Source organism: Ailuropoda melanoleuca, chromosome 5 (genome assembly GCF_002007445.2).
Source record: "Ailuropoda melanoleuca isolate Jingjing chromosome 5, ASM200744v2, whole genome shotgun sequence".
NCBI classification, from domain to species: domain Eukaryota; kingdom Metazoa; phylum Chordata; class Mammalia; order Carnivora; family Ursidae; genus Ailuropoda; species Ailuropoda melanoleuca.
In genome coordinates, this window is record NC_048222.1 from 72,095,426 (window position 1) to 72,383,783 (window position 288,358).

Below are 288,358 nucleotides of genomic sequence, written 5' to 3' on the forward strand. Positions count from 1 at the left end.
TTATTCATTTATTTGAGAGACAGAGAGAGAAGCACGAGAAGGGGTCGGGGCAGAGGGAGGGGGAGAAGGAGAAGCAGACTCCCCTCTGAGTTTGGAGCCAGATGGGGGGCTCGATCCCAGCACCCCAAAATCATGGTCTGAGCCAAAGTCAGACACTTAACTGACTGAGCCACCCAGGCACCCCTTACGGCTTAGTCTTAAGCTCATCATATGCACATTTACCCAAATGATAAATGGTGTCATTCTCTACCTCATTTCCCTGGACTTTATCTTTTGTAGCTCCTATCTACTGGGTCAGCTGCTGCTTTCCATTCTTAGATCTGGGCCTAACTCGAGAACTGTGTTTTTTTTTTTTTTAAGATTTTATTTATTTATTTGATGGGGGTGGGGAGAGGGACAGAGTGAGCATGCACAAGCAAGGGGAGCAGCAGAGGGAGAAAGAGAAGCAGGCTCTCCGCTGAGCAGGGAGCCCGATGCAGGGTTTGAATCCAGGACCGTGGGCAGACACTCAGCTGACTGAGCCACCCAGGCGCCCCTAACTTAAGAATTGTATCCCTGTCTTTACCCCCAGCATCCAACCCGCTCTATGAGGCGCAAGCCCCACTGCACAGGACTCTTTTCTCCCAGCATTGACCTAATCCACACAATTGGGATCCTGTCTTGGGTTATTTTCCATCGTTTTTCCAACTTCACTACCTATTGCTTCAAGCTCCCTGAGGAAGCTGGATTTTGATATGAAGCAAGAGGACTTGGCAATGATCCTGGTTTCCTGTCTAGCTCTTATTAGCTCCTTCCTCTGTGGTAGGAGAGAATCCCAGTCACTAGCCGGTCATCTGGTGCTTCTCAGATAATGTCTCAGAATAACCACTCTGCTCAGCCTGCATCCATTGTTCCCCCAAAACTCTTGCCATGGCCCACCCTCCTACTAGTCATACCTGAACTTGCTATTTTTAAAATTTTTTTATTTTCCTGCCAGCTTCTAGGCATTTTTTTCCTGCTGTTTCTATTAAATTAATTATTTTTAAGCTTGATCCATGTAACTATCCCAGCTCCAGTTTTGCCTTAAATAATGAAGTTTTATTAGAACACAGCTATGTCCATTCATCTGTATATTGTCAGTGCTGCTTTTGTACAGTGAGGCTGGGTATTTTGACAGACAAGTATTTTTTACAGAAATATACTTTTTTCTTTACAGAAAAAATTTTTTCTTTACAGAAAAAGTATATTGACCTCTAATCTTGTCTATCCCTCTGCTTCTAAAATTTTAGTTTTATTTATTTTTTGCTTTATCAAAATAACATATGCTTCGTAGAAGATTTTGAAAGAACATAAAAGCACAAAACCACCCAAGATCACATCATCCAAAGAATGGTATAGTTCCTTCCAGTCTTTTCTTTGTGGTGTTTTCTTTTCAGTTTTTCTTTTCTTTTTTTTTTTAAAGATTATTTATTTATTTATTTATTGGAGAGAGAGACAGAGAGAGAGAGAGAGAGCATAAGCGGGGGGCGGAGGGCTGAGGGACAAGCAAACTCTCAGTTGAGCAGGGAGTCTGATGCAGGGCTGGATCCCAGGATCCCAGGATCATGACCCAAGCCAAAGGCAGATGCTTAACCAACTGAGCCACCCAGGTGCCCCTCTTTAGAGTTTTTCCGATAGACTTTATTTTTTATTTCATCCCAAAATATTTCAGGATGTATCTCTAAAAGATAAGTACTCTTTAAAAAATATAAATACACTAACATTATCACATCTGTAAATAGCAGTAATTCCATAGTATTATCATATATCCAGTTAGTATTCAAATTTCCAATTACTTCACAAGTGACATACTGAATGGTAATCTGGATCCACATTAAGTTTAGACATGATATGAGATTGATATGTCTTTTTTATTTTTATTTTTTTTAAAGATTTATTTATTTGTTTATTTATTTGAGAGAGAGAGGAAGAAGCAGACTCCCCACTGAACATAGAGCCTGATGCAGGGCTCGATCCCAGGACTCTGGGATTATGACCTGAGTTGGAGGCACCCCTGATATGTCTTTTTTTTTTTTTAAGATTTTATTTATTTATTTGAGAGAGAGAGAGAGCGAGCACAAGTAGGCAGAGTGGCAGGCAGATGGAGAGGGAGAAGCAGGCTCCCTGCTGAGCAAGGAGCTGAATGCGGGGCTCGATCTTGGACCCCTGGGATCATGACCTGAGCCAAAGGCAGATGCTTAACTGAATGAGCCAAGGAGCCCTTGATATGTCTTTTTTAAAAAATTGAGATAAAATTTACACATAACCATAAAATTTACAAATATATATGCACATAATATTTACACATGATTAAAGCTGCTATAAAATCTTTTATACAAGTCTTTTTATGGACATATATTTTCATTTTCCATGGATAAATATCTAATAACATAATTGTTCTGTCATAGGGAAAGTGTATGTTTCTGTTTACAAGGGACTCTCATACTGTTTTCAGAGTGGTTTTTCCATTTTGCGCCTCCCCCAAAATTGCTGTGTAGCCACTCCATCAATCTCCTGCCCGAAATAGGTCTGAATGTAAAGACTGAAGATGCCATACACACCAAGAGGGTATGAAAAGATTTATGACTCACGTGATGGGACTTTCTGGGGTGAGCAGGGTAGACCCCAGCAGGTCCTGACTGTCTTGAGTGAAGAAGGAGGGTGAGTGGCATGTGGATTTCAGTTGTTTTTTGTGGTTAGAGGGCAGGCTGGGGGTGGGGGGGCTTATGTGGTTTGGCCTCCAGCAGTGCCAAGGGGGGGACCTGTGGGTTTTCTTACAGACTTGCCTGTATGTGAGATGAAAGGAAGAAGGTGAGGCTTGCAATGTATCAGTAGTCAGACATCAAAAACAGCATCAGCCTCATTAGTAAATGACCTATGTCTGTGTTTATATGTAAATGCATGTATCTTACAGACGGTTACTAGGTTTGATTTTTAAAATCCAGTCCAACAACATCTGTTTTTTTTTTTTTAAGATTTTATTTATTAATTTGACAGAGATAGAGACAGCCAGTGAGAGAGGGAACACAAGCAGGGGGAGTGGGAGAGGAAGAAGCAGGCTCATAGCAGAGGAGCCTGATGTGGGGCTCGATCCCATAACGCCGGGATCAAGCCCTGAGCCGAAGGCAGACGCTTAACCGCTGTGCCACCCAGGCGCCCCTACAACATCTGTTTTTTAATGGAAATATTTAATCCACTTACATTTAATGATATTATTGACATGGTGTGGGTTGAAATCTACCAAATCATTATTTTTTTTTAATTTTATTTTATTATATTATGTTAATCACCATACAGTACATCCCCAGATTCCGATGTAAAGTTTGATGCTTCATTAGTTGCGTATAACACCCAGTGCACCATGCAATACGTGCCCTCCTTACTACCCATCACCAGTCTATCCCATTCCCCCACCCCCTCCCCTCTGAAGTCTTCAGTTTGTTTCTCATAGTCCATAGTCTCTCATGTTTCATTCCCCCTTCTGATTACCCCCCTTTTCTTTATCCCTTTCTTCCCCTACCGATCCTCCTAGTTCTTATGTTCCATAGATGAGAGAAATCATATGATAATTGTCTTTCTCTGCTTGACTTATTTCACTTAGCATTATCTCCTCCAGTGCCGTCCATGTTGCAGCAAATGTTGAGAATTCGTTCTTTCTGATAGCTGAGTAATATTCCATTGTATATATGGACCACAGCTTCTTAATCCAGTCATCTGTTGAAGGGCATCTCGGCTCCTTCCATGATTTGGCTATTGTGGACAATGCAGCTATGAACATTGGGGTGCATATGGCCCTTCTCTTTACTACGTCTGTATCTTTGGGGTAAACACCCAGTAGTGCAATGGCTGGGTCATAGGGTAGTTCAATTTTTAACTTTTTAAGGGACCTCCACACTGTTTTCCAGAGTGGCTGTACCAACTTGCATTCCCACCAACAATGTAGGAGGGATCCCCTTTCTCCACATCCTCTCCAACAATTGTTGTTTCTTGCCTTGTCTATCTTTGCCATTCTAACTGGCGTAAGGTGGTATCTCAGTGTGGTTTTGATTTGAATTTCCCTGATGGCTAATGATTTTGAACATTTTTTCATGTGTCTGTTAGCCATTTGTATGTCTTCATTGGAAAAGTGTCTGTTCATATCTTCTGCCCATTTTATGATTTGTTTATTTGTTTCTCGTGTATTGAGTTTGAGAAGTTCTTTGTAGATCTTGGATACCAGTCCTTTATCTGTGGTGTCCTTTGCAAATATATTCTCCCATTCCGTGGGCTGTCTCTTAGTTTTTTTGACTGTTTCCTTGGCTGTGCAGAAGCTCTTTATCCTGATAAAGTCCCATAAGTTCATTTTATCTTTTATTTCTCTTGCCTTTGGAGATGTGTCGTGAAAAAGGTTGCTCTGGCCGATGTCATAGAAGTTGTTGCCTATGTTCTCCTCTAGAATTTTGATGGATTCCTGTCTCACATTGAGGTCTTTCATCCATTTGGAGTTTATTTTTGTGTATGGTGTGAGAGAGTGGTCAAGTTTCATTCTTTTGCATGTAGCTGTCCAATTTTCCCAGCACCATTTATTGAAGAGACTGTCTTTTTTCCACCGGATGTTTTTTCCTGCTTTATCAAAGATTAGTTGCCCAAAGAGCCGAGGGTCCATTTCTGGGTTCTCTATTCTGTTCCATTGGTCGATGTGTCTGTTTTTGTGCCAGTACCATGCTGTCTTTGTGATCACAGCTTTGTAGTACAGCTCGAAATCCGGCATTGTGATGCCCCCAGCTTTGTTTTTCCTTTTCAACAGTTCCTTGGAGATTCGGGGCCTTTTCTGGTTCCATACAAATTTAAGGACTATTTGTTCCAGTTCTTTGAAAAATGTCCTCGGTATTTTGATCGGGATAGCATTGAAAGTGTAGATTGCTCTGGGTAGTATGGACATTTTAACTATGTTAATTCTTCCAATCCATGAGCATGGAATATTTTTCCATCTTTTTATGTCTTCCTCAATATCTTTCAAAAGTGATCTATAGTTTCTAGCATATAGGTCCTTTACGTCTCTGGTTAAGTTAATTCCAAGGTAACGCATGGTTTTTGGTGTTATTGTAAATGGGATGGATTCCCTAATTTCTCTTTCTTCAGTCTCGTTATTCGTGTATAGAAATGCAACTGATTTCTGGGCATTGATTTTGTATCCTGCCACCTTACTGAATTGTTCTATAACTTCTAATAGTTTGGGAGTGGATTCCTTTGGGTTTTCCATATAGAGTATCATGTCATCTGCAAAGAGAGACAGTTTGACTTCTTCTTTGCCGATTTACCAAATCATTATTTTTTTTAAATTTGTTCAGTCTATTATTTATTTGTTCCTCTGTCTCTTCTTTCCTGCCTGATTTTTGAGTAAATCAAATTTTGTTTAATATTCCATTTGAATTTCTTTGTTAGGCTTTTTATGTATACTTTTTAGTATATCTAAATTTTTTTAGTGGTTACTCTATAGGTTACAATATATGTCATTCATTTCTCATTGCCTACTGAGAGTTAATATTGTATTATTTCACATACACTTACAACAGCATAGTTCCATTTGCTGTGATTGTTCTAGTTATTACATCTGCCTGAGAAGTGACCCCGAAATTTAGTGACATAGACAAACATTCATTATGCTTGTGGATTCTGTGGGTCAGGAATGCGTATGGGGCACAGTGGGGATGAATTGTGTCTCTTCGTTCATATCCAGGAACTCATCTAGAAGACTTGAACCCTGGGGGCTGGAATTATCCGAAGGCTCATTTATTTATATATCTGGTACTTGATTCTGGTTGTCTGGGTCTGTGAGCTTGAACTATACACATCCCTCTATGGGGCTTTGTAGCAATATGAGGGCTGCATTTCAGAATGAGCATCTGAGAGAAAGACAGACTCAGGTGGAAGTCTATCTACCCTTTACGACCTAGCTTTGGAAGTCACTCAGTGTATCTTTTGCTGCATTCTACTCTTTAAGGCAGCTGTTGGAAAGCCCAGGCCATATTCAAAGGGAAGGGAATTAGACTCCACCCTTATCTGAAAGGAGTGTCAAGGAGTAATTATGGGACCAGAAGGATATCTTGGCCTTTTTCAAAAAAATGCACTTGACCAGTCTGCCCTCTGGCCACAGTTCATCCCTCTCACATGGAAAATAGGCTCACTCCTTCCCTACGACTTCCCAAAGTCTCATCCTTGGATGGCATCAGGCTCAGTCTCAATGTCTAGGATGTCATCCTCTAAATCAGACCCAGCTGTGGATGAGGCACCTTGAGTATACGCCTCCTGTCCAGCTACTCATATCTCCATCTGAACGCCTGTAAACTAAAGAGACAAGTTATCTGCTTCCCCCAACCAAACCAATGGTGGGGGGACCGACATAGGATAAGGAGTGAAGTCACTGACATTCAGAAGATGAGAGGACACAGGAGGTGCTCGAGAGGAACTGATCCATGGTCATTCTGAAATCCAGCCAGAGACACATTCCCAGTTTCTTGATCTGGTCCTGATCCTTCTTTCTGAGGATGGTTCTCCAGGGCTCTTGGCTCAACCCTCAGCTCTTTCTTCTACCCTTTATGTCGTCCTTTCTTTTTCATAAGAAATTCCCCCATGTTTACAGCTATAGTGTTTTTAGCTGCTTCCTGTTGGTAGTAGTTTGGAAGTACAAGGGCTTCTTTTCATTTTGTATCATCTATTTCTCTTTTTAAGTTCAAGCTGGAAGTGTTTTCATCACTGCAATTTTCTTTAAAACTTTGCGATCTTTCTATGAATTTATATGAGATCACATTAGACAAAAGCTATACCCAGAAATTTCATTGAGATAAATTCTTCTCTATTTTGGGATTTCTGTAAAGCTACAGAGGGTCAACATCCTTACAGTTTTTAGAAACTTTACTGTCACAGGAAAATATTTGTAGCATGCTCTTGGGATCCTCAGAGAGCTTTTAGTCTCACTGAATAGTTCTTGGAGGCAACTATTTAGATCTTTCTGAGGTCTTAACAGATGATCTTGTAATCAGTCACACTGGATTTGTTCTTTGTTCTGATGACCTTTCTACATTTGAGAAATTTGAAAATGTTGGGAATGAGAAACAGATCTTTTTAAAAAGATTTTATTTGTTTAATTTGAGAGAGAGAGAGAGAGACACAGCGGACAAGCAGGGGAGGAGCAGAGGGAGAGGGAGAGGGAGAGAGAGAATCTCAAGCAGACTCCCCGATGAGCATGGAGCCCTGTGTGGGGCTTAATCTCACAACCCTGAGATCCTGACCTGAGCTGAAATCAAGAGCCAGATGCTTAACCGACTGAGCCTCCCATGTGCCCCCAGATTTTCTTAACCTAGAAAATTCTGGATCCTTCGCATTTTCTATAAATTTCACTTAAAAATGGAATTGTTTAGCTCATGTCTCTCCTCCCTCATTTTACTAGAGAAGAATCCAGGAAACACCTCTAACACTCTCCCTGGAATTCTCCTTAAATAGAGCATCCAGGTTATTAGGTATACTTTATATTTTACACATTACCCTAGGCAACACTGTTGCAAAATTTTCTACCAATATATAACAAAATCCTTTTTCTTCAATTTCCAATAATATTTTCTTCATGTTTCTTTCAGCTTAAGGATGATTTTCTCAAAGAATCATCAGATTTCTGTTAACAGTGTTCCTGAGGCCCTTCACACTTTCATTAACACTCTCCTCAAGGTCCTTCTAGCTTCTACCCGCTGCCTGGTCCCAGAGCCACTCCCACGTGCTTTGGTTTAATTTGTTTGTTTATTTTGTATATTACAAAGTACCGCACTCTGTTCTAGTTAATTTGCTTGCATGAGCAAAAGCAATGCCTATTAGACTCATGAATTCTGTGGGTCAGGAACTTGGACAGGACACAGTGGGGATGGTTGGTCTTTGCTTCTCAGGATTGGGAACTCAGCCAGAGGACTTGAAAGCTGGGGCCTGGAAACATCTAAAAGATCATTCATTCGTATGCCTGGCAGTTGATGTTGGTTCTTGGCTGGGACATTAGCTGGGGCTATTAGCTGAAACATTTACATGTGGGCTCCCCAGGTGGCCTGGGCTTCTTTACAACATGGTTCCAAGGGTTTCAAGAGTGAGCATCCCAAGAGAGAAAAAAACAGGTGAGAGGCATATTGCCCTTTATGACAGCTCTGGAAGTCTTGAAGCATATCTGTATCAATGATTGTATGCACAGGATTTTAATTTGCAGAAATGACTGAGTGATGATGTGGAGAGATCAATGCCATTTAAGACAATTTATTCCTTACAGGTTCCGAGAAAAGGAAGCCTGCCCTGCCATGCAGAGCAACATGGGAAAGCAGCACGTCTGGCCGGGAGGAAGAAGCAGGAGCAAGGGGAAAGCACAGCTGAGGCTTTCATTGTGTTTTCGTAGGAAAAAGCAAGGAAGGCCGAGGGCAACAGTTTAGGACTGGATATTCTGCATAATATCAGGGGCTCCGGGGACATCTCCAGGGGCCCAGTACCTGGCCTTGGAGTGATCCAGGCCTAGGTGAGAGAATTAGGTAAAGGTGTTTGGGGATGTGGTCTCAGGAGCAGTTGGTCTCCATACAAAGACATGCTTCTAAGTGAGTTTTGCACGACCTTGGGAATTAGCTAGCTCTAGGGGACGCAGTCTCTCCCCAGCCAGCAAGGCCTCCCAAGATGTCAAAACACCGTAAAATAAAAAACACGATGAACACAATATTTATTGCTACATTCTAATTTTTGAAGACGTCATGGAGTCCAGCTCATGTTCAAGAAGAAGGTCATTAGACTTCAACTTTTGAAAGAAGCATCGACCATCTGGAAGAACTCGTGACACTAACTGTTGTGGACACCCCCCCCCCAATACAGTTGGCTGCGCCTGTCCTACTGTTACTGTTATCAAGTGTCTCATTTCCACACATATTGTAAGCCCTACAATACTATGCTATGAGTTTTGCTTTAAACAGTCAGTTGCCTTTTAAAGAAATTAAGAGAAGGGGAAGAAGATACCATTTTACAGTCAGTCCCTCATTTATCATTTTCAGTATTCTTGTAAATTCATGTTCTGGGATCAGCTCGCTGGAACATGAAGAACTTTATTTGGCATTTATTGCAGAGTGTGTCTACTTTAAAACATTATTTTAGTTTTCAATTCTCTGAAACTATTGGGCAGTGGAGCCTTTATAGTTGTTTATTTTAGGAAGGCCCCCATTTCTCCCCCGGTCTCAAGGGCAAATCCTCGGCTTATCCGTCCCTCAGGACTATTGTCATCTGGAGGACCCCCCTCCATTCTTTCACCCCCACTGCCCTGTAACTTATGTGGTGAAGGAACCGTATTACTTGTCTGATTTCTTGTTTTGAATTCTGGATTCTGCTCTTTTCACCTCCGTCGTGTCATGTACGGGGGTTCTGAGTCCCTGTAAGTTGGTGGGTGAGTGTAGAGGCTTGATGAGGTTCGGTTTTGGTATTTTTGGCAAGTCTAGTCTACTTCACAGTGGTGTGTGCTAGTCTATCTGGGGTCACACAACAACAGTTCTCTTCTGCTGTGTGTTGAATATCTATATTCGCTGGCTCGTTAGGGGTGCATCCTTACTTTTTCAGTTGAGAAAGTTGAGATCCTAGTATGCATATGAATTTGGTAGCCTGGTTTTTATACCTGAGTATATACTACATAGAATATGATTTTCACTAGGTGTTTTGGGGTCTAAATTAGAAGCTCTTCCTCTCTGAACAAGACCGTTTAAAAAATCATTTTGATTTTAATAAAACAGAAGCTGCTGGACACGAGGAGACTTGACCTTTATTCCTATTATTTTCCATGCCAGACATGACCTGTACTCTGGCTCTTTGTCCATGAGTGGTAAGCTACCCTCATTCAAATTATGTCTGAGCCCCAGAACTGGTATGAAACATTTGTTTTGTGATTGGGGCAGAGTAAAAGACTTTTTTTTTTTTAAAGATTTATTTATTTATTTATCAGAGAAGAGAGAGAGCACAAGCAGGGAGAATGGCAGGCAGAGGCAGAGGGAGAAGCAGGCTCCCCCCTGAGCAAGGAACCCGATGTGGGATGACCTAAGCCGAAGACAGACATTTAACTGACTGAACCACCCGGGCATCCCAGAGTGAAAGGTTTTACCCCAAACCTTCAGCTCAAACCTCTGCAAGTATGACAGTGTATCTATTCTGAGATGAGGAAACATCTGGAAATACCTTATTTCACTTATGGCAAAAGTTAAGAACTTATCAATTAATATAAGTATGATTTTTTCATCTTATTTGAAACACTGATAGCAAAACGTTTTCTAATCTCATATATATGTAACTATATGTATATATCCTGTAATATTTGATTATATATCTGTCTATCTATCTACCAACCATCTGTCTGTCTTTTCACTAAGTCATCTTTCTATCCTGAAAGGGCCCTGGGTCTTGTCTTGTCTGGTGTAAGAACAAGGAATTATAATTTAGATTGTTGATTGGCCCACCTCCTTATCTTCCCCTCCAAGGGTCTGAGTCTCAAAGTCTCAGTCCAAAAACCTTAGAGAGCTTTTCCAACCAGGGCCTGGGAGAATGGCCCCTGCCAAGAAGGGTGGTGAGGGGAAGGAGTGGGGCCATTCTGCCATCGATGAGGTAGTGACAAGAGAACGCACCATAAACATTCACAAGCTCACTCAAAGAGATCCAGAAATTTGCCATGAAGGAGATGGGAACCCCAGACGTGCGCCTTGACACCAGGCTCAACAGAGCTGTCTGGGCCAAAGGAATAAAGGACGTTCCCCACCACATCCCTAGGTGGTTGTCCAGAAAACGTAACGAGGATGAAGATTCACCAAGCCAGCTCTAGACATTGGTTTCCTTTGTGCCTTCCACCATTTTCAAAAATCTACAGACAGTTAATGTGGGTGAGAACTATCTGCTGATTGTTAAATAAAGGTATAAAAATGCAAAAAAAAAAGCCCCACAAAAAAGAACCCCCTCTTCCCCCCACAAATCAAAACAAACCCCACAGGGGTGAATCTGGCTTTCTTACTCTTTCCCACTTCACATCAGTAGCAATAAATACATTTCCCCTATCACTGATTACAAGGTGAGTAGATTTCTTGAAAACCAATATTCCTTTGAGTAAAGAGGGAGAAACAAATAGAGATTCAGAGAACAAAAGACAATATTCACAGTCTTGTTAATGTCAGTTTTGATTCTCAAGAGAAGGACAAATGCTTATGTTTTGGAATTAAGGTTGGGGGAAGGTCAAGGCCACAGAAGTAATTTTACTGGGGAATCTCCCTAATCTCAGTTTATTAAAAACCTTTCTTAGACATCATTTGGAATGACTATGTAATAACCTCTATAAATTCACTGGAGTTTACTTAACGTTCCATTAATTGTGAGCTTTTAGGTCGCTGGCAGAGTTTTTCATATATATATTCACATATATATCTCTGTGATGGACACCTTCCAGCAGGGAGTCGGGGCAATGCAGTTTTCAGCTCTAGTCTCGGGGTGTGAGAAGGCGCTCAGGAGGTGGCAGCTGCGCCTGGACATCCCCTCTGCCTGATAGTTTATTCTAGTCATAATATGCTTTGATCTTTTCATTAGTATCACTCAGCCTTTACCATATTTGTTGTAAATTTATTTCCTAGTTTGCTACTTGCCTTTTAGGGTTTTTAAAAAGTCAAGTGTTAAATTTTATAAAAGATTTTTTACTTATTTATTTTGAGAGAGAGAGAGAAAAAACCTGCAAGTGGGGGGAGGGGCAGAGGGAGAGAGAATCTCAAGCAGACTCCACACTGATCGCAGAACCCGATGTGGGGCTCAATCTCATGACCCTGAGATCATGACCTGAGCCGAAACCAAGAGTCGGACACTTAACCGACTGAGCCACCCAGGCATCCCTTAACTTGTTATTATGCTTAGAAAGTCCCTACCCCACCCAGAAATCGGATATTCATTTATATACTCCCTTGTTCCTCCCTCCCTCCCTTCTTTCCTCCTTCCTTACCTTCCCCTCCTCTTCCTTTCTCCTCCTCTTTCTTTCACTTTGAAACATTTAACTCTTTAACCTCCTAGAATTGGTTTTGGGTTTTGATATAAGAGAAGGGTGCATACGCATTTTTTTCTTTTGTTAGCCAAACATCTCAGTGACTTTTTTTGAATAATTGAAATTCTTAAAAGGTGAAGAGCTTTTCCAGAGACAGCAGTTTCTGATTTTCTAGTCCGCGGCTCTTGGCAACTTGGTCCTCAGGTTAAACAGTGTTCAGAGATTAATTTCAATGTTTCAAAGGTCTATCAGAAATTAGTTTATCTTTTAGGGAAAAAAGGTTTATCCATGATAAAACTCAAAGTATTAAGGTTTTTTTTTTTTTTTTACTTTTTATTAGAATTTTTTCAACTCAATTCAATATAGTTGAGCAAACATTTACTGAGCACCTGCTATGTACCAGGTTTCTACGCACAGCTCTGGATTCTTCATAGCAGTAATTAATTATCTCTGGGAAAGACAAATAGAGAATAATCAATAATTGAAGTTTTATAAATGAACTCTTTCAAAAGTGAAGTCTACAGGGGAGAAGTTACAAACTGAGAAAATGTTATGACATTTCTTGAAGTCACGGACGATGTCTATTTATTTTCGTATACTCAGCACTTACCCCGGTGCTGGGGACCTGGCAAGCACACTAGTGATTTATCGAAGAAAGTTGAATTGGAAAGAATTCTGGCTGCTGAAAAGGCTATGAGCCACAACACTGCATATTCCCTCTCTCTAGTGATGGAGTTTTTAAGCCCCTTGGGAGGCAGGGAATCCAAATGTAGTATATTTGAGCATATTTTTCTAGAGAGGATTCATATTTTTTATCAGACTCTGAGAAGATTCTATAACTGCCTCTCCCTCCCAAATAAGAAACATCGTCCTTACTAAAATATACTCCTGTGAATAAGATTTTGCAAAGAACACCTCATTTGATTCACTCAATCGTTCTGTAAGACCTAGATTTCAGGAAGTCAGTGGGTGTATTTTTAAACAGAAATATCACTTGGTTCCATCAAGGAGCTTGAAAAAAAGAGTGGTATCCCCTTCCCCAAGTGCTTCAGAGATTATTGGTCCAGAAAGAACTGCAGATGGATGGTAAGTGCTAATCAAATTCACCGATTGATCAACCAGTTGGAAACATCACCTGTTCCGGTGTATTCTGAGTGACTTAACAGTATGCTGAATTAACTGCCCTTGTAGGCTAGGAACATCAGGAAACTTCCCTCTGACGGCACGCCCTTCCATGAGAACAGTCCCAGCAGTGACCCAGCCACTGCACGGGATGCCTGAGCCTCTGGGAAAGATCAGCCTAGCTACATGGTAGGCCTGGTTTGAGAAAGCTGAGCACATCACCACCTTAACGGCCCTGCAGCCCACACGCTCTGTGTGTGAGAGCTGCCATCCTGGGTGGGCTGTCTCAGGGTGGTCCTGTTCGCCCAAGCTGCTCTGCTCCCAGGAAGGCTGTGGTCACTATTCTCTGTGCCTGTGCACGTACACGTGTGCGTGCACACACACACACAAACACACACACACCCCTGTCTGGAGACTGTGGTACCAGGAACAATGGAAACTTAAACAAATAAACAAAAAAAAACGTGATGAGCACTGGGTGATGCACGGAGTGTCAAATCACTGTACTGTACACCTGAAACTAATGTAACGCTGTCGGCTAACTATAACAACAAACAAAACCCAGGAATTAGAACTCCTAAAGTTTTGAGGAAAGCAACGCCAAATGGTCTATGATATGCAGACACTTCTGCCAAAGAAAAGAAATACCAAGAGACATTTTCCTATTAAAATCAATTTATTTTTTATTTTTTTTTTAACCGAAGGCCCTGCCTAGAGCGAATTTGAGAGATCGGCAGGCCATCTTGCGTTCAGTGTGGGGCTAGGCGCTGCTCGGCAGCTCCGGACGTGATGCAACAATGTCCACTAGATGGCGCCCCAGTCCAGGCAAATAGTCCCAGTCTTGGCAGGGAGACCGATTTTGGTATTAATGCCAAAGTCCTGGAGGCAAATTAACACAAGGCCTATTGATTCTTCACCTAGATATTTCAGTTTCTACCAGAAGAATTCCCTTCCCTCTGCCACTCCATACTCACTTTTTTAAACAGCAGCAAAGAAGAAATACTGATGTTCCCTCATTTATATAACCACGTTCTGAAAAAGATGTGTGTGAACTCATTAATTACCTTACACACTTCAGGAAGTGGTTGGCAATGACTCCTACCACTTTAGCTGTGTGGTAGAAAGTGTCCTGGATTGGAGTTGGGAAAGGCAGCTTGGGGACCAGGCTCTTCCCGAGATGTGACATGAGCCCGGTCTCAGGGCCTCAGTTTCTTCACCGAGGGTAACAATAATACTCACCAAACTAGTTACAAAAAAAAAAAAAAAAGACAACTAAGAACTCTCTTTTATTCGCTGTTGATGCAGACCAAAATATTTGCTGGTGAAACCAGATGTGGAATTTATTCCAGGGAAATAAAAGAGCACTCAAGGAGAGGAAGGCTAGTGATGCTTTGAAAATAGTGAGGGTCTGTGTGCTAGCGTGCCTACCTTTGTATCTGCTTAAAATGTCCCGAGGTAAAAGGTTAGAATACATTCTTCCACGACAAGGCTGGTGTAAAGATGGAGCCAGATGTTCTAAGTGCTAAATGACTGTAAATTACTGTTTATCTTTCCTGGGCCTCAATCATCCATGAGATGAGGGATTTGGACCAGTTTAATGGTAAGCTCCTTCAACGTCTAATTTTTGTGAATGTCTAACTCCATCCTCTCTTGTAAGTGGTGCACATCTGGGAACAGGTGTCTACTTGGTCAGGCCTTACGTCCAAGGATAGGCCTTCCTTGGCCACCCCATCTAAACTCCGGGCCCTCAGACCTCACACGCAATCTTAGCGTTCTTTTGTTTATTGTATTTATCACTACTGACATTCTAGACTGAATGTGCCTCCCCCCGATTTATGTGTTGAAGCCCTAATCCCCAACATGACTGTATTTAGAGATAGAGGCTCTGAGGAGGTAATTAAGTTTCAATGGGACTATATGGGTGGGGCCCTAAGCCGACAGGACTGAAAGGAAGAGACACCAGGGAGGTGTGCACGGAGGGAAAGCCACGTGAGGACACAGCAGGAGGGTGGCCGGCTGCAAACCACAGAGAGAGGTCTCAGCAGAAACCAACCCTGCCGACACCTTGATCTTGAACATGTAGCCTCCAGAACCGTCTGTTGCTTGACCCACTCAGCCTGTGGTGTTTTGTTATGGCAGCTCTAGCAGACTAACATAGTCAGAAATCATCTTTCTGGGGCGCCTGGGTGGCACAGCGGTTAAGCGTCTGCCTTCAGCTCAGGGCGTGATCCCCGCATTGTGGGATTGAGCCCCATGTCAGGCTCCTCCGCTATGAGCCTGCTTCTTCCTCTCCCACTCCCCCTGCTTGTGTTCCCTCTCTCGCTGGCTGTCTCTATCTCTGTCAAATAAATAAATAAAATCTTAAAAAAAAAAAAAAAAAAAGAAATCATCTTTCTGGTTTGTTTCTGTTTCTAATCTGACTCCCCACCAAGCACATACACACGGTGGGACGGTGCCTGGTACACAGCGGCACCAAGAAGCACAATCAACGCACACGCAAATGAGCTTTGGATGCATCAGGGCACTTGCTCGACACTCGTCTAGTTTGTAGCTCAAAGTCCTGAGGTCAGTTAGACGTGTCCCCCCTGAACTGTGAATTTCACGAATGTAGAATAGAATTGAACTCAGAAGGCACAGGTGTCGGAGAAGGGGCGGTGTCACTGACAAAACCATGCTGGCCGTCCTTCGCGGTGAGCCACTCCTCGCCACGAGCACCTCGGGCCCCTTAGAATGTTCAGCTGTGCTCCAGGAACCGGAATGTTCTTCACCTGGCGGGGTGGGGGTCTGGTTGCAGAACACACTGTAGCCGAGAGGAGAACCCCTCGTCCTGTTTGTTCTGACCTACTGTACAGTTTCACCAAGGATTTGTGTCGTTGGAACTAGTACAACACAGACCCGGGAACAGGACAGTCCCGTTCACACTCAGCTGCTGGGATGTTAGAGGGCCAAGTTCTCCTGGATTCCCGAGGGTTCCCGACCATTAATCGCAAACAATTGCCATTGTCACCACTGAAAACAACACTGTTGCCTGTTATTTATGTCTTCTTCTACATCTTGTTTTTATTTTGTATTTATTTTTAACGATTAACTGATTGATTTTAGTGGGGAGCAAGGGGCAGAGGGAGAGAAAGAATCCTCCAGCTGGCTCCGGCCAGTCCGACCTGGGGCTCGGTCCCTCGACCCATGAGATCACGACCTGAGCTGAAACCAAGAGTCGGGCACTTAAACAACTGAGCTACCCGGGAGCCCTAGATCTTGTTTTTAACATAAACTTATTTTGGATTATTTTTAGAATTAGAAAAGTTGCTAAGATAGTAAAGAGACACCCTTCTCCCAGCTTCCCCTGAGGTGACTATCTTCCATTGCCAGGGTATGTTTTTCAAACCAAATTCCAGACTTGTTTGGATTTCACAGTTTTTCCATTTGTATCCCCTTTCTGCTCCAGGATCCCATCCAGGACACCACACTGCATTTACTTGTCACGCCTGCCTTGTGTGTAGGCTGTGAAAGCCTCTCCATCTTTCCAGGGTTTTCATGGCCAAGACTTAAAAAAAAAAAAAAAAAAGATTTTATTTATTTATTTAACAGAGATAGAGACAGAGAACACAAGCAGGGGAATGGCAGAGGCAGAGGGAGAAGCAGGCTCCCTGCTGAGCAGGGAGCCCGATGTGGACTCGATCCCAGGACCCTGGGATCAGGACCTGAGCCCCGAAGGCAGAGCTTAACTGACTGGGCCACCCAGACGCCCCTGACCAAGACATTCTTCAGAAGAGCTGGTCAGGTATTTTTTAGAATGTGCCCCAATCTGGGTTTGTCTGACACTTTTCTCATGATCACATTGGGGTCATGGGCATATCACTGAGGTGAAGTGCATTCCCATCACGGCCTGTCTGGGGTGTAATGACGGCCACATGACGTTCACCTGAGCGCTCGGTGAAGGTCACGTTTGCCAGGTTTCTTCACTGTAAAGTTACTGTGTTTCCCTTTCCCTGTCTATTCCTTCGAAGCAAGTCACTAATTCCAGCCCGCCCCAGCTCTGTCTGCTAGAGTGCGATGGTTGCTGCCTGTCACTAGGACTCCTCTGTAAGCAACGTGTGGCCTTCTCCCCATTTATTTATTCATTCACTCATTTGTTCCTGTCAGTAGAGACTCATGCAAAAACTGATGATTTTATACATTGGCACAGTTCTGTTCCCATGTAAACAGATGCTGGTATGCTAGGTTGTTAAAAACTAAATGTTAATCGGGTGCTTCTCCAGGTGGGAACAGTTGAGCCCACCTGCTCCAAGTGGGCTCGGGCCCCAGGGTGCCATCCCTTGTTCTGCTCGAAGCTCTGCTCGAGCCTCGTGAGGGCCGGGTTCTCATCTTCCCCTCCCTGCTGGTGCTGGCCCAGACCAGCCGTGTGGTGATTTCAGGGCTGCCCTGTCCTCATTTGGGGTACCTGATTTGTTCTCCCTCCTGCTTCTTCTAAATAAACTTTTTGGGGGATTAATTTTAGATTTACAGCAAAGTTGCAAAGATAGTGGAGTTCCTATATACTCCTCACCCCGTTCCAGCCTCCCCTGTTATCTCACAGTCATGGCACTTTTGTCAAAATGAACATGGGGGGGGGGCGTCTGGGTGGCTCAGTCGTTAAGTGTCTGCCTTCGGCCCAGGGTGTGATCCCGGAGTCCTGGGATCGAGTCCCACATTGGGCTCCCTGCTCTGCTGGGAGCCTGTTTCTTCCTCTCCCACTCCCCCTGCTTGTGTTCCCTCTCTCGCTGGCTGTCTCTCTCTCTGTCAAATAAATAAATAAATAACATCTTAAAAAAAAATGAACATGAGGGATATGGACAGTATCTCCCCATTGACCTGAGTCATCTGCGGGGTAGGCCTGCCCATTTTCTGTCCCTCCATCTCAGAAGCCCCCAGGCCAGCCTAGAGCCTGGTTCTGTTTTCCCCAAGGAAGGCCAGACATGAATATCCTTGAAATCTCGTGTTCAGATAGAAGCTGCTCCCAAGACATCCATCGCAAAGGGTTAACTAATGTGCCCCGGTTACCCTTAAGGTTTAGGGAGTACCTCCTAGTACATTTCATTGTGCCCCGGTTACCCTTTAGGTTTTAGGGAGTACCTCCTAGTACATTTCATTGTGCCCCGGTTACCCTTTAGGTTTTAGGGAGTACCTCCTAGTACATTTCATTGTGCCCCGGTTACCCTTTAGGTTTTAGGGAGTACCTCCTAGTACATTTCATTGTGCCCCGGTTACCCTTTAGGTTTTAGGGAGTACCTCCTAGTACATTTCATTGTGCCCCGGTTACCCTTTAGGTTTTAGGGAGTACCTCCTAGTACATTTCATTGTGCCCCGGTTACCCTTTAGGTTTTAGGGAGTACCTCCTAGTACATTTCATTGTGCCCCGGTTACCCTTTAGGTTTTAGGGAGTACCTCCTAGTACATTTCATTGTGCCCCGGTTACCCTTTAGGTTTTAGGGAGTACCTCCTAGTACATTTCATTGTGCCCCGGTTACCCTTTAGGTTTTAGGGAGTACCTCCTAGTACATTTCATTGTGCCCCGGTTACCCTTTAGGTTTTAGGGAGTACCTCCTAGTACATTTCATTGTGCCCCGGTTACCCTTTAGGTTTTAGGGAGTACCTCCTAGTACATTTCATTGTGCCCCGGTTACCCTTTAGGTTTTAGGGAGTACCTCCTAGTACATTTCATTGTGCCCCGGTTACCCTTTAGGTTTTAGGGAGTACCTCCTAGTACATTTCAATTGTGCCCCGGTTACCCTTTAGGTTTTAGGGAGTACCTCCTAGTACATTTCATTGTGCCCCGGTTACCCTTTAGGTTTTAGGGAGTACCTCCTAGTATATTTCAATGAACAAATACATTCAACTCATTGTTGCCCTTTTTGGTTTTGTGGCCTATAGTCATGCAGTTCTTAGCTTTCGTCTTTCAGAAGGTAGTGACTACAAGTGTTTCCTTTCCCACATTCGGTTCTCTGGGCATTTATTCATTACCACACCTGCTCTGCCCTTCACATTCGGCCAAGCTTTCTGGGGGCGAAAAAGGCATAGACCTGAATGCCAGGAAATTAAAACTGAATAGGGAAGAGGGAAGACCCATAAACACAACCATAATAAAGGCAGAACACTAGAGAGATGTTGCAAAACCGATGAACTGAATGTGAATGTGCTCCTTTTCTGTGAAGTCCTTTAGGTGCCTCCAGTTACCTTCAAGATAAAAACAGTATTCTTAACCTGCTTTCCAAAGTCCTCTAAAATTTCTTACTATTTTCCCTCTCATCTTCTGGAGAGGAGAAGCCAAAGGAGGGAAGCAAAGAGTTGACAGCTCGTGGTTCCAGAGGAGTAGGGAGCGCTGGGAGAGAGGTTGGCTTTGGCAACAAAGACAGCCGCCATCTTTAGTGGAGTCTGCAACGTGGAGGTGAAGGAGGGAGGTCAGGTCTCAGAGACTGGAAGGTCAAGGCAGGAAAACAAGTCTCCGTGATCCCAACGAAATGGGAGATGAAATTATTTTTGAGAGTTGGAAGCAGAGATGGGCCGGGAGTCTCTGGAGGGGCGCATGAGAGCTGGAAGAGTTTAATAAGTGACAGGTAACAAATGAAAGAATTACCAAGTGTCATTGGGAACGAACACAGGCGGCTGAGGCTTGTGGGTTTGTTTCACCGTGCTCCGTGCTCAGGAGCTGGAAAGGAGGAGATGAAATAGATCGGCACAGGCTTCCTTGGATTGGGAGTCCGCGAAAAAGGAAGCTGTAAGTGAGCTCACGACATGGGATGGGATGAGAAGCGACAAGAAGGAAGACAGCAGGTGCATCAAGGTCGGAGAGTGGGAAAGGCGCATGTCTGTGGCGTGTCATCCATAGCACGTGTGTCCGGGGCTTTGGCAGCAGCAGAGGCAGCGTTCTCCATCCCAGTCCTGCATACGACACGGGGACATTGGACACCAGCGGACCTGACACTTGGGTCTATGGTGGTGACAGGGACAACGTGGACGTCCGGGGTAGGTCCTGGAGGATGAGAGAGGAAGACAGCAGATGCCGGGGTGAGCCAAGAGGATGGTCCGCAGGTGAGCCACTCTTTGGGGGGAATCTCAGAACAATTCGGGGTGGGGGGGTCTCTGAGATGGTCTGGAATTCCCAGCAAGGTTGAAGCCAGAGAATATAGTCTTTTAAGATGCCTATTGTGACTATATTTATTTCCACGCTGATGTGGCCTGAGGAATACAGAAAATCATAACTACCTCATAGCACTGTATGAATTGAATGCGATAATATAGGGAGGGCATTCCCATGATGTCTGGTGGGTACTCTATAAATATCTGTCCCCTTCGCCCAAGCCCTCAGCATCACGCTTAGGTCTTGCAGAAAAACGCAAGGATGGGGATGGCACACATGTGGAGAGGTCAATCTTAATGCCTTCTATGGACCATCATCATCATCTCCGCTTTACACACGAGGAAACTGAGGCTGAGAATTTCTAAGTATATAAGTTCACACAGGATACCCACACAGTCTGATGTCGAAGCCAGTGTGCTCACCATTGAGCAGGAGTCCCTTCTCATGCAGAAGACTTCAGCAGTAGGGCAGGAGATGGGCCAGACAGGCTATAAAGATAGTATGGAGGTTCTTAAAAGCCAAAGGAACTTAAACTTGAAACCTTGGGCAATAGGGAGCCATCATAAGTTCTTGAGGGAGAGAGTTTTATGTAGATTGGTCTGGAGGTGAAACTTTCTTTTATTTTTCATGCAATTCAATTAATTGTTATGTTGAGAGCCTTTTTTGTTCCTGAATTGCAATAGAAAGGGACTTTATTCTCTTCTTTATTTAAAGTCAGATAGAGATCTGACTATAAAGGGAAAAGTTTCCCCTTGTGTCATAGTTAGAATTCTCAATTGCAAGCAACAGAATCTGGTTTTAGCTGACTTAAAGCAGGCAAGGAACTTACTAGAAAGCACACATCAGGCAGCTCACAGAATCATAGGGAGGGCTAGAGAACCAGATTTACAGGTTAAGCAGCCAGGAACCATGCCCAAAACCATGCTGTGGAAATTGGAAACCTCTATGGCTAAACTGAGTACCAGAGACAGTGATGTGCTTGATGCTATGTTCTGTGCCAGCAGCACAGACTGGCGGAAGTGGCCTCCCCTGCCAGCCACACCCCCTCCTCTGTGCCAGGAAGAGGGTCTGGCTGCCCCTGCCATGCTGCCCCCCTGCCGGGTGCCTGCCTCACATGCTCCAGATCCCATGTTCAGAGCACGAGCATCCATGGCAGAGTGGGAGTCCCACACCCCACCCAGAAGCAAGGAGGCTGGCCCAGGGGGGAGTAGGGCATCCTCAGCTTCCATTGTGGAAATCTGTCTCCTGTTCAGACTCCCATGAAGGTGTCCTGGGTTGAACTGTGTCCTCTCCAAATTTCTATGTTGAAGCCCTAACCCCCAGCACCTCAGAACATGACTGTATTTGGAGACAGGGCCTCTAACGAGGTCATCAAGTTAAAGGGAGGGTGTTAGGGCAGCTCTGATCCAATCTGACTGGTGTCCTTATAAGAAGAGAAACTGTGGACACACCAAGGAAACCAAGTGTGTGTGCACACAGAAGAAGGACTTCGTGAGGACACGACTAGAAGATGGCCATCTGCAGGCCAAGGAGAGAGGCCTCAGGAGAAACCAACCCTGCCGACACCTTGAGCCCAGACTTCCAGCCGAGCTGGGAGACAATAATGTCTGTTCTGTAGGCCTCCCAGCCTGTGGTATTTTGTTATGGTGGCCTAAGCAGAAGAAGGCGGAAGGGAGTGCCGAGCCGGGGAAGGAGGTAGAATGTTGAAGAGCCAAAAGATAAATGTGCCCTATTCCGCCCCACCCCCCACCGCCCAACTTGCCAGAGGCTGTTCTGTGTCACTCATGAGAATGGGTGAAGATTTGCTAAAAGGGAGAGCTTCAGGAGGAAAGACTGGGAGGATGAGGAAGGGCAGCGATTTAAGTAGGAAGACATCTAAGGCTCCCCACAGACGACCTTCCTACGTGGTCCGTCAATCCGCGCGAAGCCTGGGAGCCCTGGGTCTGTGTGTTCTTGGGAACCTCCAAAACTGGCAGGGCCAAGTTGGATTTGGCAAACACACGTGCCTCTGGCAGCCGAAATTCACAAGCTCAGTGGGGCGCACCAAGGGTCTGGGCTCCTTCCCAGGACGCACCCGTTACCAGCACACACAGTGCGCCTTGCCAGTTGTAAAGCTCCCTGGGAGAGCCAGGCATAAACACATGCCTTGGCTGAGGGGACCTGCTTTCTGAGCTGAGGTTTGTGGCCTTTGGTTTTTGTGTTTTCCCAGTTTGCGCGTCTGTCATCTTCGCCTTGCCTTCTTCTTTCATTTCCTTTTTACAAGTGGGTATGAGTCTCTTGTTTATATCCAGCCACATGTTAAGTGCCGGGGGACTGAGGGAGGAACCTGGAGCAGACGGTGTTCCCATGAGAGGCCGTGAGGGGCCAGTGATTCAACTGGGGAGACGTACGTTTCAGCATCAGAGGAAAAATCCAGACAATATAGTCCAGTTTCTTTCTGCTCTGCCTTTGTACTCTAGCTGATGATCCCAAAAGGTCCTATGCCTACAAAGTTTGTTTGTTTGTTTAAATATTTTATTTATTTGACAGAGAGAGAGGGGGAGCACAAGCAGGGGGAGCAGCAGACAGAGGGAGAAGCAGGCTCCCTGCTCAGCAGGGACCCCGATGTGGGGCTCAATCCCAGGACCCTGGGATCATGACCTGAGCCCAAGGCAGATGCTTAACTGCCTGAGCCACCTAGACACCCCACTACTGAAGTTCTTTATAAGTCACAACCTAGCTGCATTTGGGCAACTGGAGGACTTCACCAACTGGTGGAAAAACAGGAGGGTGGGGGCTGGTGGAGGGAGGTACAGCAGAGCGGTGAGTGCGTGGGGACGTTGTGTAGCAACGAAGCTTTGGATGCTGCCCCCATGCCCATCTCTGGCCTCCTGAGGGCCTTTCAAGTGGCCTCGCTGGAGTCCTGTATTACAAATACTTGTGGCTTGGCCCCACAGACAGTCTGGGTCTAATTGTCCTACCTCTGCCCACCGCATGCTATGTGACCTCGAGTGAAGCATCTGACCTCCCTGGGTCTGTTTCCCTTTCTGTAAAATGGGGTTAATAGCATTGACCTATCCCAGAGAGTTAGCCCAGGAGGCATCGCTAATAAAACTTGTCATAAAAGTCTTTATTCGCCTAAGGCTCCGGCGTCCAGAAAAGAGAGGGTCTGGAGGCTGTGGACACAGCCCAAGCTCTGGGAGCGACGCAGCAGAGAAGTGAGGCCTCCAGCACTGACAAGCTGTGCCCCATGTGAAGGGGCAAGGCTCCCTTGCCTCTGATGCCCAGTCCTTGCCATCAACCCACTCAGGACACCTGCAGCAACTCACAGAAGTGACATCAGCTTCTGGCTCTTTCCGTCTCTGTCTCTCAAGTTCAAGAGTCTTTCCAACAGCACTCAGAAGGAAGTTGCATGCAAATCACGAAAGAAAGCCCAAACTTTGTCAAGAGTTTGTTTTCCTATAGTGAACAGTGGTCAGGGAAAGAGCGCTGCATTCAGCAGTGTTTAGACTGAGCTGACCACGACTCCCCATGGAGGGCAGAGGGTCGGCCTGCCCCACAGCTGTGTGTCTGTGTATGCACATGTACTTGTATATATACGTGCGTGTGGATGTACTGTGTACGTGTGTGTCTGTAGGTACGTGTGGGGATGTGTGCATGCGCGGGTGTGGATGTATTGGGTCTGTGTGCATGTGTAGATGTATGTGCACGTGTGTGCACGCATAAACACGCATGCACACACAAACACACCTGCATGCATACATGGGAGTGTGCATGCAGGCATGTGAGCATGTATTTATGTGTGCGCATGTACACATGTGTATCTGAAGGTATATGTGTGTTCATGTATGTGTGTATATGGGCCTGCATATGTGTATATGTGCACGTGTGTATGTACATAGATGTGTGCATGTATACAAGTGTGCATGTGCACAAACACGTGGGTTTATATGATGCACTCATATGTGCATCTCTGTATATGTAAACATACACAGATATATGCATGTGTACACGAATGTGTGTATTTGCACCCATGTACATGGGGATGGCTGGAGAGCATACACTTGTCCACATGCTTTATCTCAGGCCTTCACAGAGTTGCATCCAAGTCAAACAAGCCACCACACTTGTGCCCAGCAAGTGTCGCTAACACACAGGGCTGGCGGTGGGGATAGTGTGTGAGCGCTGGGATGGATGTGAAGAGGGGCTGCCCTAGGGGGGCAGAGCACTGCTGTCACTTCCCTGGAAGGTTACTGAGCCAGCCTTTCAAATTTCATAAGCCAAAACTAGTCCAAGTCAGTCAGTGTTTTACGCTTATAATCTTAGAGATGCTATGAATGTGTCAGAACAAAGCTTAGTTTGTATTTTGCATTTATGACAATTAGGAAAATCTTTTGAATTTATCTTTCAAAGTGGTTCTTTAAAATGTGTTTTTCAGAGTAGCCCTCCGAATCTTTTTTTACATTGTTTACCTTGCTACGTTTTCTAGGATTAGTAATGGAGATTCAGTGCATGAAGCCCGGGACTGAACATAGGCAAACCGAGGAAGTCAGTCTCGGAGTCAGTGTGTCTAGTCATGTGGGAATTTAGTGACTCTAGAGCTCTTTGGCCCTTGGGATGTTACTTGGCCATTCTAAGTCTCAATTTTCTCATCTCTAAAATGGGGACACTAATAGTAACTGCCTGATAGTATTGCCGGAAGGATTCAATGAGATACTAACAAGCTTCTCAGCCTGCGTGCCAGTGTACAACCTGCCTCGAGATGACGAACCCCTCCCACGGAGCAGAGGGTCTCCCATCAGGTCCGGCTGTCGGCTTTCGGTCATGAGCTGTGTCCAGAGTGCTGGTAACGTAATGGTGGGGGCTAGTGTGAAAATATAATGCAGAGTCTACTGTTAAAAAATTGTGAAGAATCTCAAGATGGTCACATCGAACATGACAGGGTCCTTTTTTTTTTTTTTAAGATTTTTTTTTTTTTTATTCTACAGAGATAGAGACAGCCAGCGAGAGAGGGAACACACAGGGGGAGTGGGAGAGGAAGAAGCAGGCTCATAGCGGAAGAGCCTGATGTGGGGCTCGATCCCATAACGCGGGGATCACACCCTGAGCCGAAGGCAGACGCTTAACTGCTGTGCCACCCAGGCGCCCACAGGGTCCTTCTGATCGCGTGGCCCCGTGTGATTGCCCAGGCTGTAAGTCCACAAAGCTGAATCTGCCGGCAGACAGCAAGCATGATGAGTGACATCAGCACCTGCTCCATTGCAATGGGTTGAGGGTGGTCATGGGGTCTGAACCCTCAAAATCGAAATCAACAGCAGCAGTGAGCCACTGAATATTCCTCTGTCCAACATCTGCAGGGGGCCCATGGGGCTACGGCAATGTTCATGTTCCAAGTGCCTGATGTGCTGGTGGGGAGGGGACTGGGCAGGGGACACGAGTGCTCCTGGTGTGCCAAGCTTTAGGTGAGAGTCAAAATCTTTGTCTTTACTCAGATCAGATGCTTCTGTTTCTCTGTGGAGGATGTGCCCTTTTTCAGTGTCATCTGAGCTAGCTACAGTGACCCCTCTCACAATACATGTACGTTCCACACTTTAGAATGTCATCATGGTTTTGAAATATTTGCCATTAAGAAATTTCGATTGGGTTCAAAATACTGACATTATCACAAGAAATTATGTTATATTTGTCAATAAAAGACCTTATGGTTTCTTTAAATATAATTTCAACTATTGTATGTTTTTGAATGGTTGTAAACATGATTTAAAATTTTTGTGACCTATTTGTGTGAACAAAATTTCTCTTCAGTGGTGAACATCAAGAATTCAGTGGTGAACACCTTTAAAGAGATTTGTGGATTGTGCATAGACATTTCAAGCATAGAACTTGATATTTAAAAGATATGGTTAGAGCAGGAAGCTTAAATTTCTCATGAAACATTTGGAACTTTTATATAAAATTAACATCTAATATCTACCCTTTTATTTTGCCTTTTATTTTCATCTTAATTATAAAATGTAAATTGAGTGTAATGGATTGTTTCAGATGGCACACTGGAGGGGCATGTTTTCTCCCGGTTTATCCCCCCCCCATCCCGCTCCCCCTCCCCCGCCCCGGCCATGTGCTCTATCTGCAGTATCATTTTCTCTGGGTGTCACAGTGTGCAACTAACTGTTGACAAGCACCAAGCAGCACATGTCAAGAGCTTCCTTGCACATCACACGCGGTTCATAATATTAGTTATGTTGTTAATGTGTTATTGTCATCGTTACTAGATAGATATCGAGGATAAAGCTCTGAGCTAGTTGTCAGAAATTGTGAGCTGGAGGCATGCTTCCATTATAAACTACATGATGACTCTAAATGAGTCTGTTTGTCTTTTTTATGTCTGCTTAAAATGCAGATAACATTACCTACTTATCCTGTCCAATGTGCAATGTTACAAAACTCAAATGAGAAACTCAACATCAAAGTTGCTGAGAAATAGGAACTATTTTGCTGGTTCTGTTCTTTCTCTTCCTTTAACTCAGTGCTGTCCCACCACATGTGGCTATTGAAATTCAAATTCATTAGAATGAAATATAATTGAAAATCTGGTTTCTCAGTTCCACACTTCCAGTGCTCAAAGCCACATGTGGCTGATGGCTACCATCTTGGACAGCACAGCTTAACTACTTGTTACTCCTTCATACAAAATGTTCACTCTCTCTCTTCTGCTTCCTGCCCCACTTGTGGATGAGGTGGGGAAGAATAAGTTTTTTACAGTCTTTTTTTTTTCTAAGATTTTATCTATTTATTTGAGAGAGCACATGCATGTGGGGGGTGGAGGAGGGGCAGAAGGAGAGGGAGAAGCAGACTCCTTGTCTTGGAGAAGGGAGCCCTATTGCGGGGCTCCATCCTAGGACCCTGAGATCATGACCTGAGCCAGAGGCAGACACTTTAACTGACTGAGCCGCCCAGGTGCCCCAAATTCTTTACAGAGTCTTAATCCATAATAGGTGTAAATTATTAAAAATCCTGAGTTTTGCTGTCCTTGGTATGGGACGATGCCACTGCTAGTGGGATATGGACTTTGATGGGTTTACTTTGGCCACCCTGTAGCTTCTTGCCCAGACACTGGGCATTTCAGATGGGTTGAGGTGTTACAAGCATTAATGAAGGAAAAGAAAACAGGACTGTGGCTTCATAAGCATGATGTTCTTACCATCCTGACTCCCATTTTTTTCCTAAGATTTTATTTTTAAGCAATTTCTACACCCAACATGGGGCTCAAACTCACAACCCTGAGATCAAGAGTCCCATGCTCTTCTGACTGTACCAGCCGGGCGGCCCCCTGACACCCATCTGGATCTTTAGCGTCACCCAATGTAATCATCAAGCTTTTTATTTAAATCACTCCTGTGGATGGTCTGTGGTTCTCACGCTTGTTAAATAAATTTGGAGTGGAGGCAGTCTGAAACTATTACCATAGCCATCCCCTTACCACTCCCATAATTGGGCATCTGTTACCCAAACCATAGGTGAAAACAATTTTGCTGAAGGTTCTGAATGCAATGGGGCTAGCCGGTGAATTTGAATCTGGCTGGAGTCTATGAGGACACCCCGGTGAAGAAGCTTAGGACTAGTCCTGTGTAGTGTTTGAATCATGGTTAAATTGTACCCAGGCCACTTCCCAACTTCCTTCAGGACATAAAACTGGGGGCCAGGGTTTATTTGCATGGTTGCCGTGAGGGGAATCTTCCCTCTGATCCATTCTGGAACAAATTAGTGTTTCTTTTGGCTGTTGGTTATTATTTAGTCAAATCAGCTGGGGCAGTTTGAGGAAACGTTGACTTTCTCCATTGTCTTTGGCAAAGGCTCAGAATAGATTTGTACGCTCTGTGAACTCCCAAGGACCACCACATTTTCCTTTTAGTGACAGAGAGCACTTGCAAGAACACAACTGATACAGTGGCGTCAACTATGTAACTAAAATCATGATGTCAGCCCTTCTTGTTACAGACAAAATTTTTACACACAAGGCTTTCAAAGGCTTATACATGTTTGGAAATAAAAAGTGATGCGTATATCTTTTAAACACCAAACCCCAAATATATCTTTAGTGAATAATAAATGGGTTTAGGAAAATCACCAATTGTCCTCTTACCTTACTTTCTGACATCCACTAGGAAAACACACACATTCTAACATGAATCCCGGCAGCTGTCACTACCCACCTCTTCAACTTTATGACCCAGGGTTTCATTTGGTAAAAAGGAGCTATTCTCCTTTCTGTAACTGACAGCAATGTTGTAAGGTCAGATATGGGCTAATAGATGAGAAAGTGCTTTGACAACATTAGAATATGCCCCAGAAATACGGCTTAAGTTTCCAATTTTCTATGCATTGTACTATCACTCATTCTTCTTGGTTACTTAACAAACAGAAATCTGGGAAGTGGTTCTTTCTGCTACTTGAACAGGGCTTTCTCATTCGTTAAGACAAAGAGCGCATACTGGCTCTCAACTTCATAGAAGCATTGCCCCCAGACAGCACCCACTCAGTGAGTTCCTGCAGGGAGAGCAGAGGAATATGGCATGTGCGCAAACTCCACCCTATAGGGCTGTCTGATGACCTGCTTCTCCAAGGGACAGATGTCTTGGCAAGAAGGAATTGGACAGGGACGCTTGGGTGGCTCAGTCGGTTGGGTGTCTGCTTTTGGCTCAGGTCATGATCTCAGGGTCCCGGGATCGAGCCCCGCAACGGGCTCCCTGCTCAGCGGGGAGCCTGCTTCTCTCTCTCCCTCTGCTATTCTCCCTGCTTGTGCTCTCTCTCTGTAAAATAAATAAATAAATAAATAAAATTTTATTTTTTAAAAAAGAAGGAATTGGACACATGAATATGAAGGTCTGTCTCTTCTTTCCCTTCCTTTCCTTTCCTTTCCTTTCCTTTCCTTTCCTTTCCTTTCCTTTCCTTTCCTTTCCTTTCCTTTCTTCCTTCTCTGCCTCTCTCTTTTTGGCATAAATCCTTGCATCCCTGGGAGGGGTGTCCCATTTCTCACACAGCACTCAGAAGGAGCCCTTGAGTGTCCAAGAGTGATCCTTCAGGAACTCACCAGGGCTGGCCCACTGTATCAAACACACTCTGGGCACATGAAAGAGAAGTTTGCTCTGCAATTTGGACCAGAGAAACGAAATTGAGGAAGTCATACAGTTCCTCTCTGGTCTCCGATTTGGACAGGCCCTTGCTGGGGGGGACCCCGAATCTGCTAAACTCCTCAGTCTCTAAACTGACGTCGTTTCCTTGCTGCAGACCTGCTGTGTTAGCTTGCTGGGGCTGCTGTAACAAAGCACCATCAGTGAGTGGCTGAGACAACAGAAATGTGTCGTCTCACAGTCCTGGAGGCTGCAAGTCTGAGATCAAGGTGTTGGCAGGGTTGGTTCCTTTTGAGGGCCATGAGAAAGAATCCATTCCACACCTCTCTGCTAGCCTCTAGCCTCTGGGGGTTTGTCGGAGATCCTTGGCTTTCTCTGACTTGTAGAGACATTACTCCAGTCTGTGCCTTCATCTTCACGTGGCATTCTCTTAGTGTGTCTGGGTACATGTTTCCTCCCCTCTCCTTTTTTTAGAGGGGGGAGGGGCAGAGGGAGAGGTAGAGAGAGAGAATCTCAAGCAGGCTCCACACTCAGCACGGAGCCTGACACGACCCTGAGGCCACGACCTGAGCCAAAACCAAGAGTTGAACGCTTAACCTACTGGACCACCCAGGTGCCCCTCGTTCCCCTTTTTATAAGGACATCGGTCATATTGGATTAGGGGCCAACCTAACGACTTCATCTTAACTAATTTTATCTGTAAAGACCCTCTATTTCCAAAGAAGGCCACATTTGGAGATACTGGGGGTTTAGGACCTCAACATATGGGAGGGACACAATTCAAACTTACCTTCAAGCAAGTGTTGTGTACCAGGAAAGAGGGTGTGAGGGGCTAAGAAAAAGGGGAAAGATGAGGAATATAGTCAAGAAGTATTAGAGAGAGAAGTGTGACATCCAAAGGAAAGTTTTGGGAAAGAGGGACAAACAGGCTTAGTGCCCTAGAGCAGGGCTCAGGTATCTTATTTGCTAGAGGTTATGCTACTGATCCCCCTTGGCAATTATCAGTGGAATGGCAAAAAGACAAAATTTGCATTTTTTAAAGATTTTATTTATTTGAGAGAAAAAGCACAAGCAGGGGAAATGGCAGAGAGGGAGAGGGAGAAGCAGACTCCCCCTCTGAGCAGGGGACATGCGGCTTGATCCCAGGACCCTGAAATCATGAACTGAGCTGAAGGCAGCCACTTAACTGACTGAGCCACCCAGGCACATCCAGAATTTGCATTTTTGTCCTTGAGAAAGCTTTCGACTAAGGCTGGAGCGAGCCCTGTAGGGTGCTGTCCTGCAGCACTGAGATGCTCAGCTCCCCAGCTACTTGGAGGGGGTGCTGCTGATAGCTCATAGTTGGCTCTTTCTCTGTGAATTGTTCTTGGCCAAAGGAAGTCACCTCACACAAGGTGGGACCCACTGCCTGCCCTCCCCCCCACCATACCCTGTGACCAGCTGATGCAAAAGTACAAAAGCCTAGTCCCCCCCTGGCTTCAGTGCTCCTCGAAGTAGTCAGCTTCCCCCTCCCTCTGCCCGGTTCTAATCCCCTTGCTCCTTCACAAGTTTGGATTTCTGAGAGTACTTCCCAATACAATTCCTGCTTACAAATCTAAGAGTCTCAGAGTCTGTTTCCTTGGGATCTCAACCCAGAACAGTGGGTTTTGGGAGTGGTCCTAGGAAGCTGCCCCTAAAAATGGGATTGCTTACCTGCTGGCAGGCTGGGGTGTGAGCTGTAACACTGGCAGCAGGTAAGTCTGGAGAGGCCCTGTCATGCTGCCCTCGTGCAGGAAGATGTTACTGGTGACTGAGATCACTGGGGCCTCTGAGATGAGCCTGTGTCTCCGTCTGCTCAGGCCGCTGTGATCAACACCGCAGACTGGGGGCTTCAACAACACATATTTATTTCTCACAGTTCTGGAGGCTGGGAAGTCCAAGGTCAAGGTGCTGGCATATTCAGTTCTTAGTGAAGACCTGCTCAGTGGTTTGCAGATGGCCACCTTCCTTCTTGTCTTCACAGTTCAGAGAGAGCTCTCTGATCTCCTCTGACAAGGACACTAATCCCGTCAGGAGGGTGCTACCTTCATGACCTCATCTAAACCTCATCATCTCCAAAGGCTGCACCTCCAAATACCATCACACTGGGAATTAGGGCTTCAACCTATGAATTGGGGGGGGGCACAGACATTTAGTTTAATAACAACCAGGGTAGTAGTAATTATAAGTTCTGTGGAATTGGATCACTGGTGCTGAGAGCAGTTGAGGCCTTAGAGAAGCCAGTGAAGGTCTGAAGGAGATTCATTACCAGCTAGAGTCTCAGATGTCAAGAGTTCTGATTGGGAAGAATGGGACCCTGAGGGACTGGAGGGTGACATCTACACTTGGACATCTTGAATTCCCAGAGTCCCTTGAATATCGTGGGCCTGAAGAAGTGTCCACTGATCCAGTTGCCTGAAGACAATGCACAGACCTCCACCCTTCAAGATAGCACATACCTCTCTCAGGGCCTAGCCCCACCTCCAGTCCTGGCCATTGGGCCAAGGTCCCACCATAACAGGGCCAGGAGAGTGCTGAGCCTGCTAACAGAGGGCTATGCCCCCAAACACCTGCAGGGCTTACACCAGGCATACTAGCAAGAGCCAGGAAAATCTGTGTGAGCATGAATCCTGAGGGCACTGGGTCGAGGTGGGCAGAACATAAAGTTGGGGAAAGGAGGATTTGTGGATATAGGGGCACACTGTAGTATTTAGGACTGTGTCAAGGACCCAGGGTCCCTGAGACTCTGGGATCTTGAGAGACATTGCTAGCATACTTAGAATGGTTTGAAGAAGCTTGTATAAGACAATAAAAGAAGGGTCAAAAGCTTCACTAAAGAGGGCACACCATGTAAGGCTGGAAAACTCACCAGCCAGCCATGTCCCCTGGGAGAAACTGGAGGGCATTCTCTTCACCAAATCAATAAGAAATGACCTGGTGAGAGGGGGCATCAGCATCGTGGAGAAGTTTGTTGCGTCAGGGGAGAAGAGGAGGCTGTCCTTTGATGGCCAGGACAGGTGGCAAGAGATGTTGTTAGCTGATGGGGCTTCCATAGCAAGGGGGATGATAAGACCTCTAAATAACAGAGGCCAAGTAGGGACACATAGCCTTGAGACAGAAGCTGGAGGCAATGATCATTGTTAGCAAAATCAGGGTGGCAGCCAGAGGGCCTGACCGAGGGAGAGGGACAGAGATGGTTAAGAGAACATGGCATTGTTATATAAATGAGCCAAAGCTGGCCCCTGCATATTGCCTCTAAGTTGTTTACTTCTTCAGAGCAGACCGAGATCACTAGCAAAAAAGCCTGCCGCAGTCAAACTCCAAAAATTTTAAATTTAAAGCATCCAATTGACTTAAATATAGCATGAATAGATTTTTAGCCATGTAGAGCCTGCTTACTTGGCATACCCTGCAGAACATCTGTACCCAACATCTGTTAGCCATAAACAAGACAAACCCAGGGGCTACAAAACACTGCAAGCCACTGCTGCCCTTTGGAGCTCTCCCAAACCAGAGACTGCTCTCTGTGCTGCTGAGTGACATCTCCTAGACACCTACACCCCCTCTCGTTCCCTTCTCTCCTGGGAGCTTTCCCACCTCTTTCCTCTCTGGAGGGTGGCCCCTGGTCTCTGGAAAGTCTCTGATCATCAGGGATTTCCCCTTGCACACAATCCAAAGTATTGTCCAAAGGAGGCTCATTGCATGTTCCTGCCCCCTTGTGGTTATAGCTTTGTCCTTGACCAGTCCTGAAATCCCTCAACTCAACTAGAGGCATCCCTAGGGACAAACCAGGGGAGCAGCCAGCAAGGGCATTGCTCAATCTATAGGATAACCAAAAACCAACTGAGGGCAGCCATCCAGATAAAAGGCATGAAACCATTGTCCGGTTTCCAGAGCTGAGCATTTTTCAGACTTGGGAACTACTGAATGAAGTAGAGGAGGGTCCTTAGAAGAATGCGCCCCACGACACTGTGGCAAGTCTATAATCATTGCCAAAGTCCTTCTCTAAAGGGCTCTATGGCCATTTAATTGAGTAATTGTTCCCTGGGGAAAGGTGCCAATTCAGACATTTGGAGGACTGTTGGATATGGCTTCCAAGTTGACTTTGAAACCTGGGCACCCGAAGTGTCATCCTGGCCCTCCTGCTAGAGAGTGGGTATATGACAGCCTGGGAATATATGCAGTTCTGTTCTGGGCCTGGCTTACAGTGGGCCCATTGTGCCCATCATGCATCTCATGTCATTTCCCTTGTCTCTGAATGTGCTGTCAGAATGGACACTTTCGGTAGCTGGAAGAACTGCCACCTTGGTTCTTTAGCCCATGGGTGAGAAGTGTTGTAGTGGGCAAGATCAAGTAGCACCTCCGAAGTTTTATCCTTTTCCCTAACCAAGAGAGCAAATCAAGAACGATATTTGGGCGCCTGGGTGGTTCAGTGGGTTGTGTCTGCCTTCAGCTCAGGTCATGATCCCAGCATCCCTACTCAGCGGGGACTCTGTGTCTCCCTCTACCCTTCCCCCTCCTCATGATCTCTCCCTCTCTCATGCTGTCTCTTAAATAAATAAAATCTTTAAAAAAAAAGAACACTATTGTGTCCTGATGGCAACAGGAGAGGTTAAAGCCATTCCTAAAGACCTAAAGCATAAAGGGAAGTTGGTCCTCATTATAGCTCCATTTAATCACATCATCCCAACTCCTACAAAAACCAGACAAATCTTTCAGGTTGACAACAGACAGCCACAAACTAAAACAAGTGGTAGCTCCAATTCCAGCTGATGTGCTGGTTACAGTATCTTTGCCAGCTCTTTGCTAGAGCAGTTTAAGATGGTCTCAGCCATGGTATGCTGTCATTAATCTAGTGAATGCTTTTTTTCCCCCATTGCCTGTTAGAAAAGAGGATTAGAAACAATTCACATTCATATGAGCCAGGCAAGTATATATATTATGATATTGCCCTAGGACTAAGTATCTCATCCTTAGTTATAAAATGGACTACAGGAACTAGGACAATCTGGACATCCCTCCGAATATCACATTGGCCCATTATATTGACTCCTGTTAATCAGGCCAGATGAACAACAGGTGGCAAGTATGTTGAAAGCCTTGTAAGACACATGTACCTCAGAGGACAGGAGAAAAACCAATGAGGATTCAGATATCTGCCACAAGAGTAAAATTTTTAAGGGTGTACTGGTCTGGAACATCATGGGACGTCTACTTCAAAGTAAAGGACAAATGACTACATCTTGCACCTCTTACCACTAAGAAGGAAGCATAATACCCAGTGGGCCTCAGGTTCTGGAAATCACATATTCCACACCTAGGAATACTACTTTCCCATTGGCTGCCAACTCTGGTGGTACCCAGAGCAGGAAAGAGCTCAGGTCCAGGCTGAGGTTCGAGCAATGTGATATTCAGGCCTTCTGATCTGACAGACCCTATGGAAATTAGAAGTATCTGCAGTGCCAAAAGGTACCAAATAGAGTTTATGGAGTGTTCCAATAGGAGAATCACAATATAGACACTTGGAGTTCTGGAGGAAGCCAGGCCATCTCGGCAGAGAATGATATGTCTGAAAAACAATTCCTGGAAGGCTTCTGGACCTTGGCAGAGATGGTGCAACAGACCCTGAGACTTCAAGTGATCATCGCAGCCAGAACTTCCCGTTACTAGCTGGCTTCTGTCAGCCCCACCAAGTCCTAAGTCTGGAGGTCCCAGCAGCAATGTGTTGTGAGGTGGAAGTGGTCCATCTGGGGTCAGACCTGGGCAAAGCCAGAGACCATCAGAAAGCTGCATGTGTCAATAGGCCAAACTTCCAAACTCCCACTGAACCCACCACTGTTTTAATAGCAGTGCTTGTCCCTCAGCTCATACCTCTGGCTTCATGGAGTTGGGTGGCTGATGGAAGTAGAAAAAGGCCAAGTATGGCTCACAGATGTGTCCACATGGTATGCCGAGCAAGTAAAAAATGGACAGCAGCTAACTTACTGCCCCCCACCCACAGTGGCCCTGAACAACGGGGGCAGGGGAAATCCTCTCCATGGGAAGTGTTTGGGGCAGTATGCCTGCTCATCCATTCTGAGTGGGAGAAAGTGGGTTTCTAAAATCAGAAGACATATGGATGGGTGGGCAGGTTTGTCAGAGCTTTAGAAGGAGAAAGATTGGGAGGGAGGGAAGAGGACAGGGGAAGAGGCATGTGGTCAGACCCATTGAAGTGGGCATGAAGTGTGAAGATCTCTATGTCCTATGTTAACATGTGTGTTAACACACAGCAGAGAAGAGCTACCAGGAAAGAAGCGCTTAGCAATCCAGCAGACATAATTACTCAGCCAGTCTCTGCACCCAACCACCACAGTGCTGACACAGGAGTGCATCGACGGCATAGCCGAGGTAGCAGAGATGCATGGGCCAACAGCACGAGTGGCCATGCACAAAGACTGACCACTGTGGCTGCCAAATGTCCAACCTGCCAGCAAGAGACCCATGCTGGTCCTCTGGACAGCACCATTCCTGGGGCAGACCAACCCCTGCCACTTGGTGGAAAGTGGCCAGTTATTCATCTTGACTAGAATGAACATGTAATTGGGATGTGGGTTTGCCTTTCTTGCATGAGGTGCTGAAACCAATGCAACTCTCATTGTTTGTACAGTATTGATCCCCCAATATGGGATCCTGCAAAATGTCATATTATATTCCATCACCCAGAAACTGTTGAATTATTGAGGTGCCACCTTGGAGATGCTATCCTGTGAGTATCCTCCCTTAATCTCTGCTATTATATGGCACTGTGCTCCTGATAGATTGAACACTTAAGGCAGAGAAACATAGTATGGAAGTAGGAACAGCCCCATTTCTTCATTCCCAGTGACCCACTTAGGGAACTTAGGCTTCCTTCCCCTGAAACTCTAGGTGGGCCTAGAAGTCTTGGTTTCCAGAAGGAAATCCTTTCAATAAGGGACATGGCAAGAACTTAAAACTTTAAGCTACAGCTACTGCTTGGCTATGTGGGGTTTCTTGTGCTAAGAAACCAGCAACCAAAGAAGGGGTCGCCATCCTGGCTTGGGAATTGACCTTGATCCCCAGGAGAAGGGGGGTGCTGCTGTTACACAAGGGGAACAGGGAGGGATGTGTTTGGTTGCCAAGTGATCCAGTGGGGGAACTCTTGGTACTCCCCTATCCAATTCTGATAGCAAATGGAAAAATGTAGCAGCCATAGCCTGAGAGAGGTATGGTCACCAGAGACTCAAACTTCTCATGGATGATGCTCTAAAACACCCTGACCAGCTAAATGCTATTTGAGAGTGAGGGGAATCTAGAATAGGTTGCAGAGAAAGATGATGAGTATCCATTGTGGCCTTGAGTCCAGCTGCCGCTGTGGGTACTGTACTTTATGCCACTGAAACTTTAAGGAACTTTCCCAGATGATGGTGAACATTGTCTACGAAGGAGGTGACTGAGCAGCACAATGGGCAGATGGAAGTGGACCCTGATCCTCCTTTCAACCCTAGGCATGCCCTAGTGCTGGGTGTGTTGGCTGGTGAAAGCCCATGGAAGGGAACTTGACCTCCAAGGAAGGAAGCTACCACATCTCATGACCATTTGATGCTGGACTGAAAAGGCACAGGCTCCTTGCCTGTGGCCCATGGAAGTAAACTCCTCTCTCTGCCCAATTGTCCTTCTCTCATGCCCCCTCACTGACTGTTGACAAAGGCATTCCTCAATCAACTTCCTGCAGCCCAGACTTCATCTCAGAGTTCTTTCCCAGTGATCCAAGCACATTATCTTCTTTCTCATCTTTTCACCCCACTATTTTTCCTCTTTCTCTCTCCTCTTTTTTCTCCATTCCCCTTGTGCATAGGGTGACCATATATCCTGGTTTGCTGGGGACAGTACTATTTTACTACTGCAAATCTGATAATTCATCTAGCTAGTATCTCCTTTAATTCTTAAAAAGATCCTGACTTAGACTTTAAGCTATGTGATCACAATTCACTGAATTCACCTATTCTTCCTCACACACACATTCTCCACACGTATTCTATTTTACTAGGTGCTGGGGATATAGAACTGAGTAAGAGATTCCAGTCTTCTGAGCCCATGCAATTCCTATTGAAATTGCCAAAAGAATATTATAATAAAAAGACATATTATTACTGGAAACTAGAGAAATTTGCCATTCTCATACTATAAACTTCAAGGAATTTCTCCAAGATATATTGCAGGTGAGACTGGATCGAGGGAAGGGTCTGCCTAGACAGGTGTTTCCTTTGTATTCATTTTATGCATTTTCTTCAGCCGAAAAACTACTAGGGCCCAGTGGAAGTCAACCCACCAACATGCCCTAACTCAAAGCAGCTGGGACTGCAAATCATCTGGGAGAATTTCATTCTATCTATGCCACAGAGCCATGCACTGGGCATAGCGAGGGTGTCAGGGTGGGGAAACGGTTCTAGCACTCCAAATAGACATCTATTTGGGGATGTATCCTAAATACAGAGGCTGGCCACAGTAAGGGCAGAGGAGCCCCCAAAGCAAAAGGTTACTGCTCCAATGAGCACTGCCCCCAGTTTAACACAATAAACATGAAAATAAAACTCTCAGACGTAAGGATGATACTCTTTAGTATAGTTGCCTCTAGCTACGGCTACCTTGTCATTCTCCATAGAATGAAAATCCTAAATCTAGAAAAGGAAAATGTATAGTGATTCTAAGTGTTTCTCTTCTTTCTCATTGAGTCCTGGAGGAGCTCATCAAAATCCATATAAGATTCTATCTCAACTCCCATTACCTGAAAACAGAAGAAAAATAGCTGAAATACATCATTATCCCATTTTATAGATGAAACGGAAGTACAGAAAGTGTACTTGCCCAGGATACTCAAGCAGACTTGCCCCCAGAGGAAGCACAATCACTGGATAGGCATAGTCTTTAGATGTTTAAAGAGAATGTCCATTTATTCATTGATTCATTCATTTATTTTTAAAAGAGAGTCTGTATTTAAAAGAGAGAGAGATCAGTCTGCTGAAGCTCTGTAGAATCACTGGAAAAATAACAGTTTTAGCAATGTAACTCTTAAATGATTGTCATCACAATGAGAGTAAAGAATTTACAGTGGGGCGCCTGGGTGGCACAGCGGTTAAGCATATGCCTTCGGCTCAGGGCATGATCCCGGCGTTGTGGGATCGAGCCCCACATCAGGCTCCTCCGCCATGAGCCTGCTTCTTCCTCTCCCACTCCCCCTGCTTGTGTTCCCTCTCTCGCTGGCTGTCTCTATCTCTGTCAAATAAATAAATAAAAATCTTTAAAAAAAAAAGAATTTACAGGGAGCTGACCATTATTGGGGATTCTAAGCAATTCTTGAAGATTGTTACCAAACAGAACTGTAATGGAGGCAGTGATGTTGCTGTAGAAAAATTATAAAATCCATATATCATTTTCCGAAAATTACTCGAAGAGATACTTTGGTGAACTGAGAAGTGTGTCTGAATGAAGAGCTGAAGACTTAACACACGGTCGTGAGAATGACTTTTCTGGAAAAATGATTCCAAGCCCCCATCAAAGCTTTATTTCAAAGTTGCCATGAAGGAAGTGTGTCCTGAGCTCGTCATTTCAAAGACTATTCTCTTGGAAACTAAATTTTCAGAAAAAAAGATGATACAATAAAAGGGTGCCAGTTAATGTCAGATTCCTCTCAAGACCCACATCTCAGAAGGTGCTTTTAGTCTCAGTAAAGTCTATCAAAAAATTGCTTAAGAATGCTAAGCATTTCCCAGAAAGAATTGTGAGTTATATCACACACATAAAGAAGTTCTGTCTTAAACCAGATTTGGGACAATTTCCTTTCTTACTATGTTACAATTTAGCCATCACATTTTTGTGTCTCATTTAATGGAGAAAACAAAATCTGGACTGTTATCTTAGACCACGATACAAGTTAAACTGAAGAGAGATTAAGATCATGAATATGAAAGATAAACTATAATAAAAGTGTCAGGGTATTTCTTTGTGACCTTGAAGACAGGGAGACTTTTTAAATAAGACCAGAAAGCACAAAAATAAATGAAATTCACAATATAAAAATGAAGCACTTCTAGTAAAAAAAAAAAAAAGACAATACCAGCCGAGCTATGAATAAATGACAAATAGTTGTAACATCTGAAAGTCTCAATGGATTAATATCTCAACATACAGGGTACTCCTGCAAACATCAACATCAATAACAGCAGCAACAGAAAGTACTAGCAACAACAATCTCCAAGGCTGAAAATCCACTGGGAAAATGAAGAATGTTATGAAGAAGCGGTTAACTGGAGGGGGACCCCAATGGCTAAAAAGTGTCTGAAGAGATGCTCAACCTCACCAGCGATCAAAGAAATGCACATTGAAACAACAGTGAGATATAACTTTATATCTATCAGATTGGCCAAAATTACAAAGTCAGACAAAAACAAGTTTTTGACACACTATTGATGGGAATGAAAACTGGAATAGTCTTGAGGAATTAAAACAGAACACAAAATTCAAATATGCAACCACAGAAATAAGAAGAATTATTTCAGATACAGAAAATTAAAATTATAGCAGAGAACAAGGTATATCTCTATGGCTATACACTTTAAAATATCAATGATATAAATACTTTTCTATGAGAATAAAAATTACCCAAATATACTCACCAAGAGATAGAAAACTTGAATAAATCAAGAGCCATCAAATAAATTCAATAACTTATCAAATAAATTAGATGAATTAGACAAGATGCTATATGGGAAAGTACTGTTGATTTATAAAAATACATAGATCATATGCTATTTAAACTAATCCTGAACATAAGAAAGGGTAGAGATTATTATTTTTTTAAGATTTTATTTATTTGAGAGAGAGCACACAAGCAGGGGGAGCAGCAGAGGGAGAGGGAGAAGCAGACTCCTTGCTGAGCAGGGAGCCCGATGTGGGACTTGATTCCAAGACCCTGGGATCATGACCTGAACCAAAGGCAGACACTTAACCGACTGAGCCACCCAGGTGCCCCAAGATTATTTTTTACAGTATTTGTATAACCCTGATATTAAAACCTGATGTGCTAGTTAGAGTTTGGCACAAAAAATATAAACTGTTCTAAACATATAAGCCGAAAGAAATTTAATAAAGGAAACTTGGAGCTTGCAAAATTATTGGAATAATTAGAGAGGCAGACTCTTAGTAGGGACTTAGGAATGACTCACAGATCATTAAAGAAGTTAATGTCCAGGACAGGAAGTCATAGGAGATGGGAATGAATGCTGAGTGTCAAGAGATTAAATACATCACAGACTTGCAAAGATAGATTTAACAAGAGAAAACTGTAGATCAATTTCCATCTTTCCCACTGGAATATAAATTCCACAAGGGCACAACTGGACATTGTTTGGCACAGTGTCTCCAGCAAGGTGAGTGTTTGGTAAATTTGAATGAATAAATGATTGACCCTGTTGGCTGTATTATAGAAAGGCACGGACAGGCTAACATTAGTAAATATGTTAATAATTAATCATAATAATAGAAAGAGGAGAAAAGTTCTATACTCATCCTAATAAGTGCTAAGAGTGTATTTGATACAATTCAACATATATTTGTGAACAGAAACCTAAGAAAGATACTTATTTAACAATATTTGACACAATAATCAAATTAATAATGGCATACAACAAAAATATCTGTAATATTCAGACACAAGACAAAGTTTATCTTCAACACTTCTACTATTTGCCCTTATATTGGAGGTCCTAGCCAATGCAATAAAGCAAGTAAAATAAATCAGATGTATTTATTGGAAAGAAAGAAACCAAATATCATTAAGTAGGTAATATAATTGTTTATTTGGGAAGTCTAACTGAATCAATTAAAACATTACAACAACTGATAAGAGGTAAGTAAGATGACTGATTGCATAATAAATAAACGACTTCCCTATTTTTCAACTATAATCAGTAGTAACTATAATTTAAATAAAAGTATTCACAAACTACCTAGCAACAATTTTTTTCTTCTTTTTTTCTTAAATATTTTAGTTATGTATTAGAGAGAGAGAAAGAGAGAGAGGGAGCACAAGCAGGGGGACCAGCAGGCAGAGGGAGAGGGAGAAGCAGGCTCCCCTTACAGAAGGGAGCCTGACAAGGGCTTCGATCCCAGGACCCTGGGATCATGACCTGAGTTGAAAGCAGACACTCAGTTGACTAAGCCACCCAGGTGCCCCTACCTAGCAATAATTTAAACAAAAATTTGCTAGACCTGTATGAAGAATACTATAATACTGAAGGACATAAAAGAAAATGAATAAACTGGATAGTGTGTGGCTTTTCCAGTTTCTAAATATATCCCAGCTTTCCAATTCTAATTTTAAAATCTCAATATTTATTTTATATATATAGTGACATTTCACATTTTGGGGTAATTGTGAATTATTTAATAAATGCTATTAGTACAAATAACAATTTGGTGACAGAAAGTTTGATTTCTATTTCATAAAATAAACCACAATAAATTCAAGGTGGCATGTAGTTGATACAGAAACATCAAATATGTTTTGAATGAAAGATCAAATGAATTAAATAGATGCATCTATAACAAATCTTCTATTTAAATCAGTCTTTCAAAATGTTGGTGCTTACTGATGAAAGTGGAACCAAGACCACAGAAACAAATTTGTTTATTGAGGGCAACATTTTTAATAGAAAAAGAGATCATAAAAAATATGGGTCAGTATTTAAATTATTTTAGAATGGGGAAAGATTACCTGAGAATAACTCAAAAGGAGGATATTATAAAGGAAAGATGAATGGATTTAATCACATACAATTGAAGATGTATTTTTTTGTCGTGGGCTTGTTTGTCTAATCCAACTGCCATTCTCAACCCCTATTTCTCAGGCCTATCACACAGACTGTGGAAAAGTAGGTACTTGCTTTCTCAGCTACCCATCTGGACTATGGATAGAATGAATATGTGACTTAGTTATTGCCAAGGAGACATAAGAACTGTTTCTGGAAAAGCTTTTACTTTACTACACAAAGGTACGGAATCTTCTGGTATCTCTGTTCCCCTTGCTTCCTGCCTTGAATGTGTGCTATGATGTCTGCTGCTGTATCAACCATCTTAACACCATGAGATAGGGAACACGAGATTAAAAACTCATCATGCAGGGGCGCCTGGGTGGCACAGCGGTTGAGCGTCTGCCTTCGGTTCAGGGCGTGATCCCGGCGTTATGGGAACGAGCCCCGCATCAGGCTCCTCCGCTATGAGCCTGCTTCTTCCTCTCCCACTCCCCCTGCTTGTGTTCCCTCTCTCGCTGGCTGTCTCTATCTCTGTCGAATAAATAAATAAAATCTTTAAAAAAAAAAAACTCATCATGCAGAGGATGATGGGGGAAGAGCAAAAGAAACAGGGCAGTTTATGGCATTAGTGAGCACTACCCCTAACCTGGGACCATCCACCCCCAGACTTCATGTTATGTCAGATAACTAAATGTCTTTATCGCTCAAGTCACTGTTAGTCACTTGATTTGTTATTTGCAGATGAAAACATTCTAAATGAAATACAACTACAGCCACCACCAAAAAATTCCATAAATAAAGTTAATGTCACACGAAGATTGGGAAATATTTGCAATATATATGATACATTAAAATACAATATCTTTAATAACATAAGAACTTGAAATTCTCCAAAGATGTACAGTGGCCAAAAATGGATAAAAAATAATTTCCCCTTACTAGAAATTCATGAAAGACACATAAAATGCAAATAAAAATACCAAAAGACATACCAAATTGGTAAAGTTTTAAAATAAGAAAATAACTTTAAGGATTAAGGAAGGTTGGGGTGCGGGCAGAAGCGAGTGTAAATTTAGTCTTTCAAGAGGACAAATTGTAAATCTGTATATATATAGGCTTCAAAACATGCATAGTCTTGAATTTGCAATTTTATGTTAAGGACTTTATCTCAAGGAAAGAATCATAGTTATGTGAAAAGCTATAGCCACAAAGATGTTCATCACAGTATTGTTTATAATGGTGAAGGATTAGAAACAACTTCAACAACAGCAGACTGATTAAACAATTTATGGTATGCCTTTTCCAGATAATAAAATACTATGCCAATATTAAATGTTACTGTAGGAAAATATTAAATGGTATGGAAATATATGCTATAAGTGAGTCGAAAGATTACAAATCAGAATATAAAAATATACATAGAAGAAAGACTGGGGGGGGGGCGCCTGGGTGGCACAGCGGTTGGGCGTCTGCCTTCAGCTCAGGGCATGATCCCGGTGTTCCAGGATGGAGCCCCACATCAGGCTCCTCTGCTATGAGCCTGCTTCTTCCTCTCCCACTGCCCCTGCTTGTGTTCCCTCTCTCTCTCTGGCTGTCTCTATCTCTGTCAAATAAATAAATAAAATCTTAAAAAAAAAAAAAAAGAAGAAGAAAGACTGGGAGGAAACCCACTGAAATATTAGCAATAGTTTATGTTGATGCAGTTAGGGATTGTTATGAATTTATTCTGTTGTGGTTTTTCATGTTTTTATATTATTTTTTTCCTGTGATAAACATGCACAGCCTTTGCATAAAAGGTGCAATTTAAAAGGGGATTCTAGGAGGCTCTAGTCCTGTGGAAAACAAAATTTTGGAACCCCTCTCTTTCTTCTGTCCTCTTTCCCCTTTTCTGCCAACTCCGGGGTCGCTGCATCTGAGTTCTTACGCCTTCTTGCTTCCCTGACCCCCAGCTTCCTTTAAAGCGGGCTCTGGAAAGCGCTGCTCTGGAGCTCAGCTCCGTGGACACCTTGACCCGTCGCTCCAGGGCAGCCGCTTCTCCCGCCCAGCGAGAGGCTCCTGGCTCTCCCCAACCACCAATCAACTGGTGTCTGTCACACTAGCCGAAAGACCTTCCCAGAACTCTTTGTGATTTTCTTCAATTCCCTGGTGATTTCCGCTCTCCCAGCACGCCGGGCCGGCTGCAGCGGTCCCCACAGCTAACCGCGCTCTGGTCCTGCTTGCGACCTGTCAACTGCGGCGCAGGAAAGGCAGCGTTGAGCCCACAAAAGCAAACTCCTAGGAAGCATTCCCTCCTCGGGAAGGCCTCCCACTTGATTGCCTTCCGTGCCCTTTGACACCTGCGAGCACCAAGCAGGCTCCAAAGCATTTTTCTAGATCTAATTCCATGCTAAACCAAAATGACGCAGCGCCCACCGCGGGAACCAGCCCAGTGCCAGGCCAAAGAGCTGTAAAGACAAGTAAGTCAGAATTCTGGTCTCAAGGGGCTCGCAGGACAGGTAGAGAGAAAAACCACTCCTACAGGAGACTCAGGACCTAGTGAGGTACAACAAGCAAGAATGATCATGCTCATTTTACAGATGCCCACGTTGAAGGCAAACAAGAGTTTATTGAACACTTACTACGTGCCAGATACTCTCACCTAAACCACCTTCTTACCCGTAAGGCAAGTGTAGCTCTGGAGGCATAAATATCCCCTTTTATCAATAAGGAAACTGAGGTTCAGAGGAATAACACCCCCATTTCACTGATTAGGAAACTGAGGCTCAGAGAGTCAGATCAAATGTCCAAGACCTCACCAGTAAACGAGCAGCTCTAACCTGGGTCTGTGGACACCAAAGCTGAAGAGTTTCTCCTTCGTTGCTCAGTCTGCCCTGTAGGGACAATTGGAGCGCCCCAACTTGTCCTGGGTCAGAGCCGCAGAAAAGTACGGAGTTGCTAGGGCTTCGTGGCCTTTAGTCCAGCGCCCCCTACATGGTGCGGCTGGCATTGCTCAAAACACTGCTCAGAGAGCGGCCGGCCCCTGGGACTGCTCCCACGCGGGTGACCGCCAAGCCTGTGACCCCCTTCTGCTCTCCTTCGGGAAACCAGAATAAGTGGAAGTAAGCCGCCCCTGGAGGGTGGGACGGAGCTGCTCAGCCCGGCGAGCTAGCTCTGTTTTCCCAGCTGGTTCTGGGGTTTCACCTCAGGCGCCACGTCCCGCACTCTCTGGACTCACCCGCCCCGAAATGCATGTCTAGCTCCCGGAGGCGCAGGGGTGAGGGGGGGTCCCCATTAGAGAGAGATGGAATTTCTAGGCCTTGGGTAGCATTTGAGGCGATTCCACAGTTCGAAGTCCAGTTTACACCTTCATAGACAACTTGAAAGCATGCATTTTACCCAAGTGCGCTTTTTTTTTTCTTCTCGATTTTCTCTCTTGCCACCTGAGGTGTGTGGTGCGGGCGGAGGTGACAGTGATGTGTGTGTGTTGGAGGAAGAGATCTCCTAGTGCCAAATGGAAATTCTAGCTGGTGCCGTATTTGAGTTGCTACCGCCCCCCTCCACTCCCAACTCAGGAGGGGGAGTTGGGAAGACAAGTGTATTGTGGAGAAGAAAGTTGGATCGGGAAGCCGAGGGTGTGTTTCTGGGGCCCAGGAGGAAGAGGCAACCTGGGGAGGGTGAGTGGGAGTCTTTCGTCACCCCTCCCCTATCCGAGGAGGGCGGTGCCTGATGCGGGCTGCGATCCCCTGCGCACAGAGCGCAGAGCGAGCGCGGGGCCGGAGTGAGCGCGTGTACATGTGTGTACGTGAGTGTACGTGTGAAATGTGGCGGCGCCGGCCGCGGCGGAGTGTATGCTCGGCAAAAATATGAATAATCAACACATCGCTCACACCTCCGCCGCGAGCCGGGAGGGAGCTGGGAGGTCCCGAGGGTTTTCCCCAGCCGGCTGGCGGGAGGCGGGGACCACCAGGAAAAGAGGGGGGCATTTCTGAGTAGCTCTTCAGTTATCTTTCCTCTCAACTGAGCTGAGAAACCGAAAAAAGGGTGAGGGGAAAAAGTCATATGTAACTTTTTCTGTTTAAAGGCCTTATATTGCACGCCAACAGTGGTGTATTGGAAGTGGAAGACTAGTGTGGGTCTTTGTTCCCAATTTTCCAATTTATTGGTCATCTTCCATCTATTTTTGCACATTTGTAAACTGGGAGCAAATAAATCACACTGAAAGTACTGCTGTCGAGTTTAAGTACAGTGTGTGGTAGTGTCTGGAGTCCAGGAAGTGCTGGGTGAATGTCCTGCCTCGGTTCTTTTGTACCTTACTCTCCGCCTTATCTTGAGTGAAGACCTACTCAACTGGGTCTCTTAATGCCGGTCAATTAGCCCCTCGATCGCAGCGCCTTAAGTGCTGTGGTGACGGAGATGCCAAAACATCTTTGTGCACAGGTACCTGGAAGGGGCTGCAACCCGCAGGTTTACCCCATCGCAGCGCCAGTCGGGGGCTTGGTGCTCAGGCCACCCCACCCGCCCAGGAAGCCTGGCCCCCAGGTTCGCGTGGACGCTGCACGAAGTGCTTCTCTCTGTAAAGATCACCTGCCTCCCAAAACACACATCTCCCGGGCAGCCATTCCCGCGCTGCCACGGGCCCAGGTCCGACGCCAGCTCTCTGAATGTCCAAATGCGGCTGCTGCTTCGAAAATTTGTTCTCTTGACCTTTCTGCTTCTTTGCCTGGGCTCGGGCTCGCTGGCTTTCTGCGCCTGGAATAAGGAAATGGGAAGAAAGGGTGTTTCAGAGCGGGGGATACTGAGGGGAGAGGGAGCAAGCCAGAGAGGAGGAAGAAAAAGAGGAGAGAGAGAAGGAAGAGCTTTCTGGAGTTGCCAAGTGCAAGGGCAGAGCCAGCTCTGGCTCCTTCATTCCATTTTGGGTAAACTCATTGCAGTGACCCGACTGGTCTGGGTGCAAGCAATATCATGTGTCTATAAAACGTTCTTCCATGCCTCAGCATTTCTGCAGCTGTTCCTGCTCCAATCCCCTTCACTACCTAAAAACAAATCAAGGAGCAAATCTAACTTCTTACCAAATTGTCCTGAAAGAATTGTTCAGCATGGATGGTGGAGTACTCCTGAAATATTTGCGGTGCATTTGTGAATACAGTAGTATCTTTTCTCCCTCCCTCTCCAGGAAATTCTTATTTATGAAGCATATAAGTCCAGTTTCCGCAAGAACAATACCGACGTTGAAATTTGGAGTGGGAGTTAGTGGAGTTGGATATTTTAAAAAATCATTCCGCCAAGAATTGTGAGCTAAATATTCGGCAGGATTCTGAGATGGAGAGCAAATCCGTTTATTTCTTTTTCGGCAAATAAAAAGCAAAGGTTCCAACTAAAACAAACAAACAAATTGGAAAAATCACTAAGAGAGGCTAACTTGTTCCATTTACAAAACCCAGACCGACTGTCCCAATGGATCGAATTCTCTGGGTACTGGCCAGGCTCTGTTCTTCCGGCTGCGTAGACTCCGGCGCCTCAGTGAGTGTCTGGGGGGTGTGGGTGAAGGTCAGGTTGTAAGGGGGGGGTGTTTTCACACCTCTGATTTCACCCCAGGATCCTGCCGGACGAGAACAAGGCTTGATGAACAATTTTCTAAGAACAATTTCCGAACCTCTGACCCGGAGGAGAGATGCGGCGCCCAGGAGACTGGACCGAACGATATTGGGGAAACGGGCTTTAAAACCGATCAGGAGGAAATTGAACATATCGCACTGAGGTGCGGATGTGAAACGTGAACGGAAAGAAAACCGGGGAGTTCCTTGGGAAAAGTGAACAAAGGAGGGGACAGGGTAAAAGATGCAACACCCCCACCTCAATTTTGTGTAAATAGAATGTCGTGAAGAATTTTAATAATGGTCATTTTAGACTTTTCTTGACCCTGGCAAGGGGCAGAACGAAGCTCGCGGGCTCCGCATCCCCGCAGGGCCGGACTTCCCCGGGTCGCAGCTGCGCCAGCCGGGCCCCCGCGCGGCTCAGGGCGGGATTTCTGCGGCGTTCTCTAAAAGGTTTGTTGAGGGTAGCCGGCGGCTACAGAGACGGAAGTGACCCTCTAGGAGCAGCCGCTCACTTCATCACCAACCAACGCTCCTTCTGCGCGGGTGGCCAACTCTGCGTCCATCCTCCCCCCAAATGAACACAAACCTAATTAAACCCAACTCATTTGGCAGAGACGCGCCCTGCTCTCCAAAGGTCGAAGCGCCGCCTCATTGGGCCCGAGGCTGCTCCCCCTCCACTCCCTGTCGCCTCAGCCCTCCTTCCTGTGCTAGCCCAGGAACTTCGTCCCCGCCCAAAGGGAACTTGGACGCCTGCGGCTCACAGCCGGTGGGCCCCCGGCAGCACGGCGGCTGTTTGCCCGGAGCGCCCTAAAGCAGCGCGGGGAGGGCGTCCCTAGCGCAGCCCTCTAGGAGCGCCCCTCTCCTCCCATGTGAAAGTTCCGGGTCTCGGCTCTCCCAAACTACCTCCCTGAAGCGCACCACCGCCCCAGAACTTGTCTCAGGGAGGAGGGGTGGGGGCGCCCACGCGGCGCGGCCGTCTGGTGTGGGGCGGACAGCAGCGAGCCGGGAGAAAGGACGAATTCATTCGCTTCCTGAGGGGCATAATTTGGGTGGCAGCTGTCGCGGGAGAGAAGAGCCAGCGTCCTCGACCCGGGCTCTGCTCTTTAACCCCAGCCACCCCGGACCTGAGGGGCAGGCTGTCCGGCCAGGCTCGGGCCCACTGACGCCTCGCCGTCCCTCGAACTGCGCTCGGTAGCTCTCTTGGGCAGCGTGGAGGTACAGCAGATCAAAGGCCCCTTGAAAAAAATCGCCTGGCTCATCAACACATCTTGAGGGACTCGAGGGCTGTTCCACACTCTCCGCCGCCACCCGAGGCGAGGCATCGGCTCCGCTGGGCACAGACCGCAGATGAGAACGGGTCTGGGTGGTTTAGGTTCAGAGAGATTTATAGAGAGCAGGCCGGGGTAGAAGGCTCCGAGAGCTTACAGTTTGCAGGGACCGAAATCATCCATAAATCCTGCATATAATAGAGAATTGCCAGATTGAAACAGGGTAGAAGTCTCAATTCTACAAATTTCTCTCCCACCCTCCTTCTTTCTATGGACAACTCCTATCTTGGTTTTTACAACAGTCCCGTGCCATATCTTGGCGCCCAGTCTTTCTTCATTGCTCCGTTTTGTCCAACAAGACCAAGCCAGAGCCCTGGGGTCGCAGTGCCACAATCAGCACAACCCAGAGGCGGGGGTTTCACGTTCTCCGCCCCCTAATTCAACTACCCCAATCCCTGGACCCTGGGTTTGTGCATAAAGGGTTCGCTCACCCTCCCCCACCCCCTCCTCATTGGTTTTCAAGTGAGTATCTGCAGTAGAGACCTGCTCATCGTGAGCGCGATCCGCTGGCGCAGTCTAGGGTCGCGGTTTGCCCCTGGGGTAGAGTAGAGGCGCAGAGTGGTCCCTCTCTCAAGAGAGCTGCGTTTTCTGAAAGTGCGAGCTTCCAGTCCGCTCTACCAAATGAGTTGCAAGGCGCTGTGTCCTCTAGCGGCAAACTCTCGCAGTTCATTTCTGAGTGCTCACCTACACCTAAGGGATCTGGTCGAGAGTCAATTCATGCTCAAATTTGAGTCCTAAGTGGGGGGAAAGTCTCCTGAATGTAATCCAGGCTTTAGGCAAGGCCCTCTCAGTAATGAAGCCGGGAGGCTCGGGCGCAGTCGCTCGAACTGTGGAACAGCTGATTTGTCTCCTCCGTGGCAGATGGTCTTTGAGCACAGATTTGCATTCATTGTCTTCAAATCTGTTTTCGCGCTGGTGTTCTAGATTTCAGCAGCAGATCTATGCGCAGATCAGAATACAAAAGGAGAAGCAAGAAAATAACACCCAGCCAGGAGGATTTTTAATAGGCACCGCGAGCTGCCCGGCGTAGTTAAAAAGCCGTCTAGGGTTTCAGCTGTTTGGCTGAGCTGCCGCCGCCTCCCGGCCACCAGCCCGCGGGCAGCAACGAGGCGACCGCGCGCCGTGGGCAAAGTTTCCGCGACTTCCCCACTGCCTCCCTGCAGCTCCTCTGCTGGCTCCCCCGGGCCTCGGGAACTGGAGGGGGGTGGAATGGGGGGGGGGCTCCCGGGACAATGCCGGTAAGCTCTCGCGCTCAGCGAACCACGATCTGTCAGCAAGCTCTCATCTGCACGGGTGCGACTCCGGCTCGTGTCTGCCCTGGGGTGTTTTCCTTAGCTCCTTGACCGTTTTCCGTGACACTCTATTTATTTGAATAGCACTTGAGCCTTGCTCGTCCCCCACCCTGCTGCTTTCATTCATATATCCTCTTCTCTCAACAACTTGTAAACCGTACACAAAATCTGAGTGTCACCATGAAACTCCAGGAGACTTGGGGAGAGCCATTCAGGGAACTGGAGTGCTCTGGGGGAACGTTTGTACAAAACATAAGTACATGTGGTCACACTCCCCGCTTCTTCACAAACATGCACACAGATTCAAGCCCCGAGAATGAGAATGAATATGCCTCCCCGCAGGCTACGAAAATTTGCATCTAGTGGCAGGATCCAAGAAGGATTCCCGCTCTCGCGGCCAGACTAACCGGGCACATCCCAACCTGCAGGGCCTGACTACTCGGCTTCAGCTCAAGATTTGGGGGCCCCAGCCCACGCACGCACACGGGGCTCGGGCAAGGACGCAGCGTCCACAGCTTTCTGTCCCCTTTCACCTCCCGGACTCCCAGCAACGCCGAGCGTGGCGCTCGCCGCCGGAGGACGTCGGCCCGGCCTGCCCAGCGCCGGCCAATCCCGAGCGTCCATGCAAATGAGGCTCCTTATCGGGCCGCGGCTCCGCCTCCCGCGGCCGCGGCCGTAGTAACCCATTCATGGGGCCCGCGCGAGGCTGCAGCCCGGCTCCGCGGTGCTTGCAGCCACCGCCTCCTCTCGGCTCCGGGTCTTCCCCTTCCTTTTACAACTGATCCTGTTGGGGATTTTTTTTTTTTTTTCTAAATTCGAGCGGTGGGGAGGAGCGGGGGGGGGGCAGGAGGAAGGGGAGAGATTAGGCAGCCATCAATCTCCTCCTGTTTCTCCCAGAACAGGTGATGCTTCTAAATTGTGATCACTTTCTGGAGGCAGCGCTGCCGCTGGAAGGATGCGAGCGACCTAGGACGGAGGCCCTGAGGCGGCAGATCTGAACTTGTGGAGGATAAATAGCAAACTTTAACTACATCGTCCGCACCTCACGCGCGAAGCAAAGGACGGGTTATCTCTTTTTATCCCCTCAAGAGAGACTCAAACTTCAGCTCTTGATCCCTTTTCTTGGATTGCTTTGGAGGAGACGGTTTGGTGACAGCATTGGGAACAGTAGGGACAGTGTTGTAACTCGTATTTTTAAAGCGACAGTAGACCAGACTTTTTAAATGTTTGGGATTCAAGATACTTTAGGAAGAGGACCAGCTCTGAAAGAGAAATCTCTGGGTGCCGAGATGGATTCGGTCAGGTCCTGGGTCCGGAATGTCGGTGTGGTGGACGCCAATGTCGCGGCGCAGAGGTAACGATAAGGTCTCGCAATTATTACGTTCTTAAAGTCTTTTCATCGTTCCCCTTCTCGCTCTCACCGTCTGTCTATCTGTGTGCCACCTCCCTCTCCCCCCATCTATCGCCCTGGCCCCGCGCGCTGGAGCTCGACCTAGGGCAGGCAGGTCGCTGCGTCAGGGGGACACTTACCCCGCAGCCAACACTCGAGTTTCCGAGCTGCCTGGGTCGTTTGTGTTTCTCCCCCACTCCTTCCCCCACAGACCGCTCTTTAGGAAGAAAAATAACAAAGTGGCATCCAACGCCTGCCCTTAGTCCTGCGATGCGGGCCCCACCGGGAACCAAGCGCGAGGACGGGAGCAGCGGCGGCGGTGGGAGAGCCGGCTTCCCGGCGCCTCCCGGGTTTCGCCACGCCGCTTGCAAGCGCCTCTCCTCCCGCATCTTGCCGGGTGATTCCTGAAGGCCGGAAGCCCCGCGGCCAGATGGCGGCGGCGACGCGAGGAGTGGGAGAGGCCAGAGCCGCTGCTGGGAAGGCAAAGCGGCCGGGAGCTCCAGGGCTGGGGGCAGGCTGGAGGGTCCAGGCGCAGAGATAAAACAGTGGACCAGACGCACGGAAGAGGGGGTGAGGGGAGAGAAGAGATTAAAAAGAAAAGACGAAGGAGTAGCAGTAGAAAGAGCCGCAGAAGAAGAAGAAAGGCGAGGAGAGGAGACGGGCCGCAAACGCAGGGATTAGCAGCCTTTAGTTTTGCTAGTTACTGAAGTTGACTTTGTTTCTAAGCGTCCGCGTGCTGAGATAATAAACACCCTGTCTAGGGTGCCACCCCACGAAGACATTCTGGTCCCCTTCCCTCATCACCACTACTGAGCTGGGATTTGAGGTCTCCGCGTCCTTGCCTTCGAAAGACAGCCTTCCTCCCACAAACCCCAAAGAGCCCACGAACTTCTTCCCACGACTCCAGCCTTCCTATCCGCTCTCCTAGCCATCTCCCTCTGACATCACGCAGAGAAATGACTCCTTTCCCAGACAGGCCACGTCTCCAGGTGTCCCGGGTAGAGCGAACCAGCCGCCACCCTTGGAGGAGAGGAGACCGGGGCGGTCCGTGACTCCCTCCCTTCTGCCGTAGCCGGGGGCGCTCCTATATCCCCCGGCAGACAGCGCGAGACAGAGGCGGCTTTCCGCCGCGGTCTGGGGACTCGCAGGGCTCAGGCGGAGGGAAATCAGGCAGCTTCGCAGAGCCGGCTCCGAGGCGCATTTCCTTAGCCAAGCACTTTAAGACACCTCCTCTACTTTTCTCCTTTACCCGGATCAAATAATTGTTAAACGTGGAATAGGAAGCCCGAGTGGCGGACTCTAGCCAAAATTTTACGCCATTCAAAAGAGTGAAAATGCTCGCGCCCTAGGGTACGAGGCCCAGAGATCCCAGCGCCGCGGGGCAGCACTGACCATCTGCGCGCTCGCCTGGGCCCTGAGACTTCTGTTAAATGTGATCTGGCGGCTAGTTTGTCCCCGGCCGCGACAGGTCTGCAGGGAGGTGTGTGCACACACTCAAAACGCTCGAGGGCGCCTCCCGGGTCCTCCAACATGGGTTTCGCGGTCGGCGGGTTTGGCTGGCGCCGCCGGGAGATGCAGCTTAAGCGGGGATCCCCTTGGCCCCAGGCGAGGACGCTCTCTGCCGCTTAACATTTTGCCTTCTCCAAGCGCAGCAGTTCTGGGGGGCGGGGTCCCCAGTATCACTTCGTCCGCAGTGGCCCGCGATCCTTGGTCCCAGGGATTCCACTCTGCCACTGTCCGGGGCGCAACTTTTCGGAAGAGCGAGGGAAGCGGGAGGAGAGGCCTCTCCCTGTAAGACCGAGGCTTGGCCTCTGGGTTTCCCGCCTGCCCCCAGGAGGTTCCCCACCCACCAACTTTTGGAGAAAGCAAAGAGGGCGTGTAGTGGGCAATAGCAATAGGTCAGATAACTCCAGTGAAGATGAAGGAAAAGGGTCACTTCTTCAAAAGTAAGGAGCCATTTATTGCCCTAACCGGGGTGCCTAGTTCCAAATCCTAACCCAGCCAGCGGCTCCACCTGAGGGTGAAGATGGGGGGGGGGTGTCTTACGGGATAAGACTTGGGCCGCCTCCTTCGGGACTGCTTTGGTCCTTGGTCTACAGCCGGCATCCTTTGGTCTCCACTACCGGCGAGACTATGAGCTGCTGGGCGCTGGGACACCCGGAGGCTGGAACAGCCGGCAGTGGCAGTGGACAGGGGTGTTGGCCCCGTCAGCAGACCCCTGTGGCTACTGCAACTACTCGGAAAGAATCCCCTCTTCTTAAACTGAATTGCAAAAAGGTCTGAGGGGCCTGGAACTCTGGACCCAGGACCAGGACCCTTGACCCTCCTCGGCATTTGTGTGGGCATGTTGGTAACATCGTGTCTTTCTCTCCTTCCCTCTGTCCGGTGTCCCCCGTGTCTCTTTCTGCGCAGCGGAGTCGCCCTGTCCCGGGCCCACTTTGAGAAGCAGCCTCCCTCCAACTTGAGGAAATCCAACTTCTTTCACTTCGTTCTGGCGCTCTATGACAGGCAGGGGCAGCCAGTGGAGATTGAGCGCACAGCCTTCGTTGATTTTGTGGAGAACGACAAAGTAAGCAGAGGTCCCCCTCTTCTCCTCATGGCCTAATAACTACCTCCTTGCAAAGCACTAAAGATTCCATCTGTCACTCGTGGCACTTTTCCACTCACATCATCAGGAATGATAAATCGAGGCTTCTCGCCCCAGCCTCTGAATCAGTTGGTTTCCGGGCACCTCCTTCGGTTCCAACTCCTGTACCACACGCTGCGGGGGCACGGGCGGCTCTGCGTATTGGGCTCTGGGCCATTAGCAGAGCCTGGTCATTGACTGACCATGGAGCAAACACCCTTCAGACCAGAGCATGCCCTTCTCCGGGTTATTTTTTGTTATTTTGCACCTGCCAGCACTGGCAGAGAGGAGTCCCAGAGCCGAGTCTTGGCCTGCCTTCCCCGTTGAACCTTCTCTCCCACTTTTGCTCCCCAGTGCAGTGTCCGTCCACTCCTGACCCGGGCTTGGCTTTGGGGGCTGGATTCGATCTCAGATGAAATGGACGTGTGAGGAAAGGAAAGTCTCTCGCCCTCTCTGGGCCTGCGAGCTTTAGGGCAGGAGCTTCCTGAGAACCCCCTCGAATCTAGGCCTGGGTCCCTGAGCTTGTGGCCCCAGAGTCTCTAGTCTTGGTGGGGTAGAGCCAAATGCTGCCCTTGCAAATGATAGGTCCCTGCATCTTTCTGCCAAGGGAAGTCCTGGGGCTTCTTAAGGATGGACAGAGCCCGTTTGGTTGGGTGGGGCCTGTTTAAAGGCATCCTTGGCTCAGTGTCCTATTGTCACAGCTTGGGGGGGTCACACTTCTGAGGACATTTTTAAGGGGGAGGGACAGAGGGATTGGAGAGGGTCAAGTGGCCTGAGCCATAGCCAAGTTTCAGAGGTTGACCTGGCAGACGCTCCTGCCCTTTGACCTGGGGCTGGGCAGGGGGTTCTTCAAAGCTGCCCAGTGAGCTTGAGAAAGGCGGCGGGAGGCAGTGTGGGGCGCGCTCTCTAGTTTTTCCTTCATTGGGTGGGGGGTGCTGGAAGGCAAGGGACTCGAACGCTGCCTGTCTTTTCAGGAGCAAGGCAACGAGAAGACCAACAACGGCACCCACTATAAGTTACAGCTCCTCTACAGCAATGGTGAGCGCCTAGCGCCGACTGCGGCGCCCGCACGTTTCTCTTGCTAGAAGGGCAGCTGACGACGTCGCAGTCGCTATCGGGCAGCCTCCAGGCCAGGGGAGCGCAGGGCTTCGGGAGGCTCGGTCAGGGCCAGGGGCGGGCAGGCGGTCTTTGCCCCCAGGACCGCACAGCCGGAGTGCTTGCCGGCAGTTGGGAGGCTGGAGCGGCTGCCTGGGCCTCGGTCCCCACAGCCAGGATGGGTTTGGGTGCCGTGAGCGGCTCCGCAGCCCTTACCTGGTGCCCGCCCCCTTCCCCGCAGGCGTCCGCACGGAGCAGGACCTGTACGTCAGGCTCATCGACTCGGTCACCAAGCAGGTGAGCCGGCGGGTCCACTCTCCTCTTCTCCGGACCCCCCTCCCCCTCTCCACCGCCTGCCCCTGACCTCTGCCCACCCCCCACGGTTTCCTGGGTCAGACTTCATGTGCCTCTCCCTATCAACTAGCACATTGTCCAACCTGGAGAACAATTTTTTGTTTCTTGTCCTGTTTCTTACTGGTTGGGGTTAGGGTAGAGGAGCAAGGGGGTGAAGAGAGGAAGCAATTGGTGAGAGATCCCGTCCCCCAAACATTCCCTTTTGCAGGAAAATGTCCTCACTAGGGCAAACTTCTCTCTTATACTTTCACTTGAGTTAATCAGGCCACAGCTCAGGTTCTGTGCTAACTCTAATGCGGTAGTGGGCAGAGGGGGAAAAACCAATTCTGTGCTTGTTCTGAAGTCCCCTTTCCTTTGTCTCTCCATTGCCCTCATATCTTCCCTTCCTGCCCTATCCTCCCCACCACCCCCACTCCTTTGCAGCCCATAGCTTACGAGGGACAAAATAAGAATCCGGAAATGTGCCGAGTTCTCTTGACGCACGAAGTGATGTGCAGGTAAGAGTCGCTTTTTCCTTCGGGCTTTGCTGGAAAGCGGGGCGGTGAGCGGCGCTGGCAGCCTTGGTGCGTCCCCGGCATTGACTTTCAGGAGTGGTGGCTCCAGGGGAGGGAGGCCTTACCCTGGGGGCTGATCTGCTAGAACTCCCCCTTTAAAGGACAGATTCTTAGAGCATATCCGTTAGAACTCCAAAAGGAAACCCAGAAGCACCCAGAATTTCACCCCCCTGGCATCTCAGGAGTTTTCTCCGTTTTGAGGAGGAAGTCTCTGCTCTCCATCGGTCAGTGGTAGCGTGGGGAGGGGCCAGGCAGCCCTTGGCCAAGTTTGGGGTCTCCAACTTTCCCTGAACGGGTCTCCACCCGAGGTCCACACTGCGGGTTCCTGCCTGTCCTGCCCGCTCTGGGTAGATTTCCAGGAGGGGCCACTTGTGGAGCACGGAGTCAAAGTACTGGAAAGACTTGCAGTCTGGGAGAGGGAACCCCCACCCCCACCCCAGCCTCTGAGGCACCTGTCTGTGATGCGGAAGGGTTTCCTTCCTCCCGGGATGTTGCTTCTCCCATGATTTCCCTTGTCAGGGGGAGTTTCTGAGGTCAGGAGAAACTACTGGGTAGAAAGAGCAGTCCCGTTGACCGCTAGTGGGAGAGGCGGGAGAGGACACCAGCGGGGGGGTCTGGAGCAACAGTTGGACTCGCAGCATCAAGTTGGGGGAGGTGTCTACTCAGATTCCTTCATTTCCCCCTGTCTTCTTTCTGGAGACCAATCATTCCATTTTGAGTCCTTTCTTCTGCTTGTCTAGAAGAGAATTAAAAATTAGAAGAAATTTATCCACGCACTTAATTATTCATTCTTTCAACAAACGTTTGAGTCTTGGGGACCCCCACAGCAAACGAGAGAGGCTATAAAAAGGAAACTCTGGAAAGAGGTGGTTATTTTACTCTCAACATTTAAATGTCAAGTCCATGCATGTTTTTCTTCCTTCCAAATCTCGTATTGGAGAGAAAGTCTCGGTTCTTCCTTACTCTCTGCTGTTGCCCCAGTGAATGTCCACCAGCTCCAGACTCGCTAGTTCTGGGTAATTGCAGGCGATCTGATTTAGTTTGGACTGTTTTATGGGCAGCTCCCAGCAGCCCCGGCTCCCTCCCAAACCAGTCAGAAAGAAACCATAACAATCAGCCATGTTTGTTTTGGTTTTGACCAAGTATTAGAAAAACAAACTTTGCCAAATGCAAAGTTCAATTCTGCCAGTGGCCTCAGTGGAGGGGAATGGAGCTTCCCTGCCCGAGTAGCTGGGAGAGGCCATGGGTGACGGAGTGAGCAGATAGCCACTCCATTATCCCAGGGCCCTTGATAGATTCGTTCAGAAAGCAAATGCAATTCCAAGAAGAACTTGCATGTAATACCTAGATTAAATAGTTAGAACACTTTGATTTGGTTGGCTAATTGAAGGACTTTTTTTTAAATCCCTCTTTATATTTTTAAATGTCTTTATTTGGAGAGATTATCTTCTTAGAAAAGAAAACAAATGCCCAAACTGGCCCATTGTCTGACGAATTATACCTATCACTTTAAATAACACTTGCACGCCCTATCCAGCTGTAGTTAAGGCTGACATTTTTATTTTTAAGCCCAATCATATTCTCCTCATTTTATGCTGTTTAAGTAACAGCATCAATTTTTAAAGCCTCTAGTTTAGTCTGCATTAGTAACACAATATAAAAATTTAATGTACTGTAACTTCTCTGCATCTGAGACCCGGGAAGACGCTCTGCGATTTTCTTCCCAAAAGTAGAATTTAAAACAAATATTAATTATGGGTAAAGAAATGATCCATTGGATGGGTACTGTGTATGGAGTGTGTGTGTGTGTGTTGGGAGATAGCTGGGACGGTGACAAATACTGGATGTATCCAGAGGGGAAGATCTCAATTTGTCAGCCAGAGTTGGTTGATTCTACAGTAAAGGAAGAAAGTTCCTTCTCCCACATTTTAGGGGCCAGGGAGAGCAGTCAGTGATTGAGGGATGAATCAGATGCGCTGTTCTGAGGGGTTACTGCTCACTCTTAGTTCCCTTTGCGTGGTGCTCTTCAGCATACCTGTGAATTTCCCTGAATGGTTTTATGTTCTGTAATCCTTAGGAAAAAAGCTCATAAATTGGCGTTGAGCTTTCAGAAAGAATAAAATAAAATCTCTTTAGGAATAACTTTTTCTCCCTTCCCCAGTTGTCTCTGTTCCTCTCTTCCCTGCTTTAGTTCATTTTGCCAATTATTAGCAAGGAGAAATCTAGTTGTTATGTTGCTGCCAGCCACCCCTGTGCCCTCAATGCTCAGAGGGTTAAAAGATATTATAATTTGAACAGAAGTCGTCTCAAGGCCTACAGCTGGCTAATAACAGAGTTGTATTGAGCGCGAGCAAACCCCACAGCTGTGACTTTTCGCCACAAGGCGCAGGCTAGACAGGGCCCTAATCAGATGGGCCAGCCGGGCAGTGGGGCCAGTGTCTTTATCGGCCAGATGGTGTGAATTTAGACACTTTTGTTATGCAATCGCAGGGAGGAGTTGGGGAGAAGAAAACAAAACAAAAGCCACCACGCTGTGCGCTTATTTGAGTTTGAAATTAGAGACAGATTTTTGAAAGTTGAGGGTTGAATTTTAAAAACGATTTTGGAGGGGAAAGGGCACATTCACTTGTCTTGAGCAGGAGTTTGACTGACTGGACACCCTGTGTCCAAGGCTGGGGCTTTTTTCTTCTCCAACCATCCCTTATCCCCCTTTTTTCTTCCTTTCGGAAAAATGCAGGTAAGATTCAGGATTGGGATGCAATTTTCCATATTCTCCCTGCCTCGTCCCCAACTTGGTTTATTTTGTCTCTTCCCCTCTCCAAAGACTGTGAGATGGGGAGGATCAGAGAGGCCTGTAGTGTTTGAGGGGAAAGGTTCTCTGAGTAAGAGTTAGAATAAAATAAACCAAACCCAGCCAAACTGTGGAGTGGAGGACCAACCTGCCTTTTCAATCATTAGGGAGAAAGCCCTTCTGAGCCTCTCCGTGATAGTTAGGAACACAATCAACCTACTGCCAAGTTCAGTTTCCTCTTCTCTTTGTTTACCTTCCCCCCTCCTTTCCTATTTTACAGTCTTGTTCCGTTTTAAAAACACTTACCAGGAACTTCAGACCTAGAGACTTGCTTATTAGAAGATAACCCTATTAAGCCTTTCCTCTCAAGTAGCCAAACCTGACGTTGGTCGCACAGGCTTTGTCTCTACAGCAAGGGGAGAGGAGAATGGAGTTTGTTATCTGAGTAATTCAGGGCCCCAGTCCTTCAGGTTCATCGTGCACACATCTGATCCCAGAGTGATTGTTTAGAGACCGTGGGTTCATGAATGTCCTCCACTTTCCACTTCCCTTTGCTTATGTTAATATTACTGGCATGAGGATGGAAAGCCATTTAAGAAACCAGATTAAAAAAAAATAACTAGGACATCTTGATGAGAACATTTCTTTAAAAAGAAGAGAAGAAAAGAAAGGAAAAGAATTAGTTTTGCCTCACCCAGAGAAATCTTGAGAAGGGCTCAGTTGAAGCACATGCAGTCCCCCTCTATCATTTTTATACCTTTACTATTTCAGTCTGGCCACCAAGTGAGTGTCTTCTACATATTTTCTGTGCTATTAACATTAGAGATTATATTTAAATACGTTATTGTGGGAACATGGAAGGTTGGGTCCTAAAGTTTCTCTGCGTTTTTCTTTGAATATCGTTTCCTTCACCGATGAGATTCTCCATATTGTATTGCACTGGCACCAGGCTTACATTTTTATCTGTTTTTCTTCTCCTTCGGAGAAAATCCCCATGGAAAGCAGCTGAATTCAGCTGAGCAATTTTGCACACTTACTCGGCCTCTTCAGAATCATTCCTTCTCAAACTAAACAGATTGGCACATCCTGACAGTCTGTGCTCTCGTAATTAAATTGTACCAGCATCGCACACATATTTGGGTTAGGCTGACACACTGCTGATGTCAAAGGGGAGTCTAGCTGGAAGGTCTTTAGGTAACAAGCATGCCTGGGCTTTTGAAATTGTGTTGCTAAGAAAAAAAGATTTGCCTGAGCCGCAAAGGTATTCTGCTGACATCAGCAACGGTAATAGGAGAGGTGGGAGAGGGAAATGGGTGGTGGTAGGGAGTTGGGAAGAGAGACAAGGGCTTTGGGAGGTGGGAAAGCAGCTGGCCAGCATTTTTATTGGTGTTAATCTTGGGATGGATTGAAATTTTAAAAGTTAAGACCCAATATAATTTCAAAGGCAAAATATTATTTCAGAAAGTCCCCAGTGGCAAACTCTGGTATTTAAGAACATTGAGACAATTTTTCTTTTACTTCCTACTAATTTGATTAAATTTCTTAAAACCTCCTGGCGCTCATTTGGTGAAACTTGTTTAGCACCTCTCCAGTCTGTCTTGCTCCTTGAGAAAGGTAGAATGGGTCGCCAGGTAATCCCACACATCCACACATCCCTGTAGGAGCGAAGATGAACTTTTAAAGTTTTACAAAGACTTCTTTATTCGTTTGTTTGTTTTCAATTCTGTTGTGGACCAGAGAGGGCAAGGGCACTGGGGAGAGCCACAGAGTAAATCTGTGTCTGGGCTGATGGTAGGCCTCGGAGTCCCTGCTGCCTTGTGGCCTCCCTCTTTTCCTTGTTCTGTCAGCACTTCCAAAGAGGGCTTGGGGATCTCTTTGCCTCACGGGCTTCCTAAACTGAGAAGGGACTCTGGAGATAATCTAGTCCAGTATTTTAATTTTATATATATGAGGTTGGTGAAGCCCAGAGGCGTTAAACAGATTTGACTACATTCCGGTAGCTGCTTGGTGACAGCGTTGGGTGGGACACCAGAGCCCGATGCTCACTTCAGCAATCTTCCCATTGTGTTGCTTCACTCTCAAACTTAAACAGATCAGGGGAAGGGCAGTGCTGACATCTAGTTTGCTTATTGCTAATGTTTAAGAAGCATAGTCTCCGACCAGTGTGGATGGTCATTTTTCTTTTTTTCTTTTTTTTTTATTAAAGATTTTTATTTATTTATTCAACAGAGATAGAGACAGCCAGCGAGAGAGGGAACACAAGCATGGGGAGTGGGAGAGGAAGAAGCAGGCTCCCAGCGGAGGAGGCCTGATGTGGGGCTCGATCCCAGAACACCGGGATCACGCCCTGAGCTGAAGGCAGATGCTTAACCGCTGTGCCACCCAGGCGCCCCTCTTTTTTTTTTTTTTCCTATGCCATGTCCAGGCTACATTCTTAGGCAACTGCTGTCGATGGTAGACCATGTGTTTGAATGAGCCAAGAGGTATTCAAGAGACTGTGGTCCTGGTGGCAGTGGGCAGCGACGAGGGGACATGATTTTCCAGTGCTTTCCCACCACCCAACTTCCTTTGCTCTTGTCACATCTGTCTAGGTCTTTCATATAGGCACCTTTGGATTGGAGCATTTTGCTCCCTGCTTAGGTCCGACTGAGTCCTTCCTATCTGCTGTAGGATTTCTTCTCTCTCTCCCTTCCAGATAATTCCACAAACCTTTCTCGAGCATCTACCAGGCACCCAGCACTTTGCTAGGTGGAAGTCTTGGGGGATAGCATCTTCAAGATGGGACTTACACAGGAAGTCCCATTTCTGTTCTGGACTTTGTGAAAACCATGGGAGAGATTATTTTACAGTTTTCTCTGCCTCATTTTCTCCCTGGTTTGAAATGTATACCATGGTTCTGGTCTTCCTCCTTCGTCTTTAGAAAATGATAGAAATGGGTAAATAACTGAATGTTTATAAAGTACACTGAGTTCTCTGGAAAGATGTTATTATGTACGTAAGGTTGATAACACCGGGCATCTATTCTTGGTCTGTTTTATGCATTTTCCTTTCCCTTCTCTCTTCAAATATTTATTAAGATGCAAAGATCTAAAAGATACAATTATAAAATCATTCAACATGGAACTGGAAGTGACCTAATAGATTTAAAATCCAACTCCCGTGGTTCAGAATACAAGTACGGCTCCTGGGAAAGTTGTGATTTGCTGAGAATTACCCAGTTAAAAGCCATAGAATGAGAATTTGAGAGAGTATCTTTGGGCTTGAGGTTCAATATTGTTTTCAGACATGGCCATAAATTCTGTGCTGGAGCAACTGAACGCTAAGAGGCTACCTAGCACATTATCATTTTTGTGAATGTTTCTATGCTGTATGCTCACTGTATTTTCTTGATTTTAACAAATTTCTTTTACTCTCTTGGTTCCTTCCCAATCCACAGTCGATGTTGTGAGAAGAAAAGTTGTGGGAACCGAAATGAGACTCCTTCAGACCCTGTCATCATCGACAGGTAGGGGGAGAATTGATTGAAACAATCATTCCTGGTTTCTTTCCTTTATGAATCTCCACGCTGAGTACTGATCGCTTGGGATTTGCCATAAGGTTGGTTTTGGGCTATCTTCAAGACAAAGCTAGTCCAGCATGTGTTTTCTTGTTTTGGTTGGCCTTTCTAGGAAGAAGTCAGAACCATCCTTTGTGAACATGTGTCTCTAAATTTATGATGGGATTCTTTTCCAGGTGCACTGATGTCAAGCTAATAAGGAGTATGTGGATGGTAAAGGATGCCAGCTCTCCTATCTGGCAGAGCTGGGTCTCAGTAAGTTTCTTGGAAGAGGCAGTGTACCCCAAGTTAAGAGGCAACTGCTTTATCATTCTCAGTGATTGCTGTTGGGTTTGAAGACTATCAATTTAGATTACAGTTTAGGGGATTATGACAAGCTCTCTCCTACACTGAGGAAGATTCTGTTCTACCACAGAGCATTGCATTCTGGGTCTTATGTTATATTCAGAGTGGGAAAGATTCTCTGGGACAAGATGCTAATTCATTGAAATGTGATTTAGGCATCCTCAGCTGTCTGTTTTTGTGATTGGAAACAGAACTTACAAACCAACGAAGAAATACCAAATTAACTTCCAGCAATCATGTAATTTTTAAGAAATCCCCTATTCCCACCCCTAATTTTTTCTCTTTCGTTAAAAAACGGAATAATTCCCTATTGCTTCTTTCTTTGGGTTTTCGTGTTTCTAGCCAGGTCCTGAAATGGATTGGAGAGACCACAGTCTCCAAAGTTGTTATTCCAATATTCCAATGAATTCTCAGTTGGGAGAATGGAACCTCTGGCATTCTTCCCAGAAAGCCAGCTTGGTTTCTTTGTGGAAAGTATAGCATAGCCCTAGAAACGAGGAGGCTGGAATCCTGATCCTGTCCTCACTCCTGACCTTGGACAAAGCACTCAGCATCTCTGTTCTTCAGTGGTACAACTGAAGGGTACTGTCTGCCACTCTAAGTTGTAGGAGGCTCTGGAAGTGTCTATCCGTGGCAGTTTTCCAATCTTCTCTGAGATGCTTGGAAGAGGATGATCAAATGTAAAATGTTTGTTGGATGTGTGGGGTGCCTTTGCCATAGTAGGAAGTTCAGGTGAGACCCATTTTAGGGAGCTGTTTGGAATTTCCTTTTCGGTTTTGGCTTTTCTTTTTTCTGAAAGTGCATAGATACTCACAATGAAAGGGTTGTGAGAACTCTCTGGGGTCAGCCATCTTCTTCATTTGACACACAAAAGACTGGCCTAGGACTGCTGACATGACTTGCCCACGATTGCACAGCTGGGTGGAACAGAGCTGGCTCTAAACACAGCCGTCTGTCCTTCTCGGCTCGTGCTCCCCTAGCTGCCACAGCCTCCCTCTCCCGGCACTGTCTGTCCTGACTTATGTGTTGATTGCACGTGGCCCCATTTCCCAACTTTCCAGGATGCCCTCAGGATCCTCTGGGGGAATCTGAAGCATATGAGAACAGGCTAGATGCAGACCCAGTCCTTTCTGGCGTGCACACTGACCTCACCAATCATCTCTTCTCCACACACTTTTGCTCCCCTTTCAAGATGGTCCTCTAACCTCATGACTCATACCTCTTCTCTCTTGTCATAAACACCCCACAAACCAGCTTTAGAAATGGTTGCAAACCTACAAATGCTAAGCTGCACCTTACATCTCATCAGCACACATCCTAATGACTCCGCACGGAGCAGTTCTTACTCTAAGAAACCGCATGTAGCCTGCACCTGCGGATAAAGCCGAACATATTTACATTTTCATCCTATGTGATACACACATTATGTGTACAAAAGAAAGTAGTCTTTCTGCATCTACACAGAGAGATTTTCAGACTAGGTGCTCCATTGTTTGTGCTAGAATGCCTTTACAGTCTTCTCAGAAGGTGGACATTGTATCTTGGCTGCATATTATAGAACTTTATGTGACTATGGTATTTATTTTTTTTACTATACTTTGCACAATAAAACAGCCCAGTGATATCTCTGCATCAGTTGAAATATGTGTTACTTTCGAAATGTTATACATCTACATATGGAAATGTACATATCCAAGGGTACAGGCAAATTGGGCATCATCAGGATTTTAGAGAACCCATTTTATTATAAACATTTGCATTTGTTCTGCTTACTCACTGTAAGGCTTTTGTTTGAAGACATTGCTCCCTCTGGTCTTACTGCTTCTGTATATCTTTGGGGCTTACCTTCGCCTCCTTCCCTTCCTTGTGGAAGTAACAGGAGATTAAGTCAGGTTTCCATTTGTTGGAAGTGGGATGGGTGGTTTGTGTCATTCAGGGGTTTGGTTGAGTTGTGCCTCCAGTCCCTGTGTTCAACGTCTGCCAACTTGGAGACGTTGAGATCCCCCATGAGCACCAAACGGGTGCAAAGTAGTCTATTTTGGATTTCCTCTGAGTAAATATAGAACTCTCTGCTTTGCCCTTGTTCCTATAATGCCAACTAATTATCTCCTCCCCCTGCTCGCTCAATCTAACCAGATGCAGTTAATTTACACTGTCTCTCTTTGAGTTTTCTCACACAACAGGCACGCTCCACTCTGGCTCCAGGGAAGTCTGTTTATTCCCTTGGATTCGTGCATGTTCGGGGGAAGGGATGGGGGGGGGCTCAAGGGTGGTTCCCAAACTTTTCACCACAAAAGACCCCCTTCTATTATTTCCCTTGGCTAACCCAGCATTTTGTAAGATTTTGCCTGCTAAACTGCAATTAACAAGTAATCATTCAGCTGTAATTCCATTTTTATTAATCAAAGACATACAACAGAATGGGAAGGAGAAACCTCATTCCAGAAATGCCCTCGATCTCATCAATGGCCAATCAGAGGTTTTGACTGTGACGAAACAACCAGTGTTACCGCAGTGACTCCATAGACTTCCAGCTCAAACACAAAACAACTTGACTTTTCACTTAGCCCATGTGACCACATCCTGGGCAGATACTCAGTTTCCAATAGGCTGCTTGAAATACGAAAAATAGCTTTTACTACCTTGTGGCCCCTCATTGAGAATCACTGGATTTTACAACAGAGCATCCCCTATAGGAGATTTGGTTCTTCATTTCCTAAGACTTAGCCCCAGACCAGAATGTTTTTCCCCTACTAAATTATTCCCTGCCTTGACTTCTCCAGAAGCTTAAATTTAATTTTCATCTTCAGCTGTCTTTTCAAGCATGCTTTTGTGAATTCTTAGGCAGCCGCACACCCCTCTCCAAAAAGCCAGGTCAACACACAGCCCAGCAGGACTTGCTGCTGAATCACGGGCTCCCAGCAGAGCCTTCCTTCTGTGTACAAATGTGTGCGTGTGTAGAGTGGCAGTAGGGTTTATCAATTTTTAGTGTAAAAATCCAAAGTTCCTATTTGAAAGAAAAAACTCCAGCAGAACAGAACAGAACAGAACAAAACCAACAATAAAACCATAATCCTTACTTTGGTCTTTGGCCTAAATCTTGTCTATAAAGATCTGTGTGTGGTAAATAAAAATAAAAAGTCCCAAGCCTGATTTACATTTTGTGGTTTCAGAGCTAATCCAACCTTGTTTTCTTGGGCTGTGTTCTTCTCAGACACTCATCCCTGTGTGGAAACGTCTTCTGAATTTCTACCGAATCTCTGGGGCTCTCAGGATAATCTGGTGGTCCATGGGAAGGGTATTTTAGGGACAGTTTCACTGATGTAGGAGAGTGGAAAAGAGTCCTTACTGTTCCAGTTCTTGTAGCGCATAAAGTCGGATGGATGGCAAGGGCAAGAGTTCTTTTTGAGTCTCTATAGACAGTCTGTGTCCATGTGCATGTGCATAGTGGTACAATATTTTCTCTTAAAAGCGCAGATCAACCTATGTTTCACATGCTAAATATCCCAGTCTTTGGTCTTGGGACATTGGTCTCCATATTTCTGAATTCTGTTTCCGTTCAATTTCTGAATTCTGTGTGGATGGATTTTTGTTTATTTTTCAAGAAGCCAGACAAACAACAAAATGAACCTCATTCAAAAGGTTTAATTAAAAAGACCTGGTGTATAGGTACCCAAGAGGGGTTTTCCTGATGTTATCTTCCTTTTTTTTTTTAAATAAATTTTTAGTCGCGGAAAAATACACTCAACATAAAATTGACCATCTTAACCATTTTTTTGAAAGATTTTATTTATTTATTTGGCAGAGATAGAGACAGCCAGCGAGAGAGGGAACACAAGCAGGGGGAGTGGGAGAGGAAGAAGCAGGCTCATGGCAGAGGAGCCTGATGTGGGGCTCGATCCCACAATGCCGGGATCACGCCCTGAGCCAAAGGCAGATGCTTATCCGCTGTGCCACCCAGGTGCCCCGAATCTTAACCATTTTTAAGTGTGCAGTTCAATGGTGTAGGTACATTCATATGGTTGTGCAGTGAGCGCCACCATGCATCTACAGAACTCTTTCATCTTGCAAAAGTGCAACTGTGTCCCCATTGAGCACTAACATTCCACTCTCCCCCCACCCCTAGCCCCTGGCAGCCCCCATTCCACTTTCTGTCTCTATGAGTTTAAGTACTCTAGGGACCTCACATAAGCAAAAGCATACTGTATTTGTCCTTTTGTGACTGGTTTATTTCACTTAGCATAATGTCCTCAAGCTTCCTTCGTGTTGTAGCATGTGTCAAAATTGCCTTCCTTTATAAAGCTGAATAATATTCCATTTTGAGTATATCATATTCGTTTATCTACTCATCTGTCGATGGACACTTGGCTCACTTCAGTCTTTGAGCTATTCATGAACAATGCTGCTATGAACATGGGTGTACAAATGTCTCTTTGAGTCTCTGTTTTCCCTTCTTTTGGATATATACCCGGAAGTGGAATTGCTGGGCCATATGATAATTTGAGGAATGACCAAACCATTTCCATAGCAGCTACCTCATTTTATGTTCCCACCAACCATGCACAAAGAGCCCAATTTCTTCACACCCCCATGTTATGTGAAATTTTCTTCCTTCCTTCCCTTCCTCCCTCCTTCCCTCCCTTTCTTTCTTAGGATTTTATTTATTTATTTATTTATTTATTTGAGAGAGAGCGAGAGCATGTGTGTGGGAAGAAGGGAAAGAGCAGAGGGAGAGGGAGAGGAAGGGAAAGAATCTCAAGCAAGCTCTCCGCTGAGCACAGAGCCTGACACAAGGCTCGATTCCACAACCCTGAGATCATGACCTGAGCTGACACCAAGAGTCAGATGCTGAACCCACTGAGCCACCCAGGCACTCTTCTTTTTTGTTTTGTTTTGCTAGTTGTAATCCCAAGTTTTTCTCCTGCTGTCATCTGGTAGGCACCTTCACTTGCTGCTTTCCCCTCTGGTTCAGGCTTCCTTTTCACTCTTTCTCTGCGTTTTCTTGCCACTTCTACCTCATCGACTACCTTGTTTCATCGGAGTGCGTGTTTGGACCCTCTTTCCTCTGGCCCATACTTGTTATTCTTCTCTCCAGTGTACCACTTAACTTCAGGAAAGTATTATTTGTGGGATGGGAATTTCTGGAGAATAACTGTGGGGAGTAAAGCCCTGACTGAACTTGTGTGCATGCTGGAGGGTATTGCATTCAACCTGAACACTGGAGTTTTGTTAATTTACCAAACGAACTTCCTATTAGTCTCTTCTTGACTTGTGGTGAAGATTCAGCTTTGAACCCCACTATTCCTTTCAGCATAGAAGCAGTATTTGGATGGTGGTTGAAGTTGAGCTCTTGCTGAGATTTATGTCCACAAAGCTCAGTGGATTCCTGCCATCTTAGGCCACTCAGGCTGGTTTTCAATCTGTGACCACTCCCTCTCTTTCCCTGGAAATGGACAGGCCAGACATATCAGTAGAGGCATCTCCTGAACAAGGATTTCTGTCTCCAAGAAGGATGGAGAAGACCAATACTCAACATTTAATTGGCACTTACTGTGTGCTGGGCATTGTGCTTAGCAGTTTGTGCTAATTAAATTATCTTCTTAATTAATTTTCAATGGTTGAGAAAAGTTTCAATTTTGTGGAGAAAAAAATGAGTCTTAAGGAGTTGGAGAACTTAGCCAAGGTCACATACCCAGTTTCAGTGGTGAAACTGGAGTGTAGTTAATGGGTGGAAGCTCCAGAGAAAAAGACTTTGGTCCAAAGGAAGGAAGAACTTTCCAGAACTTAGAGCCGTGTAAGAGTGGAAAAACCTGGGGAGTATAGTCTGGAAGCACTCTTGATGCGATCATTTGAGAGGGGATCTGTTCTCTGGGAAATGGTGGGCACTGTTGGCTCCTGAAGTGCCATTTGCCTCTGAGGTTGTACAAGTCACATTCATGTGTGACAGGTTGATGGAATATCAGTCCTCAGTCCCCATGATGGAGAGGCAGCACTGTGTAGCAGACATGGCTTTGGACTAGAATCAGGATTCCTGCTTTTGGCCTCAGATCATTCACTAAGTAGCTGAATAATGTTATAGCAGTGATAAGCTGCCTCTCTGGGCCTCAGTTTCCCTATCTGTAAAAAGAAGTGCATTGGATTAATGGGTGATCTTTACGTTACCTTCCAGCTCTGTATTCTCTGATTCTAGCTGAGGGCCCAGGTTTGGGTGTCAGGCATGCTAATTCATCAGCCTTGCTCATCAATAATTTACAGGAGCTATTAATATGTGCTTTCCATGCCCAGACTCCCCATCTCTAGTGTAGGGGAGCCCAGTGCTGTGAAGAGTCTACAAAAGCCTGGTCCCAGGCTATTTTTTTTTTTTTTAGTGAAAATTCCATTCTCTCAGAGAGGGTGTAGATTTTCTCACTAAAAAACACAGATTATCTGCCCGAAGTGAAAGCATCATTCTTTCTTATTCTCTTTCCTTTGTTGTCTAGTAAAAACATTGCCAGTTTCTTGGCCATTTTAGGGAGACACAGATAGGAGAAGGGACTCTACTTGCTGGTGTCGAGAAAAACATCCCTTTGGGTTGAAGCACTTCACAGGATGAGAGCCTGGACGAAGTGGTAAATAAGAAATCAAATTTCCTTTGAGAAAAATCACTTTCTTCCTGCTGGTTAAAGAGGTGGTACAGAAGAGTTACGATGTTTACTTCTGTCGTTGGGTTAGTGTTTAAGAGTTATACTTATTCTACTTGATGGACCAGCCTTCCTAGACTTGCAGAACTTTAAGATTTGACACAGACTAGCTCACTCATCTGTACATTGGTTCACTCCATCATTCATTCATTTAGGATATTTTTCAGCTGTTCATCTATTAAGCAAATTATTTGTGAACTCCTGGCACTAAGAGACTATCAGGGAATATAACAGCCATGGTTCCTACTCTCATGGAGCTGACAGCTTAAATAATCACACAGTAAAATATATATTTACCAACTGTAAAAAGTACTTTGAAGACTAGGTGAGTGGCTGGTAGATAGGTACTAACTTTCTAGTCGCATCATTTCTTTCTCCATGAATCTAAATGGAATCAAAATGTCTGTTTCAGCAAGCAGACTGTGAATATGTCCTCCTCTCTCCCTTTGCACATACCTACTCTGCCTGGAGTTCCCACCCCAAACTCTGCCAGTATAAATCCTATCCATTTTTCAAGACCTACTTCAGATTCTGCCTCTTCAAAGATATCAGTTCTTATAGCCAAAGTCTTCACACTTGACCTTTGTCACCTGTGCTTGCTCTTGTTAGGATGTATGGCTATTGTCATCTTTTTACCTATTTGGGTTTGCCTCACATTTCCAAGCATATTGTAATTCTTGGATGCCAGACGTCATATGCCACTTAAGTCTGTAATATTTTTTAGTTTTGTGATGGTGCTAATAATACTGCCTTTCTCAATGAGTTGTGGTATTAAAAACATTAGTGTGTTTAAGGTGACCACCACAGTGCATAACAGAAGAGATGCCTTTAAAAAGTCATAGCAATTATCACTTTGTATCTCCCTCCCATAGTGTCTATCCAGGGGCTTGGATACTATAGTCACTCAGTAAATATTAGTTGGCAGATTAATCTGTGACCGCCGAGCCTTGAAGAGTTTGGGTGACTGAGTCCTTTGCCAATTCATATAGGACCTTTCCTGTAACTAGTTGTATGTGACTACTGCTTAGCAGTCTTATACCCAGTGGCAGACAGGTACAAAACAATGCCAAGAACAGATATCTAGGGTTGTGAGGTAGAATGAATCACTCAGTAAATGTTTACCAAGGGTCTCTTATATTATAGACTTTGCAAAGTGCTCTTAGGAGTAATAAAATTGAATAGACATGAAGCTTCCTCATCAGGAGCTTATAGTTCAGATGGGAAAAAAAGGATGTGCAGAAAAAACTGTGATGCAATGGAAAAAGCAAAAACTGCTATAAGAGAGGCAGAGATTAAAACTCTGAAGACATGTAGCAGGGAGATGATTTTCATCTAGGTAGAGGTGTGAGGGGTGATGACTGTACTTAGACATTCCTGGTTGAGGTCAACAGGCATGCTAGGAGGAAAATATATAGGAGAAGACATATGGAAAGGAAAGTCTTTCTTAAATCTGCTCATAGTTTTACAAGTGCAGGGATATGTGTGGAGGGGGGCAGTAGGAGAAGTTAGAAAGATTACTTGGGTCCAGACTTTGTAAGACTTTATATGCCTGTATGAAAGTATTTTGACATATTTTGTTGGTTGGTGGAAAGACAACAGAAAATTTTGAGTGGTGCAATTTTGTGGTCAGGTCAATATTTTGGAGAGATAATTTTGAGAATGAATTGGAAAATGGGGAGTGGAAGTAAGGGAACCTATTAGGAAGGCGTTACCAATAGTTCACAAATGCTTTTCTTTTTGTGCCTTTTTGGGGGGAATTTATCAGTTCATCTGCCAGATCTTGGGCATTATTTCCTTTACCCTGTACCACCAGGAATTGGGAAGATGGGCAGTCTTCAAATTCTATGAATTCCTATAAAAATATCCCAGTTTCTGATTTAGTTTCTTTCATCTTCTTCTGGATGTGCTCCCTTCTACCACCAGTAGTGGTTGGGAGTTTGGTTTTCCCTGCCAGATACCAGTCATTGGAGGTTAAAGTCCCATTTTCTCACCTCGCCACGTTTCACTTCCCCTCCCCCAATACACCCACCACTCCAAAGCTTTTGCTGATGTTGCCACTTGTCCCCATGAGTACGCGTCCTTTGTTCACTGGAAAGCTCAGATCCTTTGCAAAGAACTGCTGTTGTACCATCTGGCAATCTGTGAATTTTTTAGTAGCCTGGATGTTTGTGAGAAAGCAGAAACTCGGAGGCCAGAATCCAAATCATTTACATGTAATTCTTTAGAGAAGAGGTGAAAAAACCCAAACCGGTTCACCTTTACTACCATTCTCTCATTCAAAGTGCTTGCTTAAGTCCCCTGGATCAATTCCCAGTGCAAATCAGGGGACCAAGTGGTTGTATGAAGTTATGCAGAACAAGTAATCGTATGCTTCAACTTCCAGCTTCTTCCTCATAAAATTGTGTGATGTGATTAAACAGCAGATTTGCCAGGAAGTGGATGAGTCAAGAGTAGACGAACAGTACTCTGAAGTTGTTCTGTGCTGGAAATAAGAAATAGACGTTTGTTTCTAGGAAAGGCATTTCTTGTCAGAGTTGTCTAGCTGGCTCTCAGGGGAACAAAGGACTTGGATCTGGGGAAAGACTGATAAAACGACATGTTCATCCAGAGAGAACCTTCTAGAACTTCCAGTTCATTCTTTCTTTTTCTGATTGAGCAAATGGGGCTAGGTAAGTTCTTCTGGGTCTGTCTTTAAACAGCCAAGAGGATAACAAGTCAAATGATTGGGAAATATGACATAACCCAAGGAGATAAGAAGAAAGTTATCCACAGATGATTTGCAGACTTAGGGTTCTATCCATTAGCACTTGATTAGATGATTTGTTGATTGAAATCTTATAAGAATTGTTCTCTGTTGCTCTGTTCTTCACATTGACCCAGAGTTGCAATTGGAGGGGGCATTTGCTTGAAAGGAAAATGGTTGGGTGACAAGAGGCTCAAAGAATGTCAGGCAACCTAGACCCAAGTCTATAAAGAGTCAGCATTTCATCAGCCTGGAGGGTAATTAATTAAATGATTGTCCTCCAGGAAGGTTTTGTTCTAAACTCAAACTTTCCCAGACCCCTTAAGACCACCAAGGAGACAGAACTGGTGAGAAATGCTGCAGCTGCTCACATATAACAGCAGCTTTTGAAAAGGAAATGGGGAGAAATTCCTAATCCCACTGATATGATGGCAGGAATGGAAGAATTTGCTGGGATGGAACCAGTTGGATTCAGGCCAGCACTTTGAGGTTAACACCTGCATTTTTTGAGGCACATAGGGTGCCGGGACTTTTTAGAAAGAGAACTCACGAAATGGTCATGCATTCTGGGTCATTGTACCTTCTTATGCTGTTATTCACACATAGGCGCTCCAATAAAGCCCTGAGGTGGGTCTCTATGGAGACAAAGGGTGAGCCTTTTGTTTGTTTTGGGTCCAGATTTGCACTGTTGTGCAGGACATTTTCCTGATTGATTTAAAGCTATACATGACTCAGCTATATACTAGGACTGTCACCCCACATTTCAGATGAGAAAATTCAATTGAAGAGCAACTCCTTCAGTGGCCTTGTAGCAAGCAGGTCAAAGATTCAACTGGGATTAGAGGCAATATCTCTAGCTCCTAGAACAAAACTCTGATGGTCTATGCAAGGAGAGGCCGGGGGGGGGGGTGGAAATGGCATTCATGACGGTGTCACTGAATTGCAAAGCTTCTGACTGGACTGGAACTTTGGAGGATTCATCACCTTTCAAGCACCATGCCATGGGTCAGACTAATGACATTTTCCTTCACTATAATCAGTAATTTTGTATGTAGCCAGTTCTACGTAAAAGGCTTTTTCTTACCTACAAGAAACAGGGCTGTACGTACAACACAGATTTATGACATGTGGATTGTATACTTGAAGTGGCTATTATTCCTGCAATGTGATAATAAGTGTAGCAAAATCTGGCTTCAGATCTAGGTCTGACCACTCCTCTTTGCCATTCACGCATTTACCCAATCATTCATTTTCTGCCTCTCACTGAGTCTGGACTTGCCAGATTTAGCCAATAAAAATATGGGATGCCCAGTTAAATTTAAATATCACATAAATGTGAACGATTTTTTTTTTTTGGTGTAAGTACATCCTAGTTAAATTTGTATTTCGGATAAACAGCAAATATATTTTCATTATAAACCTTTCCCATGCGATATTTGGGATATGTTTAGACTGAAAAAAATCATTCGTTGTTATCTGAAATTCAAAATTAACTTGGCATCCTGTATTGTATCTGGCAACCGTACCTGAATCCCAGTTTCTTATCTGAAGAATAGGGGAATAAGGGCTGCCTCACAGCACTGGGATGGGGAGAGATGATGGGTATGAGAGCCCTGCGCCATGACTGGCCCCAGGGCTAATCAGCACATGCTTGGTTCCTTCCTTTGTGTGTGTGTGTGTGTGTGTGTGTGTGTGTGTATGTTTCTACCTTCAGGTAGGTGTCATCATTACCTTGTCTATGTGGAAGTTGACTCACACTTAGGAGATTAATTTAGGAGGCTGATAGGTGAGCAGAAAGCACTATTGGGAACCATCAGCATTCCCTGACTACCTCCCTTCCCCCGCCACCCCCCACTCCCAATCTTTGCCAGGTTCTCCACCCAGACCCCCTCCTTAGAGCTCTGTCTCTTGTCTCTTTTTGTCACCTCTCGGTGCCTTGCTCTCATGCCCTGTCTAGACCCTGTTTTATGGACTTGTCGCCTTCCTTGCATTGCTTTTGCTTAGTGTCCACTGTCCATCTCCTGTTCACTTTCATTCTGACTTCCCTGAAAGCCTTTGTTCAGCATTCCCTAAGTCTACTTCAGCGCTTCGAACATGTGGGATTGTTTAGGCTCGAGTGATAAATTGCACGGAGTTAAAGGTAAAGGGGAAGCTCCTCTTTCCCCACTTGGTCTTGGCTGACGTTTGAACAAGAGCCAGACTTTACTTCGATTTAATGCTAACAGTCCACTTGATGCTTGCCCAAGTAAATGTAGAGTGGCTAATGCATTTTATCATCCAGATGTTGCGTCACAAGATGAAGGATAACCACCATTTAGACATATATCTGGGTAATTTAGTGAACTGAAAAAAAAAATCTAACTTTGAAAATTTGGTGTCATTTTTGAGTCCACCTATGTTGAAAAACGGATGGCAGACTTTAAAATTCCGCTCTTGCTTCCCTCACTTCCCTTGCACCCCACCTTGTCTCCATCTCCCTCTTTTTTCCTTTGTTGATCTTTTTACTTCCTGCCTTTGGTTTTCGGGTCTCCCTTGCTTCTTCCCCCGCCCCACCTTGCCTCATATTTTCAGTGAAGTGTCTAACCTTGATTCCGACACAGGCTGTCAGAAACATTTCCGTGAGCAACTTGTACCCTAATGCCTTTCTCCTCAATCCCCTCTTTCTTCTTTTCATTCCCTGATGAAGAATGAAACGCTGGCTTCACTGTAGGTGTTCTGTTTATAACTCCGGCTTGGCGGTTTTCACTTCGAGTGGAGTCCATTGAGCTTGTAAATTGTATTGGATCAGTGAGCCCATAATGAGACCTCCAAACCCAAACAGTAGAAGTCTGCTGGGATTTTATTGTTCATAAAGCTTCTTCCCTGGGGAGGGATAGAGTCATTAGGTGTGCACTGTGTTTAATATTTGGTCATGACAGGAAGCAATAATTTTCTATTTTTATGGTGGCTTCTGAGTTTTTAAAGCAATTGTCTAATTCCCATCACTGAGACTGGAAGCAAATTAACCAGACAGTGAGGTAAGCCTGGATGTGGTTTTGATCGGGGTCTATCTGGTTTAGCATCTTTCTCCATCCTGTGCCTGACCTCTGCTACTCTGATGGCTGGCACCTGCCTACTCACAGGTGTAACTTATTATCTGGAGTCCCCTGAACTCTTCTTGTCAGGTAGAAATGTTCTTTCTCCGAAGAGGATTTGGAGCTGTGGGCTCTTCTTTGAGAAGCCCTCCCCTGTCCTTTCAGACCATTCCCTCCTTAGATGAGAGAAGTGTGTAAAGTTTTTCAAAATTGGCACCACCCCGGAAAAGGCTGCCTCCTCACTTCTTAACCTGAGGCAGCTGGATTTGAGGGTGACACCTATTCTAAAGATTTGCAACCTAGTCCAGCACCAAGAACACCCCAGTGAAGGTCTCCTCGCCTCATGAAGGTGGGGGGGGATGCTGTGGCTTAGAAACCTCTGAAACAGAGCCCAAACCTAAGTATCAGACCATGGCAGAAAGGTCAGTTTGATGAGTTGGCATGATTTCTATCAGTTGGGCCAGGCTGACCTGTGATGTTGGAACAGGAGGTGGGAATTTTCCAAGGGCATGGGCTCAGCTGTTCCCCACTCACATCTGTAAAGGGCCATAACTAGTAGATTACTCCACAGGTCATGGGGTCAATGGTCCACTGACTGCTGGCTGCTAGTCTACCCTGACAGCAGGGTTTGAATCTCCGTGGAAATAGGAGTCTGTGATGTAATTCTGAGCACAAGGAAGGTTGAACAGAAGGCTAGTTGTTTTGAGACCCATTCTGGTCTCTTCAGCATTGGTCTCTTGGTCTCTTCAGCATTCCCCCCCGCCCACCAGTAGGAAACTAAAAATGAGGCGTCAGTGACATGCTTCTTCAGGAAGTCACAGCCTACCATTTTTTTTTTTTTTTTTTTTTAGTTTTACAGCATTTACCAGGAACCAGCTGGGCAAAATTGTGTCTGAAAAAATTGTCATGTTTGACCTGACCTGCAGAGCTATGGAGCTGACTCTCAGCTGTTAATCAGATGTGATGACCTTGAGAAAAACTTCCTGAAAGCTCCCTGGCATGGGAAGCCTAGACTTGTTGCACATAAGTGGATTCCAGGGAAGGTTACGGGAGCCATGGACTAAAGGCAGAAAACCAGAGCCAGGGAGTGAATGAAAGGATCTTTTTTCCAAACCCAAGTCAAACATACCTCTCCTCTGAAATATTATGCCTGCAGAGAGAGATGTCTAATACCTTCCCAAGGTGTCAGTGTTCACATCCCTCCCTACCCTGTCCCCCTTTCTCCCCCCCTTTTTTTTCTTTTTTGTGATGGATGCTCTGATGGTCCAGGGAAGCCCATGGATCTATAATCCTAATGGGGCTTGTTGTCTACATTTCAAATAGAAGGAGATGCTAAGTTTCAGTTAGAGGTCAGTGAAAATAAAGATCTAATGTTTACCCTTCCAAGTTCACAGACCTCTTCAATCTCCAAACACACTGAAACTTACACCAACAACGCATCATGCCCTTTCTTTTCTCTTATCCCGGCACCACCCCTTTGTTCTCTTTCTCGCTTCTTTACTCCTATTCTGCTCTTGTTCTTGCCTCCTTTTCTCCTTTTCATTTCCTCTAAATCTGTGCCTTTTTTTTCTGTCTCTCCTTCCCCTTGTCGACTGCCTTCCCCTCCCTAAGTTATCGCGGACTTGTGCAGGAACTGACTGCCAGCGTGTTTGTCGGGAACTTGGTCTCAGCCGTTCTGTTGCTCTCAATGGCCCATTTGTTTGCTCCTGTGAAGGAAAAAAAAGAAACTTTTCCAACCTACGAGTTCCGTTGTCTCCCTAGGGATCCTTGTTTGAATCTTTGCTGTAAGATTTTTTTTCCCTATGAAGTACCAAAGAAATAATTGCCTTATCGTTAACAAACAGAACCTGGCTCTTATCACCCCATACCCCAGAGCCTTGGTGCAAAAATTGGGCCGTGCCAAGTGCATGCATTAACCTGATACGCAAAACCCCTTTTCAAAGCTGGTCCTTGGAGGACGCTCATTGAGGGCGTTTTTGTCGAGAGGTGGTACAGTGAAAGCACTTCTTACAGCACTGGGTGCCAAAAGAGATTGGCTGGCGTTTACACCCCTGTTACAACAAAAAAGAGTGTATTTTTCTGGGAGGAACATTTTCAGATTGTTCTAATTGTTACTGGCAACGAGCAATACTTGGAACTTGAGTCTTGCGGTGGCCTCGCTGGAGTTTTAAAGCATCCCTTGGCACGAGAGACTTTTTGGTTCCATGGGTGAGCTGTGGCCTGAAAAAGCAAACGGATCATAAAAAGTGCCAGGCCTGACTGCCCACTGTTGCCCTGCGAAAGGATGTGACATAACTCGGAACCCGGACTGTGCTGTCAGTGTGGATTCCGAGTTTGTTTTTGGAGCCGCTGAGGTCTCCCGTGAGAGCTCATTTGCATCTCGTAACAGTCTCTTGGCCTCCACCTGTTCATGCTCTCTCTTATAAAAAGCAGAGTTCTTCCTTTGGAACCTGCATTGATTGTGGTATCTTCTCCTCACTAAAATTGGTGGTATCATTTTCAGAAAAGCTGAGCATGAGGTTGGCCTCTTTCTATTCCAATCTACGATTGGAGCAATATAGCTTCTACTGTCTTTTGGATCTTTCGACAAGGCAGATGCACAAGGGATCTGGGGAAATGCTTGCTTTGGGGTCAACTTGAATTGCCATCCTTTTAAAAAAGTTTTCTCTATTGTGTCTTCTTTGTTAAAATAAAATAAATAAATAAGAAAACCCCACAGCAAAACACAAAAAAGATATATGATGTTGTAGCGACATCAGATACTGACAGCGCATCTCAAAAGATCCTTGGGGAAGCTTTTGTTTGGGGTGGGAGAAATCTTTCTCTTAAGCATTTCCCAGCATTCCTTCAAGACATCTGGTTCTCTCATTTTCTCTCTGACTTCTGTGCTTTTTTTTTTTTTAAATAACTCCACTACTGTCATTATTTTTATTATTTTTAACCATTTAGCTAAATGTGCTGAATGGTGATCCCACATGGCATCTTGTCTAAAACTCGTTTGACCTTCGGAAGTGATGACCTTAACCAATTTTTACTGGCAAGTGTCTTGACTTTATTACTCAGGAGACAGTTTATTTTTTTTCCTTAAAGAGAGAGTGAATAAGAGAGAGTGAGCTTTTCTTAAGATCAAAGAAAAGGAAAGAGCAAGGAGGTTATACCCACCCATCTCTATGCTGGAGCAAAATTTCTCTTTCCCATCCTGTTTTATTATTATTCTCAGTGTCCTTATAAAAGCATAAATAAACAAGGTGAAGTCTCACCCATGCCTCCTGTAGCCACATTCCCCTCTTAAAGCATTTGGGAGCTCCTCTGTTTGCACTTTGAAATTGGGTTGCTGAGTTGAGGCGTTGTCTAATGTAACCATCGTATTATTTTCTTTTGCCCAGTATAAGCAGAGGCCAAATTGATTAAATACAAAGAAAAAAAAAATAAAAGGAAGCAAACTCGGTTGATCAGCTTTCTGCTCTAACTTTAGTAGACACAGGTCTGTCTGAGTGAGAAGGATTAACTTTGCTGCTTTGTGTATCCTGCTGTCCCTAAGCTATATCTCGAAAACCAAATATAAGCAGGCAGAATGGTGTGCAGTTGGCAGACATTGGGTGAAGAGGCCCCCAAGTGGAATGAGCACAGTAAATGACATGCTGTTCTACCCTGGGGCAGGGCGGAGTGAGAAATATCGTAGAATCGGGCAGGAGTGCGTGGCCTCAGCCTCCCTGCGCTGAAGAGCTGGTTTAGGTTTCTGGCATCATAAATCTCAAGGCCCTGTAAACTATGGGGAGAAAAGAACATTTCAGCTGCAGCATCCTTCCTGGAAATGGAATAATTTCCTTCTAGGTGATTTGTGGTTGTAGGATGGGGAAAATATTAGAACCTTGACATAGAGCATTTCTTTTGGGGTGAGGGCCTCGTGGGGCCAAAGCAAAGGGCTTCTTTAGGAGGTGGAAGCATGGAAGGTGTCATGTTGTTAGGAAGGGGTCGTATCAAGTTGGAGCTTGGGAGCTGTATCTACTGTCACCTAGCACCCACCTACAGCTGCTGCCGTCAGGGTGTCCTCTTTAGATGGGTTCAGCATACTGGTGCTATTTGTCCAGGCTTTGACAAACATCAGGAGATTAACGATGATTGATGGTGAGCTTGACTAAGGCACCAGGAGTGTGTGAGGAAGCCTTCTTCACTGGTAGGAGAAAATTGCCTTTATAGATACAGTTTACAGTTCGGATTGCTAGAACATCTGTAAATGCCGCTTGCAGTAAGAACGACCAGTTTACAGCAGTTGGAACCTCTGATGTATTCTCTGTCACGTCATCCCACTGTAAAGCCATAGCTCTCATGCAGTTTCCCCTTATTGAAGGCAACCAATGCTATTGATTCAGTTAATTAACCAAGCATTCATTCACCGCCCAAATGTGTGGTGAGTACAGAGCAGCCCTTAGCACTGTGTTAGTGCTGTAGGTGAGGGGGGTGGGGACAGGAAGTCTTCTTGTTCAAGGTGGAAGGGGAAAGATGAGTGTGTATGCATGCTCAAGGCTTATTTCTGTGTCTAAGGACTCTTAAAACACATTGCAAGTCTCTGGGGCTCAAAACAAGCAGTCAGTTCTAGAAGTCATGTTGATATTGTTGCTGCTAGGTTGTTTTTTCTTCTGTGTCTCTGGGGCTCAAAACAAGCAGTCAGTTCTAGAAGTCATGTTGATATTGTTGCTGCTAGGTTGTTTTTTCTTCTGTGGTCACTGTTATTTTCTTGGTCCACCCATCACAAAACAGAGGTCACAGCACCATGACCTTTTCCTGGTGGAATGGACCGCAGAAGAAGTCACATGGCCAAGTTTGTATCGGGGGTCCACATTTGTTTCCTCCACTCTTTTAATCAGAATGCTCATTTAATTCTATTCCAGCACCTGTTCAGCAATTAACACCCTACGATTTGCATCTTACCCTGACATTTGCTATCTTTCCAATTAGTTTTTATATCAGTATAATTAGGTAGGGTTATTACAGTGCATCAAGCAGGGTCATGGTTATTCCCAAGCCTTTAAGCGCTTTCCCAGATTTGTTTGGGGAAGCCACTAAGGGCAAATGGTTGATTAGGATCACTGTTTTTCTTCTTCATTCAGATCAGGAGAAAACTGTTTCCCCATGTGGCTCATGAAAGATCAGGGAAATATGTCAACCTATAAGAATTAGTATTATGTAGTTCATGACTTTTGGGTGAATTTACAGAGGATTATAAATAAGGTGCACAAGGTGGATGTACAGTGGGTATTTTCCGTGCGGGGACCAAGGAGAGATCCTCACTTTACTTGCTTTGGGTTATCAGTGGCAGGGACAAAGGGAAATGTTAAGGGAAACTGAAACCTTCTAAGACAACTTGTGTATGTGTGTGTGTGGGGGGGGGGGCGTTGGGGGAGTGGGAGAGAGGGAGAAGTGTTTTTATCCTAATGGCATAAGGGGAAAAAAAAGGTGGTTTGAAAATTCAGCTGCTATCTGTACTTAAGCTTAAGCTTGGTTTTGTGATTTTCACCCACGTTGGGATGATCTGATGAGAAAAAAAGCCCAAATTCTCTACTTACTGAAAAAAAAAAGTAAATTCAGAAGGCAGGTGCTTTGCTGGGTCCATTAATGTGTCTATCTATTACATCCTGGATACTTGGAACGTTGCCCAGATACGATCTATAGGCGATCCATGATATGGGCTGGAGGGAATCCGTGCCTGTTGTTAAATGCAACGTCCAGAGCTAATCTTTGATAAGTTAAGAAACTAATCTTTGATAAGTTAAGATTTAAAGTGTATGCTATCCAATAATGTATTATCATATATTAGTCTATGATAATGTGTATAGTGTTTGTATATGCCTAGGTCTGATTCATAGTTTCCTCATAAATGTATATGTACAGGTCATACATAAATATTTAGGTCAAATTCCATTACACTCAATGGCAAAGTCCTGGGAATTTGGAGATAATTGTTGGAAACAAATGAGGACTTTGAAATCTCCAGGCAGAGTTTAGATTTTGGTGGGCCCGGGATTGTTTGTAATGGTATCTGACTTCCCCACTGAATTGGAAGGATGACATCGCAATATCCGGATGCTGCATCTGATACAGTTGTTGGAGAAACAATACCATGATTGATGGGGGATGTAATAATGCCAGATTCCTCTGGGAGAGAATTTTACACTGTCTGATTTCATATCGACAAGGTTTTCTTTTACCTGTGATACAAAATTGCATGGAGTCATTTTGTTGTGGCTTGCCTTGATTTTTTAATAGTGAGTAGAAATGTGATTTTGGGACGTGTGTATCAGAAAACCAGGGAATCTCAATTGTCATAACTGGAGCACATCTACTTACAAGGTGGCCGGGGGAGGTGCCTGAAATTAAAAATCCCAAGTACTGAACGGGGATCTCTGAATGTTTCTGCCTTAAGAAGTAAGGAGGGCAAGTAGGATGGGGGAGGGGAGAGACAGAGTAGGGGAAAGAGTTATGTGACATCATAGATGTTGCCTCTACACCATTTTGATATTTCCTCCTCAAAACTTTGACAGAGAATAGACACTCAGCAAATATTCCTTAAAGGAATGAGAGAACCTACTGTTAAGACAGCAGGAACCAAATGGCGCAAGTTCAGTGGGAAAGAAGCAGCAAAGGGTACGGGAAAGTGCAATCTGGTCTCTGGAAGAAAACCAGGGAGCAATTCGGCTGTTTTACTATTGGCTGTGATCGGCATAATAAAGTCTTAGTTAATTCATATCTATTTTTTAATTGGGACTGTGGTTTCAATGTCAAGTTTTTGCTCAGATGTCCTTTGGGTCTTAGGTGTCACCTTGATGAAACTCCTCCTCCCGGGTCCTGCAGCTCTAACCCCCTTCCCTACTTGATTTTTCTCACCACACTTTTCACCAATTAATGTGCTATCTATTTTACTCATTTGTTGTTTGTGTATATTGCCCTCCCAGACTCTAACTACAGTGGGGGGGCAGAGAGTTTTTCGTCTTTCTGTTCAGTGGTTTATCCCCAACATCTAGAATCACGTCTAACACATAGTAGGTATCAGTGAATGTTTATTTAATGAGTGAATAAAAGAAGACCTACATCATGGAAGACTTTGTTTAATGTTTAAGTGGTCAGAGTTATCAGGGACGCCTTGAGTATACACACTGCACACTGACAAGGACACAGGGAAACTTCCCTTTGCCTGGGTGCCTCGCTAGGGGCACCTGTTTGAAATCCAGCAAACAGCACAAATGGGGAAAATGTCTCAAAGGCAGAACATGTTATGTAAGTTCAGAATAAAAACTGTAACCATGTCATTAGTGGAAGAGTTAAGAACCCTATCTGCCCATCTTGGCTCATACTTCATTCTTGCGTTAATAGATTTCATCTGGAATGCAAACACAGTTACTTGTAGAGTGAACAGGCCTGTTTCATATACTAAATACGGAGTCCAGGGAGAGAACACAAGAATACATGTGAGAGGGTCAAGTTTAGTATGCATCAGGACTCACTTAGATGATTTTCAGCTTGGGGTTAAGGCCAGTTTCTCTATTTCAAGCTAGTTATTTTTGATGGCATTTTTCTTTGCATGGTATTCTTATAAACTACTATTTTCATATAAATGAAAATACACTTTTCCTAATTTTCCCTATAGTAGTAAGTGTGATGTTAACATATATATATATATATATATATACACACACACATACATATATATGTGTATATATACACATATATGCATATAGGGGTGTGTGTGTGTTATATACATTCATATATATACATATATACATATATACATACATATATACGCAAAGGGAACCTTCCATAGAGAGTCCCTCCAACACATCTCACCTGTGGTTTCCTCTCCTCCTTTGCGCACACCCCCACCTGGCACACACATCCCTTTTGACTAGGGACAGAAATACAGTCTCATTCCTTTAACCAAAATCGATGACACAAGAACTCTAGGAAAATGATATGCTTGCAAAGAAGTGGGAGAAGTAGAAAAATAAACAGGGCATAATTTTTTTCTTTTCTGTCTTGGAATGGGAGCAGATGGATTTGGCTTCCTAAGGTGATGAGGTTTCTTTCCCCACTTCGGTTCTCTGAAGCTCCAGCTCTTTCAAGGCTCCCTTTGTAAAGTTAGCACAGTGAGGTGGGGAAGGGTTTGCCGCTGTGGGGGAGGAGCTCTGGGAGGGGCACTTGCCCAAGCATCAGTTTCTTATTCATACCATGCCCTTTTGTTGGCTGGGCAAGTGCCCCTGAAATTTGATAACATGTTGGTTTAAAAAAAAAAAGTCCAAATAAATATTTATTTTCCCCTAAGAATGCTGGTGGATTGGTGAATCGCACCTGGGAGGTTCCACAGGCCAGTGGCAACAAACATGGACTCAATTCTAGGAAGATGCATTTTGGGGTCTTGGGCAGGGTCCCTTCAGTCGATGGTGCCCATGCGTCTCACTCCTGCGGCACTTGGGGAAAAACCTTCTGGTCTGCAGGTCGTTGCCTGATCCGATGAGTCCTGCCCATGGCGTCGTGCATGGTTACAGCACTGGACGGAGGGAACATCTGGTCATTATTATTTATTGATTGGCAAACTTTAAGAGTTGAGGTGGAGAGAGAGAAGTGAGCTGGAGGGACACATTTATTGGGAATACAATAGGTGAGGACAGCATTCAGAGCCATTGAAAGTGGAATTAAAAACGAGAGAACCGGGGGCTTATTCCAAGCCCAGAAAATACAAAAGAGAAATGTTTCTTCTGTTCCTCCTCCTCCTTTTTTTCTTTCTCTCTCATCCTTTTGCCAGAACAAGTTGGTAGTCTCATAAACCCACCAAGTCTAAGAAACCATAGCCTATGTGAGGGAGAGAGTGATTAGCAAAATAATCAATATAAACAATATTACCGACTGTATGCAATTTCCTTGGGAACAACCCCCAGTGACCAGGATGCAATTTCAATTGCTTCGATAAATGTAGTTTGCCTTTATCCCTAAACAGCTCAGCTGATCAGCTGTTGAGTACTTGTTTAGAATCTGCAGCAGCGGGGAGAGAGTTATTAACTTTTGCTACAAATCTGAAGGTGAAGGTGCCTTAGAGACATATCTGTATATATATTTCATGTATACACATGCACATATATATGCACTCATGGTACACGCAAAAATACACATATACGGCCCGTGCATGTACGGATACGTCTAGAACCAAGCTAATGAGCCTCTTGTATGTGTGTGTGGGGGGAACCTTGCTGCAGACCTGCTTAGTGGGGGCAGGTGAACGTCTCCACATCAGCGCCCACTTTAGTCCCCGCCTTTCAGCCCTACGCTCCAGCAAGACGTGTTGACGAGGGACAGCAAGAGCCACCACCCTCTGGGTCTGATGCGACGGCAGGCCTCAGGGAATAGTCTCGTCAGCTTTGTGCCCTTAAATCGAGGGAAGGCATTCCAAGATGTCATAAATAAATAAATAACATTTGCCGTTGTTTATAAATCAATTAATTTGTAAGTTGAAAGGTCACGCAAAATATTTAGCGATTTCCGAGGCAGCTCGCAAGCTGCAGCGGGCGCCCGAGCAGCAGCTGTCAGGATGGTGCTCCCGCTCGGCGCTCAGCTGCTCGGCACCCGGAATTTTCTGCCGGGGACGGGTGACCGCTTGATTAGTCGCTACTGGGTTTTGTTCAAGGGAGAGCTCTGCATGGTTGCATTTTAACACCTTCTCCACGAAGCAGGAGGCCAGCACAGGGTGCTAAATTCCTGTCTGTGGCTGTCTGTGAAATAAATCTGTGTGCTGTGCCGTTCCAAGCTGTCAGCAGTGGTTCGCCCTGATGGGCCCCTGAAAGGAGTTTCCTTTCGGTCTGTGGAACAGTGAGCAGCCACTAGGGAGCTGTCTTTAGCTCGGATTTCAGAGTTCGCTCATTAGACCAATAACAGCAGACACTCTCTTAAACATATTCACAAAGTTATATTATGAGAAGGAAAAAAATTGCCAGAGCCAGACAATGCTAATATTCGGTTTCCCCTTGCCTCCTGCACCAGGCGAGATGGGAGACGGGAGGGCTCCATTACCTCAGGCCCCCTGTCCGGCCAGGTTGCCCCCCTGCTTCCCTTTTTGATGTGTGGCCTATCTCCGTGACAAGTTTATTTATAAAAGCGAAGTTTCTTCCCTTCCTGGCTAGGCAGTGTCTCTCATCCATTTTCTTGGTTCCTGCTTAACGGGAGCCTCAGCCCACGGTATCTGAGGTGCACAGCGTCCAGCGAGATGATTATTCCGTGTTCTGGCTTCTCTTGCTCGTTCTTGCAACGCATGTTTTTCCTCTTGGCTCTAGGATGTTGGCACTCTCCTCAGATATTTAGGCGAGATTCATGAAATGAGGCCAGCAACGAAATTTCTGAGTGGGGTGTTCCCCTGCAAAAACAGCGCTGGCCTCTACCCTCCACTTAACTTGTTCAGCTCTTTTACTTCAAACGTTCCAGAATCTCTGTACCTCTCTGCCCTGCCTGTTACTGGCACACGCTCTCGGGGCTATACCCGATCCCACATGGATGCTGTTTGCAAAGAATCTCGGAAACCTTTAATTTGGGGGCAGTGTTTCTCAGAGTCGCAGCTGGAGGATGCGAGACCTCGTCAGCTCCCCGTTGCCAGGCTCTGGCCGTGTTTGCCTTTCTGTCAAGGATCTCTACCTTGGAGAGGATTATTTCCGTGTTCAGTGTGTTAAATGCTTTAAAATAATTTCAAATGTTGAATTATTTTTTTTTTGGATGCAGGATGCTAAGTACACGCTTGCTTTCCTATTCTTGCAGTTATTTATCATTATGATGTGCGATCTGATTTGTGTCTGGTAATGCTAGCTTTACGGTTACACATAGATCTGCCTTAAGAATTCCCTGGTGCGCACTTGTGTAGAAAGAACACGCTGAATACGTTCATACTTGGCTTTAGCACAAAGGTGAGTCTCCTCTCTCTGAAAAACATTAAAAAACTTGGGTAAAGTACGATCAGCCATTGTCAAGTAACTCAAAGAAAGGCAAAGAACAAAATAAGTTTTTTCTTCTTTTATGACAAATTCAAACTCCCACTCCATGTGCTGGTTTTTTTCCCCCCCTTTTTCCCCTTTCACTCATGGATAACTTAAAAATGGCTCAACTTGAAATTTTCCATGTGTCCAGGAAAGCTCCTGGGACTTCTGAGGATATGTAGGCAGGAAACACTTCAGAATATATAAGCAATCAAAAATTTGTTTTCAGTTTGTGAGCATGCTGTATAAAATATCACAAACTCTCTGGCTCAGCTTGCTTTGCCTACAGTTGTATACACACATGGTGTGTTGTTGTTTTTATTGTAGTTTTAGTTTTTCATTTTTGAGTGGTGGATAAATAAGGCTAGGAGTAGTTTGTTTATTCTGGGGAAGGATAGTTCACTGCGTGTTTCTACATAGAGTCCATTTTTTTCTCTAGTATTCACTTTCTAAGGGAACAAATGCCTGAGATATGAAAACTGAGGGTGATAAAATGCTGCTAATTTAATGTTGGTATTAGAATTTCAGGTGAAGGGGGAAAAATGTAAAGCCATAATTCTTGTCCTAATTGTACTTAACTGCCCTTTTCAAAAGAGGGCTTTTCCCCGGTTAATTACAGTTATCTTAGTGAGTATTTTGGTTAACTGAGTAGGTTGATGTGCCAACTGGCTTGGGCAGCACCCCTGTCTGTCTCTGTGGCCCCTGGCAGGCTGACGTTTTGCTCTCAAACAGTAGCTTAAACATCAATTTAGTGGCCTGGGATCATGACCTCACCAGGTTCTTGTCAACTGAGGCTTCTCACAGTGATAAAGACAGAACGTGTTTTGTAGTTTTATTGGTCAAATGCAGCCTTGGAAGGGTGTGAAGGGAACTGCAGTAGAAGAAGGAGAAAAAAGCGTCAATACAGCGGACCCGCGTGTTGGGATTTTCTGCATACTTCCCGAGAACTGGGCGTTAGAAGGCTTCCCTGCCTCTTGCCACGGGCTGTAAATACTGCTTTGTAAAAACAGGCCCACGCCCATGTATCACTGAAGTCCATCTTGTACGCAATTTGTGAAAACTCATATTGACCTCGAAGATATCCCAGGCCCTGCTGGTCATGATGATTGCATTGGAATTGGGGACACAGTCTCCCAAGTGGATTCAAATATTAGCCTCTGTGAACAGCCCAAATGTAGGACATTTAAAACTATTTCACTTGGAAACTATGCAGTGATATCTTCTTTTTTCAGGGTGAAATGCTGAGCTATCTGGCAAATTATTTTTTGATTGAAACCTGTGTGCTATAGTTTTCCAGTTATACCAGGCTGGGCTTAGGTGCCACCTTGGGAGTTGCTTTCTCTGTGGTGTGTGCATGTTGCGTGTGTGCGGCGTGCAAATGGTTGTGATCAGCTGAGAAAGCGATGGTCCTTCCGGGGGGAAGGTCAAGGTCTGAGTCTGATCCAGGAATCTGGGACGACCCCAATCTTGCAGCTGAGACTCTACTCCTTAGTTTGGAGGCCCAGGGTGAGCCTGACCTCTATGGAAGGATGTGGAAGTTTTCGTGTCTTTTACACCACTCTATCCTCTCAGTCTGACCTTTCCTAGCAGCCCCTACGGGTGCTTTTGTTTTCTAAATGAGGCTGTTTTAGTATCCATTGCTTTCCATACCTTTTAAAAAAAAGAAAAAACCACCAAAACAAATTGAGCCTAGATTCAACGATTTTCAAAGCACAACTCCAGTAAAGTAGAGGAGAACAAATAGCAAATGACAATATGGGCAGGAAAACATGATGAAGCAAATTGCATCTCTGGTTTCCCAAAGGGAACTGATACCAAAATGATTCATATTTAGTGAGTAGAGAATGTCAGAGGCCACAGGGAGTGCTTGGGGACTTGGTCAAGGCCGTGGAGTGAGTCAATGCGGAAGGCAGGACACAAAGCCTGGTGTCCTGACAGCTCACGCAAAGGCCCGCCGCTCTCCCTGTTGGCCCAGGCATTTAAAACATGGTGATGTGAAATGATCAGGCCACAGGAACAACTTCGCTGAAGAAGTTTGGCCCATAGGAGCAAGGATCGACCGCAGTTCTCATTAGGTTATGCTTCCTTTCTCATTGAGAATATTTCTTAAGGCTTCTATTAACTCAGTGTCTTTGCTGAGTAACTTTGTGACTTCCTGGAAAGGCCCCTTCTTCAGTAACAGATAGACTTCTTCGTCCCTTCTGGGGAGGAAGAGTGCACTGTCATCTTGGGCCACACCCAGGTAACAATGTAAAGACCGCCAGTGGAGCACTCCCTTGACGGTAATTGCACTGGACTGTGGACTGAAAACTACGTGCCGAGTGGGTGCCGCTGTGTTCGCATTGCCGAGTCCCACGACCTCTGAGGGGAAAAGAAATTACTCTGGTTCTGAAGGGACACAGCTCAGCAGTGAAAATACTATTTCCAGTCTCTCAGAAACAGAGGGACGAGGCCTTGGCCGTATGCCATGTCTCACTAAAGCCAACATCAGCCTTGCTAGTGGGCTTCTAAGCTTTGCTTTGAAAGCACCCCTGCTGGGCACTGGCAAGGAGATGGTGTCAAGAAAAGGTAATTAACTGGACAATGGGGTTTTCTCACCAGGAAGTACTTTGGAAGTTACTTATTTAAAAATAGACGTAACAGAAAAAACCCCTCCCTCCATGAAGATGTTCATTACCTTGTTTACTATCCAGAGTAGCAAAGATCTGAACATGTCATGGAGAGGAGAGAGGACCAGTAAGCACATGATAGCATAGCAATTTGATGCACTAGGAGACAGCCATTGAAGAGGATTACGGGGGCTGGCTGGCAACGTGGGAAAATGTTTAGTGAAAAATAGAGTGTATGTTGTAGATACACAGATTGCTGCTCTGTAAAGCGTGCCCGCAGGAAACAGAGAAAGTAAAATCGTCAGTGGTTAAGGTGGTGCAGTTATGGCTCTGGATCTGTTTTTTATTTTCTTTTATTCTCTTTCCCTAATGTAATTACAACCAATGTTCCCAAGAAGGAGCACACAGATCAGCTTTTTGATGACTTGACTCAGAGTGTGTTTTAACTTTCTGTTCCCACTCTGGGTTCGTCCATGTTCCAAGATGTTTAGCCATTTGTAAAAATGAGTCTTTATCCTGCAGGAAGGGAATTTTTTTTCTTGTGCTAAGGAGGAACCAGGATGTCGATGGAGATGTGCTACATGGAGGCCCCAGCCATTTTAAAATGGAAATTAAATTGTGGTTACTTTTGGAAAGACTTGCTTTGACATCATCACTTATGGAATGGTCCAGTTTCTGGTATCATTTTAAACTCTTCCCACTAAAATAATACACAGGGTACTCCATCTCATAACAGAATTGTTGCTGTGCACATCAATATAGAAACATCTCTTAGAAAAAAATAGCCCAGCTGTTCTCCAACATCCAAGTAACTCCTTAACAATGTTCCATAGGTTTTTTATGACCTGGTAGAAAAAGAAAAGGAAGTCCCGCACTTTAATTTCATTTTTGCTGTTTAATTTGTGTTTCTGGACAGGTGGTTCTTCCTCTATGTGCCTCAATTATCTTCTTCATGTCTCTTGTCTACCTCAAAGGAATACCGGCAGCCCCATGGGACTTTTGTGTATGATCCCATTGTTATGGATGAATGAAGAGATTAAAGATAATTCTGTTATCTATATTGTGGGGTGAGGTGGGGTTTATTTTGAGCTAGGACACCCATCTCTCAGCCCTGGTTATGAAGCTACCATTTGGAATGTTGAAGGGTTTAGTTGTCTTTTTATTTTTTTAAGATTTTATTTATTTATTTGTCAGAGAGAGAGGGAGAGAGAGAGAGTGTGTGAACAGGGGGAGCGGCAGGCAGAGGGAGAAGCAGGTTCCCTGCTGAGCAAGGAGCCCAATGCGGAACTCGATCCCAGGACCCTGGGATCATGACCCTGGGATCAGATGCTTTAACCAATTGAGCCACCCAGGCAATTCCGGCGTACGTGTCTTTTAGGGGACTGTTGTACTTAAAAAAATTATGGTCTTAATTTTGGTGGAGTAGTTTTTATAGGTAACATTATATAAGGGACCACTTTGATTTTGGTCCTGTCTCAATTGTTGAAGTAATTTGCAATTGGAGTGCAATTTGGAAGTTGAGTATCAATCAAAATCATGAAAAAATTCTACCTTGTTAATTTTTCTTACAATAATTTTACCAAATATATGCTGGTTTAGAGACACAAGTTAAAATTCTGTTCCAGGAAAAGCCAGTGTGTGAAGGCTTTATAAATATTGAAACCAATAGTAACAACAAATTACATGTTGACTTTATTTTGGGTGGTTTTAATCCCTTTTTTTTCAACATGTCACTGTTGTCCTGAGGACTTTGGGCATGGGGAAAATACTAATTCAACAATTAAATGACACCTAGAAGCAAAAATCCTTTGCAGAGTGGAAGGAACATGCCTTTCCTAATGAGCTGGTAAACAAGGATGAGGGAGTTCCAGAGACAAAGAGCTTTGTACAAACTGCCCCCAGTCCCCTGAGAGTCCGAAGTCTTGCTGGCAAGAGAGAGCACTTTGGTTAATCCCTAACTGTTCTCTTGGTGCTTCACCAGAGAGGTGATTTTTCAGGAGAAAATGTGAGTGCAGATGAAAGAAATTGAGAATTAGGGAGTGGGTAGGGTCAGTAACATTTCCCATCTCAGGGCATGGCTGGAAGCAAATCTGACCAGTCCTTGCTCCTACGGGTCAATTCTGAGCAGAGGAGGGGAATCACTCGCCCACCTGTCCTGATGGCCCAGTGTTCTAGGACCTGTTTTGTTATCTCACCTGCAGTGAGAGTTGCCCCAAACAGTTCCTGGAGTTGCATCTTACAGGGCTTCAGATTTCAACCTGAGCTTGCCCGTGACCAGGGAGATGTGCCCCCTCCCCCCAACCACTTGTGCTCACCATAGAAACAACCCCATCCTCCTGAGGCTGCAGGCTCTGTCCTCCTGAGGCTGGATCTGATTCCAGAAGTTCAAGTGCAGGACATTGATCTACCTGCTGCTTTAACTGCATATAAGTAATTGTCAATGACATACACTTGCCCTCTTTTGAAGAAAAGATTGGGAGTAGTGGGAAAAGACAGAGCTATCAGAGAAATTCTGACAATTCTCACTCACAGAAAATAATTTAGCAGCAGTGATTGTATCAGGGCGTGAAAGAAGAGGTAGTAGGACACTCAGCGCCTTTTTCAAAGGGCCTGGAAGTTTCCAGCCACTTTCTAGCAGGTTTTCCCACCGGCTCAGTGCCCATGGATGAGTTATACCACTTATGTATCCATTACACACGATACTCAAACCCTCCCAGCACCATTTTTGTTCAAAGTTCTAAGGCACTCCCACTCTGGCTTCAGAAGGAGCAACTCAGAATAGTCTCTTGGATTGCAAATTGGGATTATATTCCTTCCCCCAAATAATCAAAGATTTTCTTTGTTCTCTGGGCTCCTTGTCTGCAAAAGGAGGCCAGGAAGAGGGAGGGCACACTCCCCAGATGAAAGCGTCTGGAACTGTCCCGGAGCATGGCTTCTTCTAGCCACCTGCTCTCCTGACCAAGGCTGGCTCTCCATTGGCTTTGAGAGTGAATCTGTAACCACAAGCAGCCGCGCTGACTTTAGGAGACGCTCCACACCCAGGGGGAGAGGCACAGCCGGGAAGAATCGGGCCCATTATTACCCTCATTATTTATTTCTCACCCAGCACTCCAAAGTCTGCGAGGAAAAGGAGTATAATTCCCTCTGCATTTCAATCCTGCAATATTTACTCCAAGCCAGAGCCTCTGCCTGTCAATGTTCTCTCTGAGGAGTGCCACTTGCTTTGAGGCAAGTGCCGTGGGGAAATAGAACACAGAAGGGAGAAGGAGGCAGAAGAGTGCTCAGACCGGGCCCTCGCTGAAGAACCTGGGCTGTCGTAATTTACACACCTTGCCTAACGCACAGCACATGTCTCGGCTACAAAAGGCGTTGGGTAGACTGGCGCTGTCTGCCTCGCAGTGGGCCTGCTGTGAGTGTGTCAGCAATACTCTTAACGATGACAAAGTAGTTCATCAATAATTTTTTCCTCACACCCTTATCCAAGAACCGAACAACATATAAAATTCATCTCCTATCAAGCCCATCCCTTGGCGCTGCCTCCCCCACTTTGCCCCACCACGGCAGGCTTCTGAGTGTAGTGTCAGACAAGGAGGCCATGGGCTCCAAAGTGGGCTCCTGGCACTGGCTGGGGCCTTGAACGCAGCTTTCAGGCAGAGACCCCGGATCCCTGTTTCCCTTTTTCTGAACACTTCACTCACCTCGTCCATGTTCAAGTTGGGGAGTACAGAGATTTTTCTGACTCTCATGCCTCATAAAGGGAAGCTCTCTTATTTTTCATAGTCATCTTGCTGAGTTCAGTTTATTTCAGGTCACTTTTGTCCTTCATCCTTCTTATTTCTGGTACCCCCATGTGAATGGCGTCATTAGGATCTGGAGGCTGCTTGGGGAGTGGGCGGGGGAGGGAAAACAGGTAGAGCTGTTTTAAAAATTTATTTAAATAAGCCTACTTTCTTTCTGCATCCACTGTGCTTAATGGAGAAAGATGATTTCAAATTACAAACACTGTAAGACAAAAAACAGCCCACGAGCTAGGACTAGCCACTAATAACATTTGGTTAATATCCTTCCAGATATCAAGTTAACCTAGTTAGATCTCTTTCTATCAATCTCTTTCCTTCTTCCCTTTCTTCCATCCTTCCTCTTTTCCTATCAATACAGTTGACCCTTGAACAATATGGGGGTTAGGGTTAGGGGTGCTGACAGTCACCTCCCAGCCAAAAATCCATGTATAACATTTGACTTCCCCAAAACTTAACTACTAATGGCCCACTGTTGACCAGAAGCCTTACCAATAACATAAACAGTTAACTAACACATATTTTGTTGGTTATAGGTATTATATACTGTATCCGTACAATAAATGAGCTAAAGAAGAGAAGAAGTTAAGAAAATACATTTCTAGTACTGTATCTTATTGGAAAAAATCTGTGTGTAAGCGGACTTGCAGCTCAAACCCATGTTGTTCAAGGGTCAACTGTATATGTAAGGTTTCTGAAATGTGGGAGCCAGTTTTAAAAAACGCTGACTCATGTTTACCTTTCCTTCCCCTTCAAGTCATAGATGAATGTCTTAGCAGGATTTGGCCTTTTGAGTGCTGAGCAAACCATTGCCAGGCACAGTGCCTGGCACTTCGCATGTGCTCAGTCTTCACTGAGTTTTGCTTTACTGCAATTTTTTTAGGTACCCCACATGCCATATGGTTGCTTTGCAGGCTAGAAATCATATGCTAAAGAAAGCGTTAAATCTGAAATTTATGTGAGCAGTCAGAGCCCCTCCCTGAGGTAGGTCTGACTTTGACTCTCACCTCCCCACTCTTATTGGAATTCACTGCTCACTTTCCACAGCATGACCATTGGTGGCCTATCCATAATACAAGGATTTTTCTTTATTTATTGGATTAGCTCCTCGGCTGGCATTTTTACGGTTGTGTTGCGCCTGTTGATTGTTGTTGGCTAAAGAACAAACGCCTGGCTAACGTCCACAGGGAAGAACAATTTGCACATTTATTTTATCCTTTTGTTGATATTTCAGTTCCAAAAGCTCAAGGTTAGTTTGCTTAGCTAATGCGTTATCCCTTGATCCCAGGTGTTTCCATATGACAGTGTTGTCTGGGCTTGGCTCCCTGGTGTGACATTCAAGACTGTTAGAATGTACACATCCTTATGAAATACTAACAGTTCCATTTATTAGAGGTTACAGAACTAAGGTACAGCCAGTTGATTAAAGGAACAAATGAATAGGGCACTCATTTATGTGTCAACAGAGGCTACTTACTGAATTTGACTGTCTGATTTTCTCATACAGTATGGCCTCAGCACTGGTGATCATTGCTGGTGGCGCCTGTTTCTAGGCTATATGCGCTGAGACAACAGGGACCATGTCTCCTGTCCATTTCCACAAGGCTTGGCACTGGATGCAAACTATGTTTGGGCTTCGTAAATGCTATTTGATGATGTCGATGATGGCGGTATTTGGTAGTATTTGCATTGCTTTGTCAATTGGGCAAGCCAAAAAATGTGATGCCTAGTGGCAAGCCCTATGCACCACTCCTTGTTTCTTTCAACATAAAGCCAAACAGAAGGCTGGGCCTACTTCAAGTCCCCAGTGGTAGCATGATTTGGGAGGCAGGACTCAAAATGCCAAGTTCTCACTGGACTGTAATTTAGGAGGTTCCAGGACTCCAAAAACATACCAGACAATAACAGTGTGATTTCTACTGTTTTCATGGCCTGTTTTTGAGTGTCTGGCCATGGTGGACAGACCTGTTGTTTTCGAGTTACTGGTACTGTCAGTTCTGAGGTCAAAGTGAACTAGGGGGAATGCCCATTTCCAAGACCTTGATTAGATGTCTTGGTCCAAATGGAGCAGAGTTTGAGCCACACAGCTGGGGCTGGAGAAGTTTGGCAGGAGGTGGGAAGTGGAGAAAAAGGGGAGAGAACAGAGACCTGCTGAAGAATGGCATACTGGACAAAACAAAGAACTGGGTGGGAAGTCTGAAGATAACAAGTAGGAGAAGGCAAGGGAGAGGAGGACGATCATGGAAGGAGCGGAAGAGGAAATGTGGAAATGTGAGGGAAGAAGAAGAGGAAATGTGAGCATGTGGGGGAAGGTTTGGGAAATGAGAGGCAAAGTGAAATAAAGGAAAGACGAGATCTAGAGTAAGAACCTGAAAGAAAGCAGAAGATATATGTAGGGAGATGAAAGAGGAAATTAGAAACCCAGATGGAGAGAGACCCAGACTGCAGAGGGAAGAAAAGGCAAAAGATGGAAAATGAATATAGACCAAAAGAAAAAAAAAAGAAAAAAGGAAGTGCTCTTTGAGGGAATAAATAGAGCATTAGTCAGATGAGACTTTCTACGAGACACACTACGTTTGTTAGGTGACTCAAGAAAGAGGGAGCTGAGAAATACAAAGACATTTTTAATCTGATGGGTTTTAGAAAATATTATTTATTTATATTTTCATTGGCACCAAAACCCTTGGAATGTAGACCAAATCACCACGGAAAGGTGTTTGGGGGAGAAGAAAAGAGATAAAAATGATTGTTGGAACAGATTGGTTTTCATTTTCCATTTCAGGGACAATTTAATAACAATTTGGCTTTGATGCTTTTATTTATTTTGCTTCCTCTTCTCAGGGGCCCCTTGGACTCATGTCTATTTTGCTTGCCTGTTAGCATCGTTTGTTTACAACTGAGAGGGAACCCGATCCTTTACGTGAAGATCACCAACACCAGTTTCGCTAGGAGACCGAACTTCTTTCTTTCTTCTCCAGCTCTTCTCCAAGAAATTGGCTGGCTGTCAGTCTTTCATTATCTTGAACACTGTTTTCTTCCCCTCCCGGTTACTCCGTGGTGCTGATAAGTGGGACCCGCTATTTGTTTATTCAAAGAGAGAGGGTGGTGACGAGTGCGTTTCCGGTATTGTGAAATCGGAACTCATCTGCACTCTTGTAACGAGATATCAATCTTTTGTGTAATGCCAGGTACTGCGCTTAATTGCCCTCTTGTAATGTGTTATCCCTGAGATGATAATTTGAGTTATTTCTTTGTTAACCTTTACACAGCCAATAACAAATTAAACATCATTATCTGAGTTTAAAATAGGCTGTAAATCTCTAAGCCCTGGTAATACTCAGACACTTACAACGAGGGAGTCATAAAATGACATTAAATGACACTCTGAAACACAACCCAGAAAGTACTACAAATAAATGGGGAGAAAACAGAACATTACCAAGAGGAGTTTATGTGGGATGATCTCTCTCAGTTACAACGCAGAGATTATTCAAATTATGACAATTTGGCGCTAACATAACCATTTAAAACGCACTTTCTTAACCTTTCTTCGGGGTGCCTGGGCTCCTTCAAGACCGGACATTCCTTCTTTGCATACTGTTTGAAATATTGCGGGGAAGTTCAAATTTGGCTTCTGCCCTGGAGTCAGCCTCACTCACTCCCCTTTGCACCAGGGTCCTTGGCTGTCTGCTTTCACAACTATTGCCTAAACCGCCCATTTGGTTACTTAATTCTCTTCTTTTCTCTCACTGCTTGATGTCGTCAATTGTCTCTCTTTCATGACATGGTGAGCTTCTCACAAGTAGGGTTATGTCTCACCTTATTTTGCAGAGTTGGTGTCCAGTGATCTTCCAAGTGGAAGTTTCTAGGTTCTGTCCAGTCTTTCCAGTGATGTGATGGAGGGCAAGGAGGGGAGGGGGCTGGGAAGAAGGTATAAATATGTGTGTGGAGGGAACTGCTTTTGGAACCAATGTTGCTGTTCTTTCTCTCAGGTTTGTGTGAAAACTAGTTCTGTGAATCGTAGCATATTCAAACTGAACCTTATGTGCCAGGTGTGAGGGCCCGAGAGAGAAACTGCCTTCTCCCTGATAGTATTCAAACTGTAGTTGGTGGTAGAACAGGACTAGAATTCAGGTTTCTGGGCTTCAGTTTGAATGCTCTTTCTGCTATACCTCATGTCCCATGGAGGTGGTTGGAATCGGTCTGTTAGATTAAAAAAAAATTGATATTGCATAGACAATGGTGATGATCTGAGGAAACATAGCTCTGGGACCTACTGATCATGGTGTAATGAAACCATAGCATGAAACAGAATGTATTTTAGCATGGGATGGGCAGGAGGGGGTGGGTTACACAATGCAATCTGTAAGGTACTATGTCAGCAGTGCAATCTCCAGGATTTCATGCTGATCTCTCTCCCACCTCCCATGTGTTCCTGACCATTTGGAATGCAAAGCTTTGGCTCCAAGATGCCTTTTTACATATTTTACTTAGCATAATACCCTTTAGGTCCACCCATGTTGTTGCACATGGCAAGATCCCATTCTTCTTTTTGGCTGAGTAATATTCCATCATATATATGTGACAGCTACAGACAAGCAAAAAAAAAAACCAAAACAGAAACAGATTTATAAATATAGAGAATAAACTGCTGGTCGCTGGGGGAATGGGTTGAGGAGCAGGAAAAATAGGTGAGGGGATTAAGAGCTACAAATTTCCAGTTATAAAATAAATAAGTCATGGGGAATGTAATGTACGGCATAGGGAATGTAGTCACTGATACTGTCATTACGTCGTATGGTGACGGATGGTAACTACACTTATGGTGGATACTGAATAATGTATAGAATTGTCACACACTCTGTTGTACACCTGAAACTAACATAATGTTGTATGTCAACTATCCTTCAGTAATAAAAAATTTTTTAAAAAGGATCCTTTTGAAAATGTTTCCAGATTTATAACAATTTTTGGTCAGTTTATATTTTCTACTTGAAGAAGTTTTATTCTGAAATTCAGTATTATCCTAAAAGCAGCAGACATAAGTCAACATTTTAATACTTATTGGCATGTAGTTATATATAGTGTTCCCCTACAATTTTAAAGATCCCCACTTGAACTGTGGTAAATTCCCTAAGTCCCTCATTCTTGAGGATGGGAGACACATTTGTGTTCTCGTTCTCTCTTACTCTTACCCTCTCTTCCTCTTACTATCCTTGGCAGTTTTTCTAATTTATATTTAAATTACTTATTTAAAATTATTTGTCAGTTCTACCTAATTATGGTCTGCTTTCATCTCTGCTAATTCCATCTTCTTCCTCCTGCAGGTCTGTTTCACTTTCAAGTTTCTTTGACTGAAATTTTAGTTTATTTATTTTTTAGGTTTTTTTCTGTCTTTTCTTTTTTTAATCAGAGAAAACATTTGGGGCCATGCATTTTCCTCTGTGTACAGTTTTGGGCTTGAGTTTCCAAGAGTTTTAATATGTTTTTCTTTCATTTTTAAAAAAAGATTTATTCATTTATTTGAAGTGGGGAGGGGCAGAAGGAGAGAATCTTCAAGCAGACTCCTTGCTGAGCATGGAGCCTGATGTGGGGCTTGATCTCACAACCCTGCAATCACAACCTGAACCGAAATCAAGAGTCAGACGCTTAACCAGCTGAGCCACCCAGGCACCCCTGTGTTTTTCTTTCTAATTATCATTTTTCTCTAAGTACTCAAATTGCAGTTTTGATTTCTAAGTGATTGAATTATTTTTTGTTAAAATTAAGGAGATTACCTTGAAATATTGCATTTTGGTTAGAATATGTGGTTTGGACTATTTCTATTTTGGGGTATTCTAAAAAAACCACAACTTTATCAATATTATTTACATCTTCTCCAACCTTGTTTTTTAGTCTGTTTTATCTGCCAAAGAGCAAGAGGGCTATGTTAATCTCTAGCTATAACTATCTTTCTGCAAATTTATCCTTAGAATTCTAATACTTTTAAGATCCATATATTTTGATATTATGAATTTGCATTCATGATTACTATGTGTTATTATCAATAAAATGTTAGCTCTCTTTATTATTATAAACTTTTATTTTTTATCTAGTTTCTTGTCGTTTGCCTTTAAATTTACTTTGTCTACCATTAGTTTCATAACCTCCGCTTTATTTTTATCTTTGCCTCATAATCACTTGCATGTCCTTTTATTTCTGATCTCTGACTTGAGTGTTCTTTTTATTTAAAACAGTTTTATTGAGGTAGAGTTGACATAAATAAAATCCTCCCATTTTCAGTGTATAAGTTTTGATATTGAATTATGGGACATCTGAGTGTTCTTTTAAATAACATACAGTTGGATGCATTTTTGATTCAATGTGAATATCTCATTCAATCCCCTTCTAATAAGAGAGTTTAACTTATTTACATTTATTGTTATAGCTGGTGTTTTTTGATCAAACATCTGTCATCTTGTTCCACTTCATTTCCTTGTCGTTTCCTTTGTTCTCTTTCTGTATTTTGATCTTGTTTTCTTTGCTTTTACTCTCAAATATTTTTGAATGTATATATCTTCTTTTAATTTTACTATTGGTTAAAATTTTTTCAAAAATATTTCCTAGGCTGTATTGTCAGCTGAAATGCATCTCTCTCTCTCTCTCTATTTGATACAAATAATTGAGCACAATTTGTCTTTATAGCATCACTTTTCCTCTCTCTCTTCTGCCATTTCTTAGTCTTTTAAAATAATTAATTTCGCTTTTATAACCAGACCAATGTGATTATATAAAATTTTTTTCACTATATATCATCCCTTCAAATAACTATTTTTTGGCATTTGTGTTTGAGTTTGTAGTGATATTTATGTTGCTTGTTAGGCTTGCTTCTATTTTAATTGGTTTCAGCATCCCCACTACTTCCTTCATACTGTAATACCCACACTTTTGAGCTTCTAATTTTGTTTTGTTTTTCAGAAGTTGGATTACATCTTTGATAATCTTGTCAGGAAGGTTGCATACGTGCTATATTTTCCGACAATTGTATATCTAAGAGTCTTTTTCTGAGGTCTTCACTTAGAAAATATTGGCTATCAAACTCTTGGGTCATACCCTTTTTCACTTAAAACTACTTAGACATAGCCCATTGCATTCCAGTATTTAATGTTGAAATGTGAAAGTCTGGTAATACTTTGATTTTCATTGATTATTCCTGGAACATAATGAGCTCTTAAAATCTGCATTCATTTCTTCAAGTTAGAAAAATATCTCTCTATTATGTTTCTTGTAATTCTTCTGTTGCATTATTTTGTCCTTTCGCTGTGTTTTCCAGGGAGCATCTCAAGCTTGTGGTCCACATATTGGTTTTAGTTTTCTCCCTGGCTGCTGTGTGGAAAGTGGACTGGAAGGTGGTTTGGGTTGGAGACAGCCAGGAGAGCAGTTAAGGTAGTTCTTACAGACCAGAGTGGTGGCAGTACAGATAGAAAGAAACAAATGAATTTGAGATACATTCTATAAGTAGTTTTCCATGTTACTGTGAGCTCTCCTTCTTCTCCTCCTTCTTTTTCTTCTTCTTCTTCTGTCTTTCTGGATCTTAATATTAAGATGGTAGCAGAGACAGGACAGGATGCTGTTAGCTGGAGGTCATTTTGAACCAGAAGTTAGCTCACAGATTCTTGTGGCAAGTTTACAGGGAAGAGGAGTCCTAGTAGTTGGGCATTTGTAAAGTGCTTTAAAACTTTTACAGTATAGCCTTAATTGAGCTTCTTACCCATAGTGGTTGACAGTACAGATAGAAATAACAAAACTAAGATGCTGGGTGATTCAGTGATTTGCTTGAAGTCACTAGTTAGTTAGTGGTAGAATCACGACCTCATCTTCTGTTTTTTAGTGCAGTGGACTTTTTACTTAGTGTATTTGGAGACTTGGGGATCTGTAGAAACTCTGGAATGGTCACAGAGGGTGGGGCAAGGGGCAGGGAGAGGTGGCAGATCAACTCTGCACACAGGGCCTGGCCCCCATGACCTCTATCTTGACCAGAGCATTGCCCTCTTTGCCTGTTATAATCTTATAATTTATAAATATAAAATGTTTATTTAAAGGTATTCTATGACTACATAATAAATTTTGAAAACCATTTCAGGATACCATGTTGTCTCTAGTCTTTGGGCTTGCTGAGTCAAGTGGCTTTCATACAAAATACACTTGAATCCTCTCCACCCTCTTAATCCAGATTTTGACCAAGTGCTGAGTCAAGTGGCTTTCATACAAAATACACTTGAATCCTCTCCACCCTCTTAATCCAGATTTTGACCAAGTGCACTACCAAAGGCAAGTGATAGGACAGTCACGGGACAGGTCACCAAGTCATAGTCCAGCTGCCCTGAGCGGAGTGGTTTGGAAAAGACCTGAGCTGCATGTCTTTTCAGCCTGTGTACGCTGCCTTTCTCCTTTCTTATCCTGTTGCGTTCACCTCATCTGCCCTTAGTTTGCTCCTTTCTTATTACATATATTGCCCTCTCTTTCCTCTTATTTTTTCTTTCCTTTCTTTATATTTCCTTCCTGATCTCTGTTTGTATTTTCTGGCATCTTCCAACTTGACTTCCTTCTACTTCTCCTTTCCTAGACTTCTCTTCAAAGTCTTCCTTCTCTGTCCTTCTCTTTTTCTGTCCTTTCCTTCCTTTTCTGTCTTTTCTACCAATCCTCCTGCTTTTTTCCAACATTTTAATATGAAGCTGTTCAAATCTACAGTATTGAAAAAAATTTACAGTGATATCAGTGTATTTACCACTCAGATTCCATTATTAAGATTTTATAAAATGTGCTCTATTACATACCTACTTATCTCCCTATCCATCCAGAAATCTGAGTTTTTTTAAATCTCAAACTAAGTTTTAGGTATCAGTCATCGGTACACTCCCTGTAAGTACTTTAGCATGTATATCATTTTTTTTTTAAGATTTTATTTATTTATTTGACAGAGAGAGAGACAGCCAGCGAGAGAGGGAACACAAGCAGGGGGAGTGGGAGAGGAAGAAACAGGCTTCCAGCGGAGGAGCCTGATGCGGGCCTCGATCCCATAATGCCGGGATCACGCCCTGAGCGGAAGGCAGACGCTTAACGACTGCGCCACCCAGGCACCCCATGTGTATCATATTTTTTTTTAAAGATTTTATTTATTTATTTGACAGAGACAGAGCCAGCCAGCGAGAGAGGGAACACAAGCAGGGGGAGTGGGAGAGGAAGAAGCAGGCTCATAGCGGAGGAGCCTGATGCGGGGCTCGATCCCATAACGCCGGGACCACGCCCTGAGCCGAAGGCAGATGCTTAACCGCTGTGCCACCCAGGCGCCCCTAGCATGTGTATCATTAACTAGAATTCAATATTTGTTTACAGTTCCCACTTTTAAGCTACAATTTACAGACAATAAACTGTATAAATCTTAAGTGTACCATTGGATGAGTTGTGACAGATGAATACACCTGGGCAACCCAAACCCCTGCCAAGAGAGAGAAACTTTAAGTCACCTCAGAGAGTTCCTTCATGCCCCTTCTTAGCCAATCCCTGTCCCCACTTATCCTTCAAGGGACCACCACTGTTCCAATCATTTACCACTCTGGATTTGTTTTGCTTGTTCTAGAAGTTGATAAAAATGGAACCAAAGAGAATGTACTTCTTCCTGGAAGGTCTCTTTCAGTCAGCAAATATTTTTACGATTTGTCTGACTACCAATAGCTGTTCCTTTTTTATTGCTAAGGAGTACTCCACTGCTATTCTCCTACTGATGGTCAGTGTTTACCATTAGAAATGAAACTGATTCTCTCCCTGTGCCCCTCCCCCACTCACACTTGCACGCACACACTCTCTCTAAAATAAATAAATAAATCTTAAAAAGAAAAAAGTAATGAAGCTGCTATGAATCCTTCCTTTTGTTTTCACTGTCCTTCATTTTCTGCCCCCGTGCCTCCCCCTGTTTTGGCCCTGGAGCACACTCAAGATACATGAGTAAAACGGTGAAAATAATTCCTATCTCATAGGGTTGTAGTGTGAAGAAAAGTGAGGTAATGTATGAAAGGCTTCCAAGTCAGTCCCTGGTACACAGTAGGCACTCAGTAAATGGTAGTTGTGATTATATAGGGAAGGCACAGAGGCTTCTAGTTGGAAGACTTTTTATGGTTGGATTTCTGTGCTGTTTTCTAGCACTGTAGCTTTTGCTAGGTTATGTCACATCTATCTGCCTTCATTTATTCTTCTAAAATCTTTCTTTTTCCTCATGAGTTACATAAGGATAAAAATATAAACCTTCCCAGAATTATTGGAAGGGAATGATGAAGAAAAGTGATGGCAAAAGAGTTTGCAGAAGAAATAGCATCTCCTTTTTTTTTCACACTGCTCGGCTTTTGCAAGAAATTGCTTCGAGATTCTTGGATGAGAAAATCTTATTCAAAAGCCAAGAACTACAGTTTGAGGGATATCCTTTTCCCAGACCCCTTAGCTGCCATTCAGCTAGGACTTAGCAGTTTCCACTGGAGCATAAAGAAGTTTATTTTACCATTTTAATTTGGTGCTGCTTTATTTACCCTGTTTGTGCTAACCCAAATTTGGCACCCACTCTGTACTCCAAGTGCTAATTTAAGTGACATATTTCCGTTCTGCCTGGGAAGAATACACAGAAGAGCTGAAAGACGTGTGTTTATAATTATAAGGTACCGAGTTGGCTCAAACAACATCTCATAGCATATGGGAACTATGTGGGCTAGTTAGCAAAAGTTTATGCTGAAGCCTGATGCTGTTTGGCTGAGTTTTGTAAACTCAGAGTTGTTAAGCTGTGTCTAATAAAACATGGGTTGAGTCAATTTAATATTTCCAGGCTATTCTGCTGTTGTGGTGAGGAGAGCCTCTTTCCCATTTCTCAGCCTAAAAATGCAGAGGATTTGAATTCAATTCTGGAGATTGTAGATTTTGTTGGGATAAGAAGGACAGGCTATTTTTTTTTTTTTTTTTTACAGCACAGCCTTCAAGAACCTGGATATGAGTGCTTGGCCCCGAGATGATTGGCTCTAGCTTTTTATTTTTCATTACAGATTGACATCAAGGAGGGTTCTCAGATTTTCCAACATTGTGCATTTTAAGTTTTCTGTTTAAAACAATATTATATATGATCGTATAAAGTTTCTACTTATAGACTTTTTATTATTATTTAATATAACAATGTACATATATAGAGAATATTTTAAGCTCAGAGGAAAGATGAGGTATTGTAGAAATTGGTCTATTGATTGTGTGTAGTGTGTGTGTGTGTGTGTACACCCGAAGCAGTGTATTAAATGCATGCATGTGTATAAGGACATAATTATATAGTATGACTGGTTGTGTAAAAGTGGTTTCATGAGATGCTATTGTACACCTACTGTATGTAGACTGCTGTAACTCTTGCTCTTGGTCTTGGGCTTCCTTTCTATCTGCAACTTTCGGGGCTGGGAAGAGGAACCACCAGGAGCTGAATTCCCATGCTAATCCTAATGCAGCTTTAGGCTCTAGAAGCTGACCCTTAGGCCAAGTGAATTGGCAGAGAGGAAAGCCATTAACCCTCAGTGGAAGGCTTCCTGGCAAGTCTACTCCTGCTGCTGTTTATCGCATTTACCTATTGGTAAGTACAGGAACAGGGCAGCCCACTGGCCCTTTTATCCAGAAAGCCAAGTCAACTGAGCTTGTGGAAAGGGAGTCTCTCGTGCCCTTCTTCTTGTTATTATATGGAATACATGGCATCTTTCTGTTGCAGGAGTGCTAAAAAGAGACTGGAATGAAAATTTAAACTACTTGTAAATGTAGGCGAGTTCTCTGCAAACATCTGGATTGTCATCTATCTGCATCATTTTTATTCCCAAGGGCCTCAGGTATCTGAGGCTGAATGGTATCATGCCTGTACTCTCCAAACCCCCTTTGGTTAGCTGGATATTTGTTTAAAGAACCAGAGTTTCATATGGCAACTGATGTGCGTCGTAAATTGTGTATTTTTACATCTTCTAGGGTAGATCAGATGAGGTCTTGCTCACAAGTTTGCTACAATATGGATCTCTATAGCCCAGAATGTGCTGCAAGCCAAAACCTTGCCCTGCACGTCACATGGGAGGCAGTGAACTTGCTCTAATGGGGCATTGGCCCGTATTGTTGCATCTGTCAACATGCCCAGCAGAGGGGAGCCCCCTTCCTACTGTGCTACCACTCACACCTAGTGCATCATGTTCAGGTCTTCCTTTTATGTCTGGAAAGCACCTTCACATACATTATTGCCTTTCCACCTTACAACAGCCCCTCCAGTGGGTAGCTGCCATTATCCCTATTTTATAGAAAACGAGGCTCAAAGAGGGATTTGTGGAAAGTCATAGGTTTTTACCAGTAGGTGACAGAGTACGGATTGTCTGGTGTTGGCTCCTTTACATCCCAACTGTCCCTTATAGTTGTGTTGGACACAATTAATTTAATATAATTGGACAGTAGGATGCTGGTCATTTAGTTTCCCTGTGTTAGTCTTGCTTTGCAGAACCAGCAGAGTTTCTGTGAAAGAACTATGGATTTGGAGTTTGAAGAACTGCGTTGAAATTCTCACTCTTCTACCCATTAGTGATGTGATTTGGGGCAAATCCGTTTTGACTTGTAGTAGGTGTCTTGTAAAGCATGGGGATGGTATTTGAGAAAGCATTTTGTAAAACATAAACTATTATGGAAAATGTAAACAGTTACTATAATTTTCTTTCCAACTGGACTGTACATTTCTTGCTGGACTATGTCCCATTATTTTTCTATTTCTATAACTTTGCATAGTGCCAGCTACATAGAAGTTACTCAATAAATATAAGCTGAATGACTTACTGATTGATTGAAAGCTGAGATCATGCCTTCCTATTCCTTTGTTTCTTTTCCCTGGTGCCTAATATGTATCTATTTAAGTGGTGACACCCAGAGGTAATTTCTGGCAGATTGAAAAATGTTTCTTTCTATCTATCTATCTATCTATCTATCTATCTATCTATCTATCTATATCTATATATATCAGTGTTCCTCTGTGTGTACGTGGGTTTATAAAATTTATTTAAGTGTGTGCATGTGTGACCATGTAGAATATTTCTGCATGCATGTGGGGAGTTGACTATTAGTGGGGGGTCACTAATGGCTGATGCACAGGGACTAATGGTACCTTTGGAAGATCAAGGCTGGTCTGCTGGTCTATGGCTGTTACAGCTCTGTGGGCAGCTCTCTGATGTGTCCAGGGCCCTCAGAGCTGTGGTAAGGGCCCCAGGATAGGAATATATGCCCCGACTCCTTATTTTCTCACCTATTCATACTTCCTAACCTTCTATCCAATGGCTGGCCAAATGGATCTATAGACAAGAAGTGCCAGGCTGGAAGAGGCAGGTAATCCTAAGATAGTAGATCTCTTATAAAACCCTTGGACAGCACTAAGCTGGTCTCAGAATGTACCTGTGTCATGAAAGAAAAGTGAATTTTAAGATTCCCTGTAAAACCAAAAAATAAAACCTACCAGATCAGTAAATGACCTCAAGAGGCTTTTTTTTTAAGTATTATTTTTTCTGTATTACTGTAACATACACCTGAGTGGTTGATGATGTGTTTGTAGACCCCCAGCTACTATCTGGAGCCCACGTTAATGCTGGGAAGCCCCTGGGTGGAGCCACTTCTAGGAAACATGGTAGAAGCTTTCCTAAGGGGCATTATATAGGTGTAAGGTCCTTGTGAAGTTTGGTTTAGAGAAGAGTAGTGTGATAGAGAAGCACTGAACTGAGAGGTCAGGAGACCTAGGTTTTGGTTTGGCTTTTTTACTCTGAATGGAATTTAACCTTTGAGTGCCTCAGTTTGCTCAGCTGAAGAACTGAGGCCATGATCCTCAGACATGATGTAGTTGAATGGCTCAGATGGGATACCATGCACAAAAATTCTTAGAAAACTCTGAAGCATAGAGCAAGTGAAATGTGGAATGATGGTTTTTGAAGGCTTGAATGACCTATAGAGCCAGCTGTCATAGAGTGATTAAGAGAAGGACTCTTGGAACTACCTGGGATCAACTCCCAACGCTGCTATTGCCAGCCGTGTGACCGTGGGCAGGCTTCTGAACCACTCTGTGCCTCAGTTTCCTTATCTGCAAAATGGAGGGAAATCATGGTGTTTGAACACACGGTTAAGGCTCCAATCAATGTTTTATTTAATATAAAACACTTATATATGATGTATGTATACATATATTATGCATATTATATAACTCAGATTATTATCTAGTGAACAGGAACTTTGAGTAAATCCCACTTCCTCCTCTCTTTAACTTTATCCTCCTCTTCTTCTTTAATGGAAAAGACAAAAATTATTGTGGATTTTTAAAAATTCCAGGCTAAAGTCTAGAGTGGTAGTTTTGGGGCCCCACTTAGTGGGTGCAAGGGAAGTGCCACGGAACTGATGGGGGTGAGGGCAGGACAGCCAGGCAAGGGCAGGGGCTCCCCATTTTGGCTTTGGCAGAGCCTTTATCCACATTGGGCTTCTCTGTATGATTTTTTTTTAACAAGAGTCCAGCTGCTTTAATAAGTTTGAGACCCACTGGCTCTGAGTCAACACAGATTCAGCCCCCGTCTCAGGACCTTCTCCTTTCACATCTAGTATAGTTCACAGAAACATGTTGGTGATACTGATGAAACACAAAGGAAAGTGCCAACCCAAAAAAGGTAGTTTTTAAAAAATTATTTTGTTGGACACGCCATATTAAGAAAGTAAAATACTAATCCTGTTTAAAAGAATTTAAAAATAAAGATTGAAATGAAAACTTACTCTCAGAGAAGCAGAAAGCAGCCTCTCCTTAATTAAGATTTTCAAATAGTCAAGCATCAGTGAAGGTGTATATGCTGAGAGACTGCTAAGTGTGGTGCTGTGGGAGACGTGACAAAAAGAAGGCACATCCCTGTCCACGGGGAGGTCATAATCTAGTAGGGTAATAACTTGGGGGCACTTACCAGCAGTTGACAAGTGATATGGTTTCATATTCAAAAGTGCTTCTAGAAGTACTGTAGCCCAGAGGAAAAAGAAGTCAAAGTAGACTGCAGTAATACTGAAGGAAGTTTTCACGAAGGAGCTGGGAGTTGAAATAGAGGCAGAATTGAAATAGGTGGAAGGCATTTGCAGGTGGGAGCTGCAGCAGGAGCAAAGAAAAGCGAGATGGACCCACCTGGTACATAAGCATCCAAAAGGGTGCTTGATAGGCTCAGAGACAACTGCCATGCTGAACTGTAAGCTTCAGGAGGGCAAGAACCATGGATTTTTGTACTCCAGCATATGTGCCCAGCACCTAATAGTTCCTCAACAAATATGTGTTATATAAATGAATGCATATCTTAGGGCTATGTGATATCACCAGTAAGCCCATAAAACTTTACCAACACCTCACCTCGCTTTTCAATAGCAAGATTCCCATAGCTTCCTGTCCTCCTTAACTTCTCTCTCAGCTGGACCAAGAAGAGTGTTTTCATGAACATCCGGGAATTGAGAATCACCTTTAGTGTATATCTTTACAGAAGAGCAAACTGAAAGCCAGAGAGTTTAAGTGACTTACCCAAGGTCACACAGCTAGTTAGTGGCAGCACTATAACATTTACTTGGTTCAGAAGTCTGGTTTCTAGAGTAAGTGCCTGGCTTTCTCATTAGGGCCAAGTTGACTCAGGACACCTCTCCAGTCCCCTGGATCATTTATCCATCCTTGCTCTCTGGAGGCCTACCACCTGGGTTTACTGATGGAGTATGCTGAAATTTTATGTGTATATCATGTGTTAAGAAATCTGCGGTGGCACCGTATATTTTATATGTAGCCACTGGGTATTTCAGAGAAGACAGGAGCTAAATTCCCAGCCAGTTTTAAAGGGCTTGTCTTATATGGCATTGGCAGAGAAAGGGGGCTGGCCACATGGAACCCTGGAGAATGTCGAGACCTCACTGGAGCTTGAATTATACTGGGTAATTCCCACCTTGGTGACACTCCTCCCCATCACAGCCCATGCTCTGCTCAGTTCTGTTTTTATCACTTGTCAAATATAAAACAATTCTCCCCCTTAAGAAGAGTTTATTATCCCTGAGATCTGGAGGCAGAAGAAAGATACCTTTCCTTTTGCTTATTGTAGAAGCATTAGTTTTCCTTCCTTCCTTCCTTCCTTCCTTCCTTCCTTCCTTCCTTCCTTCCTCCCTGCCTCCCTCCCTGCCTCCCCCCCTCCCTTCCTCCTTCCCTCTCTTTCTTTCTCTCTCCCCTCCCCCCCTTTTTTTGGGCAGAAGATGCGTTTTTTGAAAAGTTTCTCAGTTTCAGGGAGTAGGCGGATAAAAATCTTTGAGAACACCCAGGACGGGTAGCTGCAGATCTGAGCTTTGCACATCTCATTCTGTAAAAATCTAACAGCCTTTACTCGAAGAAAGAACCCTGGGCTGTTCCCAAAATGTAGATATCAAGGAACGTTGGGCAAGTTTCATCACCTGGCAACAGGGGGTTTCAGAGGTACAAGCAGGCTTGATGGACCTCACTGAGTTTTCCCAGGCTCTGTGCCTTGTTTGCTTGTAAATGTTGGTAAACCTAGGTTTGGAGGTCTGTTTACATACGCTTTTAATGATATGGTTAATGCAACCGTGTGTGAATCTGACACTCAAATTGAGTCAGCCAAGATTGTTCCTGTGAAACAGCCATTTTTTTGTACTGCTCCGTGAAATGCTTGAGTTCTTATAGTCTCCATAAATTTGGAGAGCCAGGTCCTCCTCGATTTCACATTCCAGAAATAACCTTTTTGGATCCAGTTTGCACCCAAGTATGTACATAAACCTACAAAGGTGTACACCTTTTGGTTTACTTTTCACTCTCCTTAATCCCTGGTACCATATCAGAGGAGAGAGTCCAGCATATGGCAGCGTGACGAATGTTGAGGGAATCATCCACCATTAAAAAAAATGCTTAGATTTTATTTTATTTTTTTTGAAGCAATTATTGAACAGTTATCTTGGGGTATCTTTCAAACAACACCCCACCGGCATGGAAGGCTATAGTTCACAAGGAAAGTTTTTGATTTTTAAATTGACATTGATACCAAGGAGGGAAATCCTTTGTTATGTCTCCAGCATGGGGGGGCTCAGCTGATCCATATGCACCAGTGGGCACACCCAGAGAGCTTTCATAATTCATAAGCTGAGAGGCCCCTGACAAGCAGGGGCTACACACAGCCAGAGCCGAGCAGAATGCCCGGGAAGCTGGGGCTGAGGCAACGCTGGAGACTGGGCCTCAGAGCCCTGGCTCTTCCTTGCACTCCAGCTTGTTGTCGTGTTGAGATCCCAAAGCCCAATTCCCAAGTTGGGTACCAGTAGGTGGTCAGGGGAGAAGACAGGCGTGTAAAAGATCTTCCCACTGGAGGCAGCACTGAGCTCGGATGAGGAGACTTTAAGTTTTCTTCTCAGTTATAAAATAAGATAGCAAAACAAAATAAAAGTCTGGAAAATAGCAGGATAAAAATCACCGCAACTCTCAGCACTTTAGCATAATAATTTTCACTTTTGTGTGTTCCCATAGTCTTTTTTTATAGGTGTATTTTTATGCGTGGTAGAGGACACGATTGTGTATTCTGCTATTGTAACTTCACATTGCGTGATGAGCATTTGGCATGCTCTATATATCTTCATCCTTTTTTTTTGGTGAATAAATACTATTCCGTTGAGCAGATGAATGTGACATAGTTTACATAACCATTTCACTATTATTTTTGATAGACAGAAATTCTAATTTTTTCATTTTTAAAAATGTTTTAATGAACATATTCATTCGAGAAGGTAAAGATGTGAGTCCTTTCTTTTCTTTTAATTAATTAATTATAATTATTATTTATTTTATTTTATTATTATTTTTTGTGAGTCCTTTTTCTGTCACATATTAGCTGGGTCATCTGTTGAGAACCTTTGAAGTACTTTGAGTCTCATTTTTTCACCATGGAATTGAGATTATCATATCTATCTTACCTATAAATATCAACCTTATAAATAGAAATATATAATACAACATATTAATCATATATCAATATGACATATTGACATATAATTACACATTTATATACACTGTTATATATTATAGTAACATGATATGATATAAACACAGAAAGGTTGGCCCGTATGTCACTCTTGTGTGTTTCTGTTCAATTTAATGACTGGTTCCGTATTCTGAAAACCAAAATAATTTAAACCAACCTTAACTTAAAAAAAAAAAAAGACTAGAATACTTTTTCTCCCTTGCAAAGGTGAAGGGGAGAGAAGGAAAGGTGCTGGTAAAATCTGACAGCACTAGTGTGTTACCACTCTTAAAAGGTTAGGGGCCACCGAACAGCCTCTTAATGGTCTTGGAGGGTGGTGTAAACATAGATCAATGAAATCCGCACACAACCCCCCAGTCTCCTTTTAGATAGTAGTCTCAGGCTCCTTCCCCGTGGAGCCTGGCATTAAAACTCTTCTCCTGGGACTGATCTGAATTTCACCTTTTATTTCCCATTCCTACTGTTTGTGGAGGGTGAGATGCACTGAGGAAGGGGCAAGAAGAGAGGAGGAAGAGAAGGGTGAAGGATGAAGAGGCAGGGCCATGGGCTAACTGGGTGGGAAGCTTTGGCTTTGGAGTGGAGCCGACAGAGGGCTCAGGCTCTGTCCCCGTGAGCTCCAGCTCTGGGAACAGGGAGAAAGAGCAGTTCAGTGTGGGTGTTCTGGGCAGCGTTCTTGCCGCTTACTGTTTAGCAAGTGTCTGAAGGACTAGCTCACAGAATTGGCAGTAGAGTTCAGAAAGCTGGAGTATGAGGAACTTCAACTGTTTTTGAAGCATAAATGGGAACTTCAGCCCAGGTGTCTGACAGCAGGAGCTAAAAATGCCCATCTAAATCCAAACTCTAATTGGGTCAACTTTATATATGAGGGGCTGAAGCTACTGAGACCTCCCTCTGGGGCAAGTGCAGCCAAGCACTTTTTTTTTTTTTTTTTAAAGCTTAGTCCATGAGCTATATAAGACTGCCTGAAAGTGTTCTGGTCCATAAAAAAAATGTATTCTGTTTGATTACCCAGTTGTAAGACTTCTAATTTGCATTTAAGCTATGAGAATACTTCAAAAGTTTATATGTAGATCCTTCAGTTTAAGGAAAGGTTAGTCCTGGGTACTGATTTCGCACACTGTGTGTTGAATGAGTAAGTACATGCATTCTTCAACTGACAAATTGCAGATACATGTTATCTGAACGCATCTGTTTATGCTTTCTTTCCCACTTTCTTTGCCCTATAATTTTCATTTTGGAACCCAGACTCTTCTCTTTTGCTTTGCAGCGATCGATCGACATGGATGACAGAGCATTGACTTAGCGTCCGTGACACAGTGTGCAGCGCGGGAGGGTGGGGTGGGGGCAGGGAGTTCCCACTGGTCAGGAGTTAGAAGTGGAGAGATGGCAAAAAAGGCACATGCAAAGGGGATGGTGCAAAACATTGGGGCCACATGTGTGGCTGGGCGCAGGCGGTGGCAGCTGGAAGCGAGGGTGTCAGTGGGGGTGAGGATGAGGGCTTTGGGGGCATAGTAGGGAGAGGGGGGTGGCTCTGCGTGGGAGGTGGAACGGCCAAACTCCGTTCTTGAAGTTTCAGGCAGAAGATGAAGTGTTCCTGGGGCCAGGAACCAAACATCGGTGGGAATTTAAGTTCTCCATTCATGGACTTTCTACTACTCACCTGGTCAGTTTCCCAAAGACAAAGCACAGTTAGCAGGGGGCCTGGGGGCCATCCCCCACCGCAGTGCTATGGCTGCAGTTTCCTTGTGGCCCCAAAGACACCCTTCCCCCCATGGCTTTCCTCCAAGGCATTTGGCTTTTTTTTTTTTTTTTTTTTTTTTTTTTGTGGTGGGCTCCTAGTGTCATTAAGCAAGTCAAAGGTCATCAGTCTAGAAATTGACACACTTGACCCATTTCCTTTCTGTGCTGGACCTTGAGTCTGGACCCAGCTCCCCCAGGGACCATGTGGAGGGCTTGAAGCCGAGTCTTCAGTCCTTTCTTCCCATGAGGTGTATAATTCGATATTTATTGCCTCTCTCCCCAACAAGGTCTATGGTGCCACTGGGATCCATTCGGTAAAGAATGCTGATCCCCTTTATGAATTTTTGATGGTGGAGGAGGAGCGTTTGAGGCCACTGGGGGACCTTGTGAAATGGAAATGTTTTTTCTTTTTGATCTCTCTTTCTTTCTTTCTTAATTTAAAGACACACATACCATTGTGGCAATGCCTGAACTTCTCTGAATCTAAGTGCGTAGCATTTTGCAAGAGAGCAGAATCACAGCTCTTTAAAGCAGCAGCCCCAAACATCCCCTTACACATCTATCTAACTGTGTTTCTAAGGACAGTGGAAACTTTATTCAGGAAAAGAGACATGCAGGCCAAAAAAGCAAAAATTAAAAATAAAACAAAGCAACAAACAAGATTCGCTCTGGAGTGGGAGAGGCTAAATGATGCCCCCCCACCCCCGGCTGTTCCTTTTTTGGTGGTCTGAGGGGGTAGGACTTGAGGGACCAGGCGAGTCAGGATCTGTATTTCATTGCTGAGAATTTGACAGCTACAGTGCAAAGCAATACAGTCCTGCTTTTTATTAGCCTGTGTGAGTCCAGCACAGAACGAAGTTTTTTTTTTTTCTTTTCATTTTTCAGAGGTAGAAGTTTTTGCCAAACGATGAGATGATTTAACCACAATTTCCTTCCTGAATTTTTTTCCAGAGGGGGAGGGGATGGTTGGGTGGGTGTTATTGTTTAATAAGATTTAAGCAGGGTCTCTATTTTGTGGCCGGAACAGCCTTTCATGCCCTTTATCTGTACTGGGATTTCAGCTGGGTTTTTATTTTGGTGACATATGGCCCATCGTATAATAAAAAGAGACGAACCATTCAGATTTAATTTGAGCAGCTAAGGACGTCAGAAGGGCTGCGAGGGGGAGCCTATACCTGAGCTTTCATTTGTTTAAAAAAAAATTGTGCAGAGAAGTTGAGAAGGTGACTTTTGGAATTAGTTTGGTTTGGAGGCATTAAGTCCCAGATCAAGAGAGAAGGTCAATTTGAAATTTTGGGATATATGCCAGCTTTGCTCGCTCTTTTATTGGAGAATCGCCTGTGGGGCCTTTCAAAGTATCTGCCCTTCAGGGGTTCTGCTTTCCACCTGCTTCCCCCTGAACAGGGAAATGGGCTTTTAAAAATATTACGCAGCACGCCACAGCCGTCTCCTGATCCAAATGCTGTGTGGCATGACACAATGTGACTCGAGGGCCGGGGGCAGGGCTTGGGTCTGCAGCTGGCACACGGAGCCTGTCCGGTGTGGGGACTGCTACTTAGCCCAGCACGCCTTTCCCTCTGAGGACATGGCCCACCTGGCTTCCAAGCACCCCTGGCAGCTTTCCCAAATCATTTACTCTCATTTCACCCCCAAACACTATCATGGAGGAAATGCTTTTTGCATCTGTAAGGCATACAGCAAGTGGCTGCTAATTGTTTTAGGGTGTGTGTATGACAACGACAGTGAGCAGAGATTGGTACAACCAAACGGGGACCTCCCCGTGACTTTCCATGTGGGTCCTTCGGGTGGGTGTGTGCTTACCCACACAAAGACAGGTAGCAACGTCCTGAGCCCCCTTCGTGGCACGAGAAGATCAAAGGTGCTGTGAGGTTTGGGCAGCCTGTTTTCCAGCCCGAAGCCAGTGCGCATGCTAGAGAAAACCGCCCCCGTGTCAGACCCATGATTTGCCTTCAGTGTCCGGCACGCATCTTCGGCGTTGTCTTGTAAAAGCGTTCATTACTAGGTGAATTGTGTCCTCTGTGCCCCAAATCGCCCTTTTGTGTTGCTTCTAATTAATGGTAATGACAGCATTTGATACCACTCTGTGTGCCGGAGGACGGTGCCTTGGTGATTTTTCCTGGGGCCAAGCACTGCCATAGCGGGGAGTTCAAGTTGGTAGGTACTCTTGTTCTGAACCTGCAGGGAGAGGTCAACGTGTGCCTTTCCTCTTCTACCCACTCGTGCTGCAGGAGGGATGCAACCGTCTTTCCTTTAGCCGCAGACCACAGCTCTGCTCGGACCGTTGCTGCGACCCCCCTCATCTCTATGATGGAATGACCAGGAGCACCATCCGGGCCACTCTCTGCGACAGCTGCCAATAGCCTTCTTGATTTATTTGCAGCAACTTAGAGATATGCTGCTAACAGCCATCTTGATGGGAAGCAGCCCTGTAATTGCTTGGGGAGAAAGGCAGGCGTTTAGCACTCATAAAAGAAAATCTGCCCAACGCCAAACCAAATGCCGCTGCTCTCCTTCCATGTGGCCAGCTCATTTCCCCCCACTTCAAGCGCCCCCCCCCCCCAAGGCAGGTCTGGGGATTCCCTGGCTTTTTTTAAGCCTCTCCATTCTGAATGTGGGGTTTGAGTGATTCTTTTCTGTTCCTCTTGGGGGAGACTGAGCACATGGTGAGGGGGTTACAGTATTCAGTGCATGTTTTCCGGGGCTTCCAGTGTGACGGGAGTCCAGTGACAGGAGCTTCTGATGGGCTCTGGGGCTGCCCAGCAGCCTGTGACCACAGTCGATCAGCTGGGGGTTCATGGTGCTCTCTCTCTACCTCTTCAAAGTGACAACGGAGTAGGGCAAAAAGAAAAAAACAAACAAACACAAAACAGTAAAGGCCAAAGCAAACCAAAAGCCTTTTTAGAAGGGAAAATAAAATACTAATGATCCTTAATTTAGTTTTCTTTCTCAGGCATCATGGACGTAGCATTCTCCCCACCTGTACCCCATTAGCTTTAGTCTCTGTCCACAGGCCTCAGCTTACCTGTTTCTCTAAAGCTGTGTCTCTGACGTGTGCCATGGAAGAGACTGTCACCAATAACATCTGTACCTCAGCACTTCAGGTAAAGAATTAAAAACTGACTCAGAACAAAGTACCCCATGTGTGCCAGAGGTCGGGAGGTCCCTTTGCACAGGAACAAAGGCACGGCTACCTGGTTGAATTAGGTGCTCTCTCCATGCTCCTGAACTCCTTTGCATTTCTTTTTCCTCTTCTTGAAACTTCTACTTTTCTTCTGCTGTCGTGGTCCAGACATAGCTGGGGGCAGGAAAGAGAATTGAAGTCTTGTGGATTTGGCAAATCAATCATCACTCATAATGCATCACTTGTGAGCCTTTGGGCATGTGGGTGTTGCGCTCGACAATGTACAAAGTCACAGGCCCTACCCCTTTCCACTGGGGGAGAAAGTTTGTGTCGGGTTGAGGAATTAGCCAAGCTGAGATGTCTGCGGCTCTGTCCAGGCTCGATGAGAGAGCCTAGTAGAAGTACTTGGCATAGGTGATAGAGTATAGAAAAGGTAGCACTGAGCCCCCTCTCTCCCCTTTATGCCCTTTATGCATACCTGTGAGCGCCTCTCCCTCCGTCCGAGGTGCCTGATGGTCAGAGATCCGTGCCAGGCAGTGAGGGCAGGCTCTGGGTTTGGAAATGCCTCTCTGCTGTATTCCCTAATCAGATCTCAGTCAGATAACAGCTCAGACCTGGGAACATGAGATTTTAATGTGAAATGAATAAGTACCCTGAGACTGAAGCTTGTCACTGCAGCGCATCTGGAATCACTTACAGCTGGGTAAATTCACTGGGAGCTGAGACACTGGGGTTGAAAAGGAGGCACACAGCGCGTTCCTTTTAATGTCTAAACAATCTGATGTTGACAAGCCTTTCACATTAACCCCAAAGTGGCAAAGTTTAAACCCTTTATTATCCGATTCGGTTTGGCAAATCATTTAGAGGCTTAAGAGTCCATATTTACAGGGAAAAGGCCAACCATTTTTTTTTCCTTCTCAAAGCAAGCACCACTAATGTATGCACATTGCTGTTTACTTAGAAGGTTCGAATGCAGGCTCAAGCTAGAGAAAGTGAGTTGATTTTTTTTTTCAGGGAGCCCCTAATCTCTTTTTAGAACACAAAAGGCATGAACATTCCAAACCCTGGAAACTATATCAGATTAACAAATAAGTAGAGAAGGAATACAGGAAATTGTTTCCAAATATTATTAGTCTTCAGTTGAAATATATTGTGTCTTGGCAGCTAACTCTAACTCTGTGTCATTTTCCTAAGGTTCTGCCCAGAACATTATGAGTGATTCTAAAGATGGCGAATGGTCCTTTGAGTTCTATAGAGGACTACAAAATATTATAGAAGTTAGAAAGCTTAACAGTCGAGCATGGCTTAATAATCATCTATTGGACCTGTTGCCAAATTGGCAAAATTTTAGGGATCTCCATTATAACATGTGGAAGAACATGGAAAAAAGCTGCAAGTGGTTTTTGAGAACGAGATTCAGTAATAATTTAATAATTTTAGCCACATCCTTTAAAAGCAATGAAGACATTTTAATTCATCTTCATAAAAAAGCATGATGCAACAGAGCTGAGTTTTTAATTTTCATCTGAGGAGAGTTTTAATGTAATTGAATTTATTATTATTTTATTTTAAAGAAGACCAAACCCTCAGAACATGGTAATTCTGACTCATTCTGTGAAAGGAATCTATTTGGAAATTTCTGGCATTGGTTTGAATCCTATCGAAGAAGCTCATAAAGATTAACACTGCAGCATAATTTTGACCACAGCTGTTCATCCTTTAGATGTCATTTTTAACTTTCCTTTGGCAGCTATGCAAATTTAGATCCAAAATCACCAGTCACCAGCTCTGCCTAGACAGAATTTTCAGATTCTGTGATGATTTTCTGCCTCTTAATCCTCCTCACTAATTCTGCACACAATGCCAATTTTTACAACTTAGGATAAGTTTGAGTTAGCGTAGAAATGGAAAGAAAAAAAACTTTTTAAAAGCATGTTGCTTGGAAATATAAAAACTACTTTTTTAATATAATACTGCAGTTTTGGGGTAGGCAAGAAAAAGATAAAAGAATCTTAGACTCTTGTTCATAGAAATACATATAGCACGAAAAACATATATATTTTGTTTTTATAAAAACGTACATACAGTCTTAAAACATATAGTTTTAAGAAATGAAAAAGCAGGCTGCATATTTCAAATATTTCCTTTAATAAAGCCAATGCATAAGATCATATTAATGATCATATTAATCACATTAATATGATCATATTAATGACCCACAAAACATATTACTTAACTTACGAATGCTTGGATGCCTGCCGATTTAACCCCATTCCATTATTCAACCAGTAAAAAAAATTGCATCTGAATTTTATCGTAAAGAAAGGTGGGAAAGGTGTCTGATACTGCTTTTGATGTTTGACTACATTATCTGATGTGCCTGTGGTATGTTTTCCTGAGACCTCGTTGATTCCGTACCAGCCCTGCTTGGTCGATATGAAACCACTAAGGTCCTTTCCATTTTGCATGATGTAAACTCCTGTAAAATTTGAAACATGTACCGTTTCTTTCCTTTTCCCCTGCAGTCCCTGCTCACAGAGTTGAGCAGAAGATGCGATTTTCAGTTCAGTACAGTAGTTCCTGTGTTAACAGAAGCTCTGAAACCAGGATGTAGATTCCTTTTTTTTTTCTTTCTTTTTTTTTTTTTTTTAACGTGGGCACTGGTGCTCAGAGAGTAGGATTTAGAGCTGAATCTGGAACTGCTGCAACTGCATCGTGTCTCTGATTCACCTTTTGGCTTTGTATTTCCAGCAAACAATAATAACGACTAAAAGGTAATGCTTACTTGAGAAATTGGCGTCAGACAGTAACAAGGGGGGCGGGGCAGCCAGTAGCGTGATTGTTCTGGATGAACTATCAGGGATCTTTTGGGAATACTGGTGCCTTGACCCCTGATGGCCCTCAAAGTGCTGAGTGTAGAAAATGGGAAGTCTCCCCGGACGTCAGAATGTACAAGATGTCAGAAAAATGCAGTTCTTGGAAAACTGTATTTTTTGGCTGGGGTGGGAGTGGAGAAAGGAGGGGGGGCGGAGAAGGGGAGCAGGGCTCATTGTATTCTGCAGTTCAAGTCCTACTTACTTCACTGTTAATATGTTTGTGTATGGTCAGAAAAAAATATTTAAAAAGATTAATTCAAGACATCCGTTTTGAAACACTTAGTTGAATAGTAAAATTCTCAGTGGCTTGTTTAGTTCACACAACATTAAAAGTTCAAACTCAGGCTGCTTAGTTTTTGGCTCTAACCACTAGCTAATATCCAAGCTAGAGGTTTACCCAAACAGGTGTGAGGGTGGAGGTGTTCGCTTTGATGGCTAGGATATCTGTCTGTATTGGCAGTTTCTAGTGAGTACAAGGGGATGCACTAGACTTTGATTAAATCTCTTATTCTGTGGTGACTGTTAGGCCGGTAGAATACAGTCGCTGGTTGCTCACGTCATGACTGGGGTGCTGGGAAGTCAGCTAAGAAGTCAGTGGGAGGTTCTGGCAAGAGTGCTGAGTTAGGCATCCAGGGACTTGGGTGCTGGCCTCTGGCCTCCGACCTACCCACTCCAGCTGGAACCTGTGTCGGTTCACCTGGATGTTTCTTGAACTTATCTGTAAAATCAGAGTTTGACAACACAATCTCACCTGCCTCTTCCCTCGCTGAAGTTCTGATCTCTAGCAAGAGGTTAAAATCTCTCAAATAGTTTCCATTTGGAACTCTCAATAGAGATGTGGCACCCAACCTCACATTCTATGCAGAGGAGCAGAAAGCCCCCACACGTTTCCTAATGGAAATGGAACACTAATGGAAGTGACACATTTTGACTATTCGAGGATGGAGCTGGAGTGATTTGAGAGTTCTGCTGTTTTCAAATTCTGCTTGAATGGAAATAGAGCTTCCATTTTTTAAAAAAGTTAGACTTGTTGCATCAGTGATTTTGCATACCTTTGGGAATCCCACCTTCTCCTAAAGTAAATTTTTGAAGGGGAAGTCAAAATATTGCTTCACAGAAACAGTGGCCGCTGTGCATTCAAGCCAGTCAAATGTGGCAGGAAATACAGTTCTGCCCATAAATATGGTCTAGATTAGAACAGCATCAAAAGCACTGAAATTGCATAAATAATATTCCGTTTGGGGGACTGAAGTGGAAAGAAAGGTACTTAACCCAGAAGACTGAAATCGGCATTTAAAAATCCCTCAATACATATTTTAATGTTTGCCTTTTTTTTTTTAAGTTTGCCCAAGTTCATATTTACCTGCGAGACCCAGTTGGCGCTGAAGGATGGCCTGAGTCTCACAGGTAAATAACAAATGCTTTTGCAGACCTCCTAATTGTGTTCCAAACCCTGGAAACTGCAGGCCTCATGGGTAAACGTGCTTTGGCAATTCCTTCAGAGAAGGAGCACAAAGATGTGCATCTTGGAGTTGGAACACAGGGCGGAGCCCAGTGGAGGGGAGGAAACCAGAAGATCCCACCTTTGGAACTGGGGGGGGGGGCGCAGATTTTGAAATGTAAGGCAAGCTCAAACATGATTTATGAAAAAGGTGATTTAAAAGACAATGCCAATATTGCGTTCTGCTGTGTACTGTATCTGTTTACGTTTCTGGAAAACGGCATCTCTCAGGCACTGTTTCAAACTGACACACGCTGTGGATCCTTCACCCCTCCCCCCCCCACGGGTCCCTGTGGTGTCCTTGCCCAGGGGGTGCAGGGCAGAAGCTGGCAGCTGGGTGCCAGCTCTGCCTCCTTGTCCTGCGACCTTGAGCTGTGAGCAAATCACTTACCCTCCCTGGTCTCCTTTTTGTCCAACTATAAAAAGGGGTGGGGGAGGTGTCCATAAGTTTTTTAAATCCTTTCTAGCTCTGACAGTCTATTAATTTGTGAATTCTGCGTCAGGGTGAAAAGTGTTATGCGCCCATTCGGATGACCCCGTGCTGCTTACCTGGATCCCAAAGTTTTGTTCCAGTCGTGACAGTCACGGGCATTCGAACGTCTCACAATAACCCCAGATCACCCCCAGAAGAATGCACTGTTGTCTGGGGGAAGTCAGGGTAGCTCTTCTGACCTTAGATGGAGAGCGACTGTACCTCCCTCATACCCCAGCCTCAGGTAGACCCAGGTTGTATCTTTCGGCTCTCCTCAGGCCCCATGAAGGAGAGGACTCTGAGATCCATGCTTTTCCTCTCTAGCAGTGCAGCCAAGGCCTCTCCTTTGCAAGCTGAGGGAACAGCCGCTGAATCCTCACTGCTCGGCCTCCTTGTCCCTCGTCAGCTGTAGCCAGATCCGCCACCCTCTTGCAGAGCACTAACCTTTTGATTTAACTTTATTTGCCACAGCAGGACTATCACCAGAAAGGGAACAATATGCACTGGCCATCTGGCCCCCACCGCCCGAGGCGCCCAGGCCGCTGCACACCAGGGTCCTTGGACAGGCTGCTTTGCCTTCCCACCAGCCTCACGAGACGGGTGCCCTGTTTTTGTTTTTTTGCAAATCAACCTTTTAAAATCCAAAGACAGGCTACAGCTAGTGACTCAGAAAACCATAAATAATACAGCAGGCTTTGCTGGAGGAAAAAAAAAACAAAACCAAACCAAAAAGGTGTATTTATCATTATACTTAGCTGGTAACAAGTCTAAGATAAAGTTGTGTGGGTTCCCCCCGCCCCATGACCCTTAAGCAAGTGTGACAGGCATTAACCTATCAATATTAGTGAGTGATTTAAAATACCAACCAACATTTGCCTGCAATAATTTCTGTTGTAAACGACTCCTTCTGGGCCCTCCTACCAATAATTCAGTGCTCATAAATCAGAACCAGAGCGTGTTGCTTCTCTCTTTTGCCCTGGGCGATTCTTGAAGTCTTTTTTTCGAGGGGAGTCTGGAATCCATTCCCATTGTATTTCCCTCTTCCTCCTGCTACCATCTTCATATGGGACATTAAAAAAGAACACACGTCTGCAGAATGAGACAGAACCCCATGCCCCACACTGCCTTGTTCTGGTGAAAGGCGGTATGGGGCTTCTTTTTCAACACTCTTTCTGGACACTTTGTCAAGGAGTTAGGCTGGCTCCTGGTGGAGGGATTCCATCTGGATCCTTCCACGTTAGCCAGCTGCTTTGGAAAGTCCACACCATGGTGAAGATTTTAGTTTAGGTAAGGATGGTGAAAGGTGAAGAGTTTGAATCTGAGGGGAGACGGGGGAGTGGTGGTCAGTGAGCCAGGAGTGAGGGGAGCTGGCCTAGGGGAGCAACTGGTGAAAGTTCTGGATGAATCGTGATACAGGTACCCACCTGGCCTGAAACAGCAGGCTTCGGCTCCAGCCTCCTTTGGCCTGCATTCTTCTGACCCACATCCTAGCCCACGGAGGCAGCTTGAGTCCACATATGCGACCAAATAAAATACCCACTTCAAGAAAGGTAATTTCTTTAGAGTTAAAAGATTTATTAGGGGAGCCTGAAGAGCGGGGAGGGGGTGTTGGGGAGGGACTGAGACCCATCTGGTTTGTTGTGGTTCTTTTTTTATTAGAAGAGAGAAAAAAATCGCTCTGTGGGTTCATATGTCTAAGGAGAGCTCAATTAAAGTTATTTGCTGGAGCTTAAAATATGCCCGCACCTGCTTCAGCGCTGCGCTCCGAGACCGACACTCTCCCAGAAGGCAGAGCAGATGAGGGCGCCTGTCCAGGCAAACGGAGGAGCCGGGGCGCAATGTTTCACTTACACTCCGGTACCAACTGCGGACGGCAAAGGCAGCAGCCAACCTGGAGGCAAGTTCCTGGTTTACCTGGAAACCAGGGCCTTCTGCCTGGCCTGTCAGCGGATCCAAAGGGCTCTTCTCTTCTGAAAGCAGACCATAAAGAACGGAACCAGGAGAGGGAGCAATGCAGATAGCGTGACATTATCCAATCACTCACCTCTGTGTGGTCACTTCCTCCTTGATCATGGCAGGGTAATAAGATCGGAGAGAAAGGTCTGTTGTGAGACTAATAAATAATAATGGCTAATATTCATCAGATATTTGTTACATGTGAGGCACTGTACTAAGCCTGTTTCATGCATCACACCACTGAATTTTTACCGCAATCCTAAGAAACAGATCATGTTGTCATCCACGTTTTATAGTTGATGAAACAGGGACCAGGAGAGATGAAATTCCTTGCCCATGGTCACTTAGCAACCCAGATTCTCCTGACTCCCAAGCCTGAGCGGTTAACTACCCTGTCTCAACTGAGACTCACGGGTGAGAAAAAAACCCCAAATAATACAGTTACCATGTCCTGAGAGATGCTCCGGTTAAGCAAACATGGTCTCATTTAGCATTTCTTCTGCCCTTGTGCAGTGTCTCCCAGGATAGGTGTCCCACACATGTGGATGCTGCATTTCCTGCCAGGCCCAGTAGAACTCAGAAGGGTCCGTAGGCCTATCGCCCTGCCCTCTGAAGACCGGAGTCCACTGTCTTCCATTTCCTGAAACGGGCGGTGGATTTCAGAGCCTCCCTTTCTAGCTCAGGCTGCTCAATGAATTCGTTTACCCCCGGTTCTGGGCTGCCCACCAGACACGGAGCCAGTCCTGGACCTCCGGGAAGCAATTCACATATGGGACAGAGGAATTCACCAACTTTCACTGATGGATTTTGTTGTTTGTCAGACTGGAATCTAACTCTTCTTAGACAGTTCCTTATTGTCCAGGGTTTGACTTTGGGATCTCTTCAGAAAAGGAATCTTTGATGCAGGGAGGATCCAGAGACCAGTGACCGTAATCCGCATTTGAAGAGGACTTTCTGATTGTGTGATTCACTGAGATTCTTAAGTAGTTCTCCAGTGCCTCATCTTTCACTAAGTAGCCCACCAGTGAACAGAAAAAGTACCACCTGCAGCCCAGAGATTTTTTTTAAAAGCTTTGGCCCGATTCTTTCCGTTAGGCTGTACAGTGCACATACGTACCGTTGGTGTGCACTACTGTGAGTTCACGCTGTGTGTGCCAGGCACTGTGATCAGTGCCTTACCTGACTACTTCACTTTTTTTTTATAAAGATTTTATTTATTTATTTGAGGGGGAGCATGGGCATGTGCTGGGGGGGGAGTGGGGGGAGGGAAAAGGGGCAGAAGGAGAGGAAGAAGGATTTTCCCTGCTGAGTAGGGAGCCTGACACGGGGCTCAATCCCAGGACTCTGAGATCATGACTTGAGCAGAAGGCAGACGCTTAACTGACTGAGCCACCCAGGAATCCCTTGGTTACTTCATTTGATTTTCACAATAACACGTCTGTGTGGCAGGTTCTGTGATCACCCACATTGTACATCTGGGTGTATTAAGTCTTAAAGATATTAAGAAATTTGCCCGAGTTAGTAAATGGGGGAGCAGGACACGAACCTGGGCAGTCTGGCTCCAGATCTGTAGTAGAACTCTGTGCTGCCTCCCATGGAAAGTGGGTAGGGATCCCACCCAGTGTCAGCTCCCATCCAGCAACATGCTGTGTGTGCCATTAATTAGAGGTTTGATTTCCCAGATACATAAACTCATCTTCATTTTTCTGCAGCATCACTGATGATGAATTTATTGATTAGCCTCCCCTTCATCTACTGTAGCTATATCCACTGCAGCTTATCCATTATTACTTCTCCCGTCTATTGTTGTTATTGACTCAAGAAATTATATATATTCAGGGATAGTGTCTGGGCAGGCCATCTACGGACAGTCCACAGAAAATGATCTCTGGCCAACCTCGTGCCTGGAAGGGCGCTAAGGCTTGTCGTAGCTTCACTGTCTCGGTCTCGAGAATTCCTCCTTGTGTTCTCGTAGCGGGGGGAGCACCCAACCTGCATTTGCAGAGGAAGTGGGTAGCCTTGCTTTATTAATTCTCTCACCAACCAAATGGCAAGAAGGTTGAAACACCAGGAGGGAGCAGAATAAGCTGTCTTTTCTTAAGAACTCATGGAGGAGATGGGCCCCTCTCCTCAGGTTGTTGAAAAAGAACACAAGTTTGTGAGACAGTTCAGAGGTCTCTGCCTCATACTGTATATAATGGAACACAGCCCCCCGCCCCGCCCCCGCCCCGGAGTTTACAGCAAACCTCTCAGATGGCAGTTATATTCTTGCAACTCCTGCTCCTTTTCTTTCTGCCTAGATGGATTTTTGTTGTTGTTGTTTAGTAAACGTGTGGGTGAGGGCAGAGTCCAGGAAGGGATTTCCTTTGGGTCTCCTAGGACCAGGCTTGGGCTTGGGTGGGAAGTGTGCGGAGGGAAAGGAGTGTCTTACACTACATGGCATCTTCTTTTCTCCCTCTGCATGTGTCCCTGGGCAGGTTGAATGACTTACATCAAATAAACCTATTCTTTAAAAAAGAATTAAAAAAAAATTTCAGTGGAGTTGACGTGCAGTGTTACATTAGTTTCTGGTGGACAACGTAGCGATTCACCAAGTGCATATATTATGCTGTGCCCACTGCAAGCACAGCTGCCCCTGTCATCACACAATACTATGACAATACCATTGACTGTATTCTTCATGCTGTACGTTTCCTTCCCATGGCTCACTCCTCCCATAACTGGGAGCCTGTATCTCTTCACCCGCCCTTCACCCATTTTGTCCACCTACCACCCCCTTCCCTCTGGCAACCATCCGCCTGTTCTCTGTATTTTTAGGTCTGATTCTGCTTTTTGTTTGTTTATTCATTTGTTTTTTAGATTCCACATATAAGTGAAATCATATGGCATTTTTCTTTCTCAGTCTGAGTTATTTCACTTAGCATAATGCCCTCTAGGTCTACCCATGTTGTCACAAATGGAAAGATCTCATCCCCTTTTTTATGGCTGACTAATATTCCAGGGTGTGTATGCGCGTGTGCAACGTGTGTGTATACCACATCCTCTTTATCCATTCATCCATTCGTGCACATTAAATTGCTATCATATCTTGACTATTATAAATAATGTAATAAACAGGAGTGTATACATATTTTTGAGTTCGTGTTTTCATTTACTTTAGATAAATAACCAGTCATGGAATTATTGGATTATATGGTATTTCTATTTTTTAACTTTTTGAGGAACCTCCATACTGTCTTCCTCAGCGACTGCGCCAATTTACATTCCTACCAACAGAGCACGAGGGTTCCTTTTCTCCACATCCTTGCCAACACTTGTTATTTCCTGTCTTTTTTGATTTTAGCCATTCTGACAGGTGTGAGGTGATATCTCATTGTGGTTTTGATTTGTATTTCCCTGATGATGAGTGATGTTGAGCATCTTTTCATGTATCTGTTGGCCATCTGGATGTCTTCTGTGGAGAAATGTCTATTTAGGTTCTCTGTCCATTTTAAAATCAGATTGTATGGGTTTTTTTTTTTTTTTTTTTTTTTTGGTGCTGAGTTGCAAATACACCTGTTCTTATATTGCTAGGCTGCTAATCAAAATCTCCAGAACTGATGTAGCTCCCTCCCTGATGGGAAAGATGTTACTGTCTCTAAGGCCTCAGGCCTTGAGCAGAAGCCCTCTTTCCCTTTGAGGAGGGGCCAACCTGATCTGGAGTGGGTGGAATATGTACCCACGTCTGGGTTGCTAAAGGGTTCCCCATCCTTATTTCCCTTTGGCTTCCCCCACCTTGCATTGTTTCAACCTACTCCCCAAATAATCACGTAGGGAGATGATGTCCCTTCTCCACATTTAATGATTCTCGAATGAGTTGTGTCATGTCTGTAGAGTACGCTGGCCAACCACAGTCAGTATAACTGAGAGCAGGAAACACTTTTCTCATGGCCTGTCAGAGAAGATCACGGCTGGGCTGTTCTTGGTCAGGTGCAGAACTCTGCATTTCTCTCTGCCTCACATGATCGCTGTTGGCCATTCTAGTAAATATCTTCCCATCCGCCACCCAGGGGGGACTGAGGCAACCAGCAGAAGGGGTGACTTTAGGGTCCTATGATACATTTGTGGACAGGATGGGAAAGGAGGTGGGTCCCCTGGACTCTAATTCCTCTGGTGACACCTAGAACAGCTGTTTGTCCTTGTGTTTTGAGTCAGAATGGTAAGAGTGGAAGAACTGACAGGCAGTTTCAGTTGGTACCATCTCATGTCTGTCATCTCCTGCTAAAAGTTGACAAATAGGATTTCTCCCTGGGCGCATGCTCAGGTTCATGGCATTCACTTTTCACTTCATATATTATTTTTGGCAACTGAGGAAAATGAATAGTACTTGCAATCTCCAAAGGCATTGCTAGCATTTCCATGCAACTGGAGCTAGTCTCAGCATTGGCCTCGTTGGAGAGCTGGATGAAGTCAAAAGCGCACAGGATCTGCATATAAGCAAAGCAATATAAGACAAGATCTGTCAGGGAGCGCTTTTAATGTTGCTTAACAAAATCTGTTACACTAAATCTTTATAGACTGAATAAGTACTCTGAGTTCCAACAAAGTAAACCAAAGTAAACATCGCTCTTATGGGAAATAAAATTCCATGTGGTTAGGGGCAGGGCTGTGATTAATTCAGTGGCAATGAAAAGACCATGAAAATATAGTAAGGTTATTGACTCTGTCTGAGAAACAATTTAGTATCTGCCATATGTGTGTGTGTGTGTGTGTGTGCGTGTGTGTGTATGATTTAATACCAAATGATGGGTGGTGGGAGAGGAACTGGTGTTTCTCATCTTTAATTATAAATTAATGTACTGATGCTCTAGGTATCATTGCTCCATCAATTATTAATACTGACCTCACTACAGAAATCAGTAAGGAAAACAGAGTGATAAAAGGGAGCACTACAGAGATGAGGACCAGGTTTCTGTGAAATTCCGTGCATGCGTGCGTGTGTGTGTGAGTGTGTGTGTTTACCTTTACAACCATTATCTCCTGAACTGGAGAGTTCTCAGCACTCTCTTGGACTGTAGCCTTGCCCGAAGTACATGCTTTCATAATGTGCATTTTAACGTTAAATGATTTTTAATATTCTACATATGGTTTCATGGTTTTAAGTCTCCTCTCTGGGAATGAACAAGGCTGTGGTATTATGATGAATAGTGGATTGTGTCCAGGACACCCACTTACTTCCCTACATATCAAACATGTGGCGCTCCCATTAAACATGGGACTGTCTCTAGAGATTACGGTTGTCCTATCTAATCCAGTCCTGTTTTGTTCCCTTGACCCGGATTGAGAAGGATACATTGTTCTCATACATTCTTCTTTTAATTAAATGCAGTAGATATGTCACGTCCATGAAATATTCCAGGTCTGTTTTCACATCTGTGGACATTCTCTCCTCCTCTACTTCCATTTGGCTTCTTGGAAAGAAAACCAACCTTAAATGTATACTTGGATTAATTGATTGGTGGTATGCAATTTGCCAGGACAGTTTAGATATGATCTTAAGATTTTATTCCTAATTGTAACAAAATGTGCTATTGCTGCTCTTTGCAGACATTCACCAAAGCCCTCATCGCCTGTGTCCAACAATCGGTTGGAATCGGGCACTGTATTTTCATTCAAATTGGCTCATCCAAGCTCCCTTCTACCTTCACTGGTGCTGGAGCTTATATGAGAACTTGTAGGTGTGGATGTATGCCTGTGTGTGTTTTAAGTTTTAATTGCTGGGGGTGATTTGCTAATTGATCCTATTGATACAAAGTACCCGTCAGGAACCTTCTATGTACATTGTGCTTCACCATCAGCAAGGAAACCTGATATCTCGTAAAATTATCCATTCAATTATAATTTTAAAATATTGGAGTAAACTCCTAGCAATTCACAAGAGGCTAAACTAGAGCCCCATTAGAAGGGTACTACAAGTAAACATTATTAATTATAAAAAATTGCCTAAATTAGATTTTTTTCACACCTGCTTCTTGCTTAATTAGCTAGCAATCCACATATTCCATTCAGTTGAACTCTTACTATTTATTCAAGCATACTTGACATTAACATACTGTTTGATGTTTGATATCCTCAGTTTTAATTTAACCACATGACAACAAATGGTGTTTATGAAATACCAGTGAGCTGGAAAAATATCCTGTGTTGGAGTCGCACATGGGACTGAATAGAGAATTTTTCTTTAGGAAGAGCTTGAGGGCAATAAGCAAACAAGAGTCTAGTTTTCTTTAATTTTCCTGTGTTTTCATTCTTATTCTCTATCATGCCTTTAAGAGAGCTTTGGAAGGTCCTACCAGATGGCACCAAAGCTATGAGGCAGGATGTCCTCGATAATGTTAACGATGGAAAAAGTACTATCTACATGTTGACACCTGGGAAGAATCTTACAGAACTGTCCTTGTATTAGATGGTCACATTCTGGCCATTCTTTAGGGTTTAAAGAAGAGAGCAGGGACATAAAAATCTTTTGGATAGATGGGGCTATATGGTGTTACAGATGACAAAAATGAGGGCGTAGAGGACAAAGCCAGAGACTGGAAGTCTTGGACTCCATCAGTGAGTCATTATCTCTAAGTCATGGGCTAAGCCAAGGTGATGAGGTGGTTCCTTCCAGGGGAGAAATGGAACTAAACATTTCCCCCAGTGTTCTTACACCTGAGAGTCTAAAGTCATGAACTGAAAAGGAATAGAACAATATGAATGGGCTAGACAAGTTCAAAGTAGACCTGCCAACAAAGACCTTGGACATGTTTTTCTCAGTCTCCCATGTCTCATTGGATTTATTCCTTTAACTTTTCCCCTTTTCCTCCAGAGGAGCCTCGTGAGCGAGTCCTGGTTGTGATTCCTGTCAGCCACTTTGTAATATGAGTGCCTTGCAATCTAGTGATGAAACTCAACTCAGAAAATTCCCTGGGCCGAGAGACAAAAAGAGAAAATTGTCTCCATAATGTATTGATTCTGACTAATGACATCACTTGTTGTAGGGGATTCGGATTGATAGCCCCTGGCTTGTCTCCAGTAAGATACCATTTTACATCTGACTCTGATCAAACTGTGTGTAAATCATTTTTAACTTGAGTCCTGTAGATTTTGTGTTCACACCACGGAACTATGGCTTGGGTTTGACATCATTATTCTTTGTTGGGCTGTCTTTGTTTAAGAGCCACTTAAAATTTTTGGCTGCTGGTGAATAGAGAAGCTTGTTAGCTGAGGAAAACATGTTGATGTCACACACTTGCTGATTTTTTTTTTTTTTTTTTTTTTTTTTTTTTTGGTGGTGGTTGGGGGGAGTCAGGCTATGTGGATCCAAGAAAGTGTGTGGTATTACCCATGATAGATAAATGGCTTTAGGTTCAGAGGCTAGATTCAGTTATGTCTGGATAATAGTTAGAAGCTGATCCAAAGAGGTTGGCGTCCCTTGGGACCCAGGGAATTTACATTGAGGCCAATACTTCTTGCTTCTGGAGGGCCCTGTTATCCTGGGACTAACTTGTTATCCAAAATAGCCCTCTTGCAACTGGGGTCCAGGGGAAACCAGGTGCATCAGTGAGCTAATACCACCAACACTCTGTGCTCATATTGCTTACAATCATCAAGAACGTGGGTCCTGGATAGGTTTTGGAATCAGAATTTGGACCACCTTCTTGTGTCTTTGTTTTAGCCATCATTTGTAGACACATGAACTCACAATATGTACTTGAATGGAGCAGAAAACAAATAGGATTTGCATTTGGCATTCAGAGTGCACATCCCTCCCCCCTTTATTATCTGTGTTTAAATCTGGTTACTCCAAAGAATTCCAAAGAATTTGTATTCCTTATGCCCAGGTCAGTTGAGTAATGGGTAGAAGGACAATTTAGGATTATGGAAAATATGCTTTGACGTTTAAATTTTCTAAGGACAGTTTGGAGAAGCTGTAATCTACAGAAAGATAATAAAAAATGAGCTTTTAACTTCATAAGAATAATGGCAAATGCATTTTCCATCTGAGGGCGATCACACAACACCATTTGGTTCACCTCCCACCCATTTTCAACTGTGTGTTGCCCTGGTGCTTGGAGCCTTTCCAAAAAGACTCATTATTACTCTTTTCTGTTCAAAAAGTTTAGAGCAGTTTAGAAAAACCAGTATAATGAAGAAGAGTCTCCATGTTGTTGATTACTTGAAATGTCCCATAATTAACAAATTATACAATTCATTTTATAGGGGTGCCTGGGTGGATCTGTCAGTTAAGCATCTGACTCTTGATTTCAGCTCAGGTCATGATCTCAGCGGGGAGTCTGTTTGAGATTCTCTCTCCCTTTCCCTCTGCCCCTCCCCCCAATAATAAATAAATATTAAAAATTCGTTTTATTTACTTCAGGGAAATTGAATTTTTATCTTTTAAGTTTAAATTTTAAACTTTCTTTCTTTCTTTAACATTTTATTTATTTATTTGTCAGAGAGAGAAAGTATGCACAAGCAGGGGGGAGTGGCAGGCAGAGGGAGAAGCAGGCTCCTTGCTGAACAGGGAGCCTGAAGCCAGGACTCAATCCCAAGATCCTGGGATCATGACCTGAGCCAAAGGCAAACGCTTAACTGAGTGAGCCACCCAAGCACCCCTAAATTTTAAACTTTCTCTTTATGGAACATTTCAAATACAAGTAGAAGTAAAGAGAATAAAATAATGAAAAATTCATATTGTATGTCACCCAAGCTTGTTTCATATATACTCCAACTTTTTTTTTGAATTTTAATTATAACTTTCTGTAATTTTTTTTCGTATGTACAGTACAACATAGTATACATATCTGCCTCTTTCCCACCATGTGCCATGCAGATCATGAAAGGAGTCTTTTGGTTGTGTTTTTACACATGCATAGCATTTAAAAAACATATATGGATATATATGTATATATTTGTATTTCTGTGTATACCAACCAGTAACACCATCCTCACCTGTAATTTTAAGAGTCTAAAATTGGAGAATTGAAAGAGGTGGGAAAGATACCTTTCAGTGAGTTTAGTTATATATCATACTCCGGTTTTCTGAAGAATCTACCAGTGAGTCTTCACTGGTAGAAAGAATTCTGACCAACATATCCAGCTCTTAGGAGAATTTTTGATGATTCTTTAGGGAAAGAACAGTGTTAAAGAGTAAAAGCTCTTGACCATGCAAAATATTTTCAGGAGACCAATTCTTCTTTTACCGATTCATCTACTGTGATAAGCATCGGCAGGTATCCTGAGCAAGGCAGAAAATTTGCAGTAAATCGAACCTTTCCAGTGGGGTTCATCTTGACTGTTGATGTGATGAATGATACCCCATAATTTTAATTCCTCATTCATTTATGACACAGGCAAGATCTGATGACTATTTATCCTGGCCATCTATTTGTTTATTTGTACATGAAGTTTGTTGTCAGATGCTGTGGTTTTGCTTTGCTGCCCGTTGTTGGCACAACGAGCAGAACTGTATATTTTACAAGCTAGTTTTAGGGGGCTGGTGTTGAGCTCTGTGAAGAGAGCCACAGCTGGCTCTGAGGCATAGAATTGGTTCTTCTGGTTGGAATCCCACTTCTTTAAAGATAGACTGCCCATCTGATGATAGACTTTCCTTCACTCAGGATCTCAAATGAGGCCATACTAAATACTCCTCCATGACTGAGCGAGGGATGAATCTGCCAGTCATGGCATGGAGACCCCAGCGTGGGAGGAACAAACTAAGGCTGGAAAGTCATAGTCTCTGAGTCGCCAGTGAAGCTCTCCCCGCACCTTAGGTGCTTGAAGATTGTTGCTTCAGGGTAATAGATGGGTTCAAGGGTACCTCTGCTGGAAACAAGGAAAGACAAGTTGGCTGGGATTTGGATCATTTGTGTTTATTCTGCCTTGGTTGCAACCCTGAACTGTTGGTTTCTTATCTGCAGAATGGAGCATTATCACCTAATTATTGTTCCCATTCTTAGGAAGAACTGACACCCCCCCCCACACACACACACACTCACACACTTTTTAAAAATCTGAGAAATGCTCTCAAGTCTTTTGCATTGTACAGATGTGAATTATACCACTTGAGAGACTGTTGGCTTGAGTTGGGTCAAGAGGATAACCCAACTCTGCTCTACTTGGAAAAATGACTTTGCTCTTAAATGTGACTAAAGTAAATCAACAAAAATGCACACCTGTCCCATAAAACAGCACCTCTTGCTCTCCTAAGAAGTAATATTGTTGCTATGCAAGTTACGGAAAGAGAGATTGTGTCTGAGAACATTTCTTTGTGGGATGGAGGTTTCCTCTTGGTACAAAATGTTCTAACTGCAGCTTCAGAGAAGGAATGCTGTATAGGAGAACCTTAGTATCAGGAGGCCGAAGGCGGGATATGGCCAGATTTCAGGGAGGCTGGTCTACGGCATAGGGTCTGTAGCAGAGACAGATGGGAGAAGAGATGGTCAGGAGTGCTTGGTGTCCCTTAAGCATTTGTAATAACTGACGATTTTCTTTTCTTGCTCCTTGATGAAGTTTGCTATTGAGGCATCCCCGTTCTTGACTTCTCATCCGTCCATTTCGGATGCCATGTTTTAGATAGGGCTACAGAGATGCAGTTGTAGGTAACAAAACCCAGAGGGAAAGGAAGGGGGACAGAACCTGGGGGCAAAGATGTTTGCGGCGATGATGAAATGGCTCTGGTGTGATGGACAGAGCGGGCCCCTGAGCTATATGTTGGAAGAATAAAATAAAAAACAAACCCGCAAACAACAGACCAGGAACAGTTCCACTGTGGGAGGAAAAATGTTGATTACCTTCTCATACCACAATTCATTTGCTTCTAAGAGCTTATTTTAAACAGGAGTTCTGTCCCCGGAAGCCAGAAAACCTACCTGAGGTTGCCCCTGGCTTTGCAGAACAATCTTAACAAGACATCCTCGAGCCCTAGAAATACTGAGTGGTGATTCCTCCACATCTCTATAAAGTTTGGCCTCAGCTTATCCCCACCCTTGGCCCCCTGTGCCTTTCTCTGGTCCTTTTCCTGAGCCTAACTTGCTGAGGCTCCCAAGGACCCAGTCCTTCCAGCAGGTTAACATGGGCTAGGGCTGATCATGCCACAAACGGCAGTGTCCACAAACCTTCCAGACTCAATTTTCTTTCATTTTTTTCTCTCGAGAAAGAGATAGAAAGGGGCTACTTTGGAGTCTACTGAAGTAATAATAAAACCAGACCTACTGGGTCACCATATGTGGTGAAAAGTTCTCTTGGGCCTTAGGATACACACTCAGGGAATGAAACAAAGAAAGGGAAAGAAGCAGCCCTATTGGCAACTGTCGTTAGGTAGTGTAAACAATGGCTAGTCACTGGCATGGAGCACAGGCTCAGATTCCAATAGCACTCGATGGGGAGCCTTCCTTAAAAAATTAGAAGAAGCTGGGCTGGAGCTGGTCCATGCTGGGAATGGCAGAAGAAGCAAAAACAAGAGTAAATGAATGGAAATTAAGCAGCAGGAAATGGGGCTTTGGCACAAAGTTGGAATTTGAAACTACAGAGAGGTGTCAGTGATAAGGTTGTATAGAGTTTCTGGCCAAAAAAAGAGAGAGAAGGAATGCAGATGTGTTCATTGAATAAAGTACAGATGGAGAAGGGGGCAGGAAGAAAAAAAAAAACATGCTGGGGAAATCATAATGAGTGGAGGTGCATTTATTCAGCAAAGCTTTAAAAATTATTCTCCCTGCGTGTCTGGATGAAATTACAGGTTGGTTCAGATTGTTCCAATCTACGGGAGAGATTAAGGCAGCGTTTATTTACTTTTACCTTTTCCTGCTCTGGGCCGACTGGGCTGTTTCTGTCAGGGGGCTCTCGGTGGTGCTAGGCAGGCAGAATCCAGGTGTGAGTGGCTGGTGCGGGTCTGTGCTCTGGTCAGGAGCGGCATCCTCTTTAGTTAGAAACAACCGGGCCATCTCTGGAGAGCCTGAATCTGGGTGCGGGTTTCCTTGTCTGTCTGGGGAGCTCATGGGAAGACGTGCAGCGAGGAGCTCTGACCCTCTCTACCAATCATGCTCTCCGTTGGCTGTGGAGGGAAGCCTGGCCAGTTTGGTTCTGTCCCGTTCACCAACCCCCACTCCTACCCACCCCCAGTGATGGGTGGAACTCCTTTTCGGCTGACTTATAGGACAGTCCTTGAGTCTTATTTGGCTTAACTAACAGGAAAGCTGAAGTTAGCCTCCACAGTTGTACCCTGGTCCCTTCTATTCCTTGTCCAGCCTTGGGTGTAATTCAATAATGCAGGAGCCCCAGCCAAATACAGGTGCTCCAGAGGCAGTGGGGATGGTGAAGGAGTGGCCCATGGGGGAGTGGAAAGGTCTCTGACTTTGAAATAGGATGGGGACATTGGACAAGGTCACTTTCCCATCCTTAGATGTTGGCTTGTCATTTTCCTAAAGGACTAACAATAACTACCCAGTGAGTTTTAGAGATCCTCGTTTAATTGATGAGACACCTGAGAAAAAATGTGTGTGACAGTGTCTTGAAGAAGATCTTGGATTATCTTGTGCAAAGTGCCACCATCTTTGTCATCCGGGGGGTGGAAAAGCTGAACTTTGGAGGTGAAATGGCAGTTTTGGTAAAGAGGTAAGGTGTTGCCAGGCAGGAGGGTGGTCTGGACACAAAAATCCTACTGCTATCTTTCTTTCAAAGAGTGAAAGTGAGTGTTTTTTGAGGCGTGCCCTGATCTGTCTGTCCTGTGTTTGGAGAGCTGTGGAAGGTGGAGAAATAAATGTGGTCCTCAGCAAAACTTCCAATTTATCAATATGGATATTGGCAAATGCATGGTGGTGAGTAATATATCAACCTGGACTTCCTGTTTTCCTCTGCTCGATGAGCAGCAGTGCGTCCTTGGGGATAAGCCCAGATGTCATGTGTTCTTTATCAGTGCCGTTGACGTAACAGCCTGGATTCCATTCAATTCCAATTGTGTGCCATCTTGGGAAGGAATACTGTTTAAATGTTTAGCATTTAAAATGAAACTTAGGTGAGAGTTGGAAGGCAGGTGACCATGAAAGCCTCCCTGTCGCACCAGTGCCACTTGTCCCCATGGAGGGCTCCACCTCTGCCTTTCCCCTTTCTCTGAGGTTCCTGGGTCAGAAATCATGGCTCTCCATTCCGCATCCCTCTGTACACCTACCTGCACATCCTACCCCTCGGTGTCATGCTTTCTAGGGGAAGAAAAGGTGTATTGATATCAGTACTTCAACTTTGTATCTGTCCTCACTAAACACAGAGGTAGCACTTAACTGCACCAAAATAAAAGATTTTAAAGGGCTCCACCCTCAATGGGAGTACTTTAGGTGAAAGTGCCCTTGAACGTGGCTTGTGGTTGCAAATATTGAGAGTATAAGCAGCTGATTCTCCCGAATGCTGTCCTTTTTCCTTCCTTCGTATCCTTGATTTCTCGTCCTTTTAACAACATCAGTAGACTAAAAATATAGAAAATGTGTTAAAAATGACAATGTTTTAAAAGATTTTTATAAAAATCCATCTCCATTCTTATATGTTCCTGGACACATGAGTGTATGTATTTTACAGGTTGGCAAACATTTACTAAATTTCTATTATACCCTGAACTTTTTAAGCCCCCAAATGCCTGGAGTCTCACAAACTGTTTCTGGAATTTCGTCCCCTTCTCCATTCCCAAGGCCTCTGCTAATTTAGGCACTTATCTCTCACCATGGCAAATATAATGGCCTGCAGCTGGTTTCCTGTCTCCAGGCCCTTCTTCTGCCTCAGAAATTGTTTCTAGAGCACAGACTTGAGGGCATGTGCCTTCTGTGACTGGACCTGGCCCCGGCTCCTGTGCCTGCGAGGGAAGCCCACCCTCCCAGGCCTGGTCCCCGCCTCGGCCAGGCTAAGACAGAGCCGTGGCTCTCTCTGCTGGCAGTGATCTGTCCGATTTCTCCACTGTGCTGCAGCCTGGAGCTCTTCTCAGGGATGCGCACTGGGCTGTCTTCAGCAAGCCTTCTCAGATCCTCCCAGCATACCAGAGTTCTCGGGGCACCTTGTTTACAGTTGTCTTAGAGGCTGGCATGCTGTGTCTGCATCCTCAGAACAGAGACCCCAGCTCCCAGAGCCAGCACAGCCGGAACCGTGCTTAACAAATGAGGCACAGCTCCTACCTTCGCAGAGGCGACAATCCATTCGGGAAAGACCGACATGGTATAATTAAAAGTGTAATGGGCATTAGTATCTTCCAGAACTGTAGGGTGCTACAACAGCAAATAACCAGGGGACCCCAACCGGGACAGAAAGCAGGAAAGACTTCCTGCAGGGGAGGGGCTGTATAGGGCTGGAGGTAGGTGGGGGTGAGAAGGGAGATTTAGGTTGGGCCTTGAACGGCAGGTAAAATCTAGATGAGCAGAGAGGAAGATGTGGTGAAAACAGTATAATATATATATATATATATATATATATATTTTTTTTTTTTTTTTTTTTTTTCTCCTATTGACTCCCTTGAGGAAGGCCGTCAAAATGCATGGCTGTGTTTTTCTTTAGCACGTCAAAGTGTGAGGCATTTGTGAGAACCCATGAGGTGGGGTGAGGTTGTCTTCATCTCTTGGGGATCTTTCTCCCTGGATTTGTGCTATCTCTGCCCCTGATGGAGAGAGACAGAGAGAAGCAGGAACACGTGGCTCCCTTGGCCTGTGCTCCTAGGTGGGGCCGCCAAGCAGCAAGATGCTGCCAGAGCTCCAGACCCAGGTGGCTGCATTTAATAGCAGGCATCCACTGCCAGCAGCCTTCCTGGATGCTAGGGGTGCCAAAGTGGAGGCTTTGGGAAAGCAGTTTGGGTTCCCATGTAGCCTGATTTCACTCTTCCTCCGCCTGAACTATTTTGAGACACTTCTGCCATCTTTCTCTCTCCCACACATACCCTTACTATGGCTAGAATATAGCTAGTTCGAGCTAACATATGTTCTTATAATTATGTTGCTAGCATGATAGCTTATTTATTCTACTTCCTTCTTTCTTTCTTTCTTTCTTTCTTTCTTTCTTTCTTTCTTTCTTTCTTTCTTTCCCTTCCTTCCTTCCTTCCTTCCTTCCTTCCTTCCTTCCTTCCCTCCTTCCTTTCGTTCCAGCTCTGTGTACCAAGACTAGGGAGGTTGTTTAAATAAAGAGATACTAACACACCATGACAGCAGCTTATATTAAAAAAAAAAAAAAAAAAGGAAAAGCCCCAGCCTTTAAGAGGTCTCAAATCTGCATCCCATCTGTTTAATATGCAACCTAATTGTGCTACTCTGAGGCTCACTTTCCCACTGGGAAGCAGCTGAAGGGAGAATCAGAAGTTCTGTCTGCTAAGCTGTCAGTCCCTGACTGTGGAGAGCAGAAGCCCTTGTGCATCCAGCTCTGCTGGTGTGTTACCCTGCCTGGGAATCAGAATTCACCTAGAGGAATCCTCAGTGAGTGGGCCAATCAGCACTGGGACTGGAAAGGACCCCTATCATCTTTGGGGCCAGACTTACCCTATTTCTGATGGAGAATCCGAAGTCTAAAGCACAGTATCTTGCTGGCGGTGGTGCAGACTCAGTGAAAGGCAGTCCCCAAAGTACGTACTCTGGCTTTGAATCCAGTGTCTTTTTCCCTACATGGCATGGGGCTGGAAAGCCAATGGAAATGGGTTCTGCTAACCAGTCTGGAAGGCAAATAGAAGCTGGGAATCAGCCACCTCAGTCTGCTTCCTATGACTTGTCTCTTCTCTTCTAGGGAAAAGGAATTTCTGTCTCTTCATTCCTAACTAAATTTAGTAATTTGAATAAGTCCAAAAAGTGCCTATTTTATTACTTTAAGGAAGAGCATTTATTCATTCATTCATTCAACCAACATTTACTCAGTGTCTCTTATATGTTACATATATTTATTGAGGATATGATAATCCCACAGAGTTCCTGCCCTCCAGAGCATTCCTATATGGTGATGGACAGCTAAGTAAGCAAGTCATTACCATCCAATTATTACAGTAAAGAAATACTACAATGTGTGTGCCATGAAGTGAATTACACAAGGTCCCATGGAAGTCCAGAGCAGGGAATTCTATCCCAGGCTGTGTTAGGGCTTGGAGGTCTCAGGCTCTTGAGCTACAACTTGACTAGGTAGTCTCTTTGAAGCTTGTTTCTTTTTTCTCCTACCCAAACTTCCTAATCAGGTGTGAGGCTGTCCAGTGGAGGATGCAAGAGAAGCACAAGAAAGATCCCAGCCTTCCAAGGACTTAAAGACTAATTGGGAAAAGAACTTCATACTTACAGAACAAGGAGGAAAAAATCCAAAGTATTTTGTAGGCCAGTGCTATGTTATATGATACATACAATATATATTTTTTAAAATTCAGAAAGGGGAAAGAGTAGAATGATTTAGAGTAGGCAGAAATTGCTGTGTGGGAGAGATGGACATTCATTTGGGCTTTAAATAAAGTGTAAGATTTGCTTAGATGAAGGGCAGGTTAGGGAGGCTCCTCTAGGCAGGGAGTTGGGGAAAGATTAACAAAGCCTGCAGAAGGAGTGAACATGGCAGATTGGGGAAGAGCCAAAAGGCTGAAATGATTTGTAATAGTTCTTAACCTAGTGATTGCCCAGCTGGATTGTAAATTCCACATACACAGAGTGAGCACATGTCTCAGGTAGCCTTGGACAGGCCTGGTTTATGTGCCTGTTTTCCTGGTATAATTATTAACAGAGCCCCCTTCGAACACTCTTCAAAGTGTTCATATTAAGAATAATTATTAAGAATAATTAAACAAGTACCATTTCTGATGAATGCTGAATGTTAATCTTAACCTTGCCTTTTGTCTTAGTATGTATGCTGGAAGCCATTACTTCTCCTCTCTGTGCCTTTGCTTACCCATGATATGCTTGGTGCTTTCATTTCTTCCCGGGAACCTGTGGAACACAAAGAATCTTCAGCCTCATTCTGCTCTTGGTAGAACATAACAACCCTTTAGAGGCTGAAGAGAAGTAAAAACTCGCTTATCTCTGCTCTAGAAAACTGTGTGTGTTCTCTGTCCTCCCAAGTGAATTTCCAGGTTTTCAAAGATCTGTCTTTGTCTAAAAGGGTTGGAGAACTGAGTTGGATGACTTGGAAAGTGTTTAAAAATTCTTTGGACAGAGGCATCATAGAAATACCAGGTGGCCATTGGGAAGTGAGGGGGTGGATTCTGTCCAGTGGTGGCGCCATTTATCATGTTCACTTGGATGGGCCAACTAGGATTCTGGAGCAAGGAGTAAAGGACTGTCTGTCTTGGGACTTGCTCTTGCTCTCACAGCTGGTAATCCCAGCCTGTATGGGCCTGGGCTCCAGCTCACATAATCACTCCTCAGCTCTCTTCCAGATAGAAGGGAAGATTCTAGTTACTGGCATAGTCAATCCAACACCTTTTTATGAGTGCTGAATTTGCAAAAATAATAAATGAAAATGAGATTGTGTGTCATTTCAGCATGTGTTCTATATAATGACATAAGATGGTGATATCAAATTACTGGCTAATTTAATTGCCTGGAAAAATTAATTTCTAAAAATGCCAAATAATTACCAAATCAGATAGATTAGGGAAGGAGCATCTATGTTTGGGGTTTTCATTTGGGAAGAAAGAGGTACAATATGCTCAAAGACTTTTATTTTCTTTGAATATCTATAAAAACTACTTTGTCCTACGCTGGAATAGGAACTCAGTGTGGGGGTAGGTGGAGGAAAAAACCTTTTTATTTTCATTTAGTTTCTGAGTTACACTTATTTTTGTTCTAGTTTCTTGTCATTTTGTGTTAAAATTGTGGAGAATTGGTCTTGTTTGTTAACTGGCCTGTGAATTATGCATTTCTGGTACAATTTAGAGTACCAAGGCATTAAAAGATTGCCTGAAGGTTGCCCAAACCCAAGTTTGTGGTTTTACACCTGAGGCAGGTGGTGAACAATTATGGTGACATCTTTGACCCTGGGTCAGACTTTAACCCATTCCTCCTGGAAGGAGACCCAGTCTTTTCATTATTCATTTGGCGCTAGTAAATCTTACTCCTGCACATCAATTCTTAGATGCAGCAATGCATAAAGTGTCATTGATGGATACTTTTTTTCCCTTTGAACCACAGAAATGAGATGTTTGGGGCAGTAGCCAAAGGTGGCTTGACTACCTGCCTCGGCAGCCAGGAACCTTCAGGAACACAAGAGCGTTTAAATTCTGAGGACTCATGTGTTGCAGAAGCATCCTTTATGTAGAGACTCTGCGTGTGTTTTCCAGCCTTGATTGTAATTGAAAACTGAGGCCAATTTTATTGTACCTTTCTATGATTCTTTTTAATAAAAGTGTGCAAATCTGATTTGGGTGGGCATTGGTGATGGCATCCTTCTTGTTTTAGCAAACTATGGAATTTGAGAGGCCATTGTATGAGTTTAAAGGAAGAGATCTTTGCAAAAGTAATGGAACCTAGCAGTCCATTATTTATCAGTCAGTGATAAAACGGCGAAACAGCCAGCTCAGCAGGGTGGCTTATTTCGGATGCTTTGATTAAGGAGGCTGCCCTTTATCAAAGGTGGTCTTCAGACAACGTTCATTAACGCACTTCCAGACTGATGAGCTATGCCCTGTTGTCTTCTGTAAAATCCCAGATCAATTTGGCCCCTTGCTTATTGGTACAGTTTTTATTTCAAAAGGTGATGAGGTTAATATTTCTAGAAATAAGGATTTAGCCCTTAACTGATTTTAAAACATTTCACCAAAAATGTCATCCTGTGTGGTACTGATGAATGCCCCTAGGCCAGTTCTAGGCAAAACTGTGAAGTAGGCCAAGTTGATTTTCGACTTCCCGGACTGCTTCCAAATGTGGTCATTTTCCGTCCTTTTCCCCCACTCTCAAGCCCCCTTCCTCCACTTCCAACATTATCCTTCTCATGCCCTTGATTTTTTCTTTCATGTTAATGAAGGAATGATCCAGAAACCTCACTAGTACTAGAGTACTAGTGACTTTCATATTACCCTTCTTAGGGTACTTGCATTTTAAAAGGATGCAGTGAAGGGCCCCCTTTAAACCCATGGATGGGATCTCCGATGGCCAGCTTTCAGGCATTGGTAGGAATGTTCTGTCAGTAAGTAGCTCTTGCAACCTTCTTATTTAGCCAGTTAGGAGTTCCAAAGTACATGAGGACCCTTGTTAAAGAAAACAAATTATAAATCCCAATACGATTATGTGGGTACTTTTAATAATTGTTAGCAATGGAGGAGGCAGCATGTTGTGATAATGGTAAGGCATGCTGCGACCACCTTGCCTGGCTTGAATCACAGCTCCACTTCTTCCTCGCTGTGAGACATGGGCAAGTTCCAAGACCTCTCTGGACCTCAGTTTTCTCATCTATAAAATAGGAACAATAATGGTCATGTGCCTCACTGGTGGTTGTGAAGATTAAATCAGTTAATGTGTTGATGGTGTTGGGAAAGTGTTCGGCATGTGGCAAGCACTCAATAAATGGTAGTGATGATGATGATGAAGATGAAGATGATGACTGAAAACATTTGAAAAATAGAAGGGTATATTTGTGCAAGACCTATTATTTATTCAGGCATGATTTTTGGTATGTGTTTGGATTTCTAGATTGCTTGTGGTAGTCCCCAGCTGCCCAGGGGTCTGCAGTCAAAGTTGGAGTTTGGATTAAAGGCACATTCTGGTTGGTCCCCATTAGCAGAGAGCAGGAAAGGTGGAGGTAGTTAGCACCAAAGCAGGATTAGACTTTGGATCTCCTACAGTTCCAAAACCCCGGAGTTCTCGCAGATATGTTCATCTTCCAGTTAAGGCTCCGTTTATTTCCCTTGTGTTCAGGGCTCAAGGAGGGAACTACTATTGCCTTTGCTTTGTGAGTCATGGTTCTGTTCTCTCATTTTGGGAAGGGCCTGAGGCCCCTCAAAAGTGTTATCCCTGTACAATTATCTCAAGTGAAGGCACACAGCAAAGAGCATTTCCTTTTTAATGTAGTTATAAATGTCATATCAGTTTGAGATTCAGGTATGAATCCAGAGCTCTGTTTCCTAGTCAAACAGGGTATAATTAGAATGGGGCACTGGGCCCATCCCTCACAAGACATTGTAACTGGGGAAGGTGAAGCAACGAGCTGGTTTGCCTCCTCTGGATCAGAGAGGTATCTGGAAAAGGAGCACCTTCTTGCCAATCATCCTCTAAGCTGCTCTGTGTGGATACTTGCTCAAAGTCAGAGAATTGGTTTGTTTCCCTAGAGTAACAATGCCTGCTCTCCCGAGAAATAACACTTTAGAGTTTTCATTCATCCACAGAACCCCTGAGCTGGGATGAAGGTATGTGGCAGGAGAGACACTGCACATTGTCATTTCTGGTTTCTTCAAGACAGACCAAGGAGAAATCAAATCACTTAGAAAAGCAGTTCCCTTAGGATTAACTTCTAATCAGATTTTACCACCAAATTACAGGTGGCCTGTAGAATGACTCCATGAATAAATGAATGAATGAGCAAACAAATACATGCTTGGCCAACCAAACTCTTCAGAAGAATTTTCTGGCATCATTCATGCCCTTAAGAATCATTTATTATACATCTTCTATGTAACAGACTTTCTGCTCTATGGAGCGAGTTGAGTGTCATAGTCACTGCTCTCTAGAGGGTCCCAGTTCAGCTAGAGAAACAGAGGAGGAAACCAAAAATGGCCAAAGAGCATGTGTTTATCAGAGGTCTGTACCAAATTTATAAGAAGGGCCCCTACCTACCTCTGCCTGGGAATAAAGAATCAGGGATCATTTCCCAGAACGTATGATGCCTAGACTGAGTGAAGAATGAAGAAGTGCTACGAAGGCAGAGAAGGGAGGAACAGCATCCAGGTAGAAGGAACAACAGAATGTGCACAAGAGAAGGAGGGATGTGCCACACTGCAAAATTTCCAATAGGGTTCATACCAATAGGGGCAAGTTATTAAGTTATTAAGGGACTCTTAGGCCAAGCAAAGGAGCATGGACTCTGATCTGAACACAGTGGCAGTGTTGGGGGTGGTTGAGCAAAAATCAAAAGTTTCTAAGAGGGAGTGCAACCTGATTGAATTTGCCTTTGACTGGAGCTAGGGTATGGAGTGAAGGTTATGTAAGAGGGGAGACTCTGAGGCAGGACAACCAGTTAGGGGACCATTGGCATAATTCAGGCAAGAAATGAAGGAGGCTTGAATGAAGGCAGTGGGTATAGAAAGTACTCCTACTTGAAGTACCTCAAACTTGAAGGCTCTTTTGAGGTAGAATCAGCATGACTTGATTGGATGTGAAGGTGAGGTGGGGGGAGAAGTCTCGGCCACCGCCCAGGTTTCTGCTTTTGTTGGCAGATTGAATGTGGAGGGTGACGTCATTCCTGAGGACAGTCTGGGAGTAGTTGCTGGTTTAGGTAATGGAGTTGGGATGGGTGGAGGGCAAAGAAGGGGGGAAACCATGTCATCTGTGTCGAGTCCAGAAGCCTCATCTTTCCTGTTCATGGCAGTTGCACCATCCCAGATAACTGTTGGGAAAACTGGGAAGTCTGATACTTTTCCATTTTCTTTTCAGTCGCTTCCCTTTCTGCAAGCATAGCAATGTATATGTATATATGTATATACATATGTATATATGGTTTCAGATACCATGCTAGGCCTTGGAGAAACAGTCATGAATAAGGGGCAGGTCCTGTTGGCAGGGTCTCTTTCCTCGGCACTGTGCTTGGCCTGCCCCATCCTTTGTTTACACTCGTTGGGCTTCACTCCCAGGGGGAATTTGTTCTTAGTTAGCTCTTGCCTCATTCCAAACAGTGTTTGCTGATAAAGGCTTATGAGATTTGGTCTTTCTAGGTAGATGCACTTTAATAGGAGATTCTGGAAGAATTCTTTATCAGGAAGAATTCATTCTAATGGTTGCATTTACCCAGCATACCGGACAGTAGGAAAGATGCTTTTTGGCCCATGAGGACTTCCTGGTGTTTCAGTAAACAGACCACTAAGATGGCAGTCTACTCTTCTTCACCTTGGACCGTCCTCCCATTTCCAACCCCTTGCTTATTCGGAGACTAAGCATTCTTGATTAATAGTAAAAGGCTCCCTCATCTTTGGAATGAAAGAGAGACCATTTTAAAGGTTTAGGAGTCCTGAATCCTTATACAGTACCAGGAATATAAATTCCCTTTCCCCCAATCAATTTAGTTACCCTCAGTAGTATTAAACATTTAACAGACCTGGAATCAGGACCACCTTCTCTCCACCCCCCTCTGTCTTTTCCTGGTAATCCCCAGTATAGACCCATTATTCAGGGGCCCTCAAAGCATTGCGTTAGCAGAAACAAACTTCATAGGCTTTTGCTGTACCCCGGAAGCCAAACACAGATTAAGCTGAAAGAGACATAAAGTAGGAGAAAGCAGTAGTTGATTCTGTATAAATGATGCCTCTCACATCTTGATTTTTGCATAAAAGACCGTGATTATTGGGTGAACCTGGAATGACTTGTTTTGGCCTCTCGAACCAGGTGATGCAAGAAGCTTCATTCAGGCCAAGAGCTTGAATAAAATGAGAACAAAATGCAGGAAAAATGCAGGACAGGAAGACATCTTTCCTTGGGTTTCCTTAGCCCAGCGGCCCCTGAAGTCAGCAACTCATGGAATTATGTTAGAAATTTTCGGGTTGGAACCAGCATGTGACGTAGAATAAGGGAGATATTGCCTAAAAGAAATTCATGTAGAATAAGACAGAGGTCTTGAGTTCAACTTTGGGGCCACAGCAGAAGAATATTGACAAACTGGGCCCATGACAGAGAGAATTAGAATCATGCAGACCACGAAAGCAAGTGATAGGACCAATAGTCCAGGTCACAGGGCCGGGAAAATCTTCAAGCAAGGAGGCTGGGTTGGGAGAAGAGGCGGCAACGCAGCAATCTTCAGATGCTAGAAGCATTCTCACATGAAATAAGGACAGGTCTCTAACCCTTGGGCCTTAAAATCTAATCCATTGCTTTGTTTTACATTTGAGATACCCAGTGCCCAAAGCGTTAAACAACTTTCTTAAGAGCAGCCCCAAATACCTACATCCTATCCTATGAAACAGGGGTCATGGGTCAGAACACCACTGAGGCCCCAAATCTTTGGCTGCATCTACCACTGCACTTAAGAACTGAACCAACATGTACATATTTGAAGGCCAAGCATGTACAAAGTCCTATGCCGGATGCTAAGGGCAATTCAAACCTCTGCCTACAAAAACTTGTAGTCTTATTGGGGAAGAGAAGACTGACACCCAGGAAGATTGGACTGTCTACAGCAGGCAATACACTGGAAGTTTAAACAGAAACAGAGGGTGGATGTTCTTGAGAATTTAGAGATGAGAAAGATTACTTCAGCTGAATGGTTACACAGGTGTTTATACACGTTAGGTTATAAGTTTCTTTCTAACTCTCTGTCACTTGTGTCTTTTTCTCTCATTAGCTTGTGGCTTCTTGGAGGGCTGGAACCCTGCCTTATGCTTTTCTTTTATCCCTGTAGAGTACCCAATATGAGCCAAGCAAATAATGAATGCGTAGCTTAACTTAAATTAAAAAAAATTTTAAAGGATTTTATTTATTTATTTGAGAGTGAAAGAGTGAGCATGAGTGGGCAGAGGGAGAGGAAGAAGCAGGCTCTCTGCTGAGCAGGGAGTCCTATGTGGGGCTTGATCCCAAGATCCTGGGATCATGACCTGAGCTGAAGGCAGATGCTTAACCGAGGTCACCTAAGCACCCAAATCAAAAATTTAAAGAAGATGAATGTTTTAAATGCAAATGTCCTCTTTTTTAAGCTTATCCATTCACACAGTCATTTTTTGAAGGGGAACGAGGGCCCCTTTGGGGTGTGGCCAGGGGGCTATGGGTCTGGAGCACACTGGGACCCTGTTCTCCCCTAGGTCTTGTTCTGCTTGAAAGCTGATACAGACATTTGTGATCCCTTAAGATATCAGGACAGTCATGGGGATTCTCTGGTATCCTATTCTGCTCTATTTCCAAAAAGGAATGGGAAGGAGGAAAAGAGTGTTCCAGATCAAAATAGGCCTCTAGCATAGTGTTTTGGGAAGAACTGTGTTTTTCGGGGCCTCTCCAGCTTTCCAGATAAACCCAGAGGTATTTGTTGTAAGAGGTGGAATATTGTCACCTAACCCATGAACTAGGTCTCCAAACTAAAGCAGTCACGGTCTGCTTTTTGGAAGGCCAACCATGTGCCTGATTCTTTGCTAGCAAGACAGTAGAGAAAAAAAGATAGTGAACCAGGAGCCAGTAATACTCGTTTTCAAATGAGGTGTTTCCACTAGATGACCTCTGAAGTTCTACCCTGGTTTAACAGTTTTATTCCATAGAAGAAACATATGTTTGGCTCTTAGTCCAATTCAGGCCCTCCACAGCTGGGGAGAGGAGGTGCTCAGGCTGCAAGAGACAAGAGTCCTATGAAGTTCCTCCTGGATGTGAACTCTAGTTTTCAGGCAAGCTTCATGGAGAAAAATCCTGTGCTCCAGGAAGTCACCCCTTCATCGAGGTAAAACACATGCAGCTCACCGCATCCACATCTGCAAAACATCCTCCGACCCATTCCACGCAAACAGTCCACGCAACAACCCGTGACCGGTAAAAGAGCCTATGCATTAGTCACTGGGTTCTGTGGCACCAAAGGGAAGCAGCCCCCGGGCTAGCAAGTGAGGGGTGAGTGGGGACGAGCAGGGCTCCTCTTTCCATGGTTGCTCTGGCCTTCACAGCCCCAACTTCCTTACTTAATTATCAAAGAAAGAGATATGTGTCGAATCTCCTATTCAGGCTTAGGTCAAGTAAGAAAAGGCTTTCAGTTTCTATTTGCAAAACGATTTTGCCATATATGTATCTCCGAAGCAGCCTGAGGAGGGGGCTAGGGGTTAGCCTCTGCCCCAGCTGACCTTCGACAGCACTTAATCTCCATGGAGACTCTCTAAAAGGGGGATAAGCCCCACAGGGATGTTGTGTCAGGCTACTAATGACTGTAAAAGGCTGGAGGAATGCCTCTCCCAGTAAGGCGAAAAGGAAAACAGTGTATTTCCAGGACACTGTAGCCTGAAGACTGGCTCTTCCCGGGGCGGGGGAATTTGCAGCTTCTCTCAATCCTGACCAGGACTTGGGTGAACCGATTTTCAGACTATTTAAAGACCCAGGAACTTTCAGGTAACAAAGAGCTTGGCCCTGGAAGGGGGAGGGGAATTCAGGAGAGGGATTTGGGAGAGCATTGCAATATAAGAAGGAAAGCAAAGGGAGGAGAGAGTTTTAAAATCCTCTCACTACTTCAGAGTTGCCGCCCAAATGCAAGGGTGTTGACAAGGGAGCAGCCGCAGTTACTGAATGTCTTGGTAAGTGCATGAAGCCAATGAACATTTATGGAGTTTATTAGGTTCCGTACTTTATATATTCTTATATATGATATGTGTTCTATAATATATATATATATTTTTTTTTCTCGTGTCAAGTAAATATCTCAGAAGAATCCTTCAATATTTTTCAAGATCGAAGCATGTGCACATTAACAGGCACGAAATGCAAGCCATTCCCAGTGTCACGCTGCATAGTGTACAGACACCCGAGTGAGTGCCTAGAGTTACTGTCAAGTAGTGAATCCATAAACCCACACTGTCGCAGGACCTGGTGGTCAGTGCAGGGGCCCGTGTACAAGGCTTTTTAGTTACCCGTTTTTTAAAATGAAAATATGTTGGGTTTTTTTTTTTTATCAGTTTTCAACACCACAAATTAGGAATAAAGTCTCCAAAAAAAAATCCTACCAGTGAATCAAATATAAGTCCACAAAAGGTTAGAGAAATTGAATGCTTAACAACATAATATGTTTTATGCCCAGTTCTTCTGTTTCTGCTTCTCTGGAAATACCTCCTTTTCTTATGGGCTTCATTCACTCCACAGACTGAGGACTGACAAGGAACCAACATTATACCAAGGCGACTGAATTGTACATTCTTCAAAAAAGAAGTGTCTGATTCAGCTTACCGTCTAACTAGACCTCTTCCCTCTAAGACACACGCCAAATCCAACTGGGAAACACTTATATTAGAATAGAGGTAGGGGCGCCTGGGTGGCTCAGTCGTTAAGTGTCTGCCTTTGGCTCAGGGCACAATCCTGGACTCTGGGATCGAGCCCCACGTCGGGCTCTTCCGCTGGGATACTGCTCTTCCTCTCCCACTGCTGCTGCTTGTGTTCCCTCTCTTGCTGGCTGTCTCTCTCTCTCTGTCAAATAAATAATAAAATCTTAAAAAAAAAAAAAGAATACAGGTTGCTGGAAGTGGCTCTTAAAATCTAGTTTGCAAATTGGCAGCTATGCTTGAGAACCGTTCCACGTTCCCTGATGGGGTTCATTGTTTTTCTCACGTGTTTCCCCTGCATCTTTGGCTCCCTTTTGTCTTGGGTCTTAACACATCATCTTGCAGTTTTGTCTCCAGTGTTCATTTCCTCCACTGGACCATGAGTTCCTTTCTATTTCCAGCCTCCAGCACAGGGTTTAGCAAATAATAGATACTCAGTGAACATCTGTTGAATCAACAAGTGATCCGTAATTTAGCCACAAGAGACTAAAACACCAGGCCACCTTAGGAACAGAAATGGTTTACTTTGGACCCCCTCACTGTATTTTAATAAGTTTGTTGTAGTGTTCTAAATAACGGGTTGGTGACAGTGGGGAGTTCTGTAAAGAAGGGAAGAGGACAGAACCAGTGGGCAGCGAGGATGTGAGTCTGACACCTCTTGCAGCAGCCAGTGGTCTGGGACTCTTGTTGGATCCTTCTGGTCAACCTGGTTGTCTTTAATGCTCCTCTGTGGCATAAGGCACAGACTAGAGGGTCAGATAATGGAGTTATGGTTTCAATTGCTCCTTCCTTTCCTGGACTCCTTTGCTTCTTCTGTGGTGCTATTGTCCCATTCCCCCCACTCCCAAAATCTCAGATGGCAAAGGTGAGCAGAAAGGAGGGGTGCCATAACGACTTGGGGGGTTGCCAGTCGTCATCCAGCTCAGTAGCAGTGGAAGCTTGGGGCTGGGAAAGTCCCAGGGCCTGGGGAGGAGTGGCCTGTATCCCTGCCATTAGTGTCACTCCAATCTTCATACCCATGAGGTTTGCTGTCACACCCTATCAACTAACCAATGAAATAATGCTTGAAAAAATATTTCAGAGATAGAGTGCTGTATAAATATAAAGTATCATTATAATTGTTATTAAATCTTGCCAGAGTAAAATATTTCCGTTAGGATGAAGTTGTTTGGCACATGGGAAAAATTATCCCTGCTGTCAGCCTTACAAATAGCTAGCAAACATTTACTAGTCTACCATGTGTGGGAGAAGGGGGAGGCCGTGGAGGTTGGGGGTCTCTCTCTATATATACGTATTCCACATGCCTTCCCTCAAGAGGCACATGGAAAATGCAATGAATGAAATCATTCTTGCACTCACCTGGTTTAAATCATGACTTTCCTGGTCAAGGGGGCAGGTGCCTATTTTAAGGTCTTTGAGGAACCATGCAGAAATCAAGGTTTTTATTTCAGGTGACCCACTGAATGATGACTTCTCCAAGTCTCAGTTTTCTTTTATAAAATGAAAGAATGGAGAGAACTGACCATAGAGTTTCCTTTCCATGTCTGGTAATTAGTGAATCTCTGTGGCTAATAGTTCTTTAAGCATAGGTCTGGGATGTGGCTGGGAACACTGAGATGGAGACAGAAATGTTCAGAGATCCTCGAGAGGAAAGTGTCAGGGAACCAGGGTGTAGCTCGGGCTGGAAGCTGCTCAGAGTTCTAGCCTCCACTCTTCTACTTGCTAGCTGCCCAGACTTAGGCAAGTCCTGATCCCTTCTTGTCCTTGCTTTCAATGGCAGTAAAATGTGCAGCTAGTAAGTCTGACCTTAGGAGGTTGATGTGAGGCTCAAAAGAGGTATATGAAAAACTATTGTGTAAGACAGTCTTCAGACATAGGTCACTACTAAGTCTGGCTCTGCCAGCAGCTTCAGGGGGACGTAGGCACTGTCCAGAGGCCCTCCTCTGAGGTCTGTTTCAGTTTGAATAGTCTATTCTTTCATGATGATATTTCCAGGTTATTTTTGTGAAATAACCTATTGTCTAGCTATGTAACTTAGAATCATCAAATATAGCTATTTTTGTTTAGAAGGGGCTTCAGCGTCATCGAGTCCAGCACGCAGTAATTTCCTTTATGGAATCCTGGACAGTGGGTTAGTTATCACAGTGGGGAAACCGGGCCTAACAAGGGGGCTGATTTTGATTTTGAACAGTGTTCCACTTCAGCAAATTTTTTCCCTATTGAGCCAGATCTACTCTTTGGTAAATTCTACTTTCTGTCCTCTGGAACCCTCAACAACCTAAAGTTATTTGCATTGTTCTATTTCAATCTCCTCTCTTGTCCAGGTTAATCATCTTCTCTCTGCTTCACAGATAAGGAGAAAGGACAAAGTTAAGCGGCTCATCCCTGATTACATAGGGACATATCAGGGTACGGGGAAAGCTTCCTGTTCGAGGTTTTACCACTGCTGCTTCCCCCTCCTGAGACCCATAGAAACGGTCTTTGAACCTATGTAGGGAAGTCCCTGTTTCATTTTGCCAACAAACCGTAATCCATCGCTTTGTTTTGAATTCCTTGTTTAGCTAAATGTTTTCATTACATTAACTGTAAAAGGTTTTCCTGGTTGACCAAGATTGACTCATTAACATGTGTGTGTGTTTGGACACCGCACACTGGGAACCAACATATAACCAGAGTGATGTATGAAACTCTGGGGGAAGCTGTCCCACGTTCATGTTTCTCTATTAAACTTGAAACAAGATAAGAAAAAATGTAACATGCAGACATAGAAGAAATATCTCTGAGTTTTAAAAGAATGCTCTCAACCTGAATGAATCCAGTGATGTGAAAAAATAAGGGAACTTAGGGGAAAAGATCAGGGAACAGAAAAGTTAGGAGCTTTTGAGCTTTGCTTTGTTAGAATGTAGAATATTACCCTGGGTCACTTAATTTTAAATGTTTAGATATCTGTCTTAAGAGGGAGGTTGGCACAACAGAAAAATGTGTGATAGTTACGTTTTGTGTGGCACAGAAGGAAAAGGGTGAGAGTAGAGGGGAGGGCACTGTCCCACTTGCTGAGCTCCCATGGAGGGGTTGCCTAGGTCTCTGAGAAGCTTGCTGGTGAGTGGAGGAAAGCAGCCTATGACTTCTGGATATGAGTAGTCTGCTTTCCCTTAGAAGATTTTGAACATCCTAAAGGGAGACATGGAGGTCACTTGGGATTCCCTGCCTCTTTGCAATATCAACCTTATTGCACAAGTAGGGAAAATGAGGCCCAAACAATGGCAGTGACTCGTGTGGTACCATCTAGTCAGTCAGCGAGGCAGAGCCAAGCCAAGAGCTTTGGCCTCTGAGTCTGAGCCCTGAGCTCTCCCGACGGCATCACTGAACATAGTAGATGACTGAATTCCCACCGTCCGGAAGATGGACACCCGAGAAACAAGTGCCCCCTCCACCCTCTGAAAACGTGAAGAGCTGTGTCTTCCATCTAGCCACAAAGAAAATCTTACTGTCAGCTCCTTCAGTTATTGTGGTGCAAGATTACAGTCACTTTGGAAGCATTTAGATTTAGCATCTTATAAGGTTAAGATATTTGTCTTCTATATTTACTGGAAACGATGGAAGAATTTCCACAGCTGTACAACTAGAGCCAACAAGAAAGACAGACAGATAGAAAGAGAGAAAGAACAAACCAGGCTTTTTTTTTTTTTCTCAAAGTAAGGGAGGAAAAATAACATTAACACAAAGGAACACTCTTACTAAGAGTAGGTGGAGAAAGGCATCTGAAAAATAATACCTCAAGATGCATTGAAACATTTTAGGGAATTAGGGAATTCTGATCTCCTGAAAAAAAAGAAAATTAATATTAAAGACAAGCTGTGAGTTTCCATCTGGCCTTGCCGCTTTCGACTAACGCTTCCATGACGGAATTCATCTGTCCATCAACTGTCAAAAATTCTCCTGTCAGTAAATCCCACGATACCCCAGCAAGCCCACCCCGCTCAAAATATTCCATGCCACAAACTATTCCGAATTCTGAATTCTTTTTTTCAGATCTCTGTACTATAAGACATGAAAGTTGTTGCTTCCCTCCGCCCTTTTTTTTTTCCCTCTTCTGTTTCCCCAAATCTCTCCCACCCACACCCTGTAGTATGGGGGGCTGAGGGAACTTGGATGGAAAATTTGGGGAGCCCTCCATCATTTGGAGATTCCCACCAAGATCCTTCTGAGCTTTTCCACTAGAGTCTGACAGCAGACAGCCCACATCTGTTTTAAAACCCTGAGTGGTTGTGAAGTGTGAACTCCCCACTGTTTAATGTAACTACATGACTATTTAATGTACACAGTGGTACAGCCGCTCGCAATGCCAAACTGTTGTGACATGCCTGAAGGACATATATAAACAGAATATACTGTGGTTTATTGTGACAAAGAACATCTATGCCACAAACAGGGAGATGGGTTTGTTCGCCAGTACCGTCAATTGAGAAAGGAAAAACGTCTGGGAGATCCTTTCCCCTAGCCCCTCACACTTGTCAACGGTGAAATTGATATGGGGCTAATGAATCGATAAATCCAGAATGGGCATAACATGCCCTATTTTAATATTTCAAATCCAGAATTTCAAAACCACTTATCTTTTAAATTAATCTGAATATATAACGCTGCAGGAAGGAGGTGGGGGGGAAAGACAGAGAGGAGCAGAAACGGGGATTGCTGAAGATTTGGGCCTCTTCCTAGAGCCTTCGTTAACTTTTATGGGTGTTAGGGGAAATTGGGGGATATTTTGGTGCTACTTTTTGGTAGATTTGGGGGCCATAATTTTCTGTACATTGTCATAGATGGAAAAACATCTACAGCTGCTGCTAGTGTTAATAAACTAAATAAGAGGGAAGACATTATGGCTTTGCAAATATATTTCATTTTTAATATGTTTCTCCCAAAGGTGAATTCTTGTACCTTCTGACATCTCATTAATCAATTGATCAGAATCTGTTCTTTTACATCTCATTGCTACAATTCTAATTAACCTTTGCTAGTTAAATACTCACCAAAAATCAACTCCAATTGTTTTCCTCTAATCCAAGCATTTCAATAAAAGCTTTTCTTTTTTATCAGTCTTTAATTAGGAATTAAGCGGAAAAGATCTATACAGTGAGGTATCTACTGCTCTTCAGGGATTTTGAAAACCTAGAATAAGATCTTTAAGCACGAACAATGTACCAAGATTACGCTGTTAGTAGGCCTCCATAGTGTAGACTCAGCCATCCTTGTGCATACATTTAGGAAAAAGTCTCTTTTTAATTCAAAGTTGCTGTTTCTCGGAAAATAACTATTTCCATGGAAAACAAAGCAAAACAAAACAAACATTCTGAAACGACAACAAAAAAGTCCCTTTGTAAACAATACCAAGAACGAGAAGGGAGATTTATTTTAAAAATAAATTTTAAACTGCTATTGTTGTTGGTATTTTAACTTAGGCTATTTTGGTACAGACCAAGATTATTCAACTGCGTGCATTATTTCTAGATTGAAAATACCAACGCTAAGGGCCTGTGATTAGGAAAACTTACTCTTGCCTCTGACTATCGCATTTTGGGGTTCCCATGATTTGTATATTACTGTATCCTGTGGTTCGCATAATTTTCCCTAATAACTTAGCTGTCGCCGAGGGAATAAATCTGAGAAGGTCTTTAAAACAAAATCGTGAGCGCTTTCCTGTTTGCCTCAGGACCGCAGCCTAAGTCCGGGCTGCGTATGAACCATCCAGGCATCCAGGCGGGCACCGAGAGCTTCCCTTAAAACGTGTATATTAAAGGACAGTGTAAGGAAAGCAGCTCAAGAGAGGAACGGGGGACCGAGGGACCCAGTGACACAGTCGAGGAGGGGAAAACCACTTCTGGAGAGCAGGCAAACGGGGAGTTTTGGTAGAAGGTCTTTTAGAAGCCGATTGTCCCTTAAAAATATGGTCAAGTAGTCGTGGTTTGTTTTGACATGATTTCACATCGTATTCTTCTCCACTCATCTGCTGCCTTTCATCGCACTGAACATTACCATTACCGAGTAACACCTCACATTAGCTCCTAATGTGCAGAAGTTTCTGGTTACACGGCTGCAGATGCTGGCTTACAAATTACCACCCTTGCACAGCCGAGCGGACTTTAACGGGGCTTTTATTTTAATTTCCTTTCTCCCGCTGGTTGCAACTTTGGAGACGGCGTGCCACCCTCACCACACAAACAGGGTTAGTGCCTCTTTAAGGAATATTTAAATTGCATTTCCTACTGTCAGTTAAGTCTCATCAATCATGTTTTTAATTAAAAAGAAGGACATCTACATCCCACTTTCCACTCAAAGTGCATAATGAAATTGTAGATTGGGGCAGCGCTGGAGAGTTTCAGCACTGTTCAATGCATTCTGCAGAGATGCGGGGGAGGTCAGAAACACTGGTGCATATGCGAGTGGCAAACAAATAACACTCCTGATAGGGCCGGGTGACATGTGTCAACCCTTGTCATCGAGAAACAAGAAAGGCAATGTGCCCAGACAAAGGGTAGGGTGGAATCTCTACACACTGGCAGAACCTGACCCACGCGTGAGGGCTTTGTGTAGCAGATGCCTCTGTCATTGTTCTGTGCCTCCCTCCCCAGTACCCCTGACAACAGCCACTGCCGCTGGCATTCCACCCTGACATCTGTTCAGCTTTATTGATGCGGCCCTGGAGGAATTCCCAGTGTAAACAGGGAATTCTCTAAGGGAACCCCATGTTGTAAAGGGATGAGCTGCATAATGCAAAGATTTAACCACTATTTAAAGGTGTGACACTTGATTGAAAGTGACTTGATTTTTACCCCCCTTTCCATTCCTGCCTCCCTCTCCACCCTTAACTGTATTTGGCAACACACCGGCTGCAGCAACACCCCTCCTCCCCCTCCTCACCGCTTTGTTTTCCTGATGCATAACTGTTAGAAAGAAGGAAGGATGGGGGGGATGCCAGGGTACCACCGTCCAAAACAGCCACTTAAAAAAAATTCCGGGTTACAGTCAATTGAGTCTAGTTGTCGCACTGGGATCCTGCCTGCTGCCCACCCACACTCCTGGCGAGAAACAGCTTGAAAGTAGCTTGGTCCTGTGGCTGAAACTAATGGCGTGGGCTTTGTGCTCCTTGCTGGAAGCAACTGTGGCAGCTTATGGTCCCTGGGCAGAGCCTGGTCGGACCAGTTCTGGCCGGGCTAGAACTTAGGGGATTCGCCTTTGGAATTTTATGTTTTTGGCCATGATGCCTTAGGATGTTAATATGAATTTTTAAAAAAGCAGACCTGTTAAGAACTGCCATGCATCTCTCTTTGCCCCAGCAAACGTACGTGCGCTGGAAGGCCAGCTCTGAAAGGCTGCAGCCTCACTCAACGTCTTGGCCGATATTCAAGTACTGGGAGTGTCGTGAGAGCTCAAGGCACTAATATTTTGTTGCTGAGGGTGAAGTATGCAGAGATCCGTCAACAGGGCCCTACGCAGCATGACCGCGTCTAGTGAGGAGTGAACTTTTCTTGTTAGAATGCGAGGACAGAGTGTATTTGGTGAGGCTGTGGGCTGGGTTTGGATTTGTGTGGGTCCAATGCCTGACTCCCCTCCTATCGATTAGTGGGTAGATAAAATTTGAAAACTGCCGTGACTCTTTCCTGCTCTGATTCGAAATGAGTGATGTTCTGTGTTATCATAATAGGGGCTGAAGTAAATCGCAAAATTACCAGGGTATGAAGTCCAAAGTTGTAACGGGAAATTTGTCTGTATCAGGACCTAAGGGATTGCTGACCTACCCGCTTTTTCAGAGAACAGATAGCTATCAAAAAAGAAGGTGGGAGTGTGTGTGTGTTTGTGTAGATTAACTGTAACCAGCAGGCCAGTTCTTCACATGGTTTTAAGATTTGCTTTCAGCTGACCCTTCCCCTTCCTTTGACTTCTATGGACTCATGTTGTGTAAGGCAACAGAGCTTTAAGTCAAACAAGCCCACAGGCATTCAAGGAGTGCTGTCCTTCCCACTGTCACAAATCAAATTTTTACTTAACGCAACCACGGGAAGCCTCCAGATTTTTTTTCCTCCTAAAAACAATTTATATATTTTCTTCCGACTGAAGCAGTGCATGATCAGTTTAGAAGACTTAGAGAATATGGACAGGCAGAAGAGAATAAAATGGAAACGACCCATGAGCTCACCCGTCGGGAATAGCCCCCCGCCCCCTTGGCTAGCCCTCTTTGCTCTTCTTTCTCTGTAGTTCAGAAAGAGTGATTATCCTATGTCGACTCTTCTGTAGTCTGTGTTGTTTTTTTAAACTTACTAGACTGTCTTTCGGTATCATTAAATATTCTACAACATATTTTAGATAATGATGCATTATTCTTCTGTATGTCATAGTCAATTATTCATTTCAGGACAAATGTGGTTTCCACTATGATATTTATTACAAGCGATGTTGCAAGGAATATCTTTTGGAGGTAAAGCATTAAGCATATCCAAGACTCCTTCTTTGGGACAAACCCTTAAAATAGAATTGCTGGGTCAAAGGCCCTATGTATTTTTAAGACTCTTGACCCATACTGCCATACAACCAGGAGGACAGTACCAATTTATCCTCCCACCACCAGTGACACTGGAGTCCCCCAAAGTGGAGGTCTTCTGGGCATAGCCACGTGTGTCCGAGTAACACAGAACTCTGTGTGGCAGAGTTGCAGTTTTGATCAGCCCAACGATTCATGGCAGCAATTCTAATTAATATGTACATTCCCAAATCCCTTCCCATCTGTATTTCTCTGCCTGCAGTACTTGAAAAATATAAGTACGAACAGCTAAGTGCTGATAGAAGCCTCATAGTCTGGCAACATCCAATTTCCCTTCCTGTCCACTTGAAGGTGAAAAATTAGTGAACTTTGACATTTTTACCAGTCACAGATTTCAAGTATACCGGAAATAGAATTCAGGGCCTGTTCTGAAAAGGCCATGTTAACACTCCGGCGTGGCCACCAAGACCCGCTGGGAGGTGACCAACACGAGACCCCTCGAAGCGTCTCCGGTGAACGCCCCTCGGTCAGAATCCCCCTGCTGACGGGCAGCCCCACCAAGCACGCTCAGCCTGCACGGAGTCTGAAGTCTGAATCCACCTTTTGGGATTCAAAATAATTTTGCAACAGTGGATACAGACCTTTTTTTTTTTATGTGTTATTGGTCTGGGAACAGCAACAGATTAAAAAAAATATTACCAGGTCAAATAACAGCTGTTATTATTAAGTTCAGCTTTTATTATCAATTTGCCAGTAGAATCCGGCAGTAAAAAAAAAAAAAAAAAAGCCTGCATCTGAGCTTTTTACTAATCAGTACTCTCATTTTGCTAATATTCTAACGACTGTCAATTTACTTCAGTGCTGCCATTTGCAGAATTTTCCAATTAGCAGCAAACCTGTTCCACCTTCTCCTGTAATTACGGGGGACTCAGTTCAGATCAGCTGCGGCCAGACAGCATATGATGTAGTTGCCAAAATCTGTGCAATGTTGTTTTTAACCTTTGCATGTGCTGGCACAGTTTTAACATCTCTGTTTGTAGGCAGGAGGCTCCCACAGTTAGTGGCATGTGTCAAAATATCAAAATTATTTTTAATAAACACACAAGGAGGACGAAAACACAGATACGGGCATATTTGGTTTTCGGATCAATGTAACGTCTGTTCCAGATTCACAAGTGTCCCCCCTACCCCTAACCGCACTCTAACCCCCTCTTAAAAAAAAAAAAAAATAGAAGTCTTTTGAAAGGGAACAATTGAGAATCGCTGAATTGTACCAATCTCTTCCTGTTTTGTTTGCCAGTAAAAACTACAGTTATTAAAAAATCCTGAATTTTGGAATGGAGGGGACCTCGGCAATCCTGTAGGATAGCCCTCTCAGTTTTGGGAATGAGGACACTAAGGCCCAGAATGGAGAAGGGGTTTATCCACGCTCATGCAGCTGGTTCTGTGCAGAGGGAGGGGACTAGAACCCAGGTCTTCTGCCTCCATTCCAAGGTTCCTGGCTCTACAGGGCTCCTTTCCCCTCTTCTCTTGATGGCTTCTGGGTATGGCAGGAGACACACAGGAAAGTCTCACCCGGATCCCTTGTTTCATAGAATGCCTTGCTAGCAACATCAAAACCAATCAGACTCTCTGAAAGCTGCCTAAACAGCTGACATTGCAGTAATAACAATAGTGAGGCAATAACTATTATTGCTACATGAAAAAAATATATTTAATAATAAGCTCATTGATTTTTAACAACATCTCTGTGTTGCCTAATTGATGGGAAGTTGTATGTTTGTGTAGCCGATGGGGGTTATGAATTAAATATGGCCGTCTTTCCTTGAGGGATGCATGTCAATGCAAGAAAGACGGAAGATCTACATTTCCCCCAAGCAAAATAGTCCCCTTGTAACAGAAGCAGGGAAGACTGAAATGCGAACAAAAATAAAAACCATCCATCACTGTTTATTAAGTGTTGCTACTTGAAGGTAAAAGGGATATTGAACTGTTTTTAAATTGGAAGGAATGTAGCTGGACAAAATATTGATGGTAATATTAGCTGGGTGACAAATTTTATTCTTTTGTCCACATTCATCAAAGGAGCAATTTGGAGTGAATTATTCTCTCTATGCCCATAAACTGATTTTTCTTCCCTTTTTATTTTTTAAGCACACATGTTTATTAAGGAACATGGTGTAGGAGGGATGATACCTTGTGGTTTAAGTCGTCCCTACCTTGCTGTATGAGTCACAAGTTCCGCAATTGCTCTGCACCAGGCCATGCACTGATCTCCAAGGTGCTTATATAAAATTTAATATGGGCTTAAAAATTGAGGCAGACTGAGTCTGTTCCCACAATTTAAAAGAAAAGGGGTGGGTCAGATGTGATTTCATTTTTAGCTGTGGTTTTCAAGTGGAAGTTCTGAAGCATTTATTTATTTTTCCAAATTTATAGTGTGCCCCTCCAGTCCAGCGTTCACTGGCTGCTGTTCAATGAAAACATCCAAGTTTCTATGGCAAAATGGGCTGAGGCAGGGAAATGAAAATTGAAAATGTCGGCTGACAATGAAGAGAATTTCAATAAAAATTTAGTTTGAAGTTTCATTTGCTTCAACTGTATTTAACTTCAAGTCATTTTTGTTTTCATGAGGTCATGTAAGCTCTGAGGTGTTTCTCAAAAATCTTACAGGCAGTCCAGGGTACCCTGCCAGAGACGGATAGCTGGATTTAAGACTCGACTCAATCCCCCGTGTTTTTAGAAACGCCCTACTGTGTGTCCAGAGCTGGTGGGGCAAGGCAGGTAGGGGCTGGCGCTCCTGACTTCTTCACTTTGGTGTTCCGAATCTGGGTTCTTCCAAACTCAAATGTGCATTTAACCAGAGTGACATTCTCATTTCTTCTGACAAATTTCATCATCCCAACCACAGTGAAATCGTGAAACAACAGAAGTTTTGTTTGCGAGTGAATTTATAAACTTAAAAATCTCTTGGACTAGGCTGCTACAGAGCCAAGTGGATTGTCTGGGATGTTGCTTGACTTACATGGCTATCCCACTTCTCAACTAAATGAGGAAAGATTTAAGGAAGCTGGCCAGAGTTAATCAATCAGTCAATCAATCAGCAAGATTTTAATGAGTCCCAGCTTGGCACTGAGCAACAGTAACATATATGTAGCGCTTGATAGCTCCCAGCACACTTCCACGCATATTGTCTTATTTGCAGAAATTATTAGTGAGGCTCAGAGTGGTTCAGTGACTTCCCTAAAGTCACACAGCTTTGAAGTCACAGATCCTAGCCCAGCTCTTCCAGAACTGTTTTTTCGACACTACTTGACACACTGCGAGTCAGCTTAAAATTAAGTACCAAATGAGCAGTACAGTCCAGAAGTACACAGGATCTTGGAGGAGCCTTGGAGTGTAGTGTGAATAAAGCCAAAAGCCTGTGCGTGCCTGTCTCAGCATGGTGTCACATCCGAACCTTTCAGTAGCTAAAAGTAATTGGAAGTAATTCATTTTCTTCTAGGCAACTTTCAAGGAACAGTAAAGTAATTAAAGGGAACTCCATTCATAAGATTTTTGCCTTATCATTTTATTCTCCATCCCTCTCCCATCCTCAGCTACCATGAAGTCTGTATCCCCACAGCTCATGCTCCCATTCTTCTAAGGTCTCCCCCTCCCCCACTCCTGCCCTCTACCCCTCTCTCTCTCTGTCCCTTTCTGTTTTTATCTGTCTCTCTGTTGTGTAAACCTTAGATCTTTCTCTTTCTTTCTTTCTTTCTTTCTTTCTTTCTTTCTTTCTTTCTTTTTCTTTTCTATTTTATTTATTTATTAGAGAGAGAGCGCACAGCAGGGTGAAGGGCAGAGGGAGAAGCAGACTCCCCACCGAGCCAGCAGCCTGATGCAGGACTCAATCCTGGGACTCAGGAATCATGACCTGTGCTGAAGGCAGATGCTTAACCGACTGAGCCACCAGGTGCTCCTTAGACCTTTCCAACACAGCCCCAGCATTACTCCTACCCCCCACTACTTATCTGGATCTGGAAACTGTGCAGCTTGGGGCAGGGGGAGGGGCTGTGAAGGATGCCCAGGACCAGGATGACCTTCTTCATGGGTGTGTGTAGATATGCCAAGGAGGGGAGTAAGACTGTGGACCGAAGGATGGAGATTTATAAAGGAGATGATGTGTGTGTGTGTGTGAGCCCCCAAAGATGGGTAGACCTTACAAGATTTCAAAAGCAGAATAGAAAATACCCGATAGGAAGGAATGAAGGGACAAAGTGAATAAACGCGAAAATGGAGAAGTTTTCTGCCTTAAAAACATAATAAGCACACGATAAATAGCTGTATTAAGTGCCTGCTCTCAATAAACAGTGTTTGCGGTGCTTTAAGTGACCTGATAAACCCTGATAAAATGCTTCAGAAAAAAAAAAGGAAATTGCAATGATTACTTCTTCCCCTAGTAGGAGTTGGATCGGATCTAGGCTGCCTGGGCTCATGTCCCTTCACCATCCAGGAGCCATGGGGCCCTGTGCACGTCCCTTTACCTCTTTATACCTCGTTTTCCCTATCTGGGTAAAAAGAGGATATTACAGCTCCCTGTCTCATAAGATTATTGTGAGTGTTCACATGAACTACAAGCAGATCACTGGCCAATATTCAATAAGCATTAAGTAGGTGCATTGTTTCCTTTCTCTCTCTCTCTTTTTAAAAAGATTTATTTGATTTGGTGGGGGGGAGAGAGAGTGAGCAGGGGGAGGGGCGGAGGGAGAGAGAGAATCTCCAGCAGACTTCCCCCATGAGCGCAGAGCCCAATGTGGGGCTTGATCTCACCACCCTGAGATCATGACCTGAGCCGAAATCAAGAGTTGGATGGTTAATTGACTGAGCCACCCAGGCACCCCTCTTTTTTTTTTTTTTTTAATGGGCTCTGCCTGGGCCCCTTGGCCTTGGGCCTTACCGATGGGATGTGAGCTTCCAACCTCCAGCCCAGCTCTGGCCCTCTTCATACAGTGCTGCTAAAGAGAACTCTGCCCTTGTAGACCATGGACCCCAGTGGGCCCAGCCCGCAGGTGCCCCTTCCCCCCAGCCCTGGGCATTCCCTCGGCAGGTGTATTATTTTCAATTGAACTCTCTCTGTACGGTTCCTTTTGAACTAAACATAATAATACTAAGAACTACCATGTGTCAAGTGTTGATATGCTATGCACCCTGTAGAATAGGGGCTCCCATGTGTACAGTCGGTTCATCTTGGAAAGCAGGGACTGTTTCCTGGTGTGTTTGTGGTCCCACCAAGTCTGGTCTGCTTCCTGATGGAAGAGGCTTGTCCTCTAGTTCATTTCCAGTCTCCATCTCCAAGGTGAAATGTGTCGAATCAGAGCAAGTGAAAAGTCTGGGGGTTCTCGTTCTCTCTTCCACAGCGAGCACCAAGACTCAAGCCCGTGATGACCAGGTATCTAAAAGGGTCTCTTCCTGCAGCCTGTGCAGATTCAGCATGCACATCTTGGGTACCAAACAACCCCAAGAAAGCTGGCTAAAGACTTCAGGAATCCATGCTAACGGTGCATTTTTTTTCCCCTACCTGAATTCATCCCAAAGAAAAACTTTCACCCCTACCAGATTCTAACCCATTTCTGACCGTTTCTAACAGTTTGGCTACAGTTGTGTGGAGAGAAGGGCACAAGCTGCCTTCTTTCATACAATGGGCATGATTCCTTCTATTTCATTTTTATTGAATGGAATAAATACATTCTGGTCTTTGCCTGAGACAATGCAGGCCAGGTTCTGCTTTTGACAAGGTTTTCTTATCAGAGTTATGGAACTCTTCTGGAAAAATAGAGCATTTCTCAGAGAAGGAAGGGAAGTACTTGACACACGTTCACTGTAGCTACTCCGTAATAACAACGATAACATGTAAACTCACTCAGTTTAGGGTTTAAGTTCCAATTGAGTACTTTTCAGTCTGGTATGTAAAAATGACTGTCGTGAGGCCACAGCAGCATGAGTCACAGCAATACTTCCCATTCCTCCTCCCACCCCCGCCCCTTCTTCTACCACTCAGAAAGGCAGGGTCCCCAGGAAGTTTGATGAGCACCAAGAATACGACGGCTCACCCAGGGGTTACCCGCTCAGGCAGAAAAGTTCCTGCTCTTTGCTACTGTTAGGTTCTTTTCATCTTGAAGTTTCTAGAATGATGGAAATTCTTTCTAGGGAGGAGCCAATAGGAGATCATATATGTGTATGAATTGGTTCATGCAGTGATGGTGTGCGGGTTAGCAAATCCAACAGCCATGGGGCAGCCTTGCAGCCTGGAAATTTGGGAGGGGGAGGGTTGGTGCTATAATCTTGAAGCAGAATCTCTTGTCTAGGGAATGTCGGTTTTTGCTTTAGGCCTTCAACTAACTGGCTGAGACCCACCCACATCAGGAAGGTAATCTCCTTTCCTTAAAGGTGACGGATTGCAGATATTAACCACATACTACAAAGAGCTCCACAGCAACACCTAGATTAATGTTTGATTAACTAACCCGGCACTAGAGGCTAGCCGAGCTGACGCTCAAAACTATCACAGCCTTTTCCCCGCATCCAGGAACTTCCAGATCTTCTTGCTGGCCCCAAAAGATCATAGGGACTTCCTTCTTGATTTCAGGGGATTTCTGATCTGGTGGAGATCCTCTTCTCATATCCTCTGGGTAGTTTGGTGACACTGGATGGCTCCAAAGGTTAGGAATAGAACTTTCTAGTGTAATTTTCAAGTATTATATGCAACAATAATTGATTGCCTGGGTTGATGGTGTTCAAATCTCTTGGCAAATAGCCTGGAAATGTGGGAGGGACTTGTGCCTCTGTGAGTTGGTAGAACACGTCAGGGGAGTCAAAGAGCATCACAGAGATTGGGACCAATGCACACTTTCTGACTAAATGAAAACCTTAATATGGTGAACTCTGAATCAGAGAAGGGGAATGCCTAGAGAGAAAGCTATGTCTCCTTTGCTGAAGTTGAGCTATAAAGACTGATGTTCCACTCACAGAGGCACACGTCTTATCCACCTCTCCACGCTATTTCCCCAAGAGACTTGATCACCATCCAGTCCAAGCACTGCTGTATTGTTCATACCAAAACTTGAGAAGAACACTAGAAAGACAGGAGAGGTCGGGGGGTGGGTGGAGAGACTTCATCGGCTAGACACGGTCTCCTAAATGCCTTCCTTTACAATAGCATCCACAGTGGGTGAGCCGGCCTGCCTTTGACTCGGTCCCAGAGAATTCACAGAAACCCTTGATTTCCCAGCCAGGCAGCCACGTGGAGAGGATAAAGAGGTCCTCCTCCCACTTTGCATTGTTGCCTCAGGACCTGGGGACATGCAGCTGGTGGTCCTGCCTCACAGTAGAAGGATTCTCTTTGCCCCTCTGAGCTGACTGCATGTTTGAGTCAAGAACTCCTTAGGGCACCTGTTAGGTAGGGCAGTTAAGGACTACTTTGTAGTTGTGTGAATCGGAGAAAATAAGAGAAAGGTTACAGTAATCAACACACACACACGTGCATATGTGCGTAGCAAAGGGGAGTTAAGCCTGCAAGGAATTGGCTGGTACTTGCACGTTATCAGTTGTGCTCTAGGAACATTTGTAATCAGAGTCTGTGATTTTCAAAACCAAAGTATAGGGAGAGTCATGCTTGACTTTAAAATGCATTCCCTGCATGGGCTGTAAGGGTTTAAAAAAAAAAAAATCTTCCTATCATGGAAATGGAAAGTTGAGTACTTTCTCCCTCTCCCCAGATCAGCTATGAAGGGATTTGGGGCCCCACAGCCCACCATGACTCAGAGGCAGCTGCTCCGACCCGAGGCTCACAGACCTCCAAAGGAGACTGTCCAGAGGTTTGGCCGCCCAGTGATTAGACCCTGAAGAGCTATTCTGTGTTTCTGGCAGTTCACACACACACACACACACACACACACACACACGCACGCATGCACGCGCACACACACAGGCTCACTCACTCTTCAAAGGGCAGCTGGTGAAGTGTATTCACAAGGACTGGCTGAGGTGATGTAATGGTAGGTTAGGGATGAGGGGGTGGACTTGAGGATTAGCCAATCAGGGCCAGGACATGATAACATCCACAGCCCCCTTCTGCAAGGTTCCCAGCGCTCTGCCAATACTTCCCTGCATGTCCAAATGTCTGTGGTAGAACCCAGGCCCTGACAATTCCCCGGTTTCCACCCATGCCAGTCACTCTGATGACCTTCCTCAGCTCGGTTTTGTACACCCCTGGTTTTCTGACAAGCCCATTCTTTTCTAGTTAAGAGAGCCTGAGAGAAAACCTGAAATCCACAGGGTAGTTTAGGGATGAAATTTGTTATAATTTTCAAAATTGAGAAGTTACGAGGAAAAAAGATATGTTCAAATTTCCAAAAAAGGTACACATTCTCTGGGTCTGAGGTGAAAATACTACCAAGCCTTCAGTTACAGGGCCCATTCGGTCCTATAATTGCCACAATAGGAAAGGGACCAGCATCACGGGGCTGCTGGAGAGCTGTGAAGAAAGGCCTGGTTTTTGAAACTCCTGTTACGATTGTCCCCCCAAGGCCAAAGCAGGTGTTTCTAAAGCACCCCAGAAACAGGTCTGGGACAAGCCTCAGCCCTGTGCTGAAGAGCGGGTTCCTCATTTTCTGTGCGTCTGGTGTTTCGGAGCACCAGTGGGCGCAGTCGTGGCTAATAGGGACGCAATAAATGTCACCTTGCTGTTCTGATATTCTGCATGTGTGTTAAAGGCACAGAAGGGCTGGATTTACAGTGTCTTATGCCACACTATATATTGCGAGAGTCACAATTCAAGCCTAGACATCTGATTATCAAACCACAGAACTTCGGGATTAGTCATGCTAATGCAGGCCATTTGGCCCTGTTTTCTCTGTGAACAAAGCTATCCGTGTTGGTTCATTTAATCTAGCATCTATCTGGCAATTATTGATATTAAATTGATTTAGTGTTCCGAAAGATGTTTCGGACACCAAACACAGAACTCCTGCTTTATTTTACAGCTGAATACAGAACATGAATTCCTTCGTGCTGTAATCGGCTCTTGGTTTAACCCCTAAAGTGTAAGCATTGATCTCTTCTTAACTTGGTGACTTAATTACTAACCACGGAGCTCTCCTTCTGTGTCATCTGTTCTCTGGAAATAAATGGAACCCTTTGGGTGGAGGGTTACCTGCGTGGGATCGTTTTTCACCGAGTAGAAAGACAATTTGCTAAATGTGTCATGGTTATTTACCAAAGGCTGATGGCATGGTGGGGACATTAACAATCTCTGCTATTTCACAAGAAAGTTCTAAAAGGTGTTTTAAGTTGTTTCCCAAAGCACCTAAGTAATTCTCCCGGCATCTCCCTGAGGTAATACCCAATTTTACAGGGAAGATATGTGAGGGAGCGTGTATGAGGGCCGAGAGTAAGCAGTGAAACAGAGAGGTGCAAATATTGTCAGTATTATAGGTAGTAATTGAACACGCTAGCCTTACTCTTAAGTCTTATCCTCTGGGTCACACTGCCTCCTACACTACATTATCGGTATTAACATAAGCATGGGAGATTAATTTTATAGATCACATGAAAAGTGGGTGACATTTATCTTCACTTTTCAATGAGTCCTCTCATTATGAGAAGGGTAAACATTCAGCCCAGGTGAAAATAGTCGGGTTAAAACCAAAATGAGTCCACTAATTTTGGGGAACTGCTTTATTGCTTTTTAAAATTGTAATATAAAAGTCCACCTGCCTAGCTTTGTTCACTGAAAAAGGCTTTGTTATTATAATCGTGGCCAGCTTCAAGATAGAATATATTCCTAACAAAATTGTAAGCCTAAAGATGAGGACAAACTGTGAAAGACTGTGAACTACACCTGGGCCTCTCAGTTGGACTATATCTTAAACTTGAACTTAAGTGCCCCTCCTTACCCCCGACTCAAGACCCTAGATAACAAAGCAGGGACATGGAAACACATTTTGATCAGTTTGGAACTTTCAGTATCTAAAGAAAACTTAAAGCCGTCATGTTCCTGGGAGTGATGAAATCTCCTTTTTCCTAGAAAATGAAGAACTTTAGACGTGGACCAGATGCTGAACTGTTAGCTCAGCGCGGCTTAACTGTAATCACATGGGCAAGCTGAGGGATGGTAACAAAAACGGGCATGCTTTTTTCCTGTTCTGTCATATTTCAAGGCAGGATTCTACCAGGAGGAATGGTAGAATTGTAGCTTCAACTCACTAGTGTGCAGCCAATAAATTCTGGCTCATGCATGAGCCAAGATGACTTCCTTGTGATGGTGTTGGGCCAGTGGCGTTTCTGGGCCATTGCTGGGGGTGGTGATCCTGCTGATGGCTTTGCCAGGGAGAGGCTGGCATTGGATCCCTGGCGTCCGAGTCAGCAGAAAACACTGGGCTGGACAGATCTGCCTTTCTTCCAGCGTGGCTGTGTGACCTTCCGTGCTTCTTCCCCAGGGAGCTGTGGCCATTGCTTTCCCATGCTCCTGGACCCAGTCCTACTGCTCACTTGAGTCCTGGCAGCTCCCTGAGAAAGCAGAACAGGCTCTGTGGCCTCTGAATGCAGGGCTGAGATGTTTTACTTCCAGGTCAGTTGTTGACTCCCCAAGGGAAGTAATTTTTTTTCTTTAATGGCTGTGTTCCATTATCTACCGCATGTGGAGAAGCCACAAACTCAACTCTAAGCTTTGGGGCAGGGAAGGCTCATATGGGTAAAGCTGAGTCTCTGGATTTTGCAGATTATTGAATATCGAGCTTGTTAATTATCCAACCCTTTCTTCCCCTCGTGATGCTAAAATTTTAGCCATTTATTGAATTCTTTCCCGTATTCCAAAAAGAACTTGTGATGGTCCATTTGGCTTATCAGCACTTATTTCAAAGTCGTTTTGGAGGGTGAGAAAGCCAATGGCATTGAAAGCCTCAACCGAGTTTTGGGGACTAGATGCAACTCTTATATACCTTTTGTGCTACCTCGTCTTGTGTGTCTGTGTGTGTGTTGTGTCTTTTGATGCAGCAATGACATCTGTGCTGGTGAAGGAAATGAGTGGTTGAACTATTAAAGTTGAGGATGTTTGTAGATACCAAGTACCCTCACGACCTTTTTCTCAAGAAAGGTTTTCCTTATTTGAGGCATCGTGATTATATGGTCTCAAGCGAATGTACTGTATAGACACATACTCTCCTACACTTGGCTGTGAGAACAGATCTTATTTAACGAAGGGCAGGAGTAAGTACCTTAAATCAACTCTCATCTTTAGAAATGGCCTGGACTTGTAAAACACTGCATCTCATAAAAACTGGGTTAAAAGAAGAAAAACAATTTTCATTAGTTTAGAAGTTATTTGAAAAGGTAGAGTTTTGTCTAGGCTAGGTCTAGGACTTTTAAAACCTTAAAGTGGACTTAAGTTCTTGCTTTAAGCAAACTGGGACTGACATATGGATGTCACGTGAATCTTCCTTGTTTACCTTTAGACTTTCTTGTTGACCTGAGGGAAGAAGTCCCTCTCACTCAAATCAAGGGAGAGGATTTTATTCCTAGCCTCCATTTTTGAAAAAAAGTGGCTCCACGTCACCTTGTTCTAGGAATCCAGCATATTGAGCCACAATATGATATGGTATGGAAGAGAAGATTAGGAAAATAGGCTGGCCCAGGAGAAGTGCCAGGGACTGCTTCTGTTCCCGCTGAAGAGTGCTTGAATCTGGTTCCATCAGGAGACTTTTCACTGGAGCCTCTGTTTTTTAAAGAGAAAATGAAGGGAGAATCTACGGGTGCCTGGGTGGCTCAGGCAGATAAGCATTCAACTCTTAGATTTTGTCTCATGTCATGATTCTCAGGGTCCTGAGATTGAGGCCTGCATCATGGAGCCCGTTTAAGATTCTCTCTTTCCCTCTGCCGCCCCCCAAAAGGGGGGCGGGGAGAGGAGGTACTAGTTATCTACTCATGGGTGAAGTGAGAACCAATAGTTAGTGGCCTTTGTGAGAAAACCAGAGTTAGTACAAAACGCAGTGGTATTATAGAGAATGAAGAAAAGTAGAACAGACAAAATCTCTTCAACGCATTTAAAAGCAAGATTTCATTTTTGGTGCCAAGATTTGGACATTTCCAAAAAGTTAGTGATACCCATAAAATAAATAGAGGCTTTAGAATCAGCGAAGTTTGAATGGAAAAAAAAAAAAGAAAAGAAAAGCCAATCAGAAATAATGCCTGATTCCCAGAACTTCATGTAGGTATAGAGGTTGGGTTGAGATTAGACTAATGTCATCATATTCTGCTATACTGACAACACTCTGGAATATTATTAGCTTTATCTGGATGATTTTGTATCAAATTCTTGACCTGATTTTTGTCCCAGTTTCTCTTTTATATCATTTAGGTTTAGTGCTTCCTTTAAGAAAAAAAAAAGTTTAAAAAATTCTAATGAAAGCTGGCTGACTCTACTATGAGTAATATAAGAAATCTGTTTTGCTAAGGGAGAGACAGAATATTGAAATACCTGGTTTTATATTTTTATGTGGGTTTGGCAAATGGAGTCTGAAAGTGGCTAATATGATACCCGACCTGGTGTTAATAGCCAATGATAATTCCATATGTACCACCTGCTACCTGTCAGGTTACACTTTCTTTCTTTTTTCCTCTTTTGGCATGAAGGTTACATTAACTGTTAATACAGGTCTCCGTGGCTAGAGCAGAGGCAAGCCACCATACTCTTCAGATGAAGTAGATCTCTGATGTCATTATCATTTCAGCTTCTATTCTTCAGTCACCCCTTCTTCCCAGCTCACCCCCTGCCCCCCACCCTGACAGTTTTTATGTAGCCCTTAAGAAGCACAACATACCATCCTGAATTTGGGAATGGGGGAGAGAGAAGGAAGGCGACAGAATGAATCACAAGAATAAACTAGACGTGATGTTCATAGGAGAAAATCTTCTTACTAAGAAGTAAAATTAGAGAAATTTTCTGGAATGTGTATGTGAGGGGAAAAACCCATTAGCCAAGGGTGATGTGGATTTGTTAACTAATTGCTCTACACCTTAGTGTTTAAATGCCACGAAGTCATTTCTCTTTCTCCCTAATAACTTGTCAGGAATGTCTCAAAACCTAACTCCACATGGGTCACAACTGTTTCCTCTCAGCATTCTCCCACGGGTATGTATTTTGAAATTGGCTGGGTAAAGCTGAAGAAACGATCCAAAAAACCCAAAACCGAAACCAAATCACTTGCCTCTCCATATGTGGGGCTTGACTGGGTGACCTTCTGGCTCTTTCTATCTCTAAGCTCTGCTTCAGATAGGATGTAGCGTGCTGGGTCCATCCAACACAATACATTAAAATGATTTTTCTTGAAAGGTAAAGACGTTATAAAGGATTTCCATGGCTATTCGTGTATTTTTTTGAAAGAAAATAATTTTAGCCTCTTATTCGTATTATTATTCCAGCTGTTGTTATGTTCCTTCTGTGTAACTGTGAAAGACACAGAATGCTCCCTTTCTTTTAGGCTTTTAAAAACCCTCCTAAACTGGTTAATCTCTTCAGGCGGAAACCAAAAGCAAATGCTACGGTCTGGCTCAGAGAAACTGTCCAAATGTCTTATGTTTCCAAACTATCCAAATAATAACATTGCTTAGCTCAGAAAAATTGTTGCACTTTCTCCAGGTGCTTTCAAAATATTTTTCTCAGTCTGGTTAGTCACTGCAACAACTCCATGACGTAGCTGGAGTCTAAGGTAAATGCCTCTCGGGGCAGAAGCAAAAGCTGCCCTTTGGTTTGACCCCCTGAGATCTGCTCCTGGCTGTGGCCACAGGCCTCTGAGAGGAATCCTAATTTTCATCTCAACTCCTAAGCTAGCTTATGTACTTGCTTTGTGAAAAAAAATGTTGGCTGACTAAGAACGAGGAAGTATATGGTAATGAACCTGGGAAAGTCGTTTCCGTCCTTCAGAAGAAGTTGCTATTGTGTGTAGAGTCATTGTAAAAACCTAAACTCCAGGGATAGACAGCCAGGCACATTTCAAGTGGCTTTGTTCTTTGGGCCTACCGATCTTTTGGCTGTGGGTATTAGTGATTTAGCTGAGTGGGAGGGCCAAGGAGCTCTCTATTTCTCCAAAGTTTTATTTCTCGTCTCTTTGAAAGTTTGATCACTTCCCCTGCCAGAACACGCATTTCCCACTTTGTTTTTTTAGGTCTGCTCAGTTCCCATCACTATCTGTTAAGCTTGCCTTGGCCTTCCAGATTCCTGCTGTGCCTCAAATTTTTGAGCAAGGTATCTACCCATACCTTGACTCTCCTGATCCTGGTTTATATTTTGGGCCAAAATTGAGCTTTGTGCTTGGTTGCAAAACTATACAGTTTCCCATTTTCAAGAGCACAGATGTATACGTTTCTTTGAGACTGTACTCTTCAGCATTAAAGAGGGACCCTTCATTGTAATCATTACCGAATGGATACAGTACTAATGGAACTTAATTGTTTCCACTAGATGGATCTCGGGTGTTTTTGGCAGCCAAAATGAAAATGATTCCAAATACCATCAAAGGGGCTTATAAGCACCCAGCATGCACAGAGTGTTTTGATATACAGTGGAGTGTTAATATCATTATCTCTCCTAATACAACATACGGTTACTTTAATCCTCTCCCGCCTCTGTGATCTTGGAAGATCCGACGGATAGAAGGCGAAGAATAAAACATTATATACAAGGAGACAAAGGGAGAATTAGTCCCCATCCTCTGAATGCGATTTTTTTGATTGTTTGAATGTTGGCTTCAAATATGTACCTTTATCAATACTGACTTCTGTATCTTCCACGCTAGTTTGAGTTTGTATGCGACATCAAACATACCTTTTCACACATGTTCTTTCCAGATTTTTTTTAACACTTACTTAGCAGTTTATAGAAGGAAGTGAATGATCTCCTCAAGCTGCTTACAAATTAAAAAAAAATCTGTGCTTATTAATTATGCAGGATTAGTCTAATTATAATTCAGCAAATTAATTAGCGACAGAAGGTGTTCTGAAACATTGGAGTACATTTGCATGTTAAATGGAGAGGCTAGTCTGTAATATATGTAAATTTATGCATGGCTTCATAGTTTAATTTAAAAATTTGCAGCTGCATATGGTATGGGAGCAGGTGAAAAGTCAGTTTTAGTTTAATGATGCTAACAAACATTGGATGGTGTCCTGTCTTAGCAAGAGAATGCGCTCATATCTGCTAATCTATGACTCTGTCATAAGAATATAACATTACATAGATGCTCAGACTCAAGGACATTAGTGAGTGGACCCATAGGTGCGATAAGTATAAAGCTTAAAACTGCAGAGAGAAAGCGATGTTAGGAGGAACCCAAACTCTGAACTTTGTCACTTTATCCAATAGTGCATATTGAGTCAGTCCGCCTTAGTTTTGGGAAAGTAACATTCTAGCTTGTGTAAAAAGGGATGTCTTTTTGTCTGACTGTTATCTACTCTGGCAGGTATAAAAGAGTTGTCCAACCTTGATTCCCTTTCCAAATATTCACATTTGCACTTCATTTCAATTTCCTGGAGCCGTGGGAAAGTTATTACCAAGTTATGAATTAATGGTAGGGTAGAGAGTTTTACACATTGGCCTCAACCATCTGGCAAAACAGTAAAACCAGCGGACCAGGCAGCAGCAAAGGGCTCTTGGTGTAATTGGTGTTCACTGCTCAGCCTAGCATAGATGAGCTTCACAGGGAGGGCAGAGCGCTGGGAGGGGGAGGGGAAGGCTGCGCAAGGGGAGAAGGAGCGCTAAGGAAATAGGACGGTAAGGACCCATTAAGCTGATGGCTGGCTAATAACTTCATTTCTCTCCTTCACCCGGGTAGTCGTGGCATTAGAAAGGGAAATAGATTGTATTCCAATTCGGAAGTCTCACAGAAAGATGCTTCCTGAAGTCAATCGGTAACATGCTCCGTTTCCCTCCGTCTTTTTTCCTTTTCTTGATCAGAAGAGAGAGGAAGGGATAGGGCCAAAGAGAGGATTTGGGTTAAAAACAAAACAAAACAAACAGACAAACAAAAGGAAACTATGGAACTGCACACATTGCAAAGGGCCCTCCAAAGACATTTTACGAGAACAATTGGAATTACAAACATGCTCTTTGTCTTGTATTTCATTCCAATTCAAGCCCAAAGAGTTCAATTATTATTTTCATTAATGGTGTCAGATTTTCATCCGAGTGCAAAAACAAGGACTTTTCCTTGGAGATTTTTTTCCTACCATCCTCATGTGGCCAAGTAATGGAATTCAAGAGAGTGGAGATGTCTGCCTGACTACAGAAGAAAAAAAAAATCCCAACCTATAACCCCAGGTCCTCAGAAACTATAGTGGGTTACTGGTCAGAAGTAAGCGGAGAATCAAAGTGGCCCCTTGTTTATGCACCTCAGCGATGGTTGCTAGTCAATTGTTTGCCACTTGAGCTATGGGAGACTTTCGCTTCAGAAGAAATCATGAAACGAAGACCGTCAATAAAGAATCAGAATTACACAGTGGGGGCAGCCGCTCCCTCCCGGTGCCTGAATGAATACCGCAGATCCACTCCTGGGGCAGCATGTTTGGTAACGAAGGATCTGCTGCTGCACTGAAATGCCACTTCCAGGAGCTTGTAATTGGAGTGAATGCCGAACAGAATATGATTTGATGGGGCCTGCTGCCAGTTAGGAACCGACTGATTTTGCCTGACCACAGCTTACTGAAAACAGTGACAAGGATCTTGACCCACCGTCTTCTGCAGTTCCTCTTTTCCTGCAATCTGTTATAATAGATTTAATGGCATGGTCTTTTTTTCTTTGGAAAATGTCTCTCCCTAAAAATCAAGGGAAGAGGTTTAATATTGGACAGATAAACAATGCAGAGAGAACCAGATTTGAATTTATGGCAACTCCCTCTGGTATAATTTTGTTTGGAAAATGAGCCATTTTAAAAGGTGGTGGGGAAGAAGGGGCAGTGCAGGGGAGTGCCTAGCAAAAAGTGAGGGAGGGAACTTACTATGTCCCAGGTGTTTACCCAAACACTGCATGGGTAACTAATCCTTACTAATGGCCTAGAGGATCATGTTACAGGAGGAAGAAACTAAAGGTCCCTAATTTTTACCCTAAATACTAAGCAAGCAAATAATAATAATAATAATAATAATAATAATAATAATAGTAATAGTAATGCAGAAGCTTTGTCGTCATGTGGAAATGACTTGGTAGGGACGCCCCAATGAGTGGCCACATAGAAGAATGCTGTCAAAGAAATTAACTTGCTGGTCTATTTAAAAATGTCCGAAGGAGGAGAGTCTCCTCTCTCCCTTGGGTAATGCTTTCAAAATTTAGCTTGGTGACTTGACTCTCAAAAAATGTTTTCCAAGACTTAATTCAACTTCTTAGGTTACACATTTGACTTCTAGTCTTTTTTCTCCGTAGTCTTGATGGACAAATGGCTTTGAATCTTCCTCATCCACTCAGGGCAATCTCTGACATTCTTTTTGTAGAGGGCTGCAACTCCTTGGGCCCTGTCGTCTTTGGACCAGGTGGGTTCTTGAGATGGTCTGTTTTCTGATATCTGATAGACTTGCTTATCTCCCTCCACACACACCAAAATAGCCACCAAATTTTTAGAGAACGCAGGCCCTGATAGGAATGATAGACATTTTTGTTTGCTTGCTTGTTTTGTTTTGTGACATGAAGAATGATTTCACTCTCATTTCCAGAGAGTATGATGAAGGACGTGACACGCTCCCCCATGTGGATCAATGAGGCCGTAGCTCCCGAAACAAAGAGCTGCTTGGCAGTGGGCCTACCTTTTTGTCCAAAAGAAGCATGGCCAAGCTCCCACCAGAGGAAGGTTCTCTTAAGAGTCAGACAAAGCAGAGTTCCCCTCCTAGCTCTTCCACTTGTTAGCTGTTTGACCTCGGGCAAGGAAGCTAACCTGTCTGAGTCTTGTGTATTTCCTCCATAAAATGGAGATGTTGATTCTCCTACCCTCAGAGGTGGGTGGATGAAACAAAATCCCACATGGCACATAATAAGAAGTCGAGGAAGGTGGGTTGTTTCTTTGTTGTTATTATAATCATCATCATAATTTGTCGTTTAGCCATGGGGAGTTAGAGACATTGAGTGTAGTTGTAAGTAGGAAAATTTAGTGCTTCAAAATTTTCTGTAAACTTACATTTTTCGGATCTGAGATGGCCTTTCATTGACATAGTCTAAGTGAATAAGCTTTAATGGTCATAAAACTCTTCCATAGGAATGTCTGTGGAGATTAAAGATTCTGTGCCTACTCTGTTCATGTATTTATATTTACATTTTAAGGGATTATTTAAATAAATGGATTACATGGAAAATCAGCTTATAAAAATGAGTATTTTATTAAAGTCTAAAGAAGCCAGTCAGTCAAAATTTTTAAATTATCACACCTTTCCATGGATCTTCTTGATCCTTGTGCTGGCCATCATCTTACCAAGCAGATTGAAAGTATGAAGCATTCCCAGATGCTCCATTGTCACGTTTTTAAGGCATAGCAAGAGCCAATGGGGTGTTTGACCTCCCAGAGTCTCTTAATTTTTGTGGACTTCAACATGAGTCTTCACAAAGCCCTTAAAGCTTCAGGGCCCTTTCTTACTGGGGCTGACACCTAAACAATCAGTAGGGCATATCATCTTCAAGCCAAGCATGGGGCCCACTGCTGCCCTTCACCTTACTTTGGCTGCCTGGATTTGGATTCTGTTAGAGGCTTTTGGCAGAGGAAAATGTATTCTTTCTGTTGTAGGAAGGTTCAAAGGGGATATCACAGTTAAGACCTACATTAAAGCTGGAACATTATCATCATGTTTTTTACTGGTCTTAAGTGGAAGCCCTGCAGTTAGGGGTTTTCCTACCTTATAAAGCAGGGTGAGCTGCCATGTTGGCCATCCTGAGTGAGAAAATGGCCCCAGGGGTGTAGCCATTCTGTGCGGGACCCCTCACTCTGCCTTGTCCCCATAGGATGTAAGCTTGACAGGGCCCTAGGAGAGGAGAGGCAGCTGCCCATTTCTTTCAAATATGATTTTATGATCCAGCCTATCCCGGATAGTTTTTAGAAATGATAATTTGATAGTTCTTAGAAATGGTATGAGTGTTTTAAGAGAAAGGAGTTATCTTTTTTTCAGAGGCACACACAAACAGTGGAAGCCAATTGTATTTTTATTTATTGGACTCTAGAAAAGGAGGGTTAGTAGTTAATCCAATAAAATGTGTCTTCCTCAAAAATCAATGGACTTAGGCCTTTAAACACTTACATGGTTTGTGAGGCTGTATCAAGTCTATATATAGCTCGGACTTCAGTGAGCCAGCCTGCTTATGTGACCATCACAGCAGAGAGAGAGAGAGAGACAGAGAGAGAGATAGCAACCCCTGGTCTTGGCTTTTGGAGAGTATGGGGGTGTTCTCATCTTCATGGTGTGTAACATGTGACCATGGCATTGCGGAAATTATTCCTACAGTAGGCAGAAGTAGATTTTTTTGTAAGGAAATAAGTTTTAAAGTGAAAGGTATTTTACATATTATTTTGCATAGAGTAAGGTTCTGCCTAATGGTAGCTGTTACTAGTGCTAAGTTCACATTCTTTGATACACATCCCTGTCTAATCTTTTTCCCAAAAGAATCTTTCATGCTTTCCCATAGTGCTTTCCTCAACACTTTTTTGTATTGCAATTTTTTAGAAGGCACTGTATCTTGGATTTCAAACGGGAGATGAATTGAATAACCTCTACCACAAATTTGGACAAAATTATGCTGGGTTTTGTACTAGTCAGATCATTGGTTATAATTTTGGAATTTGGCATGAATACTAAGTACTTGCCCTTCCTTTGATTTAGAGACAACCCCCCTCCCCACTTGCCCCACCTCTGGACCTTGACTTTTCTCCTTATCTTGCAACTAGTTTGAATCTCAGATTCTGTTTGGGAAGGGCTCAGGACACATCTAGACCCAATCTAGGAACTTTCATTCTATTCTTGAACAGTGCTGTGTGTTCCAATATTCCAGAGATTGGGAGAGAAAGAGATTTCTGGGTGGCTGGGCAGTCCCCTGAGATCTTAGACCCATATTCACGGGTCTCCAGATTCCTCTCAGAATCTGAAGAAGTGTATTTTGAATAGTTTGGTTGTGTGCTTCACGGGGGCAAAGATTTGGTCCATCTTATTTGCCATGGTGTCTGAACCTTCGTGGAACATACTATATACTTCATAATTGATCAAATGGGTAAATAAATGAATTCAGCAAGGATTGTCATTAGTAGGCATTTACTTCCATGCAACTATCTTTGACCTAGTGTTTTCCTCTTGGAATGCTATAGTCCTTTAACTCTTCAAGAAACCAGAGTCCTTCACGTTGTTCTTTTTCTTTCCTTCCTCTCTCCCTCCCTCCCTCCTTCTCACCCTCCGTCTCTCTTCTTCTCTTCTCTCTTCTTCTCTTTTCTTTTCTTTTCTTTTCTTTCTTTTCTTTCTTTCTTTCTTTCTCTTTCTTTCTTCTTTCTTTTTCTTTCTTTCTTTCTTTCTTTCTTCTTTCTTTCAGACCATTTTCTGAAATTTTTAAAACAGCTATATTGAGATATAATTTACATAGTATAACATTCACTTATTTAAAGTGTACAGTTCAATGGCTTTTAATATATTCACAGAGCTGTGCAACTGTCACCACAATCTAATTGGTTCAGGAAACATAGACTGCCAGCTGGAGCTTGCTGTGAGAAAGACCCAGGTTCAAATCCTTGTTTCTGCGATGTACAAGCTGTGTGATCTTGGCAAATTTCTTAAATTTTTGGTGACTTTGTTCTTCCCAGCTGTGAAATGATTCATCAGTCATAAAGTTGTTGTAAGAAAAAAATGACACATTGTAGTGAAGCACCTGCACCTAGCCTCAGGGTATGGCACAGAGTAGACACTTGGCAAACTTTTTTTCCTTCCCTTCTGTGACCCCTATACCGTTCAGCGACTGGACCAACCCAGGATGGTGAGCAGGGACAGAGATGGCTCTGATAGGTGATGTTCCTGAGCCACCTTCTCCTGCCTCAAAAACATGTACAAGGGAGCCTATAACAATGGTCACCCAACATTTTGCCTGTCAAGGCCTGGGGAACTGCCTGCTCTGACCAAGGCATCACCCAAGTTGCCCCACTGTCCACTGATCAGCTGTCCCTGCTTATTTTTCCCCCACTATCTTTGACCTATCTCTCATAAAACCCTGCACACACCCCACTTAGACGATTAGTAAATCGTGGTCTTTTTGTCTTCAGTGGTTTTTTCCGTCGGTGTAGCCATTTCTGAAGGGCTCTCGACTCCACATACTTTTCTTTGCCATCATAGAATATTAATGTTGGAAGAACCATAGAGATAAGATGTTAAACCCAGTTGAACAAACTGAGGTCCAGAAAAGTGAGCTAACTTAGTTACATAGTTGGCGCAGGTCAAGACTAGAATACTGTCAGCATGTCATAAATATCTGTGCAATGAAGAAATGCCATTGGGTACATTACATCACCTCAGCTGACCTAGGAACCAGGTTGCAATGTGCTGGCTTGAGTTCACATTTTGATCCCACTTCTCCAGTCCTCTGTATCTAGAGAAAAGGATAACCCTGTCATTGTTGGTGTTCACTCCTAAGGAATGAAATCAGAAGGCTTGCAAAGTATACTGCGCTAAGTGGTTATAATATTTATGTAGTCAACGTTGTTTGGAGAAAGTGGAAATAACAGCTTCCATCCTGATGAGAATCTGCACATTTGGTCTGAATCTTGCAATTCATTTGGGTTTCCCGTTTCTGAGTGCAGAACGCTGACATTTTCCAGGCAGCTCTGGCTTCAGAGGGATCCGGACCCAGGGGATTTGTTCCCTGCAAGTCACCCTGTGGTTAATGGATGGTATAGTTAGTAAAGGGTTCTGTATCAAGCCCCTGAGCATGGTGGGTGGAGGGAGGTGGAAGACAGCAGTAAAAGGGAGAGAAAAAATTGGAGGTAGCAGTAAACCCCCAGGATTCCTTTAAATTAATTTTTAGGTTCACACAGAAACTATCCAGGCCGTAATTTCTGGAGCTAGCCATTTAGAAGCTGCTATGCCTTCTTTTAGGAAGCAGTATACAATGTAAGAGAATTTTTCTCTCTCTCTTCCCACGTATCCCTCCCTCCTCCACCCTTCTCCTCCCCTTTGTGAACAGAAGGTTATATGCTTAGTGTGCAGGGGCTGGGCACGTTACAGACTCAGATCCCACGCCAACAAAAGAGTCAAAACTTTCCATCCAAAGAATTGATAAGGGTCCTAATTGAAACTGAATCAAGCCTTTCAGCAGGCCCCTTGTTTCCCTAAATCAGTTTGATTTTATGTAAACATGTATTTCTTCTGCACTTTTCCACCTACCACACCATGCATATAATAATGCCTTCTCAAACATTAATGTGTTGGCCAGATACATTTTAGAGAAAGGGTCCAGTAGGTAAGGGGGAAGTATCACCCGCAGAGAGTGCATTATAAGGAGCTCAGTCGAAGGAAAACTTTCCCCAAATCAAGCACTGGGAAGAAGGAGCACTCGATTTGGTTTAAGGAGGGGAAAAGGTGTAAATCACGCTTGGGGGTATTGGAGGACAGATGTGGTGTGAGAGTGGGGGCTATTGTTTGGGAGGAGACTCGAGTGAGGAAAAAGCAAGTTTTTTTTTTTTTTTTTTTTTTTTTTTTTTTAAAGATTTTATTTTATTTATTCGACAGAGAAAGAGACAGCCAGAGAGAGAGGGAACACAAGCAGGGGGAGTGGGAGAGGAAGAAGCAGGCTCATAGCAGAGGAGCCTGATGTGGGGCTCGATCCCATAACGGCAGGATCACGCCCTGAGCCGAAGGCAGACGCTTAACCGCTGTGCCACCCAGGCGCCCCGAAAAAGCAAGTTTTAAGCATATCATGAGAGCATCTCCGTGCGTTGTGAGTGGCGGTAGCCGCCTCTCCTGTGAAAGTACAAGTGCAAGAACGTTTCCCCTTACAAAAATAAAATGTTTGCGTGCTGATCAACCTCTGATTGCTACCCGCAGATGTTTCACTGCACTTTAGGAAGCGAAGGCGGTTGTGAATTTGAACGCTGCATAAAGCAGTGCAGAGCAGAAGGAAAAAAAAAAAAAAAAAAGGCAGCATGGAGCATTTTGTCTGCCCTGTCACTCCGGAGGTAGCTGGGGCAAAGACCCTGATACCTTCACGGCACAAGAAGTTGTGCCTAACCTCCCGGCCCAGCCAAGATGAAGAGAGAGAAGTGAAAAGCAGATGTTATAACATCATGAAAAAAATTTTAGCTGTTATTTCCAAATTCACACCCCGCCTTTATTCATAGATAGGGGTCAGGAGCACTTGGCCAAATATTTTTAGCAAATCTAGAGTAAAAGAGACTGAAATACAGAAACCAGTTTGAAGAACACAGTTCCCATTCTCTCCTCCTTGATCGTTCACTGTTTATCTTTCCATCAGTTTTTTTTTTCTCTAAGTGCTAAATACAATTAACTGGAGCGCTCTCAAATTCTTTTGTGTGATTCTTAAAAAAATAAAAATAAACAGAAGGTCACCATGAGAGCATCTCACCAGCCATCGCTTTAAAATAGAATTTTTGGAAGCATTGTTGATTTCTACTTATTTTTGTTGGTAAATCCTAGGGAAAAAAATGTATATCTTTTCCTTTAAAGTTCTAATTCAAGGCATGGATGTGAGAGTTCTGGAGGGACTTTGGGACTGCGGTAAAATTTCGTTGTCATAGTAACAGAAAAGGAAATAGGCCTAGCTCACCTGGGACTTTAACACTGCAAAAGCTGGATTTTTTTTTTTTTTAAGGAAAAGGACTCTGCAAGTGAGATAAATGAAAAACTTATTGTGTTTTGAAACAAAACCCTATGCATTAAAATAGGTAAATGGCTGAAAAGGCCACCTCTGCCATTTTTCTGGTTCGATGTAGTTGTCTGATTAAAGATGCCCGATTTTAAAATTGCACAAATAGTTTATTTCAGAGATGGTTGGCTTAAAAATGTGCCTTATGATGAATGGTAACCTTAGACCATGATTCAGTACCTTTGTATTTTCCCGGATAATCTCCAGAAGGTCTGAGAGGACATTCACACTTGTTATTAGTCACAAAAACCCCAGTGTGTCCCTGCACACGGACCTGCCTTTGGATGGCAGCGTACTGTTTTCTGATTTTATATACATTGGTTAAAAAGATCAGGGGCCTTTTTGTGTGAGGGTATACGTGTGAAGTGTGTGAGCGCGGAGGTGCGTGTGACCAGCTGAAAGCCACATGCGTGAGAAACCCTGGGATTCTGGGTGAAGTCATGCCATTTTTTACCCCGGAGCAAGACGTTTTTGCACGGCAGGAGTCACTGCTGCTTTGGAAGCCTGAGTTTTGGGAGACAGAGTGCCCTTGCAACTCGGGGGCAGGTATACACACCAGAGCCCAGCTTGTGAACAGCTTCACAATCCTCAACCGTGCTGCAGCGGGCCTGTGATCGCAAACATCCAAATTTGCAAATTGCAGGGGGTCCCCGGGTGTTCCTTCCCAGGCAGGGCCGGCTGAAATTCCCCAGACGTGAAATACAATCCCTTTCAAATCAAATCTAATATAATGCAGATCTATTTTCTCTTAAAAAATGTTTACTCCAAAATGTAACACATTGCTTTCTCTTCACAGATTCTTTCTAAAATTTTTCCTCAAGTGCAATCAGAATTGTTTGAAAACAGCAGGAAACCCGAGGGACATGAGAAGGTTTCAGGTAAGGGGCCTGCAGTTCTCCCCTGTTAAATCGGTCGTCCTGTTTTCTCTCTCAAGCACTTTCTTTCTTTTTCTTTTCTTTCCTGTAACTGTGAATGATAGCCCTCATCTGATAGCATTGAGGGTTTCTGCAGTTTGTACTGTTTAGGCCTTTCGCCTCTGTGGCCAAGGTCCCCGGGGAGGGGCACCAACCCAGGCTGGAGATTTGATTTTAAGCCCTCAGGCTGCCCCTCGCACACACAGCTGCCCACAGCAGGAACCGTGTTCTTGATATTCATCCACCTTGGGATTTTTCAAAGCAGCTTCTCTGTGCTTTCTGTAAGCAACAGCCTCTTCCCTTCCTTTCCCACCGATTAACTATTCAGTGGTCTCTGTCGGAGTCTTTGGGAAAGCAGCAGCCCAAACAGCCGTGGTCACTTTAAGATCGCAGCATGACAACAAGACCCACGGGACAGTGACCCAGCTGCCTGGCAGTTAAATCGGCCACCGGTTTCATCACCCTTGCCACTGATGTACTGAGGATACGAGCTAATAAAAACAGAGAGAGGCAAAGTGTGTCAGGTTGGAGATGAGAGGAAGTGCAGTCCCCCTTGGCCCCCTGCCTTAATCTTTGAAGGACCCATATTTAATCCACCAAAAGGCTTTCCTGCCATTCACACACCCCCTCAAAATATAGAGCGCTCCCTTCCCCATAGAAACACGGAAAACACGTTAAACAATAGCATTCAAGCTTGAGACTTAAAAAAAAAAAAAAAAAGAGTCTGACAGCCATGGGAGGGATGAGGATTATTAGACTGCTGTTTTAGGTGAGAACAGTGAAGTTCCGGGGGTTTGGTAACTTGCCTCAAATCGCAGGAAGGATGTGGTGGAACCAGGAACCAGGAGGGTCGGTCTAGTCAAATCCCTTCCTCCAGACCACGAGTTTGCACCGTGGTCAGCTGCTAAGTGGATGCCTTGCTGTTGACTTTTTGAAATTCTTCTTCATTTCTGAGCCAGGGGTCACACATACTCATTTTTGCGGGACTGCCCAAGTAATGGCGCTGCTCCCGCCTGTCACCCCGAGAGTTTCTGGGGCTTAGGAACAGAGTCCTTCAGGAGTTCATGGGGCAGATGGGTGCACACAAGGCAAGAAGATTCCTTTGCAAAAAAAAAAAAAAAAAAAATTCTTGTCTTTTTTTTTGTTGTTGTTCCCCTACCGAGTCATGGTCCTCAAACAGTCTTACTGGCACTGGGACATTTTTGGTTAGTTATTTAACACGATTACCAGCCTCTCTTAAAAAAGTCACAGCCCTCCTCTCCGTCATACAAATTTCCCCCCGCTGTGTGGAGTGAAGACAAACAGAAATAAAATGAGCTTTCTTGGGGACCACGGAGGAGCACTGTACGGGGTGGAAGTTGATGGTGTTCTGTGTTCCAAATGCAAATGCAAATAATTTCAGTACAAAAAAGTACAAGATTCAAAGGGATTCCAGAGTATCTTGAGGGTCAAAGCTTGGCTTTCACTTCCCGAAGAAACAGAGGTAGGAAGAGGGGTTGGCCATTTGATTCCTATCCCCCTATTTTCTACCATCACTTCCAAAGAGTTTTTAAATTTGAGAACACTCTCATCAATTTGAGGAAGCTTTTAACAGAATGTCTTGTCATTTTATTTTTCTCAAGTTTTGGAAATGTATTCACGAAGCACACGCATGCTCTATTTCCTAAACTTCTTCCGTTATTTACTAAGTGAAGGTTTCAGTGTGCCTGAGCTTTTAACAGGGTCAGAATAAATATTGCTGATCTCAAAATGATGGGAGATTCTCATCCAATGTGAAGATATCTGACTTCTGCAAAGAAAGGGATAGGTTTTTTGTTTTTGTTTTTTTTAGTTTGTGGATTCTAATTGTCTTATTTTGGGTGTAGAGCTAAAATTAATTGGCCATTTTTTGGGTATTTTTTTTTGAGATAATATTCATATAACATGTCGTTCATCATTTTAATCATTTTGAATTGTGCAATTCAGTGGCTTTTAGTATATTCACAAGGTTGTGCAACCATCACCACTATACAATTCCAGAACATTTTCATCATCCCCAAATGAAACCCCATACCTCCCAATTCCCTTTTTTCCCCACCCACTGGCAGCCATGAACCCACTTTCTGTCTCTATGGATGTTGCTATTTGGGACATTTCATAAAATTGGAATGAGCATCATGTAGCTTTTTGTGTCTGGTTTCTTTCACTTAGTCTCATGTTTTCAGGTTCATCCATGTTGTAGCAGGTGTGAGCACTTCATTCCTTTTAATGGCTGAATAATATTCCACTTAAAAATGTACCAAATTTGGTTTATCTATACGTCAGTTGACGGACTCTTGGGTTGTTTCTACTTTTAGGCTTTTATAAATAAGGCCGCTATGAACATTTGTGTACAAGTTTTTTTGTGTGTGAACATATGTTTTCAGTTCTCTTGAGTATATATCTAAGAGTAGAATTTCTGAGTCATATGTTAACTCTATCTTTAGCTTTTTGAGGAACTGCCAAACTGTTTTTCACAGTGGCTGCATCATTTTATATTCCCACCAGTAATGTATGAAGGTTCCAATTTCCCCAGATCTTTGCCAACACTTGTTATTTTCTTTCTTTCTTTCTTTCTTTCTTTCTTTCTTTCTTTCTTTCTTTCTTTCTTTCTTTCTTTCTTTTCTTTCTTTCTTTCTTTTTCCTTTCTTTCTTTCTTTCTTTCTTTCTTTCTTTCTTTCTTTCTTTCTCTCTCTTTCTTTCTTTCTTTCTTTCTTTCTTTCTTTCTTTCTTTCTTTCTTTCTCTTTCTTTTTTAAATTCTACCCAACCTATGAGTGTGAAGGGGTATCTCATTGTGGTTTTGATTTGTCTTTCCCTAATGATGTGGAGCATTTTTTTTTTAATGTGCTTATTGGCCATTTATTTGTATATCTTCTTTGGAGAAATGTCCGTTTGAATCCTCTGTCCATTTTTAAATTGGGTTATGTGTCTTTTTATTGTTGAGTTGTAACCGCTTTTTTTATATATTCGGGATACCAGGCCCTTTCTTATCAGATAAGTGATTTGCAAGTATTTTTTCCTATTCCATGACTGTCTTTTCACTTTCTCGATAGTGCCCTTTGATGTACAAAATAATTGATAATTTTTATACTGTGCTCAGATTCTATTAAGAGTATAACCTTCGATGAATGCTCTTTACCTGGAGAAGGCTACTATGGAGAAAGCCTTGACTACATGCTATAATGGTCAAGTGAGAAACTTGGATCAAGTTCAAAATATGAAACAAACCAGAGATTGTAGGTAATCATGGGGGTGAGGGGGTCTGAAGGAATGGTAACTTAGGAATTTCTGAAATACATATCTTATTCAGAATGACAAAGGTAATACTTTTAAACTTTATAGACAGTTACTTCGTTCCTGTATTTTGTTATATGATCGATCAAACATATTTAAGCTGAAGCATTCTTTTGTGGAGATTTGCTCTGAACAGAATAGAAATTTGAAATTTTTCTTACCAAATCATGAAGCCAACCAAACTCCCTCTTCTCTCCCACCTCTCTTCTTTCCCCTGTCCCCAAAATGGTCGTGGAACTTGGATTCTTTTTCCCAAAATGACCAAATGAAAACAAAATCATTATATTAATTTTTTTTCTAACCTGAAGCAAACCTCTCTTTAATTCAGTTCAAGTTCTGAGTATCTCAGACATATATAAATACATATGTCTGTTTATCAAAACACAATAGGTTTAATCCTTCTTTGGCTCAGATCCTTTTGAGAATTTGGTAAAAGCTATAGATTCTGTTGCCACAAAAAGCTACGTTTAAACCAAGTTTTGCTTAAAATGTCAGGTGTTCCCACATCTCTTAGGGTTCCATGGTCCCCTGACCTAAAGAAATGAAATTCATCTACTAAATGGGCATCCTCCATGTAACTTAACCCTTACAAAGGGGACCTGTTGCCTTGGGGGTTCCCTGATAATCTTCCTGCTTTCTTACAAATGCCATCTGTTCCCAGGTGACTCCTGGATCCATATCCTCAGCCCTCACCCTTCTCCAGAGCTGCAGAAATACTTTTCTACCTTCTTCCTGGGCATCTTCCCTTGGCTTGCTAATGAGCACATGTTCACAGCAGAATTCAATACTTACTCTCTGGATCCGTGCCTTCCTCATTCTTGGGGAAATGTCACTTCCTTCTCCTAATATCTGCTAAATCGATCTCTTCTCCTGAACACAACTGCAATGGGTCCCTGCTTCTACTCCTTCCTTGTCCAGTCCTAAAGCTTAGATTTTGAAAGTCACGGCTGATTAGTATCTTCATACCAGGCATGTCCCTGGATGTTTCCATAGACCTACTACTCACTAGGCACACCTCACTGATTTCTATTACATGGAATATTACTTTAACCTTTCTACACGTTTGCCCCTCTGCCTGAGAAACCTTCACCCCTCTCCAATTTTTGATTTCTACTCATGCTTCAAAACTATACCTGAATTGCATGTCTTTTGTGAGGTATTTTCTGACTCTCTCTGACAGACTCGTTGGCTCCTTCTTCTGTGCCATCATTCCATTCTCTACACGCTGCTACTACACCACTGATCACATTATCTTGCAATTATTGTTCATCTAAGAGACTGTGCTGCTTGAGGGTAACAGATAGGTTTTTTTAAATTTTTATATTTCTCCCCAGTATTGCCTACCACAATACTGGCCACTGTTCAGAGCTCAATAAATTGTTATTAAATAAATTTTTTAAGAGAGAGAAGGGAAAAAAGGGAAGGAAGAAAGGGAAAAAAGAAAAGTTTTCTGTGGTCCCCAAAGTATCTACATCCGTGGGCCATATATGCAGATCATTTCTGCCCTTCTTGAAATGGAACAATTGGGTGAAACACCAAGATTAACAGCTCAGTGAAGGAAAAGAAAGAAATTTATGTCTAGTGGAAGCCAACAGGCCTGTTAAGACACAATGAACCCCATGCTTTATTTCTCTACATTGTGGGTAGAGAGCAGGAAGTTGGAAAACCTGGAAGAAAATCAAACCAAGACAAGGAGAAGTCAAACATGTTGTCATCTCCCGCACTCAGATTCTAAAATACAGAAGTTGGTAACAATTAGGGCAGTTGTTGCCAATTCATTCTCAGAGATGGGCTGACTGGGTCTGCTCCAAGTCACTGTGAAAACATAGACGTGATCATTCATTTATTCACCCACCCAACCGATATTATTGAGGACGTTCAGTGTGCCAGGAACTATCCCAGGTGCTAGAGAGACATCAACAAGCAAAACAGGTACAATTCACTGCCCTTGAGGGACTTATCTCCCAGAGGGAGAATATGACAAATGAGTGACTCACATAGCTTAGCTCTGCCTCTCTGTGGTCTTCAAGTGACCTTCCTGGAAGCACGGGGCCTAGCACGGTGCTAGTGAGCTCTGTGCTGACTGCCAAAACTCAGTGGTGTGGTCCCTGGCAGCTCAGGTAGAATCTAAGGGACACCTTGCATTATAATAATAGTAAGTGTGGATGCTCTTCCCAATGGTTTTCAAAGTTTTCCATGGTATCAGCTATGACAGGACACTAATGTGAACAGATCAATAACTTAGTTGATATTGAGAACATTAAAGACCTGGGTGCCAGTTATTTCCCCTTGCCTCAAGAGGACTCTGTTCTAAACAGGCATGATCACTGTAGAGGCTTGGAGTATTTTCTACCATATGGGTAAGCACTAGTTGCCCATTAGTCATTCTAGAGTTAGGAGCATGCGCCTTGACATATCTCTAACCCTAGACTAATTTTAAATGAGCTCCTTTATTCATAAACTTACAGCTTTCACGTAGTTAGGATACAGATTCTTACCATCATTTGCTGAGCTTTTCTGAGTGACTTTTGTGTGTCTCAAGTTCACCCCTAAATTATTCCATTTTTAGATTAGGTCCACCAACATCATTTTTTATACACTGATTCTAGGGAGAGGACTGAGAAATATATCCAGACAGGTCTTGTCATCTGTTGGCTCAAGACATAAAAGGTCAAGATATATGGGGGGCAAATGCATACATTTGCAATGAAAGAAAAGTTATCTCAGGAGCCAGACTGGGAAGGACATCAGGGCTGAGTTGATGCCTGTGTATAGGGATCTTCACACGCCCCCAGGATGGGCCTGCCAGAAGGGGATATTGAGGGTCCCTGGTGGGGGTGTGGGAAAGGGTTGTGCCCTGGAAGGACACACCTAGCAGGCGTGGTGGCGGGGAGAAGGGAATGGAAGACGCAAAGATCTCCATCAGGATGAAGAAAGGAAGTGAGGCCATGTGAGCATTGATGGCATCACTGGGATAGCTGGATAATGTGAGAGGTCTAGGACCTGGATGCAGCCACTGCACAGGAACAATGGGGAAATTAATGTGGATGACAAAGACACCCACTCCACACAGCTGGGCGTTAGCCACTAGTCTGTTTGACTGAACGATGCAGGAGCAAAGGGCAGGGCTACTCAGGTCTTGGAACAGGGCCAAGATCCATCCAACAAACCCTTATGATTTCTTAAACCCCAGGTTCTTATATAAAACTTTTTAATGACACCACCATCTATTTTCCTTAAATAAAAAATGTTGAATGTTTCTCTCACACCCATTGAAGAGGGAAACGAGAGTTTAAATTAACTCCAAATGGTAAAAATTTAATACAGCTCCAGCTGCCTGCAGGTTTCTTCAGTTCAAATCTTTCAATTCAAGAGCTACTCCAGCTGCTCTGTGATCTCATGCACCATTTGAAGGTTGCGGTGCTACCGAGCAGCAGTTTTAAAGCTCATAATGAAAATCACTTGACTTACGGCCTCTCTAATCAACAGGTGAGTCTATTATCTTGTGGTAATACAAGCCAGATAGTCTGAGAAATAATAATTATCTATTTGGAGTCAGAAAAAAGCAAAAAACAAAAACAAACCTCTGGGGGTCTGAGGCTATTTCCCTCAGTCCAGTGCTTTAAGCTTGGGGAAGGCTTTCTGTGCGTTACTTCAAGCTTTTCTCTTCTCACAGGATACCCTTCTGCCACCCCCACTCCACGCCTTTTGGCATCTCAAATGGGGACAAGAATCAGGGTGTTAAAAAATTTTAACCAACCCACATAGAGAATGTGTTTTGAATTATTCATGGGAGAAAAGAGAGAGAAGTGACAGCAAGTACCTGCCTGTGTAACTCTTGGTAAAGGGCATGTGAGATTTCAGGTCAGCGGAAACAAAGCTTAAATGCTCAAACATTTTAGGAGAATCAAATCTGGGCGCTCAAACCTACCTCTGAACACATTCTAGAACAATCGGATGCAGAACTTCCTGGAAAGCAAAGCTTTCTTAGTTTTGCAATAAGTACATAGATTTTGTAGCTGCGTATGGGGACTACATGCTCCTGGTTTTTGATAAACGGCAGGTGATTCATGAGGTCCCTGGGGGGCAGAGTTTGGTGGAAGAGAATGGCCCAGCCAAGTCAAGAACTGCATCAAATATGTTAAGGCTCCCCTGTGGCTCTCAAAATGTTTGCTAGTAAAATGCTGCCCTTGACCATAACCATTCCACTTGGCATATGTTTTAGATGGGAAAAGCAATGGGTTCAATGGAGTAAAATGAGGTAGGGTAGATGTAGCCAGTGTCTGTGACCTTTGAGATAGGGGAAATTTAGTTGTAAAGCAGGCTCCCTGATGACGTGAGAGGCTCGTTGAAAAAAATTGCCACTTGATTTTTGTACACGTTCAATTGGTTTTTAAAAAACAAGCTCTTAAAGATGGCCGTTTTAGGCCAGATTTTCAAAATATGCCAGTGGAAACAGTCTTCAGCATATTACTGTGCTTATGCCAATTAGATTTTATTTTTTAAGTGCCAGAGGAATGATTTCAGTGACCTTGAGTTGTGTAACAAAACTTTTCAACTCTACAAGGCTCTCTCAAATCTCATTTCCTTGATGAAAATGGTGGTCACCACCTTCATTTCAGGTTCATTTTTCTCACCTTTGGGCTCCTGGAGTATACGGTGGCCACACAATTTAGTCCTCAATTATCCATTGCTATGTAGTCATCTCTTCTGATTATGTCTAGTGTTTGTTATGCTTCATCAACTCCCTGGTAAGCTCCTTGAAGTCGTGACAATGTTTTCTGTAAGTCTCCATTCCACGTAGCAGTAGAGTGTCACTGGAAATGTCATGGGGAGTGTCAAAAACCACCTTTGACTAATCTAAACATAGGGTGGCCTTCTTACTTAAGAAAGTGTCTTCTCGGGAATTATGCCATTAATGCCACCATCCCCCCTCCCTTGGTGTGAGCAGCCCCACAATGCCCCACATCTGTCTCAACAGCGATCAACTTTGTGTTCTCTCGTATGACACTTGATCCTTAACCGAACAGAAAATTTAGCCTTAGGGAATATGAAACAACAGTGATTGCTAAGAATTCTGGGAATTCCTTAAAAAAAAAAAAAGATGACAAAATCCATACTTGTGGGGTAGGTGTTTAAAGGTAATTTTGGAGACCCTGGAGTCCAGTAACAAAGAAGAATCTAGGCTTTAAATCTGGTTTGAAAATACGATGTGTATAGAATAAAGTGGTAGGGAAAAACAATTTGCAGTAGCCAATTGTTTGTTAGCCTGGGATGAATTAATGGAGGCTTAGACAAAATTGTTTCATCAGAGTCCCTTTGCCAAATGTGAAAATTAGCCAGTGTATAAAAACACCAATGGAGTCTTTTTTCCTCATGATATGGACTCCAGACTTGGTTGCCCACCACAACCAGAAATCTGCCTTGCTTTTCTCTGTCCCTTTAATGGTCTCTATGTCTCTTTCCTCCTACCACAGGTGGAAAATAAAATCCCACATAATAGTTACACTTTGGGAAAGCTGAAATAACATATATAGCAACTGAACAGTTATAAGGGAAAAGCACATCATGAATTTAATTCCATTTCCAGATGTAAAATGTCATAAAGAATTTTTTTTCCATACTTGGCAAAATAACAGGAATTTTCGAGACCATTTTATTTAGCTTGGTGGATGCGTGTTTGTGGGCAAGTATCAGAGAGCCTTCCACCTCAAGTGTGCCCTAAATGCTACATATCTGGGCTTTACTGTGATTAAACTACCAAAGGCCCCATGTTCAGCCAGAAGGCACACTACCCTCATTGAAATGGAGGGGAAATGGGCCTGACAAATGGTAGAATTTGGTGTGTTTTCAAAGCAAGAACTCTGATGTGTATGGGGAGGTTTCTAACCCAGTGTAATTATTCTCCCGTGACTATAGACACTAGGATTCTCATCTGTTTCAAAGAGCAGATCATGTAGTCATTCCACACATTTTTCATTCTGACTTCTCTTTTTCCTACACTCTTCTATGTGAGACGTAAGGCCTTTGTAGGAACACCTGGGTGTGAGATGAGACAGGCTGGCCGTAGACGCCAAGCTGGTCATTCCTCTGACTTAAGTAAGTCAACCAAATCATACAGTTATAGCTTGGAGAAGGAGAGATGTTAAAAAAAAAATAGAAGTGTGATGTTCCAACAAAGCCAAAGACATTTCAGAGTGAGACATAAAGATGCCCCGTGTGTGGGAGTAAGTCAAGTTGTAAGGGCTCCCGTGCTGCATGCCATCATTCCGATACCAAAGGAGCCGTTCCTCTGTTGGAAACCTGGTTGTACAGATTAACGGATGTGCCCACCTAAGGAGTAACTCCCACCGTGGCCTTGTATAGGCAGGAAAGAGCTCTTTACAACTCAGCTCCTGCTTTGTATAAATTATTAGAGTGAGGGACATGGGAGTACTTTTAGATAATGAGAAGAAAAAAAAATAATTTGAGCAAGCCAATCATTTCTTGAGTACTTTTAGCAGATTGCTAACACAGTGGTAGATTTTGTTCTCCAAACTGTCTTGTATTTTTCAAGGGGGAGCTACAGACTTTTTCTTCATGTAGCTAAAACTGCCATTGAATCGGATGATTCTGAATGGAACCCACACTGCCACTCTCCAGTTGCTTTGTGTTTAAAATTCACTAAAAATTAGAGATCACACATAGCAAAGGAAAGAATTGCAAAAACTGAAGAGTGACTTCTGCTTTAAAAAATGCAAGCAATTTCAGTAGATCCCTACTTCTCCTTCTTGGAATCTTGTTTTTAAGATGTCATGTCATCAATAATATTTGCGTGAATATCGAGGGTTATTGCTTTTGTGTTGAACTGAAATTTCTCAGTTGAGGAGAGCTATAATCTGCAGTAGCTTGAGTTTCAGATCTGCAAGCTTTCCTTTCGGAGCTTTGAGCTAAAATACAGATACACCAACTATGAGAAACAAATGAAAGCTGTCATAGTGTCAGCAGCACAGACCGGGGGTCTGTCCCACACAAATTATGGACATCTGTATTCCTAATTGGCATTCTTTCGGGCTGTGCCAACAGAATGGCAGTGCCAAGAGAGGCTGACAGCTTTAGAAAAGACCAGGTATCAGGTTTAGGTGATAGGAGACTCTGATGGGACATAGAAGTTCCTTTGTCGGCAGTATTCTCCATATGTTTGTTATAAGGTCCATGACTTTTCGTTTCGGCTACCTCCAAAACGGCACCCTTTGTCAAGTCTAAATTTGCTACTTTGAAAACAGATCAGTTTATGAGCTCAGGAGAACAAGTGGTATTGATGGTTATATGATCAGAAGATCGTTGGCAAAGATGCATACAAATAGTTAACAAGGTAATGGTAAGAAATGTTGACCTTGATTTGTTTAGCTAAGATGTAAAGATTTTTGAAGGTCAAAGGTGTCCTTGTGTAGTGTTTTGGAGTCTAACTGTGTCTGACCCTCTAACATTAAGCTGCTGTGGCCTGCAGTTTTGAAGAGTGAAGCAAACCAGGGGAAAAGAGAGAAGGGGGGAGAACAGGAAATGGAGTGAGGTGTTTCAGGAAGTTGTCAGGGGTTGACTGATTGATTCCAGATGGAAAAGGTCAGCCTTTGTGACCCAGGAAATACTCACTAGGGGAAAGAAGTTGGCTTGTGGAAAGGGAAGGCCTGGGAGTGAGACGATGCTGGAATGCACATTCCACTTCCTTTAGTCCCCAAACATTCAGAAACTTTAACTTGTCTGAATAGAATAATATCAGTGTTGTCATCGTTCATCAGAAAACAGGGAAGGAAGTTAAATTCAAGACTTTGAATGTACCAAATGTATCTTCACCTCCATAATGTAGTTCATTTTCTTCCAGAAGGAGAGTGGATGTGCAAGTCAATATTTGTGTGTGTGTGTGTGTGTGTGTGTGTGTGTGCGCACATGCACGTGAATAAGAACAACCAGCAAACATGTCCCGTTTTGCGTGGTGGAGTTGGAGGACTAAATTCTCTCTGTTTTGCCAGTTCACTTTAATTGACAGATTCTTCTAGATACCTCACAGCCTAAGATATTTGGAATATTAAAAATGGGAACTTGCCTTGTATCTATATATATACACACACACGCACATACATTTGGACATAATTTAAAATCTTGTAATAAATTTTGCAGACACTGAAATAATTCAGGTTAATTCCCTTGCTGTCATGAGAGGCCAGTGCTAGCCAGCAAGAGATTAAAATTTATTTCCATTGTTAATAGAAAATAATGAAGTGCATCTGAACCATCAGGGTATGTCATTCGGGAAATGTTCACTTTGGAACCGAATCTCACTCCACCCAAATGGACAATGATGAAATCAGCTGGCTCAAGAAAGCCCCATATTTTGTGGCAAGAATGCATGAGGAGCACTAAAGTACAGTATGACAAGAAGCTTGTGGAATGAATTAAAGTGGTCTCAGAGAGAATGCTTTCTATATCCACATAATCCTCTGACAGGCTGGGGTTCCCCTCACTGTGCCTAACACAGCTCATTAGCAATTAAAGCCTGAAATGCCCTCTTGTTTTTAGATCTTCCAGAGATGGCAGCTCTGTCAATCCATTCACACATACAATTTATAAAAGTTAGCTGATTCCTCTTTTTTATCCACCTTCTCCTATTATTTTCAGGGGGTAAGTATATGCAGAGGTGAATGCTTTCAACCTTCATACTCATCTTAACCCCATGCCAGGAGCCTGGGCTTCTTTCTTCCTTTGACTATGATGCCATCTTGTGCTTGCCCTGATAAGGATTGTGCCTCCATGCACTTGCGGAGAGGGATGGATGTCTACATCTTACGGTGGCCACCATACAATAGGAAATTTCTGGAAGGATTTTCCCCAGACTCCTAACATGTTGATGTGGGACAATTGAAAACAGATCTGGAGCTAGACAGGCTACATCCCTGAATTATGAGCTATTGACAATCATTGTCTGAACAACAACTGAGGTTCCTTTAAGTTCCTTTTGATGTCATAGGGAGGCAGGGATACCATACCTGTAGTGTATTCACAAGTGAGGAACTGAAGTGTGGGAGAGACACATAGCTCACTAGGAACACATTCTATCGTCTCTGAATGTCCAGGGCCTGATGTAATACCCAACATGTAGCGGGAGCTCAGTGAATGCTTTCGGGATGAATGAGTGAAGCCCACTTATGTCTGTGGAAAATTCCTGTATGCAACTGTCATGCCCATGGGATCAGGTTAAGTGAAATATTTTGGGGACTCATGCTTTTAGGGTTTCTCCTGAACCCCTATTATATTGAAATTTATATTTAAAATATTAAAAGCTACCCTCTAAAACTCCATTGAAGGTAAAAAAAAAAATCAGAAGGGTTTCCTTGGGTTGGGGGTTAGTAGTGGGGAAAATCAACTGAGAAGGGACACAGGATAACTTTCTGGGGAGATGGAAATGTTCTGTACCCTGATATGGTCTGTCTTACCCGGATGTGTCTGTCAAAACTGCAGCTAAGATTTGTGCATTTCAATATATGTAAACTTCACCTAAAAAAAGAGAAGGATTTATTATACTATCCTGATCACTTTGTTTGCTTGAAATTATTCATAGTAGAAATGCCATCAAATGAAACTTACTTCACATTAGATATGAGGCAGGGCAACGGTCCACACCCCCCACCCAGCCCTTCATTTAATAAAGAAGGAAGGGATGGCAGAAAAATTATAAGTAGAATATCAGCAAATTTAATTTGGGAGTAGACAGGAAGAGTCATTTTTAAATATGGCTCCTCTTTATGCACCTATTCAATGCCTTTCCTCCAGCGGTCTATATATATGCACAAATATGTATATAGCAAGTTATTTTCTCAAAAAAAATCGCATGCATAACTGACAAAGAGATTCACATCTAAGATGGCCCATCCTCCAGGGTCAAGTGGGTGGTGGGTGCACTCAAGTCCACCCCCTCTGCTACACTTTCCCAACTGCTCTGGCCTTCACCGACTTCTGCCACCTGGACCTGCAGCACACACATCGAACTCAGCTTGATTTTGTGTTGTGTGCTCTTTGTTTTATGTGTCGGCCATGTTTCTCCAGCCTGAAAGTGAGCTCTTTATGGGTAGGACCCTGCCTTGTACTTTTGGTAGTCTAGCCTGTGTGTCTGCCTTTGCAGAGCCTCCCTTAGAGCTGACACTACGGGAGGGGCTCAATGAGTGATGTCACCTGTCCTAGTGACAGGCCAAACAAGGCAGAGGTGAAGCAGTTAGGGAGGAGCTCATCCCCATGTGGCATGTGACAGGCCCTGCACCTAATGCTTTACATGTAATATCTCATTTTATCCTTTCTTTATTTATTGAGCCCTTGAGATAGGCATTGTTGTTTGTGTTTTACAGATGAGCAAAATGGAGATTAGAAAAGGTGAGGTAATTTGTCCCAGGTTACCAGGTTGCAGAACAGCTGGTGTGGTGGTGTTAGTTCTAGCTGACTCCCAATCCATGTTCGTCCACTGTTCCGCACCCATCTCTCTTCCCTTTCTTCTGCCTAAATACTAAATGTCCTACATTTTCAACACTGAATTCCAGCAACTTCATTTCCTCACCAGAAAATGGAGCATCTCTGCCCCTGCTCTCTTGCGGGTGGGGACACCCCACAAACAGCTCCTCAGGCAGCATCTCTGTGCTCAGCATTACTTAAGCAGACGTTAGAAGTTCAAGAACCCATCCCGAGCTGGGAGAGATGACCTCCCAGCTGGTGGTGAGATCTTCCCTTCCTGAGCGCACACAGTCGGCTCCTTGGTGTGACCACAGCTCTAGGGTCAGCTGGGAATGGTGTCCAGGTCCTGTGGGAGAGAACAAGATTTTTAGAACCAGCAGGCAGATGGCCAGTTTCCCCACTCCATCACTGGGGCGTGGTTTGAATGCAACTAGGTAACAACATGCAAGTGAAGGGTGGCCTCTTTTTCCAGGAAGCTCTGCCATAATCACAGGGGGCAGATGACCTGCTGAGATGCCGAGGGCATGGCCCTGGCCCTGGCCCAAGATTCTGTTCTGTCTCTCATTAGCCATAGAGAAGTCTGGCAAAACAGTAGACTGAGACTTTTCCTACTTTATGTACAACTAACGCCACCCCCTCCCATTTTACTTTAAATATGCAGGTTGTGTTGTCAACAACGGTGAACGTGGATGGACATGTGCTGGCTGTTTCTGACAACATGTTTGTTCATAACAACTCAAAGCATGGCCGGCGAGCAAGAAGGCTGGACCCATCAGAAGGTAAGGCTGCCTGCTATCTAGGCTGAGAATGGCAGACAAATCAAGGTCTCCACCATTGTCCTGGTTTGAATTTTAAATTTATGTCTGAGCCGGCGTGGAGAAAGTACACAAGATCTTGTGGGTTTTAAGTGAGGTTGTAAACACTGACTCCTGCCTGTTCTGTTGCAATCCTGCATGCCTCCCAGCCGGCACTCAGGCCCCCGTGCCTCACCACCTCTGCCATCTAGTCCTGTGTTTTTCTTTTTGCTAGACGGGCATTTCAGGCAAACGTAGGCCTATGACATCTTAGTTAAACAGGAACATTACAGTGCCAGACATGTATGAATAAGTGTCAGATGTGCCCTTAAACAGATTGTGGGCAAAACAAAACAATGTGCGGAATGAAATTGACACTAATTGATTTTTGTTTGCTTGGACAAGAAGAAATCATGATCTGCTCTGGGTAGTTTTCCATGTGCATTAAAGTCGTCAGAAATACTGGTAACTGTTCAACTTCAAGTTGTCCAAAAAATTAAAGCATATCAAGGAAGATAACTGACAAATACCTGAGTAAATTCCATCTTTCACACTCCCCAACTCACTGGGGTAGTAAGGCTTTGTAATATAGGGTAAATGGCTAACCTAGGCTACTATTTTAGTGTGATGTTTTGCTGTATACTGCCTACCAGCCCCCACCCCAGCTTGGCCCTTAAAATGTGTCTTGTATCAATTTAAATAGGAATTAATGAACTGAAAGAAAATGATTGAATCAGTAAAGAATTTGGAGTGGTGTTAATTCTCCCACAGTGGGCACTGAAAGGGGAGAAGAAAATCCCAGGGTTCAGAACTAGGAACCCATCCAGTTTCTTTTGACTGATTGGATGTGATTGACTGGCTGTTCAAAGGGGGCTCATGTTTTTGGAGTCCTGCCAAAGTTCTCCTCCACCTTTGACCCTGTCAACTTTGGAAATGGAGTGATGGATTGACTTTAGTTATGGCCTGAAAACCATATTGGGTTCCTGTTGGGATGTAAAGTCCAGAGGCCTTGAACATATGGAAGAAGGGGGGGAAATCCGTCCTACAAAGTTAGGAAAGTGATTAGAAATTGTCTCTTGATAGAGCTGGAAAAAACTTTAACTATGATAGATTTTACTTTCTCCTTCTCTCGCTAGCACATTAGCAGGCCTTGTAAATCTTAACATCTTGGGGCAGAGGAGGTGGGGAGAGAAAAGGGATTTACACATTTCCAGTGTGATCAACTTATAAAAATATGGGGAAAAACAACAGCGTTTTAAAAACACCCTTTGCACAATTAGCTAAGTGTTCCATGTTTTCATACATAGTGGTCAACTCATTAGGCTTTAATGACCTGGTGAAAACCAGCAACCAATTAGGGAATGATGGCAAGTCAGCAAAGCTCAACTTAAACCTGGAATAACCAACGACTTTCAAGAGCAGCCAATCCCCAAAACTCCAAATTTTAACCATCAAAGGACAGCTCAGACATTTTCTTTTCTATCTTCTTAGCTACCCCCTGCATCAAAGCCATTAGCCCAAGTGAAGGCTGGACCACAGGAGGAGCCATGGTCATCATCATTGGAGACAACTTCTTTGATGGCCTCCAAGTGGTATTTGGGACCATGCTTGTATGGAGTGAGGTAGGCAAAAACAACTTGTTTCCCTGATTTTCTTTGGCCCAAAGATGGTTTTGATTTGGGGAAATGTAATTCCTGGAGTATCAGTGACATGAATGCACATTACTGAGTACCTACTGTGAGCAAGGCACCAAGAATTAAAAGACATGTAAACCACAATTTATTGTAGGCATGGATCCCTTAGAAAGATAAATATTTATCACAGTATTGTTTATAATTGTGAAAAATTAGAAACAGCCTAAATATTGAATAATAGGAGAATGGTTCAATTCCACCATTAAAACTTTGGTTTTGAAAAAGTTCCAATGACACAGAAGAAGGGATTGTATTTATGCTATAATGCTAAGTGAAAAAAAAAAATCAGGACACCAGTGTCTATGGATATAAAATCTAATTATATAACAGCCATCCATAGAAAAGTACTGGAAACACACCAAAGATTAGCAGGGACCATCTCTGGGTTACGCAATGTTAATATTTTTTTTCAGATTTTTCTATAATTTCCTAATTTTCTAAAGTGGATATGTTCTACTTTCATAATGAGAAAACCAACAAGACATTACAAAAAGACAAGTAACAGTGCTAGGTTGGAAATGGAAATTGCCAAGTCACTACATGAGAGAGTAGCTGTACAGGACGCAGGGAGGGAGTGAATACAGGGATGGGCCCTGGAGGTAGGAGGAGTCTTGAGCTGGATTGGTGGGAAGGCGAGGATCTAGACAGGTTAAGTTGTGAGGAAATTCCAGGGTGGGAGGGAGAAACATGTGAGATAGAGGGACAGGCATTTGGAGCATTTGGGGCACCATGAGTATAGCCAGTTTGCCCTGGGCGGGTTGTCGCTGGACATGCTCCTGTCCTCTGGAGCCTTGGTGATAACTTGTATAACAGGTATTTTATTTCTCTGCCTATTCATTCCTCAGCTAATAACTCCTCATGCCATCAGAGTGCAGACTCCTCCTCGGCACATCCCCGGAGTAGTGGAAGTGACATTATCGTATAAATCCAAACAGTTCTGCAAAGGAGCTCCAGGGAGGTTCATTTACACAGGTGGGTGAGAAAATGATCCAAGGGAGACGGACTCCTGGTTCACCTTTGCTCTAGTTCCCAGTGTCTCCACTTTATAATGATTTTACCTTTCCTAGGTCTTTTTACTAGTGTGGGAAGAATGGACTGGGTGATAGGTGCTGAATGGGGAAATGTAGACTTAATTTTAAATTTTATTTTATGCAGGCAATTTCTGAACAGTGGAAGATGATCACGGGAGCTCATTTCATGAGTGCCTCTTTATAAATTTGACTCAGCTAGAACCATGCTAGAACAGACTTTTATCTAAGCATTCAGATTAAAAAATTAGACCAACTGGCTGGCTATAGCTAAATTGTCTTGAAAAGGATTTGTAAAAATTGCCAATGGTGCTGCAGAGTGGTTCAAATTGTCTTAACATTTTATGAAAGTAGGAATTAACTATTATTTCAATATTTGTTGAAATTTGCTGAATATTTGTTTAAAAATATTTGTTTAAAATTTGTTGAATATCTACTTTTTCTATGTGGAAGGTATAATGACTTGTGAGACATGGTTCCTATTTGGAAATGTAGAAATTTTTGGAGGAGGAGGCGATGGTATATTGCACAGAACAGCTGGGGAATTAGAATATTCAAAATGTTTAGTGTTTCCAATGAATGAATGGAATATGAGTTCCAAGAAGACAGAGTTCAGTGTGAACTAGAATAGGGGGGAGGGGTTTCAAGGAGGAGATGGATATCAAAGACTATTTTTAAGGGTGGGGAGGATTCAAATAGGCCGAGAAGAAGGAAGAATGTCCCAACTATGGGAATCTCATGTGCTGGGACCCAGTAGGTAAGGTGAGCAGGTGTCTGGAGGAGAGAGGGCTGGTTTATAGCCAAGGCAATGCACTGGGGTAGAACTTAGACCAGAACTTAGTCCACATGAGCTAGGAATGGGAGGGAAGGAAAACATAAAACCACTGAAAAGCCCTGTAGGGTACCTAGAATGGTCAAATTCAGAGACGGAACATCAAATGGTGGTGATCAGGTGTTGGGGGAGGGAGAATGGGAGTGTTGTTTAATGGGTACAGAGTTTCAGTTTTGTGATATGAGACGTTCTGGAGATCGGTTGCACAGTGTGAAGACACTTAACTATACACTTAGAAATGGCTTCAGATGGTAAATTTTGTCATGTGTGTTTTACCATAATAAAAAAAAAAAACCATAAAGCCTTGTACAGGAATTCAGACTTGATTTGTAAGGCGACGTTAAGTGTTCTTGTAAGAAACACAAATACTCTTGATATAAAGATTGAGTTAGGGAAACGACTGAAGGCAGGAGGATCAACTAGGATATTATAATTTGAAGGAGAAAATAAGGGGTATAGACAAAGAAATATATAAACTTAGAAAATATATCAGGCACATTATGAAATTCTAGTAATATTTTATAGTGTCTTCTCTTGTTTGGATCCAGACACCCCTTCTTGTTTATGTGTAAACATCTGGTTAGATATCATGAGGAGTAGATGGAGGGGAACTTTTAGGTATAGTTATTTAAAATGTCACCTTTGAATTTTCTCTCTTGAGATAGGTACATCTTGGTTGGTTTATTGTGTATGTGTGTTTCTGTGGAAGATGCTATTACAGTCACAGTACAATATTTACTGCTCTAGCTCCCAAAGGGACATAGTTTATTTATTCATTTAAATGAGTATTTATGACATGCCTAGTACCATGGGCTGGCACAACTCTAGGCTCTGGGATATAGAAATGGGCAAGATAAAATCCCTCATTTTAATAAAACTTACTTTCTAGAGGGGAAGACAGACAGCACAGAAAATAGATGATATAATTTCAACAGTAATAAGTAAGGGATAAAGAATGAAGGAGGGCTCTGGGTGGGGTGGTCAGGGAGGGACTCTGTGAGGAAAGGACATTGAATGGAGACCTCTATCACAGGTGTGGAAATCTGTCCCCCTGCCTCCGTATCTTTGTGACCTTCTCTCCTCTCCATTCACATTGCCTTCCTTCAGTACCTGGAACTGTTCAGGGCTGCGTTTGTTTGGTTCACCAGTGTTCCCTAGAGCAGCGTCTGGCTGTCAGTGAATTGGGGGTGAGTGTCCCAGGCAGAGAACAGATTACAGACTGAGAGGTGGGATAAGCCTGGCATCATCAGGGAAGAGCATGAATACCTCTGGCCAGAATGGTGCTGGTGGGAGGAGAATGATGGAAGATGAGGTAGGAAAGGCAGGTAGGGCAAGGGGTTTGGAAGGGAAGACACTGAGGATGTTGAACAAGGGAGCAGTCAGCATCCAGACAGGATTTAAAGCCACAGGGCTAGATGAGATGGCCTCAGAAGAGAATGGAGCTACAGGATGGAAGAAGTCTCAAGATGGTGCCTCAGGAACACCAGTATGTAGGGCTCAGGGTGACAGGAGGAGTGAAGGAAGGTGACTGAGGAGGAGTGGCTGGTCAGGTAGGAGGAAAGTAGGAGTGTGGGCTGTCCCTGAGCTTAGGCGAGGAATGGGTCTCACTTTGGGATGCTTTCCACATCCAGGGCTCTGGTATTTCTGTTTTCTCTACCTACTGTATATGGATGACCATCTGGCCTATGAAGAGACCGGTAGGACAAATAGCGATCATGTGGCAACCAATCCTCAGCTCTCTTCTGAAGTGATGAAAGATGTGACTACTCAGTGAGGCCATGGATGTGTGGGGCTTTGGTGTTGTGTGCATGTGCATGCACATGTGGGTATCCACGTGAAAACGCGATGAAGCAGAGGTCCTCACCCTTGGCTGTGCTTTAAATCACTGACACCTGGGTCCCAGACCAAGTAGCTCCGAATCTCTGAGGGCAGGTCCCAGGCATCAGTATACTTGATACATTCATTGAGCAAACATCAGTTCTAAATTATGCTCAAGGCACAAAATCAGTAATTTCAGTAGGCCTCTAGCAGCTTACAGTTCTAGAAGGGGAGATAGACACCTGGAGATGATGATAATTGGGTTAAGTCCCATAGGAGGTATAAATGCAGGGAGCAGAGAGTGGCTGACTTTAGGGAATCAGGGAAGGCTTTCCAGAGGAGGTGACAATAGAGCGACATTTCTAAAGGAAAGTGGGAATTTGCCAGACAGAATAGAGGAAGCCATGAACCACAGTTTGTGGAAACAAAGTGTCTGCTAAAAGGGGAGCCCATGTAATGATGAAAATAATAGATATTATATTATTTGTAAATTCAAAGAATTATAGAGAAGATGAGATATTGCAGATCACCTGGTCAAACTCCCTCTTTTGCAGATGGGAGAACTAAGACCCAGGCAGAAGTGACTTGTCACGATTGCCCATTGAATTTGAGGTGGAGTCAGAAAAAAAAAAAGAAAAAAAAAAGAACAAGGACTCAGGTCTCTTACCATCCTGCCTAGTGTCTTTTATTTAGCAAATATTGTCAGCAAATAGCTCTGTTTTCCTAATGTGCTAAAATTTTATTGACTTATTCATGAACAAAATATTAATCGAGCATGCTTGCTATGCTCAGCACTGTGCTGTGTGCTGGGGACACTGTAGACAAGTCAGACCAGCAGGATCCTTCCTTCATTATGGTATAGTAATGTGAAGATGAATTACTTATGCTCTAGGTTTGGGCTTCTTTGATGCCTATTGTTCTGAAATCTTGTGTAAGTGACTTAACTTAGTCTCTCCATCTATAAAATGGGCCACCTATCTCACAGAGCTGTGGTGAGACTAAATAATACTGTGCATACAAACAGTGGTGTTTGGCTCTCCAGGGAAAAGCAGTGGGGAGGGAGTGGTAGAGTTGGTTGTATTTGCTGATTTCCATGGTACCACTATGACATCAGCTGGCTAACAAAATTTCTGTAATTTTTTTATTAATATTTTTTTCTTATGTTAGTCACCATACAGTACATCCCTGGTTTTTAATGTAAAGTTCCATGATTCATTAGTTGCATGTAACACCCAGTGCACCATGCAATACGTGCCCTCCTTACTACCCATCACCAGCCTATCCCATTCCCCCACCCTCTCCCCTCTGACACCCTCAGTTTGTTTCTCAGAGTCCATAGTCTCTCATGGTTCATTCCCCCTTCTGTTTACCACCCCCCCTTTCTTCTTCCCTTTCTTCTCCTACCGATCTTCCCACTTCTATGTTCCATAAATTTTAACAACCTGCTGTCACGAGCTGGTAGAAGCCGCGTCTAGAGTACCTCTTCATGTAAGCACTTGGGATAGAGAGTGACTATACCTTATTATTCAAAAGCACTTATTATTAATAATATTCTTATGATTAGTACCAGGGTTATTACAATGGAAACTTTTACTATCAGGGTTATTACCATGGAAACTTGAATGAGTAATTACAAATGTGATGAGTACTAAAAAGGAGTTGTATGGGATGCTGGGAATATACACTTGGGAAATTAAACCTTCTTAAACTAAGATATTGGGGAAGGCTAAGAACAGTCCAAATGCAAGAGAAAGAATGTGCAAAGGCCCTGGGGTAAGAAAGGACATGGGATATATATGATGGCTCCTATGAACAGGACAGAAAGAATGAGTTAAAGAAAGTTTGGCCTCAAGCTGGAAGGGAGGGTTGGGACCTGCTTCTTTGGCACTTCCCCAAGGGCCATGGGGAGCTATTGGAATATTTTTAAACTGGGGTGTGCCATGATCAGATTTGCCTTTTAAACAATCGTTCTGGTGGAATTGTAGAGAATGGCTTGGAACCCAGGGTGGATTCAAGGAGGTCAGTTGGAGGCCAGCGTGGTGGCCCCATCCAGAAATAATGGCAGCTTGGACCAGAGTACCGGTAGTGGGGACAGGCAGAAGGGGATGGGATCTAGGAGGTAACATTGGCAGCACTTGATGATTGATTGGATGGGGTGAAGGTTGGGGAAGGGAGGGGAGGAGATGCTTCTCAGGTTTCAGGTTTGAAAAATTGGGTGGGTATAGTGTAGAAAGTGATTTTTAAAAAGGTATAAATTGCTAAGGGAGTTCAGAGGAAGGACAAAATACTTCCAGCTGGTGGAGAGGTGAGAAGATTTAATATTGTAAAGATGTCAATTAATGCATAATTTTAACACAATGCCAATCAAAGTACCAACAAAATGTTTGGGGAAACTTTACAAGAGTTCACCTGGAAAAATAAAGGTGCTAAAATAGGACCCCTCATTTTGAAAAATGAGAGGGCCATGCCCTACCAGACTTAAAACCTATTTTGAGTAATTAGAAGAATATGGGGCTGTGGAGGAACATACAAAAGTGTTATGCAACAGAAGAGAGCATTTAATAATAAACAGGTTTTGTACACATGAATAGTATAAATACCTAAACATGTGTATCGGTGAGGAGCCACCTCAAGTCAATGTGGAAAAGATGGAATGTTTAACAAATCGTATTAGACCAACTAGTTAAGTATCCAAAAAAAAAAAGGTTTGAGAGCTAATTTCATATTATAAACTAAAACATTTGAATTAAATATTTTTAATTAAAAATGTACACATTTCAAAATATTGTTATTATAATCTGGAGCCTTGCTAACCTTGACCCCAAGAAAACTGTCAAGCATAAATCTATGATTACATAAAAAGAAAATTTTCACATGTGAGGTGATGGTCATTAAATCAAAAGGTAAAGGACAAACAACTTATTCACTACGTGTGACATATTATCTTACGTATAAGGAGATTCTTTTATTTATTAAGCAAAAGCTTATTTTATGCCTATATTTGTCAACAACTAAGTTTGCATTGTGGATAAAGAGATGAAAGTTAGATATCTCACAAATTAAGGAGAAAAAGAAAGATATGTAAATTAAACCTAGCAAGGAATATCAGAAGTTAATTCAGGAAGAAATACAATTTAGCAGTAAACATTTTTAAAAATCTCAATCACATTAATAATCAAATACATGTAAATTAAGGCAACTGTGGGATAACATCCCCCCCCCATCAAGTTGGCAAGGATTTTCTTTTTTAACAAATGAAAATCCCCAAGTTGGCAAAATTAGTAGAAAGCGGGGACTTTCTGACATACTCCTGTAGGAGGGTAGAAGGTTGTAGGAGAGTATCTCGATGGTACTAGCTTTCAAAATGTATATACCCTTTGACCCAACAATTCTACTTTTTGGAATGTATACTTAGGAAATAACTGAGTTTGCCTGAAGGCTGTTCATTGGAGCACTGTTTATGGTTGTGGAAAATTGAAAACATCCTTAGTGTCCATTAGGGGACTCATTAAATAAACAGTGAACCATCCTTATACTGAAACACTTTTTAGACATTAAAAGTAGTGTTGTGAATGGATATTTAGTTGCATGAAAGATGTTTGTGATATAGGTTTTAAAAAAAAGCTTAAAAACTATATGTGCAGTATGGTCCAATTTGTGTGTGTGTGTGTATATATGTACGTGTACATATACACACACACAAATATATATGAAAAAAGAATACCTGTATAAAAAAACCCAAGTAAGATATAGAAACCTGCATATGAAGGCATTACCAATGGTGATTTCTAGGTGTTGGGATTATTATTATTTGTTTAAATTTTGCTTATTTATAATTATTATTTTCTGAAAAAATTAAGTAATTTTTAATTAATAATGAAAGAAAATGTGGTGTAAAACATTAATGTCCCACATATTGAAATACTGAAACAGCATACATTGGTAAACTTGATTCTTTAGGTACAGGAAGAGTATTTCCAGCCAGGGAAGCAGTGAAGCTTCTTCCAGAAGACTGCTCTGGAGAAAAAAGGACTGGGAGGCAGTTAAGGGTGAGGAGGGTGGGGGTGAGTTGTACATTCTTTCACAAACAGAGAAGAAAATAAAAATACAAACACTGTCCATGATGGCGCGGGAGGCTAGTCACTTTCTCTAGAAACTTCCACCTGAGGTTACTGAGCCAAATGCCACTCAGGTTGGTAGAGACAAGTGGCTAATGTTATTCATGGAGGGGCCCAGGTGCTACAGAAAATGGATTGATGATCTTGTCTTGCCCACTCAGTGAGCAGCCACCAGCATGGAAAGCCACTTAACAACCCATTGGGAATCTTAGTCCAATAGCTGGAAAGGCAGTGGCTTCCCAAGTTGACTGGAGGTGGGGCTTCTCTGCCTCAGAGCCGAGGCCTACCTTCTGTGAGCCCGGAGAATCCTGGCCTTCTCTCTGGGGGGCTGACGGGCAGAGAGCTCTCGGGGGTCCAAGCCTCCTCCTGAGCCACACATTCTGAGCCTCAGAACATGCTCAACACTCAGGAGATTGTCTCAGGAACCACTATAGGCCTAGATAAAATACTCTGCTCCAGTGGTCAGGTGGAAAACATCATCTTGATTCCAGAGGACAAGATAACCTTGAGAAGTCTCGAGAGCTTTAGTGGGGACAGAGTGAGCATGAGTGGGAGAGGGGGGAGTGGCATTCAAGAGGAGGATGCACTGGACTCAGCCAGAAAACAAGCTTTCAGACACCAGTGGGGGCATCAATGACTTGTTTGTCCTTTTGACAAGTCACCTAACCTCCCTGAGCCTCATTTTCTTCATCTGTAAAGCTCTGGTACTAATTATACTATTACCCATAGGTGTTTCCCTAATTTGGCTGAATATGAGAATCATGCTTGGCTCCATTCCAGACATACCGAATCATATTCTTTTGGGAGGGTCTGAGAATCTGTATTTTAAACAAAGAAATGAGTTTGAGAAACCTGAGTCCTGTTCATCAGGCTGTTGTGAGCCTTTCTGGCTGGTAAAGTACTCTACGTGTGGGGCAGTTGTTATGAGACTGAGTGAACACAATAATATTTATTCTTAGGTGGAACTTTCTAGAAGGAGACTCAAAAAGCAGGAGGTGGGAAAGGAGGCTCCCAGGTCCAACCATTGATGGTTCCTGTATCCAAGGATACAGTACCATAATAAACCCAAGGCTATTAGATGTAACTTACCTGGTATAATGAGCCAAAATGCAGTAATCAGTCCCCATGGTTGTTGCTGCCAAGTACAGCATAAACAACATCAGGGCTCTGAAAAACAACACATTTTCTTCACACGTGTGACTTTGCAGGTCTATTTTCCTCCAACCATGGTTTGCTAAAGTGCAGCTTGCTACGGCAGCATTGAGAGATCCACATGAGAGTATAGCTCCTCGGGAAAGGTCTGCTTGGAGACCTATGGGGGAAGGTGGGCTTGGGTTCTGACAGGAGAGGGTCCTTTACTTTCCTCACAGACTTTTCTACAGACAACTGGCAGGGCAGAAAAGTAATCCTGGTAGGGGCACCCAGTAGGATCATGGTTATTGCTTGTGCAGGTCTTTCTTGGCTGTTTTGAGGATGCAGGAAGAGAATGTCTAAAGCATGCATTTGGGGCTGGAATGGCCATTGTGTATAATGATAAAATCTGCACGCTCACACACCCCCCCCGCCCCAGAAACCAGTGTAAAGCCATGATGCATACGGCCCATGGCAGGTCACTGAACGTATGGGGGTGGGGGGTAGATGAGCACAGGTTTTCCGTATTATTCCTATGGCTCTTTGCAGACTCTGGTCTAAACATTTGATTGTTGGTTAAGAAATCTCCTGTAAGTTCTAGCATCAGGTAGAACCAGTAAGAAAAACAAATGATGATACTAATCCAGTAGTCCTATTTGTCATCGTTTGAGGAGGTGGAGCCAGACTCTGTCTCATGAGCTCACATCATCACTGCCTTTTCTCACTGTGATGGTTCCCTTGTCTCTCAACTTTAGAGATAAGAATCCTGCTGCCTGAGGTCACCAAGTTGGGTGCAGTCCTAGCGGTCTACTTCCAAAGCTGCTCTCTTAACCACTGGTCTGTGCCACTTACCAATCCTGTGTAGCTTTACAGAAGAAATTACACGAAGGCCATCTGTTCGGCTTCACCCAGTAGTATTACCTGCAAATGACAGTGGCCTTGGCTCTCTGATTGTTACTTTGAGGAAATGCACAGGATACAGGGCTGGCCAGTGAGCATGGAGTGGGGCTCAGAGGATGCCTTGTCTGTGCTCCAGATTGCAAAGTGGGATGTTTCTCTTACGGTGTGATGTGATAGGTTGAGAACTTATGAAGTGCCTTGAATTCTCTGGAAGTCATAGAAACCTCCTGTCCATGAATAACTGAAGGTGTGGAAGACAAAGGAGTACCAACTCCACTCTGTTATTAAGAGAGAACTTATCACCAGGATGGAAGACAATGACCAAGATTGGATTGGAGCCCCAACATTCCTGCAAATCACTTGACCGTCCTGCACCTCAGTTTTCTAAGTGCACAAACAGTAAAGTATTTCTCTTACCGGGAAAATGAAATGATGGAGATATGCAAGTGCATTCAGCATAGAAATACAAAAATATAAGTCCAATTCACTACTGTCAGCATTTGGCAAAGGGACACACAGTTTTTGGGATGAGTTCTGGGTGGCTTCACCTGCATCGCCGTTGGATCAAGAGTGGACTTTTTTTTGCATGTCTTTCCTTCTGTAAGAGGTAGATTCTTCTTGAAAGACCTACCATACCATGCCCTTAATATCTGGGTCTAGATTAGAAATCGGATTTTGTAGGTGACAGAGAAGGCCAAGGCAGCCTGAGAACATGGCTCTGCAGGTGGAGTGAAGGGAGAGTGGGTTTTCAATGGGGGATGAAAGGAGCAGGAGACACTGACTTGGCCCAGGTGATCCCAGGTGCACACAGAAGAGCTGCTTGTCAAGGTGCATGGTTGAACTTAGAAGCTGGCAAATGAGAACTAGTGGAGACCCTGAGAAACCAAAGAATTCATGTCAACTAACCTCCTCCCCCAGGGGACTTCTTATCTTTTATTCTAGCACAAGCAAATACATTTGATTAGACACCCCGTTCATTATTTGGGAGAGAGTGTTCATAAGAAAATGGCCAGAAACAGGCAGCAGTTGGGAGGAGAAATGGGAGGCCTAGATTTTTCCATAAACCACTTGATCATACCCTGAACAGTCTCCTCCCCGATGCTCGGTGTGGGGTGTGGGGTCCTCTTTTCATAAAGCTGCTCTGCACAGATGTGCACACAGGATTGCAAATGTTAATAGCTCAGCCACTTCACATTTCTTTTTTTTTTCCTTATAGCATTACTCTGATTAAAAAAAATCCCATTTAAAAAATGAATCTGATTTTGAGTTAAAAATACCCAATTCAAACATCAAAAACCAGCCCGAGTACGATTGTTCCCTGTTCACACTGGAAACAGGTTGACTCAATAGCCCCCCTGGTAGCCTCTAGTTTTACTGAGGTCGCTTCTACCCTCACCTCTTGTGAAATCCGGATCCATCCTCTGGCTGAGTCTGAAGAATGATGTGTCCGTTGGAAGCCCCAGAATAGGGGGCTGTTGTTTCACCGGAGACATCCCAGCCCCTTAATGGCCTGGTGCTCTCGGCTATAATATTCTAAATACACATTATGGAGACTATGAGCATATTTATAACTGCTCCGTTGTGGCATTTAGATTTACCCTTGAAATTTATCTTTAATTTTTACAGTTGTCTCCTTAACCATGTATATTACTCCCTTCTTCAAACAATCTGTCTTCCTCCTGCAGTTTTTTTGAAACCAAAGCATAATTAAATATTAAATTAATATTTCATTTTAAATTAAATATCAAAGGCTTCAGTCTAATCTTCCACTTGTGCACTGCTGGTTCTCACCCCGTGTTCTTGTTCTTGTTCCTGTATCCACAAAGGCAGGTGCCATCTCTTAATAATGTGTTCCTATATTATCTTTGTCCTTTTTTTTTTTAATTGGTGACACTGAACTTTTGCTACGTTGAAACAAATGGATGTAGGGAAAGATTTCAATGTAGCAAAGGTTAATGACAACATAATTCAACAGCCTATGGCTGCAACCCCACCCATCTCCACTCTCAAAGAAGAAATTCACTGTGCAAAATAGGTAATCACCTTAGAATTATATAATGCAAGAGCTTACAAGTCATCTTAGAAGCCATTTAGCCCAGCCATTTCTCTCTGCAGAGAGGTAAACCGAAGTCCACTGGGCCTTGGAGGTGATGGGATCCCAGGGGTGGATGTAAAGCAGATCCCAGGCCAGACCAGTTTTATCTCCATTGACTATCAGATGCTGCGAAAAAATTTAACTTCGGAGCATTAAAATGCTAATTGAACATAGGCTCTGCATGTTGGACGCATGAGCAGTAGGGCAGAAAGTAAGTGATTGGACAATGAAATTGGGGGGAAGAGGTGGGAGAGACAGAGGAACTCAAAGCACAAAGAAGGCAGACCTCACGGGAATCAATATGTAGGCTCAAGGCTCTTTGAAGATATGGATACTGGGGGGAGAGCAGAATGAAGAAGTCCCAGAGTTAAATGGAGGCAAGAGCTGGAGTCTGTATATCTGAATTCTTCCCCATGCTAGATTGCTCTACACCTTCCTGTCGTGCCAACAGAGTAATTGTCTTTGACCAGAGCCTCACGGAGAGGTATTCCTGGTGCATGGTTTCTCCTTTGCTTGCTTAACAGAGTCCATCTTCTGATCTCGTGTTTGTCTGACAGTCACTTACATAGATTTTAGGTTTCTTAGGCAGAATTCTTTTCCATTGTTTTCTTTATTATTGGAGAGGGATAAGATTTCAAGTTAGGACTGGAGAGATCCCCTACTTCTGTGGGCTAGACCCCTCAGGGGACCACGGGCTCTATGCATACCTGATAAAAGTGAAGATCCTTTGCTTCAGATGAATGAACATATGTGCAAACATACAGCTAGGCTCTGACTTTTAGAATTTTCTTGGCCTCTTGATGGAGAGTCTCCAATTGGAGACTTACAGGAGACAAAAGCTGAAACCCAGCCCAGCATCCCAGAGTGACATCCCAACTGATCACTTAGATCTTCCTTCACCCCATCATCTTCTTTGTCTCTTCTCAAATTTCTGCAAAGGAATTTGATCAGCCTTTGATGCTGTCATTTTGTGATAAGTGTTCTTGTTGGTCAGGACATAAATGAACTCCTGCCTGCAATGTCAATGCTGTCTTTGTTCAGGGTTGACCAGAACTCTAACAAAGAGTCCCCTTTCCATGTTAGCCAGTGTCTCCTATATTTTTGGGAAACAGAAGCAGAGACATAATCAAGGGTCAGCATTATCTGGTCTCTGTGCCTCCTCTTAAGGAAAGAAAAAACCATATAGAATTTATACATCTCACCAACCCCTTGGGAAAATTAATACTGAACATCAGCCAGCTTTTTTTTTTTAATGAGTGGTTCCCAGTAGATATTTTTAGTTAAATACTATTTACTTATAAAATAAAACCTTTACACATTGCTTAAAGTTTATATCTATTTGCTGGGCCCAAGATATGTAAGTAACCTCATATATTATACCCACAATCAAAATGAGAAATGACACATAAGATCCAGGCTCTCAGGAGAAATATTATGAAATCTCAAGGTATTGATGAAAGTTTTTCCAAGGCTGATCCAAATGGGATTTAGATTCTGTGGCAGTTGAAATGTGTATTATTAAACTCCTTAAGCAAACCCGAATGACTCCCAGTGGAGGATTAAGACATTCTATGTATAGCAAAGACGAAATTCTCATGTCTGAGTTTTCTCTATTGAATTCCCCCTCGATTAGCTTCTGTAATATTTAACTTCATGCCATGCCATAATTATTTAATAAAAGGTAAATATAAATTATATTTCAGTGGGGATATGACCTTTTACCTTAATGTTATGTTACTAAAGAAAGACATAGATAAATAGAGCCTATAGATCGAAGCATATTTTTAATTTACTCTGTTTTTGCCTTGCTAGCACTTCTCTGTGCCCCTGTCAGCCGAGGGCTTGGCAGCACTTCACAGCACCCCCCACACTCCATGTGGTAGGAGAGGTTGTAAATTCACACTGATGATGGCGGTTAATGATCTGGTTGGCCCTTAGAGGCAGTCTTGGTGCTGGTCTTGGGCACCTCATTAGCTAATTGAGGTTTGCTTGGCTCACACCAGGCCTGAAATGTCAGAGAACACCCAGGGAGGTGGTGGGGGGGTGGGGGAGCTGGGATTCAACATGAGTCTGAATCTATAGGATGCAAAAGCAACTGGCCAGTTGGGATGTTAGTTTGGAACCAAAGTCAAAGTTGTCCAGTATCATCTTGATGTTTTGAAGGCTGAAAACTGGAGGAATTGACCAACTTTCCTTCTTTTGGTTTGTTGTTGACTAAACAGTTTCGACTATGATTTGTACGTCAAAAGTGCACTTGATTAAGTGAAATTGTGTGTGCACATGCATGTGATTTTTTTCCTGTCCGTGTAGACGACAGTGTGTTTTTACCATTGTCTTCTCACCTGGGATACACAGCCCATCCCACCATCTGTGCTATGAAGTCTGACAGGGGCCTGCCAAAAAACACTCAACATCAGAAATAGATGAGTATGCCTAATCTACTTACGCCATTTAAAACGTGAGCTGCTAATCCAGTATGGTCAAGATAGTCAGCTATTTCTGATTTGTGTGGGGAGTGAGGAGGGGAGGGCAGTCAAGATAAACCAGACGTTACCCTTGTGTCCCGGTGGTTTCCTATCTAATGGGAAGAACAGTGGGTACAAATGTGGGATCAATTCTGTGCAAGAGAAAGTACCATCTACATCCCACCTCTGTGTGCTGATTAAAGCCTGGCTTTAGAGAATTCATCTGTAAGCTGCAGGAAGGACAAGGGATAATGAGATTAGTGGTGGTCGTGGGGGGACCCCTGGAGCTCTAGCGAGAGGGAGTGAGCGCTTGCCTGTGGGAGTAGTTGTGCAAATGGGGAGAAAGGACAAGGACACTAGTGGAGACAATGGGGGCCTTTGAGGGGCTAGATTTTCTACCTCAGAGGATAGTCCCTTACTTTATAGCCAACACATTGTGAGCATACCCATATCTATCATTTCCATTTTCTCCATGTAAGAAAGTCAGTACCCTAGGTAACAAAATGATGTGTATTTGAAAAAAGACGAGGCAATGATTGATTTAGAGCATTTTGTCACTAGGTCTGTTCACCCTGCAGCACCGGGAAGCTGTTTATGTTTGCTGATTGATACCAAATGGGGCCTTCTCCCGCGCTCAGTGATTGAGAAGTCAGGCAACCTGGCAGGGCTGCACTTTCCAGATCTGCAGCCCTTTGCTAGAAGCTCGAGAGGAAGCACGGGGAAGGGTGGAAGGGCGGCTGCGGGGGATAGGTGGAAGGAGTAGGTGGCACGGCCACTTTTCAACACTCTTCTCTGCTCCTCACCAGCTCTAGCCCAATAGCTCAGTGCAGAGGGTAGCCTTTACACCAGGCAGCTATTGGTATATCTGCATAGGGCTTGGAACAACATCTGTAATTCAGCAGGAAAGGTTAAAGCACAGGCCTAGGAGTTAGAGAAGCCAAGGTACAAATTCCACCTTTACTGCCTGGAACTGCATTGAAAATGGAGATAAAACCCAAATCATGGGATTGTAATGAGGATTAAATGAGCTAACGTATGTAAAAGGCTTAGCGTAGTGCCGGTAATATAGCAAGCCTTTGGTAAATTCTAACAGTGGCAATAACGATTTTCATTATTGAATATTATAGCCACTAAAAATACTGTTATTAAGGAAAAAGGCTTCAGAAACTGCTGACATTATAATGCTAAGTGGGAAAAAAAAGTTTACAGAATGATTCCAATTATACACACAGCTATTCCTACATGTGTTTCTGGGTAAAATTGTAATTTGAGTCCAAGTGTTTAATCTGCCCTCAGCCCCAGAATGTATCAGAGGATTTTTCAAGAAAAAAATAAGAGAAATATAGTATTCATGTTTGAAGCTAGGCTGGTGTCATCAATATGCCAGAAATTCTATGCTGTTGTGCTGGTGTGAGCAGACAGGGTTGTGTTAGAAGATGTGTGAAAGCTGGACTCGTCATTTCCCTAGGCCTCCTCACAGGGTAAGAGCAAGCAACAGGCAGAAACTTTATCTTGAGTGGAGAAGGGTATACCTAACAATGCTATGCCCAGCGAAGTTGCCATTTACACGTGAGGAAGACAGACAAATACTCCCTTCTTCCAAGGGCACAGACAGGATTCAGCTCTTACTCTTACCGATGTAACCTGACTGTGGAGGATTGAACCAGTGAAGAACATAAGAAGAGAAAATTATGGTATCGCAGGACTCCTGGTCAGCAGAGAAAGCAGTTAGAGTATCTCGATTATTGTTAATGTAATGCCAAAGCTTAATGTAAATATGAAAATTAGCCTAAAAAATACAGATCATAGAAAATCTAAAGATAGTAGTATTACCTGAAGATGACAAATGACCAACCAAAATGTAAAAAAGGAAAATGTGAGGTATGAAAATGAAAGGGGAGCAAAATTCCTTATACGTGGAAGGGCTTACCAGACTCAAATAATTAGAAAGAAATATTTTTAGAGAAATCTGAAAGTACTGTCTTAAATTAAAATAGGATGTGTATCTTTCTCAATACTAGAGAAAAATATAATCAGAAATACAAGGAGAATGTGGAAGGATAAATTTAGAGTAGCAATTACATATACAATATGTTAAATAATAGGGTCGAAAAGATACATTAAATAATGCATTTAAAGCATTACCCATGGAACACAGACAAAACTCGTATGTATTAATTCACAAAAAAACTTAAATTCCAAAAGACAGATATTCTGCAGGACACCTTTTTGAATCCAATGCAACAAACTAGAATAAATAATTAACTAATACCCAGGCATCTCAAAATTTTAGGATATTCTCTTTGGAACAAAAGGAAGACAAAATTAAAAATATGACTATTCAGAAAGTTGCAACAAAGCAGGGCTTGGAGGGAGAGAACCATAAATAGATTAGAAATTTTAACTATACTGTGTAGAATCTGTGCTAAAATATTTAAAATATTGATGAAATGCATGAGTTTTCTAGAAAAATAGAAATGACATTGAGATTTAAGGAACGAATCTAAGGTTTCTGGTTGGCAATCTGATGGATGATGGCTATTCACTCAAAGTCGGGTGAGCTTGGTGTATCTTGGGTGGAAGGAGTCTATGGGCCATCCCTGTGGAAATTTCCAGCCAATACTTGGACAAATAAGGCAGAACCTCGTGCAAGCTATCTGGACTGGAGATAAACATTTGTGATAGTCAGCAAGTAGCTTGACATGGAAATCATAGGGGCACGGATGAGGTTGATGAGGAAGAATATGTAGCCAAACAGAAGACTGGCTTGGCAACAGGTATGAGAAGCAGCAGTGTTTACAAGATGGAGAAAGAGCAGTCCTCAAAGTGGGCTGAGATGATGTGGCTGGGGAGGTAGGAGTGAAACAGGGCAGCGCATATTTAGGAAAGGTGATGGGTAGAAGAATTTCCAGTAGGAGAGTATTTTCAGCATCATAACTTGTGTTTATGATAAGAATGGAAAAATTCTGGGGTGCCTGGGTGACTCTGTCAGATAAGCAACTTACTCTTGGTTTTGGCTCAGGTCATGATCTCAGGGTTATGGGATCTAGCCCCAAGTCAGGCTCCACGCTTAGTGGGGAGTCTACTTGGGATTCTCTGTCTCCCTCTCCCTCCGCTCTTCCCCACTCCCCATCTCTCTCAAACAAATAAATCTTAGGGGCACCTGGGTGGCACAGCGGTTAAGCGTCTGCCTTCAGCTCAGGGCATGATCCCGGCGTTAAGGGATCGAGCCCCATGTCAGGCTCCTCTGCTAGGAGCCTGCTTCTTCCTCTCCCACTCCCCCAGCTTGTGTTCCCTCTCTCGCTGGCTGTCTCTATCTCTGTCAAATAAATAAATAAAATCCTTAAAAAAATAAAAAAAATTTAAAAAAAACAAATAAATCTTAAAAATAAAAAAAGAATGGAAAAGTTCCTCTTGGCTTGGCTAGAATGTTATTGGTGGCTTTGACAAGAGAAATTTCACAGGGTTCTTTCAAACTTTTAGTCAAGAGATAATATCCATGCTGTGTAAGTCTTATAGAACATAGGATAAAATATAGAAAGCTTCTCAATTTATTTTTCAAAGCTGGTATAAAATAAAAATCAACCAGAAGCTGGCCCATACCATGCACACAATCCCAGTTATTAATATGGACATATAACCCCCCTAGCAACAGTAATACAACCAATATTGTTGAGTGGTCAGTAGCTGCTAGGCACTATTTTCAGTAAGTTAATTGATTTAATCCTCACACCAGGAATCTTAAGAAAATAGTAACAAATGTATTCAGAAATATACTAAGCAAATTATATATCACATCCATGACTAAAAGTTTAATTGTGAAATATTGGGAAATCTATTATGAAATATATGAATTGGTCAAATGAGAAAATTCATGACTGGAATTTCCTAAAATTCTAACAAGTCCTGGCAAAACCCCTTATTGAAGCATGATAACTAATTTGATGGTGAATGTTAGCATCATTCCCATTCAGAGAAAAACAAGCAAGTATATCCACCATCATCCTCATTTTTAGACAGTTTGGGACGTTTTAGCGAACACAAGAATGGGATTAAAGAACTAAATAGAATTAATATACAGATAAAATATGTAGATGCTGTGAACATATGATCTTAAGAATGAGCAGAAATAACTAATGACATCTGCCAGGGGTTTGGTTACAAAATAACAGATAGCTACCATTGGTTAAAAACTTTTTTGTGCCAAGAATAGTGTTGGGGACATTATATAAATGGTTTCATTTAATTTTGACAGCAAACCCATGAGATGGATTTTAAACATAAACTTACAGAAATTAATAGTGAAGCTGGAATTCCAACCCAAGATCCATTTGACTGTAAAGCTGATTCTTTTAATGACTCTGCCATATACTGCCACCCACACCCCTCACACGCTGCCTGCACAGACATATAAAAACCAAAAGCGTTTCTAGGCACTAGTAAAACTCTTAGAAAATGTGATGAGGGAGTAATCATATTTACAAGAAAAATGATAAAAAGTGAAATACATAGCAAAAAACAAAAAAGGAAAATAAAAAACGTATTACCTAGATGATAAGCAGTACACATTTTACTGGTAAACCTAAAGGAGAAGAATTCATATATGTTTGTACATGTTTATGCAAATATACACATGTATTTTTGTGTGTGTGTGTGTGTGTGCATGTGTGCTTATCACGGAATTGGGATGGTCTTTCTACATACAATACTTAAGGACAAATTGGGATATGATATTGTAACATAGAGAGAGTACGAATTTGATTTTTGTAACTGGAGAGAGTATGAATTTGCACGTTCTTCTGAGAAGTGTTGGATGGGATGTGTGTTGGTCCTTAAATATAAATCATAGTTTTTGGTCCAGTAATTCCGATTCTTGGAATTTTCCAACTGAAATCATTAAAGCTATACACAGTGGATAATTTTTGCTCTGATTTTTATAATAATGAGAAGTTAAGGATCATGTTAAATGCCAAACATTAATAAGCCATTTAAATAAATTATAGACCATGTCATGGAAAAATATGCAGGAATTTTAAATCATGTTATAAAAGAATAATTAATAACCTGGGGAAAAGTTTGATATATTGTTAAATTGATAAAAAGTAGGTTATGTAACAGTGTGAATACGATGTCTCTGAATAATTTTAAGTATGTGTGTGTGTTTAAATGTGGAAAGATATAAGCAAAAATGTTAACCCAGATCATCTTTGAAATGGTGAGGTTATGGATAATTGTATTTTTACTTCCACATTTAATTTTTTTTATAATTCTTCTAAACAAAAGGTGTTGCTTTGATACTTAGAATAACAGCAACAAATATTCACAAAACATGTGCAAAAAGGAGAATTAAAAAGGAAGTACGCCCTCCTGTGTTTACTGCTGCCTAACGGGAGTGCAGGTGGTGATTATTTTATTCTTTGTGTCTTTTTTCTTTTCTTTGATCATGCATTAATTTCAAAACTATAAAAATTAAACAACAGACTTTTAAGAAGTCAAAGAAGAGAGGAAGGAGAAAGGAGAAGGGACTCAACTCCAAAAACTCTTTAGCATGATAGAAATGCTACTCCCTCCCTACCTCATTTTATGATTGCTGACGCTAAGCGCCTACTATGTGCCAGGCACTGTCTTCCACAATGAGAATACAGTGGCAAAACAAAGCAAGTAAGCATCCTGATTCTACGACACTTTCAGCATGTGGTGGAGCCTGACATCAAATGAATGTACATGTAGCAAACTGTAATTGCAAATTCTGTAAGTGTATTATGCGTAAGAGCAGGGCTTTATGAGAACAAACTCACAGACGGTTTGTATATGTATGAATGTAAATATTTGAGAGATAAGAAAAAGTGATAATTAGGAGAATGAATAGATGATAAAGGTATACTTGGGAAAGAGAAGGGGGAAGAAGGAAAAGCATGTAAAGGTAGTTTATTGTTTTCATAAAAAACTGGGATATGGTTGATCGTGCAGTATTTCTGATTATTTGAGAGTGGCAGAGAATTGTAAGTTGTGTGCATTTAGGGCAGAAATAATAAAGTAAGTGTAATCATCCTGACATTTTGAAATATCATTCTAGTGCAAAGACATTAAACTGCTATGAATTCCAAACTTATAAATGTGAATTAACCAATGTCAACTTTATCTTTAACTAATTGTATCCATTATGTATCAGTTCTCAAATAATACCAGAACCTTTCTATTGCCAGTGGAAGACTTTAGAGGCTTTGTTTATGGCCATGAAACATACTCAGAAAGAGGACTTTTATTTTTCAGCATTAAATGAACCCACCATAGACTATGGCTTTCAGAGACTGCAGAAGGTCATCCCAAGGCATCCTGGAGACCCAGAGAGATTAGCTAAGGTAAAAAAACACTTTGGAAATTGACAGATGAAAACCTTATCATGGGATTGCAGCAAATTTAGATAAATCCAGCAAATTAAGTCCCTTTAAAATTACATTAGGCCCTGAAATATGGCTAAGCTTTAGATACACATAAAATATCTCCTAACTCTGAGATATATTATGATTAATATCTGAGGGAATAGGAAATCTGAAAATTTGGTCCTATAAAACAGATACACTACAAGTATCCAGTTTATGAAACATTGCCAACTTTATGAAAATAAATTAATCCACAGTCAGCTATTTATCAAGGGACTACCCTGTATATAGGTATTTATATAGGTATATAGGTATTTAATGAAGTGAAAAATGCCTCCATAGAAAATTTCTATGGAATGTTTTGCTTTCAAGTGAACTTGCTTATGACAATTATATCATGAATCTGGCCCATTATTCTAGCTTTCGTCATTGAAAAATACATTAATTTATTAGGTATTCGATTAATGAGATGTTATTAAATTTTAACATCTACATTTGCATTTTGAGCACACACATTATAATTTGCCATGTTCTCTTTTCTGTACTGTGAGTAAAATTCAAGTACCACATTTGCTTCTGTATCACACCTTTATTTTCCTCTTGGAAAAATCCCCAGCCCCACCATTAAGTTAGATGATATCTGGAAAGTAGGTTAATAGCAATTTAAAAGGCTGTTAAAAACAGGAGGTGGAAAAGACAAAATGAGACGAAAGGGATTACTGATTACTAATTCTCTTTGGTTAAAGTGAACAGGGGGAAATATTATTGAAAGAATTCATCTTTATTAGAATAAAATTTTGCAGAAGGCACTGCCAAGATAATTTCAGTATTACGAACCATTCCTTGGCAAGCAGCTAAACTCAGGTCAGTCAATCATTCTAAGAATTTTTGGTTAATTAGAGTACCAGATTCTTTAATGGAATAGTCTGAAAGTTTTTAATGGCACTTCCATGACATTAGTAATTTTAACCAACTCCACTTTTCATCTGGTCATTTTTTATCTTGGTGGTGCCGTCATGGATGGAACCATTTTTATCTAGATGAATTCCATGTAGATACATATTTAGAAAGGGATTTATTTATACAGTTATATTCTGCCTGTCAAACCAAATATAGGACCTCTTAGCCACTTATTTATATTTTAGGGAGGATGTCTGGACTTTTTATTTTTATACATAATTTTCCTTTGAGTTGGCCATTTGGGGGTTTTACCTTTGGTTATAACTCACCCTTTCTGTTCTTTTTCTAGGAGATGCTATTGAAAAGAGCTGCAGATCTAGTGGAGGCCCTCTATGGCACACCACACAATAACCAGGTTAGATGCTCTCATCTTACACTCTATTGGGTTTGACTCTTCGTGCTGGATGAAAATGCTCACCTCAACCTGCCATTTTGTAGGACATCATTCTGAAGCGAGCTGCAGACATTGCAGAAGCCCTGTATAGCGTCCCCAGGAATCCCAGCCAGATCCCAGCTCTCTCCAGTTCCCCGGCTCACAGTGGCATGATGGGCATCAATTCGTACGGCAGCCAACTTGGGGTCAGCATCTCCGAGTCAACACAGGGAAATAATCAAGGTACTACCCTTTCTCAGAGTCAAAATTCCAAACGTCTTATCCATTTACAAGGTTTGTTCTGCCTGAGCGGAGGGAGGTAAAGCTTGATTCATATACCATCAAAAAAGCGTGTCCCAGATAAGCAGTGCAATCATATATTGGATTATCTCAACATGATCGGCGGTGTTTTGTGAGATTTGGGGCTTTTTAGGTCCCAGGTAGAATCCCTTTAATTGCAAATATTTAAGGTTAAGATGAACTGTGATTTACTTAGAAGGGTTTTGACTTCCTGAAACTAGACTTACAGGTGTAATTTGACTAAAATGTGCACTTTGGCTATTGTGATTATCAGCTTGAATAGTGGAAGGAAGCTGAGTCATTGCCATTGTCATTTGTTATTCATGACCCTCTCTTCCCAGTAGCCCAGGCAGAGTGGTTTGGTTTCCTTTAGTGACTTCTGTTTGTGCATTGTCTCATATACAAATGCAGAGCAACACACTTTACAGTTAACTGTGCTTTTTACACGTGAGGTATATCGCATTAAGATTTTTGTCACTGAGGTTGATTTTATTAAGGTGCTGAGTTGATCACAAATCATTTTTTTAAAAGGAATAAATTTCCTAAGGATGCCCCTAGCCTTGGGATAGTTTTATTTCCAATTTCATTCATCCATTGGAAGGGAATTCCTCATTTTCATGCCCAGGGTGAGTTTTTCTTACAGAAGGGCGGGTGCAGACATATGATTGCTTTTTTTTTTTGTTCTTCAAATTGAGGTCATTTCTTAAATAGCTTTAGAGACTATTATCCAAAGTGGGTTATTTCAGGATGGGTTAGGTGATGTCTCTGTGCTGGGGGTTTCGGAAGTATGGGAAGGACTTGTTCCTTCCCCATCCTTCCCATAGAGCAGATATCCCTGCACTCAATTGCTGATGGTTCCGTGTCTTTGGTCAAAGAATAGCACATTTAGATGAACTTAACAACAATTTTTAAATAAAGATGTTCTCCACCCCCACTCAGGGCATGGTAAAAACCTTGAACTAACATTTCCAAAGGTATGATCTGCAGAGTACGAGTGGCCCTTGAGATGTTATTGGGATGCCTTTTGCCCACCGTTCCCAGAAAAGATACTGTGGTGTGCTAAATTTGGGAAACACTAGGTTAGCAATTTAAACTGTTTTGCTTATTCTCTAGGCCCCACGTATGTGAATCTTCAAGGAATGACTACAGTACCCAGCATCTGCAGCCTTTACTTGACCACAGAACGCTCGCATCAGTGATACCCATTAAGATCTCATAGGGCTCTCATGTGTTAGGAAGATTAGTCATCAATCCTTGGTGTGAGCTGGAGATGTTGACTGCAAATGGGAACAAAGAGGAAGGAGGGAGTGTCAAGGACATGGTCTTGTGTAGAGTGGTGAAGGGAGAGGAGAATATAAAGGCTGAAGACAAACTCCAGACTTTCTACCCCTGACCAGGGGTGGCTTGGGGGTGTTCTATAGTCAGCAGACCACATGGGCCCATGCTGCCATATTTGGCCTGGGCTGGATGTGTGTATCAGTTCATTTATCTTGGCTTTTTTCTTGTTGTCCAGGGTACATCCGCAACACAAGCAGCATCTCTCCGCGGGGCTACTCTTCCAGCTCCACCCCCCAGCAGTCTAACTACAGCACCTCCAGTAACAGCATGAATGGCTACAGCAATATCCCCATGGCCAACCTGGGTGTCCCAGGGTCACCAGGCTTTCTAAATGGCTCCCCCACAGGCTCCCCTTATGGAAGTAAGTGCCCTTTCCATCTCTCCTGCTCTCCCTGTGTCTCTGTCCCTGGGTTTCACTCTTCAGCCTTTTGAGGGAGAGTTGCACCCCTACACCTTACTGACTTGTGGAGGAGTAGCCCAGTTTCCTGAGGAAATGTTGTTCCTGCCTTTTGTTCTTTTCCCTTAGCTAGACTTTGGTGCACTTGGTTGCTCAAAGTCTTCTGAAGAAAAGAAAAGAGTGAAACTATTTGCATTACACAAAGAAAGAATAGATGTATGTGGCTTGTGTGGATGGGATCAAGGAACGAAGATTCCATTTCAGCTAACATTATGTATACTCTTCATTAGGTACTTTTATATGTAATGTTTTCTTTAATCCTCATAAGAACCTTCTCCTTGTGGGTGGGGAGGTTGAGGTGCACAGCAGTTAACTCATCCAAGGTCACACCGCTAGGATAGAGCAGAGTCATCATTTGAACACAGAATTTGTGGCTTGCTTATTTTGTGTGTCTTACCGCACTCCCGTGTCACTTTGTTACATGGCCCTCCCCTCCTTGTGCACCTTCTGAGAAATGGAATTTAACTGCTCATGAGAGAGTGATCTGAGATGGACCTTTTAATCATATTCTGGGCTAGCTAGATGTCGTAGGGGGTTGTGAAAACTCATTTGGGTTGCTTTGAGGGCTAAGAAGCTTGAGAGAATATGTGTCTTCAAGCCTACCTAGGGAATACTTCAGGCCAGGGAGAAGCCACCATGGGGAGTCTGTGTGAATGAGTGGAATGTTCTTGAAATGCTGGCTCCTGTTGCAAGGCTCTAGAGCAGACCATCTGTTTACCCAGAGTGGTTCCCCTATGCCAGGAACAAGGACGAGTCAAGGATAGCATACAACATTTCCACCACAGCTCAGGGAGTGACATGCCAAGGATCTGGAGGCTGCCTTTCTCAGCCTTGTTGGTTCTCTAGGGACACACACCCATGAGTTACTTCTGGGTTATCTATTCACTTCACTACCCTCACAAGTCTACTCAATGTGATAAGGACATAGTAACCAAATAACAGGTAGTAGAGGTTGGTTTTCCTACTACAACTAAAATCTTGTTGCTGCAAAGACATGATTTCTGTGTTGTGTCGTGTCAGATGGCCCGGATCAATTAGATCAGAGTGGTCTAGATGAACAAACTGGTGCTTGCTCGATTTATTTCTTTACTTCTTTTTACCTTATCTTGTTCCAAAAATATTTTGAGAGATATTAATAGTGAGATGAATGTTATGAAAGTATAAAATAACATAAGAAGCGAAGATAAATGAAAAAATATGGATAGGAAAATTAGATGAATCCAAGGACTAGTCTGGATACCATTCAATCTTATTCAAAGGAGCCACTACCTTGGTTCAGAGGCCTACAAGATGGGAAAGCAGAGAGAGAAACACTATTTGTTTTAAGATTTTATGTCCACACATTTTTGGGGGGTAACTCAGGAGAAACCTGATTTTTCTGTTGCTGAGACCTTGGAGTGACTTCTCCCATGCATCACTGTGGAGAGGGTGCCCTGTGTGCAGAAGGGACCACATCTTAACAAATGACACAATGGCAAGGGAACCACTGTGTAAAGGATATCATATAATGATGGCGACAACAAGAGTAACTCACAACTGCATTCCACTTTGCAACCTGAAAAGCATGTACACAAATAGAATCCAATTGGATCCTCTATGTCATGGCTATAATCATAATTATTACTATCATTTTCCCTTATAAGGGAAGGGTTAGTATGATTTACTCAAGGATTTGTAGCCAATAAATAGTAAAAATAGGACTAGAAATACATCATCAGATCCTGAATACCATGTTCTAAAATTATTCAATAATATAAGAGATATTTCATGTATTTATAATATACGATTAGGCTGAACATTATGGAATTACTTTTTTTGTTTCCCCAAATGGTGATTTCACAGGTTCAACATCCATTTATGAATAAAAATCTGTGTATGTGGCTGAACCATACGAATCGTCATTTTTGTAGATCAAATACAGTATATAGTGTGGTGATGAGGGAGAGAGAGCAAAAGAAAGACAGGGAGGGGTGGGTGGGTAGGGTTGAGAGAGAGAGACAGAGATAGAGAGACAGAGAGAGATAGACAGACAGACACATAGAGAAGATGAACAGATAAAATGAATATTACCACTGTGTAATTGCTTGATGTTTCTTAGGAGATAATTCCTTTGGTAGAGAGGGGACCTTCCCACTCCAGCGAGTGACAGCTTCCTTCCACTAGCCTTCCTTGATCATCCAGTCCCACTGCCACAAGGAAAAGGATAGCACCCAAATCTTCAAATCACCCATTAAAATAAAATGGCATGTTCAGAATAGGAAGCGGCGCCCCGCCCAATGGGAGGGGGAAACAATAGAGAACCCGCTTCTTGCTCCAACTGGGTCTGTGTGATCTCTTGCACCTTTATTTTCTGAAGGAGGGTCTGAAGCAGTCACAAACTGGGAATGGATTCCAAACAGTGCCTTCATTATGATAAAATCCCCTACTGCAAAAATACTGAATACCCCACGGAGTTCATTACAATAGCATCTGACCTGTATTTCTAGCCAGCTAAGTCTTAACTTCTCTGGGAAATACGAAAAACAGCCCAGGGGAAACCATTTTTGTCAATTCTGTTGCTTGTGTCTAAAAACACCAGTCTACGATTTTTCATTGTCTTTTTAAAACTAGTCCGGTGCCGCCAGGCCATGCCATGCCATGGAGCAATCACTTGCCAGAGTCGTTCAGAAGAAATAAAGCCAAGCCTCTCGGTCAAGTTGATTTGCACTATGGCCAATGCAGAGTATCAGAAACCTGCATCTTTACTGTTTTTGCTCTCACACTACTTCAAAAATGTCCAAACAGATGTTTTTTCAATTTCACATACAAACTTCACTTCCTGGCGGTAGCAGTGTGTGCCAAGTTCCAGCTCAGTGCAAGTTTTTATGGCTGAATTCTAAACTCCTGACAATAGGGGGTTATAATGAAATGCGGACAGACCCCTTCGCGCCAACAAATGCCATGGCTCAATGCAAAGGAGGATATGGTGCCCGGTGAGTTCCAGCTGGGACTGTGCAAGCTAGTCAATTCTTATAAGAAGAAGTGGTTTTTCCTTAACTCCCCATGTTCACAGAGATTTGGGGGCCAGATGTACTTGCCTTTTCTTTGGCCTCTATCCATAGAGAGAGAGAAATGTCCAGAGAAAGTCTCAGTTGCAAGTATATGTGATCAGCTTTCCTAAAATGGTGCACTCTGGTGTCCCCAAAGATGGTCTACTGGGCAAGCTTGCAACACTCATGGGACCACTTCTTCCAAAGCAGAATTGCCACCAAGCAATTCCAAAGTTTGGGACAGAATCTATACAGAAATCCAACCTGTGTTCAGGGATTCCTACTTCATTTACATTGTCTTAGACTATGCCTTGGGGCTCAATATTTTTATATTTTCAAAAATAAACATCAAGACATTTTCTATTGTAGAGTATTAAATGATGATTATAGAAAATTTAGAACAGATGGAAATAGTTTCAAAAAGAAAGTGTACTCCCCCCATAAAAAACAAACTTGTTAACATTTTGACATATTGCTATTGTCTTTTTCTCCAGAAAAGAAAAAAGAATCCTATTACAATAGTAACATTCTCATTATGCACAATTTAAAAAGCATGTATATGTAAAAGAGAAAAGAAAAATGACATACTTTATTTCTGTGCAGCCATAATCATTGTTAACTTTTAAAGTATGGCCTTCCAGCTGTAGATGGATACATTTTGGAAATTACAGTGTCTACTTTGATGCACAACTAATGGGGTTCTGCCATGAGATCAATGAAAGAGGGAGTGGAAGAAAAGTGGCAAAATTATCAAAGTCACAAATATGAAGCTAGGCTCCATAAAATCTGTCAATGATGCAAACCTGTGTCCTAAGAATGGAGAGCAGATATGAGGAGTAATGTTTGCCTTGCGAAGTTCACTGCAATCAATAAGCTTTTCCTAGGAATTTGAGAATTTATTAGTCTCTTTGCTTTTTTTGTAGCAGAAAGGTCAACGGGCAGCCTCGTTTGCAGGTAGTAAAGCCTTCAGTCGAAGAGGAACATTAACACCCAGGAAAGCTGTTATGCCTATTGCGAAGGGTTATACTATTTTGTTTTTACCCCCCAAATGGAGATTTTCCATTTGTTTATTTTAACAGCTTTGATTGGTTTCTGCTACATCAAAAGTAATGCATGTTCATTGCAAAAAACTTTGAAAATATGGACAAGCGAAAGAAGTAAATTTATGAATATTCATAATCCATCATCGCTCACAAAGAATATTGTTAAAAGTTTGAATGCATATCACATCCTACTAAATTTTTGCTTTGTATGTTTTCTTAAAAAAATAAAATTGGGTTTGATGTATATGTTATGACATAATTTGCATTGTTCATCTGAGGAGGTATACCTCTCTGAGTTGTCAAATATTCTTCTCCAACATTAGCTTTAATATTTGCATAGCATGCTATTTTATACGCTGAATATTCTTTACCCTGCTGCTTGGTCACTTCTATTATTTTCCAATTTCTCACAGTTATAAAAATGCCCTTGAATCTATTTTTTTTTGTTGCAAATTTATGATTATCTCCTTGGGATTAATTTCTCAAATTTAAATTACTAGGTTAAAAATATACACATTTTAAAACACTTTAATTTTAAATACACACTTCCAAAGCCCCCCAGAGAGATGAATGCTCCCCTTAGAAGAGTATCTGTTTCCCTGCCCTGTTCATTTCTTCTTAATCTTTGTCAATTTGGTAAAGTGGAAAGTATCCTCTCCTTACTGTTTTAATTTGCATTTGATTACTAAGCAGTTTGAACGTTTTTTAGGTCTTTAAAGGCCTTTTGGTCATTTTTGTTCCTGTCTCCTTTTGTGACTTGGCTTTTCCTATTCTTTGCCCACTTTTCTAATTGGGATGTTTTTCTTTTTTCTAATTAATTTATAAAAATTTTATCAGCTATCGAGGATATGAACATATCTAAATAATTATCGGGAAGATTTTTCCTAATTTGTCATTTCCCTTTTCTCCGTTATAGTAGAAGTTTTTTTGTCATGTGGCCCATCTTATCTCGTGATGTTCTCCTTAGGCTTTGAGGTTGAAAGGATTATGTAAATTATATAACCTTCCTAATTTTTCTACTAGCGCCCTTATAATTTTGTTTTAGCAACTAACTCATTAATCCACTTACATTTACTTTAGTGTTTAACAGGAGGAAGCGCTTTAAATTTCTGTCTCCGGGGTACTTGTGTTTTGTTCCCATGCATTTATGTCCCCATTAATTTGAAATGTCGCCTTTATTAAGTTTCAGTTCTCATATATATCCAGGTCTGTTTCTGGCCTCTTTTTTCTCCAAGGATTTGTCTGCCTATTTCTATGCTGGTATAACACTGACTTCATTGATGTGGATTTTCCATTAAGTTTTAATATCTGTTAAGATAAATGCCTCCTTAGTACTTTTTAAGTATTAACAAAATTTTCTGGCTCTTACAAGTGTTGTCGCTTTTTAAATAGATAAACATAGAAATTGTGTTTGTTGACATACACAAATTAAAATTCCTTTTGGGACTTTGAATATAGTTGCATTAAATTTTAAATGAATTTGAACATTAGTTTTAGCATTTTACAAAAATTTGGTAAAAACTATTTTAAATGGGCATGTTATAGCTCTGTGCTTATTCAACCCTGCAACAGTTGTTTTATGTCACTTGGTAAGTTTGAGGTGACTCTTCCACTGAGAGGCAGCCACATTTGACCAAATGAATCCACTTTAGGTTGAGGTCCGTTATTTAGAAAAGAAATATTCGTAAAAGTGAGTCCTACGCTGAATATAAACTGAATCAAGTGTGTATATATAGGCCTAACTCACCTTATAAAAACTGTCCTCTCTCATGGTGTAGGAGAGAAGGTGGGGCTACTGCAGACACAGAAACCAAGGCGCCATCTTGGTGCCTGATTGGTTCGCACAGAATGGCAGAGATTGGACTGTGGTAGGAATCAGGGTTTCCTGAGTCTCAGCTTTCCTTTGGCCTCTAATTCTGTGCCTTACACAAAGGGGAAAGGTCCCCAACCCCATTTCGTTGATGCTAAAGCCAATGCTAGAAGAGGAGATTTTCCTTGAGAGTATGAATATAATCCACCCCCAATGTTTAACCCTGTATCCTAGTCTATAATAGGAATCAGCCCAATTTTTTCTTCATTTTCATCTTTAAGTATTATGTGAGATTCTTCCAAGACTTTATCCTCCTTTCCAATTCTTTTGATTCATGTTACTTGAGGAAAGACAGAGATGTGCTCAGATGCTTCCTTCTGCATAGCTCTGTAAATCAGGACTACCTAAGGATGAGGAGTTTTTAGATAAAGCTCTTTTTTTGAAGTCTTTGGTTTGTAGTTTGGCTATACAAGACATCATATTGGAGGTATGCTGTATGATTGCTTTATATATGCAATTGTGTGACCATAGTACAATGTATATCTTTATAGTGAGAGGGGAGAAATGGGGATGAAGTCTTACACAGGTCATTGGAACAGTTGACCTTCAATTCACCTTGTACTTGGTCTTTGAACCATAAGTTACACTCATGTCCTCACTTTCAAAATTTACTTTGTGGAGTTGCTGGGTCACTGAAGATAAGAAGCAGAAGTTTGCACTCCCAGCCTTGACCAATAGGTTCCAGTAATTCTCGTACCAAGTCGTGTGACAGCTCAGAATTCTGGAGATTGTTCTAAAATAAGTCCCTGGAATTTGACCTTATTCCACAAGATGCTGTATCTGACAATTTTACCCTGTGAACTCTAACTTACCCCTTACTTGAGTTAGTTGAACATAGAAGATAAAATTATCTTCTTGTATGAGGTAACTTGGTAGAATATCTGACATTAAGAGGTAGGGCATTTCATCGTGGAAATTGCCTTTATTTTTCTTGGAAATTATGACACTTAGCTTTTGGCGTCCTTTAAGCAATTTTATTGTTAATATTGGTGTTTTTTCTGCACATTACATCAGAGGGGTCTGATTTGCAGCTTCATTTCCCAAGAGCTCTGAAAGTAGAGAGAAAGGGAGGTAATCTCCTAGATGTTAATAAACGTTTACCTTTAATGAGGAAGTGGCCCATAGAGATGGCACCTTCAGAGATGTTAACCCCATAGGTCAAACCTCTGGAGCCCTGAGAATTTCCAGGGAAGTGTAGAGGTCCCAGACAGGACTTCTCTTTAGGGGGAGAAAGAGGTTTCCATTCTTGAGTAGATCTGATGATTTTTCAGTTATTGGTCTAAGTGTTCTCTTGTCAAGCTTCTACTCATGAACAAAGACCTGTCATAGTATTACCTCCTGCTCTCACCTTCCTGACTCCCTGGCGGAAGAGCACTCTGCCTGCTGAGTCTCCCTAGCATTGTGTACAATTCCTCCTGTAGGGTTGTTACCCTTGTCATTGTTTTGTTTGTATGTTCCCCCCACTGGGCGAGGTAGGGATGTTGTCACATTCAACTTGTTTTAATCCCTGAAATCTGGGACAGTGCCTGGAGTGAATGAATAATTTCTCCGTGAATGTGTACAGGTTGTGTGTCCTGAAGAAAGAACTTAACTCCTAGGTTTGTCCCTTCCTAAGAGGATTGTGCCTTTGCTTTCCAGTCATGTCATCAAGTCCCACTGTTGGATCGTCTAGCACATCCTCCATCCTCCCATTTTCCTCTTCAGTTTTTCCTGCTGTCAAACAGAAGAGTGCCTTTGCCCCTGTCATCAGGCCACAAGGCTCCCCTTCTCCTGCCTGCTCCAGTGGCAATGGAAATGGATTCAGAGGTAAGCAAAGGTACCACTTTGGTACCACCATGGTAAATGGGCCACAGGGCCAGCAAAGTAAGAGCAAACAGCACAGCATCACTCCCTATCTCTAGCCATTTGCGTACAAAGAGATGCTTTGGTGTTTCCATCATGGGACACAGATGGCTTATACAACTGAGCTAGTACACCACCAGAGAACAAAGATGGGGGAAAACAGAGAAGTTGGACAGCTCTTCAAGATCACAGAATTAACTATGATAGAGCCATATACACCCTCCAGGAGTGTCTGGACTTCCCAGACCTTTGCTTTCTAGAAGGCCATGTCACAATTCCCAGAAGCTGCCTGGTCACATCAGATACCACATGGTGATTGCTGCTTAACTAACGGGCTTGCCCATCTGCAATGCATACCTATTCCCATGGCATACATGGACAGGATCCATCAGGAGCAACCAGCACGTTGTGAGAATTCTGGTTATGTGCCAGTCAGATTAATAGCACGTGTCAGATCAGGGGTGGAGCAGGGAGGAAAGAAGAAAAAGACATATACTGTCTAAGAACAAAAATTAATATCACCCATCAAACCCATTTTTGGGCAATGTCTGAAAATATAGTATGACATAACGTAACACAAATGTGATGAGTACATGAGAATCTAATCATCTAATTGTGAATGGGAGGCAGCTGATGGCAAAAGAGCAAATTGGAACCTGCTGAACACTATAGATCCTGATGACCCATATTATTTTTAGGCTCTTCTTCATGTCTTGACGTGAAAACATTCATGACAAGCAAGTGTTGGATAAAGCCAAGCAGGGCAGAGGTTGGGTTAACCCCTCATGGATCAAAGCCTCTGAGGTCAGCAGAACTTTGGATGAGCTGTGCCATCCCTGGAACAGCATCTGCCTAGTAGCCTGACCATTGTGCATAGATTCCTGATCCTCTGGGTCACCTGTGAGGGTTCATCAGCCAGTTGTGGCTGAGCAGAGCTCTGGGAGGTATGGTAGGTTCCTGTCCCATTCTACCTTAAGAGACAGTGGTGTCTCCTCAAAGTCAAGTGACTTGACAGAGAACTGTGAAATGGGAACTGAAAACCCAGCACTCAGAAGAGTCCCTGAAAATTCTTTTACTTCCATCTAGACAAAGCAGCTGGGTAACATGCCACCCAATGTGTGAGTAGTTGGAAACATCTGTCTATTTGAGGGGAAAAATAGGTATATATATTTTGTTTTCATCTAGATGTCTGATTCCTAGAGAAACAGGCTCAACCTGTAGCTCAGTGTCTCCACCTGCCCCGTCTCTCCTCAAGCACCAGTGGTTTCCATCGCATCCTTGGGGGATATGCTCAGAACTTTTTCTATGAATGGCTTCATCTCCAGACTGGGAAATGTATACAATTGTTAAATATTTGCTGTATCTTTCTTTTCTGCATGCCCTCTTCAGTGGCGATGTCTCCCTTTCTAAGTTCTGTGGTTTTAGTCACGTCCCTTAACCAAGTGGGGGCCCCACAGGTCTTATTGGGAAAATGCACACTGGGGACCCCACGAAAGGCTAAGAGAGAGTGCAGGTGTAGGCAGAAGTTGGGAGGGATGCAGCCCTTTCCTCATTCCAGGCAACCCTGGCCAACATTTTCAGCTTCACTTTGAGGAGAAAAAGTATAATTTGACTTCCACTTACCACCCCTCCCTCACCTCCTCTCTCGCACATGTACTTAGTTGGGGAAGTTGAGCTTGTTGTCTCAGATCTCCTGGGTCTATACTGTCCAGAGAGACTCATATGTGGGGCCTGCCTGGGTTTGGCCCCTGAGCATGCCAGGATGAATTTTTCACTGGCTCCCATGGCCTGGAATCCCCCCACCCCTGGTGGCTGAAAGCCCAAGTCTCACTGTGGTATTACTCGCTCAGGGTTGTTGGCCCAAAAAACTGAAAGGGTTTGTGTGGTCATAGTGAGGTTTTTCTATGGGGGCAGCAGTAGCCAAGACAGCCATAAGATCCTCTCTAGGGTCCTCAGCCAATGTGAGGTCCTGGTCAGCACGGGTCAGAATAATGAAGCTGTAGAAGGGCTGAGCCACTCGTTCCATGTCTGTGGGACTGACGATTTTGTCAGTTACACGTAGGCTCTGGAATCTAGTCTCATTTCTATAGAATCACTGAGAAGTCCTGAGCCTCGTTTGGGTCCTACAATCCCCTCTAAATTCCTCTAGTGATTTGAACCTTACGAAGAAGAAGGAAGACAAGGGGAGGATGGTGGGCAATACCTAAATTAGGAGTGCAGACTCCCACATTTCCTCATTTTGCATCAGGTGGCTAGAAGCTCCAGGTCCAATGCTACAAAGTGACCCACTGATGCATAGAGGGAGAAGACGATCTGACATCAAATGCTCTAGCCATCTTCCCTGAGTGAAGAAAACCTGGGATTGCAGGGGTCATCAGCACAAAGCTCCACCTCGTTAGAGACAGACAGTGGGAGAGTAAAAGTGTGATCCGAGGTGCTTGGGTGATCACAGGCTGATGGAAAGTTTCTTCTTTCAATTTGTAGGGTGAGAGGGTTTCAATCATCTGCAGAGGTCACGTACAACCAACCCTCTCTGAGACTTGCTGGTTTTGAGTACCACGTACAAGATGCTGAACCAAGTGCTTTACATGAATTATCTTCCTCAAGGCTCGCATGTCATACCATTATCATCAGTTTTAGTGAAGTAGGTTTCCCAAGGCCACAGAGTAAGATGACCTCAGACATTTTGACTCCAGAGCCTGTGCTGTGACAGCCCACTGTCTCTCCAGGGACAAGAACAGTGCGGTTCCTCTCCTTACCCTTCACCCATACCTGCTTTCCACCTGGACCCAAGGGGGTTATTGCTTTCCCATGAAATGCCAAAGGTAGAACGAAATTGGACAAAGTGCAGTTCAGCATGCTTTCCCCCTCCCCCACCAGTGAATGTGCTTACTTTTTCTCCAATTAACTTCTGCTATCTGTCTGTTGGCTATGGTTTCTACAAGCAAAAAGTCAGGGTCACCACATAGCAGAGATACAGTCCACCTCGTGCCCGATGTGAGACTAGGAAGAAGGAAAATATGTGAAATCTGCTGGTCTTCCGGCACGCGCTGGATCTTCTTCTTTGAGTGGCTCTGCCCTTTTAATAAGCTCCTTAGGAAACTCTCTGAGGACCCAGGAAAAAGAAGGGGCTGATGAGTTTTAAGTGTAATCGACAAGTGAAAGTTGAAAACATGACCCAGAATCCTACCGCCAGAGAGCCCACATGCCACGTTCACTGTCCCACCTTCTACCTGATTTATCAGGCATTTGCAGTGATGAGTATAGATGGTCGAGATAACAATATGCAGTATGTGCCTGATTCATTTTCCGGCTCCCTCCAGGAAAAGAAATAAAATAAAATAAAAAAAAAAACCCTCCTACACTCCGGGATAATTACCAGGGTTGCTATGTCTCCAAATCATCAGGGAGTGTCCAGAATTGAACTGCCTTTATTGAAAAGTTACATCGATTCAATATATAGTAATACAGGCAAAAATAATTAAGGCTTTGCTAGCTGTGTAAGACCTTAATCCAGATCTCACAAACATTCAATAAAGGCTGTATGGGCAGGGAAATAGATGGCTGACAATTTTGCCTGAGAAGACTAGCTGGCATGGAGAAAAGGGTGGGAGGGGAGGAAGAGGAGCGGGGGAGGAGGGAAGGTGGGTGTTGAGGGGAAGCAAGAAGAATTTTGGCCATTTGCTTATAAGCTCAGTAAGCACCACTCAGCAAAATGCTTCTATGATAATTGATAAGCTCTAGATGAGCCAGAGATGATAAAACTCAAAGGATCAAATATTAGATATGGCTTGAAGTTTTGACACAAGTTAACTACTCTGCTGATTTCCGAGAATGTGAAAATTCTATGGGTTCATCAGCTGAAAGCCAAGGTCAGAGGGGTATATTTTGCTGTGTGATTTTTCCCCATTGTGCTGATGTTGCTTTGTTTCCCACTTCAAGGGGATACCTTGGACCCGATGCCCCCCCACAGGTATTGTGTGTGTCCTCTTCACTAGATGGAGGAGGCATTGGGATGGAAGGGATGAAGAGTGGAGATTGGGTAAATCCCAAATTAGGAACTAAATTAAGTCTTCTATTCCAGTGGATCAGCATTCATTAGTGAACAAGCATTGCATATCATCAGTGAACACCAAAGGAAGATGAGCTAGTTTGGGGGGGGGGGGAAGCTCATCACATTTCATCCAGAATGGATAGAAACCTAGGATGCATAAAAAGCCCTGTTTCTTATAAACGATGCCTGGAAAGTTACTCAGCACCTGGAGTTTTCTTTCCTGTTTCAATTAAGTGATTTGAAACCATATAATCTAGAAATTATGATAGTCTAATGATGAAAAATAAATATATTGCAAATACATTAAAATTTAGTTTATGTGTTTATGTCTATCATGTCAAGTATATAACCCATTACTATAAAACAAGACAAAACATAGCTCTTGGCCTCCCCACAGAACTTCAATAAGCCTTGTTTATACTGCAGTGATTCGGTAAGGCTTCCGTGCCGCTGACAGGCTCTGTGCTAGACCAAACCTGGAGAAAATGGGTTCCCACATCAGCTGAGTTTACCATCTCCCAGGGTTGTACCAGACTCTGTCAGTTCCCACCCTTGCCCCTCTGTCTGGGTTGGAGACCTAAGTGTTAACATGTCGGAGTCTCATTCCTGTGCCACACTCTTTCCTTTCAGCCATGACCGGACTTGTCGTGCCCCCAATGTAAAGAAGACGAAGAACTGCTTTCTTATAGCACAAAACTACTTACTCTGATGGACCAATAATGAAGAAAGCACTAGGAGCTCTTTGGGGAGAGTTGTGCCCCAGAATGAACATGACGAACAGATTTGGGCATGCAAGGAGCTGCATCTTATCAGGTCTCAACGTTTCTTGTTTAGCTCTCATGGTGGCTACACAAACTGACCCTCCTGGGGACAAGGACAAAAGATGTCATTGACGTAGTCAGTGCTAAGAGCAGAAATGCAATTCTTTGTTATGAACATTATGAGAACCACCTTCCTATGTTTGTAAAATATTTAAGAAAAAAAATTGGCAAACAATTCATGCTTAATATTTTGGATACTATTTGTTTTTCTTTGTAGGAAAAAAAAAGTTGAAAGTTTCTATTTTCTATGAAGCCTTTCAGATACCAATTTAGTTTATGCAGAAAAAAAATTGAACAAAACAGGGTACCAGCATGGAAGACTTTCTTAAATGAAACCTGAATTGAATGATGAAATGTTGTTGTATGTGTGTTTGCTTATAGTTTAATCTCTTTAAAAAATGAAACAAAACAAAAAAAAAACAAAAAAAGGGAAAAAAATTTAAAATGTTTTACAATTATTTAAATAAATAAACGTGTAACTTATTGTAAGTAGAGGTAGAAATTAAGACCTTTTTGGAAGAGAGAGGAATTTCTCTTCCTGATGTAAAATGGAAATGATGCAAACCAGTAGTAACAAGTTTAAAAGGTGTGTGATTATTATTGCAGTTACTTACTAGACTTTTATCCCCCACCCTGCATCCCCCTCTTTTTCCATCATTTTATTGACCCATGGGCAAGAACATGTACCTTATATAGATTCCTACAGAACAGCCCAATGCAGAAACAATGTTTTAGTCCAAACTCATCAATTCATTCCCAGCTCCATCCACTTTCTAAATAGTCTACACGTCCCTTTGGTATTCACTCTTTGTGAATTTTTTAAAAATTTATATTAGCTTTCAACCTTCTCCTCCGAGCAGTGCAGAGAATTGCCATGTTGTAGTGCATCCTAGGCTTTGCATCCTGGGCAGAGACACGTGTCTCACCTAAAAGAAGAGCCAAAGCCATGTGACTTTCCCAACCAAGTGGCCCCTTTGGAATTCTCCCTTGACAGAGCCACACGTCCCATCCTCTTTGGTTACCTGGTTGAGCACAGAAGTGCCCTACAGAACTTCAGAGACAGGATTTAAGGAAGATGGTCCTGTTTCTTAGACTCTTAAGCACGAATCTTAGAACATCCATGTCCTTTCTTCTCTTTGCAGATTTCCCCTCTCATGGCATTTAACTCTCTTGAAAAATAAATGTACCTTACTTGATATTGTTTCTAGGCAAGAATGGGATGGTGTGTGGAAGAGGAATGTTAAAAGCCCTAGATCCCTCTCCTAATGTTCAAAAAGATGGAAACCCAGATTCTTAGCAAGGTTAGAGATTAGGGGCATCTGTGTGTTCCAAGCAGCACAGTGACCCAGGGCTGCAGTGGGCTCTCCGTACTTCTGGAACTAGCTTTTAGGCAGAGAAACGTTGCAGGAGCTGCTAACAGTGGCTGAGTCTTGAAAGTCTGGGTGATCCTGAAGATGTATCAGACTTATTTGGATTTCCAATAAGGGTGTCATTTTTTCATAGTTGGATGTCCAGTAAGGGTTCTCCTTGTTGACTCATTGGTACCTTAGTACAGTCCATATACAGATTTCGGTTTGGGGTTCTAGCAGTAGAAATTGTTACAGCTCTCATGGAAAAACATCTTTAGTGCATCTGAGCCAATTTTAGATGACTTCACAAATTCCACCTCCCTTCTGTTGGTCCCACTGATACCTGCCCACAGCTATCCAGCCCCTAATAGTCTTATTTGCCTTCAGCTATTCTGGAGTTACTCAATAGGACCCAAATATTATTTCTATGCACATGAGAATCCAAGGTTTTGGAAAGCTGGCATGCTTATAAATACTGCTGACAGTCCTTCGTGGTCAGGGCTTACAGCACTGAAACACAGGGAAAGCACAAGAGAAAGTTCCCCTGTGAAAAATCTGATTGAAGGAGAAGGGTGTTTGGAATACAAACATTACCATCCCAAAGTGAAGGCGGAACAAACCTAAGCATATTGAGACCTGGATTCGAGCCAATCCAACATAAGGAAATGGTTTTTTAAGTAGCATTGCTTTTAGAATCTGTGAATTTTGCTCTTGCATGAAGATGAGTGCAGTACTGTCTTCAAACTGATTGTAGAATTTGTTGGTAGCTTTACACCGAAAATGTGTGTAACTAAATACCAGACATCCTTGACCATTCAGCTAGAACCTTGGCAGCAACAGATCTATTTAATTGTACAAATGTGTGTAAGGATTATTTTTAGTGTACTAATAAATTAAAAACAAAGCTACTCTGTCCTCTTCGGTCTTGCTGTTGAATCATTCCGGTCCCAGGTTCTTTTTGTGCCACTTGGAATACGAGTATTTCTATAGTTAACTACAAATTCTATCCTGTCTTTGTAAGAGGAGCTGTGTAAGATTTTCCATTTAAAGGGACAATTTACTTCATTATTTATCTCATTTTTTGTTATAGCGTCATATTTTTTTTCCAGTTTTTCTTTGCACATTTCAATATGCATGGTTTAAAAACCATTATCTTCTCTACCTTTTGTACAGTAAGGTCTCATTTTCAAACTGTATAGTTTCATTCTATTGTTTTGCTTTGTCAGTTATATACAGTATAAAGTTGCTATGCACAGAGCTTTTTGTAAAGACAGCTTTTTTTGTTTACTGTTTTTAATGGTCTTACTTATTAAAGAATATCTTGTTTGTAAAATGAATATGTCTACTTCAGTTTTAAACTTTAAATTATCCTAAAAAAATAAAATTTTTGTACTGTAAAAATGATTGGAACTTTGCCTTTTTTTTTTTTTCCTGAAGTGAAAAAAATTAGTTTGGGATTTGTTCTTAAGTTTGGGCATTTTCTCATAACTGCTAGTCCCTGAGCTCTGGTTGAGAAAATCTTACTACAGCTTTTGCTTACACGGAAAGTGTTCTGAGCTGCTCACTTGGAGGAGAGAATATGTATGACTTCAGGTCATTTTTCTGTGTGTATTTACCTATATATCCATCTGGTCAAATTCCTTCTTAAGAACTCAAAAGGATCCTACTTTCTAGGTTGGTCTTTGGCTGTACGGAATTCTTGAGGTAGGTGGGTCGTCTACTTAGGTTTGAAACTCCATGTTAAACCAATGTTAGAATTGATCCATCAGATGGTGAAGAATTGGAAGCTGGACACAAGGGCTTGAGGCCTATCTTAGATCACAGGCAGAGAGTAAGATGATTATCCCTGGAAGGGAATGATCCATAGGCAATGGCTCGTAGAGAAAGATAGAAGGGCTACAGAAGCTCAGAGAAGACAGTAATCACAGAGGGTTGGAGTGATCAGAGAAGGTTCCATGGGGGAGGCAGGGCTGGACAGGGCTTCCAATAATTGTAGGAATTTTGTGGCAGAGGTTGTAATGAGCACTGCAGATGGGAAGACCATCACAAACCTGTAAGAAGAAATTCACAAAGCACGTTTAGGTGAATGTAATTCTAAATGTCATTTTCCAGCAGACTGTTCACAAACATACACATGACTGAAATATCCTTTTTCTCTGTAAGGGTATAGTTATCTTGAAACCACATAAATTATGTCCCTTGCATGAGTGGATGAGATGCTTTTTCTGAGCACTACTCTGAGAAAGCCCCCACTACTGTTTTGCTTTTCTCTGTGAAGACTAGGTCTCTGCCTAGACGGTGCTCACCCTTGATCTTCTCATGGGGAGGAGCTTGCTCTTTGCAGCCTGGTATCTTCTTATCCTTTAGGGTTTGGGTTCAAGTATCTTCTACTCATGGAGGCCTTGGATGACCTCTGACCATGAAAGTTTCCCATTTATCCTCTTTAACTGAACTCTGCTTGTGTCCTCCTCACAATTTGTATTCGCTTGTTGTGTACTTCAGACTGAAGGCTCCTAAGTACAACGGCCTTATTGCTCTCGGTACTCCCTGTGGGGCACCAAATTCAGTGCCAGAGGTGCCTAACAGATACCTGTTAAATTAGTGAATGAGCACATTGGATTCTGAGCCCCAGAGGCAGCTCTCCCTTGTTATGTGGGAGAGGTAGCTGATCTGTCATAAAAGAGAGGAAATGGCATCACTTGGAGAGTCCACTCCTTAGAAACTATCTTGTCAGTCAACTAATCAAAAAAAGTGATGAAGTGTGTCTATTATGTAAAGTGGCTGGTTGCTTAATAAACATAGAAATCTCAAAACGGGAGGAAGTGAGGAAGCCAAAGACTCTGGCTGGTAGCCTGTTGGGGAAGTTGCTTTGCCCCTTGGCCCTGGAACTTATCCCATGTTGATTTTCGTGATGCTCAGATGTAATTCCAGAACCAGGACCTTTCAGGGAAATGTGCATTCCATTCCCATTCCAGATATGACACTTGACTTGTCAACCACTCATTTGAATAGCAAAGAGCTTTAGTGCCTTTACCAAACTGCAAGTTCACAGTGGCTGTAAGGCAGTGAATGTGAGAGAATGAATGTGAGACTTTACGGATGAGGTGAAAGTGAGATCCTAAAGGATCTTGCTCACTATGCCAGAGAGTTTAGACCGCATCCCCAGGACTGTGCAGCAGGTAATGGGAGACTATTCCAGGAACCTGAGTTAAGGAGTGACACAATACACTTTATGCTGTAGAAAAATCACAGTAGCTACAGTGTGGGTTATGGATTGGAGCAAGTGGATACTGGAGGCAAGGAGACCAAGCAGACGAGGGACAAAAGACGGCTGATAGCACCAGTGTGCTGTACCTGTGCCTATGAGAGACACCCAATTTTGACTGGTCGGCACCTGTGCCACACCATCCGATAAGTGTTTTTAAATGACTCCTGCAATTAGGACAATGTTGTAAGAATCTGGATAAGAGTGACTCGTACCTGACCTAAGGATTGCCAGTAGAGATGGAAAGTAGTGGAAAGATTTGAGAGAAAGACTTGCAGTTTGACAGGCCTTTACTGACTGATTAGATGTGGGAATGAGGGAGAAGACGGACTAGTATGAGTCCCGTCTGCTAGTCAGTTGGATTCTGTGCTAACATTAACTGAAGTAGGGAATAAAGAGGGACATATTGTGGGGAATGGAGAGATACAATGAGTTTAAATTGGGATGTGACTGCTCCGGTTCTGTTTTTTCTTTCTTGGTTAAGCTAAAGATTGTTTTCCCACAGTTTATTTTAGGACTCTGGAGAATTATACTCTTCGGCCCATGAATATTTAAAAAAAAAAGATTATTTCTATTTGAGTGGCTGTTCAGTAGGGTATAAAATTTCTGGGGTTACACTTTCTTTTTCTGAGAACTTCATATGAGAGGTTTTTTGTAAAGAAAGCTCCCAGGACTGAATGTTGCCGTGGTGATGTGAAGTCATGCCTCTCCTCACTCTTCTCTTTTATTCCCCTTATATAAGCAAAGAAATCCTATCATTTGTTGTATAAGTCATGACATTTCTGAGCATGTGAGGGGGTACAGTGAATAATGATGCCTGGAAAACATGCAAACTGGCAGTTGGTCACCCTTGATATTTTTATCTGCCTACCTAAAAGTGTCTTTCTTTGTATATGAAGTCCAGTGGTTTGTCTTAGTGTTGATAGTTCTGTGTATTTTTCGCCCTTTGGGGTGTAGCATTCTCTCTCAATGTGTAGCTTCAGGGGTTCTTTCATTTTTGGAAACTTTTCTTTAATTGTAACATAAAATATATTCTCTGTTCCTTCATTCTCTTGCTAGAGACTCCAGTTATTCATATGCTGGATCTCCAGTGTCCGTTGTTCATATCTGTCATGGTCTCTTTAGCCACCCTTGACTTTTAGCGTACCTGTAGATTGCTATTCACATGCTTGTCCTCCTCTGTACTCCCTCAAATGTGGCCTTAATTTTTCAGATGCTTCTATTTTTTCCTTCATTTTTTGCTATATCAGCTTATATCTCATTGCTTTCTACTGTGTTGCTTATTTTCATTGAGTTATTGCATTTCTTCTTTGAGCTATTGTTTTACAGAGAAATGATTGTTTTATTATTATTATGGCAATGAGCTTGAACAGAATTACTGTCAGGTTCATGAAAATTTTTTTTTCTGGCGAGTGTTCATCACCTATCATTTCTTCTCTTTTTTCTTTTTTTCTCTCATGGTATATGCATGTAAATCATGTTTTGATACCTTATTGATAATAACCATCTTTGTAGTGAGTTTTTTCTGGATCAGCTATTTGCCAGAAGTTTGAGAGGGAAGGGTCTTGGGCCTTGTACCAAGCTAGCAGGAATTCTTATTTCAGAGGGGTGTGTGTTTGTGTGTGTGTGTGTGTGTGTGTATACAAGAGCAGAGAAAGAGAGACACTTGTTTTAGCTTTTGCTTCTTCTTGGGCAAAATGAAACAGCATGTGTGCTATTGCTCACAGTACATGCTAGTCGTCCTCACCAACTGACTACTTCTTACATATGTGGCTTATTTGGGGACTTCCCATGTCAGCCTTGCCCAGTGTGCTTTAGGTCTCTCCCAAATAGGGTTCAGAGCTATGTTTACCATCAGACTACATGTTAATTCCAGTTGTATGAACAACAGACCGTTGGTTTTTACCTTGGATAGTCACACCTCATCCCCCCAGCTTTGTCTGATGGTAGCAGCTGAACATCTTTTCTCAGTCTCTACACTTTCCTGTTTGATTCCCACGGCCATTGCCACGCCTTCTCTATAAATTACGATTTGGGGTAACCAATTTCCCTAGATTCATTCAAGATGAAATTCATTACTCTCTTTCTCATTTCCCTATTTCTCTATTGAGTGATTCTGAGTGGGAATTGATGGAAAAGATCTTATGATAGCATGTTAATCTGATGTCTTCATAGTCTCTAAACTATGGTAATTCAAGAAGAAGGGACTGCTGCATAGTGCTTTGAACCCCTTCATTCTACCTTTGACCTTGTAGATTACCCTTGTAAAACAGCTCCTCTGGCCCAGACCAATGGCTACATTTTTCACTTTCTGCACTGGATTATGTCAAATACAAATAATAAGATACATGTAATTCCCAAAACTACTACTGGAATTTGTTACAATGAATAATCTACACAAAGGGACCCACCACCTGACTGTTGGAAATATGTTGAAGTGGCATATAAACTATTGTACCATCGGTGCTTTTAATTACTCCCCAAAAGCTGATCCCACTTTGAAAGGTAAAACTCTATTTTCTGTAAGTTATATGCATAGAAGACAGTATGATAAAATGGAAATGGCTAGAATTCAGAGATCTGGATTCAAATTCTAACATCCAACCAAGAACAACTATACGTATATATGCATACACATGTATTCCCATGTAATCATAAGTATATCATATATACACATATACATATATATCATGGTCCTTATTTTGCATTTGAGAAGATGAAGACTCAATGCAGTGATTTATTCAAGATTACATAGCTAAAAATATACATAGCTGAGGATTATATATACATATACATATATATATGCATATATAATAAAAAATAAAATAAATAAAAACACCTATGTACATTAAGGAACAACAGCTCCGTGAGTGTTGAATTTTTGTTTTTGGTCTTCACTGCTCTCTTTCCAAAACCTAGAATAGTACTTGGTGCAGTGCAGGCACTTAACAAAAAAATAACAATTGAATGAATATGTAAAATGCCCACATTCCATAGACGCTCCTAAAATTCAACAACAGCAGCTCCAGCAAGGGCTTCTGAATGCCCCAGACTCAGGTTTGCACCCCAGCTCTCCCACTGTCCAGTATGAGGACTGAACGAGCACTGAAACCCAGTAGACTCTGGTTTATCATCTTGGAAAGAGCAGAACTACAGCACCTGTTCCTGCCTTGGGGTCAGTTCACATCTCCCTCTTAGGGTCCCAGCTGCCTCTCAGGTGCTCAGAAGGGAAGGAGTCAGAGCACAAGTCTCAGTTCGGTCTGTTTTGTGGATGAAAGAGGGAACGGCACTGGGACCATTACTTGGCCGTGATGCCCTTTGAACCAATGGTAAATTTCAAGGTGGACAATCCAGCCCTGTGCCAGGAAGGAGTTCTCTAGCACTCTGCATATCTGGAAGTGGCACGCTCAGGAGAAGCCACAGTCCCAGTTCTTTGTAAGGGATAATAGTAGCGAAAGATATGTCCTTAACAGCAGTTTATGTTTTCTTCCATTCAAAGCAAAGAAGAGTTTTGTTTTTTGTTTTTTTTAAATCATAGACCAGAACATCTGGTGTGTCATGAACATAACTTTTGAGGACAAGGCAAGCATTGTTTTCAATTCCAGAGTTTTGCAAGTTCCAAGAGTTTGAACCCATGAAAAATTGCTTGTAAGGCAGAAATGAGAACAAAATATCAAATCCAAATATTTGCCATTTCTGAACTGAGCAAGAGCAGAATAGCTGTGTAGAACTCTACGTGCCTCACAGATTGTAACTAAATAATTTTAAAATATTATGGGCATTGAATATTAATAACACTTACTGTTAACAATAACAATGATAATGACCAATACAGTGAAAATGCTCAACTTCCAGCCTGTGTAGATGGAGTAACGGAGTGTGAGCCCTGGAAATTAGCAGACCTGAGTTCAAATCCCACTTCCAGCCTCCACTCATAACTGTATATCTATCGGAAAAGTATCTTTAGGAGCTGTAATTTGCCCATCTGTAAAACTGGTGACAAGAAGACCTTTATGCCAAGATTCTTTCCTGCCAAGACTCTTGTGAGGTTTAAGTAAAATAAAGAATGTGAAAGTGGCAGACGCAGCAAGCATTGGGCTCTGTACGTTTTTGTTTCTTTCTCACTTAACCTTAGATTAAAAAAAAAGAACATGTGTTTATCTGGAAAACCACCCATCACTCTTGCCTTACAACCCCTCCCTGCCAGCCCTGAAAGGAGGCTTATTAATTAGTCAGTGTTTGTGAAACTCTGGGAAGATGAAAGTGCTGGGTGTGGAACAACACCATTTACATCACAATACATGAGTTGGCTGCTCCTTCAAGTGGATCTGCTTACAATATAAGGGAGTCCTAATAGATAGGGAGTCTTTCGAAAATCAATGTGGGAGTCTCTGGAAAAGCCATGTGTCTGCATGAGGCGCTGCAGCCTGTTCTGTGCAGTAGGCAGACGATTCTGGAGATGTGATATTATGGATAATCCTCTAATAGCCAGGGCAATGAGAAATGAATAAAAGGAGGTCAAAAGTTGATCTGATTGAAATCTGCAAATCACCCTAAGTTCCCTTTAGTGACAGTGTTTACCAACAAGAAGGATAGCTGACCCGTTGTGGTTTCACATTTACTCCTCCCCCTTGAAGATCTTGGAATACAGAAAAAGATCATCAATTCTAAATGGATAAAAGCAGTATTCCTCAAGCCAGGGTTCCTAAATCCCTGAGGGAGGAGCATGCTGTCTTGCAGGAGGATTTGGGGCTTGTGGTTCTCTCACTCTTGTCTCTGATATTTCTTCCTCCTCAGATTGCGATGTCTGTCCCATGTTGTTTCAGCAAAACAACATCATCCACCAGTGTAAATTAATGTTGTGAATGTCCAATTGATCGATTTTGTGATTTTGATTTTTCAATCTTAAAGTTTAGTTCTATGCAAATTCTACAGTTTTAGTATAAATAATTTAAGAAATACTCTGGGCTTTTAAGGATTTTTTTCCCTAAACACATTACTCAAATTTGAGAAGCCCTGGACTGTGGCAATGAGAAAAGGGAGGAAAAGGTTTGGTAATCTACAGATTGGGTCATCATTCCTTGAAAAATCAAGACTTGGCTGAATGCTAATTCCTGTGTTCTGTAATGCAGCATCAATAAAAGAAATCTCCATGTATTATTCCAGTATTTCATTTTTGCCTCTGAATTATGTTCATATCCACAAATCTCAGCCAAGGACCTATTGAATAATTGTCCCCACATGTAACATTTTCCTGGTCATGTTTTCCTTGCCTTGGTTCTATGAAATATAGAAATGTGTTTCTAATTATTAGCAGAACCACCTGGTAACTGCACTGTATCATCTCAATAATATGACTCATTTGTACAGTTTGGTAGAGCTCAGAGTCATCTTTGACACCATCCAAGAAAAATTAGTTACCAAAATGAGCTCAACTAGGACAGGCTCACCTATAACCAAGGTGATCATATTCTGTAAGCCAAGAGTCAGAACTTGGGATTTGACAAATAGAGCTGTATCTGAAACTGGGTTTGTCCTGGAAAATCCAGGAGTTCCACTGTATAAGGCACAAAAATCACCTACTAAGTGACGTGCTGCTGCTTCACTTTCTTATTTTTGAGAGCTTATTAAATCAACTGGTTCTTGTCTTCACCATCCTTACATATGTGTGGGCTGAGGCCCAAGAATCTATCACTTCCCTGAGTTCACTGACTGGGCAAGAGGTGAGAACAGAAATCAAACCAGCTCTTCTGGGAAACTTATCCTGACTTTGCAAGGAAACCAAAAAGAAATCTCTTCCTGTATAATAAGCCTTCTAAAAATCGGCCCTGTCTTCAGGCTTAGCAGGGTTGGCATATTGATGATAGAGAAGGTGGTACACCCAGAAGCTCAGGGAAATGCTCGTGCGTCAAGCTAAACCTTGCTTCCATGTTGAATCATATTGTACCGACCAAAGGCTTACAGGAGTGTAAGCATATGATAATTTGCATAGCATATAGTTTTCATCCCAGCTACTACTCTCTTCCCTTAATTGTTTAATTGTGCTTTTGGTAATGTAGGAATGTCAGAGGGTGGAAGAAGAGAGAAAATGAAGAAAAAACACAGTATGTATTTGATTTTTCTTTTATTGAGGTATAGTTGACATACAACATTTTATTAGTTTCAGGTGTACAACACAACGATTTGGTATTTGTATATATTACAAAATGATCACCATAGCAAGCCTAATTAACATCTGTCAGCATACACAGTTACAAAATTTTTTTCTTGTGATGAGAACTTTTAAGATCTATTCTCTTAGCAACTTTCAGATATGCAGTATGATATGTATTTGATCTGAAAACAAGAACAGAAGAATTTTCTAGCATGGCAGGTTATGCTGGCATTGAACAGAGTACCGTGCTGAAGAAAAGTTCAGTTAAGTAAATTCTCGGAGGCCTTAGGCACAAATAGGAGAAGTGATACTGAGGTTCTGTCCTGTAGGACACATTTTGATGTGGGGAGTAAAGAGGGGGCTGTTCCTTTGTGGGAGCACAGGAGACATGATTGATGGCAACCACTCCTCAGAAATGACAGCAGAACGTGGAGCCTCACCTTGACGTTCATCAGAGTGGCAGAGGAGAAGGAGCCTGTGGCAAAGGCAGCAGGTGCAGGAAGTGGGGAAGGAGCAAAGGAGGCACAAAGCCTTAGGCAAAATGCTCCAGGTCCCTCATATAGGTGCTGGGCTCCTTCTGCCTAATAGAGCACTGTCTTGACAAGAAAGAGACAAGAGGGAATAAATCTGGGAAGGGTGCTTTTCCCAACATGGTCTAACCTAGTTTCCTAAAAGCCAAGGACGTCAATAGTTGTAACGAAGAACTCTACATAAATATGCCAGTGCCCTTTGGCAGTGTCCTTTCTTAAACCTGGGAATTCTCACATCCCAGCCCAGCTTCCTGCCTTCAGGACCTTCACAAGGCTTGTCTTCATCCTGGCAAGGGTTCATCATGGGCTCATGATGCGCTATCAGGCTCTTGAAAGCACGTACAACATGTGACATCTAAAGTGGGCAGCTGGGCTGCAACTGAAAGACCTATGTCCAGAAGAGCTCTTTTCAAATCTCAGTTTGTCTATTGATTGAATGCGTCAGTTCTTGGCCTCTCTGGGACCCTACTGTGTTCTGCAAAATGGGCTGCCTCCTTGCTTTGTGAGGTTGTGGTAAGAATCAAATGGGATTACTCCTATGAAAGCACCTAGCACAGAGCAGAACTCAACACCTACCAGGAGACTTCAGGGCTCTTAAATGTGAATCAAGAAATCGGCCCTTGGGGAGTGTGGGTGGCTGTCTGTTAAGCATTCAACTCTTGATTTTGGCTCAGGTCAGATCATGATCTCAGGGTGTTAAGATCAAGCCCCAGGACAGGCTCTACACTGAGCGTGGAGCCTGCTTAAGATTCTCTCTCTCCCTCTGCCCCCACCCCTGCTCCCACTCTCTTTCTCTCTCCCTCTAAAAAATCCCCCCCCCAAAAAAACTAACAAACAAAAGAAATTGGCCCATGCTAGAGACTGACTTTTTCAATTCTGGTATATTGATAGGTAATAGATCATTCAGCAAGCAATTGCAGAAAAGCATTGCTAAAAATGGTTAGATTAGAAGATCTAAAGAATTAGACTAGAGGTAGCTTTGGTCCCTTTCCCTCTCATAACCTTGATGGCAAAAAAAGAGACAAAGATAAACCCAAGAGAAAACATGTTTAAGACCTTGGGGCGGTGGAGCTCAGTTTAAAATGACTCACGAAGCTTTGGTAGAGCCTACAGAGCCCTTTCAGGCAAGATTCAGGTGCCCGGAGGAAGCGGACCGGGCAGCCGGGCAGGGCGGCCGAGCAAGTCTGCAGCCAGCCTGGCGCTCAGTGGGTGGGCTTTGGTCCAATGCAGGCCCCGGGGGCTTGAGCCGTGTTCCCCAAATTCACACACCTGAGGACTGCTTGAGCCTGCAGTCTACCTGCGGGTTCAGTTCCCGGCCGCAGACCAGGGTGTTGACTGTGTCAAAGGGACCACACCGGCAGCAGGAAGGGAGAACCCGGGCCGAGGGACAGAGAGACCGCAGAAACACAACCTTTACAATCAGACAGCCAAGGTTCATGTTCAAGTTACCTTGTTCGCGAGCGTTTTGACCACGGAAAGATGACTTGGTTTTTGCGGGCGCATTTTATCCTCTGTAACATGGGACCCAAGGAACAAGCTCACATGATTGTTGGAAGGATTAAATGAGATAATATGTTCGTACACGTGGAAGTGCCTTATAAACTGGGAGGTGAGTGTGAAAGTGCTGGGGATCCCCAGGAGAGGAGATGCCTCATGTTGCATGGGGCTTCATTACCCGAGGGAGGGGCTGGTTTATGGACACGCCGCGCCATGAAGCCCTGTGAGCGGGAGACGCGTGAACCACTGCCGTGGGGGCTGGCAGCGCAGATCCCACCCTAGGAAAGGCATTCCAGAGGGGGCTCTGGGTGCCCTGCTGTTGCCTTTGAGAACCATGAGCTTGTTTTATTTGTTTGTTTGTTTTATTTTTAAGATTTTATTCATATATTCGACACAGAGAGAGAGAGCACAAGTAGGCAGAGTGGCAGGCAGAGGGAGAAGGAGAAGCAGGCTCCCACGTGGGGCTCGATCCCAGGACTCTGGGATCATGATCTGAGCCACCCAGGCACCCTGAGCCTGTTTTATTTTAATCCATGAGAAGGCAGTAGTAATTTTCAGCATTTTTAATTTTTCACTATAAGGAAAAAAGTCAATACAGAGAGCTTGTACAACCTCCTCTCTAATCCTCCAGGCAAGCCCGTAATGCCTGTGGCTACCCACGGTTCAGAGGTGCCAGAACTGAGGCAGGGAAAGGTTAGGGGCCTTGCCTGACACTGAGCAGCCGGGCAGTGGCAGGGCCAGAACCCAGCCCCGCCTCAAATTCCCGATTTCCCATTTGAATTTTAAAATAATATAAGCAAGATGTTATAGTTTTTTTGAATTTAGAAATCTTTTAAAATAAGATTATTGTTTTCCTGTATGAGGTTCAAGCTGGACCTCCGACAAGAAGAAGGAATCGGGAGAACTTGGAAAGGCTTGGGAAGGACGCAGCCAAAATGAGCAAGAGCTCGGGGGAGAGGCAAGAAAACTCTGCCTGACAGGGAAAAATTAAAGAATTTGTTCACTAGATGGTAAGCTCCAACAAGGCCAGGAACGATGTCCCGAAACTGTGCATAGGCCGGCCTCCTCCTCTCCCACTGAGGCTCCTCGAAGGGAATGCAGCGTATCCCGTATCCCGGTTGATCTCCTGATCATTCTGTACTGCAAAAGGAAAAGCCAAGGGGGTGGAATTCATTGCAACCTCCAGGAATTGTACATAAAGGAATCGGGGGGGAGTGGTGATAGGAGGAGGGTTTATGCTTCATAGTGTCAGAACAAGAAGGAAAGTTCTAGAAGGTGTTTGAAAAATAATTTTGCCTTTTCCCCTGAAGTGGGTATGAGACACTCGGACACACCACCAAGGAGGCTAAGCCTCTTTCATTGCAGACCTCGAAAAGAATGTTCAAGTGCCAGAGTTTTGAATGAGCAGATTGCAGACCCCTCGTTGTCGTCCTAGAGGTAACCCCTCTATGTAGCAGTCTGAAAAGCCTCACTCTGAGTGCCGCTCACTCTGCCCGTATCAAAAGACTAATTCCAACATGACTTTGCAGGCTGAAATGACTTCCCCACCCATGGCAAGTCTGACCTACACTCAGAGGATTCCAGCGACGTGGCTAAGCCACCAGGAAGACCAGGAAGAGATTTTTCAATATCATTCGAGGCTTTGTGGGAGAGCGAATGTCGAGCCCGTAATAGATGCTTTCTGATCCTCCTCACACTGCATCTGGCTCTCCTAAGTATTGGTCTTATTACGTTTTTAAAAATAGCTCTGAAGTAATTTGTGTGCTGAACTGGCTACAGGATAAAAAAACCCACCTGAATAAATTCTACTTGTTCCTATCAGCCAGAGACCAGGAACTGCAGCCAGTTTCCTCGGAGCTAATTTTCAGCATTAGGGTTTATCAGAACCTAAATTCTGTTCTAATAAACGATGAAACAGCAGCCACTCTTTCAGCCACTTATTTGGGCGACCTGGGAATTGGCAGACGAGTTAAAAATTTCCATTGGTGACAACACACAGCTGTTGAGGTGCAAAGATCTGAGACTCTCATCAGACCAGGTTATATAAGTAGCGCTGTCTCATTATCTCTGCTTGGGGGGTAGGGTGCACAGGGCAGCTGGGGCCGGCCGCCGTGTCAACAGAATAGCTAATGGGAAGTTGACACACAAAGATATCCAGTTAGGAGAGAAGAAGTGGGTAAGCTATGCCCCCTTCCAATCTTGAAGACGAGTGCGGAGTGGGGGCAGCCCTTTCCCAACTCTTTTTGCGTGAGGCAGTGTCAATAGCAAATGTATTTATTCTGTACTTATAAGAGGTGGCACTGGGGCCTCCCATTGGCACACACTGCAGCATTCTCTCACGGACTTCCTTTCCCCTCACATTCTGAGGAAAGCGGTAATGTCAAGAAAGCCAGAAATGCTGGGAGTGGGAAACTGTCCCGAGTGCCCAGCATGGAGTAGGGAGTCGGTAAGTGGTAGCCATTCACGCTACTAATAGGTGACAGCCAGCAGTGCCCTTTTACATTCTGATTCTCAAGGTGGGTGATGCTTCTCTTAGAACTAGTAAAGGTTAACAGTGGTCATTGGCCAGACAACGTCATCATCAGCAATTTACAAAATCTCTTCACATCCATTATCTGCTTAACTTTTCAATGCAGCTTTTTGTGGCGGGGGTGCTTATTATTCACCTTTTAAAGGTGAGGTTTCTGGGGGCTTTATAGACGAAACAAATACCTCTGCTCTTGCCCAAGTGCAGAACCGACAGGAGCCAGGCAAGTGAGGAGGAAACTGTCAGCTTTATTGCTGATAAAAGTTACTGGGGAGAGTGGCTGACATACGCAAGGAGTCTGTTAACGTTCCCGCCCCGCGCCCCACAGGCACATACAACACACAGCAGCACAGACCCGGGGCAGCCCATTCAAGTACAAGTTTGGGTCTTCACAGCGGGTTCACTCACCAGAATCCAGAAGGAGCACAACGCTCATGCTTAAAGGCTTTTGATAGATGAACTCCATGCAGCTGAGAAGCATCTACTGAAGGCTGTCATTTCATGAGTGGGTAACTCCCTCCTCCTTAGGGGGATGAGTGGGTGAGGGGGGCAGGAGAGCCAGCAGTATTACTCACGGAAACACGAGGAGAGGACGGGTAGTGATTTCTCCTGGTACATCCCAGCTCTTTTGTTCAAACTACTGAGTTTAACGCCCAAGTGCATGGTCATCACAGGTGTGGCTATTTGTCCTGGGGGGGCATTTTCTCATAGCAGTGCTGCTCCCACTTTATAAGATCGGCCCTCCAGTACTAGCCACATCGCCTTTGGAAAACCCTTCTGGGATCACAGGTGGACAGTTCGGAATTTGCCCTCAGAAGACTCTGAATGAATCCAAAGTCTACACTAATTTAACTAAGTGAAAATTCACTCCTGATTCTGTTTTCCTCCCCACAAAACTGTTCAGCCATGTTCTCTGATATAATGCCTTCCAGAAGTTCTGCAATGTGGTTAAATAACAATATACTCAATTATATCATGCCAGCAACATAGAGGGGACCAAATCTGAATATAAACTCTTGCCTCTTAGGAAATTCTAAGGGAGATATTGAAGGCCAAAAATTAAATAATACTCTTCTAAAGAAAGTCCAAAGAAGTTTCAGTCCAACAGAAGTAAAGTCCAAAGTTATATTTCCTTAACTTGTGGGGTTAAAAGTCCAAAGAAATTAAAGTTGAATTAGAATTTTTAGTTTTTCCTGAGACTTGATATGCAAAGAAATTCGTGTCCAAAATTTCATTTCTCCATTTCCAGTCCTGCTCAGTCTCAACCAGAGGGTCTTGGCCTTTAGCAGATGCAGACTGGGCTGTCTTCCATGGGAATGGGTGTGGCTCCTTCATGGTCTCTCAGGAGCCCCATTTTTAAAGAGTTCAAAGAGTTAATGGAACACAGAAGATTATTATCGCATCAGGCCCATATTCCACAAAATTAGAACCACAAGAAATCTCCAGCCACCAAAGAAGTTAACTTATCACAATTATTTTTTTCAGAACTCAGTATTCAGTGTTGCCAGAGGCCAGCAGTATTTGGGGGAAGGAGAAAATCTGTGGATTAACCCACAATATAGGTCCTGAATTATAAAATCTTGGTCGGTGCTTATGTATTTGACAAACCAGAGCAAAACTGGGGTGAATTCTGGAAAGTGTGAATAAGCCAGATGAATCCAACTGGGGTTTTAAACCCTCCGTGGTTCTCTCCCTCAGCTCCAAATGGTATCTGGAACAACACAGCAGGATGACAGCCGGGACATCTGATTTACCCTGCTCTACCTGTGCCTGGCAAAACACACCTTGGGGTTCTATAGATTAGTGCTGACTACACAATTTAAACTCTTGGCCTGCACATGTGGCTGTGATCCACGGCCAAAGCTGCAAGCACAGTTGTGCCTACCAATGCCTGACAGGTGACAATACCTCCCCGTGCCTGGGTAATTGCAGGTGATTTGCAGCAGCCACATGGGCACGTGGGTTTCACTGAGACCCCAGCAGCCTGCTTGCACTGGCAAGCAGAGTTGGCTAAAGTCCACGTTTATTTAAAACTATAAAACAGCCATCTTCCCAGGGACAAAACATGGTAGAGTTTTGGGTAGAGTGGGTAGAGTGAGCCACTGGGTAGAGTGGGTAGTTTTGGTAGAGTTTTGGGTAAAGTGACCACGTAATCTAGTGTTTAACCCAAGAGAATTTTGAGAGTGAAAAGAGAAGAAATGAATAAATACCAGGAGAAAAGAGCATTGATGGGACTGGGCAATTGTGATGTATGGTAACTTGAGCCATAGGTTCCAGTGTCAAGCAAAGGGAAGATCTTAAGTCTCCAGGGAAGTCCCACCAGGTGGGAACATGAGGGCATAGGCATTTCCCCCAAAGGAAATCAAGGCTCAGAGAGTTAAATGATTTCCCTGGAGTTAACCGGTTTATCAGTGATACAACCAGAAGTGAATCCAGGTCTTCTGGTGGTAGAGCCACAGTCCTTCCAATACATCCCAGTGACCCATTCCCCTTGGATTCTGCTCCCCAGCTCCCCACCAGCCATAGTTCTGGTGCAGTTTCTACTATCCCCTTGTTTGCCTCTTCTTTTGAAATAATATATATTTTTTCTACTACATGAGTAAAAAATGTTTACTGTAGAAAATGTGGATACTGTCGAACAGCGAAAAGAAAAAAAAAAAATCAATGGCTATTTTACCATCAAGGAATATGTCCTGTTATCCTTTTCTCCAGATTTGTGTCCTGTGTGTGCATGTGTGTTTGTGTGCGTGAGTGTGTGCAGTAATATTTTTGAGCTCTTTCCAGTTCCTCTTGTCTTTCTTTTCAATACATCTCCCTTTTCCTTCCCTCTCTACTTGAAGCAGATAGAAGGCTTGTTGCTCATTGCCCCAGGGGAGAAATGAACCAGGCAAAAAGCAGAAAATAAGGAGAATTTGGTTTCCAAAAGCCTGAGCCCATCAAGGATATTATTCTCGTAACCTCTGAGGCAAATCAGTGTTTCTCTCCTTTCCAGTATTTATACTTCATATTTCTTTCTGTTGATGTACTGTTGACTAAGAGTTCCAGGAAAATATTAAGAAGTTGTGATGATAATGAGCTCCCATGCCTAGGTCTGACTTTAATATCCACGTTGCCCAATTAAATGTGATATTGGCCAATTTAACATAAATATGCTTTCTTTGGTTAAGGAAGTCTCCTATTCTTTCTTGCTAAGAAGTTTCATTTTAACATTTTTGGGAGAAAAATCAAGAATGACATTGAAAATTGTCAAATGGATTTTGGCCTCTAGTAAGGTAATCATGTGACTCATTCTTTTATTCATGAAGTTAATGAATTACATCAATAGATGTTCTATCATTCAGCCATTTTTGAATTCCTGATTCTGCTATGTTCTTTGTTTAAATAAGGTGCTGTGTTTGATTTATAGTCAAGTCAAAAATAAGATTGGCTTATATTTTTCAGTTTCACAAGTATCAAGTTTGTGTTCTTGAGGGATGTGAAGAATCATAAAATAAATTGGAGAACTTTCATTAATTTTCTAGCTTACGTAACAGGAATTATTTTTCTTGAAAAACATTTAAAACTTGTTCATCAAAACTTTTGGATTTGGAGCTTCTGTTAGAGACAATATTCTGATAGCTTCTTCTGTTTTACTCATAATTATTGATTTTTTTTTAAAGATTTTATTTACTCGACAGAGATAGAGACAGCCAGCGAGAGAGGGAACACAAGCAGGGGGAGTGGGAGAGGAAGAAGCAGGCTCACAACAGAGGAGCCTGATATGGGGCTTGATCCAACGCCAGGATCACACCCTGAGCCGAAGGCAGACACTTAACCGCTGTGCCACCCAGGCGCCCCACTCATAATTATTGATTAATTAAGGATTTTTATTTCATCTTTTGTCAATTTTATTTCTCTAAATTTTTCTACATAAATGACTATTGCATTGAGAATTTCAAATTGATTAGCACAGAATTACGCACAGTTCCTACTGGATTTCTCTTGTTGTCTAATTTAGTTTATTTTTTTTGTTAGACTTTCAGTGATTTGGTACTTGATTATTTTTTGCAAAGAATCAATTCTTAGGGGCGCCCAGGTGGCTTAGTCAGTTGAACACCTGACTCTTGATTTTAGATTGTGATCTCAGAGTTGTGAAATCGAGCCCCATGTCAGCTTTGCACTGGGTGTGGAGACTTCTTGGTATTCTATCTCTTAGATTTTTTACTAATTCTCTATTAAAATTTCAATTTACTTTTATTATTTTTTCTTATTTCTTTCCTTTTGGGGGATGGTGTAGTAGAGATGTTTTCTGTTTTGACTTAAGTAAAGATTATTTACCTTTTCACTTATTAGAAATGAAATAATTTAATGTTATTTAATTTCTCTCTAAAGACAGACTTGGTTCCAATCCACTGGTTTTAAATTGTATTTTTCTCATCTGTGGAGTCATAATAACTATTGTTTTTGTCTACTGAACCTCCTTCTCCCAGATTTAGCTACAGCCTTAGTGAGGCCCCATTAGCTCCCAGTGTGAGAGTCCTGGAACAGCCTTCCTCGGCTTTCCAGAGACACCTATGCGTCTTCTTGCCTTTCAGTTTCTTGTGTTACATCAGGATCCTCTCAATACATCCCTCTGTCTCTGATAACTCAATGTTATCAGTTTGTGTCGCTTAACCATGGAACTGATGGAATACTCTTAATTTTGGTTTTGCATCTTGACCCAAGTATTATGTAGTGTGCATACTAATTCCAAAGCAATGGGGACTTTTATTTTATAATTTTGCCATTACTTTCAATTTTTCTTGCATTATTTCAGAATATGGACTGTACAACTTCTGATTTAAGGTGTTTTTTGATATATTTTCTCTGTGGCTTAACATATAACCATTTTAAAAAATAGTTCAGGATATTGGAGAAAAAGGTGAACGTTTAGGGTAGAAAGATATTTATTAATCAATATTACATTATTGAGACTCTCCAGCCTTACGCATTCCTTGCTAATCTTTTATATCAAGTACTAAAAGTGTTGTGCCTCCAAATTATACTCAGCTTCCTTTTTTTATGTAAGTTAAAGAGGCATATTTTTCCTGTGCTGTTGAAATATAATTGACACACAGCTCTGTATAGGTTTAAGGTGTACTGCATGGGGCTCGATTAACATACATTGTAAAATAATTATCACAGTAAGTTTAGCTAACAGTCATTATCTCATGTAGATACAGAAAAGAAAAAATATTTTTTTCTTGTGATGAGAACTCTTAGGATTTACTCTCTTAACAACCGTCTTATGTATCACATGGCAGTGTCCACTACAGTCAGCTTGTTGTACATCACATCCCCAGAACTTATAACTGAAAGCTTGTGCCTTTTGACCACTCCTATCTTATTATCCCACCCCAATCCCCACTACTGGTAACTGCAAATCTGATTTCTTTTTATATGTGTTTTTTTAAATTTCAGATATAAGTGAGGTCATACAGTATTTATCTTCTCCCGTTCAGTAGGTTTTCTTTTCATTTCATTGATGGTTTCCTTCTCTGTGCAAAAGCTTTTTATTTTGATGTAGTCCCTGTAGTTTATTTTTGCTTTAGTTTCCCTTCTAGATATCTGAGGAGATATCTAGAAAAGTGTTGCTGTGGCTCATGATGAAGAAATTACTGACTATATTCTCTTCTAGAAGTTTTATGGTTTGTCATCTCTTGTCTTTTTAGTGTTGGCCATTCTACCAGGCTTGAGATGATAATTCCTTGTGGTTTTGATTTGTATTTCCCTAATGATGAGCAATGTTGAACATCTTTTCATGTACCTGCTGGACATTCATATATTTTCAGAAAAAGTCTATTCATGACATGTGTGTTACATGAGTTCTTTATAAGATTGAGATATTAATCCCTTATCAGATATATGATTCATGAATATTTTTCCCATTCCTTAGAATGTCTTTTCATTGTATTGATCATGTCTTTTGCTTTACAGAAGCTTTTTAGTTGAGATAGTCCCATTTGTTTTTTATCTTGTTGCCTGTACTTTAGGTGTCATACCCAAAAATCATTGCTAAGACCCATGTCAAAAAATATTTACTTCTGTGTTTTCTTCTAGGAGTTTTATGGTTTTGGTTTATTTAGAGCACATAGTGTAGTGAGTTTTGGTGAACTGACACCACCCCAATTAAGATGTAGAATGTTTCCATCATGCCTAAACACGTCCTCACCCCCATTGCAGTCAATGCTTCCCACCCCTGACTACAAGCAGCCACTGCTCTGCTTTCTGCCTCTATAAATTAGTTTGCCTCTTGTAGAATTTCATATAAATGTGATTATATAGTATGCAATCTTTTTTATCTGTCCTTCTTCATCAAGCATAATGCTTTTGAGATTCATCCATGTTGTTGCATGTGTTACTTGTTCATTCTTTTTTATTGAGGAATAGTATCGCATTGTATGAATATACCATAATCTATTTACTCATCCACTTGTTGATAAACATTTGTACTTCTATTTTTTTAGCTATTATGAATAAAACACTATGACCATTCACATGTATGACTTTCTCTGGACTTACATTTTCATTTCTTTTGGGTAAACATCTAGGAATGGAATTGTGGGAACATATAATAAGCATATATTTAATTTTATTTAAAAAAAAGATGAAATTATTTTCCAAAGTTGCTGTATCATTTTTACTCATACCAGCAATATATGTGATTTCCAGTTGCTCCACATCCTCACCAAAAGTTGGTATTTTCGAGTGTATCGCCTATCTCATTGTGGTTTTAATTTGCCTTTTCCTGATGACTAATGATGTGAAGCATCTTTTCAAAATGCATTTTACTGGTCATTTGTTTATCATCTTTTGCAAAGTGTGTGTTCAAATCATTTGCCCATTTTTTCACTGGGTGGTTTGTCTTATTATTATTCAGTTTTAAAATTCCTTATTTATTCCAAATACAATTCCATTGTCAGATATATCCATTAGAAATATTTTCTCCCAGTCTATGGCTTGCCTTTTTATTTTTTTTAATGAAGTGATTTTATTTTTAATTAAACTTTTATTTTGAGATCACTGTAGACTCACATACGGCTGTGAAAACTAGTAGAGAGGGATCTCCTATACCTTTTACTCAGTTTCCCCCAGTGATAACACCTTGCAAAACTATAGTACTACATTACAAACAGGAAATTGACATAGGTGCAGTTCACCCATCAGATTCGGATTTTCCCAGTTGTATATATACTTCTTTGTGTGTGTATATTAGTTCTAGACAATTTTATCACTTGTGTACATTCATGGATCCATAGTCAAGATGCAGAACACAAGGTTCCCTTGTATTGCCCTTTTATAACCATACCCACAGATCTTCTTTCCTCTACCCATCCCATACCCTGGCAATCACTAATCTGTTCTCCATCTCAGCATTGTTCATTTTAAGAATGTCATGGAAATGGAGTAATATAGGATGCAGTCTTTTGGGATTTTCCCCCCCACACAGCATTCATTCAAGTTGTTGCATGTATCAGTAGTTTGTTGCTTTTTAATTCTGAGTAGTACTCCACATACCAGTTTGTTTAACTATTCAATCATTGAAAGACATCTGGGTTGTTTCCACTTTGGGGCTATTATGAATAAAGCTGCTATGAACATTCACGTACAGGTTTTTGTGTGAACATAAATTTTCATTTCTCTGGGATAAATGCCCAGGAGTGCAATTGCTGGGTCATATGATAATTGCATGCCTAGTACCATAAGAAACTGCCAAACCATTTTCCAAAGTGACTGTACCATTTTAAAATCTCATTAGCAAAGTCTGAGCGATCCAGTTTCTCTGCCTCCTTGCCAGCATTTGGTCTTGTCACTGTTTTTTATTTTAGCCATTCTGATAGGTATGTAGTGATTTTCATCGTAGTTCTCATTTGCATTTCCACTTGTTGCTAATGAAGTTGACTATCTAGTCATGTGCTTTTTGCCTTCTAAATGCCACCTTCAATGAAATGTTCTTTGTGATTTGCTCCTTTTCTAATTGAATTTTGTGGGTTTTTTTTACTTTTGACTTTTGAGAATTCTTCATTTACCCTAAATAATAGTTCTTGGTAGGATAAGAAGTTTGCAAATGTTTTCTCCCAGTCTGTAGCTCATCTTATCCTCCCCTTAAGAAGGTCTTCTACAGAACAAAAATTTTCATTTTAATGGGGTCCAATTTATCAGTTTTCCCTTCTATGGATTATACTGTTGATTTCAAGTCTAGGAACTCTTCACCTAATCCTAGATCCTGAAGATTTTCTCCTAGGTTTCCTCCTAAAAGTCATATAATGATCCATTTGGAGTTAAGTTTTGTAAAAGTCTGAGGCTTGGGTCTAAGGTGAGGGAGTTATTTGGATTCGGTTTTGGTTTGGTTTAGTTTGGGTTGGGTTTCTTACATATGGATATAACATTGAAATGTTTTTTGGAGCAGTGAAATTTTTTATTTTTGTCAAATTTGATTTAACAGTCTTTTTCAATTTTGCAGATAATGCTTTATCCTTCTGGTCTAAGAAATCTTTGCCTACTTCAATGTTGAATGGTTGACTGTTGCAAACATTTTCTTTTTTGTTTTGTCCTAGAACTTTGAATTTTAGATTTATATTTAAGTTATGATCTATTTTAGGTTATTTGTGTGTTTGATCTGAAATAAGGCTGAAAAGGTATTTTGGGTTTTTTTTTTCCAATCTCATAACAATATCCATTGCTCTAGAACCATTTATTGAAAAGATTATTCTTTCCACATTGAGTTTTATTTTGGCATTTCTGTCAAAACCAGTTGAGCTTATATTTGATGTGGGCCTGTTTCTTTTATTCTGTTTCATTGATCTATATATATACCTTTATGCCAATACCACACTGTTCTTAAGCTGAGCTTTTATAGTAGGTCTTGAAATCAGTCTTTCAACTTTATTCTTTTTCAAAAAAATATTTGGCTATTTTAGATCTTTGCATTTCCATATAAATTTTAGAATCAGCTTGTCAATTCCTACCAAAAAGGCTTTTGAGATTTTGATTGTGTTGAATCTATGGATTAATTTAGGGAGAATGGATGTCTCAATACTGAGTTTTCTGACAAATAAATATAATATATTCCTCAATGTGTTTAGCTATTTTTTAAAATTTCTGAGCAATGTTTTGGAGTTTTCAGAGACTGCAATTATATGATCATTTGATATTGTCCCATGAGTCACTTATCTCTATTCATTTCTTTTTCAGTGTTTTGCTCTCTATGCTTGTTTGAACAGTTTCTGTTGCCATGACTTCAAATTTACTGATCTCTTCTTGCTCTGCATGTAATATTCTACTGAGCACATTTGATTCTTAAATTTCAGATAATGCATTTTTAAGTTCTAATATTTTCAATTGATTCTTTTTTATACCCTTTCTTTCCCTATAAAGTTCATAATTTCCCCTAAACCCTTGAACATATTTATAATAGCTGTATTAAAGTCCTTTTCTGCTAATCCCATTATCTCTATAATTTCTGGCCTGTTTCTACCAACTGATTCTTTTCTTGGTTATGGATCATATATTCCTGCTCCTTTATATGTCTAGTAATTTTTTTTTATTGGATCCTGGATATTGTGAATGTAATATTGAATGTCTGGATTTTGTTGTCTCTCTTTAAGGAGACTTGCTTTTTATTTTGAAAAAGATCAGTTTGATCCTTTGTGGATTTGGTTAAATTTTGTAAGGGAAAATCTAGAGCAGCCTTTTCTCTTGGGTTCAGTTAGCCCTCCCATTAAAACATGACCCTTCTGGACTATCTACTGAGTGCCTCAGTGTTCAACAATGTCTTTCTTCTTTGACTAGTTGAAAGTTGAACATCTCTCAGGTCTTGTGAGCTTTGCCAATTGTTCAGCTTTATCAGTAGATTTTGTATGGCCTCATGGAATTGCACCTTGTATATGGATAGCTTAATATTTAGCATCAGACTCTAGGAGACTCCTCTGCAGATCTCTGGATCTGTCTCTCTTCATTGCTTCTTTTTCTGCCCCACAACTTCCAGCCACCTTAGACCATGTAAACTTCAATCTCTGTCTCCTCAACCCAGTGAGACAGCCCTGTTCTGCTTGAGCTCCTCCTCACTTCACTGAGGTCCAGAAAGCACCTTCGGGCAGAAAGCCACAGTAATTGTAGGGACATGATTTCTCCCACTGTTTCTTTTCCTTCACTGTCACAGTCCTTCTCTGCTCTTTTCCAATGTCTGAAAGGAGTCATTTCATGTGTTTAGTTTCCTCATTGTTTAAGAAAGGACTAGCCTGGTATCAGTTCTCAATGGTGGCTGAAACTTTTTACAACTTTTAATTTCAGTCTGCAACTGTGTGTATATAGATGTTTGTGTGTGTGTATATATGTGTGTGTGTGTGTGTATGTATCTTTTTTTCTTATTTCATGTCACTCCTTTTTTTAATTTCAGTCTAACATTTTAGTCGGTTTCTTTTTCTTCTAAATTATTTTAAATTACATGCTCTTTTCTCTGTATCTTGGGCTCTTCATTCTTTATTTTTACATTTGCAGAACATTTGTATAGATTCATGCTGTTGTTTTCTATTCACTCACCTGTGAGCAGACAGGGAGATTTGACACCCTGGTGCACTGGTTACAAGTGTGCATGGAGCCTCTTTCCTAATCACTGTCCATCTGGGTGCCATTATTGCCCTTTTCCAGGTATTCATCGGGAATGTTTGTTGATGGTATTTTGCCATCTTTTTTTTCATCTTTATTATGTTATGTTAGTCGCCATACAGTACATCATTAGTTTTTGATGTAATGTTCCATGATTCATTGTTTGCATATAACACCCAGTGCTCCATGTAATACGTGCCCTCCTTAATACCCATCACTGGCTTAGTCCAATCCATCATCCCCCTCCCCCTGAAACCCTCAGTTTGTTTCTCATAGCCCATTTTGCCATCTTTTATTCAGTGTCAGTTGGTTGGTCTGATAGAAGATATCTTTTTTTTAAGATTTTATTTATTTATTTATTTACTTGACAGAGAGAGAGAGAAAGAGAGGGAGAGAGAGAGCACAAGCAGGGAAGCAGCAGGGAGAGGGAGAAGCAGGCTTCCCACTGAGCAGAGCCCCATGTGCAGCTGGATCCCAGGACCCCAGGATCATGACCTGAGCCAAAGGCAGACTTTTCACTGACTGGGCCACTCAAGTGCCCCTGACAGAGGATATCTTGGTCACCATGCATAAGAAATACCGTTTTTCCTGCATGATCTAAGTATTTGTGGTTTTCAGCTTGTAAGAAAGAAAATGTGTAAAACATGACCAGCTTCACAATCCAGGTTAAAGTTAAGACTGACTTTATTTTATTGATTGATCTTTAATTTTAAGTTAATTTTTTTTCTTTAAGAGGTAATATTTTAACATGGTTCAAAATTCAAGATAGTCAAAAGGTACGCTGAAAAGTTTCCCTCTGACATCTGTCCTGTAGCCACCCAATTTCCTTCTTTGTAGGTAATCAATTTTACCAATTTCTTGTGTATTTTCCCAGAGGTAGTCTCTATATATCATGTACAAATTATCCTCTGCCCCTCTTTTCCACAAACAGTAACACATGCTACACACTTATAAAAAATGTAATTATATATCTTGAAGATTTCAATTGTGCATGAGTAGAAGTTTGGCTTTTAATGGCTGCATTGTATTCCTTTTTTTTTTTTTTAAACAGAGGGCAGAGCCCAAGCCCTGGAGGTCTCTCTCAGGAGAACTCCTCCCCCCCCCCCCCCCCCCCCCCAACCTATAAGCAGGAAGGGCGAGGACTAGGAGAGAAGCCCGGAGCCCTGCTGTGACAGAGGTGACAGCGGCTGCGGGCTCACACCATTCTCTGGCTGTGTCCCCAGGGCCAGGGGGCAGTGCTTTTCCCCCTATCATACCTTCCATTTTCTTATGTATATATTTTATGTGGCCATTTCCCTATATATTGACATTTATGTTGTTTTCTATTTTTTGACATTATTAATAATAATGTAATTAATACTTAATAAATGTATCATTTTTGCACATATGTATGAATATTTATATTAATTTGCAGGATAAATTTCCAGAAGTGGGTGAATGAACATGTGCATTTGTAATTTTCAGATATTGCCAGATTAGCTTCTAGAGAGAGAAGATGCAATTGCTCTAGTTTGCCAAGGACCTTGTCCCAGTGTACTTATTAATAATAATACCTCTTGTTCTTAAGTGTCTGATTTGGATGATAAACTACACGGTCACCTCTATCTGTAGAGCTGGTGCCAGTTTACACGCTCAGCCCGAGCCTGGCTTTTAGCACATGTTTATATGCCGACATTGCTCACATTTATATTTCCTCTTTTGAGGTTCAGACAGCTGCCTATTTGGATATCTCACAGAAAGCTCCACCCAACACACCCAAAATAAACTTTTGAGTCCCCCCAAAACTGATCCTCCAATCCAAGTTTTTTACATCAGCAAATGGCAATGCCATGCACCCCTTTGTTCAAGCAAAAATGCTGGGATTCGTGCAAGATTCTTCCATTTTCTCCACTGGCTGAGTGGCCATGAGCAAGCCACTATCCTCCCTAGTCTCAGCTTCCTTGTTAGCAAAGCTAGGGTCACACTGCTTGCCTCATGGCGCTGCCGTGGTGATGATATGAGGCAGCGCATGTAAAAACACACCTCTCATTTTCTGGCATATACCAGAGGATCAAAAATAGTCCCTCCCTCTCCTTCCATCCTTCCAAATCCTGCCCTGCGTGTCCCCACAACCCTCCTTATATTCCAATCCATGTAGTATAAATGTGACTTTTGGCCCAGAATGAATTGTTCCAAATGTCCTTTTTTAGGCCCTTACAGAATATGGAGTTTCTTTCTGTAAGTCTATCCCAGAAGAGTCCCCACGGCCAGCCTCAATACTGAAGAATAAACTGCACGCTTGTTGGACGTGAAATGATCTTAATACTATCAAAAGTCAGAATGGTAACATTTATATCTTTGTGAGCTGTTTCCTTTCAAACATTTTTCTGGCCATGCAATGCTGTGGTGATTCACTTTTCAAAATGACTTACACTCTTCTCTAAACTAATTTTAGAAGACTTGGGGCTTACTGGATTACAGAATTTTCTTTTTTCTCTTTCCCTTTTTTTTTTTCTTTAATTCTTTTAAAGAGCATCAACTTCTGAATGCAATTTCAGTGATGTGCTGGGAAGAACACAGGCCTTGGAACCATAGCACCAGGGTTGAAATCCTGCTTTGGCTGCATCTCACCTGAGTGAACTTCAGCAAGGAGTGTGAGCTCTGTGAAACTCAGAGTCCTCATTCTCTCTTGGATGATTTTGTACATGGTATTATATCTCATCCCTATAAGATGAGTTCCAATGAGAAAAAGTTGTGTAAAAGTGCTAAGCATCTAGGAGGTGTTTGTTCCAACATTCATCAAACCTGATTTATACAAGCAGAAAAACTGCAGCTGTGTGACCTGGTGGCAGAGCTGAGTACAGAAGCTTAAATTGTGAAGCCCAGTGAAGAGTATCTGGGACAAAAAGTGCTCTGTTCTTTGAACTGTTCCGTGGAACCAGAAGGGCCTTTCCTTCACAGCACAGTTAAGAAAAGTAAAGCCTACTGTGCTCATTGCTGGGGGAGTCAGCGCCAGACTTAACTGAAGCTCAAATGCAAACTGTCATACAATGTTCTTAAAATTTGACTCTTTTCACTCAGAAATTCTCTTGACTTGAAGGCCAAAAGTGACCCCTGCACTGAATCCCTTATGGAGCAATACTAACCAAGCCTCTGGGCTAGGATTTTGGGAGAAGGCTGTTCAAAGGACAATGTGTTTTGAAAGGGAAGGAAGAAGAGGAGGGAGTGAAGAGGATGTAGCCATTTGTGAAATATCTCTCAGGTGCCTGGGGGGACAGTTACTTCAGAATAGATCAGGAAGTGATGACACCTTAGAGAAGGAGCCCACAAACCTCCTTCTCTCCCCTAAAAAATAAGCCGTGGGCAGCAAGCAGGCGGCCTATGGTCCCTCCTCCTCTCTTAGTCTCCGTTCATGACTTACTCCCACAGCCATGGACATGGAGCACGTGTGGACAACGGGAACCCAAATCGTTGCTGCTGCTGCAGCAGGCTCTCTGTCGGCAAGCACTGAATGGCCATAAAGAAAACAGAGGAAGGAGCACTAACAAGGGACAAAGGTACTGTGGCCAGTCCTCATCCTTCTCTTTGCTTCCACTGAAATCCAACGAATTCCAGGGTGGCTGTCCTCACAATGCCATGGTACCACACACGCCATTGTCCTCTCATTTTCCCCTCTTGCCAGGTGAGACACCCAAGATAAAAAGAGGGGCTTTGACTTCTCATAGTACGTCCCACTTTACATGGATGACAATAATAAATATGGAGCATGTCCCTCTCAAAAAATTAAAATTCGTGGTCTGACGAAGGTCTGTATTTTGACTTACAAATTTATTTTTCAGAAAAATCTTACAGAGGCTTAATAATTAAGTGACATTCAGTTGAGAATTTAACAAATCACTTTTGCTGTAAAAAATAAGATTACATGGAGTCTGGGCCATCCTGGGAAATGCAGGCCATATGGTCACCATAGGTATAGGTGACAGGCTACACAAGAAAGCACTTTATGGGTTTGCCAATTTGCCACCTAATTTTAATCAAATACGTGGATATGTTAAAGAGGAAAGCCTTTCCTGTGGGATGGTAATAATAACAACAAGCAATACCTTGGACAGCCCTCTAAAAATTTCAAAGTGCTTTCGCATAAATTATCTCATTTGATCCAATCCATATGTGTAAGAATAATCACACATACCAAGGCAGAAATGTCAAGATCGATAAAGTTCAAATTCTCTCATACACTACTCACCAGCCCAGCCAGGCCCTGTTTTTCTCACAGGCGTGTTCTCAGTAAACAGAGGAAGGTGACCCAGGGCTGTGGGGAGGTGAAGGGTCAGGAGGACAATCCCCCTCACACCGTCTGGGGAACTTCTCCAGTTTCAGGTCACCAGGCTGGTTTCCCAGAAGCTAGCGTCTGCTGTTCTCTCTCTGCTTTACTCATTCCCTCCACTCTAGGAAGCAGTAGTCAGGACAATGACCAGGCACCACGAAGTGATGTAAGGGCCTGATGCTCATTCTCAAAGGTTGGAGCTCATAAGAAGCACATCTCAGAGGCCAGGCTGGATCAGGTAGGGAGGCAGAAATAACCCACAGATTAGAACTAGCATGAGCCATTAAGAGAGAGAGCCAGGGGCTGCCCTAGAGCAATACAACTGGCTTCAGATTGAGGAGGGAGGAGCAGGGCTGCTTTACCCAGAAACTAGGCAAGAGGGTTGAAAGCTGAGGGGAGACAACTGGAGAGCAAGGGAAGTTTCAGGAATAGAGGGAGCCATTTTAACTGTGTCCTGCCCGAATAGGGCAGGAAGGGCTGGCTTGCTTAAAAGTCCAGGGCTTAGAGGGAGACAACAAAGCCCAAACCTGGTTAGGTGTGTGGGTGGGTGGTATAATTTTGCTGTCTATTCTCCAGGCTAATAGATTTAAGAGTTATCAGATATCTTGTCTCCTCCTCTCCATGGCTTCAAATACAGTGTCTATATCCATACTATCTACAAGTGTATTTCTAACCAAGACTTCTCTTCTGAATGCCAGACTTATACATCAACATTTGACATGATTGCTTGGAGCCTCCAAGGCAGTTCAAGCTTAACACACCAAAAAGGCATTCTTAACTCTGTCACTCTCACCTACTCCTCTGTTATTTTTTTCTAAATCTCAATACCTATAAAATTGATGTCGTTCTTGTTGCTTCCCTTTCCCTGCTTCCAGAATATTAGTCATCACCAAGTTGTGTCAGTTTTATCCCAATACATATCCAGAGTGTCTTCCTCCATTTGCTCTACCAGCCACCAAGACAAACCACTGTCACGCTTCCTGTCTGTTGACTCCTGAACTCTTGAGTGATCTTCCTGCTTCTACTCTGACTCATTTTTGTCTGTGTCTCACAGATTAGCTTGAGTGTGTTGTTGTTCGGTTTTTTTAGTGTTGATTGAGTCATATCTCTTTCCTTTTTAAAATCTTTAGTGGCTTCCTTTTGCACTTAGGATAAAATCATTCACATTGCTTACAAAGCAATGGAAATCTATTATTTTTCCCACCTCTCCGGTTCCATCTTATATCATTTCTTCACTCCACAACCTCCAACCTCCAGCCAAACAGGCATACTTTATGATTCTCAAACACTGCAATTTTTTTCTACTTCAGGGCCTCTGCACATATGAGTTCCTCTGCCTTAAAAACCATTTTCCTGAGCCCAGATGTCCATCAACAGACAAATGGATAAAAGAAGATGTAATATATATATATGTGTGTGTATATATATATATATATATATATATATATATATATAATGGAATATTACTTAGCCATCAAAAAATTAAATCTTGCCATTTGCAATGACACGGATGGAACTAGAGGGTATTATGTTAAGCGAAATAAGTCAATCAGAGAGAGGCAATTACCATATGATTTCACTCGTATGTGGAATTTAAGAAACAAAACAGAGGAGCATAGGGACAAGTAGGGAAAAATAAAACAAGATGAAATCAGGGAGGGAGAAAACCGTAAGAGACTTTTAATCATAAGAAACAAACTGAGGATTGCTGGAGGGGAGGGGGTTGGGGGTTGGGATAACTGGGTGACGGGCATTAAGGAAGGCACGTGATAAAACGAGCAACCGGTGTTATATAAGACTGACGAATCACTGAACTCTACCTGTGAAACTAATACACTATATGTTAATTAATCAAATTTAAATTAAAAACAATTTTCCTCATTCTTTGCCTATTTAACCCCAACTTAGGCTTCATGTATCAGCAAAAATGCTGCTCCTAAGAGAGACACTGAACCACACAATCTAAATCATACCCTTGTGTCTATTCGTTCTTTGATGTAAGCACAGAAGCCAACTGGTTAATCCAGGAAGAAGGGGAATTAATTGGAACAATATGAGATCATGCAGAGATTGAAAGGAATGCTGATAAATAGGCTCAGGAAGGACAGGGACCAGGGATACACAGATCCAAGCGACAAGAACTGATGATTGGTTCTGCATTCATGGTGGAGAGTGAGATCCTACCTTTCCTTGTCTTTTGTGTCTTTCCAGTTGAGGTCAATGTCCAGGGAGAGAATCTGATGGGCATGGCTCATTCCAAGTGCACAAGCCTCATAGGAATGGGGTGGAGCCATTCAAGTTCTCCAGCTTGAATAAAGAGAGAACTTGAATAATAGCTCTGCAAAAACTGCACACAGTGGAGAATAATTCCCTTCTTAGGCAGTGAGTGCATTCTTATCAGAAGGATGAATGGATGCTGGATGCCGAGTGGGTAAAGGTTCCCATTGCATGCTTTCATTGTACTACATCCTTGTCCTCCATAGCACTAGTCACCATCTGTAATTATGTAGGGCAGCAGACACTGGGTAAATGCTCACTTCTTTTCTCTTTACATTTTCTTGCCTTCTTTGCAGGGAGGAAGTAGCTCTGTGACCAGCTTCAGCCAGTAAATTATAGGGGAAATGGTATATGGCCCTCTGTGCCTTGTCTCTAAAATCTCTCAAGATCCTCCATACTCTTTCCTGTCCAAGCCGTTGGGAACTAAGAAGTCTAGAATGATGGGGCCACAACATAGGAGAGCTGGATCCTTGAGCCACCACTTGGAAAGAACTGACCAAGATCTGAGCAAGAAATAACATTTTATTATATGAAGTCACTGAGATTTGGGGGGTTGTTTGTTACAGCAACTAACAAGCATTACTCTGACCATTACCAATTTATTTTAGTGTTCATTGCTTATCATCTGTCTTCTCCACAGGATTATAAACTTTACAGAGTCATGGACTAGGTCTATCACTTAACACCTAACATAGTAAAATTCAATAAATATTTCTTAAATAAAGAAATGAATTTTTCTTGTCCAACCTTTTTCTCTCCAATTTTTCTTCCAATAGAGGAAGGAAATGAGAGCTAAAGAGACTTTCCTGACATTCTCTCTGCCCACCTGATGGGCTTCCCACTAGGCAATAGGTTCATAGACAAGAAGTCTTAGGCCATTTCTTCAAGTCAGTGTCACAGATGCGTCAGAACTGCTTCCGCACATCATGAGCATGTGAGGAATGTGATTGAAATCTAACAGCAGGTTACCTGTGACACTGCAATTGCTTCAGTCATTTCTTTATCTTTAAAATGCCATATAATTGCTAATGTAATTAGTAATGTATACAGAGGGGGCTTGTGCAATTACTGAGTCCTAAGATCAAGTAATTAATGTTCTGTCAACAAAACAGCAACTGTTTCATTAACAACTGCTTGGATCTGGAAACAAGCATAATCAGATGCAGACAGATCAACTAAACATTATCAACTCAGCTGATTTTTTTAGACACGAAAATGTCAACCCCACAACAGTTAACACAATGGAACTTTAAGACTATCTTTTTCCAGTTCAAAGAATTCCATAGCTGGATGGATAAATAAATAGATAGAGAAAGGGGGTGGGGGACAGAAATGATAGATGATAGAGAGATAAAGAGATAGAGAGATAGATAGATAGATGATAGATAGATAGATAGATAGATAGATAGATAGATGATAGATAATTAATAGATAGATGTATAGATAGATAGAAACAAAACCAAATAGCCTTGGTTTTTTTCAACCTGAAAGGTACTAAGAATCTCACATCTAAATACCATATGAAACTGAACGCAGAAAATCAGGAAGGATATATGAATTTTAACTTCAGCTATGACTCTGTGCTTTTCCAATGTGCCATTATAAAAAGCATCTAATCTGGGATGCAATAGTCTCATCTGAAAAGTGAAGCGGCAATCTGAGCTTGTACACTGCAATGGGAAAGGTGAGGGAAAGGTACGGATATCTAAGGAAAGGCTTGCTTGAGTGTATTAGCTTGTGCTGTGATATGTTGTATAATAAATAATCCTCCCAAATCTCTGTAGATTCCAACAACAAATGTGTATTCTTGCCTGGGGGTTTGTAGGTCAGCATTTCAGCTGAATTGCGTTAAGTTGGGTTCAGGGCTGTCTCATGTCTTTCTATTTTAGGACCCAAGGTGAAGAGCAGTAGGAGGCTAGAACATGTCCATCCTATGGGAAAGGGAGAGAACACAGAACCCGCACCATAATAGCATACTTCTGCCCAGTTGTGCTATTTTCACATTTATTCACATTTCACTGGCCAAACAGGTCGCGTGGCTAAGCCTTCTAGTGGTGTGGAAAATTCTACTCCTTTTGTGGGGGAGAGGGAGGAGAGGGAATATATGCTCAACTAGAATACCCCAGTAAGTAATTATTTTCAATTTCTCAGTTTGTATCATTAGTCATGGTCTCCCTGTTTTCAGAGAAAAGTGATCAAATGAGCCAAATACTTTTTAAAAGTCCACCATGTTTGCCTGGAAAAGATGGTGTTTTATTTGGAACAATAGAGCACTCAGATGAGAGTCAGGATACACCTGTCCTATTTCAGTGTTACTCTTAGCTAATTTTACGACTTTAGGCAAGTCCCTTCACAACTATGGGCCTGTTTCCTCACTGTTAAAGTAAGACGTTTTGACAATATGGTGTTCACAGTGCCTTTTAGCCTAAAAATTCTAATCTGCAGTGGATTATCTCTTAAAGTAGATGTTTAGCATTGAGTTTGGGCTACAGAGCGATAGGCAGCTAATATTTGGTTATTAGAGAACGGCTCAATGCAAAGGAGGCAGATGTAAAAGGAAAGCTGCTCAGTTGGGGAAATTTGTGGGTTACCAGCTGTCCCCAGCTCCGCCCCCAGCATTGCTTGAGTCGTATAAATAAAGCCTGGGCCTCACGTGGTAGAGTTGCCCATACAAGAAGTAGCTCCATAGTGAATCAATTCAGAGCACCTGCCTTTGAGACTTCTAATCTGGGACTCATAGTTGAAACTCTTGTCTCTTTCCATGGATACTATAACATGTAGATCGGAAGTCATCAGAACATCCCAAGTAAACTCAGTTTCAGATGCTCTGGAGGACAGCTGTCTCTCCCTTTAAGGTGCCCCCTGAAGCCCTTGAAAGTAAATTTCACAAACTTTACATAACCTAGATTTTGGACCAGACTACCCCTCATATACCCTCAAGATTTAGTGAGAAATCCATCCAAATGATTCCATGTGATGCGTTCAGACACTAACAGACAGCAACTTGATTTTTTTTTATTCCAGATTGACTGTACTCCCAGCTCATGTCTTGTTTGGAATAAGGGGTATGTTGGGGCAATGGAGGGCACGCCACTGGATGGGAAGCATCAAACTCTTAGCTGGAGAACAACTATTGCTTGCACATTTGATTATTAAAGTGATCTGTCCCTTCCCTCCTTCTCAGAAACAGAAGAAGAAATTACACTCCAGAGTCAATGCCTGAAAGCACTTTGACATTCGTCACAACCTCTTTAGATAGCTGTAGCTCCATTACAAGCCGTGAGACCTCAGGACTCACGCATCCCCGTGCTTCAAACTTTTCTGTCAAAGAACTCCAACGCCACTGGAAGTGCTGGAATGTGGTCTGAAAACCTGCTACCATGCACATTTTCTTTGTGGATGTGTTTCTTTGTTTTTGTTTTTGTTTTTGTTTTTTTTAAGTAGGCTCCATACCCAACATGAGGCTGGAACTCACAACACTGAGATTGAGAGTCTCGTGCTCTATCAACTGAGCCAGCCAGGGGCCCCTTTGCAGATGTGTTTTTAACTTTTACATGTTTAAGTAAAATCTGAATTCATATGTTTATACATAAAATACTGCCCCCCCCAAAAAAACACTTTGAATAGTACTGAGGCAATGTAAGTACTCTGCTTATCATGTCTCCTAGCCGCACACACAGTTTGGAACACTTGCAACCTTTGTGACTTCTGATGGAACAAATCAGATTTTCCCCCCAGAATTTCAGAATTAATGTTTTGATCTGTATCCTAAGGATCATAGGACTTTGTCTATAAAAGGATTTTGAGAGGAACAAAATGAGACAGCTGTTAGAAGCAACCAGCAAAGCATCTGGCACACTGAGGGCAAAGCTGCTATCATCCACACCGTACCACGTTCCCACCGCCACATCCGCTGCTAGCTCTGCCACCATTGGGGTATTGCTTTGCCAAGTTGGAGAGCAGCCTTGTGCTCTACTGTGTGGTTTGCATTTCTGTCTCTGGTGGAGGGTAACTGAATTTTTCCCCAGGAAGGTCTTTGAGATCTTGCAGAACTTCCAGAGCAAATGAGAAGCTCTAGAGTTCCATCTTCTCCCCAAACCAGCTCCTGTCCCTAAGAAGTTGTCACTATATCACCTCCTCTGTATACCACTCCCTGCAGACCCCACTCAAGAAATACTCACCCAGTTGCAAGCTTAGTGGGAGATCGGGTCTTCTCCCATAGAAGGAGATAGTTTTATTGCCAAAGCGAACAGTAAAGTCTATCTTCATGGTTGAGCTGGTTTTTACTCATACTTCTAATATCAAATGTGTGACTTTTACTCCTGACATCAACCAATTCTGATACCAACTGGGTATCTGACAATTCAGTTCAATTCTTACACTAACTACGCTGAAATTAACACCAGACACCACAGGCTTAAGGGCTCAGTCCACAAGACTGTCCTGAGTTCAGACACCAGTCTCAAGTGGGATGCCCAGATCATTCACACTTCTGTCTGATTTGGAAACAAATTTGGGGTTCCCATGATCCGCCCTCAGGTTTGAAAATTTGTTAGAATGACTCACAGGACTCAGGAAGACACTTAACTTACTATTAGCAGTTTCTTATAAAGAATACAACTAGGGACAGCCAAATGGAAGAGACACACAGGGGAACATATGAGGGACAAAGCACACCACCCTCTTGGCACTTCGGTGCGTTCACTAACCCAGAAGCTCTCTGAACCCCATAGGTTAGGGGTTTTTATGGAGGTCTTACCATGTAGGCAGGATTGATGAAATTGTTGGTCATTGGTTATTAGCTCTATCTCCAGCCCCTCTCTCCTCCCTGGAGGTTGGATATAGGGCTGAAAATTTCAAGCTTCTAATCCCAGATTGGTCTTTCTGGTGACCAGCCCCCACTGAAGCTATGACCACCAATCATCCAGAAGCTATTTGGGGCCTGCCAAGAGTTGCCTCATTAGAACAAAAGAGGCTCCTATCACAATTATCACTCAGGAAATTCCGAAACTTTTAGGAAGTCTATGCCAGAAACTGGGAACAAAAACCAAATGTCTTTCAATGATACCAAAATTGTCATCATTTCCTTCCAGTGGAATGGACACAGAAGGTAAATGACTCCTGATTCCTTTCTTACATGCTTCTTGAGGGTTTAAGAGCAAGCAGGAATGACATCAGCACCTCCCCACTCCACACCTTAGACCTTCACTAATATTTATTTATTCAACATGTTAAGCAGAGAACTTCTCAATCTTATTCAATTTAAACATCTACTAGTACCTATTTTGTGCCAGCAATGTGCTAGGATGTTAGAAATGTCGTGAAGAAGAAACATAAGAAGAAAGTTATGAAGAAACATAACTCTGTTCTCAGTTTAGTGGAAGGGACAATCAGGAAAATTTATCACTAGAACAGAGATAAGTGTGGGAGAAACCCCTTACTGAGCATTAGGTGAAGGAAGCTCCCAGAGAGTTCTTCCTGGAGAAAGGGGTGTTCACGCTGTGGACTTATGAGGGAGTAGGAAAGTAAAGGAAGAGGACTTATTTATGTGCTCACATAAATGATCAACAATGCCATGTAGAATCAAGCAATACCAATGCTGGAAGGAGCCTTGTGCATCTTTTCCCATCTAAGTGTTGTTCAAAGTCACATAGCAGCAAATGTGAGTTCAATTAAAAGTTTCAGATGGAAGTTTGTACTCTTTGATCAACTTCACTCATTTTCTCATTCCCTCTCTCTGCTAATTCCTGCCCCTGGAAACCACCAATCTACTCACTGCTTTCTATGAATTCTACTTTTTTAAATTCCAGTGTAAATGAAATCATACAGTATTTGTCTTTCTCTGTCTGACTTATTTCACTTATCACAATGCCCTCAAGATTCATCAATGTTGTCACAAACGGCAGGATTTCCATCTTGTTAATGGCTGAATAATATTCTACTGTGAATATATACCACATTTCCTTTATAATTCATCTGTTAACAGATACTTATTGTGGTAATCATCCCACAATATATGTGTACATCAGATTAGCACATTGTACACCTTAAAGTTACACAATGTTATATGTTAATTATATCTCAATAAAGCTTGAAAAATTTTAAATTAAAAATAAAAATAAATTTTAAACTTTTTAAAAAGGTTCAAATCCAAAAATAAACCAGACTACTACAAAAAATGAGCTTTTTGCTCCTACTTTTGCACAAAACATGATTGTATTTCAAGAGAGAGACTTTAATTTGTCTGTCTGTCTGTTTTGGTCTTGGGATCATTTTGGTCATCTCTAACTTTCCATTGGAAGGACAGCTACAATTTATTGACAGTTTACAACTTGCTTTCTGTAAGTCCTTTCACATGCTTCCCTTTATACAAAGACTTGGAATGAAAAACCCCTGGGGCAGGATCATGCCTACCCAGCCTGATGCTACTGGGGCTCCACACACAGGATTGTTACCTCAATTCTATCTGATGTTGAGCAGGACACAAAGCATAAAGAGTCAATTTATTCAACTAACATGCAGTGAGCAAGCATCTCCAAAGGTCTAGGCACAATCCAGACCAACAAACAGCACACAGTTTAGTAAGGGATCAGATTATAAACATAATGACATACTTATAGAATACACTGTCTTTATAATATCTAGAGGAATGCAGTACAGGAGTTTGGAGGAAGATGAAACATAACTATGCTCCTGACTACTCCTGGCTAGATGATAGGCTTCAAAAGAACAGGGACCTATATCTATCTTGTGTGCCATTCTAGCCTCTGTCCCTAGCATATAGGAAAGACTCAAAAAAGATTTGTTAAATAAATGAGTTAGTGAATATATTTTATAAATGAGGAAATAGAGACCCATGAAGGGAAGTCATTTGATTTGACCAACCCCCCAGGGTTAGCCAGAGAAATCCATGCCCAGGTCTCTAAACTCCTCCTAATCCAATGCACATCACAGTAGATCAACTACCAGAGGTTCAGTAACATTTTCCAAGAATCTCGGGCTCACTGCTTCATAACTAGGCTGGATAAACTTATAACAACATACATCCTGGCATTGGACATGGCTGACTGTATAATTAGCTTATTTCCTACCCATATGGAGCAGCTCAGCTCCTGTGCCTCAGTGGGGAATTCCTCGTATGTTGCTAGGGTCGCCTTCTGGGATTACATCTTCAGAGGTGTGCAGGAGGAGGAGTCAGCTGTGCTGATAAATGAATCAGAGAGACAGGAGGAAAGCTGGCAGAGTCCCTGCAGTCGAGATGGATGGGGGCCGAATTGTGCTAGGGCTGCTATCCTCCTTTGGCTTCTCCCTCTGACCTGAAGTGGACCCAGTGGGGAAATAGTGCCTGCTTCTCCAGGACTTATTGCTTAGTCATAAACCTCCAACTCAGGGCTGTTGGGGGGTTTAGGGGGGATGGCACTGAAGAGGGGTGGTTCAGGGCGAGGGAGGGAGGCAAAATCAGCAGAAGGAATATGGGAAGAGGACAGAAAAGGAGACAAAGATGTCTGGAAAAGTTGAAGGGCCAACAAAGCCTCTTTAACTCAGGTTTCATAAGTCGAGAAATATTTATCACCCTTGTGAGTCAAACCTCTGAAAATCAATAGGGCTTGAGAGTTGCCTATATTGATCTGAAAGCCTGGGATGTATTGAAATATTCATGGCTGGTTGTATGTGTTCAGAGAAGGCACTGGGGGAGGGGCCTCTTGCTGAGAGGGAGATGGGTAGGTAGATTTCTAAGTAAAAGCCATTCGCATTTTCATTAAAAATAGATTAATTCTATTAGTTGGACTAAAACCTCACACTTAAAAGGAAATGAGCTTGTTTGTCAGACAAATAAGCCACTGGCAAACCCAGAAAAAAAATTTATTTATTGCTATTTAATAGCAGAAGAGTCAGGGAGAGTAGATAAAATTAGCACGGTATCCCCAGGGGGGATGCAAGGGGCTGCTTTGTTTGCAAAGGCAATTTGGACACTGCTGCTTTGATCTTCACTTTGAGCATTTGAACAGGCATGTTAGTATCACTCATTTCACAAGAGAATTGGGATTCAAGTTTCCCCAACAATCTAAAAAGCAGTACATTAGAAGAGGGTTGTCTGCCTGTAGTCTCAGAGTCTCAATACCCTTGATACTAATTTGATGTGATGCATTTCACCAGATGTGTCTACCTGAACGAGAACTGATACCCAGGAGACTGTGGTCCTGCTTGAGAGTATTAGACTCAGGTTTTTCCTCCTTCGAAAATGACTGGATGAAGGCATCCATAATTTAAAATCTGCATATAGATATGACATATGTTACAAATATTTGAGAAAATTCATGCAAGGAATTGAACAACAACAACATATGGGAAATCAGTTCCAAATAACAAGGCAGAATTAAAAATAATCTGTTACCTGTAGCTACTCTCCTCTTATGTTCCAGTGCAACTGACAGAAATGGTGCCAAAACCCTGCTCTTGAAAAAGAGAAAAAAAAAAAAACAAAACACCAAAACAACAACCTCAAGCCCAACAAGGCATTACACCGTGGAGCAAGCATTGGGGAGTCTGAAGGGAACGGCAGATTGGTTTAGATTCCAGCAGGGCTCATCATTCCCACATTGTTCAGGTGCGAGGATGGTCCTATGGAAAAAGCAGCAGGCATGGAACTGGATGGTTGGTGAATCAGTCTGCCACAACAAGGAAACCAAACCATTCTGAGCAGCTAGTGCCCATGTTATGGGGGACAGCAAGTGCTATAGGCCCTCCTGGCTTCAGTGAAATTCAATTAAACCCAAACTTAAATAAACAAACAAACAAAAAACCAAACCATGTACAGTGGTGCCAGTGCAGGCTTCCCCAAGCAGCTATTTCAGAGAGGTAGTGAGCCTAGCTCAATGCTCCAAAATTCCCACTGCTTCAGGGCACTGTCCCTTCTGGGATTTCGGCCATATTGCTGTCACATGACAACAGAGCTGAAGAAGGCAACAAGAAAGGGATGCAGGGCTTCCTTACTTCTGGGAGGGCCTTTACTGATGGGAGAAATCAAAAGTCTGTCAGAAAACGAGGATGGCTATAATACTGCTATTTCTTCTAGTGAACATGCCATCCACCAATGCTGTAACACCTTTCTGCAGAATTTACAAAGTACTTTGTAATCTCTCCTCCTTATTACTCCTCCCAGCGTATGTTAGCACTTTTATTGTTACTCTGTTAGATGAAGGAAGAGGAGTACAGAGACACTTTCCCAGGCTCTCACAGGAAGAGTCAGGATTAAGTTCAGATCCCTACATCCCTATTTCACTGCTGAAGGAATGCACTTTTCCCTCTCTGTGTTCCTGCCCCTCTCCCCAATACACAGAAGAACGAATAACATCCTGTTACCTAGAGACTTCCTCATCTCTTACTGAGTTACCACTGTGGTTGTTAGAAGCAAATAACGTGCTCCAGAAGCATGTTCTCAGAGATGAACTTCCGGGGTGCCATCCTAGGCAATCCATGATCTAGGGGCTGGTGATATCATCTGTAGATTATAGCTTCTCCTGTTACTCTCTCCCTTGCCTTCCCTCACAGCTGAGCACTTCCTCAGAAAGAATGGGGTGGGGCAGAAAATGCTCTGAGTCCAATGACTGGGTTTTGCATCTTACCCATTATCCAACAAAAGTTTTGGAGATGGAGGAGATTGAACAAAACCATTGTTTTGTCTAAACCTTGACAACAGGCTCCCAACTGTGGTCCTATCCTCCTCATTCTCAGGCTATTCTTCTTCCAAGCCATCATCTGTGTTCCCATTTCAGTGGTTATGTGGCCATTTGATGGACACATTCTTGTTCAACCTAAAATCTGATTTCTACTGACCTCTACTACTTCTAGGTGGGTTGTTTTAACCAGGAGTCCTTAAATAATGGGTGCCAGGGGGCCCGCAACTGTCCCTGAAGTTGAATGTAAAATGTAAAAGTATGTGTATGTGTGTGTGTCATTGTACCTTTTTTTCCCCAAGAAAAAGGACCATAAATTCCATTATAGTCTGCATCCCAGAAAAGACTAAGAATTATTAAAATACAGCACAAAGTTCAAGCTCCTTATCATGGCATTTGGGGTCCTTCATGACTCATATCTCATGTTCACGTTCTTCCTCTTCACTTCCAGGAACAAACCATGAGTCCTTGAGGTTGATGTACAAGCTGCTCCCTCTGCTTGGAATGTTCTTCCCATACTCCTGTTCCCCCTCAGGAAAATGGTTCAGATGTCCCTCTTGTGTCTCCCCTGCAGTCCCAAGGCATTCCTTGCTTTCCACTGTGGTAGCACTTATCACACCATGGTGTACTTGCTTTTTTATTTGACTGTCTCCACACTGAACAATGAGCTCCTAGAAGCTGGGGCTGTATTTTTTGTTTCTGAATCCCAAGCACTTAACATATGTCCCTAAATAGTAGATATTCAGCATATATGATAAAACCCGGAATAAAATGGTATGCGATGCCCAACAACTTTAATTGTAAAGTGTCATCTCTTTTGTTCAAGGTTAATGAAATGACCAGGTAGACTTTGCACATGTGACGAGTTTGAAATTCTGGGGGTATTCCAGGGGTCTGGCTATGCAATCCGAATCCTTTCTGTGCCCTGCTGTGGTTTGGTGCCACCTGATGGTAGTTCTTCACTCTGGGCTTAAATATTGATGGAGACAACTCTGGGTCTATACACTGGCATTTTTAGGACAGTAGAAAGGATTCTAAGAATTTCCAGTTAGAATCTGTTTCATTGAACAATGTGAGTGGGCTGGGAGAACACTGAGGATGTGATTATCCACCCTCCACCCCCAACATGAGCTTGTTTCTTGTTTCCAGTGCTGCCTCATCCCCTGCTTCCATATCATCTTTCTATACCCTCCCCCAAGAAGATCAGAACTTCAGCTCCATCTGAGACATGAACTGAGCAAAGGGCATGAGCTAATCACCAATCCCATGATAGCTACATTTGTGTATGTATGGAGGTATTTTACTCTGCTTGCGGAGAGCATACAGGATTAGTGGAAGCAATTTAATTTTAAGTCTCATTTTCCTCATTTTCCTAAGCCATATCCCCCTTGAAGAGAACACACAATGACAGAGGAACAATCTCATCAGTCTCTGATTCTGAGCGTCCTCATGCACCTGTCCATGACCACAGTGGGACCTCAGCCTGATGGGATATACATGCTCGATGACACCAGCCCATAAAGCCAGCCTTATGCATCATGACCATTCCAAAAAGCTTAAGGCTCTGTCTTCTAAAGATTCTTAAAGCAGGATTAATGAAGTTGTGGGGAAATTATCTATTTTATACTATACCAAGAACTTCATGTATATTAGCTTACTTAATCTACACAAAACCCTGTGAGTTAAATATTATTATTCCCATTTTGCATAGGATAAAATGGAGGCTGATAAACATTAAATAACTTGTCTTGTGCCAAGGGCCAATGGTCAGGATCTGTAGAGAGACTGGTGTGATTCCAAAGCCGATGTACGTCCACTATGAAGGCAGAATGTCATAATGCTAGGCAGCTGGGGCTCTGAAGTTAGCCTGAGTGACCCTCTCGCTATGTGACCTTGACCAAATTTCTTACTTTCTTGGTGACTCTATTTCCTGAGTAAAATGGGGAAAATGAGCTAATACATATAAAGTGTTTAGAACATATGTCAGGACTTAGTAAATATGAGCCATTATGGTTATTGCAATACATGTCTGGTAATTTGGTGACCGTATTTTCTAAACAAAGCTTTGGACATTAAGTCTGACATGTAAGAGTGAATTTAGGGGTTGTACTGTTGGACAGGCCAGAACATAGGACTCCACCATAGCTCTAGAAAGTGACCATCATACCTCTATTTTAGAGACAACTGATTGGCATTTTCCTTCCATTGTGACACATCCTGTATATTCACTTTTTAAGCTACAGAAAAGCATTAGGATAATAACATGAAGAGATTTTTTTTCCTACAGTAATCTCTAAATCCCTTCCCTCATCAGTATGCTGGTAGGCACATCTATTTAATATGTATTCTTTCTCCTTTTTCCTCCCAGTGCTTCTTCCCCACACTCAGAGTTATTATTCTGTGTTTTCATTAAGAACATTTTCCATTTGCTAGTCCAAAAAACAGCTTCTCAATGTGATGGCATCATTTCCTGAAGAGAGGAGAAGTCTTTCCATTTGCAACCAATCACAAAGCAGATTCAAACAAAAATTAACTTCCAACCCTTCTTCCTCAAACATAAATGGGAAGGTCAAAAGCTGACCCTAGAGATAGCCTCCTGCCCACTTCTAAATATAAATTCCAGGGATTTTAATAATGTCTTGCTGGCAAATTTTTCCTCTGTGTCTGCTTTATTCCTCTCATGCTCTAATTTGGTAAAAATAAATCTAGAAGCTTAATATCTCCTGGAAATCTTGTAAGGGTAACATCAGAGGCTGTGCTTCATGATGTGATGGTCAGTTTCATAAGGATGTATTATTTTGATATAGAGAGATCTAACTTACTTAGTAGACTTTTATTAAGAATATACAATGAGCCACAGACTAGAACAGTGGATGAGTAGGGCTAGGTCCATACCTTTGAGAAGCTCAAATCAGAAGTTTGGGGAGAAGCAGATATATTCAATGTCCCATGGAGAGTGCTGCATGAGACAACAGTGCTGCAAGCTGTAGGAAACAGAGAAAGCCACTCTCCACACCAGGAAAAAAAGGAAGGCTTCTGTGATATTGTGATTTATAGTAAGAAATATATATTTGGTCTTTGTCCAGTTTCTGAGTCAGAGCTCCCCAAACCCTTGGAATTTCATAAGCAATAAGAGCAATGGCAGCATCTTCTGTTATAATGATTCCTTTTGTCCTTGGTTCTTAAAATAGTTCCAGAGCAATAAAGGTGAAAGGAGTGTCATTATTTATAACAAACCCCTTTGAACCATACTCGAGTTTATGTTAATGAGGTGGCTTTTGGAAAGCCATTAAGGATGGGGTTGGATGCCAGAGGAATTATGATTAAAAAGTTGGAACTTTCAGCCCCATCCCTAACCTCCAAACAGGGAAGAGGAGCGGAGGTTGAGTTCAATCACCAATGGCTGAAGGTTTAATCAATCATACTTGTGTAATGAAATCTCCTTTAAAAACAGACAAACAAACAAAAGGACAGGTTTAGAGAGCTTCCAGGTTGGTGAATCAGAACATATCAATGTGCTGGGAGGGTGGCCTACCCCAAACTCCACAAGGATAGAAACTCCTGTGTTGGGGGCTTTTCCAGACCTCACTTTATATATCTCTTTATTTGACTATTGATTCATATCCTCTAGTATCCTTTGTAATAAACCAGTAACCTAGTATATAAACTGATTTCCTGAGTTCTCTGAGCCACTACAGCAAATTAACCAAGCCTAAGAAGGGGATCCTGGAAACCTCTGATTTATAGCCAGTCAGTCAGGTGATAACCTGGACTTGTAATTGGCTTCTAAAGTGGGGGCAGCTTTTTGTGACTGAGCCCTTAACCTGTGGGATCTGACACTATCTCCAGGTAGGTAGTGTGAGAATTGGGTGAAATTTGTGGAACACTCAGTATCCACTGAGAATTGGAGAATTGCTTGATGGGTATTAGAAAAAACAGCTTAACAGAAGAGGCAGCCTTTTATGAGCTGATCTTGAAACATGAACAGAAGTTTGCTGTGGTTGATGTAGGAACACTAAAGGAATCTGGGGAGTGAAAGCAGCAAATGTAGGAATAGAGAAAGAGTAATCACACTAGGCAGAACATAGAATAACATATATATAGGTGGACAAGATGGTTGAGTTTTCTTGGGGACCATGGGTGCTCCAATACTATGACATAACCCATAACACTGAAGGATCGTTTCTTTAAACAAGAGCGATTAGTGCTTTTCCAAGGGTAAGTTATATCCAGACTCCTACTCATGGGGAAAAATTTGCAAACACACAGTGTTGACTTAACATATTTTTTTTTATTTTTACACAAATACAAGATTAGGTATAACTTCTTATAAGTATTAAGTAACTACAAAGTCATATTCACAAACAAAATAGAAACAAAACTCAAAAGACAATAAAAGTCATTGATTTAAGATAATAAATAAAGTTGTTTGGCAGAAACTAAATTGCTATCCCCAGCATGAATAGAGTGCTGAAGGCTACAACCAAGTTACTTGGGGGGTTGATATGTTTATATTTCTGTGTGTTATGTGATGACAAAATCCTCATATCATTTTCCTCTTTTAAAATTACTGGAAACTTTCATTCATACAGTGTGCCATGATAGTATTTCATCCTAACTTTATGAAATGCATAATTCATCTATTAAACCTGACTCTGTTTTTTTCATTAGCCATCTGTTATAGTCTATAATTTCCATGATGTGGTATCAAAGTCTTAATTTATTTAAAAAAAAACTTTAGGGAAAAAAATCATAGTCTATAAAGGTGTCTTTTAATTATAAATTATCTTTGGCAAATAAGTCTTGTGTTTATTACTGGTAAAGAGTTCAGTGTAAGTATACAGAGAACACAAGTTGGTAGCTGTCATTGTAATATTAGGACCTGCCAACTTGCCCCCAACTGGACAAGCTCAAGTACGAGTTCCCTTTGGGTGGCTCCCCCCCAACAACAACAACAACAAAAACCCCATAAATGCTGTCCTAAGATTACATTGCTCCAGATCTGTATTCAGATGCCCTGAATGTTCTGAAAATGTATTTATATCACCATTAAAAGGAGAGGTCAAAATTCTAAATCTTGCAAAAAACTTGTAGACTAAGAATATGTTTGTGGATCTCAGGATCCTGCTGAACCCAGTTTGAGTAAGGCTGTGCCAGATGATCTTAAAGATCCTTTCCAGTTCTGAAGTTCCCCCATTATCCTTAACGGCAGGAATGATAAACAGATAAACATCAAACACAGGCAACTAAGGTGAGTCCTAACCAAAACCGTCAGGTTATCCAAATTTGTCTTCTGTGCTCCCCTCCCCTCCCCCTCTTCATGCCCTTATCTTCCTCATTCCCAGGAATCTCAGAACTCTGTCCTCACAAAAATCTGCTCTTGGAAAAGAGCAGGATCCTGGCCCTTCATGTCTGAGTGTGGATTTAATCAATGCCACTTCTTGCAAAGATGATACACATTAAGCCTGAGACCTGTGTTTTTAGTGTTTCCTTTTCACCTCTTATTTTTAAGCCCCAATGTAGGCATTTCAGATATCAATAAACAAGTCCAGGGAAAAATTGTTCGGTGGGGGAAGACAGAAAGGCTCGGGGGCATACCAAGGAGGTGGCGAGCCCTGGGGACATTTCAACCCTGAACATCTGGAGCCTGAATCACATGAGTGATGACAGCGAGAGGCGCACAATTATAAACTGGGCAGATTTGAAAATTGATCCTGAATCAAACAACCACTAATTTTCCTGGTCCCCTCTGGCAATCATCTTTTCAAACTATTCAGGGCTTTAAAATATGAAAATAATGAACTCCTGGCAGCCCCCTTCTTTTCCTTTTCCCTTTCCTCCAGCTTCACGAGCCCCGCCTCATAGAAACCTTCTAGTTGGCTATCTATATTCAAATTACACTTTTCAAGCTGTCCTCTCAGTAAGTTCAAGAAGAGTTGATTCCCCCCCCCCACACACACACACACAACTGCTGCTAAACTATAATTGCTTGCTGTATCTTTTACCCCCTTTTGAATAAGCAGTGTTAGATTTGCCACTTTGGCTAATCCTCAGGAATCTGACCTGTCATTACACAAACTTCTAAAAATATCAGCTTGCACTTCACAGTTTCCGTTTTGGTTTCATGTAATTCCTCTTCAATGTATTTTATTTGAACCTGCTAACCTGCTTTGAAGGCGGAAAAAATTGCTAGCTAGCATTGCCTGTCATCTGCTGTATTTGCTTGCTTCTCAAAAGACCTCAAATGAGAATGCTGGTCTCTGGGTAGTTGAATAAATTGAGAAGAATGAAACAGAGGAAAGACTCATTGACACACACATTTCCCTTTAGTCTTTAGGATTGTGGCAGAGAACACATCCCTTCTCTATCTTCTCTAAATTAGGACACTGTGGAAAGACTACAGTAATAAAAGAAATCCAGCACATATCTACCAAACGCCTGCTAAGCACCAAACACAGCACTATGTGTGGGGAATGTGTAAAAGCGAGCTAATGCAGATGGTAATGAGAGATTCTTGGTAGGGTAGGGATAGGTGGGAATGGCAGAGCTGCAAATGAGAGTCTGAAATCATACTGGGCAAGTAGAATAGCTCTTTACATAAAAACAAGAGCCTGCCAACTTTGGCTGTCTGTAGCAGGGGATAAGGCATGACCCTTCAGATTATGGAGTTGCTTCTGTGAGAGCAGGCTCAAAGCCGGTGAAGTAAGACCAACTGTGAGACAAAAGCTGGCCACACCTTCTCCACATACACATACTACCTGTGGTTCTCTATAGCTCTTCCTGGTCATAACTATGAAAGGGCAAGAAGTGAAAGTGCCCCACTCCATCCTGAAGAAGTCCACTAAGTGACTCCTAGCCTGAACTCTGCTTCTTCAAGAGCACAGAGATAGACAGGCTTTGTCTCTGCCAGACAACCTCCCATGTGGATTACTACTACACAACACTTCTAGTGGTCTCTTCAGCAGTGTGAAAAGAGCTGCCTGAGCTGGGCTCAGGGAGCATGCAAGACCTGCTGGCGCCCATGGCCGGGTTAAGCTGGTTCTGAGCTGCATAATGGGCAAGATCACTATGCCTCCCTGACCCATTCCATGATGAAGACTCCAACATGTCTCACAGGGTGTCGTCACACAGCATTCAGGGCAAGCCTTGGGAACCCTGTCCTGATGGCCCAAGTTCTGACCTGGAGGCTTGCTTTTCCAGGTCCATACCTTCTCAGTGAAGTTACTTACAATTGGTTGTCCACATGGCTGGAAGTGTCTAGTGCTTTTTTCTTTTACATTTAGTTCAATAAATGGTTTCCAAGTATCTCAACTTGAGAAAGCACTGGATAAGCTAAATATAAAATTATGGTGAGTGATGGACATGACAGCCAATTTTATAGAAAGAAAAAAGGTTATCAGAGAGTACCATAAAACTGTTGTATGACAACAAGTGGGATCACCTCGATGAAATGGACAAATTCCTAGAAACATATAACCTATCAAGATTGAATCATGAAGAAACAGAAAATCTAAACAGACCAAAAATCAGTAAGAAAATGGAATCAGTAATCAAAAACCTCCTAACAAAGAAAAGCCCAGGACCAGGTGGCTTCATTAGTGAGTTCTACTAAACACTAAAAGAAAAATTCAAGTAATCCTCTCCAAACTCTTCCAAAAAGTTGTAGAGGAAGTAACAACATCAAACTTCATTCCATGAGGCCAGCATTACCTTTATACTGAAACTAGACATGATGAGAAAATTATAGACCAATAGCCTTGATTAATAGGGATAAATAAATCCTAAACAAAATACTAGAAGAGAGAATTCAATAGCATATTAAGAGGATCATAGCGATGACCAGGGAGATTCCCCCCTCCCCTGGAATGCAAGGATGGTTCAACAAATGAAAATCAATCAATATAATATACCAACCAAATTAAAAGAATGAAGGAAAAAATGACATTATCATCTCAGTTGATGAAAAACACGCATTTGGCAATATTCAATACCCTTTATGATAAAAACACTCAACAAACTCAGAGTATAGGAAAACTACATCAACATAATAAATATCATATATGAGAGATCCACAGCTTACATCATACGTAATGGTGAAAGTCTGGAAGCTTTTCTTCTAAGATAAGGAACAAAACAAGGATGCATCCAAATTGAAGAGGAAGAAGTAAAATTCTCTCTGTTGGCAGATGACATAACCTTATATGTAGAAATCTCTAAAGATTACACACACACACACACACACACACACACATACTGTTAGAACTAATAAACAAATTCATTAAATTCATTAACTAATAAACAAATTCATTAAATTGCAGCATGCAAAATCAACACACAAATATTAGTTGTGCTTCTAAACACTCACAATGAACAAAGGAAATTAATGAAACAATTCCACTTTCAATCAGAAGGAAGGAAATACTTAGGAATACACTCAACCAAGTAGAAAAAAGACTTACATACTGAAAACTATAAAACATTGATAAAAAATTGAAGAAAACACTAATAAATGGACAGACATCATATGTTCATGATTTGAAAAACTTAATATTGTTAAGATATCAGTACTACCAAAAACAATCTATAGGTTTAACACAATTCCCATCCAAATCCCAGTGACATTTTTTGCAGAAATAGAAAATTCATCCTAAAATTCATATGGAATTTCAAGGAAGCCTGAATAGTCAAAACAATCTTGAAAAAGGAAGAACAAAGTTGGAGGTCTTACACTTCCTGATTTCAAAGCTTATTACAAATATCAGTGTGGTACTAGCATAAAGGCATTTAGAACAATGGAATAGAATAAAGAGCCCAGAAATCAAACCTTGCATATATGGTCAAATGATCTTATGGATGCTAGGAGCACTCACTGGGAGAAGGCCAGTCTCTTCAACAAATGATATTGGAAAAATAGGATGCCCACATATGAACAAATGAAGTTGGACCCTTATGTTAACTCAAAAATTAACTCAAAATCGATTAAAGACCTAAATGTAAGACCCAAAACTATGAAACTTCCAGAGGAAAACGTAAGGGAAATCTTCATAACACTGGATTTAGCAATGATTTAACACCAAAAGCACAGACAGTAAAAACAAATATGGACAAATGGAATTACATAAAACTTAAAAACTTTTGTGTATCAAAGGACATAATCAATAGAGTGTAAAGGCAACCTACAAAATGGGAGAAAATACCTGCAAATTATGTATTTGATAAAGGGTTAATATCCAGAATATATAAAAAGTTCCTGTAATTCAGCAACAAAAAATCAATTAATTTTATTTAAAAATGGACAAAGGACTTGAATAAACATTTCTTCAAAGATATACAGCCACCAAGTACATAAAAAGCTGTTCAACATTACTAATCATTAGCGAAATGCAAAGAAAGGCACAATGAGATACAACCTTTCACCCATTAGGATGGCTACTATTTAAAAAGCAAATAACAAATGTTGGAAAGGACATGGAGAAATTGCAATCCTCTCACACTGTGGGAATGTACAGTAGTGCAATTGCTATGGAAGATATTACAACAACTCCTCAAAAAGCTAAACACAGAATTACCGTATGACTCAGCACTTCCACTTCTGGGTATATACCAAAAGAATTGAAAGCAGGGTTTTGAAGAAATATTTGTGTACTGTGCTCATAGCAGCATTATTCATAATGGCAAAAAAGTGGAAGCAACTCGTTCATTGATGGGTGAGTAGATAAACAAAATGTGGTATATACAAGTAACAGAATATTATTCAGCCTTAAAAAAGAAGGGAATTCTGACACATGTGTCAACATGAATGAACCTTAAGGATATTATGCTTAATGAATTAAGCCAATCACAAAAAGGCAAATACTACATGATTCCACTTATGTGAAGTAACTAGAATGGTCAAATTCATAGAAACAGAGAGCAGAATGGTGGTCACCAGGGACTGGGGGAGGGGAAATGGGAGTTGTTTAATGGTACAGTGCTTCAGTCTGGAAGGTGAAAAGTTCTGGCTAAGGATGGTTGTGATGCCTGCACAACAGTGTTAATATATTTAATGCCACTAAACCATGTACTTTAAAATGGTTAAGATAAATTCAGGTAAATTTTATGTTATGTTTTTTTTTCCACAATAACAAAATTTTGAGACATACAAAAAAGTATAATGAGTAAGATGTAAGATATATCCTTCTAAAGCTCATGACAGAGAGTATGGATGAGAAAACAGAAAATTCCAATATGATAGAGTAAGAAGTTGTTAAGAGGGGATTTTTCCTAATGTTCTGGAATCATAGGCTAGGCACCACAGCCAAACATGAAAGGAACCAGAACTCACAGATCCTAAAGAAATCCATGAGGAGATGTCAGTTACTGGCACCGACACTATGCCATGGAGTTTATCAAGAGGTGTCAGAGCAACTCGCCTGGACCACATTTCACCCCACTCCTGTTGGGGAGAAGGAGGGGGAATATTCATCAGTTTTGTAAAGAGTGGGGGGTTTGTGGAGAGCAGCTCTTCCTTCCTCTCCAGGCCAGAAAGGGATGCTTGCCCTCCAGCAGGCTATCCGAAAGGGCATCAGGTATGTGCACTGGCAGTGCTTACAAGTGAAGGAATCCTGACTCCTGTATCCCAGCTGGGTACTTGCTGAGCTGAAAGACCCTTGGGTCCCCTCTGGAGCTGTCTGAGGAGCAGAGTTAGAGAAGGT

The 288,358-nt window shown here is 42.8% G+C and overlaps 1 protein-coding gene across 1 annotated transcript; it reads left to right on the forward strand.

Annotated features, from left to right (window-relative positions):
• The first annotated feature begins 51,272 nt into the window (after positions 1 to 51,272).
• EBF2 (EBF transcription factor 2) lies at positions 51,273 to 238,058 on the forward strand. Its single transcript, XM_002914426.4, has 16 exons — positions 51,273 to 51,784; positions 54,233 to 54,389; positions 55,421 to 55,484; positions 55,783 to 55,838; positions 56,319 to 56,392; positions 62,677 to 62,745; positions 182,205 to 182,286; positions 196,773 to 196,890; positions 198,397 to 198,527; positions 199,445 to 199,571; positions 219,260 to 219,348; positions 220,619 to 220,684; positions 220,768 to 220,945; positions 222,516 to 222,701; positions 230,378 to 230,545; positions 235,266 to 238,058. The coding sequence occupies exons 1-16, from the start codon at positions 51,654 to 51,656 to the stop codon at positions 235,295 to 235,297; spliced, it is 1,728 nt and encodes a 575-aa protein (XP_002914472.1). The 5' UTR covers positions 51,273 to 51,653; the 3' UTR covers positions 235,298 to 238,058.
• The last annotated feature ends 50,300 nt before the right edge of the window (positions 238,059 to 288,358 follow it).

Coding starts and splice junctions, on each gene's coding strand:
- EBF2 (XM_002914426.4), top strand. CDS start 51,654: ATGTTTGGGATTCAAGATACTTTAGGAAGAGGACCAGCTCTGAAAGAG. Junction 54,390..55,420: donor ATTTTGTGGAGAACGACAAA/GTAAGCAGAGGT, acceptor CTGTCTTTTCAG/GAGCAAGGCAACGAGAAGAC. Junction 198,528..199,444: donor CCATGCTTGTATGGAGTGAG/GTAGGCAAAAAC, acceptor TTCATTCCTCAG/CTAATAACTCCTCATGCCAT.